The following is a 288,358-nucleotide window of genomic DNA, read 5'->3' on the forward strand; positions in this document are numbered from 1 at the left end:
ACATTAGCAAGACTGTCATTTGCAGTGTAGTAACAGCAAATTCAAAAATTGCATTTTAATCATAAAATTAGTCTGATTCATGGTGTTCATGAAGCTATAAAAGGGTGAGAGAAATTTTACTTGATGATCTTGAGATTTTAGTTGGAAAAGATGGACATAGAGTCAATATCACAAATTTGTATTTATTTGGTATAACTTTAAAGGTCATTTTCCTTTTCTTTTTTTTTTGAGACAGAGTCTTACTATCACCCTTGGTAGAGTATAGAGTGCTGTGGCATCACAGCTCACAGCAACCTCAAACTCTTGGGCTGAAGCAATCCTCTTGCCTCAGCCTCCCAAATAGCTGAGACTACAGGCGCCCCCCCCACCACAACGCCCAGCTATTGTTTTGCCGTAGTTGTCACTGTTGTTTGGCAGGCCTGGGCTGGGGTTGAACCCTCCAGCTCCAGTGTATGTGACCGGCGCCCTACCCACTGAGCTACAGGCACCGAGCCCTTTTTTCTTTTTCTTTCTTTCTTTTTTTTAAGAGAAAAAAAGAAAGCCTGTTTGTGGAAAACAAACAGGCTTGAGCGGCTGTTAGTCCAAGAAAGACTGTTGGTCTGTCAATAGTTACCAGACTCTGGAATGAGATATAACAAGAAACCTGAGGTCTACTTTGCCAAGAGTGTTTAAAAACAAGCTGTGAATATTTGGGCTGAATATTTATCCCAAGTATTCTTTTTTTTTTTTTATTAAGAACCTGAGCTCTTCTTTTTTGTAGAGATGGAGTTTCACTTTATTGCCCTTGGTAGAGTGCCGTGGTGTCACACAGCTCACAGCAACCTCCAACGCCTGGGCTTAGGCGATTCTCCTGCCTCAGCCTCCTGAGTAGCTGGGACTACAGGAGCCCACCACAACGCCCGGCTATTTTTTTGTTACAGTTTGGCCGGGGCTGGGTTTGAACCACCCTCGGCATATGGGGCTGGCGCCCTGCTCACTGAGCCACAGGCGCTGCCCCAAAATATTCTTTTTTTTATTTTATTTTAATTTTTAAAGTCATATACACATAGGTCATGAATACATTTACGCATATGTGGGGTACAATGCATTGATTTTTTTCAATACAATCTGACATGGTTACATCAAACCAATCAACATGGCTTTCACCTCATTTACTTGATTATTGTGTTAAGATATTGATATCTACACTTGACAGATTTGACTTGTACCCTTGCAATATGCTCCAGAGGTGTGGTCCCCCCTTTTACCCTCCCTCTATCAAACCTCCCCTCTCCCCTCCCACTCCACCTCTTTCTTTCATCCTGGGCTATAGTTGTGTTCTATCTTTCATAAGAAAGTGTGAGTAAATATAATTTGGTTTCATAGAAGTACTGGGTACTTTGGATACTTTTCCCTCCATTCTTGAGATACTTTACTCAGGAGAATATGTTCCAGGTCCCTCCATATAAACATAAAAGAGGTAAAGGCTCCATCCTTTTTAAAGGCTGCATAGTATTCCATGGTATACATAAACCACAATTTATTAATCCATTCATGGGTCAATGGCCACTTGGGCTTCTTCCATGACTTGGCTATTACGAATTGAGCTGCAATGAATAATCTGGTGCAAATATCTTTTTTTGCAAAGTGATTTTTGGTCTTTTGGATATACTCCTAGTAGAGGATTTACAGAATCCAATGGCAGGTCAATTTTTTAGATCCTTGAGTGTTCTCCAAACTTCTTTCCAAAAGGAACTACCCCAAATATTCTAAATGGGGGTATGGAGGAGGAGTGGGGGTGGGAGAGCAGCCGGAAACTCAGGTGTTAACACTTAGTCAATGTCTACTTTCTGGTGGTCCTGTTGTCTTGTAGAGGAGTGTCCAGTAATAAGCCCTCTCAGAAAAAATAAAGAGTTGGGGTAAAAACTTAACTCCTTTGTTCTTTTGCAGTCCATGGGAAGCTCATGTGGAGGTTAAGCGGCCCTCTGTTTAGCAGAGTGGACTCCTCAGGCAGATGTGGGTGACCTTGGGGGTGCAGCTGGTATCTCTGGCCAGTTGGAGGTGGGGAGCGGATGTGAGAAAGAGAGAGGGTAGTTTTTAAACCAGAGAGTCTGACTTTGGCTCCAGTGTCCAGAGTGGGCACTGTCCCATCAACAGCCTAGCTGTGCCCCCTGCTGTTGGCTGGTGCTTCTCCTGTGTTCAAAATCAGAATGGAGTGAGAGTTTGTGGAATGGGGACTTCTGGATTTCTGGGGATTTTTACCTCCAGAGCACCCCTTCCGTGGAAAGTGAGCCCGTTTTGATAAACATCGGACCCACCCCCAGCAGGGGTCACTCCTATTCTGATGTGGAAGGCTTCTCCAGGGCCTGATGTTGGGCGGCGGACCACGGTGTCAGAGAGGTGTGAGAGTCACTGTGACTTGGGTGGCAGGAGCGGGGGCGGGTCTAAGCCCTGCGCGGACCCCATTGTGGTTGCCGGGGCGACTGCGGGCGCTCAGAACCGCACCACGCCGAGTCCCCAGGAGCCCCCAGGTGGGCCGGCTCCCGCAGAGGAGGCTGCGGGCGGCGCGCCAGGAACAGGGCCCATGCAGGTTCAGGTAGACGCGGGGTCGGGGTCTCCACTCCGGGGCGGGGTTGGGTAGGGCGGGACCGTTTGTTCTGGGCTCTTCCTTGGGACTCCAGGATCCAGGGGACTCCAGGGGACTCCAGCCACCCCCGCCAGCTGAGGCTGCCCGGGAGTCTTTGAGCAGGCCGAGGGGCGGTGGCGAGCCGAGCCGGGGAGCCGGTCTAGATGGTCGCCGGCCCCTAGAGCCGGACAGAACAGCCGCGGGACAGAGTGTAGGGACCCCACCCCCATCCCGCCTCGGTGGCGGGGACCAAATGCACGCGCTCCCTAATCCCCCCGCCCCCCGTTGCCCGGGCGACGGCCCAGACGAGCAGGTGATGCATTGACAGCGAGCAGATGGTCCCCCGCGGAGGCGACCGCGGCCCACAATACGCCCTGCGCGGCGATGCCACCGCCGCCCTCCCGCCCGGCCCGCCGCCCGCTTGCTAATTCTGGAGAGGGGGGCGGGGAAGGGCCGAGGCGGGGAGGGCACGCCCCCCTGCTCTCTGCATCCCGGCTCACCTCATTTTCCTGAACGCCCTCCCCAAATCCCTGGACCAGAAGAGTTCCTCTCTTTACGCGGAGAGACTCTCTCTAGGGTCCCCTGCTCGCCCCCCGCCCCCCATCCCACCCCAGCTCTCCTAATTCCCCCCAAGTGGTTAATTTCCACTGAGATAAACGCTTAACCCCTCCTTCAGTGCCCCTTACCCTCACTCGGCAGCCCTGCCCACATCTGCTCCCTGCCGGCATTTAAGATTCAATCTTGAAAGATCTGAGGAATGGATTTACTCCTCCCCCGCCCCACCGGGTCCCTACTTCTAGAGCTGGTGTTGACACTGCTAAATGTCTGTAGATGTATTATTTATCTTACATCTCATACCCTGCGCTTCAGGATCTTTTAGGCAGCTTCTTTGGTCTTCCTTTCTGGAATTTCAAAAATAAATCACTCTTCTCTTGGGCCTGCCGTGCGGCCCCCTCCCAGGAAAGCCTCCCATTCACATCCTCTCCTCCTCCCATTTATTTGACACCCCCGCACCCGTCCCCTATTCACCGCTGTGTGGCAAATTGAGGCAGTCTTCTACTAAGGGCATGAAAACTGCTAGGCACTATTCACAATTTTAATACTAACTTCATAGCTGTCACATAAATTCATTGCCGGGCTTACTCCATAATGGCCAAGAAGGAACTTTGGGGAATGAAAAGGAAAATCCGAAGATACTGCCGTGGTGTCTTTCTTTGATTTGCAGGTGTTTTGTGAAACCATTACTACAGTAACTGGAGATAGCTTTTTCTAGCCGCCCCATAGAGTGCTTAAAAAAAAAAATCCTCCTCCTTTTTATTTTACAGTAGATAAAAAATGCCAATAAAGGCTTAAAAAAAGGAATGGAGAGAGACAGAGAGAAAGAGACTAGTGAATAAAGTTGGGACAATACGGGGTCACAGAGCTGTCGAAACTAATGTCATAGTGTGGCTGTTGGGCAGGCATACAGAAAACTTCTTATTTCTTGATTTTTATGGAGATTTGGTCTAAGGCATGGAGCACTCTCTGAACAGGTTTGGAACAAGTGGCAAAGAAAGAACTCTCCACAATATCCTCTCTTCTGATGGGCTTTATGCCCACAAACACCTGTGATCTGCAAAGAGGACAAAGAAAGGCAAACAGGCCGGGCTATTGTGGGGAAATGATGCCTCATGTACCCGTGGCCCTCAGGGAGGCTGGTTATATTTTAAAACTTGTCTTAGATCCTTGCTGTGCAAACTTACAGTGAGAAAAGACGTATTAGACTTTTTAAAGGACTTATAATGACTTTTTCAAATGCTTCTAACTCGTTTTGAGCCTTCATTTTGATAAGTTCTTAAACTAGTTAATATTGTGGTCACTGGAATTCAAGGAAAGTTAGATTTATCTGGAGAGCAGAGAAGTTAGAATTCATTACCTGAAAGTTAGATGTAAGTAGTTAGGATGTTCCATTTAGGGGCATATAATAATTGCATTTGTTTAAACACTTTATGAACTTACTTTTTTTTCCTCTAGGAATGGTAATGATTTTGTGCCTATTTCTTTTTATGTTCTTGCCTTCACCTTCTTCTTCTTCTTTTGCAGTTTTTGGCCAGGGCTGGGTTTGAACCTGCCACCTCCAGCATATGGGGCCGGCACCCTACTCCTTTGAGCCACAGGCAACGCCCCTTGCCTTTTTCTTCTTTTTCTTATCTTTTGACTTTTTTTCTTTCCCTTTTTTGGCTTTTGCTTTTCACTTTCTCCCTAATAATTTATAGGAATAGACAGAAATCTGAAAACATAAGGAAATAAAGAATTACAAACTGGAAGAGGGTCCTTTTGGTTTGGGTTGCTATGTCCTCTCTGGAGAGATCACTTTTTAGCTTGGACCTACAGCAACAGAGGTAGCAAGGGGAAGACCAAGCAAGTAGAGAAGTGCTCATACTCCCTGAGGCGGAAAAGAGCATCAGGGATCTTAGTTACTGACGAAAGACTGCTATGTCTGCAACACTGTGAGTGTGGGGGCAGTACGGCAAGATGAGGTTGGAGAGATGAGCCAGGATCAGATAATGGAAAGCTGTGCTGACCTGGGAAAACACTGGCTTTTATTCTAAAAGAAATGGGGAGTTCCTGAAGGATTCTGAATACAGGATCTCCAAGATTCCTTATGTATTTTTAGAGCATTACTGCTGCTGTGTAGAGTATGGACTGAAAAATAGAATGAGAAATGCAATGACTGGTTAGGAAGCTGTTAGAAGACTATTGTGGTGATCTAGATAAATAATGCTACAGTGGATTAAGCTGGTATTAGTGGAAATAAAGAGAATGGATAGATTTAGGGTTTAGAGAAAGCACTGATAAGACTTGAAGGATGGTGTGCATGAGTAGAGTAATGAGAAAAAGGGAGAAACCAAGAAAACATGTAGGGCTGAAAAACATGGCAGACGTTGGTGCCCATTGCTGGGGTGGGGAAGAGAATTAAGATTGGGAAATGAGAATTAAGAGTTCTGTTTCAAAATGTTAAGTTTGAGCTGTTATTATTGAGGAGGACAAATGGAGATGGTGGAGCTAAGGGCAGACCCCTGACGGGCGCAGGCCCTTGTTATTCCTTGGGCTTCTTAGGACCTGTGAGATGGCTTGGCATAAAGGGGGAGGAGCTTTACTTATTCACATCATCCATTTAAGACACATCCTCAATGTGACCTTCTCCAGCTCTTGATTTTAGCTCCTCCTCTGATGTGAACTGCTAGGTTGTCTCAGTATTTTCTTACTAGCCCAGCTCATCCCTGAGTAAAGGGTTCTCTGGTAAAGATAAACTGGGGAGTGAGACCCAAGTTTTTTTTTTTTTTCTTTTTTTTTTTTTATTGTTGGGGATTCATTGAGGGTACAATAAGCCAGGTTACGCTGATTGCAATTGTTAGGTAAAGTCCCTCTTGCAATCATGTCTTGCCCCCATAAAGTGTGACACACACCAAGGCCCCACCCCCTCCCTCCTTCCCTCTTTCTGCTCCCCCCCATAACCATAATTGTCATTAATTGTCCTCATATCAAAATTGAGTACATAGGATTCATGCTTCTCCATTCTTGTGATGCTTTACTAAGAATAATGTCTTCCACGTCCATTCAGGTTAATACGAAGGATGTAAAGTCTCCATTTTTTTTTTTAATGGCTGAATAGTATTCCATGGTATACATATACCACAGCTTGTTAATCCATTCCTGGGTTGGTGGGCATTTAGGCTGTTTCCACATTTTGGCGATTGTAAATTGAGCTGCAATAAACAGTTTAGTACAAGTGTCCTTATGATAAAAGGATTTTTTTCCTTCTGGGTAGATGCCCAGTAATGGGATTGCAGGATCAAATGGGAGGTCTTGGGAAAGGATATTTGCATATTTTCAATCAGACAAAAGCTTGATAACTAGGATCTATAGAGAACTCAAATTAATCCACATGAAAAAAGCCAACAATCCCATATATCAATGGGCAAGAGACATGAATAGAACTTTCTCTAAAGACGACAGACGAATGGCTAACAAACACATGAAAAAATGTTCATCATCTCTATATATTAGAGAAATGCAAATCAAAACAACCCTGAGATATCATCTAACCCCAGTGAGAATGGCCCACATCACAAAATCTCAAAACTGCAGATACTGGCGTGGATGTGGAGAGAAGGGAACACTTTTACACTGCTGGTGGGACTGCAAACTAGTACAACCTTTCTGGAAGGAAGTATGGAGAAACCTCAAAGCACTCAAGCGAGACCCAAGTTTTAAACAAGAATGAGTTTCCTACTCTCTCCAATCTGAATTAGCAGAAGTAACTCCCAAGTCACATTGGAGACTCTGGGGTAGGTAGAACAGTGACTGGTCGACCTGTTTGCTGAGGTCTACAAGGGCTCCTCGCCTTGTAGAAACCAGGAGCTGAAGGCCTGCTGTGTCTGGCTCAGGGAGGCCAAAAAGGAAGCAAGGCAACAATAGAAAGTGAGAGAAAGATAGACTCTTATTACTTTTTCAGAAGTAAAGGGTGGACATAGAGTTTGTGTAAGTCCTGGTAAATTTGGTCCAATAGATATAAGGCTTTCTTTAATTTCACTAATTATCTCTTTAGGGAAGGAGTGTTTGTTTCCCTGTTTTTTTCTGGGGAGGTACTATACATTTTTTTACAAATTCAAGGAAATGGAATGGATGAACCAAAGTTTCTTCTTGGTATAGTACATATAGAGATTTCAAATACAAGAAAGAGAATTCTATGATATATTATATAGTTAAAAGCCTCAATGAAGTCATTATACTAATGGACAAAAATAATTAGAAGTAACTCAAGGAGAGATGGAAGACCTGATTAGAATAACAAAATGACAAAGACAATAAATAAAAATATGAAAATAATTAACTCCAAAAAAAGGCTCTGAGCCCAGATAGTTTTACAAATGAGTTCTTTTAATATTTTAAAGGAACAGAAGCTATTACATGATAGAAATTATTATAGAGGGCATAAAATCAATGTCCACAAATCAGTAGCCTTTGTATATGCCAATAACAGCCAAGCAGAGAAGCTAATCAAAGACACAATTCCTTTCATAGAGGATGAGTAAAAAGGAGTTCACATCTAGGTGAAACTAAAAGGTCACATTTATATACACACAAAAAATGTTAAGACACGGAAGGAAAAAGCAAGAAGACCAGAAGAGAAAAACACACACAAAAAACAATATACCACAGAGATTGGACATTGGCAACAGACTGATCACTAAAATAATTGCATTGCAAGAAAAAAATAATGCAAGTCATAAGATAGCAGATTAATACCTTAAGTGGACTAAAAGAAAATAATTGTCAACCTAGAACTGTACACCCAGAAAAACTACCTTCAAGAGACAGGATAAAATAAAGACATTTTCAAACAAATTTAAGAAGAGAATTTACTACCAGAAGACCTTCACTAAAGATGATCATAAAGGATTTTCAAGAAGGAAAAATGTAACTCTAGATGAATTTGAGATACAAAACAAACAAACCTCCCCAAAAGGGTTATGAAAGATATTGGTAAGTATGAACACAAATCAAAATGATAATTGACTGAATAAAATAAAAATAGTGATGGTAACAGTGTCTAACTGTGGGAAAACCTCTGTTTATTTGTTTTTATAGTTTAATGGCAAACTTACAGAAACAGCACAGAAGACAGACAACATTAAAAATATGTACTTGCATGTAGGCCAACTCAGAAAAGTATAGTGAATGGATGGAATTTACTGTGTGATAAAAATGCTACAAACAGGGCGGCGCCTGTGGCTCAGTGAGTAGGGCGCCGGCCCCATATGCCGAGGGTGGCGGGTTCAAACCCAGCCCCGGCCAAACTGCAATCAAAAAATAGCCGGGCGTTGTGGCGGGCGCCTGTAGTCCCGGCTGCTGGGGAGGCTGAGGCAGGAGAATCGCGTAAGCCCAAGAGTTAAGAGGTTGCTGTGAGCCGTGTGACGCCATGGCACTCTACCTGAGGGTGGTACAGTGAGACTCGGTCTCTACAAAAAAAAAAAAAAAAAAAAAAAAAAAATGCTACGAACACCATGTAGTTGCATCAATAAGAAATTTATTAAAAAATCCAAATGCCAGCAATTGTCCAGAAAAATTTAATAGGTTTATTTATAATTGTTATAAAGTTAAACTGTTAAGACTTGTTCACTGAAACATCTTGACTCGCATTCATGCTGCACATCCCTGCATTTATATTAAAAATTCACACACAAATAAAAATGGAAAAACTGCCAATATCTGATTTCTGTCCCCTATTTTTCCAGTCGCAATCATATACTTAAGTATGTTTTCATCCCACGGGGTGGCGGGGTGGGTGGAGGGAGGGGAATCTAACGTTTAGAACTATTAATAACAGGAAGAAGAGCATTTTTTCTTGCGATAACGCAATGTTTTCCCATCATAGTGGACTTTTAAGCACGTTCTCGACGAATGCGGAGTGTTAGCTGGGTGTCTTTTGGCATAATTGTTAACACGTTTGGCATGGATAGCACACAGGTTGGTGTCTTTAAAAAGGCCACCAGGTAGGTCTCACTTGCTTTGCTCTCGCAAAGCACCAATAGCTGAGCTCTGGAAGTGCAGATCTGTCTTGAAGTCCTGAGCAACTTCTCCTACCAGATGCGGGAAAGGAAGTTTGCAAATCATAAGTTAAGTGGACTTCTGATAACGTCTAGTTTCATCAAGTGCCACAGTACCAGCCCCATAGCGATGAGGTTTCTTCACCCCTCCAGTAGAGGGCGCACTCTTGCCAGTGGCTTTTGTAGCCAGTCGCTTCCTGGGCGCTTTACCACCCGGGGATTTGCAGGCAGTCTGCTTTGTAGGAGCCATGGGATAAAGACCTCTTTCCTTACTCCCCTTCTCCTTTGCCTGGAGCTTGTTGAGCTAGAGGTAGTGCTGGTGTTGGACAGCAACGGCAGGGCAGTGGGGGCTGCGAACACAATTCCACAACAATTTAGAGAGCTAAAATAGTAGGCAACAGGCAGCCCTGAATTTGGAAAGCGTGGGGGTCAGCCTTAAAGATCTTTGTTTTGTTTATAAAAGGACTAACTATATTGATCCACTTTAAATTTCAAGTTACTGTACAAGTTTTATTATGAAGGTAAAATTATATAAATAACTTCTAAGACAGAGACGAGAAATTAGAATAAGAAAAAGGGAAATAATTTAGTCAATTCTAAAGAAAGTGTAGGAAAAAACAAAAGCAGCAGGGCAGCGGAAAGCACATAAGAAGATGTTAGAAATAAATCCAAATAGTTGGGTCATCACAATAAATAGAAAAGGACTAAACTTGTCAGTTAAAAGAAAAAGATAATCAGACTGTATATATTTTTTAAAACAACTAGCTTTATGTTGATTATAAGAGACATACCCCAAAATATAAGGTACAGAAATGTTAAAAGTATGGAAAAAATATATAGTAACCCCCTAAGAAAATACCTCACAAAATGCAACCAAGGAAAAAGTGAATTTAGAAATAGTGCCTTTGGCATTTGTTTTCCCTCCATTTTTAAATAGGTACACTCTAGATTTCCTAGCTTCTGTGGAGAAATGAGTACAAATAAAAAATGGCAGTCTTTATATAATATACATAAGAGACTCTTACAGTATGGTAGAAATTTTTCAGTTGCATAAAGTGTAAGTTTTTACGTATTTTCTTTTGGGATGGTTTTATGGCAGAATAGACTAAAAATATTTTCTTGAGTCACATAATGACATAATTCTATGCTATACATGATTAAAATGTTTGGATATCACTTATCACATTGTGGCTTAGGTTTTGCTGTCCTAGCAATTCTAACAAGAGAGCTGGTGTAGCTATATTATAATAAATTCAGACTAAACACCCTCTAAGGGGAGAAACATTGGTAAAGATAAAGGAGGGAGCTATGTAATAAAAAGAATTAATTTATTAAGAAGATATAATCTAAACTTTTATGTAGCTAATTATAAACACTTAATGTTAACAAACCCCAAATTGATCAAATTACAGGAAAAAGCAGAAAAACCCATTACATTGTAAATCCGATTTTGGAAAAAACACAGTTGTCCCCTACCACCACAACTGTTCCATACCATTTTAGAGGTGAGAGCTAGTGCAGGAAAACTAAAAATTAAGGGAAGGAAAAAATAAAAGCCAAGCAATTTGACAGAAAGAAAACAAGCTGTCACTACTAGCAGGTAACATAATTGTTCACAGATAATCTGTAGACATATTTTTTAGAATTAATAGCTTAGCTAGCTTGCTGTTTTAAAATAATGTATAAAATTAAATTGCATTTATATACCCTGAAAATGATTAGAAAAATGATTTATAAGACATCATTTACAATGCCAAAACTCCAAACCAACAAATCAGAGAAACCCCAAACTTCCTAGTACTACCTCTTGCAATAGATGGTCAAGAACTTTATCTAGAAAAGTCTTAAATTTTATTGCTGGTCACTAGAATTAAATACTATGTTCATGGATAGGATGATTTAGATGTCAGTTTCGCCCTAAACCTGCTCTTCTTTCTCCATTTATTTGCAGGGAGTTGAACTCATCCATTGAATGCCTGTGGTGACATGTAGGGAGCAAAGCAAGAAGAAGTTTCTCCGCTGACTAAAAATCAGACCCTTGGCAAACAGGATGCAGGTAGTGTATGAAAGATACTTTATCATTTTACATTATTATTATTTTTTTAGGCCAGTAGGTTTGCTCCATTTCACCCATTAATTTTGATTCTTGATTCAGTGCTATTGGCCTTATAGTTTGGAATATCCACCTGGTTTCATATTTATCTGTATAATAGTAAATTACAGCATAATTTTAAATGCCTTTATAAAATAATCTTTTTTTTTTTTTTGCCACCCTAGGGATGCATTACATTTATTCTCAGAAAGCCTGGAGGCACAGCCCATGTTTCCTTTGTCATTGTTTCTTTCTTGTGTTACTAAGGTGACACCACGCCATAGCTTAAAAGCTACCGGTATTGTTCTTAGCAAGTTGCACAAGTCTGGGTTTTCAACAGAAGTCAAAGAAATTTTTCCACATTAAGAAAGTATGAATGCTCTAGTAACATTAAGAATGAACTATATTAGCTTTATGTTGCTACTGTAAAAAAGTACCACAAACTTAATGGGTTAAAACCCACAATTTATTATCTTGTGGTTCTGTAGGTGAGAAGTCTAACGTGGGTCTCATTGGGTTAAAATCTAGGTATCAGCAAGCCTCCCGTTCTTTCCAGAGACTTCAGGCTGCTGAAGGCTGTTCTAATTTTTTAGCTTGTCTTTTGTACTCCATTTCCAAAGCAAGCTAGAGTGGGTTGGGTCTTTCTTACATCACATCCCTCCAACCTCTCTTTTGTCTCCCTTTTCAATTTCTAAGGACTTTTGTGGTCACACTGGGGTCACCTGGATAATCCAGGATAATCTCCCCATCTAAACGTCCATAACTTAATCACATTTGCAAAGTTCCTTTTGTCACTGAAGGTAACATACCCACTGGTTTCAGGCATTGGGACATGGACATTAGTGCGAGGGCCGACTCTCTGACATCACTTCCAGTCTCCTTCCTCAGCTTCCGCTGCTCCTGCCACATTGCCATACTCCAGACTCAGTGCTTGCCCACTCTTCCCTTGGAGTGGAATGCTGTCTTCCAGGGATTCTCAGGGCTTATTCTCTTACTTTGTTCTTGTCTCTGCCCAGAAGCCCTGCCATGACCCCCACTACCTAAAATCCACCCTGTGCATTCTAACCTCTTAACCATGCTTCCTTTTTTCTTTATACCACTTCTCACTCCTCTCTAGCGCCTCTTCTGAAGAGCAGGGTGTGGTCAGTTTTTCTTCCCCATGTTGCCCAGGGTCTAGCCCAGTGCCTAGCACATAGGACCTCAAGGAATGTATGAACAAACCCATTTTTAAATTTCATCCATTTAGCATCACTTTTTTTTAACCACAAACCAGACTATAACAAAATCTCCAGAATTTGAATTATGTGTTGAATTTGAGTTGAAATATGAAAGGTAAGGCCATTGCACTTACTTCACCTCGTGTGCTATTTGAACATCCAGGTTTAAAATTGGTATCAGTAAGTGATGAATCCCAAGTGGTAGATTAAGTATTCTGTGAACACCATCTATTATTATATTCTTTTGAAAATAGAAATTGGTAATAATAATGATAAAGGTAGACTCTCATTGGATTAAAGATTTAAACTTAAGACATGAAACTATAAAAATACTAGAGGAGAATGCAGGGAAAACCCTTGAAGAAATTGGTCTGGGTGAGTATTTCATGAGGAGAACCCCCCGGGCAATTGAAGCAGCTTCAAAAATACACTACTGGGACTTGATCAAACTAAAAAGCTTCTGCACAGCTAAGAACACAGTAAGCAGAGCAAGCAGACAGCCCTCAGAATGGGAGAAGATATTTGCAGGGTATATCTCTGACAAAGGTTTAATAACCAGAATCCACAGAGAACTCAAACGCATCAGCAAGAAAAAAACAAGGGATCCCATCGCAGGCTGGGCAAGGGATTTGAAGAGAAACTTCTCTGAAGAAGACAGGCGCACGGCCTTCAGACATATGAAAAAATGCTCATCATCTTTAATCATCAGAGAAATGCAAATCAAAACTACTTTGAGATATCATCTAACTCCAATGAGACTAGCCTATATCACAAAATCTCAAGACCAGAGATGTTGGCGTGGATGCGGAGAAAAGGGAACACTTTTGCACTGCTGGTGGGAATGCAAATTAATACATTCCTTTTGGAAAGATATATGGAGAACACTCAGAGATCTAAAAATAGATCTGCCATTCAATCCTGTAATTCCTCTGCTGGGCATATACCCAGAAGACCAAAAATCACAACATAACAAAGATATTTGTACCAGAATGTTTATTGCAGCCCAATTCATAATAGCTAAGTCATGGAAAAAGCCCAAGTGCCCGTCGATCCACGAATGGATTAATAAATTGTGGTATATGTATACCATGGAATACTATGCAGCCTTAAAGAAAGATGGAGACTTTACCTCTTTCATGTTTACATGGATGGAACTGGAACATATTCTTCTTAGTAAAGTATCCCAAGAATGGAAGAAAAAATACCCAATGTACACAGCCCTACTATGAAACTAATTTGGGACTCTCACATGAAAGCTATAACCCAGCTACAACTTAACAATAGGGGGAAGTGGGAAAGGGAGGGGTGGGTAGAGGGAGGGGAATCGGTGGGATCACACCTGTGGTGCATATTACAGGGGTATTTGCGAAACTTGGTAAATGTAGAATGTAAATGTTTTGGCACAGTAACTGAGATAACGCCGGAAAGGCTATGTTAACCACTGAGATAAAAATGTGTCAAATGGTTTATGAAGTGAGTGTATGATGCCCCATAATCATATCATTGTATACAGTTATGATTTAATAAAAAAAAATAATAATGATAAAGGCAATGACTATCATCTTTGCTATCATTTATGGAATACTTGCATGTGCCAGTTACTAAATCCTTTATTTATATTATTTTATTTTATCTTCTCACTCAGCGAGGTCATAGAGTCCACATGCACTGTGATGTCTACCCAAGGAAAGTATTGGCTCCACCCAACACTTCTTTGAGGGAGCAGCTGCTCCCCTCTCCCGCCAAGTGGTTTGGGGATACCCCAAGCACAGTCCCTTGTTGTCCGGCTATCAGGAGGAAAATCTGACCTAATCTGGACCAACCAGAATTCTTGTGGTAGGAGTCCAGTAGTCCACATATAATTTAGGCCAACCCAATCAGAGCTCTTCATCTCAATTTTTGGACTCAAGTTTGAAAGAGGGAGATACTTTGTCTCTTGGGTCAAAACTGCAAAGATAAAAGCCTGGAGCTGCCTGTGGTCTGTGGAGAAGCAAACAGAGAAAGCGATGCAGGGGCAGGACAAGGACATGACTTGTGCAGAGTACAGTCTTGCTTTTCCTATTTTACAGATGAACAGCTGAATACTTTCCAGAGAGCAAATACCTCGTAAATAGTCTATGAATGGGGGAATTCAACTTCAAGTCAGCCTGACTTCATTATCCATATTTCTTCCACTTTGCTGTACTGTGTTCTGGCATCCCAGTGTGAGGAGTAGCCACCAATTCTTTCCCTTCTTCCTGATTTCTGAAGACGCACAGTAGGGCAACACATATTGTGTGGGTCTAGCAATGTGTTTCTAAGACAGTTTGCTGCTCACTTACACATCTTGCATTGGAATTAATTCGTTCACTTGAGGCTCTGGGGGTGAAATAACAAACAGGCTCTATCTTTTGTGCTAATTCCGGTGGAATGTACTGGAAATGGCTACCTAGAGCTTTGTGTTAAGAGGATTCTTAAGATTCACCTGGGCTAGCAGAAAAGAAGGAAGGTGGAATGAAGATATGGGCTATGAAATTCGCTCTAAATTTGTTTGATAATTCAGATTGCATTTTGGAAATTTGGAGGGAAACACTTCAGCGGGAAGTGTTGAACCAAGGATTATTGTTTTGCAGTTTAAGAATATTTTGGTTGTTAGTCATGGGCTCACTTGTGTACCAAACCAGAGCCCTCCATAGTCTCTTCACTATAGGATGATAGCATCTTTAAATGAACACCCTCTGTAGAATACCCAGACAGTTCTATCTTATAACGATAGGAACAGCAACCTGACCTGAATTTAGATTCTGGAACTGAATGTCGTTTATTTGGACCACTCTTGTCTGGTGCAAGGGATGCTAAATCAGAGCCACCCTGAAAAAATTGTCATGGACTGGTATTGTTGAACATTTTCAAACAATCAAATTGGGCCTCACGTTTTGTTGGTTGGAAGTTCCATTTCTTCATCTTTGGCCCAAGTAACTTAGCAATGACCAATCAAACTATGCACCCACCATATTGTTTTGCATGTTTGACTAGAACATTGACAGATTAATAGAAAGGGTAAATAGCAGAGCACAACTGTGGGGGCCCAGTGTGCGGCAGAAGGATTGACTGCTCCGGACTTTGTTGTGTTTGCTCAGAGGAAGCCGCAGCAAAAGCCTGCTGGGACGAGGTGACCCAGGTCATGGGCATTTGTTTCTTGTCTCTATAGAAAACAATTGTCTTCTCAATGGATGATGGCTTTTTCTGAATCTACATGGTTCCACCAACGAGCAAGCATTTGCTATTCCAGGGTGCTTGCTAAAATACATACATACAAATAAAAAGGCCACACAAAAGTTCAAATTTACTGTATTCCCTGGAGATTCCTTTGGGCTTAGGTTAATCGGGAGAGAAGCCTAATTTTTGGAAGTTTATCTTGAGGGTCTTCAAACTTCCACCTATTCACTGCTAATTCCCAATATTTGATGTTTGGAATTTTATGAAGTTTCAAAACAATCTAGTTACCTTTCTTCTCCCACTTGCTATACCCCATTCATGAGGGCAGAATCCATTAACGTTGTAAACCCTGGCTTTGGTGGAAATCTGTTTTGATCTCAAAATTGCTCTTCTATGAATTGATATGAGTGAAATACACTAATAATCAAGAAAAATCTACTTGGGTAATAAATCAGTAGAGGTGGCCTTATTTAAAAGACAGGACTATAATGTTTCTGATTGATAGATTTCTTTGAACATGGCTGATTTTATATTTACAACATTATCATAGTTCTTTAGAATAAAATTCACTTCTAATAAAGGTCTTCTGAGGGTTTCATACCGATTTTTGATAAATCATTTTTGATCTCTCTCTCTGTTCTGTCTCTGTACATGTATGTGTTTATTTATTTTTAATAAACCATGCACTCTTCTTCATCTCAGGGGAAGGCTAGAGCATAGAATGGCACTCCAAAATTTCCCATTTTGGTAGTTTTAATTCTGGTTTGTTTGTCTGACTAATGCTGTTTTCCAACATCTTTCTCACCCTCACTTCCTTTACTCTCTTTTCTACCCTTTTCCTTACTTTTTCTTTCTGTCTCTATCTTCCTAGAGCTCAGGTCTTAGGAGACGCTTTGAAGTATTATTGGTGGTGATGATGGAAATCATTTTAGTTTCTGACTGCCTACTTCATGTCTCCTTAAGCTTTCTGCACATCTAAAACTGAAAAATCACAACATGGGGGTAGTGGTATAGTCTGAACAAAAGAACAATACAACCTCCTAAAACTTGAGGAAAAAAAAAACTCTTCTTCTGGGCTAGCCCACATTAAAACCCAAGAACAATCTTATTGTTAAAAATTATCCAAGCAAGAAAATGTTGGAAAAATTCTTATAGATATCAGTTTTAGGAAAGATTTTATGAATAAAACCTCAAAAGCAAACACAGCAACAACACATATAAACAAATGGGACCTGATCAAATTAAAGCATTTTTGCCCAGCCAAGGACACAATCAATAGAGTAAATAGAGAATCTACAGAATGGGAGAGAATATTTGCATACGATACATCTGATAAATGTCTGATAACCAGAATCTACAAAGAACTCAAGCAAATCAGCAAGAAAAAAAAAAATCAAACAATCTAATCAAAAAATGAGCAAAAGACATGAACAGAAACTTTTCATAGGAAGATAGTCTACTGGCCAACCATTACATGAAAAAGTGCTCAACATTTCTAATCATCAGGGAAATGCAAATCAAAACCACAGTGAGATATTACCTAACTCCTGTGAGAATAACTCTTAGGATAAAGTTCCAAAACAAGTACTGGTGTGAATGTAGAAAGAAAGGAACACTTTTTGGTGGGATTGCAACATGGTACAACTTCTATGAAAAGTTGTATGAGGCTACCTCAAAGAACTTAAAGTAGACCTACCATTTGATCCAGCAATCCCACTGTCAGGCATATACCCAAAGGAAAAGAGGTCATTTTATAAAAAAGACAACTGCACTCAAATGTTTTCACAATTCACAATTGCAAAGATGCGGAAACAACCTAAGTGCCGACCGATACATGAATGGATGAGTAAAATGTGGTATATGCATGTCACATTGTGGAGTACTAGTCAGCCATAAAAATGTCAATCTAGTATCTTTTGTGACAACCTGGATGGACCTGGAAACCATTCTTCTAAGTGAAACATCACAAGAATGGAGAAACAAACAAACTGGTACTAATCGATCAATGCTTAAGTGGACAAGTGGAAATAAATCTCAATGAAAATCAACCTGGGGGGAGAAAGGAGAAGAAGATGGGTGAATTCAGACCTGTTGGACACAGTGCACACTGTGGGGGTGAAGGGCACGCTTTGACTTAATTTGTACAAACACAAAGTACATAAACATGTACCCTCTAATATTTGAAATTAAAAAAAAATTGTATTTACTGTTCAGAAAATCAAAAATGTAATACCTATTCAAACTTACTAATTTTCCCCTACTTGGTTTATTGAAGGAAGGTAAAGTATCCTAATAAAATTATGACTTGGCCCATTTGTTTGGGCATCTATACAAATAACACATCTTTTTTTTTTTTAATAACACATCTTTTTGAAATTTATTTAAAGGTAACCAATATTTGTTATGCATCTACTCTGTCTTACTCCAAGGGTAGTTTCTGCCCTTGGAGAGCTCACAGTCTTGGGTTGAAGCTTAGGGAAACACAAGATAATACAGTGTCCTCTGCACTGTGAAGGTAGGGATAGGCTGAGCCAAAGAGGTTGGCACTAACTCTAATTTTTCAGGAAACCAAAGACGCATGCTTTTCTGGTTTTGTGGCTTTATTTATATTAGTTTACTCTCATTTGCAAGGCATAAAACAAAGAACAATTGTTTAGTTGATGCCTACACAATAGAAACATGATAAGACCCCGGGAAAGGGCACTGGACGGTACCTGGCAGACATTGTACCTGGCACATTCACGGTGTGTGGGGTTAGCCTGGCACTCCAGGAGTATCTGTGGAATGAGTAGACCAATGAGGCAAAGCTCAGACAATGTGGCTTCTTAGTTACCCCTCAGCAGCTGCATAACTTGTAGTGTGGCCTAGAGTCTTTGCCTCCCAGTGTCTGTGTCTTAAATACCTGTGCCTGTCGCTGTGTCATCACAGGGTCAAATTCTATTCAGCAGCCTCTACTATAAAGGATTTTACATGTATCAACTCACTGCATCTCCGCAACAAAAATGGGAGGCAGACACTACCATTATTCCCATTTTACAGATGATTATGTGCAATTGGTTCTTTAGTTGGCTCTAAAGTATTATTCCAGGAAAAGGCATTGTAATTATGATTTTTAATATTCCAGTGGCAAAAGTGTGGGAGTATTGTCCAGGAGGTTTTGTTTCCTGTCTTGATTCTGTGTCTGCCTCATGTTGCCTTTCTCTGAGATTCCCACTGTGAAAATACTTTGGGTATCCATTTTAATTAAGGACCTTTGGATGGCAACAAATTAAAAGCCCTTCAGATCTTCCCTAGAATGAAGGATATATCTTTATTCTGAGTATGCTTGTCCTGGAGTTGAACAAAAAACCAGGATACCTGCTGTGCTAGAGACCAGACCCACCCTCCCTTCCTTCCTTCCTTTTTTCCTTCTTCTTTCTTTTTTTCTCCTTCTTTCTCTCCCCTTCCTCCCTCCCTCCCTTCCTTCCTTTCTTTTTTTTTTGGCACAGTCTGACTTTGTTGGTAGGGTGTCACAGTGTCATAGCTCACAGTAGTAGCCTCAGACTCTTGGGCTCAAGTGATCCTCTTGACTCAGCTTCTTTTTTTTTTTTATTGTTGGGGATTCATTGAGGGTACAATAAGCCAGGTTGACTCAGCTTCTTAAGTAGCTGGGACTACAGGCATCTGCCACAATGCCTGGCTGGTTTTAGAGACGGGGTCTCCCTCTTGTTCAGACTGGTCTTGAACTCCTGAGCTCAAGCAGTCCACCCCTCCGGGTCTCCCAATGTGCTAGGATTATAGGCATGAGCCACGACACCAGGCCTTTGACCTTGCTTCTCTGATGGCCACAGGGCCTCTCTCTGCTCCTCTCGGAAGGCATCCTCCATTCCTCCTTCCCTTCCAGGTGGCTTCTTCAGTTTCAGTTGCTCCATCTTTGTGGTTTGTAGGCAATTGCCATGGCTGCTCCAACTCCAGTGTTGTTTCATGAACTTTCTGCTTACTCTCCCAATTCTTTGGTTCATTTTTCCATCATTCTAATTTCACTCTAATTTCTGAGATTCATCCAGCTAATTAATATTCTCACATTTAATCTCAATCCTCTGGTCCACTGATGGTCCAAACACCTGGAGCAGGGAGGACAAACCATGTCCTGTGCTGTGAGCCTGGTGGGGGCTGTGGCGGGCAGCTCTCCTAGGAAGGGGCATGGGACAAAACAGCAAACCCAGGGATGAAATCTGTTCAAAGTCTTCTGCTCGTATCCAATGACTAAATATAACATTATCAAAGTAAAAATTTTATTTTTTGTTAAATTTACCAAATAGGACTTTTGTTATGTAGTCTTATTAAAATGAAAAGATGTGATAGAAATTTTAAAGCTCGTCTAATTCTTTTTAAAAAATTGAGTTGTGTTAAAATTTATTGTTTTAAGCTGTGAGTAGTGACCTACTCAAAGGGTCTGGAGATAATGACTATCCAGATTTCAAGACAAATGGGAGAAGACAGGGCAGTGATTTTTTTTTTTTTGTATTGTGGTCAATTAGCAGCAGGTTATACAATGAATTTGGTGGATTACTACCTGCATTATTTATTTATTTTTTTTGAGATAGAGTTTCACTATGTCACCCTGGGTACAGTGCTCTGGCGTTTCAGCTCACAGCAACCTCAAACTCTTGGTCTTAAGTGATTCTATTGCCTCAGCCTCCCAAGTAACTGGGACTACAGGCACCCGCCACAGCGTCTGGCTTTTTTCTTGTTGCAGTTGTCATTGTCGTTTAGCAGGCCTATAGTGGGCTCGAACTGGCTATCTTCAGTGCATGTGGCTGGACCTGTACCCACTGTGCTACAGGCGCTGAGCCACTACCCGAATTTTTTTAAAAGGGAAATACATTGGAAAGAATAGAAAGGTCAGTGCATTGTGTGTGTGGTAAGTGTTCATTGTTTACTGATATTTCTATTTGTGTGTGGGTATTTATTGGTTATGAGGCTGCAAGGTGCATTTCTTACCGTGGGATGTAGTCAAAAAGCTTATAAGCTACTAATGCAGTGGTTAAGAGCTGGGTTTGGGGTCCTAGAACCCTGGGTTCAAATCCTGGCTCCACCATTTAGGGGCTGTGTTACCTCTCCAAGCTACAGTTTCCCCTTCAGTAAAATTTCCTCATACAATCAAGATGCTGAGATAATGTGGGCAAAGTGATTAACACAGCTTTCAACATAGCTTACTTTATTATTTAAATGAAAGTGACTTCTCTTAGCTGTTTAGGTTGCATATGGAAAGTTTCTGGAAATGTTTTGTATCAGAAATAGGAGTAGGGATTACAAACTTGGGTAGGAAGTAGATGACAGTAAAGAGCAGAGAAAAATATTCCAGACATTTTAACGCCATAAGAAAACCCATTTCTAGGTCCTCTCCTGTGCTCTAAGTGACTTCCAGGTCTCTCTTTCAAAGCAACCTTGAAACACATTAATATTAGATATTGTTGTGAATGCACTGATCCAATCCTCAGGGATGTTTGAAAGAATGATGGGGAAACTCACAAGCTGAGTAAGGAAAAGAAGAAGAGGAGGAGAATAATGCAACGAGATAAGATTTCTTTCAGCTCCTTATTACTGCACAGCAAATGCCCCAGAACACAATCATTATGCTTATTGATTGGGTGAGTCAGGGATTCAGACAGGGCCCAGTGGGGATGGCTGACTGTCTGCTCTACAATATCTGGGACATTGGCTAGGAAGGCTGAGCTTACTCAAATGGCTGGGGACTAGAATAATCTGGAGGGTTCTTCAGCCACATGTCTGGCACCTGGGCTGGAAAGAGTTGAAGGCTGAGTTCAGGTGCAATCATCAATTAGCACTTCTGCTCATGGCCTTTCTGTATGGTGTGGATTTCCTCATGGCCTGGTGGCCTAAGGGTAGTAGGACTTCTCACATGGTGGCTCAGGACTCCAAGAACAAGTGTTCCCAGTAGACCAGGAGGAAGCTGTATTGCCTTTATTCAACAAGCCCCATGGACCACATCACATCACTCCTATGTTTTATTGGTAAAAGCAATCACAAGTCTGCCCAGATTTAAGGGGAGGGAATAAAGACCCCTCTTTCTCAATGGGAAGAATTGAGTGCAAAAATTAAAAGGAGACTTTAGATGTGAAAGGTGATATAAAGCAGAGTCTTCTTTTTTATTTTGTCGTTATTTTTTATTTCAAAATATTAAGGGAGTATAAATATTTTTGTTACATGGGTAACAAAAACATTTATAATGCTTTAGTCAGAGCTACAGTGTGCCCCTCACCCAAGTATTATTCATTGTACATGTTAGGTATCTTTAGGTAGAATTGATTTCCAATAATTTTTACTTCTTTCTGTTTTCATTGTGCCTATCAATTTGTTCCAAATTATTAAAGAGTACATGTGGTATTTGCTTTTCCATTCTTGAGTTATTTCAGTTAGGGTAATGATCTCCAATTCCATCCAGATTGCCACAAAAGACATTAATTTATTTCTTTTTCTGGCTGAGTAGTACTCCATGTTATTCTGCTTGTTAACTGATGGGTTGATTCCACATCTCTGCAATTGTGAATTGTGCTGTGATAAACGTTTGGAGCGTAGGTGTATTTTTGGTAAAATGACTATTATTCCTTTGGGTAGCTAGCTGGTGATGGGATTGCTGGAGTGAATGGTGGGTCTCCTTTTAGTTCTTTGAGAAATCTCCGTAGTGGAGTCTTGAGTTTGGCCTTTATACCTTCAGGTTCTCACCATACATGAACCACAGACAACTTGGGCCACTGAAAAGAGGCAGCCAGGGGCCATTTATATTTGATTGTATATGGTCTCTTGAGTTATCTTCAGAATGGGCTGAGCTTCCTAATAATACTTTGTTTTGGTTAATTGTGAAACAAATTCATATTTCTTGACTGTTCCCTCTATAAAGGGAGGTTGAAGAACTTGCAGGAGCCAGGAGCAGCCACAAAGGGACACTGTTGTGAGGACCCTGAAACCCTGATGGGGAAGGCAGCTCACCCACCCAAGTCAAAAGCCTCCTTCACCCCTCCATTCTCTCCACATTTTATAGCAAATTTGATTTGACCAAAAAAAAAAAATCTCTATTAGGAAAACTGGGAATGGTTTTCATCTCAAGTTCATCACTAAAGTGGGGTCTGGGCAAATCACTTCACCTTCAGTATGTTATGAGCTCTCTGAGGTCACTTTCAGCTTCTAATGACTCATTTTATGGCTCTGCAGATGGGCTAACTATGTTAATTTTATGAGCAAACCAAACTATACATAACACATTTTGTCCTCATAAACTAAAAATGTGACTTTCAAGATGTCATTTTACCTGTCAAATTAGTACAGATTAAAAAGTCAATGTTGGTGAAAGTGCATTAATAAGGGACTGTCCTGCCCTGCTGCTGAACATACCATTTAATTGCTACAGTTTTTCTGCAAAGCAATTTGACTTGATTTTATGTATCAAATATGCTGAAACATTCATATCCATTAGTACCACTCATCCCTTCTCAGAATTTATCTTAAAAACATAATTAGAGTATGAGACCAAGATGATTGTATGAGGACATTCAATGCAATGTTATTTATAGTTATGCATTAAGAGAAGTCACCTATATTGTCCAATAACAAAAAAATCATAACTTACAGTGCATACTGATGATATTATGAGGCTATAACAATCAGATTTTCAAAAAAGTATTCATACACAATCTATTTGCTTAAGGTAATTAAAATCTGCTTAGAAAAAAACTGGCAGGAATTGAATCATGATATCTAGATAGAATTATTGGTGACTTTGGTCTTTTTTGGGGGGGAAGTTCTGTTTTTCAAAACTCTATAAGGATGTATATTATTTTGTGGTTGCAGTTTTTGGGGGCTGGGGCTGGGTTTGAACCTACTACAAACCCACTGTGGGGCCAGCGCCTTACTCCTTGAGCCACAGGCGCCACCCAGAATGTGTATTATTTTGTAATCAGAAAAGAAAGTGAATGGTACCTATGTATGTCTTTTACACATCATTTTCTTTTCTTGTTAATAGTCTGCACCCTCCGCCCCCAAAGCGAACTGGCAGCTTATTGCCTTCTGGAGTTTGATTCACACTGTGCCCTCTGCCCCATCTCTCCCCAAACTCCCTGCTTCCTTTGACCCCAGCTCAGCATCCCACACCCGGCACTGGCTTTGAGATTATAAAGGTGCTGTGGGGCTGAGAAAGGGATTCCGGCAGCCAGGAGGTCTGGCCTGAGATTTTTGGGTAGCAATGTGTGCCTGCAGGCACCAAGGGCCCAAAGCCTGCATGTGGCTCCCCGTGGAAGCCCTCAAATATACAAAGCTATTAAGCCAGATTTTACGAGGTAAATTACCCAGGCTTTGCAAGAACAATAACAAATTACCATGAAAATGCTGTCATCACCAGCACAAATGTCTCTCAAGGCTCACTTCAGTGGGTTTTTTTTTTGGTCCCAACTCAAGATTTGTTTGTTAGTTCTATAAAAAGGGGGGAAAACGAGGTAATTTGCACTTGGGTGAATTTGTCCTCTACTAGGTTTTTTCCCATAGGTTTTTTTTTTGTACTCAGGGTCATGTACAACTTTTATAAAGGCAACAGCAGTGGTGTGGGCACTTGAAATGCAAGAGAATTCTAAAATCCCTGCCTCCTATGAAACACCAAGAGTGGAGGAGACTGCTTCTTAGTCAAGAGAGGAAAAAAAAAAAAAGGTCTGAATCAAGAACACTGAGAGTTTTACCTTTAAAAGTCTTATTCAGGAAACAACTGCAGTTTACAACTTGTGTGCAGTTTGCATTTTGAAGTTTATTCATCTGGTTGATCAAATTACATAAGCAGCCTACGAATGTAATTATTACATGTTATGTTTATAGGCCTATGGACAATAAATACCCAATAAGCCCCAAGAAACTGTGTAAAGGTTAAATTTAGAATCCAGAGTGGGAGGCCCCATTAACAAGAATGAAAAGTATAGTATATTAACTCCTCATTCATAGCATATAGAATGGTAGCATTTTATAATTGTCCAATCATTACGTCCAATTAAAATTTAAAAGCAGGCTCAATAAAATCAGGAGGGTAGTTAAGAGGCTTATTAAATAATGGCGTTCAACATAAATATTTATAGGCTGAACTTACATTACCAATTAGAATTTGTTCTTACATAGTGTAATGCAATCATATTCAGAAATAAATCATTGTCCATGGCACATCGTATGAAACTTTACCTATTTTGTGTATATCAATTAAAGTTTGCTATTGGTACAGATCCTTTCTATCAACAGAAAAGGAGCTATATACTCTGCAGAATAATTTAAAGAGATTTATTCTGAGCCGAATTTGAGGACTGTGACTGGAGCCATCCCAAGGGGTCTTGAGTAACTGAACTCATTGTAGTGGTATTACAGTTTGTTTTTTTTCCATTTCGAAGACCAGAATTATAGGTAAAATCACAAATCAGTGTGTGGAAGGCATACCTTTGCTTGGCCCCAAAGGTCAGACATCTCAAAGTGGAGGCTTACTGGTTGTTGTGGATTTAAAGATTCTTGAGTTGATGATTGGCTGAAAGAGTCAGGCTCTGTTTAATAGACAAGGAGTCAGTGAAAAGGAATGCTTCAGTTATAATAAGGGTCTGTCAGTCAGAGACAAGTTATAGGACATATGTCCAGACTCAAGTGGTTGGTTGTGTATGTTGAAGACCTGCAGGTATGTCTTGCATAGCCTTTGGCCTGGTAATGAGTCACAAAGGAACATCTTTAAGATGGAGAGGATGGCTAAACAACTCAGGTTTAGGGATCCCCTTGGCCAAGAGGGTGTCCAGTCAGTCGGTCACTGGGGAAGAGCCTTAAGATTTTATTTTAAATCTTATTTTTATTTTCCAATTTGAAATAGATGCCTACTGGTTAGGTCACTTAGAGTTCTTCTCTAGCTTTCCTGGGGTCTTTTCCAATCTGTATGTAGCTAGAATACCCAATAAGAGGGCTAAATTTGTAAAACGAAGAGAAAATGATCTCTGCCCCCAAATGCAAAACAAACAAAATCCACAAAAATATAGGAAAGTTGCTTTTTTGGCAATATATCAGGAAGTTCCAAATCAAAGTAGCTGGGCCTAAGTGTGCATCAAGTTTCACGTCATTGGAAAGCAAGTTTTAAATTACATATGGCAGGGTTAATGGTGGGACCACACCTATGAAGCATATTGCAAGGGTGTAAGTCAAATTGATCAAGTATAGAACACAAATGTCTTAACACTGTGATTCAGTAAATGAGTTGAAGTCTATGTTTAGTAGGATGTAAACACTCCAATTTGTACAAATAATCAACACATTGAATCCCACAGAGGCATAAATGTATTCAGGATCTATGTATATATGACTTAATAAAAAAAAAAAGAAAAAAATTGCATATGGCAGTGAATACCCACAATCTCCATGCTCAGTTTCCAAATATCCCAGTTCAGTCTTGATCAAACAAAGAGGGCGGCTTTAAGCCCTGTTCACATCTCATAAAACAGAGACCATTTACTGAGATATAGTGGCCCAAAAGGAAATGCAGTAGAAATCAACCCATCTGTCCTACCCTCCCCTCTGTCCTGAGGACAGAGACTCTCTGAGAGTATCAGCAGAACTCTACAGGCTCAAGGCTTGACTTGGGATGGGTCACAGCTTTCTTTTAATGTATTTGGAAATGGGGAGCAGTCCCAGAATGCACTGTGAGCAGAGATTTGTATTTATCAGATAATTGAGGAGCAATCTCCTATCTTTGGAGTAAATACCTCTCTTTCCACCTCCAATGTGCTAATACAATGGAGGTTTCTCAAAAAAAATAAATGTAGACTTATCATTTGATCCAGCAATCTCACTACTGGGTATCTATTCCAGGAAAATAAGTCATTTTATCAAAAAGACATCTGTCCTTGGATGTTTGTCACAGCCCAATTAACAACTGAAAAGATGTGGAATAGACCTCAGTGTCCATCAATTTATGAGCGGATAAAGAAAATATGGTACACACACACATACACATACAGCCCCACCATAGAGTATTACTCAGCCATAAAAAGAAATAATATCTTTTATAGCAACTTGGATGAAACTGGAGACCATTATTATCCTTAATGAAATATCTCAGGGATGAAAAAACAAACACCATATGTACTCACTAAACAATGGGCACACATGGGCACAAGGATGTGTAAAGGACATTGGAAAATAAGACAGGGAAGGGTGGGAAGTGAGAAATAAAAACTTACCTGCCAGGTACAAAGAACACTATTCTGTTGATGGACACACTAAAAGCCCCAACATAAGCATTGTACAAGATAATCCATGTGACAAAAACATTTAGACTCCCTTATGTATTGAATATTATGTGGAATTAACTCTTAGCTTTTTAAAAATGATCTTTAGATGGCTTAGTATACTTGACTCTTAAAGTTCAATGTATCTACCTTTGAGTTTAGACTTAAGTATGCAAATGTGTCAGATATTATGAACATTATTATTTTTCTTTAAAACATCTTAACGTTTGTACTTCACGATTTTCAAAACTCTTCGTCATATATTTTGTTCTTTTGATCCTTAAATAACTCTGGAATGAAAAGGGGGTAGATAGTTTTTTTTTTGCGACAGAGTCTCACTACGTTGCCCTGGGTGGCGCCACAGCTCACAGCAACCTCAAATGCTTGCGCTTAAGTGATTCTCTTGCCTCAGCCTCCCAAGTAGCTGGGACTACAGGCGCCCGCCACAACACCTGGCTACTTTTTGGGGGAGGGGGAATTTTTTTTTTTATTGTTGGGGATGCATTGTGGGTACAAGAAACCAGGTTACACTGATTGCATTTGTTAGGTAAAGTCCCTCTTACAATTGCATCTTGTCCCCAAAAGATGTGTCACACACTGAGACCCCAACTCTCCCTCCTTCCTCTTCTCTGCTCTTCCTTTCCCCTACCCTCCTCCCTCCTTCTCTCCCTCTCTGCTTTCCCCTTCCCCCCCTCCACCGTGTACTAGGTCATTAATTGTCTTCATATCAAAACTGAATGCATAGGATTCATGCTTCTCCATTCTTGTGATGCTTTACTAAGAATAATGTATTGTGGTTATCATTGTTGTTTATCAGGTCCAGGCCAGGTTCGAACCTGCCAGTCTTGGTGTATGTGGCTGACACAGTAACCACTGTGCTACAGGTGCCGAGCCAGGGGTAGATAGTTTTGTAAATAGTTTTCTAGTTGTAGAAACGGAGACTCCAAAAGACTCCATTGAATAGGTCATGTGGAATACTGGATTATTTATTAAGTCATTAAATAAAAACATCAGGGTTACGAAGGTGGGAACCAAAGGTCAGAGAAGTTAGGTGACTTATTCAAGGTCCCAAAGGTAGTAAATGCAGAGCTGAGGTATGAACTCAAGTCTGCTGTATCAAAACTCTTCCTCCTACACTGAGGTACCCCTGATCTGATTCCGTGCATATAAATGCAGACCCCCCAAACATAATATAATTTGTATCTACATGTCTATAAGTGTTGTGGAGATATTTTATAATGCAAAGTGTGTCTGGAAGGTAGTTCGTGCATATTTTTCTAATAAGAAATGTGTTATTCAACTTCTTAGCAGACTTAAAAATTTGCTGACTTTAATTTCTAAGCCCATGCTGCTGTCTGCCTCCTAAAACGGACAATGTGTTGCAGGGTCACGTTGTTAGGGGATTATAAAGAGTCATTTGTCATCTTCAAAAGTAGGAGGGAACTCTAATGTAGCTTAAAAAGAAAAGTTTGTTGCCTCAACTGAACGATTAGATTGCAAGCGTCTTTTGCATTCTCTCCAAGCATGTTTGAAATGGCATATTTGCATATGTGTAAGAATATAAAACAAAATTTCACCGCAAGTCAATAAATGAGGTCTCGATATTTTATCCTAAAACATTGTGTTGCTTCATTGGAGGGTTAATGGAAGACAATCTTTTTAATTCGTCTTTACTGTCACAAAATCTACAGAAGCAAAGCATCAAGTTACCGTATTAAGTTGATCTACAATGAATCTACAGTGTACTATAGACTACACAGAGAAAATCCCGAGTGGCCGTGGACAGTCATTGCCTAACGTGTGTCTGACCCACTGGTTAAGAACTGAAGCTTTTTAAAGGATGGGCACCTATCACCAATTACCTTATAAAGTATCCACATTCACATCATCTCAAGAGTTTGCAAAATATAACGTATACATTGATGCTCACACGCATATATATTTAGCTCTAAATTGACAGATGAGTTTTCTTACAAAAGTCAGCTTATAAATAGGTTGTTTATAACTCAAAACACATTTTTTTTCCTCATAGAAAATTTCCACCTGAAAACATTTACTAAGGGCCCAAAGCTGAGCCCTCAAGCAGCTCCCAGTCTTGTGGTTAGGTTCCGAAACCAAATTCAGAAACCTTAAAAAAAAAAAAAATGTAACTCTCATTGGATAGATAGTGACTCAGATTTAGTTCAAGATCCCAGGCCTCAGCATGGGTCCTACTCAGCAGAGACTGCCAGGGGCTAGCAAATCTGCTCAGTTTTGCTCCCGAGCAAGCTGTGTTTCCCAGCCTCTCTTGAAGCTTGATGTATCTGTGCAATTTGTTCTCATCAACAAATATGCATGGAAGTGATGGCCCACCATAACCTTTCCCAGAAAGTCTGATACTCTTTTTCTTCTATCCAATGGCTGGAAGAGAAGGTCCCTAAGTGCCTGGGGACTGACCAAGCAGAGGACCCTGGCTCATTTTAAATGCGGCCTGCTATATACTTGAGTGGATTATTAGATATATAAAAATAATTTTGAATTGTGTGCAGTCACTAAACATTGGGGACGTATCACATTGGTAAGTCTTAACTAACACTCCTTATGAGTGCTATGCCCTTGGGGTCAAACTACTTTGAACTGAACTGTTCAGGAAGAAGGCAGTGACAGCAAGGGGACACATTCTGGGGGAGGCTCAGCGTACAGGGTGGCTTTCAAAGTGGCAGAGGAGAAAGGCTTCTTTCAGTAGAGGTGTGGATGGGGCAGGGGGACAGTGTCCTCAGGAGTAGGTGACAGCTCAGCCATGCGTGTGTCTGGCTGTGGCTGGCTCTAGGCAGAGCAAAATCAATGTCAATAGAAGCTGTCTGTAGCTTTGGTTCATATACAAACCTCATTCATTTGCAGATTGGCTTTCTGTATCTGTGATCCTTTCTGAAATGTCTAATGTGTCTAATGCTCTTGTAGCATGTCCATTTTCTTGAGTGGACCACAGGGGCTTCTCTGGCCAAACGTTTCCTAGAATGCTAGAAACTGCTCGAAGGCAAGCACTCATAGTCCATAATGGAATCTCAACTCATCAGGGAGCTAGAATAAATGACTGTAGGATCCCTCAGTTTAAAGATAATCAGTCCCTTTTTATACTTACAAAATGACAGAATGACTTCTGGGGTAGTTTGGATCCTCTGGGAAGCAGACACTAAGATGGATGAAACACACAAAAAAAGTATAGGATCACAGATACAGAAAGCCAATCTGCAAATGAATGAGGTTTGTATATGAACCAAAGCATCCAGCTGACCTGGATGACACAGCAGTTAGAAGATGTGGCTGTGACAACCAAAGGAATAAAGGAATTTGACTTGTGCCTAATTTAAGGTTGTGACAACTGGAGAAAATGTGAAACGTAATTATGAAGCAGTGGTGGGCATGAACATTCACTTTTCTGATCAGTAAGGAAGCCACACTGCTCAAGGGCTGCTCTTGGCCAGTGACTGACAATGGTGGGGAGAATGAGAAGAGCCTCTTCAGGGGACATAGGACCCTGTGTGAGAGCTGACTTTAGCCTGAGGACTCTTCAGAGTTCTAGATCGATTTTCCTTAGATTGGATTGCATGGAAGTCTGGGAAGCTTCTGTCAGCCCGTCTCTCCTTCCCTCCTATCCACGGGCAGTTTGGTCTTGCTTCATTCTCCACGGCTGTTTTCTCCTATACTTTTTTTGTGTGTTTCATCCATCTTAGTGTCTGCTTCCCAGAGGATCCAAACTACCCCAGAAGTCATTCTGTCATTTTGTAAGTATAAAAAGGGACCGATTCTCTTTAAACTGAGGGATCCTACAGTCTCATTTATTCTAGCTCCCTGATGAGTTGAGATTCCATTATGGACTATGAGTGCTTGCCTTCGAGTGGTTTCTAGCGTTCTAGGAAAGGTTTGGCCAGAGAAGCCCCTGTGGTCCACTCAAGAAAATGGACATGCTATAAGAGCCCCTGAGAGGGAGAATTCCTTGCTTTTCAAGAGGGATTCCTGATGGTGATGAAAGAACAAAAAATGAACGAACATTTATTAAGACCTTGCCGAAGTGGGTGTTTTCCATATGGGATCTCATTGGATTATAAAGTACAAAATCCATTTCAGGTAAATACTTTTATCCCTAAGAGGTGTGGAGGGTCAGAGAGTAAGTCACGTGACCCTCAGCACACAGCTGGCATTTGAACTGGTCTTGCCGATCCCGCCACTCTCTTACTCGATTTTACTTCCTTCCTTTTCAGAGAGCAGTTTTGCATGAATTTCTGGAAAAGTGCTATTCTTCCTTACAAAAGAAAGGTATAAACCTGCCAGTTTCAGGCTCTACGGACAGGGAACGTCCTCCTGCCAGGGCCTGTTGTATCCGTCCCTGCCCCCACTTCCCCAGTGTATTCTTTATGTGAAATGTCTCATAAGTAAAAAGTGCAGATTCCATACAGACACAGAGTCTTTTCAGAATAGACTACGTTTCCAAAAGTGGTTATTATGCCTGGATGTGCTTGGAGAATTAGATTTCTGTGGTCTTGACTTTAATTGCCCTGTCTAGATCTGTGATTAAGCTTTTGTTCTTTGTTTCAAGATGACCAGTCAATGGAGTTGTGTCGTTTTAATTTCATCTGAAGTGCTGTTGGAGAACAGGCAACAGAGCCTGGTGCTTTTTTTCCTCCTCTCCTCAGTTTCTCTGACCATTATTTCAATATTTTCAAGTCTTGTTAAACACCGAGGGTGATATGAAATACTGTGTAATGCGTAATGGTCACATTTTCGAGGGCAATATAAAGTTTTTAATTAAAAGTGTAACACAAAGGGGTACGAAAATGGAATTTGACTTGTGCCTTTAGCCTCCGGAGGCCGGAGGGTATAAATGTGAAGCTTCAGGGAGGTGGAGGAAAACACAGTTCAATATAAAATTGTAGGTCCCTATCTTAGAGCATCTGTTACCATGGCAACCGATTCAACTGCTTGAAAGTGAAGTTGCTATTTGGGTAACTTAACCAGACGTTTTTGACAGTATGTGAACTAAATATATTTAAAAAACAGACCCATTCAGCTGACCTGGATGACACAGCAGTTAGAAGACGTGGCTGTGACAACCAAAGGAATTGCACAAAGGAACAGTTAAGAAACAACAGCTTCAGCCAGGAAAGCAGGACAGAGGCTACCATTTTCTGGGTTTTCAGGAAAGTGGTCAGCTAGATGGAGCTTACAACACTTCTGCTGAACGAATACGAGGATTCTATAAACTTTATGTTTTCTGTACTTTTAAGTCACAGATGAAAGGACAGACTAGAAGTTTTGGGGGCCCAAAAATGGAAAAAAGAAAAGTTCATTTTCTTTTTTTTTGCAGTTTTTGGCTGGGGCTGGGTTTGAACCCACCACCTCCGGCATATGGGGCCGGCACCCTACCCCTTTGAGCCAGAGGCACCACCAGAAAGTTCATTTTCTAAGAGAAACATGGTTTGCACCTTGCCAGTGACTTCCTTTACTAATTGCATTTAAATCTACTTTTCTTTTTTCAGTTTTGGCCAGGGCCAGGTTTGAACCTGCCACCTCTGGTATGTGGGGCCGGTGCCCTAATCCTTTGAGCCACAGACACGGCCCTACATCTACTTTTCTTTCCCTTTGGGAAAAGGAGGCAAAAATTCAATCCTCTCTTCATGAGCAGTTGAAATTGCAAACTTTCAGTATTATTCCCTGATCATTATATGCCTTAGGTTGAAAATAGAAAATAAAGTTCCAGTATTTTAAAGCAACAAGATCAAAATTCTGTGGACATAGTAGTTCTTTTAGTTCATATTTATGGACAAATTAATTGAGGAAAGACCACAAAAGGAAGGGGAAACATCAGATGTGGGTTTTCTTTGCCTCTGTGGTATGTGTGGACTATTTAGGAGTCTTGGGAATTGCATTTTGGGGACAATGGTTGGATCAAAATATCTTTTCATTATTTTTTAATTTTTTTGTTAAATCGCAACTGTGTGCAATTATGGGTACAATGTGCTGATTTGATATACATTGTGGAATACTTAAATCAGAATGATTAACATAACCATCATCTCACTTACTTATTTGTTGTGGTAAGACATTTATACTCTGCTCTTAGTAGTTTTGGAATGTACGATATGAACAATGTACATTATGCACAATAGGTGAGGTCCCACCAAGATTGTATTATTTTAATAATCAGATGAAGGAATCTGGTTTCTTATACCCTCAATGAATCCCCATCAATAAAAAAAATCATAACCAGACGAAGGGAACATAAACAACAACTGAGTGCTTAAAGGGTTTTCCTAGATTGTTAATTTACTTCATAAAGTAATACATAAGAAATGCCTTGGAATCTGTGAGGAATTTCTAAAAGAAAGGAGACAGATGGGTTCAGACAGAAGAGGGAGGCTATAGTTCAATTTCTAAGGTCTACTTTATAAACCCCAACCTTTTATTAATAAGTGGTTTTTTGGGCCCCTGTGCCCTAATGGTGCTAATCTCCTCCCGTCCCCCTCAGAAAAGGTATTTTTTTATTCTGACAGTTGTGTAACATTTATTATTATTTTACATAAATAAGCATCTACCATTAAAAAAAAAAAATAAGTGGTTTTCATGGAAATACAGGCAGTACCATGTACTCATGCAGACCGCAGAGGAAATAGGAAATGTTAACTTCACTTAGGTTTTGCTATTGGTTCTTTATTCATGTGTCTTGTGTATTTTTGCATAAAAATGGTGGTAAGTGATGAGTTACAAGTCCTTGGCTGGAACAGTGAACTTGGCAGTTCTAAAGCTATGAAATTTTGAGCCCAAACATTAGCACACTAAGGCAGATGTGAAAGGTCTTTGAACTGACTATTAACAGTTTTGAGAAGCCTGATTTAAGAAAATGTTCTATAATGTTAAAAACCTTTATATTCTAAGGGGCTCTGTTCTAGAGACACCAGTGGCACTACCTCCATTAGACAAGGAAGACTAGGACAAATCTGTGGATGGCCTGGGTGACCCAGCTCTGCTTCCCTTTTTTGCAGGTAGTTCTCAAGAATAATATAGAATGTACTGAGAATGTATCCCATCCTGAGATAAGGAGGAAGTGGCTTCAACAGCCTGGCCTCTGTTCCTGTCCTCCTGGAACAGGGTAGCCTGTGATGCTTTAGTCCTGCAAGTCCAATTGCCCTGGGACAGGAAACCCAGAATAGAGTGCTGTGGGGCACCTTGGATGCAGTGAGGTGTGGGTATTTGCAGACAAGACCACAGAATGCTGTTCATCCTAGGAAGCTTTCCTGAGCCTCAGAGGACCACCTTGCCATGAATCCTGTACTTCTATTGTCCCAAGGTGCCTATGTCTAAGTAATAAAGTTGCTTTATCTCACTGTTACAGATTAGTGCACGGGGAACCTACTTCACAGGAAGAAAACATAGGTCTGGGATTCTTATTAAATAAATAAAATAAAAAGGAATATTTCCCAAAGGAATGTCTTTGGCAGAAAACAAGTAGATGTCTTAGAAGTCCCTAATTTGTCTTACAAATACCTACTTTAAGTTTGGCTGGATAAAAATGAACATACAAGTTCACATAGTCCATCTTTCCCTGATCTCTAAGCAAAGAAAGGGAGAAGAAGGTGAACAGGGTTATTCCTAAAAGAAAATCAATGAAGGCAGAAGAGGAACTTCACACACTAATGGGATTCAAGGTCCAGTGATAAGACTTCTAAAACAGTACTGAGAGCTACAGAGAGGCAGAGGCAGACCAAGAGGGTAGCACAAAGCCAGCATGGTGTGCATGAGAGTTTATTTGATGTAGAATAAGCCACTCCTAGGAGATTAGAGAAGATAGGAAAGTTTTAATCAATCAACACTGCTGTGGATCACATCTTTGAACCCCCTTAGGACTTGGAGAATATTGTGAAGATAGATATTTCTGCCTGTTGCCTTAAAAATCAGTATCACTCCACAATAAAAGAACCATTGCTTTATAAGTTTTATCCCAGTAATTCAGATTAATTTAATTCAACACAGATTTGTAAGTGTGGGAGACTGCAACGTGTGTTCCGTCCACCATCTTGAAATAGAAATCTCCATGGTTTCCTTTCATACTGTTTCTCTACTTAGCCATATTGTGATGTCATCTGATAGCTTCAAAGATAAGACAGAGTTGTTCCTTCTGAGAACTAATAATATGATGGAAGAGAGACTTAGATATTACAAGGTTTACTGCTACTATTACTAGTAATAGTAATACTCCAGTGCTGTGCTAGCTGCTTAAAATGTGAGAACTCATTTAATCCTCGTGAAAACCTCTGACAACCTAACTCACAGAATCTTCATATAGGGATGAAAGACTGAGGCATCAAAAGAAAACACTGCCTCAACTCACTTACCTAGAAAGTGGTAAAGCTGGGATCTGTGTACAGAAGAGTGTGAGACCAGCACTGTTCATGTGGTCTGGAGATTTACAACATACTGGGAGCATGAAGAGGAAAAACTACTAATCATAATTGGTAAATGGGAATTGCCAATGGAAACAAAGATGCCATGAAATGAACTGAAAAAGAAGCCAATGATCTTGGCAATTGGACAATTTTTAATGACATTTTAGACAAGTTTCAGCAAGATAATTAATAGAAGCAGAAACCAACATTCAGTGGGTAAGGGAGTGAATGGTGAAGTGACTTTCAGCTACTTGGATGAAGTCTTGTAGGGATCAGAAGGAAAGAACTGGGGACAGAGATGAGGAGAGAATCGTAAGGTCTTTTTAGGATACAGAGAGCTGAATATGTTTTTGGTTGGTAGAAAAAGAAAAGATAGAAATATCAAAAAGAAAAGGAGAACTAGGATAACTTACAAGATATATTGCATAGTTTCTTGTATTTCTTGGGAGTATATAGTAAAGCTTGCAAACGTTTTTCTTAATAAGTTAAGATTTTCATTATGAGTTTTGGTAATTATTCTACATTGCAATGAAATGAAATTCTCAAGTCCTATTGAGATGCTGTTCATTCCAGTTGAGTGCCATTCATAGGCCTGGCATTTTTAGGAAAATGGTGGGGACTTGTGTTTCAGGATGACAACTAAGCCCAAGCTGTAGACTCTGACTCCTGACATAAATCTCCAAGTATTGAAGAAACAATGTGAATATGTAACCATCTTCAAAAAAAAAAAAAAAAAAAGAGAATAAGTTATAGAGGACTGGAGCAGGAAAACATTCTAGAGAGAAGCAAAACAGATGGGATCAGATTAGAAACATTGTAGCTCAGGGCATTGTATGGTAGAATGTGGATGTCAAATTTAGGAATGTGGGTGATTATAGGGTAATTAGATGAGATATAATAACAATACCCACAGTCCTTAAACATTGGTGTTTTCTTCTTTATTTCATCAGGCAGCAGTGATGGGAGCATCTTGCCTCTGTATATATTGAAAAAAGGAAATTATTTTAGAGTAACAGTTGGTGACCAGAAGGAAGAATTCATATGTTTAAGAGATATGCTGTTGGGTAGAACTGTTAAAGAAGGCAGTTCAACAGGGAACCTGAGCTATTACTCTGATTAGAAAACCAAAAGTCACTCAACATTTGAAGAATGTTGCAATTAAGAGAGGGAATTAGAGAGCTTAATAAAGAAGAATTTACATGCAAGGAAAGCATAAATTTTAGAAAATATTATATCCAAGGAAATAGAGCTAACAAAGAAATAAGAGCAGCATGTAATTAATGTTATTAGAAAGATAAAGGAGATAAGATTATTTAGGAGAAATTATAACTATAAGAGCAGAAACTATTGACATAGAAAATATGTAGAGAGGCTCACTAAACCAAAATTTAGATTTTTGAAAACAAAAAAGATTTTTTGAATATAACTGCCAAACCTTTGGAAAGTTAGTAAAAAATAAAAATAAAGAAAGAATAAATGAAGGGTAAATAAATACAACTAGGAAAGAAAAATCAGACACAACTATAGATACAAAATAATGGGATAATATCAACAACATTAGGTCAATACATTTGAAAACTTAGGTAAAATAAAAGAACTCTAGAATAATATAGCTTATAAAAACCTCTTATATAAACATAACCTTGTAAAAATCTTTTTATATAAAATACATAAAGAATTATCTAAGGAGAAATAAAAAGGCTGCATAGTCACTAGAGAAATGAAATTAATTCTTTAATAGGTACTTAACACAGGAAGTCAAAACATCCCACTTAGGCCTACTTGCTTTTATAGATGAGTTATACTATATATTCTAAGAATAGTGTATTGGAATAAATCTTATGCACCCTTTTGCCGGAAATTTGGAATGCTCCTATTATGAAACTGATCACAAAAAATATTTTCATGTTTCCAATTCTTTACCTTTCTGTACTTCTATGTCATTTGCAATATGACTTTGTAGCTTCCTCCACCAAGAGGTAAAGTCTATTTTCTTAGATTTTGCTTCTGGGCTGGTTTTGGACATTGTTATATGAACCAGGCAACCTTGTTAGATATGAAAAACATGTGACCTAATCCTCTCTGTCATTTCAGTCCATAGCTAAACAACTGCTATGTAGGTGAGTGAGGTCTTCCTAGATGAGCTGGTCCCTAGACCTATTGATGAGCTTGCATAAGATCAGCTACATATGGCCTAAATCAGTAGAAATTCTCAGCTGATCCATGAGGTCTCATGATCAAGAATACATGCTTCTTGTTTTAAGTCATTGAGTTTTAGGGTGGTTTGTTGCATGGCAATAATTCATTGATAGAAAAATTGGTACCTAGAAATTGGGGGCTATCATACTCCGATCCTAAAATATGTGGTAATGGTTTTGGAGTTGGGCTGCAAGCAAATCCTGGAGAAATGGCAAAGCCTAGAAAAATGGAGGTAACATTGTTGGAGGCTGGATGATGGTGACAGATTTTATGTATTATGTAAAGCAACTGGCCTCGCTATTGCCTGCATTAACTTGGAAAAGGAAAAGTAGACCTCATGAACATTTGTATTTGGCTAAGTTGGCTTCCAGGCAGAATGTTAAAAGTGTCAGCTGATTGCCCCAAACTATGGGGCATGAAAGAGATGAATTTAAGGAAAAATGGCTAGTTTGTGAACATAATTTAAAGGGCACATAAAGATACCAGAATTTGCAAGGTTAGAAAATAAAATGGGTTCTCTGGTCTCTTCATTTGTCAAATGATACCCAAGTAAAATGGAACCTGGAGGTATAAATTCAAAATTGTACCTATAACACTATTTGTTAAGAACTCTGAAAGAATTAAGGAGAAGCCTGATAGATCCTGTAATCTAGACACAAGGGTTTGTGGAAGTCTTACAGACATCGTCCTACAGATCAGATTGCATAAATCTGGAATCTGTAAATCTATAAATTGGATTTGTAAAAGGTCCACAGAGCTCTTGAATGAGTTGTACAAAAACTTTTTCATCAACCTGAAATAAAACAGACTAGGATTGTTTATTTTAAAATGGCCTCTGAACCTAGGGTGTTCATGAAAAAGGAATGACGTCTCACAGGACAGCACTAGGAACTATGGCAGGACTGGTGGGCAGAGCAAAAAGTACAAAGAGCAGTGGGCTGGGGAGCCATTCCCAGAGAGCAAAACTGAAGCTCTACTCAAGGAGATCTTCCCAGGGCAGAGGGTGGGACTGACCTGACAATATTCACTTGGTAAGATTTCAGAATTGCGCTGGAACAGTGAATGCTGTGACCATATCAACAGATAATGGATGTAGCTCTCTCTTCTCCCAAATTATTTAGGAGGCTAGGATAATCTTGATATCAAGACCAGTCAAAGAAAACACAGGAGAGGAAAGTTATAGAACAATTTCATAAATATTGATGCACAAACTTGATCCAAAATATTGATAAAATTAATACAGAACATTGGGTTTATCTCAACACAGCAGGAGTAACAATATTGGCAAATACATTAGTGCATAATCATGATATCAAAAATTAAAAGAACAGTGCAGAAAAGGAAAGGTATAGGCCCATTGCATTCATGAACATTGAAAAATCTGGTAAATCAAATCTATCATGTTAAATTTATTTCAGGAATGCAAGGGCAGGTTCATATGAGGAAATCAATTAATTTACAACACTAAAAGATTAAGGTAGATATCTAACCCTGCTATTTCATCTAAATACCAAATCAATACATAATGATAAAGCTCCAAATGGGAGAGGATATTTGCAACATATATACTTCAGAGAGAATTACTATCCAGGATACATAAAATAGACGAAGAATTTGCACAAGTGCTTTACAGAATTATCTATGCTAATGGTCAATCAGAATATAAAGATGCTTATTCTTATTAGTAGGTCAAGTTAAATTCAAAATGCAATAGCAGTTGGTGGACCAAAAACAAGAAAGATTAAGTCAAATGTTGGGGAGGACATGGAACAACTTGAAGTAGTACAAATTTGTACAACTGGTTTGCAAAACAATTAGGAATGATACGGTATGGAGTTGAAAAGACAAACTGCTTTTCCTCTGTTCTGACGCCACAATAATCAACATGGAAGACTTCTGTGAACAAATGCATACAGATTTTTCCCACCAGTAAGCAAGCAAGCAATTCTGCAGCAGATGCCAGTTGGGGATCCTCCAATTCGATTCTAACACTGTTTTTCTGGAGATAGCACCAGATCCCACAAGTTGAGGGCTCCGTCCTACAGGACTTCCCCCCTTCCACTTCTGATGCTAAGTACCAGGTTATTTTACCTGTATTTTACTGGCTGACAGTAACTTTGTAAATTACAATTTGTCTAATTTACAAATTGAGATTCCCATAATCCCTCCTTGGGTTTGATGACTTTGCTTGAAGGCTCTCAGAACTCAGGGAAACACTCATGTTCACTAGTTCATTATGAAAGATATTACGAAGGACAGAAGAAGGGACCCATAGGGCAAGCTATGGGGATAGGGTCTTCCCTGGGGGCACTACCCACCAGGAACTCCAGATCTTTGGGAAGTGTCCCCTACCTATTCCTCTGGGCTTTTACGGAGACTTCATTGGATAGGCATGATTGAAGCATGGACAGGCATGTATAAACATGATTATACAAAAAGGATAAGATCTAATATTAATAGACTATGTGGAGAAAACTGGCAAGGACCGTCTGTTCAGATTCTTCTTGGCTTCTTTGTGAAGCAAGTGGTGTGGGGCAGGACCCCCCCCCCACTGAAATAGGGTCTCATGACTTACAATCAGACAAGGTAGATCTTAGAATTTCTTTATAGCCAGCTCCAAAAGAGAGAGAGAGAGAGAGAGTGAGAATGTATAATTTCCAAGGTAATTGCCCTTTAAAACAATTTGAAAAATTATGTTTCTTCACTCTTTAATACATCTATTATTCTTCAATTCATTTACTCTCTCATTTTCTTTTAAAAAATTACTTATAACTCAGAGAAAGCATATAGTACAGTACAGTATCTGGCACATGGAAAGTGTTTGATGTATTTGTTCTTTCAAGAATCTTATCTGCATTGTTCTAATCACAAAGCACAGTGATTTGTTTAAAAATGATAATTCAGTGTATAGCAGGATGGAAATAAAAAAAATATTTGCACCAGGATCTGCATGGAATAGGCAGAGTGGAGGCCTGATTTAAGTCTCAGCAGGAAGGCACACAGAATAGTCTAGGACGTGATTTAGCAGATTGGAATGTCAACTAGAGGGTTTGCCAGGGAAAGCCACCTTGTCTTCAGCCTCCTGGTCCTAGGTGCCCAAACCAGCAATCTGTTGACTTGTACATCTGTGCCGTCCAGTACTTGCAAATGTCATTGTCTTTAGAACTGTCATCCCTGCGAGGCTGTGAGACTATCAATCACATCTTCCTTTTGCGAAGAAATGGCAGCCATGTGTGTTCATTTATTACAGTCAGTGGTTGGTGTTATCTAGAGAAATGTATGTACATCAAATTTCAGAGCACGGGATTTTGTAATAAAAGTGATATAAAATAATATTGGCAGAGGTTGGGGGAAGTTGTAAAAGTGGAGGAAAAAGAGCATGTGTGAAAATTTTGGTGGAAATTTTAAAGTTTATGATATAGATTTTTGATTTTATTTTTTTGGGGAAGGTAGGGTCTCATTCTGTCACTCCGGCTGGTGTGCAGTGGTATTATCACAGCTCACTGCAACCTTAAATTCCAGGGCTCAAGAGATTCTCCTGCCTCAGCCTCCCAAGTAGCTGGGACTGCAAGTGTGCATGCCCCCATGCCTGGGTAATGTTACTATTTTTTGTAGAGATGGAATCTCACTAGGTTGCTCAGGCTGGTCAGATTTGTAATTTTTAAGAGAGAAGAACTTGTCTTTAATGACTGAGTTTCCTTGAAACTGAAATCACCCCCCACTTTTTGTGAGATAGAATCTCACTCCCTTGCCCTGAGTAGAGTGCCATTGTGTCATTGTAGCTCACAGCAACCTCAAACTCTTGGACTTGAGCAATCCTCTTGCCTCAGCCTCCCGAGTAGCTGGGACTACAGGCAACTGCCACAATGTCCTGCTAGTTTTTCTATTTTTAGTAGGGACAGGTTCTTACTTTTGCTCAGTCTGGTCTCAAACTCCTGAGCTCAAGCAATCCACTCTCCTCAACCTCCCAGAGTGCTAGGATTATAGGCATGAACCACCACGCCTGGCCACCTTTTCCCCTTTCTCAAGAGAACTTTCTGTCATGATAACACAATTCCTGGTTTCACAGTTGCCCATTGGAATATGGGTCTGGGCTTGAGAGGAAAGGATGTTGCCTTGCAGAGCTGAAGATGGGGTTTGCTTTCTGTCCTTCTGAGCCCTCAGCCCCTCTCCATTGCTTCTGAGGTGTCTGCCGTGATGAGCGTCACTCATCCGTACTTGACAGAAGCTCCATTAGGAGCTGATAATAGCCTTGGCCACTGCTGCTCCTAAGTGTCAGATCCACGTAGATGTCTGAGTTCAGAAATGAGTGAAAAATAGGGACACATGGGGGGCAAGAAGAGGTGACAAGTTCCTGGTTATGTAAGGAAAGCTTTCCTTAAAATAGCCAAGTTTGAAATTGTTGCTGCACATTTTCTTTAAATGACCAAATTTCCATTTGAAGCCTGTACATCTGGACGAAAAAAATTCCACCTGTTTTCATAAAGTTTGGCCAAAGGCTTACTCTTGTATTAGTATTACTAGTGTCATTAAATCATGAGGTTGTCAGGCAAAGTGCAAATTCTCTGTCTACTCTTCTATGAAAGAAACTTCCCAGTTGAGGAATAAACTTCCCAGTTGAAGAATAATGCCTGCAACCTCCCGGGCTGTTTAGAAAGTGCAATGAGGAGGGAGACAATATTGCTTTCTGACAGAGCAAATATCAATTGTATATCAATTAAAAATGGTGCTGGTCACATATAGTCAGATGTAAGCTAAGGAAGTGAATTTATTCCTTTTCCATAATAATTATGGTGTGAATGAATAGTCCCAAATTAAAACATAGGGGAAAGAGTATGACTTCACGAGTTGTTGGCTTGGAACACTGGAGCATATTTCTCAAGTGTGCTCTGTGGGCACAGGTGAGATTAATAGATGCTAAATGTTAAGAAATTTTCCATCAGAATTTAAAACATGATGGGTAAAGGAAGTTGAACATGTTTTTTTCACTGTAGAACTCAGCCTAAGCTAGTGTGTATTGCAGTTCTCCAAGAAGGGAGCAACAGAGTGTGGGGATTTCACTCTGGCGTGGCCCTAGGATAAAGGAGCTGTGTCCTAATTTGGGATCGGGCATCTATGGGTTTTAATCCTGTGCCACTCTCAGCAAGTCACATGACTTCCTTGAGCTCTGGTTCATCTTCAAAATGAGTCCAATAGCACACATCTCATGGGTTTGTAGTGGAGACCAAATGAGATCAGGCACATAGAACACTCAGCAAGGTTATTTGCATAATAATAAATGTTAATTTTAAACTTAGGCCTTAGAGTTAGGGGTCTATTGTGAAGTATTCACTTGCACTAGACTAGGAGTTCAAAGAAGCATGTCCTTCTACTTCCTGACTCACCTTGGCAAGCCTTTTAACCAAGAGTATTGGGTTCCCACTGTTTCCACTTCATAAAATAAAAGAAAGCAAAACTTGCCATGTTGCATAGAGCATTAATGTGAATTAAAGTTAGTTTTAAATCTATTTTAGAAATTCTCAACCATTATGCCATTTATCCACGAATTCTTCAGTATGCATCATTAATTGATAAAACTATCTATATCCGTACCTAAATTTACATCTCTATGTTTTCACAAACTGACTGTGCTATTATTATGCCTGGCAAAATTAACAGTAATTTATCAACACGATTTAATGTTAGTTCATGTTTCTTTTTCTGAGATTGTCTCAAACAGATCATTTTAACATTAGATAGGATTGAATCAGGATCCCAACAGGCTGCACATTCTGCCTATGCTGTTATGTCTCTTAAATTCATATTGTTTTATACAAATGTTACTCTCCTTTTCCCTTAAATGGTACCACATTTTTGATTGAGATGAGAGACAATTTTTTTGTAATTATCCCTTGCACTGCCTGGATTTTGTTGATTGCTACACTGGTTTGCCTTAACTTGCTCTTCTAACCTCTATAATTTTATAAACCTGTAGATCTAGAGGGTCAATTAGATACTGGTACAATTTCTTAGGAGCTATGCCTCAAAGATGTTGCTATGTCCTTGTAGTGAATCATGCGACATATAATATCTACTTGTTCCTTTCTTATTTATACTGAGATTGGTCATCGAGTTCAGAAGGTGTCAACATGATCCTTTCTTTGTGAATTCCCCTTTTACCCATCTATGGATAATTTTGTTAACTCTGGTTTTACATTAGGGTTTAGAAGATAGTAATCGCCTATTTCTGTCATTCCTTCTGCATTTGTTAGCTATATAGTATTTGTGTGAATAAGAACTTGCTTTCATCAACTATTAGGTTACCCTAAAACATAGAAAGGAAAGAGAAAGAATTTGTCATGGTTTTATTTATTTAATGAATATCTACTGGGGGATCAGGAATTGTACTATGTGCTGGGGATACAATAGCAAGGATACCTATACCTTACTGTTGGGAAATTTATAGCATGGGTAATATAGATGAATAAATAAACAATTACCCTACAGAGTGAGATATAAAGAGAGTGTATGCTTTTTCATTGTTATTTTCATCTATTTTGTATAGTGTATTAGTTTTCTTTGGGTTGCCATAAAAAATATCATAGACTGGATGGCTTAAAAAACTGGGAGAAATTTGTTTCCTCAGAATGCCGGAGATCAAAAGTCCAAGATCAAGATCAAGATGTTGACAGGTTTGCTTTCTTTTGAGGACTCTCTCCTTTGCTTACAGAAGGCCACCTTCTTGCTGTGTCCTCAGTTAATCATCCCTTGGTGTTTTTGTGTCTGTCTTAATTTCTTCTTCTTGTAAGGATGCCAGCCATATTGGATTAGGACCCACCCCCTATGACCTCACTTAACCTTAGTTACCTCTTTAAAGGCCCCTATCTCTAAATAGTCACATTCTGTGGTACAGGGAGTTAGAACTTCAACATATGAATTTGAGGGGAGGGATGGGCACAATTCATCCCATAGCATATGGTAGAGCTGAGTATTTTCACATCATCTCCCTCATTATGCCTCATGAATTCCTAGCACACATAATACAGTTCTAAAAAGTTTCTATTAAGAGGTTTCTAGAAAGTCAAATCATCATAAGAAATACTCACTAAAAGCTTACATGAATGAGAGAATCAAAATAAATACAGCTATTATTTCTTAAGTAATGATTATGGGCCAACCTAAGTGGTATATATGTGTATGTTATCTTATTTCATCTTCAAATAACTGTCATGCAGTTTGCTGTTTTTACTATCATTATTATTTCCCCTTTGAAGTGTGAGGGACTTGAAAGGTAAGAGGGGTCAATTTATAACAAGTAAATGCAGGAGGGGTTTTAGAGCTCAAAATAGTGCAGTAATTTGCCATCCATGATACATAGGAAAGTGTCTTAGAAATGGTAGATCTTTATAAAAGGTTAGCTTTTTAATGTGTGTTGGTGACACTAACATGGACTTTAGAGATAAAATGGCTTTTATTTAATTTTCAATTCCATCACTCCTATCTGTGTGCTATTGGTTTTCTAATCCTCCGAGCCTCTGTTTCCCAATCTAGAAAATGGAAATAATGATACTGCAACAGATTATTGTGAGCTTTGGGGATGTCTATGGAGACCCTAGCACAATGTCTGAGAGATTCAATTCTTGGTAAATGTCAACTTGTATTACATTTTCATAATTCCTTGACATGTTTTATACCCAGTGATCTTCTCATTAGATGCCAGAGGCATCGCAAAGGAATGAAAACAAAGGGGTAATAGCCACACATTACACCAGTATAGCTGAGATACAGATGAGGTTTATAGATTCATTTCGATCATCTCAACAGCACTTATTGCATGCCCATGTTTATAGATTCATTTATGAGATCATCTCTATGGCATTTATTGCATGCCTATGTGGGCGAGAAGCCACCTGTGACAGGTGCTGTCTGTAGGACAGATCCTATTTAAGTTGGAGCCTTCCCTCAAAGGGCTTCACTTCTGTATAGTTATGGGTGTAGATGTGTCTCTAGTAGGTGAAGTCACAATGCCCTCCATGCGTTCATTTGCTAAAGTGACCCCAATGTCATCCAACGCACAAAATAAAAATAAAAATATAAACAAGACAAAAAACTAGTGTCATACACTTCTTTTGAAATCCATCTTCAGGTAACAGAAGTGAACACATTTTACATTAAGCAATAAGGAAACTTTGTGATGAGTTATTTATAAATTTCAGTCGAACTACCCAGGAGTATAGTTCTCAACTTGGTATCCTGAAATGAACTTTGACTTCATTTAAAAAGTAACATTGCCATCATTCTTTTTGTTATTTGGAAACTCATTAAATTTTAATTAAATGTGTGCTCTTCCTGCTCATCTTGGGGGAAAATCTATTTTAAATATCTGTTAAGTCCATTGTCATAACTCAAATGTTCCTAATTTTAAGCCTCAGAATGTTGACCTATCAGAGGAATGTGACACGTCACCCAGTGAACAGGCAATGAAAATGCGTGTACAAATAGTAGAGCACAAAATCTCTGAAGTTTCCTGGAGCACTGATACTGGAAGACTTGATCTGAAAATTTCCCCATTCAACGCCACTAAAGAGTTGGGGGTGGGGAGGGGAGAGAAAAACCCACTTATCTTAAAGATTCATGATTCAAGCGCCTGATAGAATCTGCAGTTTCCATAGCACTGGGCCCTAGATTTCCCTTTAATGTAATTAAGCCTCAAGATTTATGAATACAACAGGCCAGAACTTGATCCGTGTTCATTTTCAATTACTGCAGTGAAAGGGCTCTATCCAGATGTCTCTATTTACAGCATTCAGGCGGGCCGGACCAGGGGCCGACGGGGGAGGGCCCACAAATTGTCACACTTGTTAATTCTTCACAGAGGATACTCAGCTGAGGTCCTGGCTTTGACCCTGTGACAAAAGGCTGGGGGCCCCGGGGCCAGGGCATCAATGCTTCTAGGGACAACACGGTGACCCCCGGGGGTCACTCCCTCCGCTTTGTAGGTATTTGTGTAATAATGGGGTCTATTCCTTATTTTTATTTCTGTTACAGTTCTGGGGGCACCAAAGGGGGGAAAAAAACTGGCTCCGATGTGGATGTGAAAGACAAACATATATAATGAGAGCATCGAGTGTCACCTGGCAACAGTAACCGCGATAAAATGCTACAGGGGAAATACACAGTATGCAGTGACCCACATAATCGGGCCTATTTTGGGAGCATTGTTTTATTTTTCTTTTGAAGGGTGTTGTGTTCCTTTTTTTTTTTTTAATGTCCCCAGGTCTGCAATTTAGTTTTGTTGGGATTATTGGAACACAAATGTCTTTTCTCTTGCTACAGTTACAGTCTTGCTTGTTTTGGAGGTTTTCAACCACCAGATACCCACCTGCTAGGGCGGCCTAAAATATTCCATGCTATTCCCTTTATTTCTGCTTTGAAAAATTTCTGTGCTTTCCCCGGCCATTCTACAGGTTTCTTAGACATGTGCTGAGTGTTTTCTTACACTAATATGGACATTTGCATTGAGGTATCATTTTAAAAGGAAAATCCCACACAAAAGGCTTAGAAATAAGAGCCCAGCAGGAGACTCAGAACCTCTAATGAAATGTACTGAATCCAGTAAAAAGCCCCAAATCCTACTCTACACTTTTCCTCTGTGGCGTGTGTCTAGTCCATCATTTTATTTTCTCAACTCATAGACTGGAGTTGTTACCTTGTGAAAAAAAAAAGAATGAATCGGGATATTGCTTTTGTTGAACTATAATTGGCTGTTATATTAACGTGCGGCTCAGTAAAATGGAATTGTTGGCCAATTCTCTTTCATTTCAGAAGGTTGTTTCATGAAAGTACTGCAAATCCCCTCCTTGATTAGCCCCTTTAAATCAATTTTGGGTTTTTCCTTTTTGAGTCATGACCTTTACAGGACTCAAATTCATTTCAGTGAATTTAAAGAGATTTGAATGGAACAAGGGATTGCTCAAAAATAGAGCTTTCACTCAGATTTATTCCATTGTTGCCTTTCTGAACAACACACCTCTTTTTCTTTATTTAAGGAATGATTTAATAATTCAATGCCAAGTCTAATTAAATTCAATACTTCATTATACATTAATTTATCTCTCTTGCTCCAATGAATATATTTTAAGATACAAATGACATAATTTCTGACTATCTTAATTCCTTTTTTGAAAGATGAATGTGCCAGGAATATAGGATAGGAGAACAGGATTGAAGTATTTTTTGATTAGTCATTCCTTCTGAAAAGCTGCAATCTTGACAATTTTAGCAATTAATTTGTGTATCTTTTGTAGAAACACTTGTGTAGACTTCAGGTCTTCATGCTTTCATTATTAGAGGGAATTATAGCCCCACGCTATGTTGCGGAACAGTTGTTTCAAGACCAGTATTGAAAAACTAGTACTGAATTGGAATATTAGTTTTTTCCTCATGTTTTTAGAAGTTTTATTTGGTTCTTTTTTGGTTGATATAGCACGTTGGTATCTGTACATTTTGATTTCTCAAGTATTCCTAGGTTTAATTTATTCGATCTTACTATTCTCTTTGTCTCCTCACCGGGAGATTGTCTACACTTTTTTCTTTCTTTCTTTCTTTTCCTCATTTTTTTATTAGCCACTCTGGATTTTTCCCCCCAGTGCCTCTCTAGCAGGGTAGACACTATGAGAGAGGGATTGAAAAATGGATAAAACAGGCACCTTGGTCACTAGGACATTATTCCCAACTGCACTGGTGCATTGTGATTATTTGAAGGTATTTTCGTAACTAAAGATATTTTTATATGATAAAGTACAAGATTTTGTAAATATTTTTTTAAAAAATTACTTTAATAGATTTGGGAAGTACAGGTTGAGTTCTGTTACATGTCCACATTGTATAGTGATGGCATCTTGGTTTTTGGTGTACCCATCACCTGGGTAGAGTCCATTGTACCCCACAGGGAATTTTTCACCCTCTCTCTCCCATCCTTCCACCTTTTGAGTCTGCAATGGCCAGTATTTCACTCGGTGGGCCCTTGTGTAGCTTCTACTTGTGTGGTTTAGTTCCCACAATATTTTTTAAATGTCAGTGTCTTCTCACTTGAGCTCTCATGATAGTGTGCTTTCTTGAGTGGGAGAGAAAGAGTAAAATTAGATTTTGCTGAGAATTATTCATACCTGCAGATAACCAGTTGGTTGTGTCAATCCACTATGTGCAAAAGGAACAAACAAATGCAATGCTTGAGAACCACTGCTTTAGAGTGCTTGTATTCAGAAAGAGAAGTGATGACACAAGCAAACAGCTGATGAGTGAAGAAGGGGTGTGCAATATGCTAGGGGAGCACAGCCAGAGGTTCGTCCTTAGTGCACAACTTAGTAAAGGCATCGGCAGCCAGGTCCTGAAGTTTTACAGAATCTTCAAGTCTTCTAAGGAAAGAAGCCCCCAATGTGCATTTTTTCTCATGGTTGTTTTTGTTGGTGTAAAGGGTTCAGTTAGGGAAATAGACCAGTTAGGAGGATAGAACCAAGTTGATTTAAATGTTAACTATAAAGCTGGAGCAATTGAAAATATCTACGATATAATGTTATGTGGAAAAATGTGTTTATGGTGACAACAACTATGTAAAATGAGTGCATATGAAGGACAGTGCAAGCTTTTCCCTTTCTAACCTTTCCTTTGGTTTTAAAAAATGCAACATTGTATGGAATATTACATATATGTGTAGTACTGTTATGTAATTTTATGTAATTAATAATAATTATGGAACTTTTTGTTGCAGAAAATTCTCTGTGTAAGTTTAGTTTTATGGCAGAAAATGCTCTGTATAAAGCCCCTGCTCAGGGGGACACTGGCGGGAATTAATATCAGGGTTTGGGCCCTAGGAGGAAGAGCAAGGTATCCATCAGAGGGGGCGAGGAGTGGAAATGACCAAAGGGCGATTCTGAGCTAATGTTCCCTGGAAAGGCCAAAAGTCAAGATGGAGACAACAAGTTCAGTTAGGAGTGGGCACAAATAGGTTTGAAGCATTCGCATGTGTGCTGAGGTGAACTAGAGAATTTGGAAGTTTATTCTGGAGGACTCTGAGCAAGGGCCATTCAGAGAGGTGGGGTCACTGAGATCTTCACAGCTGTCAACAGCACAGTCCATACTGGGTCAGACTGGGCAACAAATAGGAGCAGCCCTGGGGAGGTCAAGGCTTTGTCTTCCTCATTGCCTCCTCATCGCCCATCTCCACTGTATCTTCATCCTTTTTTAGTCTGTGTTATCCCATGCAATGTCCATACTGGGACTAAGGTACCCTTTCTAAAACGTACCTTTTATTAAAAACTCACACCTTTGCTTAAAAGCTTCCAGTGACTCCCCAATGCATCTAGAATAAATTGCACACTTCTTTTCAAGTTTTTAAGGTCCCTTGCCATCTCAACCTTGCTTCTTCTCCAGTGTTTATCTATCTTGAATTCCCTTTCCTCCCTAGGCTGCTATCTCACTGAACTCCTTGTGGTTCTCTGAAAATGCCATCCTCTTTCTAACTGTGTACGAACAGCTCTTTCCACCTTTCCTCATGTTTCCATTTACCTTTCAATGGGCTCTAAGTTTGGATGGCACTTTCTTTGGGATACTTCTATGATATCCTAAGACTGAGCTAGGTCCTTCTCCTTTAGTACAGCCATTTGGGGCTCATCCACTTAATATTGTTTTTCCAATGGGTTCAGACTACCGGAAACACATATGGAAAGAACTTGAGACTTTTTTCAATGATAAATAAAAGACAAGTAAGCTATACAATATAGCTACACATAAAAAGTAATGAACTGAATCTGAATGTTATATACAGAAAAAGAAAATTTTCTCTCTTTTGCTTAGCCGTTGGTTATAAATTACTAGTGTTTATTGCAGTGAATACACTGATCTGAGCCAACCTCTCTTCATGCATCAAAGTAGCTGCTTGTTGGGGATCAGATTATCTTCCGAGCATTGTACGTGGGGCGTATGTTAGAGACCCTATCTAAGAAAAGTCAGTGCCCGCTAGTGTCTGGCTTTCATGAGCCTTATTTTGAATATTAGGAGCCTGTGTTTAGGAATTGATGGTTTCAAAAACTTGAACTTTTAAGATGGGAAGATTACTACATTAAGAAAAAAATATTTTCCCAGGAAGGAGATGGGGGATGAAGTTAATTTAAATGCCATTCCTGTGCTAGCTAAATGGGCCTTCTAGATAGCTCTCAGCCATAGCCCAGAGCAGAAAAGTTATTTTTTAAAGATGTCTTTGTGAGAAAAGTTGGCTTAGGCCAGACTTAGAGCATTAACTAATGTTCTTTTCCGGAAGTTTTTCACAGTCACCTAATTATGGATCATAAGATACAGTTTCGGTTACTAGAATTTCATGTAATAATGCAATTCATTCATTTATTCGTCCAACCATTGGATTTTGTCATCCATTTACCCATTCATCATCCTTCCACCTACTCACCTGCCAATTCAACCATTTCTTCTCCTCTTCATCTCTGCATCTATCCATTTATCAGTCCTGTAAATCTTGTGTAAGCATCTACCCAGCATAAAACTTTCTAGTTACTGAGAAAATAAGCAATATGATATCTGTTCTGAAAATTCTTAAAGGTTAATAACAGTGTTTTAGATAATTGGGATCTGGATGCAGAGAAGAGAGAAGAGAGTTGAGGCCATACACAATTTCTACAAGGATGACGCAGCACCAAGGCATATGAAAAGGTGGTAAGAGTGTGCACAGAGGAGAACGGTGGCTCAGCCCAGGTTTGTAGCAGAAGCTATTGAATGCCTAACAAGGAGTGTGGAGAGCCATTGGTGATTTCTAGGCAGGGAAAATAGCATGAAGGTTAACTCTTCTTTAGGAAGATCAATCCAGGTCAATCTGGGAGATGGATTGGAGGGAAGCGATAAGAGAGAAGAGGCATAGAGACTGATTAGTGGTGAAAGATAATTAGGTTTATCCTGACTTGGATCACTTACAGCCCACAGACTGTACCACAGGTACTTGAGGAGATTTTCCCATTACAACCGCTCAGGCATTATTCATGTTTCAGGGACAAGAGAAAGAAGTTATGTTTGTTGCTCTTTTTGGTTTATGTTCAATGTTGCCTTTCTCCTAACTATTGAAGAGAATAATTGATATATTTAAAGGAACTGTTCCTGGGGCTGGCGTATGCAGGTGGTTGTTATCATAATGACATGGAGGCACGGGGAGAAGACATGATTATCCAAGTCCAACCTGGAGAGTAAGAGGAGGATACAACCTTTTATCTTAGTAAAATAGCATCAGTCTGTTGTGTCCTTGCACAGTCCAGTTGTAATATCTTTTGTGCAATCAGTGTGAAAATAAACACTTGACTTATTAGTGGCGTAGCTTGCATTGGACGACAATGCTCAGAGTACAGAAGGCTAAAACAGAGGGAAAGAATTTTCATTCAGTGCTCCAGGTCAGTGATTTGAAAGAAAATAAAATTGGAGTCGTGTAAACTATGGAATAGGCGATTCCTTTCACAGAGTGGATGGAGTGTTAAAAAGTTATCAGGGCAATAATATCTATCTTTGTGCTCCCCAAAGCAAACTCTTTTTAACTGCCTGCTTATAGTAGTAAACATGGAGTGTGTAGGAGTAAATTTACTTCTTTTTGGAGGTTAGGTAGAGTGGGATGCTTTAATGCTTTCTTTGGTCTCAAGACAGTATCTTATTTCCATGAATTTTTCATGGCTGCACTGCCTTGTTGAAAATAACCTATCTGAACCTATCTGCAGAGATGCTCTCTGGATATCACTGAGTATCCAAGATCCAAAGAAAATGCGTGCACTTTCCTAATATGTTGAGCTCTGCCCAGTGCTGTGGGCCACCCCACTCCTCCCCATCCCCTAGGATGCAATAAACTTTTGGTTCATAGAACGTTCTCTCCGATTCTGACAGCTTCACAGATCTTGAGGTCAACTGGAGAACTCCGTGAGTCTCAATTCTTTTTTCCTTTTGATCTACATAGCATTTGTATCAACTTCTGCATTATTTTATATAAATGTGTATGCCTTCATTGAATAACATACATTTTGATTATAATAAACAACCAGAATGACAGACACCAAGCACACACATACGGTGACGGACGTGTACACACACTTGGTTACAAAAGGGCCAATAAGAAACAGGATGAAACAAAGGTGCCTGAGTAATCACCTGCTCACTCATAGAGCCCTATCTGAGAAAAATGAAGAAACCATCAGAAAAAGGCAGAGGGATTTTTCCCTTTTTGGAAACAGAGGGGGAAAAAGAATAAAATCTGGCACTTTCTCAGTGTGGCAGCTGTGCACATCTCTTCAAGAAAACACCAGCAAGCAATTCATGAATTCATGTTTAATAATTGTGCTTGACGTAAGGTGACTATTGTGTTCTGTCCCTCATTATGACTATTTGGTGGTCTGATTTTGGGCACATTTAATCCTGTTTAAAACCGAATTAAACTCTGAAAGGGTATGTTATGGTAAATTAAGAGTCACAGACAGTCATGATATCTTGTGAAAGATTGTTCAGCAGCTGTTTTAAAAAAGCAAAGTGCTTCATCTACTGTGTGCTTATGATGTGCCAGAGGCTATCTTAACTGATTTTTGGACCAGCATTGGGGAAGTGCAGTGGGAGAGGCATGAGCTTCACATTCCAGCAGTCTGGGATTAGGCCCTCCCTCCCCCTGCCCCACTCCCCCAAGACATGGTGTCTGACTCAATGTAAGACTCTTCCTTCCTTGCCTAGAAAATTCAGACAATAACCTCTTTAGCCCATCCTCCTCTGGAAAGACCCTACATTCCAGGGTGATGCAAGAAACAAAAGCCATCAAGGAATAGGCCAATGATTCTTGTGTCTCAGTCCCAGGCTCCCAGTAGCAGGGTTGACTGGTTTAAGGGACTAGTGAGATAGTGTGAATGTATAGTAATATAATGTTCTAATTTCACTGTCTTGGCCAGAATCAGTGATAAAAGAGAGGGATCTATATTACCTAGGAGTTTTCAAACATGTAGGCTTGAATTTAAAATTCAAACAAATTATTCCTTGTTAAATATTTATTTCCTTTGTTCTCTCTTTTGACTCTCTTCTCATTGAACAGCACCATGTTGAGGGCCGTCTCACATACTCATCACCACCTTTCTAACGGTGTCTTCAAGGCGCCCTTGACAGTACTCAACCAGTAACCATGCAGTTCTCTCTTGGAAGAAACCAAGTACATGCAACTCTGTTAGGTTTCTATGATCAAAATCAGGCAGGCATCATTCACTTTGATTCCATTACATTTTATAGACACCATTTGTATTAAACTGACTTTTATGATTTTCCACTGTCCTCCCATATTTGGATGTCATGTTTCCTCAAATTCTCAAGATGATTTATTTCTAAAATATAACTTTAACTTGATCATATTTGTATATGGCATTGTAAGTTTTATCGACTACTTTAATTCTGTAATACCTGTGTCATCAGACCATGATTTAAAGAGTTAACACACGTGAAATGCCAGGCACATTGTAGATATTTGACAAGTGGCTGCTTTTGTTAATATTTACTAAAGGTCACTGAGTTAGCAAGAGGAGGGAGAGTTGAATGCAGCATGTTGGGCTCTGGAGCCCACGTTTTACCCACTGGCACATGATACCTCTTCCCATGTGACAAAGAAACCAAGTTTGCTCTTTAATATGGGGGATTCATCTCACCTGATTTTATTCCAGTTTATCTGATAACCATCAAAGTATGTGTCTGTATTAGAATACTATTTATTTGGTTATTACCATTTGGTTAAGGACAATCTTAGTGTTTAGGTGAAACAAAGCCCAGTAAAAATAGGCTTAATGTTCAACATATTTCTTATTTCAATTCTGAACTATGACGTTTTACTTGTGCTGATTCAAAGGTTAAAAATTTGGACTCATTTAAAATGTTAGTCTGTGGAAAGAGTTCCAGAAATGTACTTTAGGCTGGGATATTAGATGGTGTTTTTCTCTTCTTGTAGCAAGTCTAGATGCGGCCCCCTGTATTTCAGTGTGGTGTGCTTGATTACAAATGTTCTTCAAACTAGAACATTGGTCACCTAGCCTGTTACCAGGGGAAATATTGGACTCCTTTATGATTCATATTTAGAGTGGAAGTAGCATATGGAATTGAAATAATCTGTTTCTAAGCAAATCTCTCTTTGGCTCTCTCCCTCTGAGTGTGTTTGTGTGCGCGTGTGGGTACATGCCTGCACGTGTGCATAATTGTCTTAGTCTACGCAGGCTACTGTAACAAAATACCTCTCACAGGGTAATCTATAAATAGCATATATTTATTGCTTACAGTCCTGGAGTATGGGAAGTCCAAGATCAAGCTGCCAATAGATTTAGTGTCTGGTGAGGGCTTGATTTCTGCTTCAAGATCATGCTTCCCTTCTGTGTCCCTTCATGACAGAAGGGATGAACCAGCTCTCTCAGGCCTCTTCTTTTCTTTTTGTTTTTTAATTTATTTTTTTATTTTTACATATACATGTGTTTATTAGGTTTCCATTTTTTTTGCCTTCACAAAATGAAAAAGGCTTAAAATTTAATACCAATGACAATGTTTAAGACAAGGACTAGAAACAAAAACCTCGTAAAGAGTGAACGAACATAAATACATTCAGAAAAGGAATCAGATAATTGCTACATTGAAATATTAAACAACAATAATATTAATAATGCAAAGAAAGTAATATTCACATTGTCAAAGAAGAGTATGTCTATTATAGAATGCTTTGACTCTGAGATTCAGTATAGAGTCATCAGTTAACTTCTTATTTTATTTTATTTTTTATTATTAAATCATAGCTGTATACATTAATGCGATCATGGGGCACCATACACTGGTTTTATAGACCATTTGACATATTTTTATCACCCTGGTTAACATAGCCTTCCTGGCATTTTCTTAGTTATTGTGTTAAGACATTTATATTTCTACATTTACTAAGTTTCACATGTACCCTTGTAAGATGCACTGCAGTAAATCGTGGTATATGTACATCACTGAATATATATATTTTTAAGTATCACAAAATAGGCAACTAATATTTATAAATAAAAGTAAAAGATAATTTTGAAAAACGGATCATGCCAAATCTTATAGACAATAGAAAAATAAGAAATACTTCAAAATTATTCTACTTGATCTGGGTACACCTGATATTAAAATGGAGAAAATATATTATTATAGAGGGGAAATTACAAACATATGGGCCCCTTCTTTTTTTTTTTTTGTGATTTTTGGCTGGGGCTGGGTTTGAACCCGCCACCTTTGGCATATGGGACCAGCACCCTACTCCTTGAGCCACAGGCGCAGCCCGGGCCTCTTCTTTTTAATAAGAGCCACTAGTAGTCCTATTCATGACCTTCATGACCTGGTCATCTCTCAACATCTCCACCTTTTAATGTCAATACCTTAAGGATTAGATTTGAACGCATGAATTTTGGAAGGACACAAACATTCAGAACATGGCAGTAATTGTATCATAAATTTACTTTCTGTGCTTTTACTTTCAGGTAATAACTATATTTTATAGTTCCCAATGATACTGTATCAGATGAAAGAAAAGTGGGGAGTTATGCAAAGAACATATTGTGATAGTTTGTCATGATAAAATTGATGGTTAAGTCTTTATTTGATCATTAAATCTTTTAAAGCTTTTGCATACTGAACATATGAGTAGAGCTAAATATATAGTTATATTAGAATAATGTTACCACTAAAAGGGATTAATTTTTTAAAGATATGTAGCAAATTAGTTGCATATTACCTTAATATAATGGATTCATCTGGTAAAGGAGTCTGCAGGTGTGCAGTGCCCTGCAGAACAGACAGAGGAGGAGGGAAACCTCCTCTATGTGCAAGTCTTGAAAGAAAGTAAGCGCAATAGTAAACATTATTGGAGTATACTTACAAGCGCTTTGGGCACAGATCTTGGCTCAAATTCCCCATTTTTAGTAAGTGAGTATTCTTGGATGTGTCATGTAATCTTTCAGTCAGTTTGCTCACATGAATAGTGACCATAGTACCTACTCTGGAAGATTGTTGAGATGTCCTCAGTCTCTAGTCACCCCTCTTCCCCTCCCTTCACAGTTGGCTGTTGAGAGGGTGAATAGATATGAACATATGAAGCCTTCTACTTAGTACTTGTAACCTGATTTGCTCATCTGAGACAACACAGGGGAGGATGCTCTGAAACCCCAAACTTGGAATCATTCTAGAAATAACTCATCTGATCTCACTAGCTCTGCTTTCCTCATGCTTCTTGCTAGAACAAAGTTACAATTCCAAATGTTTTTCTTGAAGCTCTTTTCAAGACATTCCCTGGAGCAAAGATGGTAAATAGAGGCACACGTTCCTTATCCACCCTGGGGCTTGCTGTTGGTCATGGTACTCATGTCAGTCGGTCAAGACTTTCTTTCCCAGGAAACCCAGAAGGGTCTCCAGGCAGCTACTAGCCAGTTGGCCTGAGTTGGCGTTCAAGTTGTCCCAACCTACCAGCTCTGCAGGAGAAATCAGCACACTAATTTGAACACAAGGATCTTGACTCAGAGATGATCAAACATTTTTACTTTCTTTTTCAGACAAGCACACAGAGATTACATAATTTATTTAAGATCCTAAATTGGAATCTTAAATTCAGGCTCTTGACCTCAATAATGAAGGTTCTTTGTAGTCTTAAGTTTTTCAGTTTTTGCTTCTGAAAATACTGTCTCCCTGAAATGGGTGGTCTCCAGGTGTAGCGAGTTTGAAGTCTTTGTGGAATTGTCCAAGTACAGCCTGGAGGGCAATCAGGTGGGAGTGCTATTGGGGGATTTAAATATCAGCTTAGGTGCTGGATTAAATGATCTTTAAAATATGTTCTGGATCCCAGATTCTGAGATTGTCTTTAAAATAGCACTTAAAAATTTAATTTTCTAAATAGGAAATGTCTCAGGAAGTAAGTTTCCTGTCTGGGACTCATTCATAATTAGACATTCAAGGCTCTAAATAACGTTTGGGTTAATTAACTTTTGTCTGGTTTCATGAAATATGTTTAGTACTTCTGACCATGTTGATAAACTGTACTCATTGTAAGGTTGTTCGTAGACTTATGAAAACTATGAGATTTGGGAAATAAGGATCATTACCTAAATACTTTCTAGAATAAAGTCAAGGGACTACTAAATGCATGACCAGACATCATAATTATTTTTTGGTAGGGAAGAAATCTCATTCATTTGCATAACCCTCTTAAAAAGGATCTATAAGAACATTGGCAACTTAAGATAATGCTAGAATACAGGACTTCAGAAGTGCACATCTGTCTACTTTTGACCACAATGAATGTTAAATAGATTTTCAAGTTTTTTTTATGGGTATCAAAGTGATGTTCTTATTGAACCTTAAAAGCCATAGTGAGCCTCCCTTGTCTTCTACCTTCCCCCTTTCAGCATTGTAAATCTAACTTTGGCCCATCCTATTGTGCAGAAAAAAGCAGCCATATTGTGCTGATTGCTATTAAATTAAAGCAGAAAGGGAAAGACACAAATGTGGAAGCCCATCCTACCAGCAGGGATACCTCTATCTTTTATTTTGCATTTTGGGAGGGTCAGAAAGTCATGACAAGCATCTGACCTCCGATAACCTCTTTGATGCTTCTGTGTGCAGTTTTTGGGGGAAGGACTTAATTAAATACAATTGAATTTCCCTGCTAACATCACCACTGAAAGGACTCTTTTTAGATGGCCCAGTGTTTGCTGGTGAGGAACAAACAAAGATGCTTCTTTTGTTCCTGAAAGAAAAGTTAGCATATGTTAGTTAAGGATTTGTGATTTCTTTTGACTAGACTGGCAGGTTCCTAAAAATTCAATGAGTCTTCTGAAATGGTAAGCATGATAAAAGATGAAATGTGTGATTTACTAAAACCCCAACTCTCTTTATCCCTGGTGGTTATTGCTAAGGTTAATCTTTTTAAGAGTTTACTATGTTAATCTATACTTAAAAATTATCATCATTCATTTATAATGAATTGGTTGATATTTGGCTACACAAAAACATAACTTGTCCATTTTCTGGATTCTCTAGCTACTAGGGGAAGGAAAGTGCTGCCAGACATTGTATTTTTGTACTTTTTCCCCTAGGAAACTGTTATAATAAGAGTTGACACAGAATATACAATTTTTTGTTTTGAATAGTCGATTACACATATACTCATTGCCAAAAAAGAAACTTGTCTACAAGGTACACTTTAATGAAAAGAAACAATTATATAAATGTGTGGATTATAAATTTATTTTCCCATTATTATACTTGGGCTTCCAAAGTGAGTGGCTGACAATTAGAAATTGAGAAATCAATTTTATAATCATACTACACACAAAGAATAAGTTATTTTCTTCGAGTTTGAGACTCGCAACATGTTTTGAGAGGAATCAGATTTATATCTTCTTAGAGTCAAATAATCTTTTCATCCTAGATGATTTTGTTTTCCTTGAAGAGAGGATTAGAATTAGTGACTGATGCTTTTGAATTTAAAGTTGACTATTGTGTGTGTTAAGCCTACTTCCTCACCTCCACACCCCCTTCCTCTGTTTCTAAGCTTTCCCAGATCTCCCTAATTATTTAAGGGGAGAAAAAGTCAACACTTGACCTCATTGCCCTGTCTGGCTTTTATCTCATCTCTTGTTCTCCATTCATGCTTAAACTCCAAAAAGTAGTATGTACTGTGCCCACAGCCCATGCACCTGCTTCACCATCTTTCCAGCACCTAGATTTTATGTTCACCCTTGCTCTGAATACTAAGTACACCAGCTGAAGTCACCAGCAGTTAGGGCCACCATGGGAGGTTGTCCCTGACTCAAGGATCCAAGCCACAGGGGTAGACAGACGCTAACGTGCCTGTTCTAGCAAACTAAGTCCTGCCATGGGGCTGTATCTGCCTAGAGGAGGCTGCTATTCTTATCATTATGTATTATTGCTATTATTGTTATTATCTTGCTCTTTGCCTGGAGGCTCCATAGGGTTAGCTGCAGCTTTGTCAGCAATTCTCTTGGTACAGTCTCAGCCTTTACTGTGTGACTTTATTTTTCAAAATTTATCCCTTTAAAAAGATAAATAAGCATATGATCAAGAAGGAAATCTCAGTTGTTTAAAGGGCTCAAAATTTTTGTCACTGGGAGGTCTGCCTAAGGCGAGTAACATCTTTAATCACTACGGGATTAGGATGAATTATAGTTGACCCTTGGACAATATGGAAGTGTTGACTCCCGGGCAGCCAAAAATCTGTGTATAATTTTTGACTCTCCCCAAACTTTACTAATAGTCCCCCCCAAATTTTGTAAAATAATTTATGAGGTTTATTTTGAGCTGAATATGTGTGACCGTGGCCTGCAGAGCCACGTCCAAGAAGTTCTGGGCATGCGGTCCCAAGGAGGTTGAGTTGTACTTTCACTTTACACATTTTAGAGAGGCCGGAATTGTATACCATATATAGTTATCGTGAATCAATACATGGAAGGTGCACATTAGTCTGACCTTAAGAGGCAGGACATCTTGAAGTGGGGGAGTTTATAGGCTGCAAATGAGTTTAAGGATTCTTTATTTTGTAATTGGTTAAAGACAAAGCATTGTCTAAAGGCTTGGAAAGTTTTAAGTTAAGACAAGAATATCTGTTACTCATAGACAAGCCACAGCATATAACTGGTATTATCTGGGTGCTAAGCAGCTGATGGCCTGCAGGTGACTTAATCTTTGCCCTGTGTGGCCTTAGGTCCTGTTAATAATTTAGTATCTTATTATCTTAGGCATGTCTGACCCCCCTTCCCTTCATGGCCAGAAACTCAGTTTTAAGGTTTTTCTAGGATCCTCTTATCTAAGAAGGGGTCTCTTTAGTCAATGGTGCTTCAGATTTTATTTTATTTCACAGTCTACTGTTGACCGGAAGCCTTATCAGTAACACAGACAATCAACTAACAGATATTTTGTGTGCTATATGTATTATATACACTGTATTCTTACATTACAGTAAGCTGGAGAAAAGGAAATGCAATTAAGACAATCTTAAGGAACAGCAAACATATTTACTATTCATTAAGTGGAATGGATCATCCTAAGTGCCTTCATTCTTGTCATCTTCACGCTGAGCAGGCTGAGGAAAAGAAGGAAGAGGAAGGTCTGCTGTCTGAGGGGGGCAAAGTGGAAGAAAATCCAGGTGTAAGTGGATCCACGCAGTTGAAACCTGTGTTGTCCAAAGGTCAACTACACTTTTTTTCTCGTATTTAAACAAAATACCAATTAAGAGAAGGAAAGAAAAAGGCTGGAATCCTTATGTAAAAAGGCGACACTAGTCTCTTCTTTATCGCTCACTGTCTCATACTCCCCCAGTCCAGTCGTCCGGATATTCTCACTGGAGATACCCAAACACTGTGGCAACAACACAGGCTTTACCACTAGGCAGCTCCACCACAAAGTGGTATTGCCCTTGGGCTGTGATCGAATTTTCTAGGCTTCAGATTTCTCATCGACAGATGAGAAAAAGCCTGGAAAAAAGCAACTAACAGTGGAATTGGAATGTTCTTCCAGTCTAGACTCGCCCCATCCCCCACTCTGATCCTCTGTTAACAAGATGCTTACTAGCTCTTCTGCAACTGATTTGGCTCAGTTAGAGTCTCTTCCAGGAAGTGTTTCCTGGTCCTTTCTTCTCTACTTAGCTCTGAGAGATGAGCTCCCTTGGTACCTTATGCATCCTTTTTTTCACAGCCTTTATCCTGCTGTGATGTAATTGCACGTTGGGAGCATTATGGAGATGATGCTTCATTTATTGTTGTATCTTTGGTGCTGAACGTTGTGCATGGCAAGTCAATAACTATTTGATAAACTGAATTGTCTTAATTTCAACACCTGCACAAGTGGGCAAAAATGCTTCTCCTAAGCTATGGCAGCTAGGAAAATCAGATGATTAGAAGTACTGGGGACTAAACCACTTCCTTGTATATTTTATTTCTAACAACTGTTCTTGCATTGCTTAATTTCTGGCTCATTACACTTTCCAGATCTGCTCTTGGAACATGGAACTGATCTATTTCCAAAGTTTCAGTTACCTCGGGTTCTGATCTTATAATCTCTTTAAACCAGCTATCTATAAGGATCAGTAAATCAGTAACTTGCCATCCTGGAGCCAACATGACCTGGTAACTTGTTAGAGAAACATAATCTCAGGCACCATTCTGGACCTCCTGAATCAGAATCTGCATTTCAAATAGTCCTGAGGTGATTCTAATGCACAATAAAATGCAAGAAGCACTGGATCAGTAGCCAGTAGCTTCCTGATATTTACAGGCAGTCCCCTTGTTACAAGCATCCAGCTTATATTCAACTGTGCTTACAAACGGAGACTATTACAGTAAGCCCCCAACTTGCAAACATCTGGTTGACATACAACTCACTTACCAATGGAGGCTATTCCAGGTAATAGGTAATTACACCTGTTCTAACCTACATACAAACTCAACATAAGAACAAACCTGCAGAACCTGTCTCATTTGTAACCCAGGGACGGCCTGCAAATGTGTTTGTCTATGAAGACTCAGAGAAGGGCATTGGGACTGTTGCCAAAAGAATGAAATGGCATGCTGGTATATTGATGAGCTGTTGGTTAAAATCAGAAAGTAATTTTCTGACCATGGAAACTGCAAATGAAACAGTCCACATTAAAACTAAGTAGACAACCCACATATTTTAAAAGGTTTCAAACAAGCGAGAAATGAGTTTTTTGTCTTTTAATGTCCTTCATCCTCTGCTTGGAAATGAAATGATTATCTTTTTATTTATTTAATTTTTAATTAAAATCATAAGTATATACATTTATGGGTACAACGTGATGATTTGATATACAATGTGGAATGCTTAAATCAAACTGATTAATACATCCATCTTTTTAAAGAAAGACTCCTTTTGGAAGAGATGCACGCCCCCAATCAAATGTTTTATTGGGTAGCAGTTAAATGATCTAGGCGAGGGTTTCAAAGGCTATCTTCTGATTTCTGGTTTCTGTTGCCATCCCAAGGCAGAGTAAGTATTTGCTTTTAGCATAGTGATACCCAAGCGTGCTCCCAAATGTTTCCACAAAGCCAGCTGCTCTTTTCAGGTCACCCTGGGAACTCTTCCTTTGGTTCTGAACCCTTCAACACCTAAAACCTTCTATTCCTGAAGGTATCTGTAAGGCAGGGAGGGCTCATGAATCTTCAGAGCACTTTGACGAAAGTGCTCAGGCAGAATACAAATGTCTACATACAATAACTAAGAAAATGCCATGAAGGCTACGTTGAACAGTTTGATGAGAATATTTCAGATTGTATATGAAACCAGCACATTGTACCCCTTGATTGCACTAATGTACACAGCTATGATTTAACAATAAAAAAAAAGAAATAACTTCCTTGCTTTGCTCAGACCTTTGGGCTCATCTGAAGACTCTCTCCTTCATTGATCAGATGTCCTATTGTAGCCTTAGTGGGAAAAAATCCCCCCACATGTACACACAAAACAGTCCATCACCTCTGTAGAATTTCTTGACTAACCATACAAGGACTGAAAATTCTGAGAAAATTCATTCCTCATCTAAAATCTTCATTGGATTTCAAATGTATTTTTGGTTTTTTTTTTGAGTATTTTTTATTTTTTCAAATTAATATGAGGGTACAATTTTTAGGTTAGATTGTTCACACTTCCAGGGTAAAGTTCCATTTGTAGAAGAGCTCCTCACCCAGGGGTGTGTTATACACCCTCACAATGTGCGCATTAGTCAAATGTATTTTTGCGGGAACACTTCTTTTGATGAATTTTGTGGACACATGAAACTTCATATTTACTTATGTTACTTTATCACCAGTTCAATAATGATTTCTCCCTGAGTCCCTCCTTTCTCTACCTCTCTCTCTCTTTTTTTTAAAGATCCCCTGAATGTATTTAACGACCAACCTTTCATGCCAAGTACTGAATCGATTACAAGGCCACGGCCAAGCACTCATCTGGAGAATCAAGTTATAAAATTGTCAGCGCAAAGCCCTGCCGCTGAGATACACTGGCCCTCCGAGGACCTGATTGTGGATTTAGTTTTTATTCTTCACGTACCTAAAAGGTGGTTCAAGCATGCAGATGCGTGTGTGTGCACAAGCACACGTGTGTGCAGGCCTGTGAGCGTGAACAGAACAAAAACTTGAACTCTTCTAGCACATACCACCTGTTTTCACATCATTTGTTGTTACGAAAGGTTTTTTTCTTCCCTTTTAATTAGCTGAGCTATCTATTTTTCGGTAACTTGTCTCTTCTCTAACATATGGGCTGTAACCGCATTTCTTTTCATTAGACCTGAGCCGTGTTTGTCATTTATACCATACTTTTGCCTCACTCTTTCATTTTGAAAGAAAGAGAGGTTTTTCTATTATTTTAGAGCAAAGCACCTCTGGTTGATGTGGCGACTCTTGTGGCTTTCTAAATGCACTTGATTTAGCTTTCAATGTGTAATTACTGCCAAACAAGTTAATTGCTTTGTAAGTGTCCAAAATTCCCTGGTTTAATTTTGCTTTCATTTACCCACCTTCATTATACATCCACTGTTCAACATAAACGCAAATGATTGTTAATGAATGCCTAATGCCATATTCATTAGAAAATCAGGTTAATGACTAGCAGTGAATATCCCAGCTACTTTATTCTTTCAAGCTTTTTATTTATTGATTTTTTTTTGGCAGGGGCGGGGGGTTTGTTGATTACAATAGCTTTTTGGTTTACAAAGAAAGTCTACCTGTGGTCTAGGCTTGCTTAAAAGCTTGAGGTAGAGCTTTTCTAAGGAATCAGAGGACTCCAATCCCTGCTTCTTTTTTCCTCAAGGAAATGTCTCTAAACTCATTAAATTGTGTACATTAAATATATGCAATTATTTGTGTATCTATTACACCTCTATAAAGCTGAGCAAAAAATTAAAAAAAGGAAACCACCAGAGTATATGTGCTCTCCTTGGGCTATTTGGCTATACCACGAAGCCTTTTGGTTTGGCGAGCAGGAATGTCAGGACGGCTGTGTGCAGATGGTGCCCTGAACAGGCTTCAGAGGCATTGCTTTTGTATCATAGCCTCTGGGAGTGGTGCCGCCCCATTATGCCCCCACAACCTGCATTGCTCTGAGCAGTGGCACTCAGATTTCTCTGCTGAGATTAAAAAGGGGTCATAGCAGTGTGGTTTGAGATCGCATTCAGTGCTTGGTGCTGACTACCCTGGACAAAGGTTCCCTATCAGAAGACACCAGAAATGTGAAAGGCTGAGAGTGGGGGGAGCAGCAGAGGGTCCACTGAATCTGGGATCTGAGGTGCACATACAGGATGAGTCTGTCTCTCCACCTGCTGCTTCTTGCTTTGCAGATGAGATTCCCTCCCTTCCCTGCACAATGGGGCTGCTTTCCCAGTCAAAACAGCAGGATTTTGAAGTATTACAGAGTGAAAAACAGAACCCAGACTCTGAAATTTGAGCACCAGCATGTTGCTACATGGTTGTGTGATCTTGAACAGTTTTCTCATGTATCAAGCGTGAATGTTGGTAGTTTAGGAGCCTTCCTATTGTCACACTCTGATTCTTTTTGGGATCCCAGGAGAGTTCCCGGCATTCCTTAAGCACATTGGATCGGATGCTTGCCATGTGCCCAGCATAGAGTTAACGTCAGGGACATTATTAAAAGACATAGTTCCTTGACCTCATGGGAGGGCACCTCAGGGTAGCCATAGGTGGTACAAATGTGGCACAGTCCCAGCACACCCATTTTCAGAGCTCTGATCTTTTCACTCTCTTCAATTACTTCCTCCATATTCTAGTAAGTCTGTCTTCCTCTGTCCCCGGGAGACTCCTTCTACTTTTCTTACCATTGTCCTTCAGTCTTGGTACTGATACCAAACCTAGTTCCATTGCACAGGATGTCACTCATTGACACGGCAAGTTTTGGAGCAGAGAAGAAGTTTATTCAGGTGGTGGCCAAGTGAGGAGATGGGAGAATAAATCTCAAATCCACTTCCCTGGAGATAGGGTTAAGGGATATTTATGGGATATTCATGGGTAGTCTGTGACATGGGTAAAGGCGACTGGAAGTTAAGAAAAGTGAGGGAATCAGTGGCCTGCACAGGTGTTGAGATTCTTCATAGGACACGTTTCATGACGCCACAGCACTCTACTGAGGGTGACAAAGTGACACTGTCTCAAAAAAAAAAAAATGGTGTCATGAACATGGTCCACGGGTAGAATTTTCGGCCATCAGTTGTCAAAAAGTCACCCATTGGATTCTCACACAGGTCCAGTTGAAGGTTCAGTGGTCTCAAATGACTTGAACTGAATAATAGTCAACTCCAAGTTCCTGAAAAAACTGCTTAGGCAACGGTTACTATGGTGACCTGTCCATCAGGCATGTTCTCTGTAAGGAAGCTACTGGGAGTTAGTTATATATTTTTCAGCTGTATGATTTTTAGCTGTTTGGGTTTTAAAATCAACTAAAAGCAAGCAAGTCAGGTTAAGTTTGATGGGCTCAGTACTCAGTTGCAGGACTTCGATCTCAGAGAAGTCATGGTCCCTTCGTCCACTTCTGTGTCCATCCGGGGCCTCCTGCCCATCACCCAACACTACATAATCTATATCTCTTGATCCTACATGTGCCTATGTTCCATGAGTCTCCTCTTCATAACGCTTAGTATCATTGAAATCTTGCTTTTATTTGTGTAATGTTTTGGTTATTACCTCCTGCTTTAGATTCTTAACACTTTGAAGAAAGGGATGCTAGTTTTTTTTTTTTTTATGTATGCTTGCATCCTGGCCATAGGCCTTTGGGAGGTCCCTCTTTCATGTCAATACTCTTCTCAGGCTGATAAGAGGCTGAGCTATGACTTTAGCAGGTACTAAATAACAAAAAATCAAAGGCCCTGAGAGTCATGGCTAACCAAATAAAAAGTGCCAAATTGAAAACCAGAAGAATGAAAATGAACCCTAATATCATCTTATTAAGTTTTGATATTTTAAGTAGAATTTCAAGGTATACTCTACTACTGTGAGATCCTCAGGGTACATTTGCTAATCTTTCATGGGACACCTATCTTATGTATTATAGATTTGCTCCAATCAAGTTCCTACTATGATAATTCTGCATAACAAACATCTCTAAAGCAGTGAGTTTCAGCAGGAAGGATTTATTCCTTATTTGTGTCTCTGGGTCTCTGGGCTGGCTGTAGCTGCATTGGGCTACTCTGGGATTGGGGCTGTGAGAGGTACATCAAAGTCACATGGTGAAAGAAGTAAATATTTGATTCAATTTCATCCTAATACATACTATATCACAGTATTCTCAAAATGCTTTGTCTCTTTCGTGATGTGTCACAGTTGAGAGTTTGTATTTTATAAAAATAAATTTTACAATGATTTAGTTACCACCTCTGGCTTCCTCTGGATTCTTGAGGGTGGTGGTTGTATTTTGGGCTCCCACATGGTCCTCCAAAGACTGGGACAGTGTTCTGGACAATATCAGGTACTCAGCAAATGAATCAGCCACATTGTTTGAATGCATTAGTTTTGGTTCTGCTCAAAAAGTCATCCCTAGATGAAACACATCTTTGTGGGAATGACTAAAGTGATACTAAATGCCTTGTTTCAAATTTTCCAGACATCCCCTTGCTATATCCCTATCGTGAGCAGTGCGACCCTGTGGGAGAGACGCACACCCAGAGTCCACGTGAGTAAACCAAGTGTCCCTGCACAGGGCTGCCTCCGCAGTGCCATCCCTTTGGGTTCAGTTGCTTAATACCTAAGAGGATTTGTTCCTTTGTATTTTTTAGGCTTTATAAAGGATTTGTTTTTAATTTCAAAATAAGTACAATGTTGAAATACCATTTCCTACAGAGCTTTGGATCCCTGTTTGAGAACCACACTACCCCCTTATGGTATGTACACAGAAACAAGTGTACAAACAAGTGTACCAGGCATCTGATGAGTGAAATTAGAAACCCCAGGGCAGGAGGTGTCCTTGAAGTGTAGCACCATGTGCAGAAATAAGGGCAATCATTTTATCTTACGAACAGCCGAGTTCCTCGGGCACGGGCACAAGTTGCAGGTGGTGCTGCTCTCCGTCCTGCCTCTGCTCGCTGCTGCTCATGATCCGCCTCCTCTTGGTGAGAGCCCAAGTGTGTGTGTGTCCCTATGAGGTACATATGCATCTCTACAAATGACTGTGATGTGGACATGGAGATGGTCACCAAGGCCAGCCTGTCCAGTTGTCCAGATCCAGTCCCATCCAGAGGAGCTTTGTTGACCAAAGCAGGAATGGGAAGAAAATATTTCAGCCAGCATGACTGAAATTTACACCCCAAGGGCTCCAATTGCCTTTATTTCCTTCCTAGAGCTCACACTGGTCAGTGGCACTGATGACATCACAAAGTCTCACATGCAGGAGGAAGAGGGAATTCGAGGTAGATAGTTTTTTTCTTCTATGGGCTCCCTTTTATAAAAATCTGGGAGCAGAATTGCTTCAAGTTACTGCTTGAGGGAAGTAGCCTATGGTGGCCAGAAATGGAATTGAAAAGTACAAAACAAGAGATGTGGAAAATTACATTTTAAGATGAATGAAAAAGATGAAATGTAGAAAAGGTGAAAACCATGATCTGTTTGAAGGACCTGATCTGGTTTTCCATTTGTACTCAATTAAAACAGCGAACGTGTCTAAATAAGGAATCTATAGTATGCTGTTTCACTGCTTTTATTTCCGTTTGGATTCCACGTAACTGACTTCTTAAGGATCTGTGCAACTAAGAGATTCTATGACTCCCAGTTTGGACTGTGTTAAGGGGAAATGGTCCCCAGCAAAGTCCCCTTATTGCTGTCCTTCCAATATTAATGCATCAAGGCTCTTAGAAGGCAATGCTTCATGAAAGGGGGCTACAGACCTAATCACTTGGCAAGGAGTGACACAGCTGGCCATGAGTTTGATGTTGTTTAGTTCACGCCACAGTGATGTGATGTGTTGGTCAAACTGCATAGAAGGTGCCTCCTGGGGGCCACTCTTTTCTCCTGACAGTTGAAGTGAGTACTAGGAAGTGAGCACAGTGCTATGTGAGATCAGGGCTTGGCCACAGCTGGATATTCTTTCAAATTGCTTCCTTCCCTCCTCTGTCTCTCTTTCCCCCCTTTCCCCACCTCTCTTTTCTCTGTGTTGGTATGGCATGGAAGGAATTATAGAAATGGGACTAAAAATATTTAAGATGTTTATTTTTAAAAGGCTTTCATGTCATTGTCATTTTTTATAGTATATACTACATATTGAATGCTATACTATTAATACCTTATTATATATTATATATTATACGTTGCATATTATGCACGGTGCTGCAGATATTATATAGCATATTATTTTATGTAATATGTCAAATGTCATATATCATATATTACACATTATCATATATTATATGTCAAATAACCCATAGTATATGTGTGGCCCTGTGTGTGTTTGTGTCTCTGTGTGTTTTGCAATATTATGTTAATTTACTGACTATCTAACAGTGGTCAGAAGGCTGTTCTAAAAGCAATAATAAAGAAGAAATCTTTGCCTATCAACAGTGAAGAACAAATAATGGAAAATTAGTAATAATAGATAATTAAGGTGATTCTAGGTGATGAAAATTGCAGTGCTGTGATGCAGCACTAGGGGTGATGCTGGGGTGGGAGGAGGTTACTGCCAGTGCTAAGATATGATGGTTGGCGAAGGCCTTTCTAAGAAGGGGTGATGTAGTCAAGGGTCACTTGGGGTGGGAGGAGGTTACTGTCAGTGCTAAGATATGATGGTTGGCGAAGGCCTTTCTAAGAAGGTGACCTTGTGGCTTAGCTGGGAACCCAGGAAGGAGGCCACCAGGTAAGTTCTTGTTGGCAGAAAGTCTTGAGTATGCATACTGCTGTTGGCAGAAGGGCCAGCCAGCATGAGACACACTGGGCCCAGCCGAAAGAATGTCAGTGCAGCCCAAAGTGCAAAGGAGTGGGGAGGGGTCAGATCACACAGGACCCTGAGGCCAGTGAAAGGGCTCTGTCTTTTCTTCTGGTTACAAGGCAGAAGCCTTAAAGAGGGCTTATTTTATAGTAGGGAATGAAATACTCTGATTCACTCTTTTAAGAGGTTCACTGGCTGTTGTATTCAGGTTGAGTTGTTGGAAGCAGGAGGCTTTGAGTTCCACAAGAAGTTATTAGGATATTCTAATGACGACAGATGGTGTTTAGAGTCACATTAGTTGAGCAGTACAGAAGTGATCAGATTTAAGAAAGATTTGGGGGATGAGCTGATCGGACATTGTAATGGGTTGGATGTGGGAAGAAAAGGCAATCAAGAAGGATTTCTAGGGGTTCAGCCTGAAAAAACTATAGGGGAAGGTGATAGAGGTGGTGGGGATTTTGAGAATAGATTTTTGGTGGAAATCATTAGTTTGAAGTACTTCGTATTTAGCATCTCATTTGTCAGAACTTAGTCTCCTGGTCAGACCTAAGCTGCAGAAAGGCTGGGAAATATAGTCTGTTAAGTGGGCGCATTGAGGCCTCTAACTCAGGGTTCTATAAAAAGGATGCGAAGAAAGTGGATGCTGGGTAGGTGAATGATATCATCTACTGCAGAAATTGGTAATTAAATATTGCCCCCAAAATAAGTGCTAAAAAATTACTTTTTCAATGAAAATACGTATAGAACTATTTTCTAAGGTATTGGTTTTATAATGGAAAATTTAAAGAATATACATGTCCATTAATAGGAGAAGGGGTAAATACATTGTGGCATATTTAGGGCGGTGCCTGTGGCTCAGTGAGTAGGGTGGCAGGTTTGAACTTGGCCCCAGCGAAACTGCAACAACAAAATAGCCAGGCATTGTGGCAGGCGCCTGTAGTCCCAGCTACTTGGGAGGCTGAGACAAGAGAATCGCCTAAGCCCAAGAGCTGGAGGTTGCTGTGAGCTGTGACACTACAGTACTCGAGGGTGACAAAGTGAGACTCTGTCTCTAAAAAAAAAATAAACACATTGTGGCATATTTATATAATGAAATGTTGCAACTAGTTTAAAGGAATGAGTTGAAGCTGCATACATCATCAAGGATAAATCTCAATGATTGGATGCTGAATGGAAAAAAATTAAGTCATAGAATTAATTATATTACATTCACTGTGATGGATATTGTCATTTAGAGGATAAATTCATCTACCTTTGTTTTCTCTCCCAGTTTAGAGTGAAATAATTTGATGCATAAACCCATACACCAGAGAGATGGCAGTAAAAATATATTCTAGGTCAAAGCTAGCCTGAAAGATTTAGTAATGTTTCCAAAAATATAAACAGAATATATCATTCTTAAGCTCACAAACTTCTAATGGGCTTCAATTTCACTCATCGTAAAATCCAAAGTCTTTATCATGGATCCAAGGCTCTACATGTTCTAGACCCCCTACCCTACTGGCCTCATCACTCATCCCTTTCTCTCTGGCCCCTCGCTCTGCTCAGCCCTCCAAGCATACTTCCCTCCTGGACTGGTTGCATTTACTGTTTTGTCTACCTGGAACACATCTTCTTTCAGATGCTCAGATTCACTTGCCTTAGAACCAGTGGACTTGATCTGGCAGGACAACTAGGCTTGGAGCTCTCCTAAGCACCTCATCAGCTAGCCCAAGGATTTGAAACAATGGTGAATATTTTTTAATGGAAAACTTCTAGTAATAAAAAAAATAGTGTCCATATTTCATCTACTTATATTTTTGCATATATATATATATATATATGAATGTTAGAAACTACATTATGAGGTATCACTTTATCTCATTTATTCTCTGGGATATCCCATAGAATTTAAAAAATAAATCAGGTAAAGTGTAAGTCTATCAGGATTGTTTCAAACTGTTTTTTAATTAATATGTCAAGAAACATTTTATATGAAGGTCATTGTTGACAGCGATGGCTCTAAGCCACATTTCTGCTTGCCTTCTTAATAAATTTCAATACTGTGACATTTTGAGGTCATCATTGTTTTTGTTTAATATTGTGACAGATGAAGATATCATATTAGAAGAAATGAAGTGTGTTGGCTAAATCATTTTCTTCAATGGATTCATTCAACAAATATTTATTTAGTGCCTGCTACATGCTAGAACATGAGCTCTGTAAGGGCAGGGCCTCATCTGTTTCACTTATTGTTACATCCCTAGCTCCTAAAGCAGGATGCCTGGCACATTGTAGATGCTCAGTTGGTATTTACTGAATAAATGAATTAATGTATCAGGCACTTTGCATGTGCTGGAGATAATCTGGTGAGGGTCTATTTTTGTTTTTCTATTGTTGTGTTTAGCTGCTATTCCTGGAATCAACTCACTTTGATTCCCCAGCATGTGGCCCTGTGATGGATGGGGGTTTGCCTGTTGCAGTTTGGAGTTAGCCTCAGCTGTAGGGCATAGGAGTAAAAACGGGAATCCATCTGTAGCTCCCAATGAACTGTCCACTAATGCTACCACTCCAGCACTTGCTTTCCTGTTGCTGCTCAGAGGACTTTTCTGATAGTATTGTTGGGAAACAACTGTTAGTATTTAGGGAAAAAACTGAAATTGCTTTCTGAAAAGTTTGCTTTCAAGTGGTTCCATATTTCAAATATATAGCCAAGTCAGGGATCATATGTTAAATGTATATTTTAAAATTATGTTGAAGGCTTCCATGTAAGCGTCCATGCTATGGTTTATTTAGCATGAAGAAGACAGAGGAGAGTTGGTCATACAAAGCTTAGTAACCTTGGAAAGCTTCTTTTCCACAAGTGTTAAAATGAAGGAATGAACCAGGAGGCTGTCATGCTGTGGCTGATTCAGGACGCTAAGAAATAAAGTGAACAGAGGGCAGATCAGACAACCTGTGGTCCAGAAAAGAGCATCATTTTCTCTGCAGGTGTGAGTTAGTTAGATTTGGATGGGAAGGCATTTTAGGATCTTTTATAAGAGAGTAATTTGGGAAGTGGAGTGTCTTCATCTCAGCATGACATGGTACTGAGCTCATTCTCAGTCTCCTCTGTGATTTTAGCAGGGGATTAACTCCTGCCATGGGTGGGATGGTCTGGAGACACCTTCTATATTCCACAAAGTGCTTCTGCAGGCATGTAAGGATGACCTCTGAAAGATTATAGGAATGTTTGGCTTTTCTAATATCCAACATGAACACTTAAAAGAAAAAATGTCCATTCTCTTTGATGAAACTACTACTAATTTGCCCAGACAATAGCTGGCAAGTCAGTGTCCCACAGAAATGGCACAGGGAACATATCTGCATACATAGAAGAAGTCCTACTAAGACTGCTTCTGATCTCCAAGAATTTGCTCTGCCTGGACAACAGAGTGTGAAGCTGGAAAGGTTGCCTTTCTGAGGTGGAATCATAGGCACAGAGTTATGGATAAACAATCAGGGGTTATAGTTTCCAACAGACTTGTTTAGTTGTCAATTAGTAACTGTTGATTAATAGGTACAAAAACCTTCAATTAAAAAATGGGCAAAGGACTTGAATAGAAATTTATCCTAAGAAGTTATATAAATAAACATGTGAAAAGATGCTCAATATCATTAGTTATTGGGGGGGGGGGTGTAAAGTAAAATGATAATGAAATGCCACTTCATATCCATTATGATGGCTATTGTATTAAAAACGGAATTAGAGAATAACAAGTGTTGGTATGGATGTGGAGAAACTGGAACTCCTGTCACCACTGGTGGGAAGGTAAAATGATGTAACCCTTATAGAAAACAGTATGGTAGCTCCTCAACAACTGAAACGTAGAATTACCATGTGAATAAACAATTTTACTTTACTTGCTAAAGAACTGAAAACACACTCAAACAGATACTTGGATGTCAATGTTCACATTAGCTAAAAGATAGAAACAATCCTCAATAGGTGAATGGATAAACATAATGTGGTATATTGCTATGATTCAATCATAAAAATGAAAGAAGTTTTGCTACATGCTATAAGATAGATGAACCTTGGAAACATTATGCTGTGTGACATAAGTCAGACACAAAAGGACAAATAAGTGTTTCCACTTACATGCAATATGATGGTTCATTTTATGTGTCAACTTGACTGGACTAATGGATGCCTAGATTGCTGGTAAAACTTTGTTTCTGGGTGAGTCTGTGAGGGTATTTCTGAAAGAGATTAGCATTCAAGTCAGTAGACTGAGTAAAGAAGATGTGTCCTCACCAGTGTGGGTGGCACCATCCACACTATTTATTGGATAGGCCTGAATAGAACAGAAAGATGGAAAAGGGGTGAATTTGCTCCTTCTGCTTGAGCTGGCACATCACCTCCTGTTCTGGGACATTGGCTTTATGGTTCTCAGGCCTTTTGACTTGAACTGGGGGTTGCACCAGTGGGTCCCTTGGTTTTTAAGCCTTTGAGTTTGGACTGGAACTGCACCACTGGTTTTCCTGGACCTCCAGCTTATACAGCAGCTCATGGGACTTCTTGAAATAAATCTTTTTTTCTATCTATCTATGTACATCTTATCAGTTCTGTCTCTCTGGCAAACCTTGTCTAATCCATGGGGTATCTAGAATAGTATAATTCATAAAGACAGAGTAGAATAGAGATTGCTGAGGCTTGGGGTAAAGGGGTAGTGGGAAGTTATAGTCTGATAGATATAGAGCTTCTGTTTGGGATGATGGAAACTTCTGGAAATAGTGATGATGATTATGTAATGTTGTGAATTTAGTTAATGTCACTGAATTAAATACACTAAAAAATAGTTCATGTGGTCAATGTGAAGCTGTGTATATTCTACACAAATAAAGATTAAGTGAGGGAAAGCTCTTCGAACTGTGCCTAGAATGCAGTGCTCTGTATGTGGTCACTATTATTTTGTGCCAGATACCAGGGATGCCGTAGTGATTAAGTGAGCATAGAGAAAAGACAGATCTCATAGATCATATACAAAGAAACGAAATGAGACTAACAGTGGAATTCCCAGCAGCAGAGATGGAGGTTAGAGACAGTCGAATAGAATCATCAATGTGTTGAGAGTTACAACAATCTAGTGTTGCGTATATAGCAAAATGATCTTTCAAGAATTGAGCTGGTCATCTTCAAACCTGGGACTAAAAGTTTGAAAAAAAGAAATGAAGATATTTTAAGATAAACACAAACTGAGATTTTTCTACCAACAGACCATGATGAAAGGAGTTTCTAAAGATTATGTTTCAAGAAGCGAATTGGCCCATTGGAGATCTAGAACAGAAGAAGGCCTGAAAACAGAGGAACCGGGAGGGTTGCTGATGTCACTGCTTGCTGCTCACTGCTTCAGACTCAGCCTCCTGCCCTCTCTGTGTCTCTTCACTGACAATGAATTATTTCACATGTCCCTGCCTCTGTGACCTGCTCCCCTGTGTAGAAACTCTTCTGAGGCCAAAATTGAATGAAACGAATGTGTGGTATTCGATAGTTATAAAGAATCCAAGGAGGATAAGTGTGACAGTGTATGAATGGATAAGCATAATGTGGAATATTACTACGATTCAATCATAAAAAAGGAATGAAGTTTTGCTACATGCTGCAAGATGTGATGTCTATTTTTAAAATATGGTGGTCTTGGGATGCTAATAATAATGTTTAGCAAAGAGGCAAAGGTGATGAAAGATTAAGCCATGAAGTTACCTGGAGGAAGAGTATACAGGAGGAGAGAATAAGTACACAGGTCCTGGGACAATAACTAGCCTGGGATATTGAAGAAACAGCAAGGAGGCTGGAGCAAAGTGAGTAGGGGGAAGATAGTAGATGAACTAAGAAGGTAATGGGTGCATGGGTACATCCGTATTTACTCAGGACAGGGCAGGCTTATACCTGTCATTCTGGAATAATAGGTTCCCCTTTCACACTCACCAAACTGTCAAAGCAGTTATGGGGGCCCCAGATCCTGTTCAACTGGAGAATTTTACTCTGAAGGGGATGTGGAGCCACTGGAGGGTTATGAGCTATAGGATGTGGCTTTGGTCTCACATAATTGTTTGAGCTGACTTGTTGGAGGTGGAAGAGGAGCTAGCAGGTCGGGATTTCCTCCAGGAGCTTGGGATTCTGGGGCTTGGAGGCTTTCCCAGGTTTAGCCCCCAGAGTCTCAGTCTGCAGTCCAGGATGCATGTAGGTTTAATCCATTTCAAAACTGGCTCATTTCACAAGGGCTTCAGCAAACCTACTGGAGAAAGGGAATGTGATTGTGGTCTATTATGGGTCTTTCAAGTGATCCCATGCTGCAGGACCAGTTGCTATACTTTGGATCATGGCAGCCATCACTAGTGTAAACTTCTATAGTAAACGGTATGCCTGGGGGGGTCTAAGGATCATATTGAAAATGACCTCAGGAAGACTGAGAGTGGCAGAGGACTTTGAACAATCATAGTCATTTACCCATGGTGGATGTGGTAATAATCAGATGAGTTTTAGGGCTTAGTGTGCTAGGAGAGGACAGATAAGTCCATATCCATATGCTGGAGACAGCCCGAGATGTCCAGGTGGCCAATTCAGTTCCAGAGTTTGGAATTGCCATCAAGTTCTTGACTGTATTCCAGGTTACGTAGAGATGTGATGCTGAGGTTGCTGGTACTGGCTTCCAAGTGGCTATTGCTTGAGTGGGTAGCAAACTGAATAACTTGTTGAAAATAGTGTTTCTGCAGAGAGACTAGGTGCCCAGACAGCCTGAATTCAAATCCTGGCTTTGCCGCTTTCTGTCCTGCCCTAGGAATTTGGAGATATGTCTCTTCTTCCTATGCCTCAATTTCCTCATCTGTAAAACATGGTGACTAAAGCAGCAACCTCATAAGTTGTTGGAAGCATTCAAAAGAGTTAGATGAGAAATGCCTGGAACTAGGCTGCCCACGCACTTTATATTTGTGCCTCTTTTTTGGGGAGCTGTTCCTTTTTGATCAGAGATCAACACTGTAGTCTTTCAGGGTTGGGAAGTAGGGAACGATTCCATCTGAGTTTCTCTTTAAATCCATCAGCAAAGGCTGATTTTTTTTTTTTTTTTTTGTAGAGACAGAGTCTCACTTTATGGCCCTGGGTAGAGTGCTGTGACATCACAGCTCACAGCAACCTCCAACTCCTGGACTTAGGCGATTCTCTTGCCTCAGCCTCCCGTGTAGCTGGGACTACAGGCGCCCACCACAACGCCCAGCTATTTTTTTGTTGCAGTTCGCAGGGGCCAGGTTTGAACCTGCCACCCTTGGTATATGGGGCCAGTGCCCTGTTCACTGAGCCACAGGCACCGCCCAGCAAAGGCTGATTTTAAGCAAAGTGTGAGGGTGGCCTTCAGGGCAAGCTTAGCCTTTATCTCAAGCTGTCATTCTGATTCCAAGTAGGAAAAGAAAATCAGAACTAAACTTGGCCACACTTCAAAGTAAAACATTGTGTTTTAGACTTATATCGGATTAGGCAATTGAAATTTAGAATTGTGGTACACGAAAATTGATCATTCTCAGGAGAATGAGGTGAGAATTCTCTAATAAAGATGACATCATTACAATTTATTATAATAATTTAGGTACTTTATCGAGTATTATATGGTTGTATTTATGAATCCTATTTTACCTGAGTAGCTTCCATACTCTACTAATGGGTTACTTATAACACAAGGAAGAATATATCTGGATTCATTACTCATCACAAGTATAATTATTGTTTAACAATATTATAAAGGGCTGTGATGAGACGCAGGTGTTTAAACATGCAGTGCCAATAGATTTGACACGGTATTCAGTTCCAGGCGTCTACATTTTTAAAGCCTTCTATTCACCAGAGGGGACAATAAAACTCAACACAATGGTAAGTGTGTTTGCTAAAAACATGAAGTGACTGGTTAATTTTTAGTCTTTTGATTCTAAAATACAATATTTCTTTTTTTGGCCATAAGTGTTTCTTAACTTCCAAGCCTCCATATTTTAGAGTAAAAAATGAAACCAGGCTATATTGATCAAGCCATATGGGGGTTTCACATCATATCTGGGTTTAATTTCAGACTGAGCAAATAAACTGAAAAGTGGAGGCTTTGACAAGTCTTTTCACCTGGAGTTTTTGGTACTTAGGAAGGGTGTAGCCCAACCCTCCGGCTTCCTAGAAATGATGAGTAAGGCTACAGATGATCATGGTCTGCTCAGGGCAACATGGCTGGTAGACCAGACTCTAGATTCAAACTTGGGTCTCCTAACTTTTGAGACTGGACTCTTCCCAGTGTGCTGTGTTGCTTCCAATCTAATGTGAGACTCTAATTGCTTGAATTCTTTATTAAGAATATCTGGTCAATAGACATCTTTGAGTATCAATTATGCCCTAGGTTCTGTGCTTGTTCTAATTCTGGATTGCTGCGCAATTCTTAGACTTGAGTACCGGTACCCATTCTGCTCTTTACTTTCCTACCGGTTAATGCTTTCTTTGATGTACACTCAAATGTTAATATGTTTGTGGCTTACCTTGAATAACCCTTAGGAAGGATTGGGAAGAAACTAGCATTCATTTATGTACTTTACACGTGTTACCTTTATAAAAAGATTATGGAGCTGATATTGTACCCTAGATAAAGATAAGCTAAAGCACTCGACAGAGTCAAATATCTTTTAAGTGACAGCATGGTAGATCGGTTCACCCACAGCTTAATATTGTACTTCACAAACACACCACTTAACTTGTGTTGAATGATTGACTAAATGAATGGTGGGCTTTAAACTCAGGTCCAGGTGGCTCTAAAATTCTTTCCACTGTATTTATTTGTCTTTTTATATCTTCTAGGGTCAGGAACAAAGCAATTGTTTAATAGATAACCTTTTGCCTCTGATAGCATATGAACTCAGAGTGCTTAGGTAGCTGCTATTGTAGATTTTTTAAAGAACTAGAAATTATGCAGCTGTGAAATTAGTTTTTGAAGATGCCATTGAAAGATCAAGGCAAATACAACACCACTATGAGGGCTAATAGCCTACATTGTCCTGGGTCTGGCACCCTTACTGAGATTATCTTATTTTAATTCTTATAACAGATTTTTGAAATATTTCCTCATTTTACCGGTAAAGAAAGTTAAATTTAAAAGCAATTAAGTATAAATGAAGTTCTATAACACAGGCTGAACTGCTACATCATAGACCTTGGTTGTGGTTCATTGTTCACCATTCATTCATTCATTTACAAAATGTACATTAGTTGTTGTTATACGAAGCTGATCTAGAGAGACAAAAATCAGTGTTTGCCAAAAATGCATCTATACGTCCTTCCATATAAAGAGATATGCATACAAGGTTTATTCACTGTGTTCTTTGTAATAGACTAGAAACAACCTGTATATTTATCAGCCGGGGTTTGGTTTAGTGCATTCTTAATACTGTAGAATAGTGTATCATTTTAAAAAGAATGAGTGAGTATGCTGTATTCTGAAAAGCCAATTTACAAACACAAGAAGTATGTTGTAGATAGGAAGTACCATATTGTGACAAGGTCAACCTACAGGAGCATATTCCTATAACCTCAACTTCTTCCCTGGCTCTGAAGAGCAAAGTGCCTTTATTCGTTGGTGCTGCCAGCCATGCCTGGCCCTTTATTGGGTTATTCCAATAATGAGTACAGAGAAGAACTGGGAAGAAACTCAGAAAGACCAGTGATTTGGGAATGAACAGAACTACTAAGGAAAAAGAAACTTATAGGAAAGGTAAGAGGAAGAGGGGGAAAGATTAGAGCCAGGGCTTGGTGCCCATGCCCAGTGGTTAGGGTGCCGGCCACATACCCCGAGGCAGTCAGGTTCTAACCTGGCCCGGGCCTGCTAAACAACAAAGATAACTGCAACAATAAAAAGCCGAGTGTTGTGGGGGGCACCTGTAGTCCCAGCTACTTGGGAGGCCTGCAAGAGAATCGTGTAAGCCCAAGAGTTTGAGGTTGCTGTGAGCTGTGCCGACCTGGCACTCTATCCAGGGTGACAGAGAGAGACTGTCTTAAAACAAAACAAACAAACAAAAGACTAGAGCCAGAATGGATTGAGGTTTGAAAGGATAGTTTTTGGAGATGGAGGAGAAAGGAAAAAGGAGGGAGGGAGGGAAAGAGAGAGAGAGACTGTCTAGGATGTGAAGAGCGAAGCTTTAGGGAGATTGGTGAAGAATAATTTCAGGTACCATGCAAGGCCTTACCTCTCCTGGTTCTTAGTCCCTTCACTGAGGATTTTAATTGCTTTCTAACTGGTTTTTGGATGCTTCCTTTCTTTTGACTGTGGCACCCATGGTGAGGTGGGCTGTGAGGAAACAGCTTTATCTGGGTTACACTGTGGTTTCATTTGTATCAATAAAGTGTGGGGACATATGCACCAAAACTTTCAGAAAACAGCTCAAGAACTTTTTTGTTGATGTGAATTACCTCTTGAGAGTAGTGAAAACTGCCTACTCTTTATACTGTTTAAGATTTTTAGAGTGTGCAGTTTTTACACTCATAATACATTTTTTTTTTTGTAGAGACAGAGTCTCACTTTATGGCCCTCGGTAGAGTGCCGTGGCTTCACACAGCTCACAGCAACCTCCAATTCCTGGGCTTAAGTGATTCTCTTGCCTCAGCCTCCCGAGTAGCTGGGACTACAGGCGCCCGCCACAACGCCCAGCTATTTTTTGGTTGCAGTTCAGCTGGGGCCGGGTTTGAACCTGCCACCCTCGGTATATGGGGCCGGCGCCTTACCGACTGAGCCACAGGCGCCGCCCTTTACACTCATAATAAAAAATATATTTTAGTGATATAGTTTGATTTGCTCATAAATAACTTCCCGTAAGTGGGAAAGCTATGCCCAAGCAGCAGTTATGTTCTCACTTCACAGGCTTTAAAAACACTAGATTTTGGAGTAAATTGCTTCTAATGCCTAACTGAAGCTGAAACAAATAGCACTATGGTCGTGGAAGGGGAAGAGTGTCCAGACCAAAGCAGGCATCTAGCTAAAGCCCTGAGTGGTTTAATTCCTTTCTACTTTTGAATTGCAGAAGGGGTATCAGGGCTTCATAGTATCTGTGTGAGTCTAGAGGGCTGAGATTAGAAAACAGACTCTCAGGCAGCATGACAGGTTTAGAAACAAAGACACTTGCCTGTCACCAAGGATTGGGGAGACAACTCAATGGGGGGATTTCCTCCCCACATAGCAAAGAACTGATCAAATGCCAAGGAGAATGAAATTAACAAACAAAACAAAATACTAAGAAACATGTATATTGGGGTCTAAGTTGTCCATGCACAGTACTCTTTTCTTTGTATGAATTTTTTTGGGGGGTGACAGAGACTCACTCTGTTGCTCTAGGGTAGAGTGCTATGAAAGAGAGCTTGAGCAACCTCAAACTCTGGGTTCAAGTGATCCTCATGCCTCATCTTCCCAAGTAGCTGGGACTTCAGGCACCCTCCACAACACCCAGCTAATTTTTTCCTATTTTTTAGTAGAGATGGGCTCTCATTCTTGCTCAGGCTACTCTTGAACTTCTGAGGTCAAGCTATCCTCCCACTTCAGCTTCCTAGAGTGCCAGGATTACAGGCACGGGCCATCATGGCCAACCATCTTTGCATGAATTTTGAACCCAGTGAGAAAGACAGAGAAACTAGCTAATGGAGGTCAAAATGTCAAATAGGCTGGAAATATGATTTAGGTATGTGAAAAAAGTGGGCTTTCTGTCCTGACATCCAGAATGACTTACCTGCAGCGCTCAGAAATCACAGAACTTCCCTGCAAGGATGGTGGGGCAGGCTTTTTCCTGATAAACTTACATTATGACTAAAGGCAGACTGGTGTCACTTGCTTTTTGTAGACCTCGAAGACAAAGGAGGAGAGAGGGCAGAGCCAGGCATGCTCATTTTTTTCTTCCCAGCTCCCAAGCCAGGTGAGTCACACTACCTCCAGATGTTGATGAGAAGGCAAGAGTGATTTGTAGGCAGGATTTGCTCTCTGGGATAAAGCTGAAGAGTATTTTTCTAAAGAAGTTGACAGAGCTTCTAGACTTGAGGGAGGGCCAGGACTCTTATCATACGAATTAGTGTCTTAGAATGTCTTTGGCATTTGGAAGGGCCCCAGCCAGTCCACTCATACACTTGAAGGAAAGCCATTCAGTTCATGTGCCTGACCACCTCTACCAAATGCATGGTCATAGGTAGAAGCCCATAGTTCCTTAATAAGAGAATCATATCTGTACAAGGAGAGAAGAAACCCATCAGCTAGGTTTTTATACACAATATCAAGGACTTCCAGAATTTAAGGAAAAACAATCATCCATGCTAGAAAAATCAAGAAGATCCAATGGAGAAACTGGCATTAGAGGAAACAGACATAATTCAGAAACCAGAAGGAAATATTCACTCCTAAAAGACATCTAATTAGTATCCTTTAGGGGATTCTGGGAAAAATCCATAAAGTAAGAACAGCTGTGTCCCTTAAAAGGAAGCAATCAGGCTCAGCGCCTGTGGTTCAAGCGGCTAAGGCGCCAGCCACATACACCTGAGCTGGCAGGTTTGAATCCAGCCCGGGCCCACCAAACAACAATAGCGACTGCAACCAAAAAATAGCCGGGCATTGTGGCAGGCACCTGTAGTCCCAGCTACTTGGGAGGCAGAGGCAGGAAACTCTTTTGAGCCCAGAAGTTGGAGGTTGCTGTGAGCTGTGATGCCACAGCACTCTACCCAGGCTGACAGCTTGAAACTCTGTCTCAAAAAAAAAAAAAAAAAAAAAAAAAGCAATCAGCAAACAGAAAGAATTCATGGAATCAAATATGTGATTGCTGAAAGTAAAATAAAAATTCATGGAAGTTTGCAAGAAAAACTTTTCAAAAATCTGGAGTGTAAAGCAAATTGACGAAAATTAAAAAAAAAAAGCAAGAGAAAAGTTAAGTCAAGGGGAGTCAGTCAAAAATTAATAAAACCACCGCCATGAGATAAGAAGAGAACTGCAGGGTGAATGTGTCCCTAAGTACCAATCCGTCCTTGCTGGTACATCGGTGAAGGTGCAACAGGAGTATGCTGGAGGCTCTGAGCCCAGGCGCTGAGCGCAACGGGCCTCTGTTTCCTCCATCACTGAATTCTGTGCTGCTCCGCATCTATTTTCCATTCCATGTAAACATTCCATGTTGGTTGGTTTGTTTTTTTCCATAGCACTATTTATTTATGTTTAATTTTTTAATTGTGGTAAAAATACGCAACATAAAATTTACCATCTTTCACCCTTTTTAAGGGTACAGTTCAGTAGTGTTAAGTATATTCACTTTGCAGCAAACCAGAACTCCGAAATTGTTTCATCTTATAGCACTGAAACTCTATACCCATTAAATAATACCTGCCGATTCTATCCTCCCACAGCCCAGCACCTGGTAACCACCATTCCCCTCTCTGTTTTTATGAATTTGACTATTTGAGATACTTCATGTAAGTGGAATCATATGGGATTCGTCTTTCTGTGACTGGCTTATTTCACTTAGCAAAATGTCCTCCAGGCTATAGCATGGTGCAGGATTTCCTTCCTTTTTAAGAGTGAGTAATAGTCCATGGTAGGTGTATATACTACATTTTGTTTATTTAATCATCCATCAATGGACATTTGAGTTGCTTTCACTTCCTGGCTATTATGAATAGTGTTGTTATTAACATGAGTTCACATATCTCTTGGAGACCTTGCTTTCAATTCTTTTGAAAGTGAGATTGCTGGATTATATGGTAATTCTATTTTTAATTTTTTTGAGGAACTGCCACACTATTTTCTATAGTAGATGCAGCACTTTCCAATCCCACCAATAGTTAAAAGGGTTACAATTACTTGTTACAAAACTTGTTACAATTACTTGTTACAAAAACTTGTTATTTTCTCCTTTTGTTTTGTTTTTGGTCATAGCCATATTACTGAGTATGAAGGGATATCTCATTTGAACTTCTCTAAGGATTAGTGATGTTGAACATTTTGTCATATGCTCTTTGGCCATTTGTGTATCATAGCTGTATCTATTCAAATAATTTCCCCAATTTTGTTGGTTTATTTTACTGTTGTTGAGTTGTAGGTGTTCTTTATATATTCTGGTTATTAAACTTTTATCAGATATGTGATTTGCAAATATTTTCTCCCATTCCATAGGTTGCCTTTTCACTCTGTGGATTTTGTACATTGATGCACACAAGTTTCTAAGCTCGATATAGTCCCATTTGTCTATTTTTTTTTTTTTATTGCCTGTGCTTTCAGTGTCATATCAAAGGAACCATTGCCAAACTCAACGTCATGAAGCCTTTCCCCTATATTTCTGTCTAGGAGTTTTATAGGTTTTGTTATTTAGTTCTTTAATCTATTTTGAGTTAATTTTTGTATATAAGGTAAGGGCCCAACTTGGTTCTTTTGCAAATGAATATTCAGTTTTCTCAACACTGTTTGTTGAAGGACTATTCTTTCCTCCATTGAGAGAAAGGAATTCCTTCCATTTCTTCTTTACAGTGAGAAGTCTTGGGACCCTTGTTAAAGATCATTTGATGGTATATGCAAGGGACATAGAGACAATGCTCTTTATTTCATGGCATTGTAATGAATATTTAGTGAGTTGATCGTGCCATGAGGTTCAGGTCTATATTTGCTCTTCTTTCTCAGTGTATCTTATTAAGATCAAAGCAAGAGCAGAAGGACTGAGACCATGGACTTAGGGTCAGGAGAACCTGATACTGGCTTGATTATTTTGTGTTCTGGTATTACTGCTTTAGAATCTTCATAAATGTAATCCCCATGAATACCTAAGGTCCCAATAATCTAACATGGTTGTACAATGCTCGAGAGGACTTGTTTTTTTTTTTTTTTTTGCTATAATCTAAAAGTAATCAGAAGTGGATGAAATCAGCCACATAAATTGTAAAACACAATTTTCTGTTTTAGTCATTTGGCCAAAGTAGAAAAAACCCCAGCAATTTTTCATGAGGATAGAAAACAGAAACCAAGAAAAGCTGTAATTCCATCTTTTAATTTGCTAGTACAATAAACAGTCAATTGGTGGTACCTGCTACTCACAGCTCTCTGAGGTATATATTTAGTAAGGACTATCTACTCATATTCCAAGTTCTCTATAATCACTGTCACTGAATTGTCATAATTGCACAATCAGCTAGGGACTATTACTAACTTCATTTTATTAATACTGATGGGGACTTAGGAAAGTATCACAGGAATGGAAAAGCAAATATCCAATGTACACAAAACTAACATGAAACCAATAGATAAAAAAACTACACCCCCACTTGAGAGAAAAATTAAATTAAATTCAAGTGGGGGAAAGGGGAGAGGTGAGGAGGGGATATTGGTAAACTCTCTCATCATGCACACAATGTAAGGGTATATAACACACCTCCTGAGCGAAGGGCTCAACTACAACTTGAACTTGACCTAACAAATGCAAACAATGTAATCTAATCATTTGTACCCTCATATTAATCTGAAATAAATTTAAAAAAATACTGATGGAGAAGCCCAGGCAAAGAAAGGTAAAAAAATTTGCCTGAGGGATGGATCTAGAATCCCACCTGGGCAGCCTTGCTCCTGGTCTGTGCTGGAGTCCACTGCACACATTCTTGTCATCACTGTCATCATTGATATATCCCCTTGCTCAGGTAAACCTAGGGTGCGAGTAAGAGCTCAGGAGAAGAGCAGGGAGAGCTGAGGAGTGTGCTGGTTGGTTACTGACTAAGACACCTTCAGTGTCTGCTTCAAACCTCTGCCAGTTGCATTGTTCTGTCCACCCGTTCCCCTCTGAACAGTACTCCATACTTCTCAGAGTTCTTATAGAGTCTCCATACTGCCTCAAGAACCATGCCAAGTAGGCAGGAGAGGGAGCAGTGCTCCCAAGTGAGTGTCCTTCAACAGAGAGGTTAGTAATCTGGCCGAGATTGGGGGGCTGATTGTTAGTTCCTGAGCCAGCAAGGTAACTCCTCTGATGAGTCCTCACCTTCCATTTCTTTCAGCTTCAGAAGGGTGTCTGAGTGAGCACTGAGGTAGTATTTAATAGAAGCAGCCTGAGCAGAGGTTACACGGAATAAATTCTGACAACCTAGAGGGGAAAAATTTAGTGTTTAGAAGTTTGAGAGATAAAGCCAACTCTCGTTATGAGGATGAATATAATCAGGTACCCTATAGATGGTGAAACATGGAGTGATGGGAGCCAGTAGGCAAGTGCTCTAACCTCTCTGTGACTCATTTTCCACATATATAAAAAGGGATAATAAAGTACTGATTTTATAAGGTTAGTTTGATGAGTTTAAAATATCCAAAGTGTTCAGAACAAGGCCTGCCTGGTCCATAGTAGGTACTCAATAAAATGTTAGTTGCTACTGTATAGAATAAGCAAGAAAATGAAATTTATTCCTAAAGAAATAAAAAATCTATACTTAAAGACAATCAAGCTATCTTTCTCTTCCAAAAGCAGTTGTTTCTTTATGGTGTGGAGGATCTGAACAAATTTACCTTGAAAACTTCACAAGTTGATTTTTATTCATCCTCATAAATAGATTTGGTTTTATAGAGGAAACTTCTAACCCCTAGTTCAAATAAATTTTCTGTTCTGGATTGCCAGGATTTATTACTCTTTGTAATATACACTCAGTTGTCTGTGTTCAGCAGTCGTCACGCTGACACTATCCTGCTTTTGCCAAGAAGTGCTTTTTAAGTTTAGATTTTTCCCATTGTTTGGTCAGAAGTGTTGCATTTGTTATCAACAGCGTAAGTTTGAGAAATAACAGTTTAAGAAAGAGAAAAAAAAAATCTCACTGCAGAAGCTTTACATGTGTTTGTGCAATCACCTCAATAGGTAAGTTTGGTAAGTTTCCTATTAAAATTCTGGCTGGTCTACTTCTTATTTGTTGGAAATAACTTTCCTTGGAGGAAATCAGGCAGAAAACCTTGCCAGCTATTTAACTTCTTGTCCTTTAAGAAATTATACTTTGATTTTAGAGGTTCAACTTTGCTAGGATAATGAAATTATCATGGTGGAACAAGCCAGAGAAATAATAAATACAGTAATTCTTCTTTGCCTATTGTGAGCTTTTGCTATTCATAAATTTTAGGGCCTTAGATATTAGATACACTTACGTAAGGCCTCACGAACGGTAATTATCTTTTGGCCAAAGAAAAAGCCCCAACAAATGCTAAGCCGCATTATCGCTTGGCTTCTGACATGAGCTGATAATCAGATTTTCTTTGCTTAAATCCATGGTGCTCGAACAATGCTACCCACTGTCTGTGCTTCCCGATATTACCCTTAATTAGAAAGAACAGAAACACAAATCTGAATTATTTCAAAATCTGGTTTCCATGGTCAGTGGTTTGAAGGGCTTAACTTTATTATAAATAAACCTGGCTTTATTGGCTAATGAAATCTGAAATGCGAAGCCTGGGATGGAAGGGAGGGTAATACTCTGATGTTTACACTTCCAAATATCTAGTGTGGGCAAAGTTATATTGTAATAAATCATTGGATAATTGAATTATGATTCCTTTTTCCAAGTATGATGCAAACCTCATCTCTATGGAGAACCTGAAAAAAATTCAAATTTATGTTTTTTTTTTTTTTTTTTTTTTGAGAAGCACCATCTTCAGGTTTAATAAAGTATCTATCAATAGGTGTCAAGGAGATGTTGACCTATATTATATTTTCTCCCACATTAGTATTTTTTTCCTTTGACACATTGGGGTACATGGTTAGAAGTGTACACATATGAATCCTTAGTATTATTCTCAAATATTCACACTGGGCTCCTTTTCCCCCAGCATAAAATAATCTGTGGGCTGGTGTCTGAGTGAGGCAGATGATGAGATGAGCTATCAGTTATATTTTTATTTATGGTCTTGTAAAAAGAAGAAGAGCTAGCAATAGGGGAGGATGCTTGACCCTGTTTTGAGGGCTAATGAATAACTTAGTGGCGATACTAACTTTGTTCTTCTCCTGGAAAACATTAGGCAATTCCTGGAAGTACTAGCACATATAAGGACCTCAGAAGATATTGAGAATTGTGATTTTTATCTGTATGTTTATCTACATATCTTTATATTTACTGTTTCTCTGTGGATGGAAGAGACCTAGGCATCTCTGTGTGTTAACTGTGGCTCTGATCTTTTTTATCCATGCTTTACTGTTTTATCAAGACCGTGCCTTTTTTTTCTTTGCAAGCATTATTTTTTCCCTTTCAACCTTCATCGATATTTTCTTCCCACTCATTCGCCCACCACCTCTGTTAGGCACTTGGCCGTTGCTTTGTCACTTAAACACTCACAACAACAGGAATTACTATTAAATCCTATTTTCCAGATGAGGCTATTGAAGCTTAGGGAGGTGGAGTCATTTCCCTAGGATCACATATCCAGTAAATGATGGAGGCAGGATTCCAGCTCAGGTATGACAAATTCTGAATCCCGTGGCCTTGAGCACAATGTCATACTGTCCTGGCCAGCTGTGTGTGAGTTTCTTTTAGATTATTCTTTTTGTCTTCACCACAGTTCTGTTTCATTGACTGGGGTAGAATCCCCTCTCTCCAGTTACCAGGGGGTCCAGGTTCCTGAAACTTACGTGGTTGATCATGAGGCTGGGTATTTGCCCTGGGAAGAGAACTGCCTTCTCTACTTTTAGGGAGAACAATCATAGAGACAATTGGTATCCTAGGTGTTCCTGGGAAAAGGGATTAGGAGGATGCCTTTTGAGGCAGCAAGGTAGATCCTCTAAGACCATGACATGGATGTCCATAGGAGAAAAAAGTATGTAATTTAGACAGTGTGGACAAGTGAACAATGAGGGGTGTCAGTTGAACATTGTAGACTGAACACACTTATTCATCTCTCTGTAAATGTAATGGTGAATAGAGCCTTCTGTGTGGTATGCTACAAATAGGTTGCAAGTGGGCAGAAATATGAAATTATTTAGCCTTCTTGGTGGTCTTGTGAGAGCTGAGACAGTTGGCTGGATCAAGCCAGTTGCCCCTTGGCCTTGAGCAGCCTCATCCATTTGCCTCAGGTGTCCTGCCACTATTACACAATTTTTATATCTCATATGATTTTGAAAAAGATTGAAAAATACAGTCTTAAAACAAAGTGCATGCACCTGCAAGGATAAAGACAAAGAGGGGAGACTATATCAGGTGAACAATTTCAACATTTTTTTTTATTTTTGGAAAAGCCATTAAGTTGGTTAAAGTGGTTAACTGACCTGCCAGGATGAAGTGACTCCCAACAAAGGGGCCAACAAGGAGAAATGAGGCAATTCGCAACATGCCCAGAAACCTGGATCCTCAGAGGTCTCCCTGTCGTCTAAGTCAGGGATTGGGCACAGAACTTAAACCAGGGGCCCTATGAGAGGCCGGCTGCGGAGTCCCATTTCCTGTTGGCTCACCCTGCAGGCTCAGCACACGGATTTACTCTCTCAAAAAGTTAAGTCAGACAAGATCTCAACTCAGGGAACAGGTGGGAGCTCTGAAAATTTTATACAGTGCCCTGTGGGGCACTGCTCAGCTCCTTCCAGAATGCTCCCAGTCTGGTAGTGCTCCCTGGGCTGGTGTTGGGGGAGTTTCCAGAGATAAACCCTTCACACCCTGAAAATGAGGGGACTGTCACTGGGAAGGTGGACTTGCTGCCTCACGCTGCTCTGAAGTTCACTGTCCAGAAGCCCAAGTGCAATCCAGGCTGCAGTCAATCTTAAGTGCTTTGCCACTGATATGAATGGGTCGTCAGTGCTCTCCAGGATCCTCAAGGAGGAAAGCTTGAGATAAATGAAAAACACACAGAAGAGAGAGGCTCAGAGGACATTCAAACGCTGCCCAGAGGCAAACAGTAATAATAGATTGAGCACCACAATGGAAAAGGAGATCCTAGACTCTAAATCCTCAGCAAGAAGTAAAAGCAGACAGAGCATCCATAAGCCAGAGCTGCGTGACATAGATTAAAACAAGACAATAAGAACACGAAATCAACACTGGAAATTTAATGTGTTAGTATCAACATTTTAAAAGAAGTAATGAACATATGAGAAGATAAGGCAATCTTGGAAAGTAAACTAAAAATCTTTGAAAAAAAAAAAAAGAAAATGAGAGGGAAAGAAGAGAACAGAGAGGGGAGAAAATTATTTAAAAAAAAAAAAAACAAAAAGAAGAAAACATTTCTAGGACTGCAAAACAGGAATTTCCAGATTGACAGGGTACTTGGGTGCCCCGCATAATGAAAGGCGACCCATGTTGCACACTTTGTTATGCAATTTGTTTCAACAGTGACAAAGAGGTCACAAACGTTTTCAGAGATGTTCAAACAAAGAATACAAATAAAACAAACATCTCCCGGGCAGATCGCAAAGGGTTGTAAATCAGAATGGTGTCAGACTACATGAACTTTTGATGGCAAAAGATAGGTAATTTCTCAAAAATGTGCATGCACTGTACAGATAGCCTCCTGTCTAACTTGGGACAACATGTGGCCATTGAAGATGCTCAATAGATAACGGATATCATTATTTTCTTTGAAAATGGCATGCTATTATTGGTCTCCGATATTTTAAATTCTGCTAGGAAGTGATCTTGCAGGATGGAAGAGGGTTACCTCCCAATGACATAGGTGAGAAATACAAAATTTAGTCATTTGGTTCACAACTTTTGTCCTTATCCATTTGAATGTAAGAATGAAAGGGTTACTCTGAAAAATTATGTAGGTACAATCAGGACTTGCTATGCAATTCATGGAGCCCATTGTATAATGAAGCAGGAAAAAGGGGCAATTTGTACTACTGAAATACAAAACATTTTCCTTTATGAATATCTTATTACTTATAAAATATGATAGGGGTTACAGCAATATGTTGGTAACAATATGAACATACAATTTGAAATAATTATTTTTGTGTTGTAAGTACGTAATGTAATAAATAGGGCTACTTTACTACGGTGATGTTTTAATTGATTGTAAGGCCTTTTTCTTTCCTTGGCTTGCTTTTTGCAAATTCATTGATTAGGTTTTGGTGAGTTATATTTGTAGCATTTACATTGGCAAGATTACAAAGCATTTTGGTAGTTTTTCGTTTTGAGAAGAGTCTTTGTGCCAGTACAACTGTTACTAACACTGTTAAGACTATTTTGTAGACTCTGACAACATGGAATAAATTTCTGATAAATATTCTAAAATATAATATTGGTATATTTTGAGCTGATGATTGTTGCAGGACAGATTTTTTCTCAAAAGATTTAACTCTTCTTGCAAGTCGCTTTCACATGAATCTGAATTTAAATTTATACAATGTCATGTTCATGATCCCTCTGATATATTCTGTAATTTTTACAAGTCTTACAAGAAACTGAAAGTGGCTTCATGATTTGTATACAATTTAAAAATATCTGTTATGCAGGTCAATGTATGGCTTCCTAATCCAGGGCAAACAGAGAGTGATTTCAGCTCCTTACTCTATGGCTGACTACATTCATTGGCAACAACAAGATATCTATTTTAGTTGTAAGGGTTTGTGCCAAGTATCATCTCTTGTACTTTTGGAATAGGTACATTGTTTAGGATTTGTTTTTGGTTTAGCTGTTTGGAGAATGATGCCAGCTAAGGCAAAGTGGTCATGATCCTCATCAGTATCATCTTTATTAGAACTGATGTGTCTACCTAGTGCGAAGTAAACTTCCATGAACACAGACTACATTTTGATCCCTTATACCAAGAAATACAGATCTTTGGGCACCAGGCAGAATATGCAAGAGAGGGCAGCTCACCCAGCTCCAGCTGTCGTGCCTGAAAAGTAATTCAGCACTAAGAGATACTTGCCTTATGCTGGTAAATAGCTGCAGCGGTCCCAAACTCTGCCATCTGTCTCAGTCAAACCTCGATCCTGGAATTCTCAACCCAGTCTCATTATACCTGGTTGACTCTGAATTCTGATTCTTGCAGCCAATAGAATATAATGTGCTGATGGACTCAGATATGGGCATTGCTTTAACCAGACCAAACGGATCAAGAATTGAAGAAGTGTGGATTTCCAAGTATTTGTTCACAAGAATAATAAAGTATGAAGGGAAAGTTGACAAATGTTCTTCCAAGTGGTGGGAAGGAGGCTGTAGTACTCTCTTTGAATTAGACTTCAGCTTAGGGTAAGACAAGTGGCTAAAGCTTTACATAGAGGCCATTGTCCCTAAACCCCATTTGCCATCTACAATGATCAGATCACAGTACTTGGCAAAAGTTTGTTTTATTCTAATGCTGCATTGCGCGTGGCTCAGTGGGATGAGATTAAAGAGCCACAGTTAAAAATCACACAGGGCGGGATCATACTACATCAGCTAGATAAAGCTTCATGTAGAAGAAAACATTTTATGCAATATTTATAGTTAGACTCTTGGGTTAGTATCCTAAGTGGGTATTAACCATCACATCTGATCACCCACTTTTTGAAATTCCCATTCTTATTTATGGTATTATTTAGTTATTGTTCATGTCTGTACTGTCCTGTGAAAGAATGATTCTGGATTTCAGTACAACCCATTTAAAAAATCTTTCTGCCTAATAATATGGCTGTTGAGCAAATCCACACTTTCATGTTTTGTCTGCAGTGATGGTACATTTTTATTGTCAGATGGGATAATTCTCAGAGGAACTCCCATTTCTTTTCCTGTCTTTCCATGTTCTCTAATTACAGTCACTGCTAGTTGTTCTGAGGCTGATGCTCCCCTTACCTATTGCCAACAGAAAAAGAAAATACCCCTTCATTGCTACTATACTTAGAATGGTTCCTAAAACCAAGCAAGAAAACCACAGTGATCTTGGCAAACCAACAATTGAAAAGTACAGGTGCTGGGAGTGTGCACAGCCCTAGAATCAACATGACTTGGGGAGGAGAAAGGGGTTGGATAACAAAGAAAGGTGCTTTTCATTCAGAGAAATTTATTTCTTTTAAATATTTACAATCTGCTGTCGATAGCGCATGAGGCCACTTGGTATTATTCCCCAACAAAGCCGAGGGCTGGTGGCAATGAGCAGATGCTTGAGTGGCCTGTGGCGTGAGGTGCGCCATCCGTCAAGAAGATCAATATTTACTGTTCTTATATCTTTGTGGTGAAAGTTTGCTCTTCTTTAAAAAAAAAAAGGTGGGGGTTTCAATATATAGAGCATGGATTTGACTTCAGGCAGTGAATTAACTGAAGGCAACAAGGTCTTCCTAGAGAAGAGTCACCAGCCCTCTCCCTTGCCAATGACTAAATGTTCTGTGTTTTAAGGAGTAAAATGCACGTGGTTCATGGCATGGATAGTATTTTCTCCATTTATTTTTTTATGCCAGTTAAATCACACGTTGTTGAAAGGTACAATTTGAATATTACACTGCATTTCAAAATGTGTTTTAAAACATCAATTCCATCAGCTGGAATTCATAACGCTTCAGGTCACATGTAGCAGGGACTGTGGTAGGCACTGGGGTGACCAAGATGAAGAAGGTGAGAGCCCATTGCGTTCACTTTTTTGTGCCTCAGTTTCCCTAGTTTGGATATTTAGATCATAGAGGAGACAGAGTCCGATAGGATGGACAGAAGAGAGAAATAGATGATGGCTCGTGGCCAGTATCCTGTACCATAGAAAGGATTTTGATTTGAGCGAAGTGTGCTCTAGGTTTTTAATATGCATACAAATCAGGTGGGAACCTTGTGAAAATTCAGGTCCTGGTATAGTATGTTCAAGATAGGGCCATAATAAGTTCAAGATAGGGCCAATCTTCAAATCTAACAAGCTCCTAGGTGATGTTAGCAATGCTGGTCTGTAGACCATTTTTTGAGTAAAAGAAGCTGCTCATTACTTTTATCAATCACCCAAGATGGCTGTTCACAGAGCATGTGCCCCTGGGTTCCTCCATCCAGGATTTTCTGAAACAGCATTTGCATTTTAACACGTTCTCCAGCTGATTTTTATGCATAGTAAAAGTTTAAGAACCAGTGTTTAAATGATAGGAAACTGCTGAAGACGGGTGCCGTGGGTGCAGATGCTAATGGGTGGCGTAGGCTGTAGAGGAGGGAGAGGGTCTAGAGGACATTGAGAGGGTAGGGTTGACAGAATTCAGTCAAGCATAGATATAGGGGTCCTGGGTGACCTTAGGGGTTCTGGTTCGGACACGTAGGTCGCTGGTCACACCCATACTGAGCAAGGAAAAAAATATGGCAGGGAGCTAAGGATGTGGGCTTTGGAGCAGGAAAGAGGATTTGAGATCTGCTTCCAATACATACCTGGTTTTGGTTAAGTTACTTAGCTTTTCATCTGTAAAATGGTGATAATGGTTGTTGTGAGATAACATTAGCCCTGTTTTGCAAAGGTAGAAACAGGAATAAAAAGGGTAGTCACCCTCCATTCACAGAGAGCAGTAGAAATGATTTGGAAATGGGCCTTCATGATTCTACAGGCCCTGCTCTGAGCTATTCTCTCCAGGGTTGTCCCAGCCAAGGGAATCTTTTTTTTTGTAACAGAGTCTCAAGCTATTACCCTGGGTAGAGTGCCATGGTGTCACAGCTCACAGCAACCTTCAACTCTTGGGCTTAAGCAATTCTCATGCCTCAGCCTTCCAGGTAGCTGGGACTAGGGTTGCTTGTCATAATGCCCGGCTATTTTTGGTTGTAGTTGTTATTGTTGTTTGGCAGGCCTGAGCTGGATTCGATCCCGCCAGTTCTGGTGTATGTGGTTGGAGCCCTAGTCATTGAGCTACAGGCACCAAGCCCCAGCCAAGGTAGTCTTCAGGAGCACAAAGGTACTAACCTTGCCAGGAAAATAATCTTTCTCCCAAGGTTTCTCTGAGTAGCACTACTACTCCTGTAGTACCCTTCTCCCTTTAAAATGGTACAGGCTCTCATCCTTTCATTTCTCTTGGCTCATCCGTGATGATTTTTTTGGCTCATCTGTGATGATTTTTTGAAAACACTTTACTCAATACCAAGAAATAAAGAAAATGCTGCCAACAAAAAAGGCTTATGAAGTACAGGGTTTTAACATTTTTAATCAATCAATTAATTTTTTTTTTTTAGGTTTTAACTTTTTTTTTTATTTCAGAACATTACAGGGGTATACACCTTTTGGTTACGTAATTTGCTTTTGTACATGTTAAGTCAAAGTTGTAAGTGTGCCCCTCACTTAGAATGTGTGCATTGTACCAGTTAAATGTGAATGTACCCAACCCTTCTCCCCACACCCATCTCCCCTGCTTGACTTCCATTGAAGTTTACCTTCATATGTGCACGTACGTATTGATCAACTAGTTCTAGTCAGGGAAATGTAAATCAAAACCACAATGAGATATCACCTATCACCAGTGAAAATACAAGTTTCTGACCTTTTCTTATTAATCTCCCTTGCTGTGTGATGGAACAACTGGACCAGGGCACTTAACTCTCAGCTCTCTTCCTGTTCTCAACTTAAGCTTCCATCACTGCCTCCTTGGTCTGTAGTTATGGCAAACCGAGAGTTTTTCTGTTTCTTTTCAAGACTAAGCAAGCAAAAATACTTCAGAAATATCATGCATTTAGGCAAGTGAGCGTAAGTGGCATGGATTATTTCTAGAGCCATAAACCTAATTTTATTTTTATTTTTTATTTTATTTTTCTCCTCTACTTTATAGCGAAGCCCTCATCATGAAAGAACCACCATGCCCTGCTCCAGATTCATTACTCACATGAAGAATTTCTCTGAATCTTTTGAATTTAATAGGCCACCACGTTTTCTACATATCGAAGGTAAATTAAGAAATAATCCCCCAAAGGATAAGAGGTCCAAAGAAACTCTAAAATATATACTGGTAATAATCATAAAGACTTTATTGAAGACTTGAGCTATATTTCAAAATGACAATGAAAAAAGTGATTCGTTGACTTGTAAAGTTGATCATTCCAAGCAGTGGACTGGCTTGAGGGATGACTGGATCCAGGGCTAGCCACTATTGTCATTATTTTATTTCCTTTTTTTTGCTTTCCATGTTGGCTTCATTTTCATGTTGGGTTTATTTTCAGAAGGATAGCAGTCATGTGCCCTGGAAGCCGTAGGCATCTTATTCTCATAGCTTGTAACTTCAATAGTATAGATGCTCTCTTTTGCTATGCCCCTGTAGCAGTCCTCACTGCTTATCAAATGACTTCGGCCAAACTTTGGTCTCATGTTCACCCCTAGAATCAAGATGTCTGGAGGAATAGAACACATCAGTCAACTTTGCTGCCCCTGAGGCAAGAGATGGGGGCCTAGTAAATTTCAGTGTCTTAACACAATAACTAAGAAAGTGCCATGAAGACTATGTTAACCAGTTTGATGAAAATAGCTAAAATTGTATATAAAACCAGCACATTGTACCCCATGATTGCATTAATGTACACAGCGATGATTTAATAAAAAAGAAAAAGAGAGAGAGAGAGATGGGGGCCACCTAATTGACAGCTGCATTTATTTGTTTTTTTCCCCCCATTTATTTCTTATTTGTATATAAGAAATGGGGTACAAGTGCAGTTTTGTTGAATATTTTTCATTGTGGTGATGTCAAGGTCTTCAGTGCATACATCACTGAAACAACAGACAATTTCACCCACCAAGGATTTATCCATTTACCAATGGATAGCAGCCCATTATCCATTCCCCTTCCACCCCCTCACCCTTCTGAAATCTCCATTGTCTGTCTTTCCACACTCTACATCCATGTATACATATCACTCAGCTCCCACTTCTAACTAAGAACATGTGGTATTTGTCTTTCTGTGTCTGAGTTGTTTCACTTAAGATAATGGCCTCCTGTTCCATCCGTGTCGCTGCAAAAGACATGATTTCATTCTTTTTTATAGGACAGCTGCATTTAAATTATATAAAATGTTCATGTGTGTATGCATGCATGTGCATAGGGGGAAGAAAGAAAGAGGGAGAGAGAGAAAGGGAGGGATGGTGGTATGGAACAAGCAAACAGTGTCACTTTTTGTCATAACAAAATCATGTGTGGCTGTATTAGTTATATTCTGCCTAACACTGGTACCAGAGAGTATTATGACAACCTGGGACTGTACGTAAACTTCATTTTGAGGACCATTTCATTGACCTGAATAGGTAAATGAATTTACATTTCCAATTTAATACCCAAGAGAAAGTGAAGTTCTTAGGACACTTGATAAAGCAGGTAATTATCATATGTTCAGTTGGGTCACAGGTTATTTTAGAATGTGTTTCTTTACCTATATTAATTTACCTAATTATTAATAAAGTTCATTGTATATGTATTAATATCAGGGCTGTTGAAAGCTTTTGTTGATTTTATGATTGTTTCAAAATCCTAGGGCAATATAATTTTAATTTTTATTTTATAATTTCATTGTGTCATACACACTCAAACTCTTCTTTATTTAAATATTTAAAACTTGGAGTTAATGAGTTCATATGATTTAAAAACCAGAAACATAAAGAAGCATATAATAGACAGTCTTATTTCTACCTCTACTCCAATCTGCCTCGTTCTCCTTTCTCCCTTAGGAAAACACTTTTAGTGTTTTCTTGAGAATCCTTCAACACTTTCTCTAAACAAATAAAAGTGTTTACATGAGCAAATATGAGTGTGCAGGTGAGAAACAGCCTTCTGCACCCCACTGTCCTCACTGCACACTGTATCTGGGAGCTCTTTTCATACGGTAGATCCAGTGATTCCCCATTTACTTTTCTTACAACTTCAGAGTAAGTAACATGTCATATTGTCTGGGTCTATCTTAACTTATTTAGCTAGTTTCCTTTAATGAAAACTAGTGATTCCCCAAAAGACTCCATAAAATAATATGAACTTCATTTTTTAGAGCTTTGATTGCACATATTAAAACTGGATTTTGACCTATCCCATGCTTGTTATTTTCATAGAAAGAATAATTTATCTTTAGTTCCAGCTAACTGAAGTAAGTTCAATTAAAGTAGATGGTAAGCTCTCCCAAATAATTGCCATGATTACTTCTGAATAATGTATGACTTTAAGATTCTAGGATCTTGAGAGTTGAGGTTATCAGTATAGTTTTTGAAAGATGATGATTTACAATAATGAGACTTGCTGCTTGATATTTTAATATTTGGCTTAAGTTTGTAGACATGAAGCCTTTAGGCCCGTTGGGTTGAAGGGGTACTGATGAGTGAGCACAGGAAGATGGCAGGAAATCAGGGATGACAGACTCACTTAGCTGTAGGTAGGCCTCATCTTTAGGACAGATGAGCAGCATTTTGGCCAGGGGAGCCATATCTGAATAGGAATAGGGCCCTGCCAGCACGGAGAAGGATGGTTATTAGGGTTAGGCACCTGGGAGCAAAGAAGAGGCATAGTTAGGTTGGCTGGTAGGCAGTGGGGAACTATGACTTTTTTTAAAGCAAAGGAATGATAGAATTCAATTGTATCCAGCAGCAGTTAGAGACAGTGATTAAGGGGGCAAGGCTTCAGGCAGGAAAACTACTTTTGGGGCTATTCTAGTCAGTTAAGTGAAAAATGATAAGGACATGTGAAGTTAGAACAAGGCAATGAAGTTATAAGAAACTTCCCCCAGCAGGAAGGTCTCCCTGCTGCTGGCCTCAGTTTCTGCAGTAGGATAAAGACCACAGCTTGGAGAACAAGGGCAGATTGGGGGCAGGAAGGTGAAGGGAGAGCTGGGATCTTGTCACTTGGGCAGGCCCAAATTCTCTCCAGAACTGAGAGCCCTGCGCTTCTCATGGTCCTGAGGATGCTCTGAAAAGTCTTTTGTGATTGTTACCGTACACAAGCATTCCGTTGTCACTGTTTGCAGCCTCAGCCCAGCTCACTCTCTGGAAAAGTCTTACCAATGTCAGAGACTCTTAATGTTATAGATCACGGGGATCTGTGGAGAAGACTCAGTTTTGCTTCTCCCACGTACAATAAGGAGAGATGAAATGGCTTTAAAATGTCTTAGTTTGCTGAGACATATTGCACACTAGTTTTCAGCATCACATTTTATCTGACCAAAGGCTTATCCGAAGCCTTCCATTTCTGTCACACTAAAGCTTGTGAAAAAACTCCTGGATGCTGACAGGACTCTTTCAGGTTACCTGCTGTCATGAAGAAACAGTGGTTCCCACTGGAAACTTGAATACTTCTGTACCATTCTCCTCATTTTCTCGCAAAGATCTTGGGGTGGGATTTGCCATCCCACTTTTCATGGGTTGACAGAAATCTGCGTTTGGGGGGCAGTTTTTAGCTGTTCACCTTTTGAGGGGGAAATGAGGCAAATACAAACCCAGGGCTTAGTTCCTGGGAAATTCAGGAAGTGTCTCCCAGAGGGGGAGGAGGAGAAGGACATTTGTCAAAGTGCTTGTGCTACTGATCTTCACATAAATGCCCTTTCTCCTTTCTTCCTGCTGGACTCGGAAGAATAAAACTCAAGCACAAAGCAGAGAAGGCACCAGTGAGTGAATGCGGCAGTGTTTTCTAATCCATGTGGATCAAAACACGCAAGTTTGGATTCTTATAAAGAATCTTCCTTAGCATGCTGGATTAATCACATGGATTAATAAAACAGTAGCCTTCCCTGGCTAGTGCCTGCTAGCCTTTGTACTGGTCCCCACCCCTCGTTTTTTTTTGATTCTAAGGAACTCTATGGGAACAAAAGGAGTGGCGTTTTCTATGAGTACCATGGCCGTTGGTCCATGGGTCCAACCCCTTTGGAAGGTAGGCTCCCTGAATTTCTCAGGGTGCAAAACTCTTGTTTGTGCTTGGATAGTAACGTCTGTGCCTTCTGGAAAACTCAGGGTATTTTATTTAACTCTGTATTTTCAGGTTTGCTGCTTGTGAAAAGTAGCACACTGTAGTTCTTTGCATGCAAGTAAGAACAAAGGCTACAGAAAGGCTTTTACTGCATGGTGATAAGGGCCTTGGTTAGGTGGGTGCACATTTGTCTCAATTCTATTTAACCTGTTTAACTTTCATAAACCCGTAACTTCTTGTTTTCTGGAACAAACCAGTTTTCTAATTAAAGGACAACTATGACATTCCTTGAACTTGACTATGTGCCAGTCGTTATTTAACACTTAAATATCCATCTAATTCTCAAAGAAACCTCACAGGACAGTAATATCATTATCTTCTTTTTCTGATAAAATATGTAGTGGAGTAGAGGCAACTCAAATCCGGCCCTTTTCACAGACTTTGATCCTAACCATTGCGCTTCTTCCTTTCCTGAAGTCTGTTGGTTGGAGCCTTATTTCATCTTACCTTCAGCAATTAGGTTCATGCTTCCAGGCTATATTTTCATGTTTTATCTCTTCTTTAAAGAGATAATATGGCAGAGAATTTGCTATTTTAGCTTATGGTTGTTATTCATGACTTGGAAAATCCTTACTGAAAACCTCATCAGAAAAAAAAAAAATAGCATAGAGGGAGAAATGGATAGAGAAAAGGGAGGAGCTAAAAATAGAAGGGAAATTGCAAAGGTCTGAAATATACCAAATTATACAGATACTTGGACATCTGGTGCTTGTGATAAAGGTAAGATACTTGCCTTTATTTGTTCATAGTCTCTCTCCTGCACAGCAACATGATCTCTCTCCTTCCTTCCTTAGTGAGATTTTTTTTTTTTTTTATCTTGGCTTATTTGACCTTGTCTTCAAATATATAAGTAAAGAAAAATTCTGTCCTCACCAATTAGAATGTGGCCTTTCTTATGCAGATCAGAGTAATGGCCAAGTAAAACAGCCAGAAAAATAAAAAAAGCTAGAAAAAATGCCAGAGTCAGAAAAGTCATAATTTCAAGTGAGGAATGAGGCAAAGGAGCCTGGTGGCCTTGGGCATAAAGGAGGATGTTAGGGAGTTTGGAGTGGGAGTGAACTGGGGAGAGAAATGGGGGGCAGAGCTGAGCATATGGGAGAGAGAGAGTGAAGGAAAGAAATAGAGGCCGTAGGGGAAGGGATGGGGTGGCGGATGGAGGGGGATACAATGAGGATAAGTGAGGGAAAGGATGCTTTTGACATCTTTAGACACAAAAGATATCGTGTCTTGTGAGTCTAAGCCTTCTTCAGTATTTCCTCAACAGTCTGAAATTAAGATTTAAATGCATCTACAATCTGAATGCCGGTTAAGGTTTATTTTGTCAAGACCTCTAGGGACATCTAGGCAAGAAGGGGAGCCCACGTGTGGCCTCCACTTCTTAGGGGTTACACATCTTGAAGTCTCCAGGCTGTATGCATATGTGCTACCTGCTTTTTCTCGCTTTGACTTCAGCCTCATCACTAAAGTATGCAGGATATGCCAGTTGTTTCTCTGCAGACACGTATAAAGTAGCTGATATATTTATTCACTTTTTATTCACAGTAATTGCTGAATGCCTACTCTGTGCAAATTAGTTGTGAGCAAGACATGGTCCTTTCCCTGAGACATCTGATTTTGTAGGGAAAGAAGTAGAAAATAAATCCTTAAAATATACAAGTAATGCAATTTCAGATTATGAAAGGGATTAGGTAAATAAAGGAAGCAAATGTAGAACAACGACTTGCAAAAGCGACAGTTAATTCTGAATCTGAAAACTAGGAAGGACATAGTTCTATAAAGAACTCGGAAAAGAAAAGCCTGCTACTAATTTTTAGGGAAATGCCTAGGACATACATATTTTATTGATATTTACTCACATTTCTCTTTAAAAAAACAAGGTATTCAGACAGATCAATAGAATTGATCTAATCTGAACACGAGAGAGAAAATAGACTAGAAAAAAAAAATGGAGAGTACCCAGCATTGTATATACTATGTTTTTTTCCTGTACATACTTACGATAAAGTTTATTTTATAAACTAGAACAATAGAAGATTAACAACAATAACTAATAATAGAACAATTATGACAAAATGCTAGCATCACTACTCTTGTGCTTTGGGGCCATTATTGCTAAAATAAGAGTGTCTTGGACACAGCCACTGCCACAGGTGATCTGATAACGGAGCTGGCAACTAAGTGACTAATGGGCAGGTAGCATTTGCTAAGAGGATGAGTCACATCTCAAGGTGGGATGGAATGGGATGGTGTGACACTTAGAAAAGCATGCAATTGAAAACTTATAAAGCATTTATTCTTAGAATTTTCTACCTACTATTTTTTTGACTACGGTTGACTGTGGGTAGCTAAAACCATGGAAAGTGAAACCATGGGTAAGGAAGGACTATTGTATTTTAAGAAATAATGGCTGAAGACATCCTAAATTGGGTGAAAGCCATAAATCCATACAATCAAGAAAGTTGATGAATCCCAACTAAGATAAACTTGAAGAATTCATGCTAAGATATCTCATAATTAAACTTCTGAAAATTAAAGATGAAATCAAGGTAATACATTGCCCTTAAATTTCTGGTGTAAATTAAAAACACATAGATTTACTGTTTTAGGGGAAGGGGGAAAATATGTTTAGAAAATTAAATATTGTAGCTGTTTGTATCAGTCAGTGTCCAGCAAGATATATATGCCACACTCAAAGTGGTTTCATGGGAAATTATTTAGTAAAGGGACAATATGGAGAGGTGGACAGGATTTGGGGATCTGTCATGGGTCAGTGAAGCATGAAGGACCAATAATAGGGGCCATGACTATTCCTAGATGTTGTTACCAGCCCTTAGTGAGCAACAGAGCTGTCTACCCCTTGGGAATTACACTGTAGAGGAATGTGGCCACAGCTTCAACTATGGTGAGACAAGGAGGAGGCAGGAGGAGAGAATAGATAACTTTCTCTCTCTCTCTTCCAACCCTCTAAATCTTCTCTTTGTGTCCCCATTATCCAAACCCAACTGGGAGCCCTAGGTGAGGGAATTCTGAAGAGACAAGTTATTTGGGGCACAGATATTATCAGAAAAGAGAAGGGAGTGATTGTGGAAGGGGCTGTGGTAAAGGAGAATAATCAGGAATAACACTGGCTCTGTTGTGAGGCAGTCTGGTATCACTGTTACTCAGGTGTGTGACTTTCGACAAGTCACCTAAATTCTCTGGGCTAAAATCTGTTGAATAAAAACACAGGACTAGATAATTTCTAATACAGTAGAATCTTCATAGTTGACCACCTCCCTACCTTGACCATCTTCTTAAGTTGACCTAATTTTCATAGACTGGATATGTACCACACGTACGTATCAGTACAGCAGTCCTAGTTCCTTATGTTGACCATGTCTATATGTTGACCAGTTTGTTACAAGTCCTATGAGTGGTCAACTTACAGAGGTTCTAATGTACTATTTTTTAATTTTATACAATATCCCATCTAGAAGTTCTATATCAGTGCTTCTAGCATGTGCCATCTGGGTCTCCATTATTCCAGAATCTAATCTTTAATTAAGCCTTAGGTACTTCCAGACTACAGTAAATATTCTCTTATAATTCCCTACATAATTGATCATTCATTTCCTCCATTTCCTGTATAGTAAGCTACGCATTCATTTGACAATCTCATTTAATCTGAGTAGTATGTTTACCAAGAATCAGTTGTCTGTTCCCAAACCTGTACACACAAGTTGTATTTGTTATGACTGGATAACAATTAAATATGACATGAGTGTAAAGAGTTGTTTATTTGAAAATTAAGTCAAATACTTCAGAAATTATTTTTTCAATTATACTTAACTTTATTAAATTTTAAAATAGCTCTAAGATTTAGAAGTAAATTACTGAAGGACTTGCATTCAGGTTAATCTAGAAGCATTTTGTTTTACTTCAGGATGTTGGAAATTGTTCATATGCAATTGTAGGTATGTATTTTGAATGCAAAATGTGCAAGAAAGGAAACTCAAACTCCATCAGCAGGGCCATACTCAAAGAAAAGGTATTGACCCTACATAAGGAGTTTGGTCAAAAATGCACAGCCATGTGTTTTAAATAAAAATAAAATATTTTAAAAATATATGTAAAATACCTGATTCCTTGTCTAATTAATTCTTTTAGTTTAACTGACCATTTATTTGTCATAATCAAATTGTGTAAGGGGACTCATTCTATCTTGGTCTCCAGCATGTTTTTCTTTTACAAAAAGTAAGTACTACTAAGCTTATTACATAACTTACTGAAAACATCATCCTGTCTAATTAAGATGTGCTTGGCCTTAAGTAGTTATTCTGAGTCTGGGCTATGACTTTGAACCCAAAGCATTTTTTTTAATACTAATGCATTATGTTTTAAGAGTATAAATCCATGTTTTACTGAAGAAATACTGGTGGTCTTGAGGTATGAGTTACCCATGACTCAGAAACATCTATAAAATGGAATGACATTGTTTATTGAATATCACTCAAGTATTAAAGTTCCACTGCTTCCTCTATGTGTGTAGGGCACTGGTAAAACAAGCTCTTTTTAGGGAATAGTCCTTAATTTTTTTCATCATGTGTGAAAAATAAAGTACCTTGCTCATTCAGGGAGCTGTCTAGCTGTTTGGGGAGACTGAATATTGCTTTGTCACATCATTTGTCACTTCAAATGTTGAATATGCTCTGCATCTCCCCTGGATGCTAATAGATGTTGGAAGAACTCCCAGGCCTGTCTCTTTACTTACATGGTATACAATCTAATCTAAAACAGACTGTATGTAAACTGGGTTTTAGGTGGCCTAGAAAGAACAGGAGGGAGAAGGGAGAAAGAAAAGGCTGTGTCTAGTTTGGAAATTATAGTTATTCCTGCCATTACACAACTCATGGCTTTCTGAGAAATCCTGTGTTCTATAAAATCACATACAGAAAGGAGAAAAATAAGGTTGGGGCTGGTTTCACATAACATATACAACTTTGAAATGGTACCAAAAACAGTTGTAAAGGAAATGCTGACGTTCTTAAAGAGGTGTGTTAAATTTCTAATAAAGAACTGGTTTAGTACATATAGTTGTTTTAGGTCTTAAGATAGTTTAATGCAAAGAAATAATCATATGGAAGGGTTCAGGCTGCTAGTTTTGGAGGGCAGGGGAAATGCATGCAGATTTGGGGGATTCGCACAATTAGCTTTGGAGGAAAGAACGCTTGGTCAAACTGAATGGGCATTTGTATAATTTCATTCTTCTGCAGCTTATTGTATTCAGTTATATGAGGACAAGTTGCATTCAGCTGCTCTTACCAGTGATGATTCAAACATTAAAATCCTGGGAAAAATTACATATGAAAAATGTGATTTTCAAACTATTGCATTATATTGACATCAGCCCTTATTTACCAATGACAAATGAGCTAATTAGCTTGACAGAACACATAACAGGCAGTACTTGAAATGTTCAAGTGATGGATGTTTACTATGATCCATCTGCTCTTAGATTATGCTTTTTAGGAAGAAATTAATTTGTTATTCCACAGGGTATTAATAGAAGAATACTGTACGTACATTACTTGGCCAACCTACATATTTGAGAATTGTTCACATAAAAGCAGTGGCTATAAGCTACATCTGGTGAACTGTGATTTATTCCAAGATTGGAAAGGTTAGATAAAAGCAACAATAATTGTAGGTAATATTTATTGAATATTAAATAGTATCATTAATACTCCTTAGTTTGTTGCATGAGTTATCTGATTTAATCAACATATAACTAGTCTTCTTTAAATGTTAGCAGAGCTAAACTTTCACACCCAGAGTCTGACTTCTAGAACCTCTTCTTTTTATTTATTTGTTTATTTATTTATTTATTTATTTTCTAGTTGGGGATTCATTGAGGGTATAAGCTAGGTTACATTGATTGCATTTTTTAGGTAAAGTCCCTATTGCAATCATGTCTTGCCCCCAGAAGGCGTGGCACACACCAAGGCCCCACCCACCTCCCTCCTTCCTTGTCTCTGCTCTTCTTCTCACCACCCCTCCCTCCTTCTCTCTCTCTGCTCTCCTCTTCCCCCACCCCCACCCCCACCATGACCTTAATTGTCATTAATTGTCCTAATGTCAAAATTGAGTACATGGGATTCACGCTTCTCCATTCCTGTGATGCTTTACTAAGAATAATGTCTTCCACTTCTATCCAGGTTAATATGAAGGGTGTAAAGTTTCAAAGGGTATATGGGAAACTTGGTAAACGGTCTGTGAAGCTAGTGAATGATGCCCCATGATCATATCAATGTACACAGCTATGATTTAATAAAAAAAAAAGAAATAAAAATTAAAATAACTGAATAGTATTCCATGGTGTACATATATCACAGCTTGTTAATCCATTCCTGGGTTGGTGGGCATTTAGTCTGTTTCCACATTTTGGCGATTGTAAATTGAGCTGCAATAAAACAGTCTAGTGCAAGTGTCCTTATGATAAAAGGATTTTTTTCCTTCTGGGTAGATGCCCAGTAATGGGATTGCAGGATCAAATGGGAGGTCTAGCTTGAGTGCTTTGAGGTTTCTCCATACTGCCTTCCAGAAAGTTTGAACTAGCTTGCAGTCCCATCAGCAGTGTAAAAGTGTTCCCTTCTCTCCACATCCACGCCAGCATCTGCAGTTTTGAGATTTTGTGATGTGGGCCATTCTCACTGGGGTTAGATGGTATCTCAGGGTGGTTTTGATTTGCATTTCTCTAATAGATAGGGATGATGAATATTTTTTCATGTTTATTAGCTGTTCGTCTGTCTTCTTTAGAGAAGGTTCAATTCATGTCTCTTGCCCATTGATATATGGGATTGTTGGCTTTTTCATGTGGATTAATTTGAGTTCTCTATAGATCCCAGTTATCAAGCTTTTGTCTGATTCAAAATATGCAAATATCCTTTTCCATTGTGTAGATAGTCTATTTGCTTTGATTGTTGTCTCCTTAGCTGTACAGAAGCTTTTCAGTTTAATGAAGTCCCATTTGTTTATTTTTGTTGTTGTTGCAATTGCCATGGCAGTCTTCTTCATGAAGTATTTCCCCAGGCCAATATCTTCCAGTGTTTTTCCTATGCTTTCTTTGAGGATTTTTATTGTTTCATGCCTTAAATTTAAGTCCTTTATAATCTTGAATCAATTTTTGTGAGTGGGGAAAGATGTGGGTCCAGTTTCAGTCTTTTACATGTGGATATCCAGTTCTCCCAACACCATTTATTGAATAGTCTTTCCCCCAAGGTATATTCTTGTTAGGTTTATCAAATATTAGGTGGTTGTAAAATGTTAGTTTCATTTCCTGGTTTTCTATTCAATTCCAAGTGTCTATGTCTCTATTTTTGTGCCAGTACCATGCTGTCTTGGCCACTATGGCTTTGTAATACAGCCTAAAATCTGGTATGCTGATGCCCCCAGCTTTATTTTTATTATTAAGAACTGCCTTAGCTATATGGGTTTTTTTCTGGTTCCATACAAAATGCAGAATCATTTTTTTCAAATCTTAAAAGTACGATGTTGGTATTTTAATAGGAAGGGCATTGAATAGGTAGATTGTTTTGGGAAGTATAGACTGTTTAACAATGTTGATTCTTCCAATCCATGAGCATGGTATGTTCTTCCATTTGTTAATATCCTCTGCTATTTCCTTTCTGAGGATTTCAGAATTTTCTTTATAGAGGTCCTTTACTTCCTTCATTAGGTATATTCCTAGGTATTTCATTTTCTTTGAAACTATGGTGAAAGGAGTTGTTAATTAGCTTCTCATCTTGACTGTTATTGGCATATACAAAGGCTACTGACTTGTGGACATTGATTTTATATCCTGAAACATTACTGTATTTTTTGATGACTAATAGGAGTCTTGTGGTTGAGTCTTTGGGATTCTTTAAGTATAAGATCATGTCGTCAGCAAAGAGGGAGTGTTTGACCTCCTCTGCTCCCATTTGGATTCCCTTTATTTCCTTGTCTTGCCTAATTGTATTGGCTAGAACTTCCAGCACTATATTGAATAGTAAAGGTGACAGAGGACATCCTTGTCTGGTTCCAGTTCTAAGAGGAAAAGTTTTCAGTTTTACTCCATTCAGTAAAATATTGGCTGTGGGTTTGTCATAGATAGCTTCAATCAGTTTTAGAAATCTGCCACCTATGCTTATGTTCTTCAGTGTTCTAATTAGAAAAGGATGCTGGATTTTTTTCGAATGCTTTTTCTGCATCTATTCAGAGGATCATATGATCTTTATTTTTGCCTCTGTTAATATGGTGGATAAGGTTTATGGACTTGCGTATGTTAAACCAGCCTTGCTTCCCTGGGATGAAGCCTACTTGATAATGATGTATGACTTCTTTGATGATAAGCTGTAATATATCGGCTAGGATTTTGTTGAGAATATTTGCCTCTATATTCATGAGTAAAATTGGTCTGAAATTCGCCTTTTTGGTTGGGTCTTTTCCTGGTTTTGGTATCAGGGAGATGTTTGCTTCATAGAATGTGTTGGGGAAGATTCCTTCTTCCTTGATTTTTTGGAATAATTTCTACAGTACAGGAATAAGCTCTTCTTTGAAGGTTTGATAGAATTCTGGTGTGAAGCCATCTGGACCAGGGCGTTTTTTGGTTGGAAAATTTTTTATTGTTTCTTTAATCTCAGTGCTTGAAATTGGTCTGTTCAGGAACTCTATTTCTTCCTGGCTAAGTCTAGGGAGAGGGTGTGACTCCAAATATTGATTCATTTCCTTCACATTGTCAAATTTCTGGCATAGAGTTTCTGGTAGTATTCAGAGATGATCTCTTGTATCTCTGTGGGATCAGTTGTTATTTCCCCTTTATCATTTCTGATTGAGGTTACTAGAGATTTTACTTGTCTATTTTTTCATTAGTCTGGCCAATGGTTTATCTATTTTATTTATTTTTTCAAAAACCCAACTCCTTGTTTCATTAATTTTCTGAATGATGCTTTTGTTTTCAATTTCATTGATCTCTGATTTGATTTTGGATATTTCTTTTCTTCTACTGGATTTAGGCTTAGATTGTTCTCCTTTTTCTAATTCCATAAGATTGCTTGTGAGTTTGTTGATGCATTCTCTTTCTGTTTTTCGAATGTAGGCATCTAAAGCGATAAATTTTCATCTCAAAACTGCTTTTGCAGTATCTCACAGGTTTTGGTAGCTTGTGTCTTCATTGTTGTTATGCTCAAGAAAGTTAATGATTTCCTGTTTTATTTCTTCCTGCACCCATCTGTTATTCAACAGAAGGTTGTTTAATTTCCATGCCTTTGTGTGGGGTTGAACGTTTTCGTTAGAGTTGAGTTCCACCTTTAGTGCCTTATGGTCTGAGAAGGTACAAGATAAAATTTCAATTCTTTTCATTCTGTTGATATTTGTTTTGTGTCCCAGGATATGATCAATTTTGGAGAATGTTCCATGGGGTGATGAGAAGAATGTATATTCTTTATTTTTGGGATGGAGTGTTCTATATGTGTCTATCAAGCACAGTTGTTCTAGGGTCTCATTTAAATCTCTTATATCTTTAGAGATATCTGTCCAGCTCTGTAAGAGGAGTGTTAAAGTCCCCTGTTATGATGGTATTATCAGACATCATATTGCTCAGATGAGTAAGGTCTGTTTCAAGAATCTGGGAGCATTTAAATTGGGTGCATAAATATTTAGAATTGAAATGTCTTCTTGTTGTATTTTTCCCTTGACCAATATAAAGTGACCATCTTTGTCTTTTTTGACTTTAGTTGCTTTAAATCCACATGTATCTGAAAATAAGATTCCAACTCCTCTTTTCTTCTGAATTCCATTTGCCTGAAAAATTGTCTTCCAACCCTTGACTCGGAGCTTTAATTTGTCTTTTGAAGCCAGGTGTGTTTCTTGCAGGCAGCAAATGGATAGCTTGTGTTTTTTAATCCAGTCAGCCAATCTATGTCTCTTCAGTGGGGAATTCAAGCCATTAACATTTATTGAGATAATTGATAAGTGTGGTAGTATTCTATTCATCTTATTTTATGAGGTTCCATTGCTTAGTTTTGTCTTTTGCATCAGTGTGGAGGTTAGGTTCTGTTCTTTAATTTCAGAGTTCTTATTTTGCTGCCAATCCATTGTGATGGTCAGTGTGTAGAACAGGTTGAAGTATGTCCTGTAGAGCTGGTCTTGTTGTGGTGAATTTTCTCAATGTTTGTATATCCGTAAATGATTTGATTTCTCCATCAATTTTAAAGCTTAGCTTAGCAGGGTACAGAATTCTGGGCTGAAAATTCTTCTGTATAAGTAGATTAAAGGTAGATGACCATTGTCGTCTTACTTGGAAAGTTTCATTAGAGAAGTCTGCAGTCACTCTGATGGATTTGCCCCTGTAGGTCAACTGGCACTTACTTCTGGCAGCTTGCAGAATCTTTTCTTTTGTCTTGACTTTGGACGGGTTCATCACAATGTGTCTTGGAGAAGCTCGGTTAGAGTTGAGGCGACCTGGGGTCCAATATCCCTCTGAAAGCAGTGTGTCAGAATCTTTGGTGATATTTGGGAAATTTTCATTTATAATATTCTCTAGTATGGCTTCCATTCCTCTGGGGCATTCTTCTTCCCCTTCTGGGATTCCTATAACTTGTATGTTGGAATGTTTCATAAAGTCCCATAATTCTGACAGTGAACCTTTTGCTTTCTCTCTCTTCTTTTCTGCCTCTTTAACTATCTGAGTTATCTCAAGAACTTTGTCTTCTACCTCTGAAATTCTTTCTTCTTTATGGTCTAACTTGTTGCCAATATTTTCCGTTTCATCTTTAACTTCTCTAATTGACTGCTTCACTTCCTTCAGCTCCGCTATGTCCTTTCTATATTCTTCATATCGTTTATCTCTTACTTGATTCTGTTTTTGGATTTCCTTTTGGTTATTTTCCACTTTATTAGCAGTTTCCTTCATTGTTTCCATCATTTTCTTCATTGTTTTCATCATATGTATTCTAAATTCCCTTTCTGTCATTCCTAACATTTCTTTATAGGTAGAATCCTCTGCAGTAGCTACCTCATGGTCCCTTGGAGGGGTTTCTCTGGACTGGTTCTTCATGTTGCCTGGAGTTTTCTGCTGATTCTTCCTCATGACTGATTTCTTTTATCTGTTTTCTTGCCCTAATTTTCCTTTCACTTACTCTTGCTCTCTAATTTCCTGTGCCAGTGGACTAAGGTTTCGATGAGTCCTTTTGGTACAGGACCAGAAGGATGAGAAAGTTGAAGAGCAAGAAAGAAAGAAAAAGAAAGAAAGAATGCTTAGTAAATAGAGAAAGGAGAGGGGTGGGTAAAAGGGAATATTGACAAAAAGAAGAGAGGCACAGAAAGAGGGAGACAGAGCAATATAGGTGTACAGTAGGGTACTTTGACACAATCTTAAAAAAAACCCCAACCTCTGGGGGTGCTGTGTTGGGTGGTTCCCTTGAGGTCAGCAGCTCTTTGCTAATGTGATTGGATACAGTACCCCACCTCCACCAAGTAGAGAGGAAAGACAAAAATGTATAAATTAAACCAAAACAAGCAAACAGAAAACTTTACTCGATAAAATTGGGTGAAAAACCAAATAATAAGGGTAGAAACACTAGCAAAAATGAAATTGTAATTATTGAAAAAGGCAGCAATGGGAAATTGTATTTAAACTAGAAAAGTGGAGAAAGAAAAGAAAGAAAAAACAAAAAGAAAAAATCTGTACGGAAAAGGTTGAAATTAAAAAACAAAACAACAGCAACAAAATAAACAAAAAACAAACAAACAACAATAACAACAACAACAAAACAACGAAAAACTGAGCAGTATATATATATATTGTTGAATATTGTCTGGGCAACAGGTGGTCTTCTGGGGTATGAGATGTTAATCATAATGCTGATAGAACTGGAGGCCTCCACTGATTTCTCAAACCCCACAGGGTGGACATCCTAGATCTCTCTTCAGCCCTCTTAAAAGCGCTTTAAACTTCTAAACTTGGCTAAGCAGAAGCTTTCCCAGGAAAGTGCTTGTCACTTGGATCACTGCTGAAGTGGCTATCCACTTAGCCAGTGTGCCAAAACTCACTCTGGCCCTAAGGGTTAAGGCTGTAAGGCCGGTCAGTCCACGCCTTTAGGCTGCTTAGTCACTCGGTTACCAGCTCCCGCCCGATCCTTGCTCTGCATCCCTGAGGGCGGAGCTTGCCAGGGCAGTTCTCTCACAATGGCTCCCTGTGGCCCACAGTCAAACACTGTTAGGTCTGTCCAGCTCAGTGGCTCAGTCTGGGGTCCTAGACAACACCCAAAGTTCTCTGCACCCCTGCTCAAGCTCTCCCCAAGGCAGTTCAACTGAGTGCCAAGTCCCAAAACACCAAAACAGTTCATAGGTAAGGCCTTTCTGGTTTGCAGTCTCGCTGCTACTGTACTTACAGCTGCCAGCAGGATTAGACCGATCGAATACACATGACCACTTGCCAGTTTTCCACTGTTTTTGTCCTCTTCTTGGGGTCCAGAAGTCTCTCGCTGACTCCCTGTATCATCAAAGGGATGATTATAGGCAGATCTCACCAGCCAGAGATGCCTGGAGTCTTATCTCCCCAGACTCACGGTGCCCAGTTGCAGGGAAGCTGTTACTTGGCTGCCATGTTGCTCTCACCTCCCCCACCCCAGAACCTCTTCTTAACCAACCATTACACTACTACCTTTAGCATGTGATATGATAGACTGTCCTGTATAGCCCAAGAGATGCTCTCTTTTCACAGGGATATGACCAAGAGACCTTTATTTAAAGTGCATATTGATTTTATTTCCATGTATAACCAGTCTTGCCTATCTTGAGATCCATAATACATTTATCTATCTTTTCTTCTAAGAGAAGATATTAATCTCTGAACTCTTTCCTTTCACTGTAATGTGGGGTAGAATAATAGTAGTGGCTACTTTTAATGTTTCCTATAGTATTCTGAAATCTGTATATCTAAGATTAGAACATGTATGGAGAAGTGTATTTTGACTCTTTACTTTGTAAAACAAGGAACTTAATGAACTATGCTTCCTCACAATGCCACTTCACTTTCCAATCTACATGATTCAGGATTTGGACATTTTCAAGTAAAATCTTAAAAAAAACACATTTACTTGGTATATTTCCTGGACCTTCACCTATCTTAAGAAATATTTTTCTATTATCTTTCCATGTGAATGAATACTTAATAAAAAGTAAATTATTTGGCATTTGTAGATGTTAGATCACTATCTTTGGCATTTGAAAGTGAAAAGAAGCATGATCCAAACCTTACTTATGTACAAACATAGACATTCTTTATTTTTCTACCTATTAATAAATACTTGCATCGTTTTCTTTGTGAAAAAAAATGAGAGAAATTTATTAGAACAAGCCAATACATGACTCTTTAAAATTAATTTCATTTAAAATGCAATCGGTTGCTTTGGTTTGAATTATCAGGATTTTTTAATCTTGGTTTCAATTTTCTTTATTTCAAAATATTACAGGGGTACAAATGCTTTTTGTTACATGGATTGCTCTTGTAATGCTTGATTCAGGGTTGTAAATGTGCTCATTACCCAGATAGCGTTCACTGTGCCCATTAGGTAGGTTTTGCCCATCCCCCTCCCTGCTTGATTACCACTGAATTTTATTCCCCTTTGCACACATGTGTGCTCATAGCTTAGTTCCAATTTAATAGCAAGTACATGCAGTGTCTATTTCTTCATTTTTAAAGATACTTTACTTAGAATAATGGTCTCTAGTTCCATCCAAATTGTCACGAAGGCATTAACTTGGCATTGTTCATGGCTTAGTAGTATTTCATGGTCGTATGTATATGTATATGTATGTGTATATGTATATGTATATCACATTTTGTTAATGTATTCATGATTTGACGAGCACTGGGTTGATTCCACATCTTCACAATCATGGATGGTGCTGTATGCCCGTATTTTTCTTAGAATTCTACCTTTGCTTATTGCTTACATTTCAATTGTGCTCTATTTTTATTTGGAAACTCTTAAAATTTCTTAGGTTTAATTTCTGTTGTTTGTTCTCATCTTCCCTTCATATTTACTATTCTCTCATGGTTTTCATATCTTTGTTCTTTTCTCTTCACTAAGGGTGGGCTTCTCAAGTTTGGCCTGCACACCAGGATTCTGTCAAGCACAACTAACAGAAGCAGCCATGCTTCTAGTGTACAGTCTAGAGCCCTTTTAGACTCTTTCAGTGTACAGTCCTTCTCTTAGTATAGTTTCTCTCACTTTAGCAAGATGGCTTCTTGTTCCAGAAGAGCCCTCTTCCTGTGTGTCACTGTCATGGGGCAAACTCTTCTCACAAGCCCCCAGCCAACTTCCTCTCAGTCCTCACTGACTTTAACTAAGCCCTGCGCTTTTCTCTAAGCCAATCACAGCAAGGGGAATGAGATTACCATTAGTAAGGATTTTTTTCTGATCTGGGAAGAAAGCTACTTCCTTGAGGTAGGGATATTTGAACAAAAAACCATTTTTGTTTGTAAAGAGCATGGTTTCTATCTGCATCAACCATGTCTGCGGCACCCTCCTTGCTATAGATACGTTTTTTTCTGTTGTGTTAGTTATTCCACTTACTCATCCATTTTGGGACTGGACATTTAATTTCCTTGCAATTGTTCCTTATCTCACCCTGTTCTGTTTTGTCCCTGCTTATCAGTCTTTGCTGCTCATCCTGTTGTGCTTAATCATCTAAAGTTTCTGTCCTGTCATCTTATCCTGTTCTTTTGCAGGTTTCTGTTCCTGTTCAGTAACACTGTTTTTTGTTTTTTTTGTGTGTGTGTATCATTAAGGATGCCAAACTTTGTTTCTCAGAATTCCCAAACTGATTGGTTGCAAAAGGATTTTCTAAGCATTTGGGATAATGTATTCTCTCCCTCATTTTGCTATATATAATGACATATTAGGCTTATATAAACATTATATAAACTTATACTTTTTTCATCTTTAAGTGAGCATCAATGTCTCTGGTCCTTAGTGTTTTCTATAAGACAACTTGTGCAGGTGACATTTGCTTCTGTTCATTATCTGCTTGGAAGTTATATGAATCCTTCTTTGGTTAGGGCTTAGCCTATATCCACTAGCACTGCTCTTGTGTGATAAGGTGAGATCTTTCTCCACTGACTGGTTTTCCAGCAAGTATTGCTACCCTGAGGCTTCTCACTGGTCTAACACTTCACATGCAGGGTCTGTATCTTCTGGGATAAACTATATCCTCTGGTATATCTCTCTGATACAACTTCCATTCTCATCTCTTCCTTATACAGTTAGGCAGGGCTCAAAGGGGAGAGATTGGAGTGGGATATATAGCCTGCCTTAAAAATCAGTGTGCATAATATATGTGGCTGGCTATACATGTTAATGTTTATTGTGGGGTACAGAGCTTTGTTCTTTGAGGTTGGGAGGTGGGCAGTTGGTTGGGACAAAATCTTTCCCTCCTGTTTTTTCTTTTTTTAATCAGTTGGGGCTATCTTGTTAACGACCTGAAATATGGCTACGATACCCACAGTTCTCATTCTAACACATTCTTTATATAAATGCCTCTTAGAGTTCAGCATAGGGTATCTCTTAGGCTTAGATTTAGAAGGAGGGAGAGGCTACACTTGGGAATGATGGACAGTTCACACTGTTCTCACAATGAATTTTCACTAGGTAGTGTTGATTTTATGGGCTTCTTTGCCATGTGACCTTGTTTACATTTCATAGCATTTATATAAGTGGTTATTACAAAAGGTGCTACAGACTGCTGGTGAAGCTATGGTGTCAGCTCTGGGAGACAGTGACCAAAAAGCTGTTCCGTATTTCTCATCACATAATGAATAAACAATGAGCTTATGCTGCTTTTCTATACCATTAAGACTTGTAATAAGAGTAAACATATGAGCAAGAATGAATTTTTTTTTGAGATGGTGCCTCACTCTGTTGCCCCCAGGCTAGAGTGCTGTGGTGTCGTAGCTCACAGTAACCTCAAACTCTTGGGCTCAAGCAATCCTGGACATCAGCCTCCCAAGTAGCTGGGACTATAGGCTAATTATTATTATTATATTTTATTGTTTGGGATTCACTGAGGATAAAAAGAATTAGGTTACCCTGATTGCATTTGTTAGATAAAGTCCTGCCCTTATAATCGAATCTTGCCCCCAGGAGGTGTGCCACACACCGTGAACTTTCACCCTCCTCTCTTCTTCCCTACCCCATTTTATCCATATTTTAAATTCTATTTCTGTCATGTCCATTAATTCTTTATAGGTAGAGTCTTTTGCAGTAGCTACCTCATGGTCTCTTGAGGGATTTCTTCTGTTTTTTGGTTTTTCATGTTGCCTGGATTTTTCTGTTAGTTCCTCCTCATGTATTCTTTCTTCTTGTTCACCTCCTTGTCCTCCCTCTTCCTTCTCACTGCCTCCTTTGTTTCAAACAGAAGCCCTTGCTCTTGATATCAGTATGTTGCAATATGTCAGTAGGACACAAGGTGGCGCTGTGGTTTTTTTTAGGAGGCAGAGAGCACAGTCAGCAACCTTTATGGTCCTTGTTCTAAACTTAGTTGCCTTTGGTGATCCTCTGTTTCCTCAGCATTCAGAACTTGCCAGGTTGGGATCTTAAAGCTCACAAGAATCCATTAGGGGCAGGTCTCACAGTGCCACCTGACTCTAGTTCCTGTAGGGTGTGTGAGAGTCCCTCATTCTGTCCTGAGAGTGGAGCTCTGATCCCAGCAGGTGGAATTAAGACACCCGTGCTTTAGGCCCCTGCTAAGGACCTTCCCACAATGGCAGCCCCCTGGCCACTGAGACCTTCTCAGTATGGCTGCCTTGCCAGCCACCAAACCTATGGCAAATCCACTCCAACTACTATTCAAATCTGATTGCTGCATATTGTTTGAGTCCGTCTAGTCTTCCAAGTTTTCACTCAATGTGCAGCTTCCCCCAACAAATGAAAACTCCAGAAAAGCTTCCTCTCATCCTGGACTTCTTTGTGAGGGCAGCCGATCTAGCCAGTTGCAATCACTTGCCTAATTCATCAGATTTCCACCACTCTGGCTCATATGCTGTGTCCAGCTCACCACCTCCTCTCTGTGCTCCCTGAGCTATGACTCCAGGTAAGGTCCCTGCTCCAGGTATGGCTGGGTTCTCCCTTTTCCCCCAGTTGTTCTAGCAGAGCTCAGCTGAATGATCCTTCTATTCCAACATCTTGCTCTACACATGCTAGTTTTCTATTTTTAGTAGAGATGGGGTCTTGCTCTTACTTGGGCTTGTCTTGAACCCTTAAGCTCAAGCAATTCATCCACCTCAGCCTCCCAGAGTGTTAGGAATATAGGTGTGAGCTATAGTAGCCAGACTTGAATTTTTGATATTATGTGGTTGGCAACTTGTCTTCACTCATGAATATGCCATGTACTAGGCATGCTTTAGACAGAACCTGCAGTTCTGTCAAGATGGTCCCTGACTTTCTAATGAAATCCTGGGACTGATTCCATGTAAGAATCTGGACACTGGAGGCCTACTGTTGTGAAACCATGCCAATCAATGGCTGAGGAATTCTGCTTTGGTTGGCAAAACCATGGGTAACAGATGCATCTATATAGGGTTGCCTCCTTGAGTCACCCTGAGGTTTCCAGAGAGAAATAAAAATTCTTCTCTGTTAACGACCTCTAGAGACTCACTTGATTGCAGCATTCTCACATGGTACTGAGATGGTTTAGAAAGAGATTGTCCTGTTATATATTAAATAGCTTGATTTATCCATTCCACAATGTATACACATATGGAAGCATCATATTGTATACCATAAATAGACACAATTTTTACTTATCCCTTAAAAATAAATTAAAAATAATAAAAATGATTCATTAAAAATTCTCTGTTCTATATGGGTAAGTGCTGTAGTGACTGTGGTCATTCATTCATATACCAGAGTTATGTGCTGAATTAGGGTGGGGAGAATGCTCTAGTGATAGCAGCAATAACATATTTATTTAAGTAAAGATTTAACCTTTGGCCAGTTCTAATTTAATATTTAATGGCATGTAATTAAAAAGATGATCACAGTCAAAAGTGAAGGATTATCACCTGCTTTCGTTATGTGTGGAAACAAAAATAGCCCATTTTCTATGAGTTTTCTTAGAACTTAATGTTAGAGGATTCTAATTTATAAGAACATGCTGCAGCTCCACGTATTTCTATTATGAAAAACTCATTTCAGAAAATGTGGCCGAAGGAGTTCAGAAGTTCTCTGATCACCACAACTTGACAAAACTTATTGCTTTGAAAACTTGTCTAGATTTTCTCCATGAGCATAGTTATTTCCATAGACTTGTAATCATAGAGTAGGTACATTTTTATATTTTTCTTTAACTTACCATTACATCTTCTTTCTATATTGCTTCATTGTCCAGTTCAATAAACTTGCATATACATTCTTTCAATGGCTTAACTATATTATACCCATTTGACTTATTACTATTGAAGTAAGCCTTTCTCCCGTATGGGATATTTAGGTTGCTTTTATTTATTTTATTTCTTTCACAAATAAGTTTAAAATGTTTGTCTCCATACAATTCAAGAACCACATTGATATAAAACATTGTTCCACCTACATTTTTAATAGGAGTATCAGCACAAAATTATCCTTAATGAAGCAGCCAAGATTTATAAAGTTCTGCCCAGAGACAAACATAATTCCACAATTTTCTGATTAACTCATTTAATCTGCAGCGGTGGTGATGGTGAAAGTGCTGTCAAGTCCTAGATGTAACTGGGATAATGAGGATGGTGATGATAACAACAGTAATCATAGGGATAAAACATTTATTGAGCCCTTAACCACGTGCCAGGCTCTCTCTAAGTGCTTTGTGTGTATTAACTCATTTTATCCTCACAGCAACCCTTGCTTTAGGTGCTTTTATTGTCCCTGTTTTATAGAAGAAAAAAGATACAGAGGAGTTACTAATTCTTAATTATTATAGAGCTAATATTTCTTGGATGGTTTATGCTGATGACTGTGCTAACTGATGTATATCCTTTCATTTAATTCTCCCAATATCCTTATGTGCGGTATAATTAATACTCCAGTTTTACACGGGAAGTATTTAAAGCCAAAGAGGGCAAGTCAGGTGACCAAGGTCACAGCACTTGTAAAGATCAGAGACTCAAACCCAGCTCTGCCTGACCCCAGGTAGCCACAGTCTTAGCTACTAAGCGGTACATCATGGAGCCTAAATCAAGTAGAGAAGATGATTTACCTAGAGCTATCTTGTGAACAGTAGCCAGTCTAGACTGGAACCATGTTCCCTTTCTCAGTTCAGTGGCCTTTCCAATACACTATTGTGATTTCTCTTTTTTACATGCATCTCTCTCTTTCTCCCACCTCACTCTTCCTCTGCTTCTCTTCTACATGCATTATCACGGGAAGTCCAAAATGTGCCTTTGTTCCCTGAGTCTGCCAGACTGTCCAACCAGTCATTTAGCCCCTGTGCCTCAAATTCATATTCCTGAGAATGAACAGTTTGATTGATCCCATTAGGCTGAGGGTTCACTCAATCACCTGTGTTGAGTGTGTATATCACATGGTACCAGGGTGTGGGTGGCTCAGTTTCTCTAAGAAGGATATATGGGCAGCAAAGCAAGGATTGACATGTCATTACTGATTGGAATCAGGCAACAACAACAATGACAACACTCTACCCTCCACCCCTGCTCTTTCTAAGTAGGGGGAAAGGGCTGTAGGGCTCTTGCCATCCACTAGTGCCTTCACTGATCAGCCCAGGTGCACGGAATTCCTATGTATTCTGCCTGGAAGAGTGGAATGGGTGGCCACAATCACAGCCATTTCAGCAGTTATCCTCTTTGCACCATGAGACCAAAGCTTTGGGAGTTTTGACATAGATGAGCTTTCATCTTTGCAGATAAGGTCAGGAGTACTTCTTTCTCTTGATTCAATATGTTCAGCCTCTTTATTGTATAGCGAAGATGAAAATGGCAGAAAGTGACTTATTTTTGCATAAATGTAGGAGGCCTTTTAGCCTTTTCATATTTTGATCACATCAGGTGATATTTGGTAACACACTTGAGTTTGGCTACTGTTTTTTGGCTAGATTTGAAGATGAAAAAGGTAAACATCTTCCCTTCTGGACGTGAGCATTCAGGGCACATGGGCACACTAATTGGTAGTGTATTCAATGAACTTGAATCATTAAAGCTAACACCTCTGGAGAAAAAAAGTGGACTGTTTCTGCATGTTTCAACTTGAGCATTATTAAAAATTCTGGTGTTTGAAATGCCATTAAAATACACATCAGGAAGTATTCTTTAGCTAACTATATTGCTTCTTTAAGGCCATATATGATTCTTATCATATGTGGGTATTGCCACATAATGACCACATAAATATTCTTTTTGAAATGAAAAACTTTGTCTCCAATCTATTTTTTTTTTAAAAAATACATTTATTTCAGCATGTTTTCCCTTTTTAAAAAAATTAAATCATAGCTGTGTACATTAATGCAATCATGGGGTACAATGTGCTTGTTTTATATACAATTTGAAATATTTTCATCAAACTGGTTAACACAGCAGAGGGGAGGGGGAAGGATGGGTGGAGGGAGGGTAATTGGTGGGACCACACCTATGGTGCATCTTGCATGAGGGCTATGTTTTCCCTTTTAAATCAATGTTTTAATTTTGCTGAACTGAATTATTTTTAACAGGGTAAAGAAGTCGACTAAAGGGAAGTGATTTGTGATTTAAGGACCCACCAGAAGAAAACTAGAGAAATATGTTGAATGTCTCCATTTCTTATGAGAAGACATTTGGGGGGAATCATTTTGTGGGATTATTGGGTGTGGAAAAGGTTTGCTTTTTTTGGTGAACATTATAATTTTATGTCTTGTTAAATCACATTAGCAGAAAATATTGATATTTAAAAAATGGATTATTTGTACTAAGGTTCTAATACTTATGTATTTTCTTTTTATTTCTTGAATGGTAAAAGATCTTTGACGGGTCCCTAGAATTCTTTGCCAGGTGGATGGAGAGTGAAAGCTCTAAATACGGTGGGGGGCAAAGGGTTCTCAAACAGTACCCTTGAATCTGCTCTAGCACTTTGGTTATTTTCTTTCTGACGTCTGGGAAGAGTAGCAGAGACTGCGGTATCAGGGCAATGAGGTTTTCCCATCAATGTCAACTGTCAGAAACTGACATAATCTCTCACTTAATGCAGTCTTGCTGTCTCTGCATTTTGTTGCTTTGCTTATGGGTTTTGCCTAAGAGTGGGTTTGTTTTTATAGAAATAGGGGGAGGGGATGCATATATAATCTTTGCAGCTACATTTTCTTTCCTTTTGAGCTTTTTCCTTTGTCTGTATTATGGGGTAATAATACTATGCTCTTGACGATTAGGGATTAGATGAGAATTTGTATGTAGAGCACCTAGTGTAGTGCCTCGTACACAGTAGGTGTTCAGTGGGTGTTTCTTTTCCTCCCTTCCCTCTCTTTTTTGGTGTGCCTTTTGTAATGGGCTCCAATAAGGCATGAATCCCTGTCTGGGTCTCTGGAAGAGTGACATAGCCCAGACTAAATGAGATGAGAGATGACATCTAAGTCTTTTATACCTTTACAACCTTTGTTTATAAGAAAGTTGGTTTTGCTGTTAAAAGGTTGAGGAACCCACCAAGTATTTTGAAGTACCTGCTGAATCCTTGAGTTTTGTCACGTGTCAGAGGTAACCAGCCAAGCACTGCTATACCTAGAAGATCTATAGAAATGCAAAGGTGTCAGGCCTGGAAATGGATCAGCTAGGGATAGATATTTTATCTATCTATCTATCTATCTATCTATCTATCTATCTATCTATCTATCTATCTATCTATTATCTATCCATCTATCTATATCTATCCATCCATCTATGTCTGTCTGTCTACATATCTATCATCTATCCATCCATCCATCTATCCATCCATCTTTATCTATTTGTCTGTCTATCCATCTGTTTATATCTATCTATCTATCTATCGTCCTCTCTCTCTATCTCAATTGGGATTCTCCGGAAAAAACAAAACCATTAGCATATATATAGATATATAAGAGGAGATTTATTATGAGAATTGGCTGACAAGTTCTCCTTCTTACTGTGTTATAACTTTCTTTATCCTTAATAATATTTATTCCTCTGAAATCTACTCAAGCTTTCTTTTGATTACTGTTGACATGGCCTATCTTTTCCTATGCTTTTACTTTAGTGTTATTTATTTCTTTACATTCAAAACGCATTTATTGTAGGCCATATAGTTAGATTTTACCTTTTTAAATCACTTTGACATTTCTTCCTTATAGCTGAGGGTGTTTAAGCCACTTTCATTATGAGTATTACTCTAGTTAGGTTTAAGGCTATCGTGTTACTCGCTGTCATTTGTCCCATCTATTCTTGTTCCTTTGTCTCTCTTTTCCTGTCTTCTTCAGAATTAATTGACTTTTTTTAATGATTTCATCTTACAGTCTTTGTTGGTTCATTTTCTGTAGCTCTTTATTTTATTATTTTAGTGGTTTCTATATGGTTTATAGTATACACATTTAGCTCCTTCCTCGGGATACTCCAATTGCACATGTATTGGACTTCTTGATATTCTTACTAACATTGTGATGTTTCCATAAATTATTTTTCTCTATCTGGATTTTATTTATGATAATTTTTATTGCTATGTCTTCAAGTTAGCTAATTTTTTCCCTGTAGTTTCTAATTTTCCATTAACCCATCTAATGTATTTTTTAATATAAGATACTATAGTTTCCTTTTCTAGATCCTCAATTTGAGTCTTTTATTTTATTTTATTTTGTAAAGACAGAGTCTCACTTTGTTGCCCTTGGTAGAGTGCCATGGCATCACACAGCTCACAGCAACCTCCAACTCCTGGGCTTAGGTGATTCTCTTGCCTCAGCCTCCTGAGTAGCTGGGACTACAGGCGCCTGCCACAACACCAGGCTATTTTTGTTGCAGTTTGGTTGGGGCCGGGTTCAAACCCACCACCCTCGGTATATGGGGCTGGTGCCCTACCCACTGAGCCACAGGCACCGCCCAATTTGAGTCTTTTAAAATATCTTCTTGTTTCTACTTAGCAATGTGAGCTTATGGAGTTGAGCTAAAACTTTTAATGTCTGTGTCTGCTCTTTCTAACATCTGTGTCATTTCTAGGTCCATTTTAATAAATTAATTTTTCTCTTTACTATGGGTTTCATTTTTCTACATCTTTGTCTCCTTAGTAATATTTAATTGGATACCAAACATTGCAAATTTTGCCGTCTTGGGTGCTAGATATTTTTGCTTTCTTATGAAAATTCTATGCTTCATTCTGTGATGCAGTTAAGTGATACTTGGTAACATGATAGTTCTTTTGGGTCTTGCTTTTAACAATTTTGTTAGGCAGGACAAGAGCAACAGTTAGTCATGAGCTAATGCCCCATTACTGAGGCAAGACTTTTCTGAGCACCCTGACCAATGCTCGATGAATTATGATGTTTTGGAGTTTGGCTGGTGATAAAAGGCATTATTCCCAGCCCTTTGTGAATACTGGGTTCTGTTCCCTATAATACTTTTGGATGGTTTCTTCTCCACCTAGAGAAAGCTCACTGCCATGCTCTGATCAATACTCTGCTGAATCCTGGAGAGGGACCCTCTACAGACTTCTGGAGGACTCACTAGCTCTCTCCCCTCTTAGTTCCCTTCTTTCAGAATGCCATCTTGTTCTCCTCAGACTCCCACTCTTTCCCCTTTTATCCCTATGAATGACTAAGATCTTCTCAAGGAGTCCCTGAGGTTCTATCAGGGTTTTCTTTCCTTGGAAAACCTCTTCCAAGGGGATAGACTAGACAATCTTAAAGATCATCTCATTTTCTCCCATCTCTCTGGGTTCACAGTCCTTTTCAATTCACATGCTAAATTTTAGAACAACTTTTAAGAAGTCTTCATTTCCTGATTTCTCAGAAATGTTGCTAAATATATTTTATAATATGCCAATAGTTTCTTTTATTTAAATTATAAGTGAATTATTTGATCTTCTGACTATTGTGTGAGGTTCTGAAAAAACAAGAGTTTCGAGTACCCATAGCACATAAATGAAATATAAATTCAAATGTGTATTTGAATTTGCACAATAATACAAATTAATTAACATGCTATCCTGCCGTAGGGACCCCAGATCCAAATGGTCTTTATGTCTTGAATTGTTTATATTATGAATGTTAAAAGAAGAAAAGTCTTCAAAATCTAACGTATTTGTAATTTAAGAAGTAAAATGATGGAACAAGGCAATAATTTATGTTAATAGGAATGAAAAGTCCAATTTTTTTTTTTTTTTTTTTACAAAAATGTGCTTTTCTGAGTATCTTTATGACAGGAGTGAGATAGACTTGTGCCTGTGGCTAGGTGGCTGTGCCTTAACAGAAGTAGATTCAGCTAATGATTTGGTAAAGTGCTGAAATCAGTCAAAATAGCTCCTGCCTTCTCCTCCTCTCCTGCTTCCCCATGTGAAACTCCTTCCTGCCCCACCCAACCCTTTCTGTAAAGGCACATATCACCAGTCTTTGTGACCCAAGGGGTTAGCTGGCAAAGCCACGGAGTGTCTCTCTTATTTGACAAGTGTCAGGGACCCAGGAACTATAGGCAAAAGGCTACGGTCTAAAAATGAAAAAAGGCAAAGGAGTAGGGAAAAAATAAAAATACTGTAGAAGGCTTTTACCTTGAGGAGGGACTCTATAAAGAAATTTAATCTGGGAGGAGAGAATTGGAAAGATTAAATGCATTGGAAGAATTACAAGTGACCAGGAACACACTTTTTCAGACTCTCTTAGCAAAGGAGCTTGTCATACGGAATCCAAATGCTGCTCTCAGCCTTCGCAGGGTGACATCAGTTTCAAGTGCATAGGCGCAGCAGGAAAATACAAAATCTGAAACGTTGAGTTCCAAGTATTGATAGAGAGCTGGGATAAAGCTTCAAAAGGAAATTGAAGACAGATGTCTGTTTCTTAGTCCTGTTAGGGAGCTGAGCACATTCTGTGTGCAGAAGAGATGTGCAAAGATCTGGGAGAGGGGGATGGACAAAAGCAGAGACAGAACTTTGTGGCTGCAGCATGGTAGCTACTAGCCACATAGAGCAATTCAAATGCAAATCAATTAAAATCAAGTAAATTTTAAAATCTAGTTCTTCCGTCACCTTAGCCATATTCAAGTGTTTATTAGTTACCTCTGGCTAGCAGCTGCTATGTTGGAAACCTCTTTCCAAAAGTTTGGTGGTAAAGGGAAAGAAATGGGAAGATCATAATATTAGCACTAAAAGATCTTAGTCATTCATAGGAATAAAAGAAGAGGTTAAAATTTCCACCAGAAATATGGACAATTAATACAATGTAGTCTTGGGAGAAGTGTCAAGGGATGAAATAAAGAGGCCAGGTAGAAACTTGAGTCTCAGCAAAGAAAAGAGCACAGCACAGGAGAGAGTGGGTTGAGACAGTGAGGAGGGGTGAAGGAGGTCATGTTGGATGGCTGGGTCTTCTCATAGGTGTAAGGGTCAGGCTGGCAATGAGGTTCTTGGCTGGAGGAGAATGGAGTTTTTTATGGCTATCGTACCAGGATATGTTAGCTTATTAGCTGATACCCACCTAGAGGGATATGGTCCAAGTGATCAGCCATGCCTTATATTAAAAGTCTCCCCCAACCAGATTTTCTGTTTCTTCTTACAGTCTTAGACCATTGCCACCAGCCCTTTACTGGGATTTATAAGCCCCGAGATAGGAGCAAACTTCTCAAGTATGCACAAAGGTTAATACCTGAGACAGATTATTTTTTGCAGGCAGTTACTTTCTAATTCACAGTTGACTTTACACTTTTGTTCTGGCTTCTCCTTGGATCAATTTTGACCATAGATTATTCAGGACAGCAGCCTAACAGGTTTCCAAACAACTCAGCCCAATTGAACTGTAACTTTGCAAGGTGACATTCTGGGGTAGGCAACAGAAATACTGACTTACCTTAAGTGCAAGATCATTGGTGAACTACCTACCTTCCACCACCCCACTCACCCTTCCTTCAAGGAGGCTATAGCCAGAACCAGGTTTGATACCTGCCAACAGGATGAAGAAGGATGGCAGAGACCTGAGAATTTTTTATTCTACCAAGTTATTGTTATTCTTCTCAGGGTGGGAGGCAAAAGGAAACTTGTTTCTAATGCGTTGTTTGGGCCATCAACAGAGCCATGTCAAGCTGTTTATTACTTCCAGTGATGCATTTTAATATTTGATGAGTTGCTGTGTAGAGACAAAAAAGAGGCTTTTCCCAAAATAAGAGAGTAGAGTCCTAATCAACTCTCTTCATGTCCCAAGTCAGTGTTTATTAATAGTTCCTTAAAATCCAAAACTCTTATGGTCCCCAGGACTCAGTGGATTGCACGTTTTGAGGATATGTTCATGGATTGCATCTTAAAAATAGCCACATTTTATAGATGACCTACTATACGTTAGGCCAGATATTAGGCAGTTTAGTTGACTTAATTTTTAATCCACAGAATGCTGCAAAGAAGGGGTTATTTCCCCCTGCCCATCCTTCATAAACAGATGAGAAAACTGAGGCTTACTGGAATAAAGAGAGAGTAGTCGTTGGGGAGGTTTGGAGTGAAGCCCAGGTTGTATGCTTTCTAAATGATGCCATTGACCCTAAGTTTTCTAGCGATGAGTGTGTGAAAAAACACAAGTCAGTTGCTTTTGACCAAACATTAAGCATATTTTTCCTACAATTATAATTTTAACACAGAAAGACTTAAAAGACTCTGATTATAGACTGGTGGTAGTCAAAGGAACAATACCCATTAGATGAAAGATGTTACTTGGTGCCATGTTCAATGCCACCTCCTAATGCCCCCTGGAAAAGATTTTCAAACTGTAGTCTACAAAATGCCCATGGTTGCTAGGCAGGTCTCTTATAATATTCAAGATTGTTTAAAGTAGTTACTCAACAAATACTTGTTGGAAATTTATACGTGGCATCCTCCACACACAGCTGGGTACCTGAGCTTTAGGTAGTAAAGATAAACTATGAGCAAAGCAGAAGATAGTCTAGAGGACCATGCAGGTATTATTCTAATTGAGTTCAAGTATAAAAAGAAAATAACAGTTGCCATTGTGTCTGGTGCTAATTCACATTTTGTGCGTGAGATTTCTCTTGGCTGTCTCATTAAATCAGCACCTCTCTACTGATTTATTCTGGCAAGGCATTTCTTTTTCAAGCACCAATAAAAGGCAGGATCTTGGGGGACTTCTGCCATGGTACGATGGTCTGCAAACTGAAGATATTTTTAAGAACCACTGACCTAGCAAGATTCTTTGAGAACTGCATCAGAGAACCTTTCAATTCCCCATCTCTTTTTCTCAGGGTCAGTATGTCTGCACACAGACAGTGTGAAGGCCAAGGTCAGAAAGCAGTGAGCTTCAAAAGTTATATGGGACAAATCAGTACTGCCTTGCTCCAGAAAATCCAAAAGTGGATGCAGACCTAAGTATTTTTACCTTGCTTGATGTATGTTAAATAAATATTCCTTGTCTGACCACACCAAGATCTTTCTCTCTTGCCTGTTAGGGGTTCTATTCTTGGGATAGTGAAGTTGAAATCTTAGCTAGGTTCTTAAATCTTTATGCTAAAAGCATCTTATGTATTTTCCACTGGAGCGAGGAGTTAAGTGTTTATTTAAAGAGCCTGAAAGTGTCCATTAATAACATTCACTGTAAATTTATACTCACTTCTTATGCATTGACAGCAAAAAGAATCATCTCACTCTGTCTCAGTCTTTATATGCTAAATTCAGCATTTTGCGAGAAAGAAGGTTAGAGCCATTTTATTAAAAGAAAGACATTTGGCTGTGGAAACTGGGCATCTCTCATTGGATTGTAGCCTCCCATGAACAAAAAATGCAGTTTACTCCTAAATTCTATGGATTTCAGACTGTCACCTACTTGAAAGGGGCCAAAGCAAAGGGGACAGAGCTTGAAGCTGGAAAAGAAGAAAAAAAAAATCCCAACTTTTGTTAATGTATAGGCATTCAGCTCCCACTGTTCATTAACACACATATTGCTAACGCTTGGCAATGAAGCGGACATTTTTCTTGAGTGGGGTCGAAAAACTAATTATTCGCCATATGGTGGCTGGCTCAGCAACAATTGCTGAAGCCGTGGCAGCAAAGGGAAGTTGGCCGGGTGATTTCTTTGGGCAGTTTGCACAGCTCTGACTCTCTTGACATATGCCATTCACGTGGCCTCTGGAGAACAGATGGGGCAGGGCTGGGAACGCAGGGGAAATCATGGCTGGGATCTAGTGGCAGCGCTGTCTCTTTATCCTTCAGAATGACTTGGAGTCACATGGTATGTGAAAATAACAAGTAGGGGATTGTGCTCGTAGGATTTCCCTGCCTTCTTTTCTAAAGCCACAGCGTAATTTTGACTGCCTTTTCGTATTTTGTTTATTAAAGGGATCAGGGTTTTTAGATGAAAGAGATTCCTTGGTTGTGGGTAGGGTCTGGCCTATGCCAATGACACTTGCCCATTGTCAGCAGGGAAAATGCTGGCAGTTTGATAAGGGATAAGAAAATAAAGGGGGGTTTTAAATTAAAATTTAAATTACTCCTTATTTGTTCTCTTCCTGTTTGTAAATCTCACATAGGCAAGTTAAGATAAGAGCTGGTTTAGATTCAGGATACTACAGCCTCCTGAAATGAGTTCATGTGGGTTATTATTATTAATAATTTTCCTTCTCCAGAGGTCCCGATGCAGGAAAGCTGGGGGTAATATGAATATCGTATAGACACAACTTAAATGTTATTTGGATTTTATGTTGTTAAAAACAAAGAAAATGGAAAAAGAAGGTGAAAGTTGCTAATTAAAAATTAACTCAGCATTTCTATGCATAAAAATACAGATTAAGCTAAAATTGTTCATACACAGCAACTTCAATTTTAATTAAGAAGCTGTACTAGAAGTGCAGTGCCAGGCAGGTACTTTTGCTGCTGTTATTGTCCTGGTCATAACGAGCCCTTATTCTTGGTCTTAATTCTGGAGATTGGCTTCCAAGACCAACTCCCCGCAGAGACAGAGCGTTTTGGGTACCAACTACAGTGGCTCACATTTTGTGCACTTTTGAAAGCAAAGCGCCTAGGGGATTAAAAGAATTATAAGTCCTTCCCTTCCCCCTTTCTCTATTTGCATTTTGAAATTCTATCACTGAAATTTTGGTTCTAGTACATCCAGTAATAAGGAAAGGAGACCTTGGGAACTTTTCATCTAATTTTGCATGTAATGTTCTTTGAGTTTTTAGAGCAGTTTACCTGATATAGCTAAAAAAGGGAAAATAAAATGATTCTTCTTTGTTTTCTTCCTCGCTTCTGAAATTTAATTTTAACTTTCGGTAAGTCTTGTATAATTATTTAGCCATTTGGAAATGAAGCTGTGCTTTCTAAAAAAGAAGTTCTGTAGTTCCTTGTTATGTAAATTAAAGCCAGGTAAAAGTCTGGTTTCTGACAGTAGTAATGACTGACAGTTATAGCACACGGGTACTATGTAACGAGCATCCTGGAAGAACTGTGTGCACATTACCTACTGTAATCATCACAATGTGGACATTGAGCTCCAGAGAGAGTAATGAACTTGCCTGAGGTCACAGAACCAAGAAGAGATGGAGAAGGAATTCAAACCCAGCTTTGCCTGATTTCAAAGTCCTTCATCTCAATCACTATACTATATAGCCTCTTTTTGGAAGAAAAAGTGGTGACATTAAAGGTTGTGGTAATGAGATGTAGAACCTGCTCAGGTAGATATTAGGCAAACGTCCATCACTCTGTTCTTGAATTTGTGCTGCTTTTATTTTATGACCTAAAGCAAAGCACATTTGGCATTTTACATCTTAGTTCTTACTCTCTGAAATTCCTCTTTGTGTGCCAAGCCTTTGGCTAATGGGTTATGCAATTTGAAGTGGTTTCCTAACGTTTGTTTGAGTCTCAAAACAGAAGGGCAGACTTGTTAATCCAAGGTCAGCCAACTTTTTCTGTAAAGGTCGAGATGGTAAATATTTTAGGCTCGGCAGGATATAGGTGGGCTCGATTTGGTGCATGAACTGTTGATCACTGACATCGCAAATGTATCTGTGAGTACCTCATTTCCGAATAAGTTCACATTCACAGGTACCTGCAGTTGGGACTGCAACATATCTTTTGTGGGGATGCAATTCAACTCCCACAAGTGTGTAGCCTGGGATGGGCATTACTGAGAATACAGTGGCAGGCACTCGGTATTTTGCCTCCCTCTCCCTTTAAGGAGCCTCCATGGAGTAGAGACAGACAGGTACACAGCCAAAATATGTTCAGACTGGGATGAGTGCTACTTAGGAAATCAAAAGGGTCCCAACATCAAGACCCAGGTTTATGGCTGTGTCAGCAACCTCCCTGTGCCGTTCTTCATCAGCCACGTCAAATCCCAAATCCATCTGCACTTCATTGTCTAAGAAATTGGCCCCCAAATGTTGATTGTGGCATTCTGACTTACTATTGTGTTTGGGAATCAACTGGTACAGTGAGTGAGCTGGACAGGCTACTGTTTACTTCATGAGCTTGGAGCAAGTTACTTTGAAAGAAAGCTTCAGTTTTGTTATGCCTGAAAAGGGATGATCCTGAGGGTTAAACTACTGGTGTTTGCAAAATGCTGAGTCGAGAAGCCTGAACACAGGTTTGCAGCGAAGGCCCCCTCCTCTCTCGAGGAGCGGACGTGTGAGCCTGTTGCCTTTTCTTTCTTTTCTTCCCCTTCCTTTTGCTCAAACTGCTTTCATTGTCCTGTTTCTAATTTCTGTTTCTATGTATATTCTGGAATTCTCTCCTCCCAATTTCTGTTCACGGACATCCTCCCCATTGTTCAGAGCACATTTCCAATGCTGTGCATTTTTCCTGTTCTGCCCACTACCTTGAATCAACTCTTCCCTGGTCTAACTCCCCACGGGCATTCACGCCTGGAGCCTGCACTGCTACACTGCGTCCTCCCTCCCCTTCTGGGCAAGGACTGTAAATGCCCTCCTGGATTCCATATCTAGGCTGCTGACACCTTTGCCAATGCCCTGCACGATTCAGCCTTGTCCCTTCCCAGCCTCTTGGGAGGGATCCTCGAATCATGATCCCATGCTAACCTCCCTTACTAGTGTTTATTTTTCAAACTTCAATCATCAATCTGGTCTGCAGTCTTTCAAGACATAGTTTCCTTTGCACTGTGACTTTTGCCTCATCTTCTCTTTCTTATATTGTATAAGACTCTTTCTTTCTTTCTTTTTTTTTTTTTGTTGTTGCAGTTGTTTAGGTGGCCGGGTTGGGTTCGAACTCGCCACCCTTGGTGTATGTGGCTGGCGCCCTAACCACTGTGCTACTGGCGCCAAGCCAAAGACTCTTTCTATCACACTTAAATTCAAGAAGAGCAGAGCCTTGCATAGTTCCTGCCATACAACAGTCACCCAATGATTTGATGAAGATGTGAGGAAATGAATGAACAGTTTCTTGCAGTTGAAGTAGTTGGTAATTGGATCAGGGTTAATCATAAAGTACTACAGACAGTCCCCTGTATACAGATGGCTCAACTTAATATGCAGTGGTTGGGTTGAGCCCTTCACCCGGGAGATGGGTGGTATACTCTCCCCTACATTGTACCCACAAACAATATAACCTGATCATGTTGTACCCTTATATTAATCTTAAATTTAAGAAAAGATTCACTGGTCACAGCATCAATGAAATGTACAGTATTAGATAAATTACACGAGATAGTCAACACTATATTGTAAAGGAGCTTTGTATTATATAATTTTTCCCAACTGTAGGCTGATGTAAGTGTTCTGAATGGGTTTACATTAGACGAGGCTAAGTTGTGATGCTCAGTAGGGCAGGTATATTAAATGCATTTTTGACTTAGGATATTTTCAATTTACAATGAGCTTGTCAGGACATGCACCGAGCATAAGTCAATGAACATCTGTATATCTCTTATGTAAAGAATTGGTTAGTTTTATTAAAAGCCCTGAGTTAGCAAGTGTGAGACTTGAAAATCACTCTAGGTTCCTTAATTATCTTTGGCTAATATATTTGTAAGGTAAATACAATTACTTATTTGACAACAGACTTCAATTACACTCACTTTATCAGGGATTTTCTATGTGTTAGACCTGTGTTTGAAGCTGTGGTGTTGGATAGATTGGTCATTCTCTTTCCCTAAGGAATCCATAGGTGATGGCAGTGGTTCTACCAGCCCAATCCAGTCCTCAGATATGTAGGGTTTTCCCTGAAAAGCAGTTACAAAAACAAACAAAAACCAAACCAGACAAAAAAAAAGTAAGGTGATTTTTTTTGGGGAGGTGGGTTTTGCTTTTGGAGTGAGCAACTTTCGTGCTTTTATTTGTGTTATCTGCCTGGCCCCACAGATAATCAAGCTTGAAGCTTCTGGTCTACAGGTAGGGATGAGATATTTGAACATGAAGCTCTGTGTGAGAACAGGAGCAGTGTGTTCTATGGTTTTCAAGGAACTTTCTTATGCTTTGTCATTTGAATTTCACGTCAAGTTCTTAAGATGGATGAGATGGTTATTCCTGTTTAACAGGTGATATTACTGGAGTTTCATTTCAGCTTACTCTGGTGGATAAGGTCATGTCCATTCCCAAGTCTTCTATGTCCACATTTAGTTGCACCTCTGTAGTCATGAATGAGACTGTGGGCCATTGTTCAGAACATCTTCTGTCCTTATTACTCCTCTGCCTCATTGACATCAGGCTTGGCCATGTAATTCACTTTGGCCAGTGAAGTCCTAGCAGAAGTGTGTCACTTCCGAGTAGAAACTATAAGAATCGTCTTCTCTTTTCCCTCTGCTGTGGGACCAACTCCCATGTGGAGACTGGTTCTTCCACAGGAGGCCCAGGATAAAGATTAACTGGAGCACATCTGAAACTGAGTTGCCAGTGCACGTGAATCATGAATGAGAATAATTCTGTGTCTCTGCTCATTGAGGAGATCCCAGAGTTGTTTGTCATGTTAACTTAGCCTTAAATTGGTTGACAAATACATGGTCCAGCTTGAAATCAGGTGCTACATGATTTCCCATCAGTAGCAAGATCTAAAGGAGTGGTTCAAAAAATGATAGTTTCCATATGAACTGGAGCACTCAGGCATAAACTTAAGGCAATACTGGATGACATCCTTAATTATCGTAAGTTCTTTTTCTCCTCTAGGATAAACAAGGTCCCATGATTCTGCAGAGGTGGCCATGCTATAGAAAGAACGCAATGGACTGGAGCCTTCTCTGGCTATGTCTGACTACCTTGAGCCATATAAAATTAGGAACCTTAGCTTTTCTGTGCCTCAGTTATCTCATATGAAAAACGGGAATATTAATATCACTGACTCTGTATCCAAGGGATATGGTGAGATGCTCCTCTTCCATGATGGCATTTGTCACACTGTGTGGTGTTTGCCTGTTTACCTATCCTGATCTCTCTAGACTGGAACCTTTAGAGGACAGAGATTGAGCTTCAGTTATTCATTGCTCTAACACTGGCATTTAGCACAGTGCCTTGCACAAAGTTTACGTAAACAGGCAAATTGTCCAGAACTTTGCAGGTTCTAAGTCCTCTTTGAGAGTAAGCTACGCATGGAGCAGAGGCCTTTCTGGGAGGTGGTGGGCACATCTGGGAGCAGGAAGCTGACTGCACCCTCACTCTGAAGCTTACCCAGGTTCCTTCGTATGCTCTGTGGGGTGGGAAGGCTGGAGGTTAGTGGTTATGACCCTCCCATTCATCCAACTGAGAGTAGACACAAGAATCTAGACCTGGATTAAAGCTTCAGTTTTACCAACTAATGGAAAACCTAAGTGGGAGCATGTGACAATTTTGCCTGGTGCTTCCAGTATGGGAACACATGAGCAGGCTTGTAAGAAAACAGGAGTTCCACAGAATGCATGCATCCCATTTCCCTGTAGCTGATAATCTGGCCAGCCCTGTCTTGGGGAAGGAAGAAGCTTAGGGGTAGCAGAAAGGATTGGCAAAAGCTTGAGCTGCTTCTACTCTTAGGTTTAAACACATGGAAATTAAATAGATTGGGGAGACATAGATAATGCTTATGAACAAGGCAGTCAGGTAAGGACATATACAACTATAATTCAAGAGGATACAGGTGGTAAGAAATAGAGCCCTGTGGAGATCTAGAGCAGGGAGAGATACCAAAGAGTAATACTGTCAGAAAGCAAGAGATAAAGATTTATTAACAGTACTGATAGTGGACAGATGGCCTCATCTTTTCTCATGGGGTCATGCTGGTTACGGCCAGCTATCTAAAATAAATTCAAACCCATATAACACTTCTGTGTTCCGAGCTTGAGTATTTAAGTACTTCAGTTTAAAGGAAAGGTTACAGATTATCTAGAGTTGGACGTCAAGGCATTTATTGACACTGATGAGTCTGATCCTGTTAGAACGCCCTGGATATTCTTGGGGGCAATTAATTCCTTTACATTCAGTGGAACCACCTCCTCATTTTTAAATTTACAAAACAAGATAAAACAATATGAAAATTATTATTGGTATTTTTTAGATATAGTCTCTAAAATCAAGATCCACATCATTTATACATAGGTTCATTTTGACCAGGGTTGGCTTAATTTTTTTTCTTTTTCTTTTTCTTTTCTTTTCTTTTTTTTTTTTTGAGAGAGAGAGAATCTCACTGCATCTCCCTGGGTAGAGTGCCATGACATCATACCTCACAGCAACCTCAAACTCTTGGGCTGAGCAATCTTCTTGCCTTAACCTCCTGAGTAGCAGGGACTACAGGCGCCCACCCCTATGCCCACTAGTTCTTCTATTTTTAGTAGAGGTGGAGTCTCATTCTTCCTCAGACTGTTTTGACGTGTGACATCTTGGAGTGCCAAAATGCACTGTTTTTCTTAACAATTTCTTTTTATTGTCTCTGTCAAAGAGACTGGCCAAAAATAACAGTGACATCATTGTCCATCTAATCCACTGTTATAGAATCATAGAAAGTCTTCAAAGAATATTTTTTGACATAGGGAGTGTCTAAAGATGGAGAGTTAAGCAAAATTTGAATATGAAATCATCTGTATTACTATGGTTATAGAATCGATATGGCCACAGATATACATGTATTATATATGTACAGTTATGTATACATAGTGCATTAGGTACAGGTTATTATATTATACATACATTATACATATGTTATTTTATTATATGTTTGTTACAGTTCACTATTGGCTATTTGTAGAGGTAGGAGGAAGGCTGGAGTGAAAATAGCACAAAAATGCTTACAGTAATTACAAGTAATTAAGTACTTTCCCCCTTTCATCCCCCCCCATATCATTTCTTTATCCTCCAAATTTTGTGCAATGAGTATGTTGAAAGCCTTTGTGTTTTGTAAAGAGCAATGGCATCATTTAGTTCAGTCTCTGTGAGACCATCTTAGTGACCCTTGAAACAGTAAAATGACAAATTGGGAGATGTTAAAAATTCTTACACATAAACATGTGGTCCCCGCATAATTCAAAGGATAGAAATGAGAGCTCTCTGTGTTTCCCGTGGGTTTTGTGCCACCTCTGTGTGCTGCCTTGGCTCTGAATCTCCTCATATCACCATCTCCTCTTCATTTTTTTTTCTCCTCCTAGAAATCAGGGTATTCGGAAGGGCAGATCATGCTTAGTTATCTACATATTCCTAGTGTTTGGAATAGCACCTGGGACAGGATAGGCACCCAGTAATTGTTTTCAATTCAGAAATGGTCAAAAAATACAGAGGAGGGCCATCTCTCCCTCCTTCCAAGTCACTAAATTCCTACTGTTGGAAGAGCCTTAGTTGGGAATCGATGGAGTTCCACCTTCACCCAGACTCTGTCCCCAGCATCCTTTCAACAACATGACTTGCACCCTCTTGAAGATGGAAACTCACTGCTCTGAGAGGTAGCCTGTTCCACCACTGCCCAATTGTACTAATTGAAAAGGTTATCTTTCTAGACAGTTGAAATGTTTTTTTGTTCAAGAAATGTTTTTTGTTTTACATGTCCCATGCAATAGATTCATCATTCATCTGAAATTGAAGTTCAACTTGGTGTCCCATAGTTTTGTTTGCTAAGTCTGGCAACCTTATTCATAGACTACCTGGATCAGAGTCACCTGTCAACTTCCGACCCCAGAGGTCTTGACAGAAAGTACTCTTATTCACTGAAGCTTGAAAACCACTTCTTTAACTATTAATATTTCTCATGCTTCTAGTTGTCCTACTCTGGGCATACTCTTATTGGTTAAGGTTTCAGATTTTTGAAACTTAAATCAATTTCAAACAACATCAAGGTGTGTATTGTATAATGTATTGAGTACTTTTAATATACCAGACAGTGGTCTAGGCCGTAAACAAGAAGGTCAAAGGGCCTGGTCTTAGAGAGTGTACATTCTGCGGGGCAGCCAGACAGTAAACAAGTAAAATAAAAAACCCAAATGTATCATAACGTAATTTTATGGAGTGGTAGGTCTTAGGAAGAAAAGTAAATCAGGCTAAGGATAAAGTAATGTGATTTGCAGGTGTTATTTTAGAAAAGGTGACCAGCCAAGGGCGGTGGCTCATGTCTGTAATCCTAGCATTCTGGGAGGCTGAGGTCGATGGATTGGCTCAGCTCATGAGTTTGAGACCAGCCTTAGCAAGAGTGAGACCTTGTCTCTAAAAGTAGCTGAGCATTGTGGTGGGCACCTGTAGTCTCAGCTACTTGGGAGGCTGAAGCAAGAGGATTTCTTGAGCCCAAGAGTTTGATGTTGCTGTGAGCTATGATATCAGGGTACTCTACAAAGTGTGACAAAGTGAGACTCTGTCAAGAAAAAGAAAGAAAAAGAAGAAAGGAAGAAAAGGTGACAAAGGGAGGCCTCTCTGAGGAGGTAGGGTCTGTGTAGAGCTTGAAGGAGCCAAGAGGCTGAGCCTGCATTAAGATCTGGGGAAACAGCATTCTAAGCAGAGGCAATGGCATAGTGTGGAACCCAGTTGGGAATAAGCTTGGATCAGTCAAGAAGCAGGACAAAGGCCACTGTGACTGGAGCAGGGTGTAGGGCTGGAAGGTGGCAGAGTAGGTAAGAATGGTAGAAAGAAGCTAGGTTGTGTGAGGCCTGTGACCATAATAAGAAATTGTAATTTTTCTGTAAGTGTGATGGCAAGCCATTGGAAGGGTGTGAGTGAGGACACAACAGCATCTGATTTAACCTTTAAAAGGATCCCTCTGGTGGCTTTACAGAGAATAGACTGAGTTGTCCCCATGTCATACTGGTTGTGAGGCTTTTGTGCAAGGCCAGGTTTTCCCCTTGACAACCTGCTCTTGTCCTGCCAGCTTCTTCCAGTTCCTTCCAGAATGCGCTGGCACAGCAGTGAGTGCGCATGGGTGCTGAAGCCCTGTGGCCTCATGAGTGAATCCTGACTCTGCCACTAGTGTCTGTAGGACACCAGCTAAGATTCTCAAAAACAAAATGAGGGTAATAATTATTAGATTGCTGTGGGGGCTTTAATTACTTAGTACAAGTAAAATACTTTGAGTAGTTTCTGGTCCATCGTGGTGACCAATGAATTTTAGATATTATTATTATTGAGCACGACATGTTCTTTTCCACCTTAGGATGACATTATCTACTCCCCCTATTCACTAGACTAATCTTTACTCATCCTTCACACTTCAAGTTGTCATAGGAAGCCCTCCTTGTCACTGTACTGTGTACCGTGTGAAACAAGTCACAAGTCCAGCCCTGATGAAGGGAAATAGACTGTATCTTGAGACGGGCAATTTCATGTTGCCAGGGAAGAATGAAGAACTGAGTCCATTTTGTGGTCTACTGCCCAGATGCCAACAGACCTATTACCAAGTGCATGCTAAGTCACACACTGTTACTTATGAGAGGACTCAAAGGACTTTGTTACAAGATAGCTTCAGCATCACATCATGACCTTGAACCTCAGTACTGCAAGACTCAAGCAGAAGACTGTCGTCCAGAATGCTGGCTATTCCCTGGGCTGTTACTTGCTACCTTCTAAGTGAAATTTTGCTAAAAGGAGTTTGGGTGGACGATGACGTATGTGATGAAGATGAAAGAGAGAACCTGCCATTGATCGGACACATACATTTGAGCCACATAATTATTTTTCAGTGGAGACAACGGCAGTTGGATGCCCAATCTGAGTGGCATGGGGCCAGGGGGCTGAGGCCTGTGTCAGTTGCTTTTAATACTGCTGTTCTTGCTTTGCCATAAGAATGTCGCACAAAAAAGGAGTCCCTCCCTCAGCCCATGAATAAAGCCTGCCTGCCAACACCAGTTCCAGCTGTGAACATGTAATCGGTTCTTCTATGGCCCCAAAAGGGTGGTCCCAGAGGCCTAAATTTAATTTTCATGCATATTTGTTTTCTCCCTTTACTTCATGCAAACTATTTTGTCACCAATACAGGCGCCAAGTGCTTTGTTTGAATAATTGCTTGAAGTCAACCCCAAACTACAGGGAGCTTCCTTTTCCGGAAAGCACATTTTGGTTAATTTTCAGTTAACCCAATGGTATCTTCCTTCAGAACTTCCTCGAAGGTTCCAGTGATGACTTCTGTAAACATTTAATTCATTTTGAAACAGCTCAACACCAATGTAGGGTTTATTATCCTCCACACTGGGTCAGTTGGAATGATCAGAATAAAACACGAGGTCTGCAGCCCCACAGATCATCTGCCTCTGTGGTTTTTTCTTCCAAATAATTCTCTATTCATCTTGCCACAATCGGCTGGTGCTAGAGGGGTTGTAATAACCCAAGTGGAGGTTTGTGGTCATTATAGGGATGAAGGGATGGGCAAAGATGAACTCTTGCAAAACAAAGATCTTATTTTTATGGAAATGAATAGAAACTCTGAAGCAAGGATGAGCCATACGGAAAACATAAACTATGAACAGAACACTTTAAAATAGAAGGTTCTCAGAAATGCTCCATGTGGCCCAGTAGTATTTAAGGTAACAAAAAACAGTTCATGTTCCAGCTGCAAGCACTCATTCTGGGGTTCGGAACTCAGTTCACAAAACTATACTTTCCAATTTGTCTTCAAGAATGCTTCCTTTGTGTACCTCTTGGGTCTAATTCTTTTAGGGTTACTGGGAAAATTAAATGAATAAGTTATTAGTTAATATCTATATCTTTAATTCATTGTATTTCAACCTTAATGGAGTGAAAAATTACTCAAAAGTTATCACCATCTCTCCTTCTGCCTTACTGAGTCAATAGTTCCAAACACACAATGCAGTCTTAGAACCTACTTAGAGTTTATGGGCTCTAAATATTACAGCATGATAATATTGCAAGCGCTTGTGATGAAAACATAAATCTAAAAATGATCAGACATTAAAATGACAGCTCTTGAAAGCACAATTGACATACGTAGACCTTTAATGCAAATCTACAACTACTATTTAATGATCAAAGAAAAATTACACATTTTAAAGACGATTTCCTGATTTTTGCCATAGTATCACAAGAATTGAAAAGCAAATATCCAATGTACTCAATACTAATATGAAGCCTGTAGATGTTCTAATTCATGCCCACATAGGAGAAAAACCCATTTCAAGTTGAGGGAGGGGGGAAAAGGGGTACTTAAGGTGCTCCCACTTCATGGGCACAATGTAGGGGTGTATGGCACACCTTTTGGGTACGGAACACAACTACAAGAGGGACTCTACCTAACAAATGCAAATACTGTGACCTGGTTGTCTGTACCCTCATATTAACCTGACATTTTTTTTAAAAAGGAAATTGGGAAAATGGGTGTAAGTACCACATGAATTTCATTATTTGGAATTGCCTATAGATGAACTGCATCTCTAAACTGCATAGAAAATGAAGGCGATATTTCATCCACCAGCTACGACTCTAAGTTATGTTGAATGCCTGCATCATAATGTGTTATATGCCAGACTTTTCAAAGGAGAGTGCTTCTTTTTAATATCCTGGGCTGTGATGTGATTCAGTTGTTTGTATCTTGGCTTTGTTTTTTCTTGATTTCCATCTTAAATTTGAATTCTGAAATGAAATAGAAATATAGAGTAAAGAGAGAATTGTATATCCCCCCCACACATTGGATGCATCTATTTTTGTATAGTCAGTAGCACGTCTACTTTTCTAACCGTGGGCATCACAAGTTTCATTCGTATGTCTTTTTAAGTCTGTAAACTCTGCCAGCACTGTCACCATGCTATTGTATTGACATCCGTGGCTGCATTTTATTTTGCCTGCACAGTCCTCATCTACTAATTTCATTTTTCCTGTCACTAAATTGTATTTTTTTTCCCTGTGGCTGAATTGACTGGATGTTTGGCTTTGTGTAGACATAGCCTCAGTGTAAGTTGGCCCCCTAATTCAATAATTCACCATGAAGACTGGTTTTCATCCTCACTCTGTTCAACAGGCATCTAATCAACCATTAATTTCCTTTTTGTTGGATGAACATAATAACTATTTCTGTCTTTCTTTCTGATGGGAAACAGAGGCAAAGAGGATTAGGGGCTACCTTAAGTCAAAAAGGAAGATTGTAGAATTTAGCTTCAGGACTTGGTCTTAGAGCATTTAATAATGATGTAGCTAAAAAGGACAATTTGGAGGGAGATTACAAAAAAAGAGTTGGAGGATGTACTAGTGAATATATGTGTCCAGGGTGCTAGGCACTGTTTTAGGCACTTTAGGTCATACCTAGAAAATTGATTCCATCAATGAAACGTTGGGCAACTTGAATAAGTAATGCAATTTCTCTAAGCCTATTTCTTCATCATCTGTAGAATGAAACAAATAGAATGGAACTGAGCAATGTTTTATAAACCAGTAGGAAATATGTAATTAATATATAATTACCATTACCTTGTCATTATCACTTTTGTTTTTTGAAGTCAGCAAGAGATGGTAAGAAATTTTGCCATATTTATGAGGATGAAAAATCTCCACAAAAAAATGTCGTACTCACCTAAGACATGCATTTACACTTATGTCTAATGAGATCTCAGGAAGAAAGAACTAGAGGGACTCGGAAACAGGGATGTTGTTTGCTGTGAGCTTGAGCAGCAGGGGAAGGCATCACAAAAGGAGTGGTACTTACCTTGGGCCTTGAAGCTCAATAAGAAGTGGAAAAGTAGAGAATGTTCTAGAAGGAAGACGCACAAGGTAAATGTGCAGAGGTGGAAAGGAAGACTCAATGCCAAGACAAGTGGGTAAATGTTAAGAAACACTTTTATTTTGATCCTTGATATATATACTTTGTCCTTGATATATATTCACACAATTAATTTACCTAGAAAATGCCCTTTTTAAAGATAGTTCAAAAGCTGGCTACTTGTTATTCCTTACCTGATTGTGCCTTACACTGAAATAATGAAAAATACTTGGTGAGGGGCAGCGCCTGTGGCTCAAAGGAGTGGGGCGCCAGCCCCATATATTGGAGGTGGCAGGTTGAAACCTGGCCCTGACCAAAAACTGCAAAAAAAAAAAAAAAAAAAAAAAAAAAACCCAACACTTGGTGAGATTATATTGTATTATAGTTACTTGGCGTCCTAACTATAGTTACAGTCAAGGTAACTTGATTCAATGCTAAGTCCATTCATCACATACATGAGAATTTTTTTATATAACAGCAGCTTACCTTTTAAATTTCAGAATATTATGGGGGTGCTCACATTTTGGTTAGATAATTTGCTTTTGTACATTTGAATCAAAGTTATATGTGTGCCTTTCACCAAGATAGTGGGCATTGTCCCCAGGAGGTGTGAGTTTACCTGTCCCCTCTTCCTTTCTGTCGCTTGCTTGATTTTCATTGCAGTTTATACTTCCATATATACTCATACATGTTGATTAATTAGATTTAATTTAGTATTGAGTGCATGTGGCATTTTTTCCCCATTCTTATGATACTTCACTTAGAAGAATTATCTGCAGTTCCATCCAAGTTGTTACAGAAGATACCAGATCACCACTTTTATGGCTGAATTGTACTCCATGGTGTATGTATACAATATTTTGTTAATCCACTCATGTATTGGTGGGCACTTGGGTTGTTTCCTCATCTTTGTGATTGTGAATTGTGCTGCTATAAATGTTTGAATTCAAATGTCTTCTTTAAAAAAATATTTGTTTGTTTTTTTTTCCTTTGGGTAAATACCTAGTAGTGGGCTTTCTGGGTCAAATGGTTAGTCTACTTTTAGTTCTTTGAGGCATCTTCCTACTACTTCCCATGGAGGTTGTACTACTTTGCAGTTCTGCCAACAGTGTGTAAGAGTTCCATACCCACATCTGTTGCTTTGGGACTTCTTGATAAGAACCATTCTTGCTGGAGTTTGGTGATATCAATTGTGGTTTTGATTTGCATTTCCCTGATGATTAGAGACATTGAGTTTTTTTCATGTGTTTCTTGGCCATTAGTCTATCGTCATTTGAAAAGTTTCCATTCAAGTCTTTTGCCCACTTTTTAATGAGGTTATTTGATTTCTTCTTGCTGATTTGTTTGACTTCTTTGTAGGTTTTGGTTATCAGTACTTTACCAGATGTATAGCATGCAAATACTTTTCTCTCCTTCTGCAGGCTGTCTATTTGCTCCATTGATAGTGTCTTGGATGTATAGAAGCTTTTTAATTTGATCAGGTCCTATTTACTTATTTTTGTTTTTGCCATAATTGCTTTTGCAGTCTTCTTCATAAATTCTTTGCTTAGGCTGATATTGATAAGAGTTTTTCCAACATTTTCTTCTAGAGTTCCTATACTTTCATGCCTTAGGTTTAAGTCTGTTAGACATCATGATTTAATATTTGTGAGTGGTGAGAAGTGTGATACTCTTTCAGTCTTCTACATGTGGCTATCCAATTTTCCCAGCATCATTTATTGAATAGGTTGTCTTTTCCCTAGTGTATATTTTTGTTGGCTTTTTCAAAGAGCAGATGGGAACATGAGGAGGGCTTCATATCTGGGTTCTCTGTTCTGATCCACAGTTCTGTATTTCTGTTTATATGCAGTACCATGATATTTTGGATACCATAGCTTTGGAGCTTGAAGTCTGGTAAAATGATGCTTCCCTGTTGTATAAGGTTGCATTGGCCATTCAGAGTCCTTTCTGGTTCTATATGAAGCATAGAACTATTTTTTTCTAGATCTACAAAAAATGATATTGGTATTGTGATGGGGATTACATTGAATTTGTAAATCACTTTGTGTAGTATAGTCATTTTAACAATGTTGATTCTGCCCATTCATGAGCATAACATGTTTTTCCATTTGTTCATATCCTCTGTGATTTTCTTCCACAGTGATTCATAGAGGTCTTTCACCTCCTTAGTTAAATATATGCCTTGATATTTTATTCTCTTTGTTGCTGTTGTTAAAGGTATTATATCTTTGATTTGATTCTCAATTTGACTGTTGTTGGAGTATATAAAAGCTACTGATTTGCATACATCAATTTTGCAACCTGAGACTTTGCTGAATTAATTATAAGTCAAGAATTGATAGTTGTAGATTTGGATCTTGTTTTACAATAGAAAGTTACTATTTTATGCACAAATATTTACAGAACAACTACAAGGTGAAATAGATATCTCCTGTCTCTCTCCTCATGGAGTTTGTAGTAATTTTGAAGACAAGATAATTCAATAAGGAATTTCAAATGATGACTGTTATGATAAAGCAAGTCTAAGGAACTGTAAAAATTTACAGGGAAAGGAAAGTTCCAAATTATTCAGAGGTTAAAAAAAAGAACTGAAGGGCACACAGGAATGGTTTAGAGGAAGAATCACTATGAAAAATATTTCACAAAGAGAGAAAATATCTGCATGTCAAGAGAGAGTATGATGTATCCAAGGAATAAAAAGGAACTCTCCTCCTCCTCCTGCCTGCCTCCCCACCCTCTATGACAGTAAAACCAGAGTAAGGGAGCAGAGATACATGCTTATTCACTGGTCTTTCTTTTGCTTGTATATATTTTTTCAGATACCTAAATAGAAATAAATTCCAAAGTTTTGAAAGATAATGTTTAAAAACCAGAACCCCATGTCTCTAAATAGCAAACTTTCTTACTTGACAATCTCGATTAGAGATGGATTGTTCTATGTTTAATATTAGGAATGTAGGTTTTTGGTTATTATACCGAACATAGAACTATCTTGAATCAAGATTGTCAAGTAAGAAAGGTTGTTATTTGCTCTTAGGTTTAGTATTAGATGAATGTGACACCATTTAGTTCCCCTCAATTCTGTTCTCATACTTGGCTCTGTATAGCCTTTAACCAAAATGTAGCCTTGTCAATAAACCTAGGCCTTTGAGTTTTTCTAATAATTATATCAACAGCCTAAATTTTACCAAATTTTCATGGAGTTGTTGGTCTTTACCATTAAGAAGACCATTCAAGACTCTGAGATGTCAAAATATGTGATTTGTCTTTTCAGTGTTGGAAGTTATACCTGTTAGAAGGAGATGCCATTTGGCCTAATGATTGCATGTTAATAAATCAATATTTTAATTGGGTTGCCTGGCTATTCTGACCCCCATGGCCCTGAGGTATATTCTTTCAACACCATCTCTCACTATAATGTCTGCTGCTGCTTCAAAGATGTGAAAGGATATTTATTTAAAGAAGAGATCATCACTCAAGATTATTTGCCTCATTGGTGTCAGCTGTCAGCCTAATACATTTATTTGGACAACAGTAGGTTCTGACAGAACTTACAAAGTTCTCTTTCTCGGTTGTGAAATATGATGGATGTGCCATACTGGTAACCTTTACACAAGGCCACATGTTAATATTCAGGACCTCCCTTTTGTTGGCCTGGAACAATGGCTGTCATTAAGAAAGCTTGGTTTGCCAATATGCCCTCTGTTAGGATGCTGGACCGCTCCTGATTGGTCACCAGGAAGTATCATGTGCCTTTGATGGAAATGACATGGAAGATGTATGGTCAAAGTGCTGTGCTCAGCACCACTGCTGTGCAGAGGAGAAAACCACTATGACCCAAATAGCCCTGCACTCAAACAATGTCACACCAACCAAGACAACATATTGGGAAGAAAAATGCTTGTAAACTGCGTGTGTTAGAAGATGTATTGGCTAGATGGCCATAGGGCAATCTTTGAACTATTGAAATCTTTAGAAATATTGTTTGGTTCTGAAACAATACTTACAAACCTAATTAATCAAGCATAGATGGTTTATTTTCAGCTTTCTGCAGTGTGTTGCTTTAATGCAAGAATAGGGTCTGTTGGGTTCTTTTTGCTGTTTCACAGAGGGGTGCAAAAACTCAGCATGGGTATTCTTGTTCATACAAGTTGAAGCTCTAAATTTCAAAATAATATCTACATAGGTCTCTGGTGATCCCTTCAACAAAGGCCAGGGTTGGGGGGAGGCTGGGTTTCTTTTTTAATTGTTTCTGACTCTTAAGTGTGACTTTTTGGCCATCCTTTCTCTTGATTTTATTCATCAGAATTATATATTCACAGAATTACTTAAGAATGATTATCTTTCCTGTTGAGTTCTCTAGTGTGAAGAAAAAAACACTTTAGCTTTTTTCTTAAAGAATGAATACTATGAAGCATTGGTTCCCTGGATATATGCATTGTATTATGTGATTTAAAATATTCACATATATGGCCTGTGTTCTCATTTTAAAGGAGTCACTGCGAAAGTGTACATTCTCAAGTGGGGAGTGTGAGAAAATTGGAAACAGCTTTGTATAAGCAGGTTAAGGTACTGTGTGCAGTGATAATATAAGCAGGTAGTACAGTCTTTTGTGTCTCAAGCAAGCTGTGGTTGGCATAAGATAATCATTTACATGAACAATCATCCAAGTACCTAATTGTATGCAAAATAGTGCTTGCCTAGAGTTTCAGCAAGATGTGAAATATGACACTGGGTCATGGCAGTTAAATTGTGTGAATACAATCCCCGAAGGTCAACTCCAGGTTATTCGTTTAGAGGCAGATGATCCATGTTTTGGGTTCTCCACATACTCCCCACTGTGCCCTCCAGGGCTGTGTCACTATTCACTAACTGGTAGAAAATGCAGGGCAGGAGGAAGGACAGGGGCTGAAACTCAACCCACAATTACACAGTTTGTAAGCAATTCAGATGCAAGATTTAGTGGGAAGAGAGATGTTCAAGTGCATTTGTTATCAGGAAAATACAAACTAAAACCACAATGCAGTACCTTTTAATAGCCACTAAAATGGCAAAAATTAAAAAAAAGAGAAATTCAAAAAGATAATAGGAAATGTTGGCAAGGATGTGAAACAATAGAAAGCTGTACATTTGGTGGAAATGTTAAGTTGATAAAAACGCTTTGCAAAACAATGGGTATTATGTATAAGGTTGAAGACTTGCATACTCTGTGACTTGGCTGAAGACACAAGAGTACATGCACAAGAATGTTCATATCAGTCTTGTTTGTAAGATTAAAAATAAAAATAAGAACAAAATTGAGCTTCACCTTTATCCTGTGTATCTATCAATAAGAGAATGGGAGAACAAATTGTTGATATTGATATGATAAAATTGGGTAAATCTGAGGCTATTTATTTTGCTTAAAATATGTGTATATGTTTACCCATTCGTATGGTATTAAGGAGTAATATATCAAATTGCCTATGCTCGATCATTTTTGACCTACAAAAATAGCAATTTCATATGGTAAGATAATGCATCAAAAATAAATACATGAAGGTAATTAAAGCAAAAATGTTCACTACCCGGAAACACATTGGCTTATTAGAGTTGGAGAAGATTTTAGAGATCTTTTTATTCTTTTATAGATGGGAAAACCAAGGCCTAGAGATATCTGATGTATCAGTCAGTTCACTAGAACCAAATGTTCTGCTTTTCACACTGACGTTCTTTAAATTATATCTCATGTTTGAAACAAGCTGTAGTCTAGCCCAGAAGTTTAAAAATAAAACATTACAATATGCATGCACCTGTGTTCCCAGGTTAGGGATTTTCTGTGATTTGAGTGCAGCTGAGTAGGGCTGATGGTGTCATAGGAAGAGGTGAGAGGAGAGTGAACTACTACATGGCATGACCTGCAGCTATCTTCTGATGTGTGGTGAGAAGCCAACTCCATGCCGATGGAGGGAGGAGGGGGGGTTGAGTGACACTGAGAGAAGAACGTCCCTCCCCCAGAAGGTAGAGATAGGCACCTTCATACTTAGCACAGTTCCTGAGCTATGACAAATCCCTGCCCTTCTTATAGCTGTGTCACTTTCCCACACTCATGGCAGACACCAGTAATGGCCTCATGAATTGAGACACAACCCTAGAACTTAAATTTGGGGGGACTGGTGATTGAGACAAAACTTATTTGACATCCTCAGCAGCGGGCAAAGCACCGTGGCTCCTAGAGCTGGACTGGGTGATTATGATGAACTGAGTGACATGGGCCAATCCCCAAGGAAAGAGAAGTGAAGCGATTATCTCTAGGCAACTGTATAGAGTGAGAGGATGGAGGTGACAAGATGGCATGGAGAAGGCTGATGCTGTGGTACTGAAGAGCACCTACCCTGAGGTGAGGGATTCATTCATTTTTTTTTTCTTTCCAAGGTAAGTTTCTGAGCATCTACCATGTGCCAGGTACTTGGCATATGATTCAGAGATGGTACTTGTCCTCCCAGAGTTCGCATTCTATTGAGGGAAAGAGATGTCAAACTTGTAAACAATTATGTATATGGTACATGTATATTGTTGTATTGAATAAAAGCAGGGAAAGGGGACATGATGGACATGATGGCACAAGGAGCTGTGTTGGAAAGAAGTAGTGAGTTAATTTCTTTTAGAAGCAGTTATCTTTAGGATCAATTAAGAATAAGAAAAATGAAAGCTTTTATTTTAGTTATTCCTTCTCTAACCCTTCCTTTCTCTATGTAGACATGAGTTAATGATTTGTATCACTTTCTTATTCCCTAAAGAATTTCCTTTAACATTTCTTTTTTATCTAGCAGGACTGATGACAATAAATTCCCTTTTTTATTGTTTAAAAATGTGTTTATTTATCTTTCAATGTTGAAAGATAATTCAGTTGGCTATAGAATTGTGGATGGTGTTTTTTGCCTTTCAGTGCTTTAAATATTTTATTCTACTCTCTTCTTGTTTGTGTAATTTCTGATGAGAAGTCAGCTGTAATTCTTTTTAAAATGTAATTTAGTTTTTAAATTGACAAAAATAGTGTATATATACATAGACAGGTATATATATACAGTGTACAACAATATTTTGAAATATGTGGAATCAATTCAGATTGCATATGAAACTAGCACATTGTACCCCTTGATTACACTAATGTACATAGCTATGATTTTACAATAAAAATGAATAAATAAAAAAAAAAACAACAAAAACAAAAAAAAAAGAGCTGATTCACCTATACATTATCTCATGTATCATTTTTTGTGTTTGTGGTAAGAGGAAACACCGAAAATCTATTCTCTTAGTGATTTTCCCAATACAAACCAATGCCATTAAGTATAGTCACCATGTTGAACAATGGCTCTCTCTCACTTCTTATCCTTGTTCCTCCATAAGGTGTATATTCCCCACTGCCCCTTAGCTTCTTTCAAAATTTTCTCTTAATGTTTGGTTTCAATACAATATATGTATGTTCTCACTCATAAGTGGGAGCTAATCTCTACATATGCATGGTCATACAGAGTGGAGTAATAGACATTGGATATTCAAAGGTTAGAAGGTAGGGGTGAGGGATGAAAAATTGTGTACAAATGTACAATGTGTACATTGTACACTATCCAAGCTTATATTATTATCCAATAATAACCATATACAATATATCCATGTAACAAAACTGCACTCTCACCCAGAAGTCTATTCTCATTTTATAAAAGAGGAAACTGAGGCAGAGATGACTTAAGCAGCTTTGACAAGGTAACACAGCCAGGGAGGGATAAGACACAGATTTGACCAAGTATTCTGGGCTCAGAGCTCAAGGAGTTGGCCTCTAAGCTCTACCACTTCTCAGGGATTAGTGTGTTTTCGATTCTTCTCTTGGACTCAACACTATCAGCTTAAAAATTACTCTCACTCTCCAGCTAGGAGAAAAGGTGAATGAGGAGGTGGCAGACTTCATTAAACTCCATTACGTGGTCTGAGAGTACTCTTAAAAGAAGTGTAACTTTGAGATGTTTAGAATTCACAGAAGACCTATTTAACATGTGTTTGATTTTAGATATGCTAGAGATGAAATCAGTTGACTTCAAGCTCCTATGTACACCTAGAGTCAAGGGCAGACTAAGCTCTGGGAAATTGTCTTTGTCTTCCATTTCTCTTTTTAGGACAGGTGCCTCTGGTCTTCTTACAACATGAACCTGCTAGCGTTAGAGGCATGAGCGAGGAGACACAGAGTGGGGAAACAAACACATAGAGGTTGTATTTTGAGGCCCAGCTCTAAGGAGCAAGTGTGAAGTGGGCATCATGCTTGCTGGCACTTCAGAGGACTCACCACATTTGCCTCCTATTGATTCTAAAACGAACACATCAACATCTATCATGATTTATCATGAGCTATTTTGAAGCTTAAAGGGAATGAAAACATTGTTTCTGTGAAATACTTTCAGCCCTGAGGTTTATTTTCTTGTACCTCGAAATCTCCTGTCTGCCACAATATTATTTCAGATAAAATGAGCAGCAGATGGAAGATTTGTGCTACAAAATAAGAAGCAGAGACATGTACACATTAAAAGAAACATGCAAATCTTGAATATTGGGAAGAGCTTTTTAGCAAACAAAATGCGGAAAGCCAAATGTCTCAGTAGTTGGACAGAGTCGGGCCCTTACATCAGTAGTCTGAGGAAGCCTGAGGGAGAAGTTAAGAACTTAGGCCCCTAGAGGCATGATGGGTTCCAACGGAACCCAATTCCCTAATTTTATTCATTGGGCCTTAGGCAGAGTGCTTGATTTCCTTCCCTAAGATGTCATTTCTTTTCCTATATGTTAGAAATAACGCAGATGGCATTTTCTATGGGTGGAGGCATGAACAATAGGGCAGAGCTGGCCTGTGATCGGTGCCCAGGATTTGTGAGCTATTATCACTGAGGTGCCTTGCATCTCTGGCTTCAAGCCCAGGTCACCCGGGTGAGGTGCGTCCTTTAGCAACACTGGCATGAACAGTGTAGTAGAAAAACAAAACTCTCCAAGATTCCGTGTCCTGGGTCCCAAACTCAGCTTCTTCACCACCTGACTGGTGGTGAGACAAGATGCATTAATTAAACCAGGGTAGATGTAGAAGGTGATGGAGACTCAGTTTCAGATGACCCTGAAGGTCTCTTTTCAAAGTGAAACTGTAAAATACCTCAGGCCTTCTGTTCTTGATATTTGAACAACAGACAAGGACAGATCAAATGCCGTAGCTTCTACTGTTTGTTTTCCTTTGGGATCAGGAGACCCACTGCTACTGTTCTGAAAGATTCAGGGGTGTCCAGCCTTTTGGTTTCTCTTGGCTGCATTGGAAAAAGAATTGTCTTGGGCCTCATGCAGTGCCTACAACACAGCTTGAACTCCACAAAAGCATTTCTAGTCTTTTCCCTCCTTTTCCAGGCCTTTCCCTTCTCTTCTTTTCCCACTTATCTACCCTGGTCCCTGTCTTCTTTGCCATTTTTGCTTGCTCAGGGTACAAACATGAAATAATCCAAAATCCATATGTTACCTGATTCCATCTTTTCTGCCCATAATTTAGTAGGTGATATTAAAGTATATATTTTTCAAACTAATGTGTTTTCCTTTTATAATATCTTCCAGAAAAGATTCAGAGTCCAGTGGCATATAAGAGACTATTTTGTACTTACAAGTACATCGTCCCAAGGTCTCCTGAAAGAACAGTTTCTTTCGAAGAAGACGAAAGGTATGGAGAGGTCTACTCCTCCCCAACACCCAGTGAGACAGATGAGGCCCCGCTGATCTATACGGCCAGAGAAGAAATTAGGAAGAGAACCAAAGGAGTGCCCAAGCAGGCGTGGAGCAGTCCATTTGTGGGCCAGCAAATGGCACAAAAACCTGCTGAACAATACTCAGCAAATCCTCTTCACCTGGAGGCTGCGGGCATGCACATGACTAGACACAGGAGGCTGCAGAACCAGCCCTCCACCAGAGCCAAGGGAAATTCTGGTAGGTATCACGTTGTGGTTCCTAACACTTCTTTTCTTTTTTCAGTTAGTCGTGTTTTGCTTTCAACTTGGCTATAAACAAAAATTACTGACTCAATGGCAGGTCCTATTCTAGAAGGTACAATAAGAACTGTATTAGCCCTTAATGAACATCCCAAGCAATGTATTGAAGGAGAAAACAGGTGTGAATTGGTGACAGGTAATTTGATGATTCAGGTATTGCACCTGATAATGACAGCTATTAATTAGTATGATCATCATCATTTTCTGCCCCATTTATTAAACTCTTACCTTGGTCCAGACAGTGTGCTGAGAAATTTTGTATTATTTTATGAAATCCTCATATAACTCTCATAGGAAGATAATATTATTACCCCCATTTTATAAATAAGGAAGCTGTGAATTTATAACAAAGCATAATGTATATAGTAATGAATTGTCTTAAACTCACACATAGGAATAGGAGGAATGATTAAAAATAAGGAGATTACCCAGAAAAAATGAGCTTTGGCACCAAGAAGATCAGGGCTCAAGTATCAGCTTTCTCTCATTTCAGCTGTGCAGCCTGATCAAATCCTATCAATGTTCATTGAGCTCACTTTTTTTCATCTGTGAACTAGTGACCATTACTACTTAGGAGAGGTGTTGCAATTAGAGGATTGGTTCAGAAATTGTTTCCTGAACATAGTATGGACTGAACGGTGTTGGTGATGATGAGGGCTGCATGGCACTGATGATCAGGATGGATGAGAGGAAATGTATGGAAAACCAGCTTGTCGCCAAATAGTCCATGAACTGTTATGTAAAAGAAGGATTAGACTTATGTTATGTAGCCCCATCCTTTTTTGCTAGGGATTCTTTTTTTTTTTTTGAGACAGAGTCTTACTTACTCTGTCACCCTGGGTAGAGTGCCATGCTGTCATAGCTCATAGCAACTTCAAAGTTTGTAATTCTCTTGCCTCAGTCTCGAGAGAAGCTGGGACTATAGGCAAGTGCCACTACACCTGGCTAGCTTTTCTATTTTTAGTAAAGACAGGTCTTGCTCTTGCTCAGGCTGGTCTTGAACTCTTGTACTCAAGCAATTCACCTGCCTTGGCCTTCCAAAGTACTATAATTAACAGGTGTGAGGCATCGGGCCCAGCCATTGTTAGGAAACTTTTGGAGTAGATTTTGCTCCAAATCAGTGGTTCTCAACCTTCCTAGTGCCGTCGCTTTAGCAATGAAAATAATTTTATGGTTGGGGGTCACCACAATATGAGGAACTATAGTAGAGGGTTGTAGCATTAGGAAGGTTGAGAACTACTGCTTCAAATGTTTGTGCAATTGATTGGAATCAGCAAAAAAGGGAAGAGGTCGATTTTTGACTCAATACAAAGAACCTTCTTTGACCTTGGGGAGTATGTACTACCTTGGGTGGAATTGCTCAGGAAGGGGCTGCAAGACTTTCCTCCTGAGTGGCTGAGTGAGAGACTCTTGCACTAGGATGGGGAGCAGATGATGCTGGTTGGGTAACATTTTTGGAGTCCTACTATGTACAAGGCAACGTGCTATAAAACTGAACATGTATTTTTCCATGTTGATCCACGTGGCCCTCCTCTGAGATAGAAACTATTATTTCCCCATGGTTTAAATGTGGAATCAGAGGCCCTAGAGGTCTGTAATGTTAGGGCTAGAGCTGAGATTCAAGCTTTCCCTTCCGACTCTGGGCCACAGTGCTTTTATATTAAGGTTCAAAATCTGATAATAATAGCAGTTGGAACATCTTATCATCTTCTTTTCTCTGATACTCAGCTAGTTTCCTTTTTCACTATAAGTCTTGTGGGTGTATTGTATAGCCTACTTAGGTCTTTTCTAACTTTCTTTCTTGCTTTATTTTTCTCCATAGGATTGATTACCAGCTAAAATTTAAAATTTTTTCATTTGTTACTTTCTGGCTTTTTCTCCCTTTTTCTCCAACACAAGTAGGATGTAAGCTTTGTAAGTACCTAAGTTGCCTGCCTTCTATGCCCTTCTATATCCCAGTGTCTAAAATACTGCCAGGCACATAATAGACACTAAAATATTAATAAATGAATAAATGAATGAACAAACTGTACCTCACTAGCAGCCCTCCAAGATAGGTAGTACAATCCCCAGGCTTCAGATAAGGACAGAGACATAGGCCAGGAGATGGCCAGGATTGGAATCTATGAGGGCCTGACCTCAGAGCTTTTCTTCATTACACCACACACTCCCTCCCTAAAACAGTACGTTGTAAAATGCACCATTACCAAACTGCTTTCAAGGAAGGAATTGCTATTCTTTGACTCAAGACAGAATACAACATATTGTCAAGGTCATTTTCTGTTCCTCCGAATTCCAGAGCCACATCCATGTTCTCTGGTAGATTCTTCTTGCCGTGAATATTGATGCAGTGATTGGTTCTTCTGGGAAGACTAGAAATCAAAAATGAACAGGGATTAAGCATCTAATTTTCACGAAGCAATGGGTTTGAAGTTTGCTTTAACCTGGAGATACTAGAATGCCATTCCACTTTTACTACCAGGAAACCATTCTCATATTGGAAAAGTCAGATTCACTAAACATTTTTTTTTCTGTGACTTGGGTATATTGAGTGTGCAATGGGAGGTGACCAGACTCTACCAGGCATAGAACAGTGTATGATGAACTCAACCAAGCAGTTAGAGATAGACCTGCTGTTTGACAGCCTCCGTTAGGAAGGTACTGTGACTTCTAATTCTTTTACTTTTTTAAATTTACAAGTGATCCTGTGGGTTGTTCCAAATAGTCTAGACACCCACAAGTGAATCAAAACCCTTTAAAATCTTGTAGAAACTGACTTAAATCACACAAATTATCTTAATCCACTACTGAAGAATTAGACTTTAATTTGTGTGGGTCAATGGGAAGAATGCCCTAGGTAAAAGTTTGAGATTTTATACATAAGTATTTATTATACGTTATAATTTACATTAAATATAAAATACTGAAATACATCTATATTCTTTTGCAGTCTTGGCTGTACTGTTGTAAAAAGTTATCACATCTTTTATATGAAAAAATGATTTGGTTGGGCAAAGAAAGAAAAAAAAAAAGAAATCAAGCCCCTTAGTATTAGAGTGTTTGTTTGTGTGTATTACATCATCCTGGCCTCAGGGTAATTCACTGTTTGCTTTAATCTTCAGCTGGTTGCAATTTCTAATAAAACCCAGGAAGTGACTGCTTTATGAATTTTGAAAACTCATCATTTGTCAGCCTAAACGAGCTGTGGGTCCATTTGTTTCTGAATATCCAATTCCACCTAACAAGTTTTCATTCGCTGACTTCCCTCAAATTTAGGAATTGGGGCTCTATGTTAGTCATTCTTCCGTTTCCCTCTCCTTAAAAGTTTTGAACCGTTTTCCTTGAAGTAAAAAGTTTTATAAGGATTCTGCAAAAAACATTTCGGAGGGAGGGAAGGAGGGAAGTATCTTCAACGAACAGGAAAGACATAGTGTTTTTATTTTCTTTTCCTAACCCATTTTTAATTTTAAAAAATCGGAAAGGAATACCCTTATGTTTCTTCCTTGCCCCCCTCGGATTTTTTCTTTTTTTAATTTCAAGTTAATGTTGAGACTACAAACTAGGATCCGGTGTTTGCATTCGTTAGGTAGAATTCCTCTTGTAGCTGCGTCCCCCCCACCCCCAAGAGATGTGCCATATACCCTCACATTGTGCCCATTAAGTGGGAGCTCTCCAATCCTTCCCCTTATCCCTCCAGTTGGCATTGAACTGGGTTTTCTCCTGTGTGGGCGTGTATTAGATCGTCTACTGACGTTTTTATTTTCTTGAATGTGAGGAAGCAGGAGAGGATATCGTCAGGGCATTTCCTTCCTCTCTGCAGCACATTACAAACGTGGATTTCTCAGACATCCAGTTGTCACCAGGGGTTGACGCGGAAAGCGCGGGGCGGGCGCAGTGTGGTCCCTCCCCGCCCCCGCCTCGCGCCCTAGAGCGCCACCCTGGTCGTGCTTTGCCTTCCAGGTTCCCACGTGAGACCGTCCACCGCCATCGGCTTCTGCAGGAGGAGCCAGACCCCCCAGGCCCGGCAGAGCGTCTGGCGGAGCTCCTCGGAACCCGAGCTGGAGGAGACGAGCGCAGAGGCCACGGCCGGCTTTCCGGCACCCCGAGACGTGCAATGCGGGCTCCGGTGCGCGTCCGGAAATCCAGTGGGACGGAGCCCGGTTGCCATGGCACTGGAGACGCTCCCCAAGCATCCCCAGGCCCCGGGAGACAGGAGGCCCGGGGGAGACACCTCCCTCCAGGGCGAGCTGGCAGCGTCGCCCCTTCCTCTGCTGGCCGGGGCTTCCACCCTTTTCTCCTCCAAGAGGTTAATAAAGGTTTGCTCGGCGGCTCCCCCGCGGCCGCCCCGGCGCTACCATACGGCGTGTTCACAGGCGCTGCCCAGGCCGGTGGTGAATGCGCACTTGCGCTGACCGCTGCGAGGGGATTGTTCCGATCAATGCCCGCCTGGAACAACAGAGAGCGCCTCAGATGGACTGGTTTCCACAGCACCATTGTGAGGCTTTTGTGAAGCAGTTTTGAACCTAATAAATAATGTCAAAAGTCTCTAGCGCAGCCAAAAATGTTCCTTTTGAAGCATTTCTAATAGTATTTTTGTTCTGTGGTGTCTCCCAGTGTTACAAAGCATTTGCACCTCACAATGGGGACGGGGTGCATCGCGTGCCGCTGCGCCCTGTGCCTCCCGGGCTGGCCTCGACCCCTCTTTGTTTGGCCTTCGCAGGTAAAGGGTTTCGCTGGCCAACCTCCCCTTGGGTTTAAGGATGTTTTCTAAAGGTCTTTAGCATTTCTAAACTGAGGTTTGGAAAACTTAATCGAATGTCTGTAATTTAATGGTTAACATGAAATTCGATTACTTCTTATGTGCCCAGAGGAATTCTTCAGGCTACATTGCAGTTTTTTTTTTTTTGTCAGAAACCTGAAGCTGGATCCTTGTTTGAGGCCCTGAAACACTCAGAACTAAGTTCAATGTACAAGCGATGCTAAATTTGCTAATTGATAATCGAAAATACGGAGCGGCTTAGGAAACCTCAAACCTCAAACTCTTGGGCTCGAGATCTTTTTGCCTCCCCCCAGCCCCCAAGTAACTGGGATTACAGGTGCCGTCCACAATGCTGGGCTATTTTTAGAGATGGGGTCTTCCTCTTGCTCAGGCTGGTCTCAAACTTCTGAGCACAAGCAATCCACCTTCCTTAGCCTCCCAGAGTGCTGGGATTACAGGCATGAGCCACCCTGCCTGACCCAGGCAACATTTTTGATTTTGGTTAACAGCTTTTGGTCCTGATGTCATGCTGAGACCAATTCTATCCAATGATTTTCTGAGTTTAGTTTTTCTCTTTTTATGTGTCATTTTTAACATTCAGAGAGAAACAGAAATAAATATGCGTGTGTGTATATATATGTTATATATAGTTATATATACTATTATATATATTTACCTATCTATAGATAGATACACACACACACACAGTTTTGCCTTTGAGTATGTTGCAATTTTTCCACAGGCAGAGGGTCACAGGCAAGGAGTTTGATACATGGAGGCTGTAAAATCTTCTTGCATTTAAATATTTTTGGCTTCATTTCAAATTATTATATATAGCCTGGCTACATTTAAGACATCATCATGTCTCCAGTTCAAATTTAAATCTCAAAGTTTAAATAGGAATGAAATGTTATAAGCAATAAGTGCCTAACATTTAGGAGTCTGTTTGGTACTTTGAAGACTTTCTTGTAATTTCTTTAAACATCATCATTCCCTATGAGTCATGTACTTGAAAGAAAAATCCCTCAAACTTTAGAACTATCTTGATTTCAGATTAATCCGATCTTTATAATAAATGCACTTTCATTTTTATTGATTAAAATGGTTTTGTTATAAGACAATGTGCAGGTTATCAGTGGTGATTGCTATTGCTTTTCTGAATGGCATTTGCTCACCAGAGTCATGTGACAACTGTAAGTTCAACTTCATGCTCTTTGGTTGGGGAGTAGTGTGTGGGAAAATTCATGGGTTTCATGTAGAATTTTGATTCCGGGATAATTTAATTCAAAATTTAATTATGAGCTACCACAACTGGTATTTTTCAGGCCAAGAAACCATTGCTTTAAGTCATTCTAGACCAACCAAAAGTTTGTAATTGTCAATTTCAAGAAGAGAAAATGAATTTGATGGGACAGATGACTTCCCTCAGCAATAGAACGGCAAATTATTGACTTTACTGAAAACATAATGCAGACAGAGAAATTCTGTTCAGAATTTAAAAAAGGGACCATAAAGGCCAAACATATAAAATATGTGGTAACTTGGCCTCCCAGAGTGTGGTACACCATGTTATAAAGCAGTTTCCCAAAATATGTTCTATGGAACACTAGTACTAGAAAGATGCTTTGAGAAATGGAAAGTTCATAGGTAAATATGTCTGTGACATATACCCTCTTAGAGAATCCCAGTAATAAAGTAGGTCTCTGAGAAATCCCTTAATAAAAAAGATCTGATAAATTTTAACTCAGTACTTCCCAACTTTATTTAATCAGGGAAACTTGATAGGTGTGTTTCTGTATACACATACATGTATTTTTTAAAACTAATATGTCAATATCTTAGAGTCCTGTGGAAGACATTTGAGAAAACATTGCTTAAAACTCTATCTTAAATATTCTAGAAGCTGTGTAGAGTGATAGGGTTCTAGGTAAGTATTTCCTTTTAAATAAGTGAGATAAGAATCATATTAAAGAAAGAAGCCTTTTAGGAACCCATTCTTCCTTGGAGGATTGTGATAACCTGGCTCTGGGTATTGGCCCCCATTTGGGGTGCACATGTTTGGGAGAAAGTTAGTTGGTTTAGCCATGGCCATGCTTAGATAGTGATGGATGAGAAGCATTTTCAACTTTCACTGTTAGAGTCATGATCTAAAGTGTTCAAGTTCTTCAGAAGGATGGCTCCTTTTATACTAGGACTGAGACACAAATATGCCCAGGTAAACGCAGTGAAATCTTTCCCAGTGCCATTAGTTCTGGGGAGAAATGTACTGACTTAAACTAAAATAATTGAGGATGAATCAATTCTAGCAAATAAATAATATGTGTTCATGTATGGCACAGGCAGTGAGATCCAGTAGTCTAAAGTAATTGTTGTACAGATTCTGAATTCCAGCTTGCCTTTATTTCTTCAGGAATATGTGATTTGATTTGTGGTGCATTTATTACTACATGCTATGAATACCTTTGAAAGGACATCATATATCACTTCATGGAAAAATGTTTCTATAAATGCTGCATTGAAAAATAGATATTGGTAAATTTTAAAACTTCGGTGAATTGAGAAGCTAACTATTTAAGAGAGTCTTGAGTGAATACTGCTAATACGTGAAGACTACTTTAATATAAAACAATAATTATAACAAGAGTAACAGTATTGTGTATTATGTACTAGGGATTGTTCTAATGTATTCATTTAGTTCTTAGAGTGGCTTAATGAAGTGGCTACTATAATCCATTTTATAGATGATGAAGCTTCATTTTTAATGCTAATATACAGACATATGTATATACAACTAAGCTTTAAAAGCTACATTATATATTATAAATGTTATTTTATATAGAAAGCTGTATTATATGCTTAAATCTAGCATATATGCACATATGAATGTGCGTATGTGTTTCGCTAATGTCTGTAAGTCAGTTTCTGTGCTTGTTGTTGGTACACACGTGAGGTAAGTATGGAAACTCTGCATATAGCCTTGTCTCCTGAGAATGTGGTGAGGAGTGGGAGTTGATAATTGTGGGTAGACAACATATAATACATTTGAACTCTTTGAAGAGTAAATCTGCACAAGGATTTTTATTGTATAATTCCTTTTGTTCAAAACATCGTTCCTGCGAATGAAGGCTCAGGAAATAAGAAAAGGTGATTTTGAGGTTGATGAAAGATGGCAGCGCTTTTCAAGATTACTGGACTTGGCCAATATCTGACTTGAGAAAGGGATGGGATATTGTAGCAGGAGCATTGAGCAAGGGGCTGAGGTGCTGGGGCTGCCTTGGATCTAAGAAGAAGAGGAATAAGGCAATGGTTTTGGAACTACTAAAATATGTTCCTGTCAATGTGACCTGGAACTTAGTGTCACCCCCCACCATTTGGCTGGCGTTTCTTTGCTGTTACAATGGAATGACATGTTTTGTTTACTGAAAAAGGGTAAGTTGGGGATCAAGTTTGCTGTAACATCAAAGCATTTTGAAAGGATGAATAGTATACAAATGCAAGTCTTAATTTTATGGCTAATATCAACAATAATTAGTACATGTATTATCATTAGTTATACAGGGCTAATTCAAGGTGTTATATTATCCAAGTGCTTCCTCTATTTCTGGCAGCCAATGTCATCATACTCCTCCCTGAGAAGTTTTTATATGTTATATTCTTTACATGCAGCACATACTATGAGGTCAGAATATCATTAATCCTGCTTATCAATGTGGATACTGAAACACCGATAGACAAAGCAATTTGGCCAAATGATTGCCGCCATCAGCTGTCTTCACAAACATTATACTACAGTATCTTCCACAAACCAAATTCTATATTAAAAAAATAATGCATGAAGTTGATAAATCAGCAAACCATTCCATTTATAACCTCTAATACAGAACGTTCACGTAAGGGTACAGAATGCCCATCTGCAAATGTGATCTTTTAATCCAACTCTCTTTGTAAAGACTCTGAAACTACTCAGACAAGAAGAGGAGTAAGGCCATGTTTTTGGAACTACTAATGAAATGTGCCCAGGAGGATTTGAAATCACAAAGGGAACCCAGAAGAAGCTGTTGTCAGGGTGAGTCTTGACATTAGGAAAAATGCTCCAGAATTCATAAGGTGTGTGCGTCCCTCTGGCCTGGTTTAGGCTCACTGTGGGATACGATGCCCTGCGGGTTCTTTTTCATAAGTTTTTTGCCATGTTTAGCTCTGACTCCTATTGCTTCCTTTACACTCCTGCACCCTGTATTTTCCCTCCTCGGTGGGGATCAATCTGACTTGGTATGTCAGTGATATTGAGATTGTCATGAAGTGTTTATTGGGTCCTTAATATTCCAGGCAGTCATCGGGCAAGATTTGAGAAGCGTGACTCAACCAGCATTTAGTGCACTCACCATGGGCTAGGCAATGCCCTTGGATCTAGGCATGTCCATGACATAGTAAAAAGGACACGATCCTCTTCCTTGACAAGCTCAACCTAGCCTAAGACATAGGTCTTCCATTTGGTCATTCTAAAAATGCTGAACATCCACCTTGAGCTGTGCATCTTTTATTGGCAGGGAAGGTTTTGACCAAGCAAAACCTAAAGGCATCCCAGTCTATAATCCTTCAGCCAGAATTCTGAAATCTGAAATCTCTGAAATACTTCTGTGTTATATTATTGTCATGCCCTTTTCTCAGCTGGAAACTGAGGTTAAAGAGCTTAAGTTACTTGTCCAAGGTCACATGGCCTATTCAAGGCTGAGCAGGGCCGTAAACCTGGCAGGCTGATGAGAATTTGCATGCAGCTCCTCTCTCATCAGTTTTTCTCAGACGGGCTCCTAAGCTTTCTTTATCCAGCTTTCTTTGTTTATTAAGAAATTACACAAAAGTAATAACAAGTGTCTAAATAGATCCACCCACCCCCAGCCATTTGCCCGTCATCTGGCTAAATACTACATATATTTACTAATATGCACTCAGAAAATATTCTTAAATGTGTAATAGCCTGCATTGGGGTTAGCACCACTTATATATTTCATATTTTTTTAAAAAGACACTTTTTTCCCCCACTTTTCCCTAAGTCATGCTTATCTTTCCTATACGCTGTGTGTGGATGTTTGGAATACCAAAGAGCATCCTTATCCCTCAACTGTCTATTCACCCTGTTGGGGTTTGGTCCCCTCCCTCCTTAATTCTTTTTTTGGAATAAAATCTGAAATCAGCATGTGTGTTAGTTCTTTCCTTCCCACACCTCCTCTAGGTTAAAGTTGAATTCTTTGAGTTCGAAATTTTTTTGTGTGTGACTTTAACAATGTTTTCTTCACATGTCCTTGCATAGGCCCAACAATTGCTTGTTGACCCATTTTAACCTCTTTTGAGCGTCATCTTCAAAGTGTAACTGTCCTTGACAATGAAAGAGACCTTCCTATTGTCTGGTCCTTCCAGGCAATTTTTAGCATGGAGCTCAATGGCTTTCAGATGGAGGAGGTGGCTAGAGGAAGGAGACAAAGTGAGCTGTTGTTCCTGAGTGACTTTGCTAAAGTTTCTCTTTTCTCTCTCAGAATGGCGCCCTTCTATAGAAGATGACAGACGTTTTGACAGGTGCAATATGCTTTGAACTGTTGTGTCCGATTTTTCTTTTGTCTTGGGTTTTCCCAGCGGAGTGGTACATCTCAGGATACTGATATCCATATTGTCTGCTTTTCGCTTAGTGCCATGAAGGCTTCCTTCTTACTTCCCCCTCCCCCCCTCTCTCTAGGTCCTCGGGGTGCATGTTATAACCCAGATGGGAAGGCGGACATTAGTGTAGGAACCTCTCCCCTCCCCTTCTTTCCTCCAAATCACTTCTTGCATCATTTTCTCCTTATTGTTTATAAAAAGAAAGGAGGAAAAAAATTGCCAAAAGGTATTAAGAAAAAACAAATTACTTGTGACCTAATAAATCAGGAAAACTGCTGCATACAAGTTGAAGCATACCCTTTCGTGCATTTTTTTTTTAGCAAATTCAAATATAGACTTAATTGTGCAAAAAAAAAAAAAATGAGCCCATACTACACACATTGTTCTTTAAGTTGATTCATCTCCCTTACAACAAACTGTTGACATCTGTGTAATATCATCCCATAGTGATCTTTATTCCCATTTTAAACATCTGCAGACTTTTATTGCATCATTGTACTGCAAATTAATTCACTAATTCACTGTTCTAGAACATTTTGTTGTTTGCAAATTCACTAACATAAATATTTTTATGATGAATATGATCCGCTATTTGACATATCCTTATTAGATACTGTCCTATTTATTTTTATACTTTGAATTCCTAAAAGTGGGATTGCTGGCCAAAATGCATACCAAGTTTAACTTTTAATATCTTTTCTTTCCACAAAGATATCTAAGCATTTTACCTGGCACAGTCTTTGACTTGGAGAAGTTAAAAAAAAAAAAAAATGATGACTTTAGTTAGAGAAGATTTAGGCCAAGACAAAACTAGGCATCAGAGACCCTAAATAAAATCATTTTGTTTCTTCACTTTGATGGTGGTGAACTAGATCTACCCAGACTTTTCTGTTTTGCTACAAATGTGGAAAAATTTTTGTTTCACATAAGTTTTGTTTGAAACTTTCATTTCACAAAAGTTTTAGAGGACTTCTCTTCAGGGATTAAAACTAGAGGCTGCCAAATATATAATGGAACCTGTTTCAAAATTAAACAATTATGGAACTAGAACCCCCACTGCCCAGTTTATTTCTCTGATCTTTTGTGTATTGCTATTAAATGTGATTGTTGCCCAATCTCTTAGTCCAACTCTCACTAAAAAGAGCAGGTTGAACCAGGATAGGAGGCAAGTATTTATAAAATCAAATAAAAATTTCTGTGCTCCTTGTAGTGAGTGATTTTACTCTTTTGTTTACATTTATATTATTTCTTCTTATTAAGAAAATTCTCAAATCCAAGGAAGGATGAACTAACAGAGGAAGTTTAGCATTTGGGGGTTTTTACTAATGCAAGAAATAAAGGAGAATTTGAGATGTTTACTTCTCTACCTTTCAGAATCTTCTAAAGATATGCTCACTTATAAATAATCTTACCACATAAGCAGCATCGGGGGAAGTTAATGAAGAGAAAGATCATTTATAAATCTGACATAGTGGGATCTGGTTTACAGAGCATCTAAAAAATCAAAATATCACGCTCTGGCTTGGCTCCTGTAGCACAGTTGGCAGGTTCAAACCCAGCCCGGGCCAGCTAAAACCAAATGACGACTGCAACAAAAATAGCCAGGCATTGTGGTGGGCGCCTGTAGTCCCAGCTACTTGGGAGGCTGAGGCAAGAGAATCATTTAAGCCCAAGAGTTGAAGGTTGCTGTGAGCTGTGATGCCATGGCACTCTACTGAGGGCAACATAGTGAAACTCTGTCTCAAAAAAAAAAAAATCATGCTCTGTGGAAAGTGATGGAATATATTTTCTAGGTTTGGAATGAAAGGAAAAGATAAGATTACAATTAAATGCTTATTTAAAAGGATAGGTAAAAGTATTTGCAATTTGCAGATAGAGACATTCAAGTAGGTAAAGGTGCTAAGTGTAATTTTTATTTCCAACTTAGTTGTTTCTTACAAATGGTATGATCAATTATCCTGTTTATTTGGATTCCCTCCTTTTACTCCTCTCTCATTTTCTACTTTGTTTTACTCAGAGACAGGTTTGAATGGAACCCTTGATATGAACATCAACACAGCTTGTGAATTCTGCTGGGTTACAAAATCCCTTCTGCTTTAGTTGAAGCAGCAGGACATTGGAGTTTGAAGTGCTGTGGGCCATGTGATCTGTTGATCTCTTTCTGGGTTCCGTGACTCTGCCTAGTAACAGTTGATTAATGGTGGAGGGTGACTTTGAGAGAAGATCTCATCAGTTCCCCAGAGTTTGAAGACTTCCTCATTATCTTAGCCTTTCACTGCTGCCCTTAGGAAATTTTACTCACAAATTAGGTCGAACAAAGTCTTCTCAAAGAAAATTATTTTCGCTCTTTGGTCATCAGGGAGCAGAAGGCTTGATGGTCATTTACTGCAATGAAAAAAGATGCAGGAGGCCAGTGGCGACGGAGAGCTGGGCTATTGCTCAGGCTTCTTTCTTCTCTGCTCCAGGGCTGGGTTTTCAGGAGAAGAAACACGATAAAAACTATCACTTTAGTGGCAAGTTGGTCTCAAAAAAATTTTTTTTCCAGAGGTGGGGGTATATTTAGAGTTTCCAATTTTGTATTGAGATAGAGGTTATGAACACGTTTATGTATGGGGCTTCGTCATCCAGTGGCCACCTGACTTCATGATGAGTGCTGGTGGCTGTCTGCCCAGGGTCTGTTCCTCCCTTCTTATTACCAGAATATCAGTTTCATTGAGAGTAACAATATGCCAGGTTAAAAATATTCTTATGTATCTATATTTCTTGGTAGCCTGTTTTGGTCAATTGGATGAAAACAGAACTCTAATGGAAGAGCTATCATTTTCCTGATGAAAAGAAATGAATTATCTGGTATATCCAGTCTCCTTGCTTTTTCCCTTCTTCTTACCTGAATGACAGATGCAATGGCCAGAAGTAGAGCAGCCATTTTCTAACCATGAGGATGGTACCAACTGGAAGCTGGAAGGAAACTGAGTTTTTTATGACTACTTGATCTGAGAGAGCCCTGGATTCTCTACAGTTGGATTTTTGTTATATAAGAAATACCTGAACGCATACTTGGTTAAACCACAGGAGTCTATGACTTACACTTGAGTGTAGCCCTGATTGACCCTGTCCCACTTGGGTGATAATTTCACCATCATTTCCACTTGTGTGATACTCTCTAACCAGGGGTCCTTAAACTTTTTAAACAGGGAGCAAGTTCACTGTCCCTCAGACCATTGGAGGGCCGGACTATAGTTTTTTTAAAAAAAATTATGAACAAATTCCTATGCACACTGCACATATATTATTTAGAAGTAAAAAAACAAAATGGAAACAAATACAATCACACCACCTCATGTGGCCTACGGGCCGCAGTTTGAGGACCCCTGTGTCTAAATCTTGCTTTCCTCATACACCAAGTGAGCTTGACAATCACTGTCCCTACCTCAAAGGGTAGTTGGGAGTATTATTAAATAAACAATGCATATTCAAGACTTAGTACATCATCTGATATATGGAAGTTCCCAAGACGTATTAGTAATATTATTATTAGAGAGTTATTTCTGGCTGTGGTGGCCTCTGATGTGCTGCCATGTCTCATCCTTCTCTAATATCCACGTTGTTTTTTTAGAATCAAAAAGATGTTCATGTATTTATGGATTCATGTTGAGAAGCATTATACACACCACTTATTTCCCTTCTATTTCATGTGTACCCAGTCCATAGACAAATTGATAAAAACACAAAGCTAAATCTAAATTGTAAACTATTATTGGATTATGATCTGACTTGTTGCTCTTTCCAGGGGGGATAAGAAACCGGAATTTTCCAAGTGCCCACATGCTATGATTTGAGCCCAGATCACCTATCTGAGTATTAAATTAGAGATTATCCTTTGTCATCAGGGGTGAGGAACAAAGAGTTCAGCTTGAGACTGAGCTAGCATCATGGATTTTAGAGGGTTTTATAAGATACGTCTGTTGGGTTTTTGTGCCATTCAACTAGCTGAAGAAACTGGAATTCTTTACTGTTTAACACCAGAAAAGTTTTGCTTATTAATTCTTTTTGTACCAGAATGTAAAGGTAAAAGTATGGCAGGACATCAATTGATTCTACAAATAATTTGAGGCTGTATTAGATATTTCATCTTTTATTACCTTTTAATGCAGTTTTATAATAAAATTAAAAAAAAATCAAATCTGGGCATGGGCTTTGGGAAACCTGAGTGATAACTGAAATTCTGTATTATCATGAATAAGTGACTTAACTTCCCTGGGCCCTCGTTTTCTCATTTAGATGATGAGAAGGACGTCCTGGGCTGATCTACGATTCTGTACTTTCTCTAGCTTTGCCAACCTCTCTCTCCTGCAATACTGTTTTGTTTACTTCTGTTTAATCCCAACGCTCCTTCCTTTCTGCTGTTCCCCAGCACACTACTACTTATTCCAATTCACTTCCATAGTCCACACTCCATTTCTTTTTTCATTTTTTTGTCAGACCTACCCTCTAGCAAGGTGGAGTGAGTGGCCCCATCTGAAATTCCAACACTGACATCACTATACCCCAAATCCAAGTACTTTAGTCTTGCCCTGCCCATTTGTCTTTTGGGGATGTGCGTGCATATGTGTGTTAAGAACATAACTTCATATCTACTTTCTTACCAACATTTCACAGTATTGTTACAGTATTGTTAACTGTACATACTATATTGGGCAGCAGATTCCTAGAACTTGCTCATCTTCCATCACTGAAACTTTACACCCATTAACAACAGAAAACTATTCAGCCTTTGAAAAGAAGGAAATCCTGCTGTATGTCAAGACATGGATGGACCTGGAGGACATTATGCTAAGTGAAATAAGCCAAAGGTCAATACTGGGTGATCTACCTTCAATGGGGCATCTAAAGTAGTCAAATTTACAAAACAGGGAATAGAACCAGGAGCACAGGAGAGGAAAATGGAGGCTTCCCATGTCTATTTATAAAAGCTTGACTGTCAGGTGCACTCGCAGTGGTAGAACTGAGAGAAGCCCTTGGATTTTCTTTCAGGAATAGCCATTAGGTTCTTTCGAAGGACCAGGCCTAAATGGGAAAACCCACTCAACTAAAAAAAAAAAGCGAAACAGTAAAAGCAATTAAAAAAGCATAATGCTTGCTATTTTAGGTGCATAGCTTAACATGTTACCAAACTTCTATTTATAGTTTTAGTTATTTAAAATATAGTACCCTGACTTTAAATCGCATTAAAAGATTCCTCCCCATATCTGTTGAGATGGTGATGCAATTTTTCTTGTTTAGTAGTAACATAAATTAAATGTATTTTTTTTTTTTTTTTGAGACAGGTTCTTGCTCTATTGCTGAGGCTTTGGTGTCTTCATAGCTTGCAGCAGCCTCAAACTCCTGGGCTTAAGAATTCCCCCTGCTTCAGCCTCCCAGGTAACTGGGATGCAGGTGTGTGCCACCATACCTGAATAATTTTTCCATTTTTTTTTTTTTTTTTTTTTTGGTAGCGACAAGGTCTTGCTCTTGCTAAGGCTGGTTTCAAGTTCTTTCTGCATTGGCCTCTCAAAATGCTAGGATTATAGGTATAAGCCACTGCGCCTGGCCTAAACAGACTTTTTAAAAATGTGTATTTGTCGTCTTTTGCTGGATTGAAAAATAATCCTGCTTAATCATGACCTATTTTTATTTTATTTATTTATTTATTTATTTTCATGACCTATTTTTAAATATTCTATTGGATTTGGCTAGCTAATATTTTACTTAGGATTTTGCATCTGTTAAGTGAAATTGGCCTATAATTTTCCCTCTTCTTGTATATCCTTGCTTAGTTTTTGATATAAATTTATAGCTTCATAAAGTGAATGGGCTGCTTTTCTTATTTTTCTGTGTTCTGGGACAATTTATCTAAGATTGGGATTGTTGGTTCCTTTGAAGTTTGGCGTAAAACTATCTGAGCTTGCAACTGTGATTTGGGGGGAGGAGGGAAAAGATTTTTTATGTATTCAATTTTAATATATTTATATGTTGGTGTACTTCAGTTTTTTGTTTCTTCTTATATCAATATTGGCTTTTTACATTTTTCTTCAAAATTAATGTGCTTAGTATAGGTTTCAAAATTATTGGTGCATGGCTGTTTATGATACTCTTTTATGATTTTAAAAACATGTTCTTTGGTTTTATTCTACCCCCCTCAATTTATTTGCTCTCCGTTTGGACAGATTTTTCTTTTTTTTTTTAAATAAAAAATTCGTATTTACTTAGAAGCATTCAGAATGTCAACAAAACAGCTGCAACTCTTTTTTTGCAATTCCATAGTGGTATTCAGTTAACAGAACAGTAATTATTTCGTATAAGTTGCATCAGAGACAATTGAAGATGTAAAAACTACGATCTCTATATAGAACTAACTTGTGCTGTGCACCAACAAGAGCGTGCTTTAAATTTCCAGGCCAATTTATAGCCCCCATACTGTACCAGGCAAGGTTAGTGGCTATTGACAGTCCCTCCAGGACAGAGCTATCTAAAGACACATTCGGTAGTGTGTTAACTATACAATAAAAGGACACTGTACATTTTAAAAACAAATCTTACACAGCCTTACAGTTCAATTATTTTCTTTAAAAGGAGTGAATTGTGTACAGGGGGGTTAAGTGCTTTACAGACAAGAAAAAAGAACTTCACTAGAACCAACTTGTTCATCATCATCTTCTTCGTCTTCTTTATCTTCCTCCTCCTCCTTCTTTTTTGCGCTTTTTTCAGCCTTGATGACTCCCTTTTTCACTGCGTCAGGCTCTCCTTTAGCTCACTATGCAGCAATATCTTTTTCATATTTTTCCTCCAGCTTCGAAGCCTTCTTTTCATGAGGCTGCTTGTCACCTGCAGCAGTGTTACTCCACATCTCCCCCAGCTTCTCTGCAACATCACCAGTGGATAGGCTGGGGTGCTCTCCCTTGATTTGGGGGTGACATACAGACCAGAACAATGCCTGTAACTATGACTCCCCCTTGAATTGCATCTCTACTTTACCATCTTTATGAATAATTTTCTCCTTGACATCAGAAAGACAAAACTATAATGACAGAGAGCTGAGCAGTGGTTGCTGGGGATTATGATAAGAGAGTGTGACTGCAGTGGAGGTTTTTGGGTGATGGTACGGTTGTATTTTGATTGTGGTAATGGTTAAATAAAGTTTAAAGGAGGCAATTGGTTTGAATTGAGCTGCTGCACTAAGGCCAACAGATCAAACCAAAATGGAGCTACTTAGGCCTAAGTCCCATGCCACCAACTCAAAACTAAGTTGTTTATCTGACCTTCACAGAAGTCAGGAGAGAGAGAGATAATAGCCAAATTTCCAAACAGACCAGTTTTCACCAGCATGATAAAGAAATCCCCTTTGATTTACACTTTAGTTAGAAAGTAACGTTAAAATGACTATCTGCCTTTTGTTCTCTGCTTCTGTTTTTCTCAGCATTTTTTTCTGCTGGTAAAGCCAACCTCCTCTGCTCAGCTCATTGGAATATTTATTTTATTCCATATGATGAAGTGGTATCTGATTCTAGAATCACAAATAAGAGCCACCTAGGTCTTTAAATTAAATTTGTTGTAATTAATTGTCTCTCTCTCACTTTTTTTTTTTCCTGAGACACATGGAGTCTCTCACTATGTTGCCAAGGCTGGAGTCCTGTGGCTGTTTACAGGTGCAACCCTTGTGCATTACATCCTCAAACTCCTGGGCTCAAGGGGTCCTCTCATTTCAGCCCCCACAAAGCTGCAACTATAGGCCCGGGCCACCATGCCCTGCCGATTTTGTCTTTTGATACTATACATGTATTCAAATTCATAGAACACTTTTATTATATGTGAATTGAAAAAATAAAATTAAACTGCATGCTCAGTGGAAAAAAACAAAACAAAACAAAAAAGGAACAGGACAAGAAAAAGGCAGAAGGAGAACCCTTGGGTGCGCTGGGATCATGGAACTTCTTTCTTGTTTCCCCTGTAGGAGGGATATAGGTTTTCATTTACCTTTCATAACGGGCCTTGTCTGCCTTTGCCTTGCCTTCAAATTTTCCTTTCTCTTTAGCAGACATGGTCTTCCACCTGTCTGAGCGATTCTTAGGAAAGTCTGAGAAGTTGGCTGAAGCATCTGGGTGCTTCACCTGTGCTCCTCCCGACAAGTTTGCACAAAGCATGCATGTGATGGCATTTTGCCTCTCAGCTTCTTAGGATCTCCTTTGCCCATGTTTAGCTATTTTTTCTCAGTGAGACACAGTTGCCCAGTGCCCATCTGGCTCTCACCTGCCTCAGCTCTGTGTCTGTGGAGCTCAATGTACTGCAATGCCTCCTTTTTGATGGATTTTTCAACAAAATTACTATCAGTGAAGCTTGAAGATTAATGGCACCTAGAAATAAGGTTCTACCTTTTGGGTCATCAGCCTCAGGTGGGTTGTAGGACATGCCAATAAAGATATAAAATTAGTATAATAAAGAAGCTGGACTGAAATTTAGCTGAACCTAATGAAGGCATTTGCTATAAATCTTTTAGGTAAAACACAAATGGAAAAACAGAGTTGTGATTTTTTTTTCTTTAAAATTCATCTCTTTTCTCATGAAAGACACTCTAAAATTGCTGAATGTGAATAGAACCAAGCAGTTAAGATATCGAGAGCAAATAGAATTTAGTCCTGGCATATCAATTAGGAGGCTGAAAACTAAAGGATACCAATTTCAAATTAAGCATGAAGTGTTTGGCTGGATTGAAAGAATAACAGCTGGAAACCTCTGTTTGTCAAATTTGAACAAGCTGTATTTCTGTTTTTTTTTTTTTTTTTTTTTTTTAGGTAGCAAATGCTAAACTTTGAGAAAGATTCATTTATTTAGTGCCTATGAAAATGAATCTTTCACACACACACATAAACACCAGGCAAATGAGATACCTTTTACTAAGCCCAGATGAACCGCCAGCCTCCCAAATCAGTCCCAGTGAGAAAGGGTGAAAATGAGCAATGATATGCAAGAAGAATTGTAGTCCTGTCAGCTGAGAAATGGAGAGATCTAATTTGAGACTTCTAAGGGAAGGAGGAAGAAATGATCAAGCCCTTCCTATATACCAAGTGTCATACACGTTTACCACCTGCGTTCTAAGTTCAAGTTGCAAACCAAGTGGGGGTGGCCAGGGACATGACAACAAGTAGTCCCTGACCTCTTCGCATGGACATGCAACTTAAAGATGTACCTGAGGTTAACCATCTCACCTGAGAAAGACACATCTGATTACAGAATTTCAAGGTCATGTTTAAGAGCACAGACACCGATCAAAGACACATCGAGCTTGAATCCTTCTCTACCATTTCACAGCTGGATGGCCTCTGTGGGTAGATTACTTAACCTCTCTCTGTCTCAAATTCCTTATCTGTAAAATAGGATTGAATAAATGAATAGACAGTAAAGCATTTAGTGTGGTTTCAGGCCCGAAGTAAGGCCTCAGTAACATCGTACTGAGAATCTGAAAAGGAGAGAGGAACTGAAAAGACCGGGGAGGGGAACAGCAGCGCTCTCAGGAAGGTTTTGCTTGACCCTGGAGGGCACAGGAGTGCTTATTGTGACCCTATAAAAAGTGTCTTTCCGCTTTCCCTTCTTGAACTTCAACTCTGTAGGTCAAAGAGCCAGTGTGAGGAGGCCACCACAGGTGTGTCAGGCTGAAACTGCAGACATGTTCATGCTGGTTCAGACCCACGATGTGGTCAAGTAAGAGACACAGGCTCTTTTTCCCCTTCCTCCTCTTCTTCATCCTCCTCCTCCTTTAATTTCTGGTTTCTTAAGATAATTGACTTATCCTATGACCATACCACCTCCTTATTCTCTGAGGCTTTTAGATGAAACATCCTGTAGAGTAAAAACTCAGCAGATTTTCAGGCATGGAATTAGGAATTCTAAACTTTTCATTTTCCCAGTTGAGAGAATATGTGAGGACAGTTAAATGATGACCCCAGGTTCTCATCACGCTGGTGATGGCGTTAAAGTTACATAGTTGGGATGTGTCCCCCCTCAGTGAGAGTGACGCGCTCTCCATTATGGTAGAATGTGGCCAATGCACAATGCTGTGCTTATTTTGAAAATAATTATTGAAAAGCAATCATCATGTCCATTACATTTTTTATAGTTTTAATTATGTAATGTGTTATGTACAGTCAATGCCTTTATTATTTCTTTAACCTGATGTCGTTAAGTGGAAAAAGAAGGCCACACTCCTTATCAAACTGAACCTGGACAAAGCTCTCCCTGTGGTCACCCAAGGGATCACTGGTGGGTCTAGTCCAGAAATGTAGAATCTAGCTCACAGATGGTCCTAAGCTGAGTCACACCAGCATACAAAGAATGACTAATTTCCCAATAGCTAAACGTCATCAGGTGCTGAAGGTGTGGGAGGAAAACAACCGGAGTTAAAAATGTTCCTCCACCTTGTGTCTAATAGGGGACACCTAAGCAGCACAAAAATAAAACTGAAACAAATGAGCAACTTGGTCTTTCTGTGTGTGGATAAAATGAACTTGTGATTTATTGGAAGCAGAGAGCCTGGCAAAATACTAAGAAGAGAGCGCGCTTAGGTGACAGGAGACACAGAGGCAGGTGACATGCTAGTCAGGAGGCCCCAACTTTCCTTCTTATGGTGGCCTCTAACTACGTGCCCTGTGGACCTAAGTTACCTGTCCTCCCAGGGCCCCGGTTTTGTCCTGTGTACTTTCAATGATTCAAAGCTTTAAATCCTAGCTACCCTTGATCTCACACTATGTTCTCTGAAAAGAAAAACCCGCTACTATTTCTGTATCAGGTGTCAGAGGTGGCGTATTAGAAAATAAGAATGCTTTTTCTTGGAAATGTATTAATGAAACCAAGTTTTTGAAAACAGTCTGTTGTGAGGGCAGCTCAACCTAATTGTTACCTGCACAAGCCACACAAGCATATGCCTGGTGTCCTCCTAAACTGTGTGATCTTATTTATTTATTTATTTTTTGAGACAGAATCTTACTGCGCCACCCTCGGTAGAGTGCTGTGGCGTCACAGCTCACAGCAACCTCAAATTCTTGGGCTCAAGCGATTCTCCTGCCTCAGCCTCCTAATAGCTGGGACTACAGGCACCTGCCACAACGCCTGGCTATTTTTTTTGTTGTTGTTGCAGTTGTCATCGTTTTAGCTGGTCCGGGCCGGGTTTGAACCTGTGACGCGTGGTGTATGTGGCCGGGGCCCTGTTGACTGTGCTATTGGCGCTGCCTAAACTGTGTGATCTTCATCAAGGTGTGACATTGCTCTGGGAGCTCCGTGGAGCTGTTGTAAGGATTAAGTGCTTCTGCACAGTGCTTGGCACTCAGCACTCAGAGTTCCCTCTCTTGGTCTAAAGGTGTTCACCTGAGCAGATTGCCTGAGTGTCTCTTTTAAAGTTAACGTAGTTAGGATGCTAGAGACCTAAAAATAACGTGCTACAGTCAATGTTTTACCCTGGTAGAGTCTGTTTCCTCTTCCTGTGTTTTATTCCACCACTCTGTCTGAAGTAATGTTTCAAGTACTTTAGTTATCACATCTCCATACTACCTTCTTATTCTTAGATCCTCAGATGCAACACCCTGTATATTAACCAACTTGATAGTTGGCCAAACACGAAATTGAGGAGTCCGGATCTTTTATTTCATACATGAGAAACTATACCAAAGAGTTAAACTATGTGGCCATGATTACAGAGTTGGTAATGGAGCTAAAATCACATTGTTAGGATGGGTTTTCTAGCAATTAAGGTGATTCAGTGAGGCTGATGCTCAGAGCTGTGTTTGTTTTTGAAATAATTATTAAGTATCAGCATGGTAGAAACCAATTTAACCATTTAAAGGCACCCCTTGGAAATAAGCTGTGGCTGAAGCACTTGAATAGGGTACAGGGAGACTGGACAACAACATCCTGGAGTGGCTGTGTCTTTGGTCTTATTCCTCATGGTCATTGCCGTGCTTGGAGCTTCCATTTACTTCATTTACACTTTCCAAGCTCCAACCACAACGCTATGTGCTTTGCCCACTCTATCTCATTTCTTCAGCATAAAAACCTAGTGAAATAAGCATCACTGTCCCCATTTTGCAGATGAGTATACTAAGGCTCAAAGATCATGGTGAGCGGTAGAAGCAGATCATAGCTGATAGTTTCACTCCTTCACATTGCACTTCCCAGCCTTTCACCTTCTATCAAAGCCACTGTCCTGGGCTGCCTGTTTGATACAGCCACATAGGGAAGTGCAGGGGCGATTGTCACATCTCCATGTGGAAATTGCATCTAAATATTGTATCTTCCCAAGGAAAATTATTTCATAGTGCTTTGTTTGTGTGGTTGTGGTTACGCTGTTGTTGTACTTGAGTGTACAGCAACTGATTACTGACTTAAAAGTCCAGACAACAGGTGCAATGCAGAGGAGCCTCCCCAGAACCCTCATTTGCAGGGGCCAACTGTGGCTTGCAAAGAGTCACAAAGCTTTTGCTTAACACATGACAAGGTGCTATCTTGTTATTTCAGAACTGTAAAAAACAAAAAACATTTTCAGAACGACTTCTTTGTCCTTGGCAGAGCAAATAATATAATAATTTACATATTTGGTTCTTTTTTTTTTGCTCTATTTCACAATTCTTTTTTAATTTGCTGTGGGAAACTGCCAAAATCATATTATCTTAATGGAAAGATATTATATTCTATTTTGCTAAAGTGAGAACAGATTACAAGTCCTTTACTTATCAATCTGACTTGTTTTAGACCTTTTTAAAGACTTGGATGTTAAATAATTAAAAGCCGAGAATCAATTATAAAAATCTATCAAGGCTTTTCCTGATTTTTTTCACAGCTCTTTCGAAGTTTGTTTATAATTTCTTTCTTCTTTCCTTCTTTCTCTCTTCCTACCTCCCTCCTCTCTCTATTTGCGTAAATTTAAGGGGTATGTGTGCAATTCTTCCTATGATGTATTGCGTGCTGGTGGAGTTTGGGCTTTCTGTGTAACCAGATAATGTACCTTCTACCTTTTAAGTAATTTCTCACCCCTCACCCTGTTCCTTTTTCTTTCATCTCTTTTCTCAATTTCTCTCTCTCCCCCTCCATCTCTACCTTCTTCTTTCTTTCTCCCCCATCTTCGATCAAATAGAAATGCCCTCTGTTCCCTTTGTGCCACCTAAACTCCTACTTAACCACCTCGATGCATCTCAGATGTGGCTCCTCTGGGAAGTGCAGTCACACCCCTCTCCTTTTCTGGGTTCACACAGCACCTCTGTCATGTTTCCATCACAGCTCCCACCATGCTGTCCTGTAAGCATTTGCTGCTAGATGCTAATTACGTAAGCACACGTGGCCCCCCCTGCTCAGAGTCTTTTAGGGATGCCTCGTCAATGTCTAAGAATAGACACCAAACTCCTTAGTCTGAAGTCCAGGGTCTCTGTGGTCTAAACCCTGAGAATCCTTTTGGTTTGATAGCTTAACATCCCTACCTTCACCCTGTGTTTTCTAGACACAAAGTTGAAGCGTTATCAAGGGCTCTGTTACTCACGTATACATCTCTAGCTTGTTGTGTTCCCGATGCCTTGAATACCACCTCCCCCTTGCCCTTTCAGATGTCGCCACTCCTAGGAGCCCTTTCCTGAAATGCCTGGCTCCTCAGGGGCACCTCCCAAGCTCTCCCATGACACCCACTGAGTCATTACTATAGTATGGAGCACCCTACACTTGGTTTTGTCTCTCCCCCACAAGACCATGAGTGTGAGGGCAACTACTTCATATCCCTAGTACTTTGCTGAGTGCCACGTACATTGTAGGTGCTCAGTTAATTCTTACTGTATTTAAATGAAGAACAGCCATTTCCAATGGCGATTCCAATAGAATCATTGCATGAATATTAAACATTGATTTATACACTTGTAATGGGATAACAGAAAAATTAACCTGTAGGCAGGAGCTATTAATGACACACACTGATTCCAAAAGCCATTATGATGATATTTACTATTATTATTGTTATCATTTGTATTCTTCTGAGGATTGAGTATGAAACATAATAGGTGCACAAGCCTATCCATGTGGTTGATTTGGGGGAAGCACTTTCCCTGAGTTGACCCCAGGCGCTCCCCCCAAGGAAGCTGCAGCCACACTTCACCTTGGCTGTCTGTCATTTGTCTCCATAGGTCATCTGTTTGCTCCCACTGACCAGCTCTCTCTCAACTCTGATTTTTTGTTTAACCTCAGCAGGTGTAATATAATATTTTGAAATTGCATGTGGTAATTTTAAACCAGTACTTCATTTTACAGAAGACAAAAATGAACAGAGAGTCTTAAAATATCACAAAGATAATGAAGACAAAAAGTAAACACCTCTGGAGTCGCAGTCAGAAGTCATTTCCCTCTTCGTTTCTGGTTACTCTCCCTCTTAATTCCTGGCAGCCCTGCATTCATAGAGCTCTGGTCGCCAGCACCAAATGGTAATTTATCATCTTTCTTGGCAGGCTTCCTGCTTCATCCTGCACCTGCCTTCTTGAAAGAAAACAAGACATCAGATACTTATTCAAATAATGGAAGAGCTGATCTACTGGGTCTCTGCACAAAAGAGAGTTATCCATGATAAAAGAACAACTTTTTCATGCATTATATGTGACATATGCATCCTTTCTCTTAAGATTTATGAACCCGTGACTATTAGTATTGTTAATATAATCAAACCTTTTACAGCCTCACTCCAAAGCTTAAACTTATTATCAATTGGCTGCCAGAGGAGAGTCAATCAATTTCATAAATGCTTAGACACCTGCACTCTTTTTGAATCAGGGGGAAAAAATCAATATCAAGTCCTCATTCCCCCCCCCATCCCAAGTATAGTGCAACCAAATCTTACTTACAAGTTCAAGAGGACCAAGACTTTAATAGTCACTCTTAAAAGATGCCAGAAGCTCCATCCGGAGTGGTGCTTTTTTAAAAAAAAATTATTCTTCCTTATTTATTTCCAAATCTTAATGAAACAACAGGCCACTAAGAAGAAAATAATGAAACAGGTTCTGCTAATGCTGTTTAGGATTAAGTGCTCTATGGGGTGTGTGCATGTATGTGTGTGTGTTTTGTGACAAACACTAATCACATTCCTATTAACCAAGCGTGGCACCAGTCCCTGAATATACAAAGGTGCTTGGGAAAGAATTTCTGCCTTCAGGATGCTCCCAATCTATTAATGGAAGAAGTAAAAACAACTTTCTCTAATTGTTATATAAAACAAAATAATTAACGGCTGAGTATGAGGGAAAAGAAGACCTAACAAAGGGAGGGAATGGAGTAAAATACATATATATTTTTTAAAAGGACAGCTTTTTAAATGGTTTTGCAGCCAGGCTAGAGCTTCCAGTTTTACACTTAACCCACAATTTTGCAATATGTTGCAAAAATATGGGCGGTATAAGTATTCCCAAAGCACTATTCATTCCTTTTGTTGTTGCTGCCTGTTTTTGTTTTTTGTTATTTTGGCAAGATTTTGTAAGGCAGAGTCTAACAGAGGAAGAACTATTCATATTTACTCATCACAAAGACTTAGCTAAAGTTCACTTTTTGCCTCTTCTGCTTCATGTTTTGCTTAAATAAAAGAGCTGGAATATGTCAGCTCAATTTGAAACTGGCTTTGTTCTCTTTTCCACTTCCCTCTCCCCCCACCACCAGATGCAGCCCCTTTCCTGAATTTGGGCTTTAACCTTCCAGTTCACACCTTTCTGAGTTTACCCTTTGTCATCTGTAAAATACCTTCACTAAAACCAGCTCTCCTTCCCAGCCCATGGGGCTTTTCTGAGGATCAAATAAGACACGGGTAGGAAGGGCTTTATCAGTTCCAAACCACTATTTAAAAGTTTATTATTATGCTATTTTAATTGTGTTTATAAACAATTGCAATACTGCTTGTATGCTTATAGTTTATATAAATTCACATGCACACATATACAATTGATATAAATTCACACGTGTGTGTGTGTAAAAGATATAACTGCCTTTCCCCCCTCAGTGCTGGGCTTTGATATCAACTTAGATTAATGAGTATTACTAGTCTGGTGCCTGGGCTGTGTGAGCGCTCAGCCTGTGTTTGTTGAATGCCTAGGGCCTCTTTCCATTAGACACCCAGCAAAGTGGGGACAATGTCTGTTTTCACTGCTAATCATCCCTCACTATCTGGCACAATGTTAATAAACAACAAATATTTATTGAATTCACTAAAACCAGAGAAAGCTTCCTGGAACCGATGACCTTTTATCTGAGAAGAACGTGCAGGATTTACACAGGTGAGTGAAGAATGAGCCAGCCCAGCCTGCTGAGGAGTTTTGTGTCTGAAAGCAGGTGACTCTGAAAACAGGTGCCCACCGCTGCTTCCTGGCTCTGGAAGGCGCGCCTAATTAGCATATATCTTTCCAATAGTCACGTTTTCTTTGTAGTTAAGTTATAAGGAAAAACAATGGCTGCCAGAGGTTAAGATAATCACTGTCTATCTTTCCTTGAATTTTTTTCCACAGATACCCTAGAAGGTTATTTTTCCACTTTTTACACCTGGTGTGCTGTTTGGTAGTGTGACACCTGGTGACTGGAATTTCTAGCTCCCCACCTGCTCACAAAATATGTTATTTCTTTAATCTAAAAATATTCTACTTAAAAAAAGATGTAGAACAGAACGAAAACCAAATTAAAAAGTTTAAATAGTCAAATTAAGCAAGAAATATTCAAGGTTAGGCTGGGCTCCATCTGTCTACTTTTTAGTTTACGTATCACCTTAGGTCTAGGAAGAAAATGGAAGAGATTGTTCTCACTTTTGCACGGGCTTACCTTGACCAAGTTGGCATGCCTTTGCTTTGCTTTTTGTTATTTCTTTCAGTTTCTTCAGGAATTAAAAATCACAGAGAGATACGAATATAGCCACTTTAACGGTAGAGAAAAAAGTCTTGCAAAGAGGGCTGATCAGATCAGGTAACCTCATAGGAATTCTCCTTCCTGGTTTCTCTGATAAAACAATTCAAACCCGTTTGCCTAAATGAGAGCCACCAGCTGGGCTGTCCGTGGCTGGACCACCCATGACATAAAGATACAGATATAAATACAACCAATTCTGCAACTTTGGTTTTATATGACTTTTTGCTTCTATTCTCGATATCTAGTTTTCAGATCTTTGGTGGTATCATTTCTAAATGCAAGTATTTTTTTCTGTTTCATGATCATCATTTGATATTAAGGAGACATTTCAATAACACACTTATTTAATGCTTTTTGTAGCATTTGCCAAAATTAATGAAAAGGAAGACACACCGCCTGTGTTCAAAGAGGATAAACCTTACTTCAGATGACGTTGGGAAGCTTAAAGGATCAAGCCTCATATTCTCTTGCTTGTAAAAGGAGATCCTTGTCAGGAACACATAGGGCTCTGGCCCAGCAGTGGCCAGGCTGGCAGGGCCACTATTTCCTTGGAACATGTAGGGCTCTGTGGGTGATCCCCCCATAAAGTCAGTCCCAGGTAGGAAAGATAACACTCAGTCTAGCAGTGAAGAGATTATTAAAAAATTAAAAATAGGTTTTATAGCTTTATTCAATCAGCTTTTTTTCTTGTTGGTGAATGTTCAGCTTGGCCACTTGCTGATCATACCTTGAATAGGAGATATTCTTTTTAAGATAAAGAATGCTGCTGCATGGAGTACATATACTGTATTTTATTAGCCCACTTTGTATTGATGGGCACCTGGATGGATTCCACCTCTTTGCAATTGTGAATTGTGCAGAAATAAACATTTGAGTGCAAGTGTCTTTTTTTATAGAATGACTTTTTTTTTTCCTTTGGGTATATCCCCAGTAGAGGTGTTACTGGTGTTACTGGTAGGTCTTTTAGGTCTTTGAGGTATCTCCATACTACTTTCCATAAAGGTTGTACTAGTTTGCAATTACTCCCATCAAGAAGTGTTCCTTTCTCTCCACATCCATGTCAGGATCTGTTGTTTTGGGACTTTGGATAAAAGCCCTTTTCTCTGGAGTTAGGCGATATCTCATTGTGGTCTTGATTTGCATTTCCCAGATGGTTAGAGATATTGAGCATTTTTTCATATGTTATTGGCCATTAGTCTATCTTCTTTTGAAAAGCTTCTGTTGATGTCTTTTGCTCACTTTTTTTATGGGGTTCTTTGTTTTTTTTCTTGCTGATTCATTTGAGTTCTTTGTAGATTCTTGTTATCAGCCTTTTATTGGATGTATAGCATGCAACTATTTTCTCCCATCCTGTAGCTTGTCTATTTACTCCATTAATCATGCTCTGGGCTTTGCAGAAGCTTTTTAATTTAATCAAGTCCCGTTTGTTAATATTTTTGGCTGCTGTGATTGCCTTTGGGGTCTTCTTCATAAATTCTTTGCATGAGCCAATATTTGTAAGATTTTTTACAACATTTTCTTATAGTGTCTTTAATGTTTCATGTCTTAGGTTTAAATCTGTTTTGCATTGTGAGATAATGTTTGTGAGTGGGGAGAGGTGAGGATCCTGTTTCAGTCTTCTACATGGAGCTATCCAATTTTCCTAGCATCATTTATTGAATAGGGATTCTTTTCCCTAGTGTATGTTTTTCTCTGCCCTGTTAAAGATCAGATGGGAGGGGTGGCACCTGTGGCTCAAAGGAGTAGGGCACTAGCCCTATATACCAGAGGTGATGGGTTCAAACCCGGCCCTGGCCAAAAACTGCAAAAAAAGAAAAAAAGAAAAAAAAATCAGATAGGGATATGAGAATGTTTTTGTATATGGGTTCTCTGTTTGTATCGATAGGTCTATGTCTCTGATTTTGTGCAGTACCATGCTGTTTTGTTTACTATAGCCTCATAGTATAGCTTCAAGTCTGATAAAGTGATTCCTTCCTATTTGTTCATATTATATAAGGATTCCATTGGCTATTCAGCATCTTTTCTGGTTCCATATGAGGCAAAGAACTATGTTTTCTACCCTAATAACAATGACATTGGTATTGTAAATCGCTTTGGGTGGTGTAGCCATTTTAACAGTATTGATTGTGCCAACTCATGAGCATGATGTGTTTTTCCATCTGTTTACATCCACTGCAGTTTTATAGTTCTTCCTATAGAGGTCTTTCACTTCTTTAGTTAAATATATTTCTAGGTATTTTATTTTCTTGGTTGCTATTGTGAAAGGTTTTGTGTCTTTGATTTGATTCTCAGTTCCACTGTTGGTGTATATATAACAGCTACTGGTTTGTGTACATTGATTTTTCTTTTTAACCTGAGACTTCACTGCTTTTATCTATCAATTCCAGGAGTCTTTTGGTAGAATCTTTGGGGTTTTCTAGCTATAAGATTGTATCATTAGCAAAGAATGATAATATGACCTCTTTTCCCCCCATTTGGATAACCTTGATTTCCTTCTCTTGTCTGATTGCTCTGGCTAAACGTCCAGCCCTACACTGAATAGAAGTGGTAATAGTGGGCAACCTTGTCAGGTTCTAGTTATAAGCAGGAATGCTCTCAAGTTTTCCTCACACAGTATGATGTTGGCTGTGGGTTTGTTGTATGTGGCTTTTATAATTTTGAGGTATGTCCCATCTATGCCTATTTTGCTAGACATTCTTATAAAAGGGTGCTGATTTTTTTAAAATGTTCCTTCTAAGTCTATCAAGAGGATTATATGATCTTTATTTTTGCTCTATTTATATGGTGAAATACATTTATAGATTTGTAGATGTTGAATCATTCTTGCATCTCTGGAATGAAGCTCAATTGGTGATAGTGAATTATTATTATCATTTTTATTGTTGTTATTTTTGGAGACAAAGTCTCACTATATTGCCCTCAGTAGAGTGCTATGGCATCACAGCTCACAGCAACCTCACACTCTTGGGTTAAGTGATTCTCTTGCCTCAGCCTCTCAAGTAGTGGGACTACAGGCACCTGCCACAATGCTGGGCTATTTTTTATTTTTTGTTGTTGTTGTAGTTGTCATCATTGTTTGGCAGGCCTGGGATGTGTTCGAACCCACCAGCCACACTGTATATGACTGGTGCCCTAACGGCTGAGCTATAAGCGCCGAGCCAATAGTGAATTATTTTTTGATGTGCAGCTGAATTCAGTTTGCTAATATTTTATTGAGATGTTTTGCATCTAAATTCACAAAGGACATTGGTATATTTTTTGGTGTGTACTTTCCTGGCTTTGGTGTCAGGGAAAAATTGGCTTCACAGAATGAATTGGGGAGGATTTCTTCCTTCTCAATGTCATGGAATAATTTTCTGCAGTACAAGTTATTTTTTGTAGATTTAGTAAAATTTAGGTGTGAACCCACCTGGTCCAGGAATTTTGGGGGTTGGAAGGTTTTTTTTTTTTTTTTTCTGCTTGGATTTCAGCACTTGATATTGATCTTTATAGGAGCTCTGTTTCTTCCTGACTGAGCCCAGGGAGGTTTTTAGTTTCCAAGAATTTGCCCATTTCCTCCATGTTTTCAAGTTTATGAACATAGAGGTTCTTATAGTATTCAGATTTGATACTTGTATTTCCATGATATCAGTTGTCATTTCTTCCTTTTGATTTTTGATTGAGCCTCTTAGAGTCCTTTTTCTGTTTCTGGTTAATCTAGAAAGAGGCCTGCCATTTTTTTTTTTTTTTTCTCTCTTCAAAGAACACATTTTTTCTTTCATTAAGCTTCTGTATAATTCTTTTGCTATTGATTTTGTTCAGTTCTCCTCTATTCCTCTATTCTTGGTTATTTTCTTTCTTCTTTTGCTGGGTTTGGGATTGGTTCACTCTTCCTTTTCCAATTCCTTGAGACAGTTTCTTAGATGACTGATTTGTGATCTTTCTGTACTTTTGGTGTAGTTTTTTAGGACTGCTTTTGCTGTCTTCCACAGATTTTGATTACTTGTGTCCCTAATGTCTTTTAGTTCAAAGCATCTTTTGATTTCCATATTTATTTACTCCTTGACCAAACTTTCATTCAGCAAGAGGTTGTTTAGTTTCTATTACTTTGTATACAGATGAGTCTTTCTGTTGGAATTGATTTATAATTTTACTCCACTGTGGTCTCAGAAGATATATGGTATAATTTCTATTTTTTTTTTTAACTTTTTGAGACATGGTTTGTGGCCTGGGATGTGGTCAATTCTAGAGAATGATCCATGAATAGATGAGAATAATGTCTATACAAGAGTTTTGGAGTGAATATTTTATAAATGTCTGATAGGCCCATTTGTTCTAGAGTCCTCTTTAAATCCATTGCTCCATTGCTTATTTTCTGTTTGGAGTATCTATCTAGATCTGTTAGTGGGGTGTTGAAGTCTTGTCTATTATGGTGCTGCTGTTTATTATTTTGTTATCATTTGCTCTATGAATCTGGGCCTCCCGTGATAGGTGCATAAATATTTAGGATTGTTAAGTCTTCTCGTTGAATTGTTCTCTTCTCCATTACATAATACCATTTTTGTTGTTGTTGCTTTTATTGATTTGAAGTCTATTTTCTCTGAACTAACACCTTTGTAACAAACCTGGCTGGAACTGGAGATCCTTCTTCTAAGTGAAGTATTGCAAGAATGGAAAAACAAACACTGCGTGGGCCCACTGCTAAACTGGAACTAATCGTTCAACACTCATGGGCACACATTCAATTAAAACTTAGCAGAAATCAAGCAGGTGGGAGGGGAAAAGGGACAGGTAAATTCATACCTAATGGTTACAATACACACTATCTGGATCCTGAGTACACTTAAATGTTTGGCTCCAACTGTAAAAAAGCAATTCATGTAACCAAAATATTTGTACCTTTGTAATATTCTGAAATTTTAAAAAGATAATGTTCTTTTTCTCACCCTTTATTATTCATGCATATATGTTTGTATCATAAAATTTAGTATGCGAAGACATAAATAAATAAAAAGAAGAAAGTAAAAATAACTGGTAATTATATTGCTCAGAAATAACCACAGGTATGAATTTGGTTTATTTTCCTCAGATTAGAATGCCCTAGTGCACACATCTAATTTCATTTTAGAAAACTGGAATTAGACTGTATGCACGTACCTTTTTAAAACTGAAGTACAGTTTACTATATAATTACACCTTTTTGAAACTGGGCAGTATTCTGCCATACAGTTGTGTCATAATTGATGTTTGGATATATTGATAAAAAGTCTGCAATAAATGGTCTTGCATATAAGGTATCATGCATATTTCTGTTTCCCTAGGATAAATCCCCCAAAGTAGAATTGCTGAATCAAAGGATACAAATAATTTTAAATTTCTTGACTGCAATTATAAACATTCTCATACACATTTATTTCTCTCCTATTGAAGTGCCATTTCTGTGATAAGCAATGACTAGTAACCATTTCCAGAAACAATACATGACATACTCTTATGACTTTCATATTTATCAACATACTGGAAATTTTAAAGTGTAACTCATCCCAGGGAATCCTAGCAGCCCAGTCACCAGCTTTGGGTGTTAGCTTCCCTTCCTCTTCCAGCCAGCTAGTTTCCCTTTGTCACCCTGGGTAGCATGCCGTGGCATCACAGCTTACAGCAACCTCAAACTTTCAGGTTTAAGTGATTCCCTTGGCTTGGCCTCTGAAGTAGCTGGGACTACAGGTACCCATCACAATGCCCGGCTATTTTGAGAGACAGGGTCTTGCCCTTGCTCAGGCTGGTCTTGAAGTCCTGAGTTCAAGCAATCTACCCACCTCAGCCTCCAATAGTGCTAGGATTACAGGGTAAGCCACCACACCCAGCCAAGAAATATAATGTTAATATATTCCTGGAACATATTATAAGTTCAATAAATATTTGTTGAATGAGGAGAGACGTGAACATTATAAAATTTGATATGTAAAGTGGTCTTATATTTTTCAAAAATTAATTAAACAAATTTAATTATATTCAAAGAATCATATACCCAGTGTCTCATCTAGGTAATCCTCTATGTTCAGTTTTATGGAATACAGAAATATAAACAGAAAACAGTTTCTTTTCTGCAGCACTTTTGCATGAAGAACCATATATGACTTTTGATAAGGAAATTTATAAATAAATAATTATAGCAATTGCTCTGAAGGTGTTTATAATCTCATCAATGGACAGAGTTTGTTAACCTAGATAACACCAATAAAATGTCAAGAAATATTTTTTTTGAGAAATATTTTAAAGGTGTAAAGAACACAACTTAGCAATTTTGCAGTAAAACATTATATGTATTTATCCTAAGTGCAACCTATGAGAATGAAAATATTGGAAGAAATAATATTGTGTTTGTAGAGAGACTATTTTCAGTTTGGTAGGATGAACCAATAAGGAGACCACTAAGAAAGGCACAGGTTTTACCCGAATTTAATACTATTCCTTCAGAAGCTATGCCTTTACGTTCATTACTACTTTAAGAGGCAAAACTCACATTTCAGTCTTCTTGAAAATGGTTTCTGAATAAGCTATGCAAAAACAGATATGAATTTGCATAGTATCGAAAACTAAGAAACTCCTTGCCAGTTTCATATTTTGTCGTGGAAGACCTTTGTCCACCTTCAGTGAGAACCACATGATCATCAGCAAATTATTCTCTTGGGTATTTTTACTCGGGTTCTTGTGGTTTGTACTTATTACTAATAATTTTTAATTTGCTAAGTCACCTTGTACTGTCTGCCTGGTGGTTAGCATACCCTAATTTTCCCAAGAAACACTTGACTGCAAAACTATTACTTAAGACCTAACCTTAATGCCCATGATTTAGAAGGTTCACTTGCAAGCCAAAAGAGCAGAACTAATATACAAAGCTTGGTGTATCTGGTTGCCTGGGCAAGTCAACTTACCTAGCATATGTGAAGATATTAAATTCCTATCCAGTTAATTAAAAAAGGCTTCTTCATGTGTCAGCACAAGACCTAGCCTATAAATAGGGCATTAGGAGTTTACTCTTGTTTCAGGAAACCACATTCTCTCCAAGTTTCTCACACTTTTACAATTTGTTTTTTAGAAGCACCTCTGGTCACCTGTGTATTTCTTGTCAGCGGACTAAACATGCTATGAAAAATACTGCCAGTTTAATTCTGTAAAGACGTTTTTGAGACATATAACTAGTTGGTTTTAATTCAGATTGTGCAGTGTTTTCTTTACTCTTATTTTAAGGCTGAAAAGGTGACATCCAATTTCAAACAAAGGTAATGATAATTTTTTTTTTTATGGAGAGTGCAGGGTAGTTATTAAGAGCTCAGGTGCTGCTGTTCAACAGACACAGATACAAGACTTAGCTCTATTCCTTACTATCTAATTGACCTTGACCTTCAGAAAGACTGCTCCAAACCTCCATGTGCCAGACATAAAATGAGGATAAGAATTATAACCACCTCTGAGATTATTTCAAGAATTAACTCTTATGAGTCATGTACTAGAAAGTGTTTAGTGCAACATCTGCATCATGGTAAAGGATCCAACAGCTATTATAATTATTGCTTTGGGCCATGAGGTGGAGGAACATGTGAGAAGTTTTGAATGATTTTTTGTGAACATTATTTGTTTATCCTTAAATGAGAAAAGAGGGGCAGAGTCCCTCACAATGAACCACTGACAAAACACAATACTGCAACAGACATTTACTGCCTGCTATGCCAATGTTTTCCCACTCTATCTTAATGGGTAGTTTAAACAAAAGCCCGTATAAAAAACTGAATATCCTGAAATTTAAGGTTGTTTTATGTGTGCATATATATAAGGAAAGACAACAAGTTGACTCCAGGAGAATAGCTCTTGTTATAATTCAATTTCAGTTCACCGTCTTAGAGTAATGAAATCCGAGCCTTGACAAATACTGGTATTCCAGACTCTAAAACAAAATCAACTAAAATAATTATGAATTGGGGTTTAAATTTTCAGTTGTTTTTCTGTTTGGGGGTTCTTGCCCTATTCATTGGACTTTTTACCTATCCCTTTACCAAGACCACCATGTTTTAATTACAACTTTCTAATGAATTTCGATGTCTTATAGGGTAAGAACAACTTCCTTGTTTTAAAAAATTGGCCATTTGGTCTCTCATGTCAAAATTAGGATCAGCTTGTCAGTAGGGTTCAAATTGAAATCATATCAAATTTATGTATTAATTTGTAAAGGACTGATATCTTTATGATATTGAATCCTCTCATTCATGAACACAGTATAGCTCCTCATTTATTTCAAACCCCTTTTGTGTCTTTAAGTTTTCTCATTTTTTCCCCTTACTTAAAGTCTTGCACAATTTCACTTATATTTGTTCCTAGGTATCTGGGGACCCTGTCTACAGTTATATTCTATCCCAACAATCCCATGTTTTCTCATTTTCTTGGCCATTTATCTCTATTTTCCTTGGTTTCCTGCTGACATCCAAGCCCTCAGCTATGGAGGAAGCCAGGCTGAATTTTAAATTAGGGTAAAGTGCCCCGTCAGGGAAATGTCCTTGTGACTATCCCTGTGTAGGGATTCACCAGTGCAGGTGGGCTGAGACTTTTAGATTCTTGATCGTTAGTTTAAATTAGGGAAGCTGAGATAGTTCAAATGGACGAAGCTTGTTTTCCCCCTTTTCTTCTCCCTGCATATGTTATCTGGCCACTTCAGATGTTCTATAGCCCTATATCCCTGTTTATCCTGCCATTACCCTTTACCCACCTTCCTGGGAGCTGTAATCTCCTCTGTCTCATTTTTTAAACTTTGACTTCTGTGTATTCTTGCACATTTAGTCTGTGGCTGTATCCAGTAAAGGACTCCAAAAAAGCAGGACCTGCTGCTGCATTGTTTCAGGCTGCTACCTGGCACATGAAACAGTGTATGCTCTTTCGGTCTTCCAGGCTTTATGCTGTAAGACTGATATAAGGTCTCTTGATTTTTCCAGCACTGTTTCTCTTGCTGACCACTGTCCTGGTCTGGACTCCAGGGGAACCTCAAAACTCGGCATTCCAACTTCTCTTCTGAATTGTTTATCAACATATCTCCCCTTCCCCAGATTATTTCTGTCTTAAAAGTCGTTTTGGTGGCCACTGCTAAAAACAAAGATATATATTTTTATTTCATTACATTGTAAAGGTAGTTAGTGTCTGGTGGAGGAATATATTATAGGACTTAAAGTTTATGCAACATGTAAGGAGCTGAGCATTAAAAGCCTGTAAAGGGGAATTAGAGGATCAGAGAAGGGACACTCACTAGCCACCATGGAGCAGAGGAATCAGTGGGCAAATGGAAGCTTGCAGAGAACTTTGGAGCTAGTTATGTACATCCAGCTGCTGTTTGTGGGCACTGACTCTGTAAATGTTCAGTCAAGCATCTGGTGGTGGACTTGAGCTTGATTTTTGTCAGCAAAACAAGATATTTGGCAGGAAAGAACATGGAGTGTATTAGAGTGGAGAAAAACTGGAATTTGCTGGTACCTTTTTAACTGAATTTTACCACTTCTAAATACAACAACCTTCAAGAGCGCCATTGCCACTACTTTATTTCTGCTTTCTAAATCTCCCACAAGTTCTTCTGTCCAACTTTAATCCAGAACCATAAAGAAAGGAAATTTTAGTAAATGTAGTTACAGCTTAAACAAGTTGTTAGAATACAAAACTACCATAGCATATCTGAAGACATCCTGATGTGAGTGCTTACCAAAAATACTAGTTTAATCTAGTGGGGGAAATGGCAGGGTAGACATCTTCATTCATTTAGTTATTCATTCATTTATGAATTTTGTGTTTAGCAATGGGCCACCTTGTTCCAAGCACTTGTATGCAGATAGGGAAGTTCACTATGGCTCATGATATTGAATAGTTTAAAGTGTACTAAGGTTTGAAGGTAGAAAGGGAGAGACACATACAGAATGAATTGTGAAGATGACACCATGTATTAGGTATTAGAAAGAATATCAAATTCAGGCTCGGTACCTGTAGCTCAGTGTTTAGGGTGCTGACCACATACACTGGGACTAGCAGATTCGAACCCGGCCTGGGCCAACTAAACAACAATGACAACTACAACAAAAAAATAGAAGGGTGGACAGTGCCTGTAGTCCCAGCTATGGGTGGAGGCTGAGGCAAGAGAATTGCTTAAGCCCAAGAGTTTGAAGTTGCTATGAGCTGTGATGCCACGGCAGTGTACTGAGGGTGACATAGTGAGACTTTGTCTCAAAAAAAAAAAAATCAAATTCAAGGAACCTGAAGTTCATTATAGCTAGAGTATATCATGTAGAGAAGAATAGTGCAGAAGATAGGACATAGATATCAGTAAGATTTAGTGACCTATGGAAAAAGAGGAAAGGGGCGAGATAAAGCCCCCAATTTGAAAGCTTATGAGGTTGGTGATTTTATTAAACGTGACTCAGAATACAGAAGATGATTTGTGGGACACAGTGATGAATTGAAATTTGCAGATGTTGAGATATTGCAAAACATAAAGGTGGAGGTGTCTTGTAAGCAGGTAACAGTGGGTGTCTGGAGATCATGGCCTGTCCTGTTTTTTCTTTTTCTAGCATTAATTACATCTGTGGCTAGGTGCAGTGGCTCATGCCTGTAATCCTACCACTCTAGGGTGGATCGCCTGAGCTCAAGAGTTCCAGACCAGGCTGAGCAAAGTGAGACACCATCTCTACTAAAAATAGAAAAACTAGTTGGGTGTTGTAGCAGCCACCTTTAGTTCCAGATATTTGAGAGGCTGAGGCAAGAAGACTGCTTGAGCCCAACAGTCTGAGGTTGTTGTGAGCTATGATGCCATAGTACTCAACTCCAGGGCAACTAAGTGAAACTCTGTCTCAAAAAAAAAAATTACGTTTGGATATGCTTGTTCAGTGCCTTCTTTTCATGCCAAGATAACTACTGTATGAGGGTAGAACTGATACCACACATTTGCTTTGTTGTTTTAAGTAGTGAATGGTATATTCCAGGTGTCTGATAAACACCAGATGAGTCAAGGTCACTTAAGAGTCCAAAAAAAGGGGTGGTTTTGGGGAATACCAAAGAGGGGTCTAAATTTGAGACATGAAGTTGAGTTGTGCTTGAAGTCATGGAAGTGGATACACTTATTGAGGATTACATGTGTACACATACATGTATACACACACACACAGTAATAAAAGAATCCCAAGGGCAGTACCTTGAAAGTACACTCACACTCAAGGGAACAACAGAATAGAAAAAGCTAGTGAAGGATTCTGAAAAGAAGTGACTAGAGAAAGAAGAGAATCAAGAAAAATGGCATTTGAGAAAATAGGAAAAAGTAGTATCTTTAATGCTTTCTATTGCTATAAGTCAGTATCTATAAGGGTGGTGACTCTCTTTTTCACCCACTATCCCTTGAATACCAGTTTAATTCACTTTTACTGGATATTCATTGTTTGGCTCATCCTTTCCTGGTTTAGCAACATATTGTATTTCCATATAATGACTGGTTTCTCCAGAGTGGGCACAGTTAAAAGCGATACCAATTGGATTATATCTCAGAGCCCTATGTAGGTGCCATTTGGGGGAAAGGATTGCTCTTTTCTCTTGTACATGAAGGTGAGAGTTGTGAGGTTTGGAGTTGCTAAAGCCATCTTAAAATTATATCAAGGGAGTCAACATGAAAGGAAAAAACTGAGACAAGAAAACCAGGGCCTGGTGACATAATTCGAACCTTCAGTTAAGGTATGCTCAAAACAAGGCCTAGCTCAGTGATATGAAATAGTAAACTTCTTTGCATTTTTTTCTTGTTTTTTAAAATTTATTATTATTATTTTTATTTATTTATTTATTTATTTTTTTTTTTTTTGCAGTTTTGGCTGGGGCTGGGCTTGAACCTGCCACCTTTGGCATATGGGGCCGGCACCCTACTCCTTTGAGCCACAGGCGCTGCCCAATTTATTATTATTTTTATTGTTTGGGATTCCTTGAGGGTACAAAGAATTAGGTTACACTGATTGCATTTGTTAGATACAGTCCCTCTTATAGTTATGTCCCAACCCAAAGGTGTGCCATGACCCCCCCCATCCTCTTCCTTCTTCCCCTGTCCCCACTTGCTCATTCCCCTCCCACTTCCCCTTTGCATTAGCTCATCTACTGCCTTCATATTAGAATTGAGTACATTGGTCCACAAGTCAGTTGCCTTTGTATACGCCAATAACAGTCAAGATGAGAGGCTAATTAAGGACACAACTCCCTTCATCATAGTTTCAAAGAAAATGAAATACCTAGGAATATACCTAACAAAGGAGGTGAAGGACCTAGACAAAGAAAATTATGAAATCCTAAGAAAAAAAATAGCAGAGGATATTAACAAAGAGAAGAATATACCATGCTCATGGATGGGAAGAATCAACATTGTTAAAATGCCTATACTTTCCAAAGCAATCTACCTATTCAATGCCATTCTTATTAAAATACTAACATTGTACTTTCAAGATTTGGAAAAAATGATTCTGCGTTTTGTATGGATCCAGAAAAAACCCTTATAGCTAAGGCAGTTCTTAGTAATAAAAATAAAGCTGGGGGCATCACCATACCAGATTTTAGGCTATACTACAAAGCCATAGCGGTCAAGACAGCATGGTACTGGCACAAAAATAGAGACATAGACATTTGGAATTGAATAGAAAACCAGGAAATGAAACTAATTTTACAACCACCTAATCTTCAATAAACCAAACAAGAACATACCTTGGGGGAAAGACTCCCTATTCAATAAATCATGTTGGGAGAACTGGATATTCATATGTAAAAGACTGAAACTGGATCCACACCTTTTTCCACTCACAGAAATTGATTCAAGATGGATAAAGGACTTAAATTTAAGGCATGAAACAATACAAATCCTCAAAGAAAGCAAGGAAAAACACTGGAAGATATCAGCCTGGGTAAAGACTTCATGAAGAAGCCTGCCATGGCAATTGCAAAAACAACAACAAAAATAAACAAATGGGAGTTAATTAAACTGAAAAGCTTCTATACAGCTAAGGAGACAACAACCAAAGCAAATAGACAACCTACACAATGGGAAAAGATATTTGCATATTTTGAATCAGACAAAAGCTTCATAACTAGGATCTATAGAGAACTCAAATTAATCCACATGAAAAAAAGCCAACAATCCCATATATCAATGGGCAAGAGACATGAATAGAACCTTCTCTAAAGAAGACAGATGAACGGCTAACAAACATATGAAAAAATGTTCATTATCCCTATCTATTAGAGAAATGCAAATCAAAACCACCCTGAGATACCATCTAACCCCACGAGAATGGCCCACATCACAAAATCTCAAAACTGCAGATGCTGGCGTGGATGTGGAGAGAAAGGAACACTTTTACACTGCTGGTGGGACTGCAAACTAGTACAACCTTTTTGGAAGGAAGTATGGAGAAACCTCAAAGCACTCAAGCTAGACCTCCCATTTGATCCTGCAATCCCATTACTGGGCATCTACCCAGAAGAAAAAAAAATCCTTTTATCATAAAGGCACTTGCACTAGACTGTTCATTGCAGCTCAATTTACAATCGCCAAAATGTGGAACAGCCTAAATGCCCACCAACCCAGGAATGGATTAACAAGCTGTGGTATATGTACACCATGGAATAGTATTCAGCCATTAAAAAAAATGGAGACTTTACATCCTTCGTATTAACCTGGATGGAAGTGGAAGACATTATTCTTAATAAAACATCACAAGAATGGAGAAGCATGAATCCTATGTACTCAATTTTGATATGAGGCCAATTAATGACAATTAAGAATACAGTTGGGTGGGGAAAGTGGAGAGCAGAGTGAGAAAGAAGGAGGGAGGATGGGAAAAAGAAGAGCAGAGAGAGGGAAGGAGGGAGGCGGGGTGGGGCCTTGGTGTGTGCCACACCTTTGGGGGGCAAGACATGATTGCAAGAGGGACTTTGCCTAACAAATACAATCAGTGTAACCTGGAAAAAAAAATAAACTAAAAAAAAAAAAAGAAGAAGAAGAATTGAGTACATTGGATTCTCATTTCTCCATTCTTGTGATGCTTTACTAAGAAGAATATGTTCCACCTCTATCCAGGTTAATACAAAAGATGTAAAGTCTCCATCTTCTTAGTGCTGAATAGTATTCCACAGTGTACATATACCACATCCTGTTAGTCCATCACTGGGTTTGTGGCCATTTAGGCTGTTTCCACATTTTGGTGATTGTAAATTGAGCTGCGATAAACAATCTAGTGTGAATGTCCTTAAGATAAAAAGATTTTTTTCCTACTGGGCAGATCCCTAGTAATGGGATTGTAGGATCAAAGGGGAGGTCTAATTTGAGTTCTTTGAAGATTCTCCATACTTCCTTCCAAAAAGGTTGTATTAGTTTGCAGTCCCACCAGCAGTGTAAAAGTGTTCCCTTCTCTCCACATCTACACCAGCATCTGCAGCTTTCAGACTTTGTGATGTGGGCCATTCTCACCAGGTTAGGTGATATCTCGGGGTAGTTTTGATTTGCATTTCTCTGATGATTAGGGATGATGAGCATTTTTTCATGTTTGTTAGCCTTCATCTTCTTTTGAAGCCTTTTTTTTTTTTTGCAGTTTTTGGCCAGGGCCGGGTTTGAACCCGCCACCTCTAGCGTATGGGGCCAGTGCCCTATTCCTTTGAGCCATAGGCACCACCCCAGCCTTCATCTTCTTTTTAGAGAAGGTTCTATTCATGTCTTTTGCCCAGTGATATATGGGAATTATTGGGTCGTTTTTTGTTACTTAATTTGAGTTCTCTATAGATCCTAGTTATCAAGTTTTTGTCTGATTCATAATATACAAATATCTTTTCTTATTGAAGTTTGTCTGCTTTGATTGCTGTTTCTTTAGCTGTACAGAAGATTTTCAGTTTAATTAAATCCCATTTGTTTATTTTTATTGTTGTTAATGTCTTTGCATTTTTATCTCAACTCAAAGTCTTAACTGACTTTCCAAGAAATAAAATATACAAATACACTAGATTTCTGTGTAAAATTAAATATACATGCAAATGAGATACTTTGATTTTATAAAAGTAGAAAAAAGATTTGTTTATATCAACCAAGGTTGTGATTCTATGCATAAACTGGTGTTCTGTGAAAATATTGTTGTATAACTTGTACAAAAACCTGAGTGGGAGTGACATGACTGAATAGCAGCCAGCTCTGCTGAGTCAATGTTGACATATGTAACTCTTTCCTGGAAGGTTAGAAAATCTAAGGGTTGGCTGGTTTGCTCACTTACCCAGGCTTTTGTTTCCTAACAAACAGGTAATATTAGTCTTTCAGCATGATAACATAAAGCAGACTGATTTGCATCAGTTGGTATTGTCAGCCTTGTGTGTTTGAGTTTGTTCTCTTATTTAATATAGGCTGTACTGAAACTGGGTAGTCCTGTTTGTTCAGTGGCCTCTTAGGAGGGCTTTCTGCTTTCTCTCCTCGACTGAACTGGACCAGGGAAAACAGAGATATGCAATAATGTAAGAGGAGGAGGTTTTCTGAGTGAAAATACATATTTCCAGACTTTTCACTTCTCCAGGGCCTTCCAATAGAACCTTTAGTCTCTTTGGAAATCTAGTCATTTCAGATAGAAAATAGAATTGATTTGAGCTGCTTCTTTTGCTTAGGTGAGATTCTTGCCCTGCTGGTGTTTGTCTACCAACATCTTTTGCTGTATCTTTGAATTAGGGTAGCATATTATTGTCATCTCTATGTATTTTCTGGTATTCATACTTGTAAAAATTGATAAGGCTCTGTTTCATTATCAAAATGTAGGAATAGTTTCTGATGTTTGAAGAGTTGCTATGAGGTTTAAACAAGGAAATATGAAGAACTTTGCCTCCAATCTCCATGAGTGTTCAGAGGCCTGCATTGACCTCCCTAGACACTCCAGTCCTCTGACCCACTAAGACTCATCTTACTGGTCTCCTTTAATAAGCCCTCCTGGGAGAGCCCCCAACTCCAGCCTGACCCCTCTGTCCACTCTCTGTGCATCTCTATGGCAATGCATATTATATTGTGCTTTATTTTTTGCTTTTCTGATCATTCTTACCTGTTGATCTGTGGACTATTTTGGAGGCTCTACCTTTAGTCTACGTATTCCCAAAGAATGAACCATGTCTAGAATACTGGTTGGGGTTCAATAATAATATATAACATGTTAAGATAAAACGAAGGAAATAACATCTTTTTTTAGTCAACCATGTATCAAACACTTTTGAGACTTTCACATACATAATTACTTTGAATCCTTTCCGTGAACCACTTTTACAGATAGAGAAATTGAGATGAGGTTAAGTGGTTTGTGCAAGGTCTCACAGCTAGAGGGCGTCAGATCAGAATTCCTTTTCATTTCTATTGCGCTCTTAGGAGGCTGCTTCAAAGCAACTGAAAATTCTCTCCCTTTATGAATTGTTTAACCTTTGGAATTTTTTCAGTGTCTCTACATTTCTAAAAGGGTTTAGAAAATTTATCTATCTATATCTATCTATACACACACACACACATATATGTGTATATATATTTTTCAAAGAAAGACAACTTGATATTTGAATTAAAAATGTTTTGTTCACATAGAACCTTTAATGAATAAGTGCATTGACTTGACTGGATTATATGAATTACTGTCTGGCGCTGAAGAGTCTGCTAGAGAGGTTTAAATCCAATTATTCTGAGTACTTTATTATTGACTTACTGCAATATCAGGCCATAATGTTTACATTGTGCGTGTTAAACATAATCATGTTCATTTCCATAGATGTAAATGTTTAATAGTAGAGTACGCTGGCAATTCATTTTGTATAACAGCTAAACCTTTGATAACAAAAGTCAGTTCATTATTTTAAAAAAGAAAATGAAGTTTCTTTTCTTCTCATAAATCCTTCTTACAAATTTTAAATTTACGTGTAAGTCACTATGAAAGTTTTGAGACAGACTGTTACGGTCCATTATTTCACTTCCAGAGAGACGATTGACAGCATCCTTTTTGATTCACCATGCCAGTTTCAAGTTGCTTAGCTTATTGGTGTTGCTGAGAGGGCTTTATTTGTTTCCTTCAAAGTGGATTTTACATTTCCAGATTTTTGTGTATCTCAAAACTTTTGTAATGATCCATGTATCTCAAAGAAGTTTTAGATCTTAAGCACAGATTTAGACCTCAAGGAAAGGATGTGCACCCACAGTGGCTAAGAGGACAGACAGACAGCAGAAAGGCCTGGGCTGAAGTGCTTTCTGTCTCTGCTAAATGCTTGCAGCATGAACTTGGGTGGATTACTTATCTTTTCAAACCTCAGTTTCCTCATCTTTAAAATAAGGATAATCATAGTACATACCTGATAAGATTATTTGGAGGATGGAATGGCAATCCACACAAGGGGGCTGAGCCCAGTGTCACAACCCCCCTTTGAGCACTTACTATTAGCTACTGTTTCTCTTCATAACTAAGTCTTGATTATTTCAGTTATGCCTGCATGATCAGACTAATATTAGCTTTACATTCCCAAAAAGTATAGCTAAGTCTAACCATTGGAGATATATACAAAGTGGTCTGGAAGCTTGGTTCCTGCTAGACTAGGAGTAATTAGAGAGGGTCTTGTACAAAAAGCAAAGTGAAGTGAATCTTTTCTACGTCAGTTTACTTTTCTTGCTATCAACTTGACGACTTACGTTTTTCATTTGTACCTCGAAGTAACAAACTTATATATACCGTAAGATAAATGAATAAGCTGGGTCATTGCCTATCTGTCTGATCTTTAATTTTATTCCTAACTTGGGCTTAACTATTGGCTCTTAAAGTTGTGTAATGTTGGCAAGTTATTCAACCTTTCTAAGCTCCAGTGTTCTCATCTGCATCATTGGGATAATAGTCATACCTACATCAGAGGGTTGCTGTAGAATTAAATACAATTTGCATAAAAGAACTTTTAAAAGTATCTCTAGATAAGTATTATTTTTATACACTAAGTTATAGCCTCAATAAATTACAAAAACCAGAACTTGTACAAGTCACTTTCCCTGGAGCACAAACATATACACCAATTAAGTAGAAAAAATAGACTGTCTTTAATTATAATTGCAAAAAAAATAAAAACTGTGGTTACAGACTCCTGGAAAATAAGGAAGTAGTGATATTAAATCTTGTGGATGTCATTTTTATTTATTTTTAAATAAATTGTTTTAAATAAATTTTTAAATAAAAATGACATCCGTAAGATAAAAATGTACATCATTTAAATTCTCTTGTTTCCAAAGAATATTAAAATGAATAAGCGAATAAAGTATAAAGAGGAGCTAGAAAAAACGAAGTGATCCTAAGAAAGAAGAATGAAGAAAATGATAATGACCAAGGTAGTTAATTTTGTGGGTCAACTTGACTGGACCATAGGGTGCCCAGATATTTAGTTAGACACTATCTCTGTGTGTGTGTGTCTTTGAAGGTATTTCTAGATGAGATTAACATTAGAACCTGTAAACTGGTTAAGCAGATTTCCCTGACCAGTATTGGTGGACTTTGCCCAATTTTTTGAAAGCATGAATATAATAAAAAGCTGAATCAGAAAGAATTATTTCTGTCTTCAAGCTGAGACATAGTTCTTCTGCCTTCTGACCTGAGCTTCGACTAGAGCTAGAATTTACATCATTGATGCTCTTAGTTCTCAGGATGCAAACCTGGGCCAGACTAGATCATCAGCCCTCCTGACCCTCCTGCATGCCAACTGCAATTGCATGAGCCAGCTTCTTATTGTAAATTATAGATGATAGATAGATTAATAGATAGGAAAGGAAGAGGAGGATTGGAGTAGGTGTGAGGAGGAGAGGCTGGCCTAGAAATATTCATGAGCACCAGAGGATCAGAGATGTATTTCTGCTTATTTATTTCAACTTCTCTGCATTTAAATATTTTATCCCTGAATAGAAGGGTAGTGGTTTTTTTTTTTTTTTTGGAAATTGTATAGGAAATATTGATTTTGTAGACAATATGCTCATTACATATAAAATTGTTTTTTTGACATGAAATGGACAGAATGTTGGACAGATTTCTTACCAGGCTTCAAATTATTTTATGAGGTCTAGGATAAGTGAAAAGCCTGTTTTTGCTCTACTTTTTTCAAGCAAGAGTGAATCTGAGAAACTGCAAAGCACTTTGTTGTTTTATGTTGTTATAATACTTAGATTTTTAGTATATTTACCCTATATCATTTCAACTAAATATTAACTCAAATATTGACATGATGAGACTATTGATAGCAGTTATTTTTGGAAAAAAATGATACTTGTTACAATGAGAAAGAAACCTTCATTTGACCAATTAAACAATTCATAGGCTTGAAATTTCTGATCAAATGTTGTTTTATAGCTGGTTGCCTTTTAAAGATCATACAACTTTTGAGTTTCTTACAAAACATAGCTTAATAAAGATAAACTATTAAGGGAACTGAAATAAATCATTGGAAACAGAAAACTAAAATAAGATAATCTTAATTCAATTTTTATAAAATTAACTATGTATACTAAAACTCAAGATATACTTATCAACATATAAATAATAGAGACTGTGAAATTTCATAACCAGAGGATTTTTGCGTTTTCTTTTATAATAACAAGGCTCTGGGCTCATACTGAGTAGGGAAGAAGCTTTTAAAAACAATGGTCATTTTAAGCTCTCCATTTTTATTCTTCTCTGCTTTCTCCTTCACAGATTTAAAGCCTCCATCTGTTGGGCCCAAAAGTGGATTGTTTACTCTGACCATATGAACAGATAATCCCTTTCACCAGGTCTATGTCTTTAAAAAGATATTAAATCTTTGCACGGTTGAACTACTTTTATGACTTCATTTCCAGTATTTGGAATGTTTAGGTTCCAAGGGTTATATCCACATTGTAGGCAAACAGTGACATCTTTTTTTTAAAAATCAGTTTAATTAAGTTTGATCACATATGGTACAGAGTCATATGGTATAAGATTATTTGAATTAATAGCCAAAGAGGTAAAGTGATATATGGTCAATGTTTATCCAGAGAAACTTCCCTCACTTTAAAAGTCACTTTGATTTCCAGTTAGGTTCTCTGAAAAGAAATTGACAAACCAACTTTATTGGGTAATGGGAAAGTTGATAATCTCAATAATATGGCATCTTTCTGCTTCACCGTTGTTAAGAGACTGTTTCCTGGAATTATATAGATGGCTTGGGTGGTTTTGGAGTTTAAAATACTACTTTGTTTCAGTTTACTTTGACTTATTCTGTAAGCTAGAACCTAACTGACAATTTTAGGATGATTCCTAATAATTAGTTAGCAATCTAATTACCACTGTTCATGTCCGTTCTGTCAAAAATATGGCCTAATTAAGTGAACTCTGTGCATTGTTTTGGTTACCTTATTGACTAATTCAACCTGTCCTATCTTGGTGTCTTTCCCTTCACATTTAGGTTGGGTTTTGTTTGTTTGTTTGTTTTTGAGATAGAGATTCACTCAGTCATCTTGGGTAGAGTGCTATGGTGTCATCATAGTTCACAGCAACCTCAAACTCTTGGGCTCACTCAGTCCTCTTGCCTCAGCCTCCTGAGTAGCTGGGATCATAGGCATGTGCCATCCCATCTGGCTAATGTTTTCTACTTTTAGTAGAGACAGGGTCTCACTCTTGCTCAAGCTGGTCTTGAACTCATACAATCAAGCAATCTACCTGCCTCAGCTTCCCAGAGTGCTGGGATTAGAGGTGTGAGCCACTGTGTCCGGCCTTTCCTCACATTTTGGCTTGTCCAAATCCTTCAAGGTCCAGCTCAAAGGCCATCTCTTCTCTCTAGTCTCTGTATTGTTCTAGCTGGAAACTCTTCTAGCATTTTAAAGCACTTGGTCTGGGCAGGTAGTAGCCAGCATATTGCCTGGCCTATAGATATCTGTATGCATGTCTCATCCATCATCTAAATTATAACTGATTTAGGGTAAAGAAACATATACATTTCTTTATTTCTTCGCAGTGGCTTCTACATACGAAGGCTCAAGAAACATTTATGGAACAAACTGAGAATTTTTTTGCCTAGTATTTGGATCTTACAATTACTAATCTTAGTAGCAGCTTCTGATTTTCTGATAAATAATGATCAATATCAATTATGAATTGCTTAGTGTGTGCGTGGCATTTAACTTGGCATTTTACCCATGGTATCTCCTTTTTAAAAAATAACTCTCCACATTAAGGTTTATTTTCACTCTTTCTTACATGAGAAATGTGAAGCTCAGAAAGGTTGACTAACTTGCCTATGATCGCCCAGCTAGTATTAATATAAGTGGAATTCAATTGCATCTTCCATGAAGGAATGATGACACTGAAGAAAGAAAACTGGAACGAAAACAGCTTGATGGTCTTGCCTAAGCTTGTATAGCAAATAACCACTGCTGAAGTTTGAATTCATCTTTCTTTGCTAGATTGAGTTTTTCAATGCTTGTTTCCAATTGATTTTTCTTATCTCTAGATAATAGCATTAGATACTTCTTGCGTAATTGGGGCGAACCTCAATTTTTGGAAGGTATATTCTTATTACCAGTCCTTTGGGATTACTTAATTCTATTTATTAATTAAATTTGTTCCAGATGCTTGGTGAAAACAGGATAAAATAACACTTTCCTTTTTTTTTCTCCCTTTGTTTCTGTTTACCTCTTACTATTAAACACGTTCTTTCAAGAGATGAAATAACATACGTATTTCTGAAATCACCTTAAACAAATACCTACAGAGATATTTATGTATTCCTGGAATCGGCTTTGATTATTATGCAAGAATGTTAGTTTAAAGGTGGTGTGTGCACGACACCATGGATAGCTTTCTAGAAGGAAATGGAGAGAACACTCGTGACATAGGAGGGGTGGGGAGGGAAGTGAGAAAAGGAAGTCAAAAGTATGTTTTATACAAGTAAAAATTAAGTTAGATTCATGATCTTGGGGACAAGATAACAAAGAAGGGCTATTTTAAGTATAGTTGCTTATAATACAGTCTTAAATGTAGCATTGATCAGAATTCTACCTTCACGCTAATTTAGAGAATTTTCACTTTTCTTTTTTCAAAGAACGCTGGGCACTGCTTGGGTACAGAGGTATACCTGGAATTGACAGAGAATTGTTGGCACAGGTCCTCAGGGGCTGAGGCTGAACCTGGAAAATGCCTGCAGTGTCTGGAGAACAGGAGTGAATACCATCACCACCCATGTCTGAGCATCTGTTCATGGACCCAGTCTACACATGGACCAACCCTCACGGAGCAGGTAATGTGAGGAATGTCGCGCTGCTGCTGTGTGTGCTGGGAGCAGTTGGTCTGTGTCTTCTTAGAGGGCATCAGCTCCTCACTGGAAGAACCATTCTCAGGTTGACATTGGCCCAACTCTCCAGCAGGTCGGGGATTAGAGCCTTGGCCTGTTATGGGACTAGGACTTTCAAGTCCAGGCACTCCAGTTGGTTCAATGTTTTCTTTGGTAGCATCAGAAACATGATCTTTTGGAAATGAGAAATACAAAGACATGCAGAGATCAGATTTCTATTTTCCTCTTGCTTATCCTGTAGCCCCAGTTCCTAACCTTGGCTGCACTTTGGACTCAACCTTGGGAACATTAACAAATACTGATGCTTCTGGCATACGCCCAGATATTCTTTCTGATTCAATTGGTATTGGGTGTTTCCTATGGAATGTATTTTTCAAAGTTCCCCAAGTAATTCTAATGGGCAACCAATGTTGAAAACCCTCTTTCTTCCTAATACCACAGACATTTATTTTGCTTTCCTCCTCTTCTGGTGCTGCCACAGATAACATCCATTTTTCGAACAAAACACGAGTGACTTGACTTTGTCTTCTACTAGGAAAAAGGGAAAAACATGAGCATTTTCATAAAATTAAATCTAACGACTGAGAATAATTACCTATACATTGTAGATAGAATTTTTCGAACAAAAAGAAGCATTCTGTACTTATAAGAAGGGCATGATAAATCACTAAATGAATAATTATAATATTAATATATCTTCCAGGAAGATTTTAAAAATGGACATAGTAGGACACTGAATAAAATAGGACATTATTTTTTAAATATTTAATTGAAGTTATTTTAATGATCACAATAAAGATGTTGTGAATATTTTGCAAAGATGAGAGCATGTACAGCATGGGATCATTTGTCAACTACTTATCTTTTGGATATTATATTTTCCCATTTCTAGTTAATATATTTCAAATACATTGTATAGTAAGATTGTCCATAACAGGGTGGTGCCTGTGGCTCAAAGGAGTAGGGTACCAGCCCCATATGCCGGAGGTGGTGGGTTCAAACCCAGCCCTGGCCAAAAACTGCAAAAAAAAAAAAACCAGATTGTCCATAACATTCAGATGTTCAATGATTTTTCATATGAATATGGGGAATTTAATTATGATTATATAAAAGTAAATAGCAAGGAGAACAGTAATAGTCATGATAATAATACTGGAAGTTATGATTTCCATAATAAAAAAGTGCCAATCAAAATCGGGTTTGAATAGAATTTATATTAATAAAATTCCTTTCAAATTAGGAAAATTTATAATATTAAATATATTTTATGGAGTCTTTTGGTAAAGTGAGTTATCACAAATGTATTCTTTGTGTACATTTGGACTTCTATATATTGGACTTCTACTTTTTTCTTTAAAGTAGCTATTAAAATACTGTTTTTCCTTTCTTAAAAAAGATTTTAATCACCTAAGCCAACTTGACTGCCCTCTGTTTCTATTCCAAATATTAGTGTGGCAATATCTACTGAGTGCCCATCTGATACTTATTTTACTGCAGATGGTTAGTAGGATAAAATGACTTCTAAGAAATTAAGATTTTGATGTTCAGTGGCCTTTTAAGATTTTTTTTTTTAGCATTAAAAAACTGTCATAAACAACATGTTTTAGACCGGCCGAAGTACACTAATATATTAAAAATAATATTTCGCATACTAATGAACTTCTTGTGTAAGCGGCTACTACTAAAAAAATACCTATTGTCATGGTTTTATTAGTGTAGAAAACGCAACTTAGCTATTATTCCAGGAGTTTCTCCTCTAAAAGTTAAAACTGAATTGAAGTCTAGAAAAACGCTTCATCTCACAACTGAGAGGATAGACATTTAGGTGAAGTGTCCTTCACTACAATCTAGTGTCCTTACCTTTTCCAGTCTCAGAACAGGTGGGTCTCAGAGCTGGGTCCTGGCACAGAATTTGGAAAGCTCACAAGAAGAAGGTTAACAATGAGTTCCTTTGTTGGTTTATTAAAGGCAAGAGGTTGGGAAGTCTATGTGATTCATGTTCCAGGACTTGGACTAGGAGTTGAACTTCATGAGTCAAATGATGGAGAAGGAAGAGGAAAAGTTACATCCACCATGAGAAAATGCCCCTCTCTTTACACATTTAATTGTCCTTGGAAGAGCTTTTCAAATGGCTAAGGATTCAGCAAGTACTTAATTAAATAACCGTAGAGGTACTAAATCTTTAGGTTTTAATAATGAAAACCATTCTTTGCAAAGGATTTGCAACATTATGCTAAAATAATAGTCTTGAAACACATGAGTTTAATACACACTTTTCCAGGCTTCCTTTTGGCCCTGTGTCAGATCTCCTGAGAGGGCAGAAGTCATATTGTCTGCACCTTTGTGTGCCCCACAAGGCAAAATTTCTAACAAAGACTGCATCTTCAGTAAATAATTATTAAATGAAAGAATGTAGAATTTTAAGTTTGGAGAAACCTTAGAGAGATAATCTGGTCCAACCTTCTCATTTTAAAGGCCAGAAAAATGAGACCCAGGGAAGAAAGTGACCAGCCAATGGTAATGCTGCTCTTAAAAGATCAAAGCTCTGGCTGGGACCCAGACTTCCTAACTTAAGTTGCAGGGCTTTTTCTACTCCACCTTCAGAAGATAAATAAAGAAATTTGCCAGATATTTTTCAAATTGCCCGTGGAGAGTGGTCCAAATGGCAGGTGCAGTCACCGGATGTGGTTACTCGGTCTGTTCAGTTGTATTTACCTTTTAGCATGTTTGCTTTCTGAACAAGAGAGTCCAGCTCCATTAGGTAAATGACTAATCCACTAAAATGGAATCTAAATAAATGAAGTGGCATCTTGGTGCTACATGCTGTTATGGGGGGTGGGAAGGGGAAGCCAGGGACAGGAGGAGGAGGACTTAGGAAGAAAACCCCAGTACAGTGGGTTTGCTTTTTTTAAGTGTGTTTTTCATAGAGATTTAAAAATGATGGCATTGTGTATATTGAGACCAAATAGGGTTTATAATCTGCCTTGTCAATAAGAATTTCGTCCTTCTCAAAAAATGTAGGTTCATAGAAATTTTATTAGGCATTTCCTTCTTTTTAACAGTGACCTTGTGACTGTCTCTCCACAATGATTAAGTGAGAACATTGTATTTTGCTGTGAGCAATTTGCCTCACCAGGTGTTCATCCATTCAGCAACATGCACAAGGCATCTACTATGTTTTAAATGTTACGTTAGGCATTTGGGATACAGAGTCAAGAAAGCCTCACTCCCTGATTTCTAGGAGCTCCCAGGCTTCTTGGGGGAAATGTATGTAATTTCAGGGAAATGTAAACTGCTTCTGAGTACTAAGGAAGATGTGACTCCAATTCTGTGTAGGGTACATTGTGGAGGCACTTAGGAAAGGTTGCAAATAAAGGTACAACGTTGGAGTGGATTTCGAATTAGGAATTGGTTAACATTTATGGTAGCCTCGGACCTGGAAACAATGGTCCTGGCATTGAATAAAGACTCCAACTGTAAGCCTCTACACAGTCCAGCCCCTAGTATGCCGGTGGGTGCACTATTACTTCCAAAGTCAGTAGTGGGTGACTTTGGAAACAAGTGTGACTCTTCAGAGCTGTGAAGTATGTATATATAGCTGTGAGGACTCTGCAGCCAGGAAGCCTGACCTCAATGCCCAGCACCCTGCTTGCTAGCCTGTGTCTTTCCTTCTCTATCTTAGTTTCCTCATTTACTAGTGATGATGATAATAGAAGCTACGTCTAGAGTTGATCTTGAGCCCATGTGTCCCCATCTTGCCAGTTCTTTCTGGTTTGGTATCTGTTTAGATGGCTTGGGGTCTGCGCCATATGGGCTGTGAGGCATTTGGAGGGTCTGTCTTCCTGACTCACAGATTTGTGAGGTCTAAGTAAGAAACGCATATTAAGGACGTACCTTAGTAACTGGCACATAGCGACATCCAGTAAATGTTCACTTTTAAAATACAAGCTGTCCCCAAAGTCACCATACATAGGGAAATTGGGAAATTGTAGCTGAACATACTTTCATTCACAAAATATCTATTACAAAATTTTACAAAATATTTACAAAATATTCTGTACATGTTGGCAACTTCTTTCTACACAAACATACAAAGTCTTCCCTCCCACTCATGGCAAAGGCATCCCAAAATATCTGTTTCTATGTAGTTTTTCCCTACAATAATAGTATTTCCTGCTATATCTAATATGCTACATAATAAATGATCATTAGTGTTGGACAACCGAATATAAAGAATTTCAACAAGCGTGGTGCCTGTGGCTCAAGGAGTCTATGAAACTTCTTTTCATAGAAGTTCCATAGCTGCTTCTGGGTTGAATGTCTCATTTTCAGAGCTGCATTTACGGGCAATTTAGCCTCCTTCTTAGTCCTCCTAATTTCTTTCCTCACTTCTTCCAAGCTGGACCCTGGCCAGCTCAGGAGCACTCTGCCCTCCCTACCTCCATTCTGACAAGAAGGGAACAGCCTTTGCCATTTGCACCCTCAGTATCTCCTTCTCCATCCAGAGACTAAGATGGTTGAGAAGTGTTCTGAGAAGGACAAGTCTCAAAGCCTGTTCCATGCTCATCCCCTTTCAAGGGAAATCACCCATCCTCACTCAGCCACAGCTGATTGAGCTGAGGGTGGATCTCCAACCAGGGGGAGTTGATTCCAGACTGACTGGCTAACCAACCACCTGGCATGGCCAGTCAGATTCTCTCTAGCAGGGAACACAAAGGTAATATAGCCGAAAGAGAGGGATGTCTTTGCACGTGGAAAGTCAAGGATATCTGCAAACCAAAATTGTAAGACATCAGAAAATACAAGAATTAGAGGAGGAGGAAGCTGATCCTGAAAGTGCAGAGAGAAGAGATGGGGGAGATTAGCCAGAAAGGCGAGAAGGAGTCAAAGCCTGTGGCTGATCCCTGATGACTTCAAGTTCTCGTTCTGATGATGATGATGGCAAAGGTGATGATGTTTACAACATACATAGCAACAGGTAACATTTCTGTAGCACTTTATTTTGGGTTGTATTTCAACTTTTCTTATCAATAAGCTCCAGGCTCACACAAAATCTATGAAGGAGATTTTATTTTATCCCAGTTTAACCGAGTGCCCGTTTGGAGCCCCACAGACACTTCCCGTGGGCACTTATTCTCATCCATATATATTTGAGGAAAAAACTAACAGACTGAGAAAATGGTAAGAATAGGGACTCAGCCACATTTCCTGGGGCAGGCCCCATGGCCTGGTCTCAGTTCCCTCATAAGTCTCCTCAGCTGCCCGCTGTGGCCAGCATCTGCAGGGCCAGGGATGGTGCCTGAGTTGGCATCACTCGTCCCTTTTTGTCCTTACTGAGCCTACAGAACTGGATTCAGACCGTGCCCCTGGCTCTTCTCTGGTCCCTCCTGCTTTAGTAATTTAGAAATCTGAGCCCAGTCTTGACCAACTGATTGGATTGGGCACCCCATAGTCTCCTTCCCAACAGTCTGTATTCAGAGGGCCTTCATCCCCCTCTGCCTTTCTGAATCAAGGGCACGATCTCTGCCGAGCATGGACAGAGCCTCTAAACCAGCATAGAAGCCACACTGGTTCAGCAGCCATGCTGGTTCCAAATTAGCAACAAACAGGCTTTAGCTGGGACTTCCAGCTGGAGTTTATCTCTCTAAGAATTTTCTTCAGGCCTCTTGCACTTCTCAGATTATGCCCAAGCAATCTAACAGCTCTCTGGTTCAGGGCATCTCTCAAACCCCAGTGTGCACTGTTTGGGGGGGGTTCTTGTTAAAATGCCTATTCTGATGTGGCAGACCTAGGTTGCTGCATGTTTAATAAGTTATTAGGTGAGGCTAACGTTGCCGATGCACAGACAATGCTCAGAGTAGCAGAGCTCTAGAGCAGACAATTCTCTAAACAACCAGATTAGTATTTCAGGCTGTGCTGGTTACATCATCTGTGTTGTAACTACTCAACCACACTGCAGTGTGAAAGCAAACACAAACAACAGGTAAGCAAATGGATGTGGCTGTGGGTCAGCAAAATTTTACTTACAAAAACAAGCCAAGGCCAGATTTGGTCTGTGCCCTCCTTAGAGTCTTTCTGTAGGTATAGCCACAATCTGTCACATATCTGCTGCAGTATTATGGATTTCACTGATGCCCCAATTGATGGCCTCCCTCTATCTATGTCTATTCCAATGTCACTTTGAATATTCTTTTGTCAAGAGGTAGAATCCATTTCCCTTTCGCTTGACTCTGGGTTTTGCTCATGACTCGCTTTGGCCAAAACAACATGGCGGAAGTAAGGTTGTGCCAGTAAAGAGCTCAATCCTCAGGAGGCCTTTTTGCCTTCTGCTGTCTTGCAGCCCTGCCTCCTCCAAAGGAACAAGTCTTCACTAACCATTGAGGGATGAGGAAACATAAGGAGGGGAGCCAAGGCTACCCAGCCACTGCAGGAGCAGAACTGTTGGCAGGTGCATGGGGGAGTGCAGCCAGGACCAGAACTGCCAAGCTGAGCCCAGTCTAAATTTCCAAATTTCAGAATTATAAATAAACAAAACAATTTTTATTCATGCCAATGGCATTGGAGTTGGTTTGTGGTGCACTAAAAGGTAACCAATACACCTACTATGTGATAAATACATGAATTATCCAGAATCCTCCAAACTATGCCATGCATTTGGTATCATGCCCATTTTACAGATAAGGAGCCAAGGCTCATCTAGTCAAATTTTCCAAGGGAGAATAATGGGTGAGTGACAAAGACAGAATTCTAACTGAATCCAATTAGAGTGCCACTGGCTGGCCTCTTACTACTTTCTCAGCATTGTCCAATTTCAGTGTGATTTCATACCTCCTCTCCACTTCCATCCCCAACCCTAATATCATTCTCCCTTACACACACACCATGATAAAGAACATGAAGTTCAAACCCACCGAGAAAAATAGCTAACACAGATGCTGAGGCAGTTTTGGAAAACAACCCTGCAGTAGAATGTTATTGCTCTCAGCCAGGTTGCATGTGATACATTTCAGAGCAGGCAAGATTTAACCCCCAATATAACCAAAGCCACAAGCTCACAAGTTACTTAAGAAATATTGACATCAGGGTTCTAGTTTAAAACTTTAAAAAAAGTATTCTGTTTTTTTTTTTTGAATGAAATGTTAATGTACGTTTTGCAGAAGGCAGGCATTGTATGAGGATGTAAGGCTTCCCCGGACACCCTACCTAGAATACACTGCAGAGTCTGCCAGGTCTACAGTCCTTTTTGTAAGCAGGATTCTTGGTCTTGCGGATTTAATGAAAGATTGATTTTCTTCCTTCCTTGACAAGGATAAACCTCATGAAATGGTGATTTAATTCACAACACAAAAGCATGAAAGCCCTCCTTAAAATTAAAAGAAGTCCTCATGGAAAATAAAGCAGGTTCATTCACAGTAATAGACCACTTTACTTTTTTTTTTTTTTAAGGCAATAGAACTTTGCTAATTCTCACTAATGACAGAGAAGGCCTATTGTAGAGGAACCAATTTTACGGATTACTGAATCGTATAAAATATTCTGAGAAAGAAATAAAATCTTGGTCATTCAAGACCCTCCATGTGTCTTGCTGAGAAATAGGCACCCACTGCTGTTTTAATTGGGAGAATAATCAGGTTTGCAGTTTAGTGAACTGAGATAATCGCAAATACCTTCCAAGTGCAAACCTACATTTCAGCCATTATTCAAGAAGACACTTCCAGGTGATGAAACCCAGCAGATCCCATGGAGCAAATCACCAACTCATTGAATTCAAGGTAAGTGTTTTTGAAGGTGTGTTGAGTTTTTGAAGTCATTGGGGAAACAAGATCTCCAGTTATTCTTCAAAGAGTTTATTCATCTGGCAAAATGTAATTTATTATCTCAATGTACACTTACAGTTCCAGTATTAAAAAAGCATTTTGATATACAAGGTCAAAACCGTTTGTGGACTTGGAATACAGACCAGATTCATACTGCACACGAGGGATGACTAAGATTCTGAAAAATGGCAGTTTGTTAGGGTAATTAAGTAAAATGTATTTGTTCATAAAATGGATAAAAGCAATAAAATCTTCCTAAAATAATACTTTACCATTTTTCTACTTAAAAATGTTTTCTTTTTTTTATGCAAGAGTCTAGGTCAGTTTAGATAGGCAACTACATTTATAAGTTTAATATTGTTAAAAATCACTATTTTTTTCTTGAACATTAATTCTAAATTTAGGAGTTTGATTTCATCACTTATTTTTCAACTATTGGGAAAAAAATAAAATTCACACTGTATTGGTTGAAAATATCTTTTTTATGTCTACTTTATTACCTTTAGAATGTTTATTTAATAAACACATTTTTCTTCTGTTCTGTAGGAAATTGCAATTACAATTCATAGCAAAATTTAAGACATACATTTTTCTGTTCTCATTTACTTTCCTATTTTGGTTGTATTACTAGCTTTTACATTTCCACTAGACTTTGCAACAGTTGTGTGGATTTGTTTTTTGTTTCGTTTTGCTTCTGTTTTGTATTTTATTTTATTTTTACAGGACACACTTTTTGTATTTGTCAAACGAATAAAAAGTTCTCAAGAACTGTTAGCATCGTTCCTTACAATGTGAGTGCATTGGAGCTTATTTATAGACTCCTGTTCATTATAACTTAGTTTTCATCCATTTATTCATCCATGAGTCATTTCCATCAATATTTACTAAGCACCAACTGGGTGCTGAGGATGCAAAAGTGACTGAGAGGACGCGCCAGCCCTCCAGTGACTTGGTAGGGTTGTGGTTAGGGAAGTAAGGGCACAGCCCAAGCTTCCAAGGCAGGTGTTCCAGATTTGGATTTCAGATCCCCACTTACTCAGCTGTGTGTCCTTGGGCAAGTCACTCTACTTCCCTGAGCTCTACATGGCTCATCTATAAAATGGAGATAATATCATCCATCTTGCAGGGCCATTTTGATGCTAAGCTGAGTGAAAATGGACACAAAAACAAAACTCGATTAAGAGAAGATAATTGTGGGCAGCGCCTGTGGCTCAAGGAATAGGGCGCTGGCTCCATATACCAGGGTTCAAACCTGGCCCTGGCTAAAAAAACTGCAAAAAAAAAGAGAGAGAGAGAGGATAATTTTTTCTGTTGTCTATTTTTATTACTTAGTGGAGCATAAAGAGAAGTTAGGTCATTTCTTCTTAAGGAGAGGGGGTTATTAGGGAAGCTCTTAGAAATGAGTCCCACTGAGGCAAGTGGATGGGAGGGGAAGGGTTTTCGGGTAGAGGAAGGGGTGAGAGCAAAGAAGGACTTCCGGGGATGTGAGATTAGGGTATTTTGAGAGTTGGTATCTCCCTACTTCTCTCCTCCTCCCTTGAAGGGCACACACCACCCCTCCCTTCTCCCCCGATTGGTTCAGTTTGCCTTTGAGAGTCCCACCCCCATGGCCACTGCTCCTCCCTCTCCCATCTCTGTTCCCATCCTTCCTCTCCTTATAAACCTTCATCCTGTACCTGTTACTGCCCTTTCCCCTTCAAAACTGGGAAGGATCTGTTTCCTTTTTTTTAGACAGAATCTCACTCTGTTGCCCTGGGTAGAGTGCCATGGTGTCATCATAGTTCACTGAAACCTCAAACTCCTGGGCTCAAGCAATCCTCCTGCCTCAGCCTCCTGAGTAGCTGAGACTACAGGTGCCCACCACAACTACAATGCCTGGTTAAATTTTTCTATTTTTAGTAGAGATGAGATCTCGCTTTTTGTCAGGCTGGTCTTGAACTCCTGAGATCCAGGGATCCTCCCACCGCAGCCTTCCAGGATGCTAAGATTACAGGTGTGGACCACCACGCCTGGCCAATTTGTTTTAAATTTACAAATCTCTCTGTACTTTTCATTGTAAAATAATTCAGTTATATTATAATCAAAAGGAGATTTTTAGCTGGGTACTATAGTTCAGTAGCTAGAGTGCTGGCCCTGCAAACCACCAGGGCAGTGAGTTCAAACCTCACCTGGGTCTGATTAAAAAGAACAAAAAAAAAAAAAAAAAAAAGGAGTTTTTAAAAATTCGATTACAAGTTGAGATTTACCCTATAATTGTGCTGTTTGCATAAAATTAAATAAACAAATTACTATATGGCAAAAAAAGCAATAAAACATTTGGAACATATAGAAGTCTCTAAAGTACAATCACAAAGCTTTTCTATAGTGATAAATGGGAGGTGGCTGCTGGCACAGAAATTACCTTGCATGCCTTATCTCCTTTCCAGGACCACAAGAAGCATTACTGAGCTATTCTGCCAATGTAAGGTACCACCATAGTTGGCACGAATCATAACCTAAGTTATTCCAAAGCTAGTGCATAAGTGCGTTGGTGGTATAGTGGTGAGCATAGCTGCCTTCCAAAGCTAGCGCATATGTGTATCTTAAGTTCAAATTTCTTTTTGCTTTATTTGAAGAACACATATGAGTCTATTCATAATGTAAATGAGAGGTTGTTGTAGTTGGTTCTCCAAGCACAATATTAATACAGTAATAATTGTTAAACAACTGCCGTGTGAAAGGCATTGCACTAGAGCCTTTGCATGTGTGAACTCCCTTAATGCTCACTTCAGCACTATCAGCAAGCCACATACCGATGATGAAATTGAAACACAGAGAAATTATATATATGGGACACTGTGCCTAAACCCATGAGGAACAGTTGTACAGCTGGACCATATTATAAATCATAAAGGATATATTAAGTTTAAAACCGTTTACCAACAATGCATAAAAAGGATTATATACCACAATCAACTGGGATTTGCCCCCAGGTATGCAAGGCTTGTTTGACATTCAAAAAGACCTAAAATAATGAGGACATAGAGAGGAAAGTTTAAATGAAATGTCTAAAATGATCAGTAGCTTATTGTTTTCTTGACCCTCACATTGTATCTCTCTTGGTTTCTCTACCTTTAGTCAGGTCAAGTTACCATACTGGAGAAAAGAGGGATAAATCCAGCAAGAAAGGAAATGTAGTTTTATTATATTTGTCACAAAGCCTGCCATGAGTGTAAACTGAGCTACCAAATTGTTTCAAGTTGTTTTAGTACAACAACTCTAGAACATTTAGGTCTTGAAATATATAACAATTAGCATAAAATTGTCAATAGTACTTATGGAAGTCTATTCATATCCTACAATTAGTTTGCGCCAGCTCAGAACTTTCATGATGTTTGAGCAGATAGACGCTTTCAAAGTGCTTTTTAATTAGTAAAGTTATAGCCATTTGAACATGGAAACTGGCATATTCTACATTTGAATATGAAAATCTGCACACTCTTTTAGCATTTATATACTGAGTCCTTCTTAGGCGGTGGGGCTGCAAAAATGAACAAGTTATAGACTTCATGTCCTCACTGATCCAGTAGGAGAAAGAATATAAGTTCATGAAAAATATCAAGCAAAGTAGAATAGAACAATTCATAACTGAGAAATAAAGTAAGTGATATGGAGAAATCTGAGAAGACTCATAAAAGATGTAGAGAGTTTGGTATGTGTATGTGATTGCGGAAAATTTTTCTAAGAGGAGGGAACAGCAAGAGCAAAGGCAAGGCATAGCATGTAAAGTGATCCAACGTGGAAACAATATTATGCTACTGATTTTTGAAAAGTAGTCCAATAGTGTAAATGCAATGTAAGATGTAGGGAGACACCTGATCCTCAAGTCCACAAAATAGTGAGTGGGATATGCTATAGACCAGTGAGCAGGCCAGTGCAGGGTGAGGCTGCATTTGGCATTGTTCTTATGAAAGCAGATTTCTTCAGAGAGTATAACCATCATACTAAGAACTTCTTCCTCAGTCCTCCTCCTTCAGCAACCACAATCCACAAAGCACTACTATGACAAAACTCTCCAAAACAGTAGTCAGCTGAAATAATAATAATAATAAAGATATAGTAGACTTGAAGAATAAAATTAGCAAGACTATTCTAATAGGCACATATGGAACACTGTGCCTAAGCTCATGATGAACAGTTATATAGTTACATAGGCCATATCTAATACATGATGCATCAGCAAATTTCAAAAAATTAGTATACAAGTAATGTTTAAAAAGAATTACACACCACAACCAAGTGGGATTTATCCACAGCATGCAAGGCTTGTTCAAAAATCAATCAGTGTATTGAAGACCAGGAGGTGAACCCAGATACTTATCGTCATTTGATTTTTGATAAGCCTATTAAAAATATATATTTGGGGAAAGATTTCCTATTCAATAAATGGTGCTGGGTGAATTGGCTGCTGACCTGTAAAAGCGAAACTGGACCCACACTTTTCTCCTCTAACAAAAATTGACTCTCACTGGTTAAAGGACTTAAACTTGAGACATGAAACTATAAAAATTTTTAGAGAGAGTGCAGGAGAAACGCTTGAAAAAAAAATTGGCCTGGGAGAATACTTTATGAGGAGGATACCCAGGCAATTGAAGCAACATCAAAAATATATTACTGGGATCTGATCAAATTAAAAAGCTTCTGCACTGCCAAGAACACACTAAGTAAAGCAAATAGACAGCCCTCTGAATGGGAGAGGATTTTCGCAAGTTATATTTCCAACAAAGGTCTAATAACCAGTATCCACAGAGAACTCAAACTTATTACTAAGAAAAAACCAAGTGATTCCATTTCATTGTGGGCAAGAGACATGAACAGAAGCTTCTCTGAAGAAGACAGGCGCATGGTCTACAGACACGTGAAAAAATGCTCATCATCTTTAATCATCAGAGAAATGCAAACCAAAACTACTCTGAGATACCATCTAACTCCAGTAAGAGTAGCCCACATCACAAAATCCCAAAACTACAGATGTTGGTGTGGATGTGGAGAAAAAGGAACACTTCTGCACTGCTGGTGGGAATGCAAGCTAGTACGTTCTTTTTGGAAGGAAGTTTGGAGAACACTCAGGGATCTAAATGTAGACCTGCCATTTGATCCTGCAATTCCTCTTCTAGGTGTATATCCAAAGGACCAAAAATCATTTGACAATAAAGATATTTGCACCAGATTGTTCACTGCAGCTCAATTCATAATTGCCAAGTCATGGAAGAAGCCCAAGTGCCTATCAACCCATGAATAGATTAATAAATTATGCTATATGTATACCATGGAATACTATGCAGCATTAAAAAAATAGGAACTTTACCTCTTTTATGTTTACATGGATGGAGCTGGAAAATATTCTTCTTAGTAAAGTATCTCAGGAATGGAAAAAAAAAATATCCAATATACTCAGTACTACTGTGAAACCAATTTATAATCACTCACATTTGCATATGAAAAATGAAACACAACTACAGCCCAGGATGAAGCAGGGAAAGGAAGGGAGAGGGGAAGGGAGGGGGATGGGGTTTTAGAGGGAGGGCTAGTAGGGGGACCACACCTATGGAGCACATTGCAAGTACAAGTTGGATCTATGAGGTGTAGAACACAAATGTCTTAATGCTGTAATTGGGTAAATGAGGTGAAAGCTATGTTGATTAGTAGGATGTAAGCACTCCCATTTGTACAAATAATCAACACATTGAATCCCATAATGGGATAAATGTATTTATGATCTATGTACAAATGACTTAATAACAAAAAAAATCAGGTATCAACAGGATAAAGAAGAAAATCATATATCCTATTAATATATTTAGAAAAAGCATTTGACAAAATTAAATACCCACTCATGATGAAAATTTTCGAGAGAAACTTCTTTAATTTGATAAAGAGTATCTACAATTAACCTACAGCTAACATTATACTTAATGGTGAGAAACTCAAAGTTTTCCCACTGAGCTCAGGAAAAAATCAAGAATCTTTCTTATGCCACTGCTTCTCAAAGTCATAATGGAAGTCCTAGCTAATGCAATAAGATGAGAAAAGGAAATAAAAGGTGTATATCTTGGAAAGAAAGACATAAAATTTTCTGTTGGTAGATGATATGACTGTCCATGTAAAAAATCTGAAAGAATTAACAAAAAACCTGCTGGAACTAGTAAGTAATTATAGCAAAGCTTCAGGTTAATATATAAAATCTATATAAAATCCAATCACTTTCCTATATATAATACCAGAAATAAACAAGTAAAATTTGGAATTAAAAACACAATACCATCTACATTAGCCCTTCCCCCCAATTAAATACTCAGTTTTAAATTTAACAAAATATTTGCAAGATCTTCATAAAAAAAAATAAACCTCAAAACTTATATGAAAGAAATCCAAGAACTAAATAAATGGAGAGATATTCCATGTTCATGGATAGGAAGACTCAATATTGTCTCAATATTGTCAGTCCTAACCAACTTGAGCTATAGATTCAACACTTTCCTGGTCAAAATCCTTGTAAGTTATTTAAGATATATAAAGAAACTAATTCTAATATTTATTTGTAGTGGCAAAATATCCAGAATAGCCAACACAATATTGAAGAAAAAGTTGGAAAACTGACAATCTCTGACCTTGAGATGTCTACAAAGCTACAGTAATCAAGACAGCGTTGTATTGACAACAGAATAGACAAGTGTGTTGATAGAACAGAACACAGAGCCCAGAAGTAGACCTAGACATATGTGGTCAGCTGTTTTTTTTTTTTTACAAAGATGCACGGGCAACTCAATGACAAAAAAATAGTCTTTTCGAGAAATGGTGTCAGACCAACTGGACATTCACACGCAAAAAAAAAAAAAGTCTAAATACAGATCTTACACCCTTTATAAAAATTAACTCAAAATTTATCATAGATCTAAAAGTAAAAGATAAAACTGTAAAACTCTTAGAAGATAACAGACAATGTAGATGACTTTGGGTTTGGTGATGACTTTTTAGATACAATACACAATCTATTGAAGAAAAAATTGATAAGATTGAATTAAAATTAAAATACTCTTCTAAAGATATTGTTAGAAAAACGAAATGACAAATCACATACTGGGAGAAAATATTTGCTAAAGGCATTGCCCTTCAACACAGGAAGGGATTAATAAATTGTGGTATATGTATACCATAGAGTATTTTATTACTCAGATATGCATAAGCGATGTATTCGTGGTCTATGTGTATATGACTTAATAAAAAAATATGGAGATTATATATCATTTGCAATAACCTGGGTGGAATTCAAGTTCATTCTCCTAAGTGTAGTGTTACAAGAATGAAAAAATAAACATCCAATGTGCCCAACACTAAATTGGAACTAGTAGATTATCACCTACATGCTCACATGAGAAAGGAACTCAGTGAGATTCTAGCAGGGGGAAGGGGACAAAAGAGGGACGGGTTGGGTAAATTCCCACCTAACAGGCATTAACACATGCACAGGAATGTGGTCACTACCTGTGGGACACACCTACAAATCAGACTTTAACCTTACAAACACAGACTATGCAATCTAATTTTTTGTACCCCTATGTTAATTTAAAATGAAAAAAAATTTTAAAACAGATCTAGTAAAATGTAGTTGATATACAGTAAACTACATATATTGAAAGTGAAAAAATTCTGTTATCCAAAATATATGAAAGATCTTTAAAATTCAACAATATGAAAGCAAACAACTCAATTTACAAATGGGCCAAAGACCTTAAGAGACCGTTTGATGAAGGTATACAAATGGTGAATAAGTATATTAGAAGAAGCTTCAAATCATATATCACCAGAGAAATGCAAATTAAGACAATGAGATACCACTACTATACACCTATTAAGATGGACAAAATCCAGAACGCTGACAATATCCAATGCTGGCGAAGATGTGGAGCAATAAGGACTCTTGTTTATCGCTTGTGGGAGTGCTAAATGGTACAGCCATTTATTACAATACAACACAGCTATTGCACTCTTTGGTATTTACTCAAAGCACTTAAATAAAAACTTACGTCCACATAAAAATCTGCCTTTTGCAACAATTTGGATGGGACTGGAGACTGTTATTCTCAGGGAAGCATCTAAAGATTGGAAAAACCAACACCACATGTCCTCCCTGTTAAACTAGAACTAACTGAAGCACACACTTCTTAGTGCTTAGAGGGAAGAAAACACAGAAATCAAGCAGGGGGGAGGGGGAAGGAATGAATGGGTGAAAACATACCTAATGGGAGCAATGACCGTTATCCGGGTGGCAGGCACACTTATAATCATGACTCAAGCATTATAAAATACTCCATGTAACCAAAAATATTTGTAGCCCCGTTATACTCAGAAATTAAAAAAAATAATAATCTGCACATGAATGTTAGCAGCTTTACTTATAATTGCCCAAACTTGGAAGCAACTCAGATATTCTTTAGTAGATGAATGTATAAATAAACTGTGGCACATCCAGACAATGAAACATTATTCAGTACTAAAAAGAAACAGGCTATCAAGCCATAAAAAGACGTGGAGGAAAAACTGAAATGCGGGTTACTTGTGAAAGAAGCCAATCTGAAAAGGCGGTAAACGATATGATTCCAATCACCTGACATTCTGGAAAAGAGAAAAGGACAAAGACAGTACAAATACCAGCAGTGTCCAGGGATGGAGGGGAGGGGGGCACACAGGATGCTCAGGGCAGTGACACTGCTCTGCCCTGGGATATTATAATGATGGATACAAGACCTCATAAATTTGTCCAAACCCACAGAATGCAGAACACCAAGAGCAAACCCCGATGGAAACTCTAGACTTGGGGTGATAATGATGTGTCAGTATAAATTCATGAGCTGTAGTAAACGTATCACTCTGGTGGGGGATGTTGACAGTGGGGGAGGCTCTGCATGTGTGATAGTGGTTACCAGATAGAAAATCAATGTGAAATGTGTAGGGATGGTAGGGAAGGAAGGCATAGTCCTTGCTCTTCAGGGTCTTACATGTAACACAGAGTCCTGAGAAATTGCATTGCTTTAAAAAATATATCAAATACTGAAATAAATGAATGCAATCTTGAAAAGTGGGAGTGGACTTTATTTTAGCACACTACCCAGCATACAGTAGATATTCAATAAATGAATGCTATGCGGATTTTGAGCCCAAAAATATTTAATGTGCTTAAAGGAAACATTCCAAAGAGTTTGGGATTTCATATAGATATTTTACAGGTTATTCTTTGGGAAAGTGGGTTGGCTGGAGTAGAACAATTTCCAAAATGATGATAGCGTAAAAATAGCAGATGTACAAATGTTGATAGAGTTCGCAGTTGTGCTTGTTAAACTCTCTCTCTGGAACGTTCTATAATCCTCTCTCTGCGGTATCTTTCTCCCAACTTATTTCAAACATTCATATGGCTTTGCTCAAAATAAGACAAGTATTTCCTGAATCGTTTGACATTCAGCTGTTGCTGAAGATGTTAAAACTACAAGCAAACCTGCTAATCATCCACAACAAAGCAGCTTAATCCCGGTTGACCGGCGATTTGTTTTGGAGCCTTTGGAGCAACAGAGAGATTCAAGTTTATGAAAAGAGGTAAATAGTGGGTTAGAGATTAGAAGCAGAAAAAAGGAAAAGACTTCTTTTCCCCAGACCACACACCGATAGGGAATCTTCCTTGAGCAATTGTTCAAGAATGTTTCATGTCTCACCCCCTCCCATCCCCTGTGCTTCTCCACTGCCCATTCCTCCCCCCCCCCAGCCACAGAAGGCTTGATTGGCACTTGTCACCACTGATAGAGAGAGGAAGATGCTTCAGGAAGGGGGGGGGGTAACGAGGAGGCCTCCGCCTCGTCAAAAGCAGCGGTAGTCAAAAGATGATTCCTTCTGTCTGCATGTGTGTTCTGTCTCCCTCTAAATTATTCAAATCTGGGTGGCATCGAGGATAACTGGCATTTTGACACAGCTTAAGGGATTGTCTCACTAACACTATTGAACTGAAGCTGCCACCCTTTTAAAAAAAATGTATAGAGAGAAATCTTTGGTATAATCTGTTATGTCTATAAATGAAAGGCAGTTTCATGCAAAAGGCCTTCAATATTTTTAAATAATTAGATTCATTTTTAACTTATTGTTTTGTTCCATCCATCTACAAGTATAATCTTTATTAGCTTAAAAAAGGGAAAAGCTCTCCCTTGGGCTTCTTTAAAGAATATGCATAGTAGCTTGGGATATGTTGGTGGGTTACAAAGCTGAGGCAGCTGTAGAGAAGAAAGGTCTGGAATGTCTCAGAAAAGGTTGTCTTTGTCAGAACTATCTTTGGCTTGTGGAAGGAGCTTTGGACTAGGAGTTAGGGTGACTTGGTTCTAGCTCCAGAGAGACTACTGCCAGTTGTGAGGCCTTGGACGAGTCCCAGAATCACTCTGGGCTACAGGCAGTAGATAGGAAGTCCCCGCCTCTTTCCAGCTTTAGAATCATGTAATTACTGAGTTGTTCTTTTACTTATTTCAGTAACATACTGCCCTTCATTGTCCTTTGTGGATGGAAACATTTGGTGGAATTTTCAAACTTTAGTTTAATCAATAGCAATTTATTGGTGCCTTTGTAGCAGACAGAGTGCTGGGTGCTTTGGGGGAGGGAGGACAGACAATGGGGGTGCCAATAGGAAGGTGTGTTGTCTGGATCCTGCTCTCAAAGACGTCACAGTTCTTATTTCCTTTTCTTGCTTTACTTTCCTCTTTCCTGTTAGTAAGAGGTTCTAAAAATTGGGTTGCTAAAGTTACCAAATAAAAATACTAGGATGCCTAGTTAAGTGAGAAATGTAAATAAATAACAAATATGGGTTTTGCAATATTAGTACACACTAAAAAATTATCTGTTTACCTTATATTTCCATTTACTGGGTATCTAGTGATTTCTCTGGCAGTTCTTAAACAAAATCACCTGTGTTTCCTTCAAATGCTAGAAAAATTTAACTCTTCCAAGAATTTATTCGTTTTGAGTAAAACTGAGTCCAGGAGAAAATAATGAATATATTTTTTTTATATGGTAGGACATTTTATTCATGCACTTAACAGATCTGTTTTGAGGGCCTACTATGTGCTGGGAATTAGGCTAAGTCCTGGGCCCACAGTCTGAGCAATAAAAGAATCACGTGACAACATTTTCTGTGGAATATTTGTGATGTTAAAAATTTCCTGTAGAAATGAATGAATGGCCCTTGATTAGAATTTCTGTACTAACAAATCATGAAATTAATTTCTATTTAAAGCTTATTGGGAAAATCAACTTCTGTGATGGAATTATATGTTGGTTAATCTGGTTTACTGTTGAATATCTTTAATTTCAAGAGAAGTACGAATGTCAGGTTCTTTTAATACTTTTATATGGCAACACAGAGGTCGATCTACCACTTACTGAAGCCTGAGGAAATTAAAGGAAAAAATAAGAATTTATAATAGCCTAACAGCCAAGTTTGAGACATCTAAAAGTATAGGCTGTTTTATTATTTATTTAAAAATTAGGCTATATGTAAAAAGAAAATACTCATTATTTTTAAGTACCCCAAGATGATTAGAAATAATGTAAGAAAATAATAAAGAATTAGTATTTTTAGGTATTAGGAATAAAATCCTGTTATGTAGGGTCAGAGAGATGTAAGTCAACATCTCTGCTTCCTCACTTTCTAGCTGATGCAAGTTACTTAATAGTCATGGGCATAATAACGGATATTACTTAACAATCACAAGAATAATAGTGCTAATGTTAGTGATAATCTATTCAGCACTTTTATGTGTCAGACACCCTTCCAACCAATGTGTACACATTGAGTCGGTTCATCTTAATTTCTCTATGCTTCTGTTTTCTCATCTAAAAATACTGAAAAGGATTAAGGATTAAGGATTGTGATGAGAATTATATGAAATAAATTCATGTCACCTCAACAAATGCTAGTTATTGTTAATAACATTAGCAACAGTGATAGTTTGACTTCTTTCTTTAACTGTAAACTATCTGCTTTATGCATTATTCTCTCTCTCTCTCTCTCTCTCTCTCTCTCTCTATATATATATATATATATACAATTTTTTTTTTTTTTTTTGCAGTTTATGGCCGGGGCTGGGTTTGAACCCACCACCTCTGGCATATGGGGCCAGCACCCTATTTCTTTGAGCCACAAGTGCTGCTCCCCCTTTTTTTCTTTTTTTTGAGACAGAGTCTCACTCAGAATGCCATGCTATCATAACTCACAGCAATCTCAAACTCTTGGGCTCAAATGATCCTCTTGCCTCAGTCTCCCAAGTAGCTGGGCCTATCGGTGCCTACAACAATGTCTGGCTAGTTTTTCTACTTTTAGTAGAGACTAGGTCTCACTCTTGCTCAGGCTGGTCTCAAACTCCTGAGCTCAAGCATCCACCCACCTGGGCCTCCCAGAGTGCTGGGATTACAGGTGTGAGCCACTGTGCCTGGCCAGCCTCAATATTTTAAAATACCGTAGAGATATCTTTGTGTCCTGTGTTCAGAAACTGTGTGACGGGACTGAAGAAACAATTCAAGAGGGAGACGGTAGTTGAACGAGATCATCTCTAAGACTTTTTTCTTTTGCAGCTCTCATTCCATAAATTAGAAAAGTGGATCTACTGTGGAAATGAACAGAAAGTAAAAATAGCCTTTTCTTACTTTCTGCCTCATTGCCCTCCTTCTTTGGGGCATGTAGGAGAGATGGCTGTGTAGTGTCTGCTTTTGAGCCCCAAACCTGAGCTACCTGTCACAATCCACAGGCTGACCACGTAATCCACATAAAAGAAAGACACGCCTGCTTCTGTCATCTGATGCTGGGTAGAATTAGAAATAGCTAAGACATACTCGAAGGTCTGAGGCAGCAGTGCCCCAGATACTGAGGTCTTGGAATTTGCCAGTCGTATTTTTATCGCCCCTAATTCGAATCCCTGTGCTCAGTATTAGGGTAGCCAAAGAACATAACGTGAAGTGAATACACAGGCCGTCACTGTCACTTCAAATGGTTTTATTGTCTGTGGCTAAAACCAGAGTTAGGCTACTTTCCCTGACTGCAGGAAGAGTAGGATTCTAGCGAGGAGAAAGGAGGGATTTTTCTTAAATAAGTGTAAAGGGACCAATGAGTGGCACGGACAAGAAATGTATCAGGATTTCAGCAGAGGGTGAGACTCCCAGGAGCTCTGAGGATGGGTAATGTCAGCAAGGACCTTCACACAGAACCGGGAAGGGCTGGGTGGTGAGAGGGTGCGCCAGGACAGCGTCCCAAGGAAGGAAAGGCTGTGAGCCCCTGGAGAGAGACAATGATGCTCTAACACACCATGCTCCAGGCCAGATTCCCTGAGCAAAAAGCATCTGGGGAAGGTTTCCAGCAGGGAAGTGTCCTGCACAGCCCATGGTGATATACCCGGAAAGGGCAGGGCATTCTAGAGTGAGCAGTGACCCAAGAAAGAGAGTTAGATCCAGATTTTTTTTTTTCTGAAGCAGTTTAACAACTATATTTGAGCATTTACGATGTGTTCTGGGCAAGAATTTTAAAACCATTGTTAACCAGACAGTCTTGCTTGGAATAGGAGGACATGGTATTTGACCTCTGTGTGACCTTGGGGAATTAAAATAAGCATCTCTGGATTTGTTTCTGCATCTGAAAAATGGGACTGAAATGGCCTGCTCTGCCTTCCATAGGGGATTCTATCTTATGAAGACAAATTGAAAGGCTCTTCCAAAGAGATGAAAGCATTGTTTTCTAGCAGAGGGGATTCTGGCTCTGAATGTCACATTTTATGGTGTAAAAAGAGATGAGAGGAAACAGAAGATTATTGTATCTCTGGCCCCAAACCTGTAAAAAGAAGGCAATCATTACTCCCCAGAACTGTTACTTAAAGAATTGCTCTCCTGGAATCCAATTTTAGTGTTTCCAGGGACCATAACAAAGGCTCATACTAACAGGAAGAGAGAGAGACAGTGAGAAAATTGACTTGGTTTCTTTGCCACTAGATTCTCTCTCAGGACCAGTGTTCCGTAAACTTAACTGCTATTGGCAGAACTCTCTCAATAAGAGATTAATCCAATGTCATTGTTACCATTTGATATGGTGGGGTACAGAATCTGGAGGCCAGATTCTGTTTCCTCTCTAGGAGGAAAGGAAGGAGTCATTTCAGATATTACTGTCTTCTTAGAAAATTTGGAAATTTGCAGCAGAGGAAATGTTAGTCCCAGGTCTATCTTGCTCATCCAGCATTTTCAAACATTCTCACCGAGTCCTATGTTCCAGGGCTTGGGCATGTTCATCCTCTCCCAAGTGGACAGCACAGCACAGCTTTATTCTGGACAGAGCTAGATTGGAGGATGCACTCAGGTGACCAGTCACATGGGCCACTTGCTCTCCTCTGGAGGGCACCAGTCTTCAAATCCCAGCCTTTAGGCAAGGTGTGAAGGGCAGAGAAGACTCTTATGCAGGATTACTGCCTTTTATAAACAATGTCTGGGCAGAGAGAGATGAAAAAAGAATATATCTTCAGGGATTAAGGCATTTGAGTTGATCAGTGGCTGTTACCCATCTGTTAGGTTACCCATCTCTTCTCCAGTGGGAGGAACACATCAGGAATGGGGTAGGAGGCCAGAAGGGACACTCAAGTAGAGTCTCTCCATGCAGGGAAAACCCTGACAAATATTTTATTAGCACCAGTACTTGTATCAGCATCATTATCCATATCAGTGTCAGTATTAGTATTAGTATCGATATTCATATTAATATAATCAAGTATGAGTATAATAAAACATCTAGAACGTTTTAGCACTAATAGGGACTCAAGAGATGTTTAGTTTTGTTTTGATTTTTCCTGTTCACTGAAATTTTCCCTTCTGTTTTGGAGAAAGAGTGATACTTTCTCTGCCATGCAGTGTTTATTAAGAATCATTTGATTAAATCAACTATTTTTCTTAAATAAGTGAAGAGGGACTTAAAAGATTCTTGGGTAAGAGGAACATTAAATAATAGATTCATTCTTGGGGAACACGGGATAGCTTTTTGCAGAGAAGGGAACATCTTTTGACAGCTTTGCAGAGGTTTGGTCCAGGAGAGATGTAGAAGTAGAGAGATCAGGGTATCTGGGGGTGGCGGCATGGCATGAGGAAAAACTCCTTCTCTCCAGGGCCGAGCCTTGGAGAGATGCAACAGAAATGGTGGTTAAACATTTCAGGAGACTGGTCAGTGAAGTAGGAGGAAGTCACTTGCATTTTCCATGGATTCCCATTGTGCTAATAGTTGTTTCCACATAACCAATAATGGCAGTGGGACCTTCCATCTTAAGATCCATGCCTGTGGACGATCTTCTCTCTGTGGATATGATTCTGATACGTTCCTACCTCAGCAATCTTATTACTCAGGATACATTTTTTAAGTGTTAGCTTGATGCCCCAGTTTTTTAAATACAGGATGTCACTTGAGGGGTAAACCAGACCTTGGTGTGGGAGGAACTGAACTATTTTTTTTTTTTTTTTGAGACAGAGTCTCACAATGTCACCCTCAGTAAGTGCTATGGCAACATAGCTCATAGCAACCTCCAACTCCTGGGCTCAAGTAATTCTCTTGCCTCAGCCTCCCAAGTAGCTGGGACTATAGCACTCTTCACAATGCCTGGCTATTTTCTGTTGTAGTTGTCATTGTTGTTTAGCTGGCCCAGGCTGGGATCGAACCTGCCAGAGTCGGTATACGTGGTTGACGCCATAACAACTGTGCTATGGGTGCTGAGCCTGGAACTGAACTATTGATACCAAAATGAAGGGGGATCTAGTCAGTGGAAACTGCGTTTATCACTAGTGTAGACAGGGTGATGGTCAGGCCATAGTTTGCTGCCTCAGTCTTCCCCTCGTGAAGCTAGTCATCATTCAACAGCCTTCATGGAATATCTTTAGTAGGCCCAAAATCGTCTCCACAGGAAAAAAACAGAGTGAGACAACCCAAGTGCCCATCAATCCATGAATGAATTAATAAACTGTTATATATGTATACTATGGAATACTCTAAAGCCGCAAACACAGAGACTTTGCATCTTTTATATTTACATAGATGGAGCTGAAGAACATTCTCCTCAGCAAAGTATCTCAAGAATGGAAAAGCAAGGATCCCTTGTACTCTATACTAATTTGAAATGAGTAGATGAAAACCATGGGGCCACGTGAAAGAAAAACACAATTAAATTCAAGAAGGGCAGAGGGGGGAAAGGGAAAGGGGATTTGGTGAGCTACAACCCAACAGGTACAATGTGGGGTATATGGATTACCTCCTGGGTGATGGGCGCATCTACAACTTGGGCTTTACCTAGCAAATGCAAGCAATTTAACCTTATGTATGTACATCATATGTACCCTTATATTAATCTGAAAATTTTTAAAAAGCTAAATAAGAAAATGAGGGTGGGAAACTACAGACTTGTACCATTGAACTGAACAGTGGGGTTTTTCTATTTATGTTCTACAACATCAAAGACGCCTATCTTCTAAGACTAAGCATCCTGTCATGGCAACTATGGTGAAATTATTGAGAGAATAGGCTCCTTGGTCAAACTGGAAGAGACCAAGTTCATTATTAGCATTTACCCAGGTGCAACTCAAGTCACCTGCATAATAAATTAGATGTTATATATATAAAGTGCTCAGAATGGTATAGAGCTCTTTTAAGGAAGTGCTTCAAGAGTGTTAATTAAGGTCATGGTTTGTTTTTTTTTTTAGTTGTTGGGGATTCATTGAGGGTACCAAGAACCAGGTTACACTACTTGCCTTTGTTAGGTAAAATTTCCCTTATAGTTGTGTCCTGTCCCCAAGAGGTGTGTCACACACTGTGACCCCCAACCCCCCTCCCTCTTCCCTCTTTCTGTTCCCCCACCCCCTGCCATGTACTAGAATCAATTGTCCTCACATCAGAATTGAGTACATTGGATTCTTGCTTCTCCATCCTTGTGATGTTCTAGAATAATGTTTTTCAACTCCATCCAGGTTAATACAAAAGATGCAAAGTCACCATCTTTTTTGTGGCTGAATAGTATTCCATGGTACATATACCACAGCCTGTTAATCCATTCCTGGATTGATAGGCATTTAGGTTGTTTCCACAATTTGACCAGTTGTCAATGATCAGGTGAATGCACGTAAACCGTGATTATCAACCTCAGATGGTCCTGGTTGTTAATCACGGTTTACGTCCTATCACCTGATCACTGGCAAACGGCTAGAACTGGAAAAGAAGGCGGTTTGCTTTTTCTCGGCTCATGTATTGTATTATCAACCCATGGAAGATAATGAAGTGCATGAAATTCCTGTTGTCAACCCCAGACTCAGTCCACAAGGAGAGAGCTCAGATGTCAAACACAAATTATGGGGAGAGGAGACTGCAGAGACCATGGCCAAAAACGCAACAGCACACCCGCAACAACGTGAAACTTTCTCGTGAGTTTGCTTTATCTCCCTCGGTTCTTCTTAACAGTTTTTCCTATTTGCTTCTTGGCTTTCTTTTTTGGTTGCTGTTGTTTGCATTCTTTTTTAGAGATGGAGCCTTGCTACGTTGCCTGGGATAGTTACAGGGGTCCTCAAACTTTTTAAACAGGGGGCCAGTTCACTGTCCTTCAGACCATTGGAGGGCCGGACTATAGTTTAAAAAAAAAACAAAAACTATGAACAAATTCCTATGCACACTGCACATATCTTTTTTTGAAATAAAAAAACAAAACGGAAACAAATACAATCACACTGCCTGCCACATGTGGCCTGCGGGCCGTAGTTTGAGGACCCCTGGTAGAACTTCTGTGCTTAAGGGATCCTCCATCCTCTGCTTCTGGAGCAGCTGTGGCTTCAGGCAGTGCCACTGCATACAACTTTTGATTCTTCACACTCATTTTTCACACCAGTATGTATAAGCTCTTGGAGACATGAAAAGTGGTGCAATCACACAGAGAGTCAGGGGTGATGAAGGAGTGCTGACCGGTCTTGCTGGGATGACTTCTGTTTTGCTGGTACTGAGGCCCTGTGCTTTGCTATGTCATTGAAGCATGAACAAGCTTCACATTCTTCAGCTTTAGACACCCCAGCTCCCCTTCAGACTTAAGAATGTACATGTCCACATTAATTCAAGCCCTTCCAGAGTCTAGCTAGCTCGTTTGAGGCAAGTTGCTTAACCTTTCTCCAATAAAGAGATTTTTTTTTAATTGCATGATTTAAAGTGAAGGTAATCTTGAGTTAGACCCCTGGAAGTTAGACCCCCATGGGTTCCAATCATGACCCTATAGTTTACTTGAGCTTGGGCTAGCAATTCTCTGAGTGTCAGTTTTTTCTGTGAAATGGATATTGAGAGGATAAGATGGGCTCTCCTATGGAAAGCACCTAGTACCTGGCACATAGTAAGCCTAAGAATTCTTTAGCTTTGAGCAAAACTGCCTTTTATTCTGGCCAAACATTGGTTTTTATTCAGCATTTTAAATTGCAACCTTATTTTTGCATTATCTTTTTACTTGTGTAACTTTAATCATATCATTTAAAAGCATAGATTATCTTGAATATATATATATATATATATATATATCATGTAGAATAGCAAGGTTACTGAAGACTCTAGAACACCTATGAGGCCAAATGTTTGCTGTTAAACTAAGAAGGATGCCTGTGCAAATTATACACACTATCTTTCAGGACAGCCAAATGGAGTAGGTGGTCAGAGCAAGTGTTCCTTTTACAGAAGTATTCCAGCTAATAAGTAAAAATAGAATAATAGCATTAACACTTTGCCGTTTCATCTCCCCATGATGAACGGACATAAACATTGATTTTTGGTGGCTCTCCATGAAGTAGACTTTCCCTTCCCCCTCCCCAAACGAGATCTGAGTCTGCTCCACCAACTTACTAGGAATATAGGGAACGGAGGAACACATTCAATGCCACGGGAGACATGGAGCCAGCAAAACTCAAACTATGTGGTCTTTGAGACATAAAAGAACAAATAAGGGTGGCGCCTGTGGCTCAAAGGAGTAGGGTACCAGCCCCGTATGCTGGAGGTGGTGGGTTCAAAACCAGCCCCGGCCAAAAAAAAAAAAACAACTGCAAAGAAGAAATAACTTGTTTCTTCAACAACATTAAAAACATTATGAGAAAAGAGATGAAAGGCATATAAATTTAAAAAGTAAAAAAATATATCCACCAATTGCACTGTATGGGTCTCCTTTTGATCCAAATGTGAACAAACTGTAAAAATGAAACACGTCGGCAGATATTAAAGAATAATAATACTGAGGAATAATTGTTAATTTGGGTGGGTAATAAGGATATTGAAGTTATATTTTTTAAGAGGTTGCCTTTATGGAAAGAAAAAATATAATAAACATTAACCTCATCTCATACCACGCACAAAGTTTAGTTCAAAATGAATCAAATATTTAATTATAAGAGTTGTAACTGTTAATATTCTAGAAAAAAGAATGGGAGAAATTTTCATGACACTGGGTTAGGCAAAATTTTCTTAAATGGGATAGAAAATATACTCTTTGTGAAAGAAAGAAATTATAAGATGTACCTCATTTTTCTTTTAAATTGCTTTTCAAAGACAGTGTTCAGGAAGCAAAAGGGTAAGACCTTCTGGGAAAATAGTTGCAAACTGTCTGATAAGTGAAAGTGTATTCATCATCTATTACTATTCAACCAGCTATCCCCACACATAGCTGCAGAAAACTACAAAATAAATTACCTGTCATTGTTTCTAAAAGGGTGTAGGACTGGCTTAGCTGGACTGTTTGGAATTCAGCTGTGTTGTTACCTAGACATCGTTTTCAAGGCTGGAGAATAGACAGCTCCTTGCATTCACACGTTTGGTGGCAGGTCAGTTTCTTGCTGGATATTGGCTAGATGTCTCCATTCTTTAAGGCATAGCCCAGTTCCTAGGCTGCGAGGCAAAAGGCTTCTCTCAGAGCTAGTGATCTGAGCGGGACAACATCTAAAATGTTAGCCACAGTCTTCATAACTTAATCTTTTTTTTTTTTTTTTTTTTTTTTGCAGTTTTTGGCCCAGGTCAGGTTTGAACCCACCACCTCCAGTATATGGGGCTGGCGCCCTACTCCTTGAGCTACAGGCACCGCCCACCCATAACCTAATCTTAGAAGTAACACGCTACTGAATGAGGTCCCTCCAAAATCCATATGTTGAAGTCCTAAGCCTCAATGTAACTGTATTTGGAGACACCACTTTTAGGAGGTAATTAAGGTTAAATGAGGTCATAAGGGTGGGGTCCTAATCAGAGAGAACTGGTGGCTTTTGGAGAAGAGGAAAAGTCACCAGATGTTCATTATTTATTGAACATTTTTGGATAAACAAAATCTCCACACACATACACAAAACCTTTGTGGTCCACCTTCCTTTAGGAATAGAGGGTGAGTTACTCCAAGATGGGATATAAACAATGGTAGCAGAAGAATGGACGTAACAGGATATAGCATACAGAAGAGGCAAAGGGATTTCTCAGGCAGTGACCATGAGAAATCCTGGGTTGACGGCCCTGCACAGTGACAGAGGAAGCCGTTTCCACATGAGCAGGACCAGAAGTGGCAGAATACATGAAGAAAAAAATATTAAGAAGTGATTTACAGTTCAGTGGTGAGTTTGGGAAGAATCACAAATATAGAAATACAGAAAATGATGCAGATGAAAAATGAAGTGGTTGACTCGAGATAAAAGTTGGGCAAGGAAAAACTGGAATTATAGATCATAACCTGACTCAGCAATGCACATTATTTACCTAGACAAAATGATGCAAATATTCAATATTGATTTAACCAAAAATTGTGATAGCACTATAATTTGGAATGATGGGACAGAGAGTATAGACAGGAGGAACCCAAAAGTGATAAATTGTCATTTTTCAAATTAGAAAGATAATAGAAAATGCCTAAAATTGAAATAGCAGAAGGAATATATATATACACACACACACACACACACATATATATATTTAATGGAAGAAATAGCTAAGAGATCAGGATGGGGTTGTCATTAAAGAACAGGGCTGAGGACAGTGGGACAGGGGACTGCTGGGTTTGTTTAAGCACAGTCTGTTTACCTTATCAAGCTATGTGCACATATAATTCTACAATGAATGGAAATTTTAACTTCATTAAGAAAAAACTAAAAATCACAATGGTGAAAACACTTGTTTCCATGCCATACATAGAAGTGTAGCTACTGAGTAGAAAGTTCTAGCCAGGCCTGGAGGGTTGACTAGCCAGCAGGTGAGGTGGAGCAATGAAAAGGGGTCATCAAGGAAGAGCTGAAAGGTTGAGACCCTCTAATCTCCTGGGAGATTATTGGAGGACTGAGAGCTTCTCCACAGAGTGTCCTCTGAGCGCTCTTCTTTGATAAACGGTCCAATTCTGTGGCTCAATGGTGGCCGTTGTGTATGGGTTAGACATGGGGTATTGTACCCTGTTTCCCCGAAAATAAGACAGTGTCTTATTTTAAGGTGTGTTCCCAAAGATGCACTAGGTCTTATTTTCAGGGGACGGTCTTATCTTTCCTGTAAGTAGGTCTTATTTTCAGAGGATGTCTTATTTTTGGGGAAACAGGGTAGAATAGATGACACTTGTAGAATGTTATTGGCTTGAAAATCATCTTTTATTAATCTTCTAGCCTAGGGATTATATGACCTACACTAACAAATGGAGATCAGAGAAAGAAACTTTGCTGGAAAGGTACAGACATGTGCAGCTTTCTAGTTACATATTTTAAATTTCAAATGGGAGTCCATTCGATTCTCCATTATGTCTGCTAAAGTTTATTACAATTAAGACATATGTATTACGTAATATTTCTTATGTAATGAAATTAGTGAATTGGAAACTATTGAAATTTTAGGGAAATTTTGTGACATAAACAATCTGCCTCTTCAAGTATACTTTATTTGTACATTATGTAAATTAAGAGGACATTATGATGAAAGGGTTTGGTTGACACCGACATTTCATATTCTGCTGGTAACCTCTCCCCCCAAAACCACTTTAGGGAGTTGCATTAATGATCCTCAAATTTGATTATTTATTCATCTTACTCTTCTTTTTACCAAACTCCAGGAGAAATACTGTGGAAAGGAAATTTCTTAACAAAATCACTTTAAAACATTAATGGTCAGTCAAAACACAAACAAAAAGACTTTCACTTTGTTTCTATGAAAATGAGATTAGAAAAACAGCGAACTGTGATCATGAGGATAATTCTTTCTTACTTTAATAGCTGAGGGCTTTTATAAGGAAAGACACAGCCCATTTTACATCACACAGAATTTAGCATTGCCACCTGCTTTGAGGGACAGCAAAACTGAGCAAAAATAACAAAAATGAATGCAAGAAGTTACCCCCAAGAGGATCTGTTCAAAGATTAAAGTGGAGAAATAAAAACACATTTTCTTTTGCAAAAACCAGCAAAGAATGAAATTGCCATTGTGCTGAATGTTTTCCTAAATTGAGTCTGACCAGAGTTCAAGAAAGATGCGTCGAAGATGAGGCCAAAAAAATTACTCTTTCTGGATAAAAAAATAAAAATTAAAAAAAATCAGTCTTAATTCCCTTTATCATAATCTACCTTTGTCATTGAACTGTTACATTTTTCTTTAGTCAACAACAGCGTAAAAACAAATTTATTGTCGATCTCAAAATTGTTTTTCGTGGGGTGTAAAAACGCTCTGTGGTTTATATAAATGTAGTAATTCTCTAGATTACCATTTCATGGTACACTGCACACCAAAGAAAGCAACCTGTGTCTTTTACGCAAGAGTGTGGGTGGGTGGGGAGGTCAGAAGGGAGGCGGTGTGGGGAGCCGTCAGCCCCAGAAGTAATCAGATAAAGCTAGTGGCTTGGTATTAGTGTGTTAGCTTTGTCTAAGTCCTAGCATCTTCAATGGGCCAGCCCCTCTTCATTTGTCACCCCAGCGCACCTTTTGTGCAAATAATTTCCCATTGGTATTACCCAGAGCTTGGAGTCGATGGCCGACTAGCCTCTTTGCTTGCACCATTATTTCCAGCAAGCTTGCTACATCTGCAATAAATCCTGCAGGATTTGTGGGTGGACTGAGGAAGGACGAGTGACAGAATGGGGTGATAAGGCCTGGATTTGGCTGAAACAAAACCTATTCCTTTCTGGCCTGCTGCAGCTGAATCATAGTGTCCGAAGACTTGATGTGATCAAGTTTTTACTAGCGGTTACAGGGAGTTCAAGCAAGTTAAAAATGGGGCCCAGGAGCATATCTCTCATATCCTATAAAGCTTGCTTCTGAGTACGGGTGATGAAAATCTCTCTTGTTTCCGTCTTTTTATGTTGTGGTGGTTGTAGAAAACAGTGGATATTCAAGACGATGACTCAGATGTGCCAAAGAACTGTTTTAAGGGATAGGGCCAGATGAAAAGGCAATCTCTGGCTTTAGCTCACTGGTGATTTTCAGGTAGTTTAATCAAAATTTCTCAGCTTGGTTGCAGAGCAGCTGTGAGGAGCTCTTCAAAGCAGAGTTGTTTTTAAGGAAGATCAAATCCATGGCTGTCATGTTGTAGACATTTTCCTCCTCTTGGATTTTATGTTCTCTTTAATCCAGAAAAGCTCAAATTGCAAGTGGTGTCTGTTTATCAGCCATGGCTCATTATGTCTACCTGCATATGTGTGCGTGTGTGTGTGTTTCAACATGTGGAGGAAGGGACGCAGTGTGGCTTTGGAAAGGCATGGCACACCAGACTCTGGTAGTTGCATAGATATTCTGCAGTGGTGCTTGGATGTGAGGCTCCCCTGGTAGGACTTTGTATTAGTCAGAATAGTCTGAGTTATGTCTTGATACCAAACAACCCTAAATTTTCAGAGGCTTGTAACAAAAAAAGTTGGTTTTTAACTAACCTGTGTCAGTCCAGGGTCAGTGGTATTCTGTGGCGTTTGCCTGCACCCTAGGACATAGGTGGATGGAGAAGCCCCTTTCTGGGACATTGCTTGCCTCATGGCAGTGGGAAGAGGGACAATGACAAAACACCCGATGATTCAACACTTATACTTACAAGAGGCACTTGTCACTTCCACTCACATTTCCTTGATCAAAGCATATCCCAGAGAAAGAGATTCCAAATGGGGAAACTAGGACTGGTTGAAGGCATAGTGGGTAAACTCTCTGGCAACCCTCACGTTCCTCATTTGCAGTGTGGGGGAATCAAAGGCCCCTGCTTCCACTCAGTGGCACCTTGAGGCAGAGGGAGATGCTTTAGGGCAGAGGATGCTGTAGGGTCATCATAATACGGCTGGCAAATGGGAAGTTCCCACTGGTTGGGAAAAGTGAAGGAAAACCAAAGAACCCAGAATAAATCATTGTTGAATTATTGCTTACACTTCATGTAAATTAAAAATAAATTTGTTCCTCCTTTCATGAGGAATAGAAGTGACTTTTTAATTCCCCTTTTTTGTGTGAAATATAACTTATAGAAAAGATGCAAAGAGATGAATGTATTACAGCAGTGATTTTCAACTAGTGTGTTATGGCACACTGCTTGTGCTGTGAGAGGATTTTAGGTAGGCTGTAACAAATGTTAAAGATCATGAATAGTTTTCTAAAGAAGTTCAAAGCACAGAAGTATATTCTGGTTTTTATTCTTTTTCTTTTTTTGATCAACATAATTCAAGTGTGGTGTGAAAGTTTAACTACAGGTTCAAGTGTGCCACGAGCTAAAAAAGGTTGAAAAATATCATATTATAGAGATAACACCTGTGCAAACTACCACTCAAAAAATAGGACATTGCCAAAATCCCAGAAGCCCCAAAGTATCCTTTCCCAGTAAAAACTCCCTTATTTTGGACATTTTGTATCTTGAGATGTTAGTATTTCTTGATCACTTCCAGGAGTCTTGTGGTTGAGTCTCTGGGGTTTTCTAAGTTTATAAGATCATATCATCAGCAAAGAGCAAGTGTTTGACCTCCTCTGCCCCCATTTGGACGCCCTTTATATCCTTCTCTTGCCTGATTGCATTGGCTAGAACTTCCAGCAGTATGTTGAATAGAAGTGGTAATAGAGGACAACCTTGTCTGGTTCCAGTTCTAAGTGGAAAACTTTCAGTTTTACTTCATTCAATATAATATTAGCTGTGAGTTTGTTGTAAATGGCTTCAATCAGTCCTAACAAATTCAAATATTGTGACTTGGTTGTTTGTACCCTAACATTAGTCTGTAATTAAAAAAAAAAAATAGTAAAAAAAAAAAAAAACTTCCTTAATTTTTCTCAAAGATAACCAGTAAATGCTGTCATGGCTAGTTTCTTGTAAGAAGGCTCTGAGATGGAATGTTTCATCAGAAGATTTACTGGGGAGATTCATGGGTGATATGCCTGTAAGGAAGTCAGTAAGACAAGATGAACAGAGGAAGAAGCTAGTGTACAATGTGGTTGCCCTGGTCTTGTGGTTGTGCCAACCTGTCACAGGTCTCTGAGTGCCCTTCGGTGTTGTCCTGCATTGAGACCAGTGAGGCTGTGTGTTTGTAGTCCCACATGAGCCAAGTCACTGGACATTAGTCACTAGCCAAACACCAGGTGTGGGCGTGACCTTGGATGAAGCAGTTACCTGTGTCCAAAGGCAATTTCCAATGAGCGACCCAGGTGTGAATATTCTCAAATCTAAGACTGGTTAATGGTATGTGAAGAGGGGATCCTGGCCTCACAGTGTTAAAACACTATTTTTAATACAATGACATCTTTTTATACTTTTGTACACTTAAGTATGCCTCTTATGCATTTTGTTAAATATCTGATTTGCTTTACTCAACATTATGTACTTTTTTTGTTTTACAGACAAAATTTCACTCTGTCACTGGGGATGGGGTACAGTAGACTGATCATAGCTCATTGTAACCTTGAACTCCTGGGCTCACATGATCCTCCTGCCTCAGCCTCCTAAATAGCTGGAATAACAGGCATGCATCACCATGCCTGGTTAATTTTTTTTTTAATTATTTTTTGTAGAGACAGAGGTCTTGCTGTGTTGCCCAGGCTGGTCTTGAACTTCTGGCCTCAAGTGATCCTCCTGACTTGGTCTCCTAAAGAGTGGGATTATGGGCCTGAGCCAAACTGCCTACCCAACATTATAAAGATCCAACATTGTTACCTATGGTTATAGTTCACTTATCAACATAATAGTATTGTATTCTGTCTAATGATTATACCCCAATTCATCCATTCAATTGTAGAGACATTCTGGGCCGTCTCCCATCTTTGCCTATATACATAATACTGCTGTGACAATTGCTATAAATGTCTTCTGGTGCACACGCTTATGTATGTTTCTAGGGTAGATACCCAGGAGTGGCATTGCTGAGGTACAGTCCACACAGACCTTCACCTTGCCTCCACAATGTCAGACAGCTTATTTTCCCATTCACATTTGTGTTTTCTTTGTTCCACAACCTCATCGAAACTTAGTATTTTCATTTGTCGTTGTTTTTGTTGTTTATTTGTTATTTTTATGTAGCCTTCTCATGGATTTCCAGCCTTGTCTCATCACGGTTTTATCTTCCGTTTCCCTGATGACTAATTGATTTCAGCATCTTTCCATATATTTGTTATTTATTTAGATTTCCTTTTTTGGAGAAGGCTGTTTTTGTACATTTTCTATTTCTCTTTTTTGTATTGAACCAAATATAATCTTTATATCTTTTAGAATGTATGAATATTACAAATTGAAGAAATATTGCAAATATTTTATTCTACTCTATAGCTGTCTTTTCATCCTCTCCATGATGTCTCAGATATTTTTAATTGTAAGGTAATCAAAATTTGTCAATTTTGTCTCTTTTTTGGGTTAGTACTTTTTGTGTGTCTCGTGAAATATTTTGACCTTGAGTTTGCATAAGTAATTTGGATTAAGATGCCTTGTCTATATTCTGTCTCATTTGTCCTGTGATAAGAAGGTATCTTATGATATTCTTTCCAAAGAAAGCATTTTGATTGTCTAAAATCTATAGAAGAATGATTTTCTTTCTAAGGTAAATTTACCTTTATTTAACTTCATGTTCTTTTCACTTTGACCATTGAATCTATAAGAAAAAGGAGGTAGTGAACAAAACAGAGAAATCAACATGTAAGGATATAAATGTACAAATTCAGATTCAGCTGCGTTTTCAAAGTTGAAATCTCTTTGCAGTAGACATTGCAATTGTTATTGGGGAAAAAAATTTAACTCTCAGCAGGAGGCAGCAAAGAAATCCATCAGGTATAAGCTGGAAAAATGAGCAGATCTGAAAGGGTCTAAATGAGTTCATGGATTGATGGCTTTGTGATCAGATTATTTAAAGAAGTTGAGAAGCTGAAGCTGTTGTGCCTAAAAAGTGGGTGTTGGCCTTGTGCTTCCTGCTAGTTTTGAAGGAGTGATTTTTGTAGTTATGGATGTTGTATCTTATAGGGGGAAGGTAACATGGGACCGAGGCTGGGCTCAAGAATATTCTTTCTACCAAAAATAAGTTTTGGTTCCTTCCGTCCACCTCTTTGCCATTCTCTGGGTCTGAAAGATATATTCCTAGGAATGTATCTCAATTTTTCAGTAGATGTTTAGTTACAATTATCTGTGCCATAACCCACATTGAGAGTCACTGCTAGCAAGCAACTATGCCTTTCCTTTTGTCCCCAGCTAGATACTTGGCACTACACCTCAGGGAAATTGCTATGCTGTTGTGTCCGGGAGACTTAATCTGTCACTGTGCCATAGTTTTCCTATTGGTGATTTCTCATCTTTGTCCCAGGAAGGAGTCGCATCTGAAAAGTTAAATTTCTATTTCCATTTCAAGAAAGGATATGAACAAACCATGCCTTCTAGTAATTAACCCAAAGAAGAAGTTCATTTTAAAGTAATTATGGGCTTTCATTGTTCAAGTAGCCACACGCTTTGATAAAGTTAAACCATTTAGCTTCGATAACGACTAAAAATCAAGTCTGTCTTAGAAGCTTTTGCATGGGTCCAAGAGATATTATTCTTTTGTACTGCTGAGGCTCTGAACAAAATTGAGAAAGTAAAAACAAAACACTCAAGGAAATACGATAAAAATCCTGTAGTAGCATGCCCTGTGATACTGCAGGGTTGCAGCAATTCTCTCTGTATTCTCCCCGCCACCACCACCCCTTCTCAAGTTGCAGAAATGGGGAGAGTGGGGAACAAAGGGCAAAGTAGGGCAGGAAACTTCATGCAACTCCAGCTTGAAAAATGGGGAAGTGAAAGGTGGGTTTTCATATGTCCATATTCGCCTGTCATAGTATCCCTGAATCACTATGACAAAATAGACATCAAGTGTCTGGGAAAGTCTAGCGTTTCTGTCACCACCCTGCAAGTTCTAGCCAGGCACAGAAATCTTGAGTCAATCATCGCCTGTGGGGTTGTGCCCATGTAGATTCAGATCACAAATTGGAACACCCTAACCGAGTGCCAGGACACATTTAGTTTGCAAATTGAAATACCAGCTAGCTGCTCAGGCTCACCTGGCTACTCTTGCAATCTCATAATCAAGTGGTATAAAATCCCACAACTAAATGTTTGCCCCCTACATACCTACCATGTTATTGCAGGATTCTTATCACCTGTCCCTATCTTACCAATGAAGGCTAAGTTTAAGAAAGTAGTTCATTTTGCAACAACTAAGTTTTCTGCCTGAAGCCTGCAAGTAGACAGGTTTATCTACCAGACATAAGCAATGCTTCCTACACTGGAGTTAGGGGAAGGGCAACCGAAGTAGGATTAACAGTGTGGGGGAATGGAGGGTTTCCACGGCAGCCCTCCCTGAGAGGAAAAATGGCAGAGCTGACTCAGGAATACACAGTTTTTCCAGTTATGCTCACTTGCTAAAATCTTCTCTTAAGAAGATACATACTAACTTCCTTCCAGATATGTTCAGGGTGCCACGATTTCAAATCAATTAACCATTTCCATGTATAAAATCTTAGAAAGAAGCAGTATTTGTAGGGGTTTATCTGCAGAATGGGTAGACCATTCATGTCTCTAAGTCAGTGGTTCTCAAAAGGATTTTGTTGTTGTCTAAAGACTCTTTAACAAAATTCTTTTTAAAAAATGTGAAATACGGGCGGCGCCTGTGGCTCAGTCAGTAAGGCGCCACCCCCATATACCGAGGGTGGCGGGTTCAAACCCGGCCCCGACAAAACTGCAACCAAAAAATAGCCAGGCGCTGTGGCAGGCACCTGTAGTCCCAGCTACTCGGGAGGCTGAGGCAAGAGAATCGCTTAAGCCCAGGAGTTGGAGGTTGCTGTGAGCTGTGTGAGGCCACAGCACTCTATCGAGGGCCATAAAGTGAGACCCTGTCTCTACCAAAAAAAAAAATGTGAAATACACATATCTAAGAAGAGACTCTAGTGAAATGGGACTGGGGGAGCACAGATCTGTCCTTACTTGAACTGACTCTTCCCAGCCAATATGTGTGCCAGGGGTCAGAAGAAACTTTCACTAGACTAGAGAAACTGAAACATTTCCCTCGATCAACCTAGGGTTGCACAAAGCTGGATTCACAGACACTGTGTTCGTAGACCCTGGTAGGGTTACTTTTACTTAACTATATTTAGTTACAATATCTTCCCCTTACACTAAAAGATGTGAATGAAAAACAAACAGGCATACAAAACTAACTTTACTCATTGTAAGGGTATTATTAAGGAAGTTTACCACATTAAATAATGTCCTCCTTTTTTCAAATCCAACATCTTTTTTATTTAGCCTTTTTTACATACAACAGGCTGTACATAATGAATGCATACACCTCCATGAGTTTGAAGCTAAGTATACATCCATGAAACCATCACCACGATCTATGTGTAAACATAGCCATCACCTCCAAAAGTTTTCTCCTTGTTATTTATTATCATTTCTATGATAAGACCACATCCTAATACTTACTGTCTCAGCAAATTCTTAGTATAAAATACAGTATTGTTAACTCTAGGTGCTGTAACATACAGAAGAGCTCTATAATTTTATTATCTTGTATAACCAAAACTTTGTATCTTCTGACTTATAGTTCCCTGTTTCCCAAGTCCTTGGCAATCACCTTTCTAGTCTCTGCTTCTACGCATATGATATTTTAGACTTATCATAGAAGTGGTGTCATGTGGCCTTTGTCCCTCTCTATCTGGCTTACTTAGCCCAATGTTTTCTAAGTTTTCCCATGCTGTTTCCTATGCTGTTTCAAATGGCAGGGTTTCCTTCCTTTCTAAGGCTGACTGATATTCCATTTTATGTATCTCCCACATTTTCTCTCTCCACTCATCCATTGATGGACATTTAGGTCATTTCTATGTCTTTGCTGTTGTAAATAATGCTGCAGTGAAAACAGGAGTGCAGATAACTCGTTCAGATCCTGATTTCAGTTTCCTTGTATACATACCTAGGAATGGGATTCCTGGATCATACAGTTGTATATAAGTCAGATGTCTGTAACTGTGTGACTGCCTGTGGTTTTAGTTTTTTAAGGTATCTCCCTTCAACTTTCCACAGAGCTTGCACTAGTTTGCAGTCCCACCAACAGTGTCTGAGAGTTCTTTTCTTTCTGCAACCGTGCCAGCACCTGTTGCTTTGGAATTTTTTGATAAAACCCATTCCCAGTGGAGTTAGGTGATATCTCGTTGTGGTTTTGATTTGCCTTTCCCTGATGATTAGAGGTCATTTAGTATTTTTTTCTATGTTTATTGGTCCTTAGTCTATCTTCTTTTGAATAGCTTCTGTTCATGTCTTTTGGCCACTGTTTATGTTTTTTTCTCCCCCCTTGCTGATTTACTTGAGTTCTTTATAGATTCTGGTTATCAGCCCTTTATTGAATACATGGCATCTAGGCATTTCCTTCCACTCTGCAGGTTGTCTATTCACTCTCCTGATTGTTTCCTTGGATATCCAGAAGCTTTTGAATTTAATCAGCTCTCATTTGTTAATTTTTGTTGTTGCCGGGATTGTCTTTGTAACCTTCTTTATAAATTCCTTGCCTAGGCTGATGTCTATAAGAGTTTTTCCAGCACTTTCTTCTAGAATTGTTATAGTTTCATGTCTTAGGTTTAAATCTTTTATCCAGTGAGAATCAATTTTTGTTCATGGTGAAAGGTATGGGTCCAGTTTCAGTTTTCTACAGGTTGCCAGCCAGTTCGCCCAGCACCATTTGTTAAATAGGGAGTCTTTCCCCCACTGAATGTTTTTGCTAGGCTTATTGAAGATCAAATGACATAAGAATCTGGGTTCATCTCTTGGTTCTCTATTCTGTTCTATACATCTGCCTCTCTGTTTTTATGCCAGTACCATGCTGTTTTTTGATCACTATCGATATATAGTATAGCCTGAAGTCTGGTAACATGATACCTCTGGACTCGTTTTTATTTCTGAGTAATGTATTGGCTATTCAAGGTTTTTTCTGATTCCATATAAAATGAAGCACTATTTTTTTCAAGCTCCTTAAAGTATGGCCATGGTGAAAAGCAAATTTATTGAGATAGAAAAGAAAAGTGGCTGCTCAAAGAGCAGCATTTGTGTGTGACTGGTTACCTGTTTTTATGCTCATCTCTTGGTTGCATATTAAACAAAGAGGACTGTTTGTGAGTTTCTCAGGAGAAGGGTAGAAAGACCTGGAACTTAGGGGTCTCCCCGCCTCCATTTAAACCATATAGGGCAATTTCCAGAAGTTGTGATGGCATTTGTAAACGGTCATGGCACTAGTGAGCGTTTATTTAACATACTAATGCATTTTAGCTAGCATGTCACAAGCAGTGAGAGTAACCTAAGGTTGTTTTCCATCATCACCTGAACTCCAGCTGGTGTTGGCTGATTTTCCCACAGTCTCTTGTTGTAACAGAGACTCCTGCTGGTTCCTTATCTCACCATCTTTGGGTGCCCCCTTCTTAATGCAATGCCATCGCATGGGTAGAACTGAGTAGAACATGGTTCTCTTGACTTTATGGATCCTGCTCCCCTCCTCCCCATGCCATTTCCTTCAGAATTTACCTGTTTCGTATCTGTTTCTTTGCAGCTTTGCCCAGAGATGGGATGGGTCAATCAGATAACTAATCCCTGCTCAGCTGGTAACTTCCTGATAACATAATGCCTTATCCTTATTTACAAGTCCCTTAAAGACCCATAAACATGTAGCTCTGGCATACTTTCTATTTAATGACATAAAATGGAAGTAAGAACAAGGCTAATAAAAAGCACACATAGTGCCGGGCCCCTTCTGCTTGCTATTGACAGTGAGCAAGCCTGGCTTCTGCCCAAAATGAATGCAGTTCTCAGTGGCCATGAGATTAAAAGAAAATAACAAGGGGAGAGGAATCCTACTATTGTTAACCACCTAACAGAAATAACCACCAGAAGAGCATGCTGGGGCAGTGAAGTGCATACCCTCAAGGGCATCCTTGCTACTGACATGGTGACAAAATGGGAAGTGTCCTTCTTCACAGGGAATTGTAATACAAGTTCGTGAAGTTTCCTAAAGTCTGTTTAGCATTTGCTAAATGTATCTTAGCTCTTCTACCCAGGAGTGGGACGGGCGGGGAGGGGGGTAGCAGCGTAAGATATGATGCTTTAGCTTTACGGAGGTGAGGGTCCATTGTGTGACTTCCGGGCAATCTCCATCAATGCTATTTCTCTGATGAGTTTTTGGTGGGTGTATTTTGACTCCAGAGTTTAGGCAGTACCTGGTAGAGGGTAGGATTTGTTGGGTAAAGGAAGAAGATTATGTTGGACCTTTCACAGTTCAGGTAGAAGTAACATCACTGGGATATCCATTGTCTGCGAATGTATTAACTTCTCCTTTTTAGTTTTCTTTTTATTTTTCTTTCTTTTTTTTTTTTTGTAAGTTTTGGCTGGGGGCAGGCTTGAAACCCCCACCCCTGGTATATGGGGCCGGCACCCTACTCCTTGAGCCACAGGCACCGCCCTCCTTTTCAGTGTTCACAGGCCACTGATATTTCAAGCTGAAACCGCTACAGCCATATTGCCAGAGCTTACTGCATTTCTGTCTTCCTTTTTGTGGAGTGATGTGTGGACTATTCTAAGATTTGAAAAGGGAGGCCCATATTCCAAAATTCCACTCAAGTAGGATGCTGCTGCTTTAAAACTGCATCTTCTTTTTCTAATTTCATTCCCTCCAATCTAATCTCAGATCCCTGCATTTTCTAGTTAGAATAGGGTGGAAGAAGCAATTAGTTAATTTATTTAAAATACAGATCCCTGGGCACTACTGACATGGAATTCTGAATCGGTATCACCACAGGAGGTGGGAGATGCAGAAGCTACATTTCCATAAGCAGGTTGAGTGATCTTGACTTCCGAGGGTCATGCTGAACAGTCCAGGAGCTTTGTCTCTAATTCAAATCCTGCTCCAAACTCCATTTCAGCGAACGAAGTCACCTCCCTCTTGACTTTTAACACCAAACACTGAGACCATAGTTTTAAGTCACTTTGTTTCCTGACTTTAGTTGATTAGTGCCATGTTAAGGAGCACTTTTTGACTTTTTTAAAAATTCTACTTGCTACCCAACCTTCTTCCCTTTCTCCTGAGAAATTTTAATACTACTATAGATATGTGTATGTACTTTGACCCTTCTTAAGGGCCACAAACCATTGTAATATTTAAGAGTTTTTGCCCACTCCCCCCACCAACAGCTAACTTTCCCCTCCTTTGGGGAGATGGTGGCCTCACGGGGAAGGCCTGGTGTACATCAAAGGCTTTGGGAAGCTCACTGTGCCTATGTCTGACTGTCCTCCCCACCCACTGCTCCAGTAGGCACCACCTTCAACGTGGGCCCCATTCACTTCATCTCTCCTCCTTCACCTTCAGCCTCTCCTTCCAGGAGGCCCTCTGTTGGGCAATGGCACTATAGGCTAAGCTAGAAATCTGTGAATTATCTTAGTCTCTCCCTTTACTCAACTCTGCTAGTTTTACTTGCCATATACTTTACAAATATGAATTTTCTTTCCCAACTGGACCATCAAATTCCTCATTTAAAATTTCATTCTTTCTCCCCCGAATGGCTGCAGTAGTCTGCTAACCATTCCCCCATGGCCAATTTTCGCCTCTATTCTCACAAAGTTGTAACTAAATTCAGATCTCACCCCCTTTTAATACCAGTGCTTTATCCTTTCAGTGGCTCCCCATGGCCCAAGATGAAGTACAAATGATTCAGAATGGTGGCGCCACCCTCCTCGGGTTGTGTCCTAATCTGTTTTTTCTCTCATCCCCTCTTTTTCTGTCTTCACGTTTTATGCTCCAGATCTACTGAAGTGCTAATCTCCACATTTTGTGCCTCTTTATTACCTCGTTTATTCACCATATTCTTCAAAACTCAGCCCATTCTTCACTGCCTTGAAAAACCATTCCTGAGGGTCTCAGACTGTGCTGAAGTCTCCTCCCCAGCAGTGCCCAGCCACTCTGAGCTTCTTTTCACAGCGTTACTCTGAAATCATGTCTGTCTCCCATTAAATCCCCCACTTGGTGATGGCAGCAATCACCTCTTTTTATCTTTCCACCTTCAGAGTTAGCAGTGCACTTGGCGTGTGCCAGATATTCAATAAAATCTTCATTGAACTCCACTGAACTGCCCTTCCTGAGGTTGGGGTACTAATTAGTATTAAAATGGACCCCCCAAAAGCAGGTGCCTGGGAAGAAAATAGAAAGCACAGACCTCGCTAATCCACCAATAGGGTAATTACTTTACCAAAACAACTGGTCAGTTCACTGGAAAAGTCAGCCAGTTGGCATCATGGACACCAAAACATTCAACTAGGCATTTCACTGGACTTGTGACTTTCCAGCAGGTGTCCACGCAGCCTGGGATGGAAGAAGTTACTGATCATTCTTTGTTTATTTTTACATTCTCCTCCTTCCCTACCCTCTCACATAGCCTACGATTTATGTCAGTGCTTTCCTACCCGTTTGGAAAGACAAACATCGCAAAGCATTCATATTTGAGCAAACTCCCCCAGACTGCCTAGAGAACAAATAATGTCCACATGGAAAATCCCACACACGAAAAGGCAAGTTTAACCAAGTTGCTGTAAAGCACTAGCCCTTTCAGGTTTGGGACACGTGGCTTCTCTGGCTGAATGGACAGAAGGTCTGAATGAGTAAGAGCAGCTCCAAACAACAAGCACCCAAACAAGACGGCCATTCTCACTCCCCTCAGACGACTGCCCTGAGAGGCTTGCTCTCCAACGGGTCCTACATGCTAAATAACTCTATTCTCAGTTCACGTTGACTTGGGGGCTCGAGCCAGGTGAAAAGACAATTGACCCAAACAGCCAAAGCGAAATCCAAACTTCACTAACAAGGTGGTTGATTTCCTAATCCCAGTCAGCAGGAGGCTGAGTGCCACTTTCTACAAATGTATCTTTTATGCAAAAGAAAAATTATTAAAAGGTGGTGGTGGGGGGGAGGGTAAGCAGCCAAGGGGTCCTTTAAATGGGCTGTGTTAGACTTTTGTTATGTTGTGTGCTTTCTTGCAGGCGACTTTTTGGCAAATGCTGCATCTTCGGCAGGAGAAGTTGGCTGAGCACAAAAGGGCTTTTGAAGCGGTGAGTGTAAATTCAGACCCCTTTTCTTTCTTCCTTCCTTCCTTTCTTAGCCCTCTCTCTTCTCCTGTGTCTGGAGACCACTAAGTAGAAATAATAAGCGCCATTGCTTGCGGTACACGTCCCATGAATTACTCAAACATCCAATGTAACGTTAGAAAGGAGGCACGCTTTTTTCTTCCCTGCAGAAGTTTCCCTATCCATTCTTTATTTACATGTCGTCGTGAGGCCAAGTGGTGCACAGCTAGGCAGAACACATGCGCGCACGCGCGCGCGCACACACACACACACACACACACAGGAGGCCATTAAACAAATTAAAAGAGATGGGGATGACTAATACAGTACTCTCGGAATCCCCAATTCGATTAGTCTGACTTTAATACACAAAAGCAGTGCCGGAGAGGGAAGGGAGGCAAACTGCTCTTTAATAACCTGTACAATTAAATTATGGTGATGAATTTAACTATTCTGTACTTCTTAAAGGAGCCTTATTATCTGATTGCTTGTAAAAAGAAAGTCCGTCTTCCAGCCGAGTTTCTGGCACACCCCTGGAATGTCCACGTGGCAGTTCTGTGCTTTCAAGACTATTTCTTTTCCCCTTCTGGAAAATTTTGTCTCCAAAAATTATTCAGATGGTTTATCTCCTTGTGGGCCTGTACCTTTTTTTATTCCTTAATCAAGGGTCAGAAGGGGGAGTGTAGGCGCTAGGAAATGGTTTTCCCCTTGGTAGCTGCAGATAGATACTTTGGGTGACTTTTTTTATTCAATCATAACTCTGTACATTGATGCGTTTATGGGGTTCAGTGTACTGATTTGATATACAATGCTTACATTGAACTGATTAACACATCCATCACCTCGCTAACTTATTTGTTATGCTAAGACAATTATATTCTTTTCTTAATAGTTTTGAAATGTACCATTGCATCATGCACATTAGGTGAGGCGGGAGGTGGGGAGACTTTTGGTTAAAGGTCTTAGCCTACTTCAAATCATGGGGGCCTTCTGCTTCTTACTTCATGGAGTCTGATTTTGCCTCAGAAATTGGGGCATGGCTCCAAACATCAGTGGTCACTGTGTCAGAAGCTGAGGCGGTGGGGACCGATACTCCAGGGACTAGGCCACTCCTTTCCTGGAGTCATTCTGTTATAAAACAGGATGTCTGTGTCCATCCATTAGATCTTCATTGAAATGCCTTCCTTTTCCCTTTACTGAATAGTTATAGCTCCAGCAATTTCTCTCCTAACAGAAGAATACTCTGCAATTCAGGGAACATTTCTATTTGAGCAAGGAGCATAGACGGAAAGCAGGGACTTTTTTTTCTTTGTAAACTATTGACCTCAAACTCAGCTTCCACTAGACCTTTCTAAGTTGCTATTAGAAAATCGGACCTACCTGTGTACACCTCAAGTGCTCAAGTGTAAGTGCTGAGTAGTAACGACTCACGGGGACATCATTTTCAGCTATAAATGGTGACAGTGTCTTACTGCCACACAGGTTCCACATGGCCTTCCTGTGCTTATGGTCGCCAGACTGGACTTTGTCTCACGGGGTGAGGAGCACAGATCGTGGGACCAGTCAGTCTGGCTTCAAATCCTAGCTCTGTCACCACTGTCTTCAGAACCTTACCATGTTATCTACCTCCCTGTGCCTTAGTTTCCTCATTGCAAAATGTAGGGAATTAATGATATAACAGCCGAAGACTGTTATAAGAGTTAAATGACACATCTAGAACCATAGAACAGGGCCCGAGAAGTGAACTGGGACTTTTACCACCTGGAACATTTGTCATATGGTGGGCACTTTCAGGAAGGCTTGCGTGTGTTATTATCTCATTTATACAACAAACCTAAAAGGTTAGGTTTTTTTTTTTTTTTTCTCTGTATTAAAGATGAGAAACTGAAATATAAAGACACTAAGCATCTTTCCCAAGGTCTTAGGGAAGGGAACTGATAAATCACAGAGCTCACACTGTAAAACACCTGTGTTCAGCCGCTTCTTATACAACGTATATTTGACAATATTTTCCAGGTCCCCAAGAACATCTAATCCAATCAGGAAGAATAAAGGTGAAACAAACACAGTATTTTCAAGGGGTAGTATTGAATGAATGGGGGAAAATATAGCGTGGCAGGAGGAGTGGAGAAGGGAAGGGTCACGGTGGCCGATGACGGCAGCAGGACTACAGCCATCTGGCACGTGGGGCAGCAGGGAGCGAGTTCAGTGGTCTCTGCAGAGGATCAGGGTCCAGTGTGCTGTGTGCTGATCTAAGGAGGTCAAAGCGTGATCATGGGGACATGTGCCAGCTGTCCTGGCCGCCCTATCCTGTTAGGCATTTCAGTATGTACTTAGAATTGGCTGACTTAATCATCCCCTTACTTGGGCTCACGGTGCCCAGTCACCTTGTCAGAGGTCAGCTCTGAAAACCTTCCAGACAGAGTCAACTGATAAGCTCTGCATCTCTCTCCAGGATCACGCTCTCAGCACAGAGGTGTGCTGTGATTCATTAGATTGCCCATGATTTTCATAATCCACCTGGGGATGTTGAACATGAAGGGTAAGATGGGTTAGTACATTTATTTCTCTTTGAATTTTAAACTTGGTGGATTCCTGACCATCATTCTGCTCCCTTTGGCAGTCCAGGCCACATAAGCTCCTTGAGGTTTATTTTTCACTGGGGTGACCATGGCCACCCAATTGATAAGGCATGTGCATTTTGAAACTTCTGGCTGACCAACTCTTGGCGAGGATGAGCTTTGCAACATTTCTTGGTTTGAACTGTACTTTCATTGCGGTTCATCGGACATAATGCCAAATGGTGAGCTTGCACGTAAGTGGATTTTTGTTTTTACTTTGTATTTGCATGTAGAGATGAGGGCGACTTTGTGCTTTGCTCACCATTATTAAGAAAGCAAAGGAGACCCCAGATGAATGATGTATAGACATTACATAGATTATGGTACGTTTTGCCATTTCATTTTTATTTTTTTATTAAATCATAGCTGTGTACATTAATGCGATGATGGGGCACCATACACTGGTTTTATAGACCGTTTGACACATTTTCATCACACTGGTTAACATAGCCTTCCTGGCATTTTCTTACTTATTGCGTTAAGACATTTATATTCTACATTTACTAAGTTTCACATGTCCCCTTGTAAGATGCACCGCAGGTGTAATCCCACCAATCACCCTCCCTCTGCCCATTCTACCCCCTCCCTCCCCCCTTCCCCATATTCCTGGGTTATAACTGGGTTATAGCTTTCATATGAAAGCCATAAATTAGTTTCAAAGTAGGGATGAGTACATTGGATACTTTTTCTTCCATTCTTGAGATACTTTAGTAAGAAGAATATGTTCCATCTCCATCCATGTAAACATGAAAGAGGTAAAGTCTCCATCTTTCTTTAAGGCTGCATAGTATTCCATGGTGTACATATACCACAATTTATTAATCCATTCATGGATCGATGGGCACTTGGGCTTTTTCCATGACTTAGCAATTATGAATTGGGCTGCAATAAACATTCTGGTACAAATATCTTTGTTATAAGGTGATTTTTGCTCTTCTGGGTATATACCTAGTAGAGGAATTATAGGATTCAATAGCAGATCTATTCTTAGATCTCTAAGTGTTCTCCAAATATCTTTCCAAAAGGAATGTATTAATTTGCATTCCCACCAGCAGTGTAGAAGTGTTCCCTTTTCTCCACATCCACGCCAACATCTCTGGTCTTGGGATTTTGTGATATGGGCTAATCTTGATGAAGTTAGATAATATCTCAAAGTAGTTTTGATTTGCATTTCTCTGATGATTAAGGATGATGAGCATTTTTTTCATATGTCTGTAGGCCATGTGCCTGTCTTCTTCAGAGAAGTTTCTCTTTAAGTCCCTTGCCCAGCCTGCGATGGGATCACTTGTTCTTTTCTTGCTTATACGTTTGAGTTCTCTGTGGATTCTGGTTATTAAACCTTTGTCGGAGACATAGCCTGCAAATATCTTCTCCCATTCTGAAGGCTGTTTGCTTGCTTTACTTACTGTGTTCTTGGCTGTTCAGAAGCTTTTAGTTTGATCAGGTCCCAGTAGTGTATTTTTGAAGCTGCTTCAATTGCCCCGGGGGGGTCCTCCTTATAAAATACTCGCCCAGACGGATTTCTTCAAGGGTTTTCCCTGCACTCTCTTCTAGTATTTTTATAGTTTCATGTCTGAAGTTTAAATCTTTAATCCAGTGAGAATCTATCTTAGTTAATGGTGAAAGGTGTGGGTCCAGTTTCAGTCTTCTACAGGTTGCCAGCCAGTTCACCCAGCACCATTTGTTAAATAGGGAGTCTTTTCCCCACTGAATGTTTTTAATTGGCTTGTCAAAGATCAAGTAACGGTTAAGTAGCTGGGTTCATCTCTTGGTTCACTATTCTGTTCCATACATCTACCTCTCTGTTTTTTGTGCCAGTACCATGGTGTTTTGATCACTATCGATTTATAGTCTGAGGTCCGGTAGCCTGATTCCTCCTGCTTTGTTTTTATTTCTGAGTAAGGTCTTGGTTATTCGAGGTTTTTTCTGATTCCACATAAAACAAAGTATTATTTTTTCAAGAACTTTAAAGTATGACAGTGGAGCTTTAATAGGGATTGCATTAAAATTGTATGTTGCGGGCGGCGCCTGTGGCTCAAGGAGTAGGGCGCCAGTCCCACATGCCGGAGGTGGCAGGTTCAAACCTAGCCCCGGCCAAAAACCAAAAAAAAAAAAATTTGTATGTTGCTTTGGGTAGTATGGACCTTTTAACAATGTTGATTCTTCCCAGCCATGAGCATGGTATGTTTTTCCATTTGTTAACATTTTCAGCTATTTCTTTCCTTAGAGTTTCATAGTTCTCTTTATGGAGATCTTTCACGTCCTTTGTTAGATAAACTCCCAAATATTTCATCTTCTTTGGCACTACTGTGAATGGAATAGAGTCCTTAACTGTTTTTTCAACTTGACTTATTGTTAGTATATATAAAGGCTACCGATTTATGAATGTTGATTTTGTAACCTGAGACGCTGCTGTATTCCTTGATCACTTCTAAGAGTTTTGTAGTAGAATCCCTGGTGTTTTCCAGATATACGATCATATCATCTGCAAAGAGTGAAAGTTTGATCTCTTCTGACCCTATATGGATACCCTTGATCGCCTTTTCTTCCCTAATTGCAATGGCTAAAACTTCCATTACAATGTTAAAGAGCAGTGGAGACAATGGGCAGCCTTGTCTGGTTCCTGATCTGAGTGGAAATGATTTCAATTTAACTCCATTCAATACGATATTGGCTTTGGGTTTCTTGTAGATGGCCTCTATCAGTTTAAGAAATGTCCCTTCTATACCAGTTTTCTTAAGTGTTCTATCAGAAAGGGATGCTGTATATTATCAAAAGCTTTTCTGCATCAATGAGAGAATCATATGTTCTTTGTTTTTTGATTTGTTTATGTGCTGAATTATACTTACAGATTTAAGTATATTGAACCAGCCTTGAGACCCTGGGATAAAACCGACTTGGTCATGATATATCATTTGTTTGATGTGTTGCTGGATTCTGTTTGTTAGGATCTTTTTGAATATTTTTGCATCTATATTCATTAGTGATATTGGTCTATAACAGTCGTCCTCAAACTTTTTAAACAGGAGGCCAATTCACTGTCCCTCAGACCATTGGAGGGCTGGAATATAGTTTAAACAAAAAAACTATGAACAAATTCCTATGCACACTGCACATATCTTATTTTGAAGTAAAAAACAAAATGGGAACATATACAATCACACCGCCTCATGTGGCCCACGGGCCACAGTTAGAGGACCCCTGGTCTATAATTTCTTTTCTTGTTGGGTCTTTTCCTGGTTTGGGGATAAGGGTGATGTTTGCTTCATAGAACATATTAAGTAGTCTTCCTTCTTTTTCTATATTTTGGAACAGGTTGAGTAATATAGGTACTAGTTCCTCTTTAAAGGTTTGTTAGAATTCTGACGTGAAGCCATCTGGTCCTGGGCTTTTCTTTTTAGGGAGATTTTGTAAGGGTGATGCTAGTCTTAGAAGGTGATGTGCTTCCAAGTGTTGGTCAATTTCCTTCAGATTTTCATATTTCTGAGAATAAAGTTTCTTGTAATATTCATTAAGGATTTTTTTTATTTCTGAGGAGTCTGTTGTTATTTCGTCTTTGATGTTTCTGATGGATGAGATTAGAGATTTTACTCTTTTTTTCCTGGTTAAGTTAGCCAAAGGTTTATCTATTTTATTGACCTTTTCAAAAAACCAACTTTTTGATTCATTGATCTGTTGTATAATTCTTTTGTTTTCAATTTCATTTAATTCTGCTCTAATTTTTGTTATTTGTTTTCTTCTACTGGGTTTGGGGTTGGAATGTTCTTCGTTTTCCAGTTGCTTGAGATGTCCCATTAAGTTGTTAACTTCCTCTCTTTCCATTCTCGTAAGGAAGGCTTACAGTGCTATAAGTTTCCCTCTTACGACTGCCTTTGCAGTATCCCAGAGGTTCTGATAATTCGTGTCTTCATTGTCATTTTGTTCCAAAAATTTGGCAATTTCCTTCTTAATCTCATCTCTGACCCAGCTATCATTCAGCATAAGGTTATTTAATTTCCATGTTTTTGTATGAGTATTCAGATTCCTGTTGTTACTGAGTTCAACTTTTATTCCATGGTGTTCCGAGAAGATGCAAGGAATAATTTCCATTCCTTTAAATTTACTGAGGTTAGACTTGTGACCTAAGATGTGAATGATTTTGGAGTATGTTCCATGGGCTGATGAGAAGTATGTGTATTCATTTTTGTTGGGATGAAATGTTCTGTAGATGTCTGCTAAATCCAAATGTTGAATGGTTAGGTTTAAATCTAAAATTTCTTTCTTCAGTTTCTTATTGGAGGATCTATCCAGCACTGCCAAAGGAGTGTTGAAATCTCTGACTATTATGAAGCTGGAGGAAATCAAGTTGCTCATGTCTGGTAGAGTTTCTCTTATAAATTGAGGCGCATTCTGGTTGGGTGCATAAATATTAATAATTGAAATCTCATCATATTGAGTGTTACCCTTAACAAATATGAAGTGACCATTCTTGTCCTTCCTTACTTTTGTTGGTTTAAAGCCTATTGTGTCTGCAAATAGAATTGCAACACCTGCATTTTTCTGATTACCATTTGCCTGAAATATGGACGACCATCCTTTTACCCTCAGTCTATATTTATCTTTTCTTTTTTTTTTTATTAAATCATAGCTGTGTACATTAATGTGATTATGGGGCACCATACACTGGTTTTATTGACCCTTTGACACATTTTCATCACACGGGTTAACATAGCCTTCCTGGCATTTTCTTAGTTATTGTGTTAAGACATTTATATTCTACATAAGCTATATTTATCTTTTGAGGTAAGATGTGATTCTTGCATGCAGCAACTATCTGGCCTGAGTTTCTGTATCCAGTAAGCCAACCTATGCCTCTTTAGAGGACAGTTTAAGCCATTCACCTTAATGGAGAATATTGATAAGTCTGGTAAAATTTTGGGTATCGAGTTTTTCAAAAGTCCAATAGACATTTTTAATCCTTTCGTCACTGTGGAAGTTGGAGTTTGATCAAAAGTTTCTGAGTGAGTTTACTTTTGTGGTAGAGGGTTGGGCTGGTCATTATGGAGGATAGGTCTGAGAATACCCTGAAGAGCTGGTTTGGTTATGGCAAATTTCTTCAACATATGAATGTCATTAAAGTATTTAATTTCTCCATCATAAATCAAACTGAGTTTAGCTGGATACAGGATCCGGGGTTGAAAGTTATTTTGCTTTAGGAGATTAAAAGTAGATGACCACCCTCTTCTGGCTTGAAAAGTTTCAGCAGAGAGATCTGCAGTCATTCTAATATTCTTCCCTTTATAGGTAATGGATTTCTTACGTCTGGCTGCTTTCAGAATTTTCTCATTCATATAAACTTTAGTGAAGTTAATTATGATATGCCTGGGGGATGTCTTATTCAGATTGAGTCATGCTGGGATTCTGAAACTGTCTGCTACCTGAATTTCAGAATCCTTTGGCACGTCTGGAAAATTCTGTTTCATAATTTCATGGAGAAGGGCCTCTGTGCCTTGCGAGGCCACTTCATCACTTTCAGGGATTCCAATGAGGCAGATATTAGCCTTCTTCGAATTATCCCAGAGCTCTCTGGGAGAATGATCCATTTTTGCTCTCCATTTCTCTTCCTCTTTGAGAGTTTGGGAGTGTTCAAAAGCTTTGTCTTCAATGTCAGAAATCCTTTCTTCTGCTTGGTCCCTCTGTTACTGAGGGATTCTACTGTATTTTTCAGATCTTTGAGGGCTGCAAATTCTTGCTTCAGTGCATCAAAATCATTGGTGGTTAAATTTGTTAAATTCTTGAGACAACTTTTGAATTTCTCCTCGAATTTCTAATTCCGACTTTTGAATTGTTCCTCGAATTTCTAATTCCAAATTTTCCTCCATTGTATTAATCTTGTTTGCAATCCAAATTCTGAATTTGATTTCTGACATCTCAGCCAGCTGTTTATGAATGGGATCTTCAGTTACATCTGCCATATCTTTCCTTGCGGTGCGAGGTGGTATCTATTCTTATTTTTCATGTTACCAGAGTTTTTCTGCTGATTCTGTCCCATGATTATTTTACACCATTTGACTTTTCCCCTAGAGCTTTGTTGAGGACCCATACAATGCTATCGCCTGAGAAACTGGGGACCTGTTTGGTATGGTGGGACTAAGTGGTTCTGTCTTGTTTTCAGGTTGTCTCTGTCTGACCATAGTGAATCATTTACTCTGGGTTGAAGCCTCAGGGGTCCTGCATTTCAGTCCCAGATCTGTTCCACGGTGGTTGCCACCTGAGAAGATGCCTGGCCTCCTCTGGTTGCCCCAGGAGACAGGGGGTGTGGCTTTGGAATATCCGGGTTGAGCCCTATTGTTGCCAAAAACGGCTGTTGCTCTGCACCTCGGGGCACCGCAGCTCCTGTGTGGTTCCCTCTCAGCCGAGCATCCTCTCCTAACTCCTGGGCCACAGAATCAGCCCTGACCAGCTGCAGTCTAGTCCCTGTCCACACCCCTCAAGAAATCACCCAAAAATCTGGAGTCCTGGGGGACAGGCCTCCAGACCTCAGAGTGAGAGTGGAGGGGAGTGCTGGGAGCTCAGAATTGCAGGTAGAGAATATATACAGTTTCATACAGTTTTATGCCTGGTAGGAGGACACCGTGGCACCCTAGTAGGGGAGTTAGGTCCAGTTTTTAGAGGGTCTCTCCCGTGGAGTGTAGTGGGAGGACCTTTGAACTCTGCTCATTTGTTTGTGGGGCACTCCGAGCCATTCTCATGGGGGAGGGGACTCCTGTCTGCTTGGTGATGGATTTTGTACCTTTTGTTTGTATCCTTGGGGTCGCAGCTTGCCTCAGCGGGGTTGATGTGCATTCTTCAACCTTCTCTCTTGGTGCAGCTCAAATCCACCAGGTTACTTGCTAAATTTCTGTCCTTTAACTCTCCTTCTGGATGGGAGCCCCTGCGGAAAGCTGGCTTCAGTCAGCCATCTTGTCTCCACCCCCAGTTTCACAAATACTTCTTTAATTTACGCTACACGACACCTTGCATAAGAATTTTGCACTTTGTCATATTAAATTGAATCACTGGTTCAGTAATAAAGGTGAGAGAAATTGACAGGAAACACAAGTGTATTAATATACTCCGAAATATTCAGAATATTTGAATATTAGGATGTAATATGCCCAGAGTTGGAAGAATTTAGAGTGATGGGATCTATGATACCTAGAGAGGACAACTATCTTCAGACAAAGACATTGAGGTTTACTATCACATATGTGAATCTTGAAAGAACCAGTCCTTCCTGATGGCTCCTGAGTGGTCAACTGGGCCTAAATTCAAAATAGAGCCAAGTGGCTATTTGCTGACTAGAGGTCATACAACTACTCTGCTTTCCTGGAAAGCCCCCATGCTTTCTTAACTTTGGGACTTTCATGGTTATCTATGCCTGTTCATATCACCTGAATCAACCAAAGGCCTTGACCTGCATCAACCAGCAGAACTAGGCAAGTTTGCAGCTTTCATGTGCATAAGCAGATCAGATGGGAACCTGGGTGAAAAGTTTGTCTATAAAAGATAGCCTTTCTCTTTGTTCTCGCTGAACATATCTTGGCTTCAAGCCAAGGCGGCATCTTCCCAGTTTGCAAACTGTTTCCTGGAATACAGTCTTTTTTGTTTTTTTTTTCAAAGAAAATTCTTTTTTCAATGGATTCAGGTTCATTTTCATCATACTTGCACCTTGCACTTGCAAGGTGAGGGAGAGAGTTTCAAGTATATATCAGAGATAACCATATGTCTATATTTGAAAGAGGCATATAGAAACAATAGCAGGTACAGTCTCAAACTTACATAACTTAGCCAAATGATGCACTCACTGCCTTCTTCCTGTCTTTCTTTAACAAATGCCATTAAAAGAATCACACAGGTGATTCTTTCAACCTATTATGTTCCTGGTACTGTACCAAGACCTGTGGAAACAACCGTGATAAGCCAGAAAAAAAAAAAAATCACTACCTTTAAGAAGCTAATTATTTGAAGAAACTGCAGTGAGCTTAAAGAAGCCACAAGCATGCTGTCAGGAGCAGGGGACTTCCTAAGTCTTAATCCTCGCTTCTCAGCAAGGCCTCTGTGCCCTTGTGCACATGTCTGTGCCTCAGTTTCCTCACGTACTTTGTACAGAAAATAGGAGCAGTTTTGTGGATTGGCTATTCTGAATATTTAATGAGGTATAATAGAAAAAGAGTTAAGCAAAACTCCTGTTAAATGATAAATGTTTAATAAATGTTAGTGATCATGGTTATCAAAGAACATGATGTTTAAGAATAAGAAACTCTAATATGTATTTTATGTATTTTACCTCATCCCACTTGACTTTTATAACAACCTAATGAGGTAGGTATTATCATCTCCATTTTATGGACAGGAATACAAAGATTTAGAGAATTTAAATTAATTTTATAATAAGTGGAATCAGAATTTGAATCCAGGTCTATGGATTCCCAAAAGGCACACTTTTTCAAGTAGTCAATACTAATTTAATAAATTATTGAATAATAAAATAATAAACCCTACCTTTGTGAACTATATAAAATACAAAGATAAACAACATTTGGCTCTGAACCCTCAAACAACTGACCATCTAGTTGAACTGATAAGATATTTTGAAGCCTGATCACAGTTTAGAGATTAATTCAACCCTTTCAATGCAGATAGGTGAGATTGCAGATTAGAACAGGAAGTCACATCCTTATCTTTTCACCCAAATATGCTCTTGCCACGAGAGCTAAAATATTATAAAAATATCATTAGTTCTCATTCACTGAGTGCTTACTAGGTATCAGGAACCATTCTATTTATTAACTCATTTAAGAATCAGAACCCCTCTAGGAGATTGGCGTTATTATAATGTGTTTCTTAGTAAATGATGTAGAAGGAAGTTGAGTAACTTATCCAAAGTTATATGGCTAGTGTCTATAAGAGATGAGCTTTGAGTTCAGGAAATTCAGCTTTAATGCCAATGGTCTTAAAAATAATGTATTACCATTTCCCAAAGTATAGATTATTCAGACAACAAATGCTATAACAATGTTGTGGTGGGAAAAATTATTACAGTGTTAGCTTATAAGAGAATATATTTTGGATGATATAGTATATATCTTTGAAAATATACACATATAGGATTTTGATATGTTTAAACAATAAAGGGATAAAATATGAATAAATGTGAGGAAATGTGAATGCAGGACATTTATAGATTAGTGAACAGACCAAGACTAGTGCAATGGTTCATGCTGAGAAGTTTAAGAGCTACCAAAAAAAGATGAAGAATCTCTGCTGTTGGACATATCCCCTTGAGTTTTCTGAGTTGAACATTAACGATGTAAAAATACATTTAACTTTTTATGTGAATTAAATAAATAGCAATACATCAAAAAGAACTGGGAAATCCAAGACTGAAAGGCAAGACAGGAATGCAGCATGCCTCCAGGGTGAAGGGCTCAACTACAACTTGAACTTTGCCTAACAAATGCAAATAGTGCTACCTAATCATCTGTACCCTCATGTTAATTTGAAATGAAAGGCAGGACACAAGTGCAGTTATCCAGGCGTGGGTGGTGAGCACTCTGGTAGCACTTCTCTCAATCCCCTGCTACATCTTCGAATCTCTTTTGCTGGGTTTTCTTTGTCTTCTTGACGCTAAGTTTTAGAGTGTCCCAGATTTCCATTCTCAAATCTCTTCTCTATTTATACTTGTGCCCTTATACCGTGGCATTAAATCTCCTCCATATGCTGATAATTCTTAATTGCATACTTAGCATTTTCAGTCGGATATCTAGCCTTCCATGTGGCCAATGAAAAACCTTGGTATTCCTTCAAAATTTGCTCCTCCCCCCATTTATGCAGAGGCTAACAGTCACTCTTGACTCTTCTTTCATACATGCTTTGTCAGAAATTTGGCTCTGTGTTCTAAATTGGACCACATTCTACTACTTCCCTTGAAGCTCTATTGCAAGTTCCCACTAGCCTTTCACTTTCCTCATTCACCTGCTCTCCACCTCCCCCGACACACTAATATCTGCTCTCTAGATAGCAGTCACAGTGATCTTTTTTGAAAAGGAAGTCACAGTTTACCACTGTCTTGCTCAAAATTCTGACATTTTGAACTGAACCAATCACCCGAGGACTATCCAAGTTGTGTTATGGGTGTGTGGTTGTAGGAAGATTTGATTTTCCTTTTCCAATTGTTACATGTGGGAGGCGGGGTAATTTAATTGCTGGTATTTCTCCACAGCTGAGACATACACCCAGAGTAACTGTTTCACTAGGATTGGACACAGACCAGCTGAAAACAAGACAGAACTACTTAGCCCCACCACACCAAACAGGTTTCCAGTTTCTCAGGCCATAGCACTGTACGGGTCCTTGACAAAGCTCTAGGGGAAAAGTCAAACGGTGTAAAATAATTATGGGGTGGAATAAGCATTAAAACTCTGGTAACATGAATAACCAGACTAGATCATTGCCCCAAGGAAAGATATGGCAGATGTAACTGAAGATCCCATTCATAAACAGATGGCCAAGATGTTAGAAATCGAATTCAGAATTTGGAATGCAAACAAGATTAATAGAATGGAGGAGAATGTGGAATTAGAAATTCGAGGAACAATTCAAAAGTCGGAATTAGAAATTCGAGGAGAAATTCAAAAGTTGTCTCAAGAATTTAACAAATTTAACCACCAATGATTTTGATGCACTGAAGCAAGAATTGCAGCCCTCAAAGATCTGAAAAACACAGTAGAATCCCTCAGTGACAGAGTGGACCAAGCAGAAGAAAGGATTTCTGACATTGAAGACAAAGCTTTTGAACACTCCCAAACTCTCAAAGAGGAAGAGAAATGGAGAGCAAAAATGGATCATTCTCCCAGAGAGCTCTGGGATAATTCAAAGAAGGCTAATATCTGCCTCATTGGAATCCCTGAAAGTGATGAAGTGGCCTCGCAAGGCACAGAGGCCCTTCTCCATGAAATTATGAAAGAGAATTTTCCAGACATGCCAAGAGATTCTGAAATTCAGATAGCAGACAGTTTCAGAACCCCTAGCATGACTCAATCCGAATAAGACACCCCCAAGGCATATCATAATTAACTTCACTAAAGTTTATATGAATGAGAAATTTCTGAAAGCAGCCAGATGTAAGAAATCCATTATCTACAAAGGGAAGAATATTAGAATGACTGCAGATCTCTCTGCTGAAACTTTTCAAGCCAGAAGAGGGTGGTCATCTACTTTTAATCTCCTAAAGCAAAATAACTTTCAACCCCGGATACTGTATCCAGCTAAACTCAGTTTCATTTATGATGGAGAAATTAAATACTTTAATGACATTCATATGTTGAAGAAATTTGCCATAACCAAACCAGCTCTTCAGGGTATTCTCAGACCTATCCTCCATAATGACCAGCCCAACCCTCTACCACAAAAGTAAACTCACTCAGAAACTTTTGATCAAACTCCAACTTCCACAGTGGAGAAAGGATTAAAAATGTCCACTGGACTTTCGAAAAACTCGATACCCAAAATTTTACCAGACTTATCAATATTCCCCATTAAGGTGAATGGCTTAAACTGTCCTCTAAAGAGGCATAGGTTGGCTTACTGGATACAGAAACTCAGGCCAGATAGTTGCTGCATGCAAGAATCACATCTTACCTCAAAAGATAAATATAGCTTATGTAGAATATAAATGTCTTAACACAATAACTAAGAAAATGCCAGGAAGGCTATGTCAACCCGTGTGATGAAAATGTGTCAAAGGGTCAACAAAACCAGTGTATGGTGCCCCATGATCACATTAATGTACACAGCTATGATTTAATAAAAAAAAAAAAAAGAAAAGAAATGATAAATATAGACTGAGGGTAAAAGGATGGTCGTCCATATTTCAGGCAAATAGTAATCAGAAAAATGCAGGTGTTGCAATTCTATTTGCAGACACAATAGGCTTTAAACCAACAAAAGTAAGGAAGGACAAGAATGGTCACTTCATATTTGTTAAGGGTAACACTCAATATGATGAGATTTCAATTATTAATATTTATGCACCCAACCAGAATGCGCCTCAGTTTATAAGAGAAACTCTAACAGACATGAGCAACTTGATTTCCTCCAGCTTCATAATAGTCGGAGATTTCAACACTCCTTTGGCAGTGCTGGATAGATCCTCCAATAAGAAACTGAAGAAAGAAAATTTAGATTTAAACCTAACCATCCAACATTTGGATTTAGCAGACATCTACAGAACATTTCATCCCAACAAAAATGAATGCACATACTTCTCATCAGCCCACGGAACATACTCCAAAATCGTTCACATCTTAGTTCAGAAGTCTAACCTCAGTAAATTTAAAGGAATGGAAATTATTCCTTGCATCTTCTCGGAACACCATGGAATAAAAGTTGAACTCAGTAACAACAGGAATCTGAATACTCATACAAAAACATGGAAGTTAAATAACCTTATGCTGAATGATAGCTGGGTCAGAGATGAGATTAAGAAGGAAATTGCCAAATTTTTGGAACAAAATGACAATGAAGACATGAATTATCAGAACTTTTGGGATACCGCAAAGGCAGTCCTAAGAGGGAAATTTATAGCACTGCAAGCCTTCCTCATGAGACCGGAAAGACAAGTTAATGGGACATCTCAAGCAACTGGAAAGGAAGAACATTCCAACCCTAAACCCAGTAGAAGCAAAGAAATAATGAAAATTAGAGCAGAATTAAATGAAATTGAAAATGAAAGAATTATACAACAGATCAATAAATCAAAAAGTTGGTTTTTTGAAAAGGTCAATAAAATAGATAAACCTTTGGCTAAACTAACCAGGAAAAAAAGAGTAAAATCTCTAATTTCATCGATCAGAAATGACAAAGATAAAATAACAACAGACTCCTCAGACCTGATCAAAATAAAAAGCTTTTTCACAGCCAAGAACACAGTAAGCAAAACAAGCAAACAGCCCTCAGAATGGGAGAAGATATTTGCAGGCTATGTCTCTGACAAAGGTTTAATAACCAGAATCCACAGAGAACTCAAACGTGTAAGCAAGAAAAGAACAAGTGATCCCATTGCAGGCTGGGCAAAAGACTTGAAGAGAAACTTCTCTGAAGAAGACAGGCACATGGCCTACAGAAATATGTATAAATGCTCATCATCCTTAATCATCAGAGAAATACAAAGCAAAACTACTTTGAGATATCATCTAACTTCATTAAGATTAGCCCATTTCACAAAATCCCAAGACCAGAGATGTTGGCGTAGATGTGGAGAAAAGGGAACACTTCTACACTGCTGGTGGGAATGCAAATTAATACTTTCCTTTTGGAAAGATATTTGGAGAACACTTAGAGACCTAAAAATAGATCTGCTATTGAATCCTATAATTCCTCTACTAGGTATATACCCAGAAGACCAAAAATCACATTATGACAAAGATATTTGTACCAGAATGTTTATTGCAGCCCGATTCATAATTGCTAAGTCATGGAAAAAGCCCAAGTGCCCACTGATCCATGAATGGATTAATAAATTGTGGTATATGTACACCATGGAATATTATGCAGCCTTAAAAAAAGATGGAGACTTTACCTCTTTCATGTTTACATGGATGGAGCTGGAACATATTCTTTTTTTTTATTATTAGTATTAGATCATAGCTGTGTACAGTATTATGATCATGGGGCACCATGCACTATTTTTATAAACAGTTTGACACATTTTCATCATACTTTTTAACATAGCATTCCTGGCATTTTCTTAGTTATTGTGTTAAGACAATCATATTCTGCATTCACTAAGTTTCACATGTACCCTTGTAAGGTGCACCGCAGGTGTAATCCCACCAATCACACTCCCTCCGCCCAACCTCCCCATCCCTCCCTTCCCTCTCCCCCTTCCCCATATTCTTAGGTTATAACTGGGTTATAGCTTTTCTATGAGAGCCATAAATTAGTTTCATAGTAGTGCTGAGTACATTGGATACTTTTTCTTTCATTCTTGAGATACTTTACTAAGAATATGTTCCAGCTCCATCCATGTAAGGGTGATTGGTGGGATTACACCTGCGGTGCATCTTACAAGGGTACATGTGAAACTTAGTAAATGTAGAATGTAAATGTCTTAATAACTAAGAAAATGCCAGGAAGGCTATGTTAATCAGTGTGATGAAAATGTGTCAAACGGTCTATAAAACCAGGGTATGGTGCCCCATGATTGCATTAATGTACACAGCTATGACGTCATTTTAAAAAAAGGGGGGGTATTTGTCATGGTTCCCACTCTCCAAGAGTTTAGAATCTGGAATTTTAAAAGGTTTTCAAAAGTGGGCAGTGCCTGTGGCTCAAGGGAGTAGGGCACCGGCCCCATATGATGGAGGTGGCGTATTCAAACCAAGCCCTGGCCAGAAACTGCAAAAAAAAAAAAAAAAAAAAGATTACAAAAATAACACAGGAGAACACAGAAAATATTAGTATGAATATAAGTGCATGGGCAATTTTAGTGAACTCCCTTGTGTCCATGCAGAAATTATGCAAGCAATGCCTAATTTTTCTGTGGGAAGTAAAGGGATATATTCATTCATTCATCCATCCAACATCTGTGTGCTTGGCATTCACCATGAACATTTTAGGCATTGTGCTAGGTATAAGAAATTCAAATGCAAAAAAAAAAGAAAGTAATTCAAATACAATCTGCTCCCAAAACTTGTTTTTAAGGAACTGCTACTCAGACAAAGAGGAAGTAATATATGATGGATAAGTTCCAGGAAAGAGGAAGTGAGATTTAGAAGTACACACAAGCAGCTGTGGTAGTGTTAGAGAGCAAGAAGGGACTAGTGAAAGTTTCTTGAGATTCAAAGCTGCTGGGAATAGAATTATTGCTGTCTGCAGTGGCACAAAGCCTCTTTTGGAGATGTATTCTGCCTGTGGTCAGCACCAAACATTAATGTTCCTTGTCTAGGCTGCTTTTGAGAAGAAAAATAACACATTAGATTTCTTCTGTCTTTCTTTACAGACATGAGTGCAGAACATATAGCACAGGGTGTATAATGGTTGCTTTGGATTATTGCAAGATCATGCAATAGAAGGTGCCCAGATGTGGTATCTAGTAAATACCCCCCCACCTGCAAGGCTGTGAATTATTAGCAGTGAGACCTGGCACAAGTCGACGACCTCTCTGAATCTCTTTTCCTGAATGAGAATCATAAACACTGTACAAAATGCTCTTTTAAGAATTATCACATTTAATCCTCTCCATGGGTCTATGAAGTAGGCACTTTCGTCCTTCCATTTCTCAATTTACAGATGAGGAAACTGAGGCTAGGAAGCTAAGTGACTTGCCCCAAATCATAGAGCTGATCCCCGGGAGCTGGGGTGCTAGCTGGGCAATCTTGCCTGATGACTGACTTTTCAGGCCTGCGGCATGAAAAATAATCTAGTTCAGTGCCAGAAGCATAGAAGTTCCTCCCTGCTGCTGCTGTTTAATTAATTGGAGATAGAGGGTCAGACACAGACTTGACAAGCTGTGGACAAAACAAAAGGCACAATGTAAGGGTCATATTTCTCTGGCTCTTTCTTTCTGAGGCCACTGCCATCCAGCCCTCAGCTCAGAAGTCAGGGCAGTCCTGGAGCACAGTTTTCAAGGGTCTTGATGTGTAGGGAGTAATAAAACCATCATGCAAGGGGGGTGTTTTTGCTCCTTACGGCCAGTCCTATCCCAGAAATAGTGGGCTGCCTGATTCCTTCCCCTGGCTTCACATCACACCCCAATCTGCCATTGATTGGATGGAGATGAAGCGCCTTTTCTATGGAGCAGGATCAATTTAGCCAATTTGTCTGATTTAGATGCTGCTGAGATCAGTTCCTTGGAGCCCAGAATTGGCAAAGGGCGAACATCTTTATGCGATTCTGTATTTAGTTAAACTGCTCCTTGTTTGGCTAGTAAAATTCTTTCCCTAGTTACCAGGTGCTGCTCACGTGATCAAAAAGTGACCTCTGAAGTTGGACAATTAATGTTCAAGGTGCTGCCAAGAAAAAAGAATGGCTCCTGGAAAAAACGTAAGGATTTTTGTTCCTCTTCAAGAAACATGGATTTCAAATATAATTTACCATTTCTACCTGGTGAAAGGGCATCTCTCCTCATGAATCTGGGGGATGCTGAGAGGAGTGCCATTTCTTTTCAGAAGGCCATGTTTCCAAATTAACTTGTTCAGATGCTAAGCAGAGAAGCGGCCGTGCTGCTAGGAAGAACAATTACTTCCCCCGGATTATCTACCTGCTGGTTTATTCAACTCACTTCATGTTCCAAACCTTGCCTGGGTCTGGAATGGTGGTTCAATACTGTGGAGCACTTAGAGTTTTTATTTCTGCCAAATCAGTGACACAGAAATGAGAGCCTGGTGAGAATCTTGTAAAATGCCAGGTTTGTGCACAACCTGTCTTCTGAGTTGTTCAAACTGAGTCCCAAGAGAGAAGCTGAGAAATACGGGGGAACTTTTGATCAGCTTCCGGCTCCTGGGGAAGAGGACCATGTGCGCACACACGCAGAGGCGCAGAGGCTTGACATCTTTGTAGCGTCAGAGTTGTAATTGGAGGTAATTTTGAATGAAAGGCCATTTCGGCTCTGGTTACAGCTTCCCTATGGCCAGCCTAGCAAAGCAGGCCCGGCGGGAGGTTTGGACCTGGGCGCGCTAGCTCATAGCAGAGGTTGAAAGGGGTAGGAGTGGTGGAGTGGCCCTCACATGACTGCTCCATACTGTCACTGCCTCTGCTGATGGCCCAAAATGGTACCACCTCTTTACTGAGTGTTCTCAATGCCAATTGGCTCTCGGGTCACATAGGACAAAGGCGCATACTGGATCTTCACATTTTAGAAAGAGGATAATCAATCTTCCTCCATGTATAGAACGGAGCCAATGTCGGAGAAGGGCAATAAACTCTACCAGCTGCTCTGGGGCATTGGAAGGGAAAAGGGAAGGGGGGTCTGGGTTTTTTTCTCTCTTCTCCAAACCTTCTCCAAATCTGTGGGAACAGATTCTGTAGTAGATTACTACACAAAGAGGGGGTATGTTGCAGGGGAATAAACATACTGGTGCAGGATGAAGTTCAGTGATCAGTTTTCTAAGAAAGATACTTTTCTTCTAAAAATCCCAAATCAAGCTCCAGCTCTTTGTGCTTAACAAGCACATAATGTTTTTCACAAACAAACAGGTCACCTGGTGTCCATGACCCTTGTAACCACGCCAGAGTCAGCAAGAACTCCGGTATTTGGCCAGCTTAGATCATCTTGTGAAAGGAGAACTGAATCGTGCCCAATATTAACTACAGAGTAATTTTTTAAAAGGTTTTCTGAGAATCTGGCAGAATGGAACGTTGGATATTTACGGTAGCATTGTTTATCGCTGCCCTTGATGCTTTTCTCTATTTCCAGTGTGTTTTCCTGAGAACACAAATTCCAGGACATTAATCGACAGAGCGTCAGTGGTAAAATAAATGGCAGAAACTATGTGAGATGAAGCTGAATAGGTTTCTTTCCTGCAGGATCTTTTTGAGCATTCACTTGTATGAAAATCTTCAAGATGGTAGGTAGTATTTTTAAAATGTATTTGATTGTTGGAGTCTGTTCTCCATGAACACCTTTCAGAAACAATGCTAGGAAGAACACACTTGGGGCATGCGAATGTGAAGAATGTTCCCTGGGAATTACTCTCAAAGAAAATGTTCCGCAGCCAGCCTTTAACTATTTGAGGGTTAGAAGATCCCTCTTCTACTTCGGGATTCAGGGTTAAGAGGTTCAGATTTTCCACAAGACTTGGGGAACTTCAAAAGAAACCCTGAGAGTTAGAATCCATGCAAATACCAGAGTGGGAAGCCTGCCCCATCTTGAAAGGGGAGGGTATCCATTGTACATTTTGAGTCTGAGATCCAGTGGAGTGGGACAAATAGTTATTGACTGAGCACCCCAGCATGCCAGATTTCACATAGGTGGACTAATTTAGTCTTCAAAGTAGCTCAATGAGGGTTGTTACTACTATTTTACAGGGAAGGAAAATGAAGTTAAGCAAATTACCCCACAGTATAATTGTGTGGTGAATCATGGAACTGGGACACAGACAAACCCAGTGTGTCTAGAATGCAATGAGGCACTTTGACTTTGAGATGCCATGCTGTGTTGACACATCTGGATATCCTGCTTCATCCAGGGTCACGGTATAGTTAAGTCCTAGAAATTTATTTTGCCATAAGGACAGAAATCATCTAAGATGTGAAGATAGCTTATTAGAAGTCTAGCTGCCTTTTGAAGGAATAGGCTAGAATTCACTGAGGGGTTTGGGATATTCCAAGGTCTAGTGGATTCTCACTAAGGGGATCTTAGAAGCAAATGTGAGAAGTTTGTGTTTGCAGTAGCCTTGAGGACTCTTCTTTGTGGAATCCGACCCATTCCTTGCAAATGGGTGACCTTAATTCCTAAAACTGCTCACCTTTTGCTTTACTTGGAGGAAAACTGTATTTGCCAGAATTAGTCTATCTCATAGGGTAATCTGTTCTAAACCTTTCCCATTAACCTGTAGAATAAATGGACCTTTCTAGGAAAGAAGGAGTGGAAATGGAATAGCACTGGGCAGTTTTGCTCATAAGAACTCTAGGCATTTCCCTATGGCTCTGGGAATTATTCCACTTTTCTGTGTTGTAGATCTTCAGGAATTTTTGATATGAGGACAGATCCGGGGAAGGACCAATGATTGCACTTTTTTAAATTTCAGATTAATATGAAGGTAAACGTGATTAGGTTACATTGTTTGCATTTCTAAGGTAAAGTTCAAGTTGCAGTTGAGCTCCTCATCCAGGGGGTATGCTGTACACCCTTACATTGTGCACATGAGGTGAGAGCTTACCAACACCCCCCCATTTTCCCTTTCTCCCCGCCCTTACCTTAATTATACTTGTGTTTTTCTCTCCTGTGGGCATGTAGTTGTTTATCTACTGGTTTCATATTAGTATTAAGAACATTGGATACTTGCTTTTCCATTCTTGTGATACTTTACTAAGAAGAATGTGTTTCAACTCCATCCAGGTAAATAAAAAATATGTAAAGTCTCCATCTTTTTTTGTAAGGCTGAATAGCCTAGCCTTTCCATGATATACATACACCAAAGTTGATTAATCTACTCATGGATTGATGAGCACTTGTGTTGGGCAATTGTGAACTAAGGTGCAATAAATATTCTAGTACAAATACCCTTGTGGTAAAATGATTTTTTTTCTTCTGGGTAGATACCTAGTAATAGGATTGGGGGATCAAATGGAAGGTCAACTTTTAGTTCTTTGAGCATTTTCCAGACTTCTTCCCATAAAGGTTATATTAGCTTGCAGTCCCACCAGCAGTGTAGAAGAGTTCCTTTCTCTCTATATCCCCGCCAGCATCTGTAGCTTTGGGACTTTGTGAAGATCTCTTTATAGAGATTTTTCCTGTCCTTTGTTAGGTATATTCCCTGCACATAACTCACAGGGGTTATGTGATATCTGAGATGGTTTTGATTTGCATTTCTCTGATGATTAGGGATGATGAGCATCTTTTCATGTGATTGTTGGCCATTCATCTGTCTTCTTCAAAGAAGTTTCTTGCCCACTTATAAATGGGATTGTCTGCTCTTTTCTTGTTGATTAACTTGAGTTCTCCGTAGATTCTGGTTGTTGGTCCTTTCTCAGATTCATAGCATGCAAAAATCTTCTCCCATTCTGAAGACTGCCTGTTTGCTTTAATTGTTGTACCCTTAGCTTTGCAAAAGCTGTTTAGCTTGATCAGGTCCTGTTCATTTATTTTTGGTGTTGCTGCGATTGTCAATGGGGTCTTCATAAATTCTTTGCCAAGGCTGATTAGCATCAAGAGTTTTTTCTACACTGTCTTCCAGGATTTTTATCATTTTGTATCTTAAGTTTAAATCTTTTATCCAGCAAGGGTCAATTTTTATCCATGGTGAGAGGTGCAGGTCCAGTTTCAGTCTTCCACATGTGGCTAACCAGTTGTCCCAGCACCATTTATTGGATAGGGATTCTTTTCTCCAGCATGTGTTATTGTTCTGGTTTATCAAAGATCCGATGGGGATACATGGCTGGGTTCATCTCCAGGTTCTCTACTCTATACATCTATTCCATACATCCATGTCTCTGTTTTTGTGCCCATACCGTGCTGATTTGATTACTATAGACTTGTCATATAACCTGGATTCCGGTAACATGATGCTTCTACATTTGTTTTTATTTCTTAAAATTGCACTGGCTATTTGGGTTTCTTCTTCTCATTCCATATAAAAAGAAGTACTATTTTTTTCAAGGCATGAAAGCACCAAAGTATAACATTGTATATACCAAAGTATAACATTGGTGCTTTCATGGGGATTGCATTAAATCTGTAGATCATTTTGAGTAGTATGGACATTTTAACAATGTTAATTCTTCCCAGCCATGAGCATGGTATGTTCTTCCACTTGTTAACGCCCTTCGTATTTGCTATTTCTTTTCTCAGGGTTTTGTAGTTCTCTATATAGAGATCTTTCCTGTCCTTTGTTACATATATTCCCAGGTTTTTCATTTTCTTTGGAGCTACTGTGAAGGGCATTTTTTATTGAAAGTCATAATGACCTCTTTTTCTCACTGAACTAACTTTAACAAGGGAAGCCCAGTACTCATTATCAGTCACTATTGGGAAACGCTTGGCATCTAATTATGCATTAAAGACAATAAGCTAAACACACTATCAAACAGTTCCTTGCTGGCCTCATCACAGAGAAACACTTCTGGACTAGGCGACCTGGTTTGAAATATGGGATAGGTGGTATCACTCTGTCTATTAGTTGATCAAGAATGCTTTTGAAGCTAAACTGACTATGTAAACTAAGTCTAAACAAGGCATTCCAAGCATACACATGTGAAAATCAGGGGTCCTTGCTTTTAAAAAGTTGGAGAGATGACATACACGCTCCTGGGATACAAACAAAAGGCACTGTGAACATAGTGTACAGACAAATGAGACAATGAAAAGGAAACTACAAACCTGAGGATGGAGAGGAGATTGAACAGGTGCACAAAGCAGATTACTTAAATAAAGGTGTGGGTAGGGTGGGAGGATGTGTTGAGACAGACTCCAACTCAAATGGTTTGATCCAAGTAAAACCAGGGGTTCTGAGAGTACTCTATACCTTCAGGACAGCTTTCAAACGTCTTTGAGAGTAAAGGACCCCAAACCCATTAGTGAAAAAGCAGCAGGGAAAATGTTTGACTTAACATTGTAGCCTCAGCATCCAATACATGTGCTATCTGGTATATGGCAGGCACTCAGGACTAAATTAATTTAGTTAAGGACAAATTAATCTGTGTAAGTGTGAAAGCAGACCAAAGCATCAGGCCAGGAACTCCCTGTGCAGACACAGATGCACTATTGGAACACAAATAGAGGTAGTGTGACTTTGACAGAGAGGTAAACTTGAAAAGGAGGTAAGGGAAGAGAAATTTGTCTATAACACAATTTATCAGCTAATTTTGATGTTTATGTACATTTAAAAAAATTCTATGTATTTAGCTTTACTTCCTCATGTTCTTGTGAGGGAACAGATGAAACTTCTCTTCTCTCCTCCAGGAGGGTTTAAAACTTCCCCATGATGTTCACGTGGGGTCTACACATTCTGTTTTGTGCCTTGACTTGGGATTATTTTTTTCTCTTAAAGAAAATTTCATTATCCACGACCCCTAACTCATGTCTCATTTTATTTACTATACCTGTAGAAAAAAAAATCAGCTTTAGGATATCTAGACCATCTATTTTTTGGTTTGTTTATAAAAAGCAAAAGCTAAAATTGAATCCAAGGCTTTGCCATGGTCCCCCCAGCTCTGTCTAGGTAAGGGAAATATTTGCTTAGAATTTCTACAGCCTAATGATTTCCTAGGAAATGAAAATGGAAGCAATTGAGTTCCCAATCTCTAGATTGCGGTGCCAGGTAGTTAGTGGGTAAACTGTCTTCAAGGCACATTCAGAAAACTGGCATTATCCCAAGAAACAGAACAGGTTAGGAAATGAAACAAACTTCACTTAAAAGTCTGTGTGGCCTTGGGCATATTAACTAGGGTCTCTGTGCCTCAGTTACCCCTTCTGCAAAAAGAGAATAACAGAACTCATCTTGCTAGATATTGGGAGTATTAGAGACAACCTATAAAATGCTTCTGACACACAGTAGATATTGAAAATATGATAGCTGCTGTTTTTATGATTGACATCCTTGCCGCCAGAATGCAAAGATTTTTTCCTTGTTTTTTAATGTTCTTTTATGGAACATAATAGACTGCACATTAAAACAACAACAACAAAATAATCAAGCAAATATTTCTTAGTACAAATGATAGAGTGATAAATTAAGAAACTTTTAGAATATAGAGTAAAACAGAATTTTATGAAATTATAATTTCTAAATTTCTATACCATGTAATAAGTATAGTTATTTTATGTAAATCATTTATAGGCAAGAATTTGAACAAATTACCTTTGTAAAATTTTGCCTTTTATTAGAGGGTAATGTTTATGCAGAGAAGTGTGCCTAGACACCCACAGCTCAGTGGATTTTCACAATCAGCACCCACATGAGAAAGAGGACATGATAGCACCCTGGAAGCCCTGTCTCTGCTTTATGTCTCTTCCCTGTCACTAGTGCCCCTAGATATGACCATTATCCTGACTTATAACCTTATAGATCAGTTTGGTCTGTTTACAGACTTACATAAACAGAATCATACATTAGGTATGCTTTTTGTGGCTGGGTTGAATAAATCATGTTTTTAAACAACTGTGTGGCTTGGTCATTAAAACATTCAAAATGAAGCCAGACAGGGTGGCTCACTCCTGTAATCCTAGTACTCTGGGAGGCTAAGATGGGAGGATTGCTTGAGCTCAGGAGTTTAAGCCCAGTCTGAGCAAGTGTGAGACCCCATCCCTACTAAAATAAAAAAAATTAGCTAGGCATTATGGCAGGCACTTGTAGCCCCAGCTACTCAGGATACTGAGGCAAGATCACTTGAGCCCAAGAGTTTGAGGTTGCTGTGAGCTATGATGCCACAGCTCTCTAGCCTGGGGCAACAGAGTGAGATTCTGTCTCAACAAAAAACAAAAAGTAAAAAAAAAATTTTAAAACCTTCAAAATGATCTAAAAGAATAATTTTTAGGTTTGATCTATCCATAGGCAGTAAATACTGGTCTTTGACTACATAGAGAATATAAATTATAACACTATATAATAATTGTTATTAAATAATTTCTGATTAATATAGAATATATTATATATACATATACATATGTGTATAAAAATGGTGATCTATCAGCAAGTAGCATTCATTTATTTCAGAATATTATGGGAGTACACATATTTTGGTTACATAGTTTGCTTTTGTACGTAAAAGTCAAAGTTATAAGTCTGCCCTTCACCCAGAAAGTGTACAGTGTACCAGTGTGATTACCTGCTAGGTGTTAATTTATCATCCTTTCTTTCCCTTCATGGCCACCTACTTGATTCCCATTGATTTTTGCTTCCAGAGGAGCACGTAAGTGTTGAGCACATGTGGTATTTGTTGTAATACTTCATTTAGGAGAAAACAGTCTCCAATTCCATCCAGGTCGTTACAAAATATATTAGATCACCATCATTTTTATGGTTGAATGGTATTTGATGGTATACATACACCAAATTTTATTGGTCCATTCATGTATTGATAGGAATTTGGGTTATTTCCATATCTTTGTGATTGTGAATTATGCTACTATAAACATTCAAGTTCAAATGTCTTTTATAAAATGTCTTTTTTTTAACTTTGGGTAAATATCTAATAGTAGAATTGCAGGATCAAATGGTAGGTCTACTTTTAGTTGTTTGAGGTATCTCCCTACTACTTTCCATAGGGGCTGTCCTAGTTTGTAGTCTCACCAAGAGTGTATTAATGTTCCTTTCTCTCTGCATACATGCCAGCATCTGTTAAATTAGAGCTTTATGGTATGAGCCATAGTCACTGGGGTTGGTGATATCTTAATGTGGTTTTGATTTGCATTTCCCTGATGATTAGAGATGTTGAACATTTTTTCATGTTTGTTGGCCATTAGTCTATCATCATCAGAAAATTTTTGGCTCATGTTTTTGTCTGTTTTTTAATGAGGTTGTTTGATCTTTTCTTGCTGATTTGCTTGAGTTCTTTGTAGATTCTGTTTATCAGCTCTGTACTGAATGTGTAGCATGCAAATATTTTCTCCTATAGGTTATTTGCCCTTTTGAAAAAGAGAAACTAAAAAAAATGTTTTGGAAAATTAACAAGTCACCAAAGCACTGGACAATATTAGGAAAGATATAATAGAGCTTAAAGTATTAAAAGAGTGTTCAAGGAATTTCAAAACACAGCATAAAAGTTTTAGGAACAAATTGAACCACAGAGAAGTAAAAATCTCAGGGCTTAAAGACAAGTCTTTCTAGCTAACCCAGTCATCTAAAAAGGCAGAAAAGAAATAAAAGTCACAGAAATCCCTTAGAAAGATTTGGGACTATGCAAAGCATACAAGCATATAATTTATAGGTATCCCTGAGAGAGAAGAAGAGAGTGGTAAAAACACAGAAAGTCTAATTGAAAATACTACTGTAGAAAATTTCCTAAATATTGCCAGAGATTCAGACATCCAGTTGCCAGCAGATCATCCAACTCAGGAAAGACTCATTGCAAATAGAACGTCTCTAAGACACATAGTATTAATCTGGCCAAAGGCAAAAGGAAAGAGAAAATTCCACTAGACATTAAGCAACAACTGATCTACAAGGAAAACCCCATCAGGATAATGGCAGATTTCCTCAGAAAGTGGTTTTAATAAAATCTTCAGAAATAATCTGCACTGAACAATCTGAGCATCCTACAGTGTTCTCTGGGAGAAGTATGGCTGCCAGATAAGGAGCCAATGTGCCCTGCCCTTTTTCTGCTATACACCCCATTACTCTTTGCTCACAAAATTAGCTCATCATTGGGAGCGATTTGAGCAATCTTTGTTATTAGTACCTTCGTGGTTCACATAGAAGATATAGTGGAGGACCAAATTAACAAATTTGGGACCAGACTTTACATTTCACCATTGAATAACTGCAAAAATGTTTCATTCCAAACACCTTGAGGTCCCATGTCCATTGGTGGAGGTTCTCATCACCTACCCCCATACCAATCTCTTCAAATGTGAGTCTTCACTCAGTGCTATGACTTGGCCATTGCACAAAAGGAAGGAGAAACTAATGGCAAGAAAATAATTTAGGACGTCATTGTTAAAGTATGATTTTAAAAGTCTTGAACTAAGGCAGGGGCAGGGAGAATAGAGAAAAGGGATTGGTGTATTCAGATAAATTTCTGGATAAACTTTTAGATCTATGCAAATTTCTACAGTAGAATGTAGAGAGCTTTATACAGATTTAAGACAGGAGAGAAAGAGAGACTCAAGTTAACATAGTACCATTTGTTGCAAAGTGCATTTTCCCCTACTTAGCTCATGTGTAACAATACATTTTTCTGGACTCTTCTCAGACTTCTGAATTTCCGTATGAGTTTCAGAGCAACTAGTTAGTTAATTTTACCCAAAAAAAGTAAAAATTTCTGGAATTTATATGAGGACTGCATTAGGTGTATGTATTAATTTGTGGGCACTTTATATATTTACAATATTATGCTGATTTATGAACATGGTGTATCTCTCCGTCATTCAGATCTTATTTAATTTCTTTAAATATTTTTTAGCATTTAGCACAAAAGTCATATACATGTTTAATTATATTGCTTGTATGTTTCTGATTTTTTTCATGCTATCATAAATGGTATTGAAACATTTTTATTGCTATTTTTGTTGCTTACTGGGTAATTAGATAAAAATAAAATTATTGTTGTATATTGACCCTGTATCCAGCAACATTTCTATATTCATTTGTAAATTCTTTTTAAAGAATCTATAAACTTAGATTGTAGATTCTTTAAAAAGAATTTACAAATGAATATAGATAGTCTAACATTATAGATACACAATCATCTGTGAATAGTAAAAGTTTTTTTTATGATTTTTCTTTTCTTTCTTTCCTTTTTTTTTTAGAGACAGAGTCTCACTTTATTACCCTCGGTAGAGTTCGGTGGCATCACAGCTCACAGCAACCTCCAACTTCTAGGCTTAGGCAATTCTCTTGCCTCAGCCTCCCAAGTAGCTGGGACTACAGGTGCCTGCCACAATGCCTGGCTATTTTTTTGTTGTTGTTGCAGTTTGGCCGGAGCCAGGTTCGAACCCACTGCCCTACCCACTGAGCCATAGGTGCTGCCTTCGTTTATGATTTTTCAATCCTTATGCTTTATATGCTTTTATTTATTTCTTTTGTTTATTTGTTTTGAGCATTTGCTAGGATGGCTGGTAAGTAATAAATGGTTGTGGTGAAATGTGAATTCTTGATCTCAGGAGAGTTTCTACTATTTATCATTGAGTATGATATTTCCGCTAATGAAAATTTCAGTTGTGTTACTTTCAGAAAACTAATTCTAAACAAGAGTATTCTTTTGAAAATCAATGAAAGGAGGATGCAATTTAAGACCAATCTTTGATAACCATTATTTTTTTCAGTTATACCCCCAAATAGATTTTTGAAACATGAGGTTAGTAAGTAGTTGGGTATTTGAGCTAGCTGACCCACTGCAAAGGATACTTGACTTTCAGGATCAATAAAAACAGAGGATTGCTCACTAGTCCAAATCTACAGCTCTAGTCTTAATATAAATTTGTATCAAGAAACGCAATGATATACAAATTCTTTCTTGCTTTGAGTAATGATTCTCTGGATTTATAAATATCTCAAGCAGCTTGTTCCTGAGTTTCTCTAGCCCTGATTTTAACAGGTGAAAAATCATGATTTTTTTTATAACACTTAACCAATCTATGTTTAATTTCCCAGAAAATGAAACTATTATATACTCCCACCTACATTACAGAGACAATTAAAGAAATACTGAGATAATATGAAACTAATTCCATTTGATTTCTCAGTCATTCCAAGATACCTCATTTTATAAAAGTGAACACTACTGTTTATATCTTTTAGAAAATCCCCTTAGCTAGAATGAACCCTGTTTGGCATCTGCTCACTCTGTGGTCCATATACTCAGGGAACAATGTGTAGGATTAAAGGAAGAAATTGAACTAGACCTTCATGGTGTAAATCTAACCATCAAAAGAAAAAAGTGTTACCCTTTTTAGTAACACTCTTCCAAAGTTTTTTTTTTCAAAGAAAAATGGAAAATTATGAAGCAATTTGGGGAATAAAAGCATTGGGCTGTAAACACTGTAACATGGGATTTGCAGAGAATTTCCAACTAAGTGCTCCTGTTAGTATAGGATAGGTCAAATTAGACCATAACAAATCAAAGATATACATTAGGCCTTTTAAAATGGACTGGAACTATGGAAGTGGCTTGGATTAAGGTAATACACAAAGAGCTGAGATTGGTAAAACTAGAGTCAAATTCAAAGACCCATATGGGATTCTATCAAGAGTAGAATGACTAGATCATAGAATGACTAATTCAACAACAAACTTTAATAATTAGCAAGACCCTTTACCTGTAGGAACCTAAAATAACTGGCCTTCTAGCAGACCCACCTCTAAACAGAACCATGCTGCTAGTATACTAGAGTGAGGCTCCAGTTCCAGAGATGTACATTGTTTGCTATTATTGAATGAAGTAAATTCATTTTCCATCTGCATTATTGTCACCCATCAATATTAAATAGAAAAAGATATTCTGCCATCTGTGCTTATCCTTTTCAAGTTCAGTGATTCTCTTCTAGATGAGGAATAAAAAAGGGAGGGGATACCACCACCATTTATTTGTCCCATTGTTTCCCCACAAACTTTGTCCTGTGATTTCTGCTTTAAGAAAAGTTAAACCACAAAGTTGGTCAGGCTGTTTAGGCTGCCCGGCCATGAGCCTTAGGTAAACAGACTTTCCCTTCAAATTTCCCATCCCCATTTTTGTAGGGCATTTTGTTCTCTCTTATAATGGCTGAACGAGGTTTTTCAAAGCCAAGAGAGAAAAGCAGGCCAGAGACCTAAACACGGTGACACGCACTGTACCAACAGTGCAGGAGAACACCCGCCTCGCACAATCGGGGCTTTACAGAGCGCACTTTGTGCAGTAGTTACTGTTGTGCACCACAAAAAGGAGAGGGAACCAGCGGCGAAATCCAGGGGGTCACATTCAATTCTGAAACACAAAGACAACTGGCAGGAAAAAAGGAGAAAGTTTCATTAGAAAGCATGGAAAAAAAAATTAACCTCTGCTTTGCCCCTGGGTCATAACCATGGATTTCTGTATAGAAAATGGTTCATTCATTGCAAGGGCCCAAACTTTAATTTGGCATAAGGCTAGTTCTTCATCTTACAAAGTGTCTTTCATCATTTCAACCTGAAAGTTCTTCTTAGGCAACTTAATTAGGAAATCATTGTTTAGAAAAATGAAAACTAGAAGCTGAGGTAAGGGGGAAAGAAGTAGGCAAAATTGTTTTTCTCCTTCGAGACTTATTTTGACCACAGCACAGAGAGGCACATCAGTGCATGCTTTTCTGCATCCTTTGTGGTCTTCCTTTTTGCAGAAACTACTATAAAGGCTTAATTTTCAATAAAAAGTACACGGAGTTTATCTCGAGCAGCTCTAGGTAAGCATTCTAAGGTGCTCTCTTAAGTAAGCTCTACAGACCAATCTTGCCTTCTAGAAATGAGGCCCTGGACCGTTTTCCTTGCTGAAGCCCTTTGGGTGCCTTAGTGAGCGCTCTGTTAATCTGGCAAAATGCAGGAATTTTCCCTTCCACCCATGGCCAAAAGAAGTCCAGCATCTCCTACTACCCCTCGGTTTGTGCAAATCTTAATTGGCAGGTAATATTTGGAAAAAATGCCTTAGCCTTGCAATGTGAACAAGGCATCAGAAAGAACATTCTGTGTCTCATAAACATATAAGCATGTTTTCAAGTGTGTACAAGTACAATTTACACAAAGCACATTTCTGAAATATTATCTGTGACATTGGTTTTGCATGCTCATTTGTGTCATCCTATATTTTCTTAATGTAAATACACCTTATAAATAACATTTATGAAACTTTCCATTACATATGTATTATGTAAAGATAAAAAACAAACAAAATACAAATAAAAACATAAAAACCACTCATAACTTCACCACTCTAGATGACTAGCAGCATTTTAGCGTGTAACTTCCCAGATTCCCTCCCTCTTTCTCTCTCATTAATTGTGTGTGTATATATATGTATACGTATATCCGGTTTCCCCGAAAATAAGACATCCTCTGAAAATAAGACCTACCTACAGGAAAGATAAGATGTCCCCTGAAAATAAGACCTAGCGCATCTTTGGGAGCACACCTTAAAATAAGACACTGTCTTATTTTCGGGGAAACAGGGTACTTGTATATACTAATCCACATTAACTACATTTGCAATTTTTTTGAAGTCTAAAGAACAACATACTTCACATATTCTTTTGGGCTCTTTGTTGTTGTATTTGTTTAACAACCATCATAAATATCTTAAATGTTAACATGCATGATATGTTAAATGTTATGTTAAATGTTATATTATGTAACATATTACGTTAACATAATATGTTAAAAGATGTCACATCTTTTGATTAGTGCAAATTATTTCATCATATGGTTGTACCATAGTTCAATCAACCAATTCACTTTTGTTGAATATTTTTATGGTTTTTAATTTTTCATGATTATATACAATATCATAATAAACTTTTTATAACAGTATTTTTGTGTTTGCACCAATTTTTCCTTTAAGATAAATTCCTAGGAATAGATTCAATCAGTCGGAGGGTGTAAACATTTTTGAGCCTTTTTTTTTTTTTTTCCAATTTTTGGCCAGGGCTGAGTTTGAACCCACCACCTCCAGCATATGGGGCCAGCGCCCTACTCCTTTGAGCCACAGGTGCCGTCCCATTCTTGAGCCTTTTGGTACATGATGCTGAGTTGACCATTGGATGGGCTGCATCGGTCAATCTCCTACCAATAATGTATGAGAGTGGCTGGTTTGCTACACTCTCATTACCTCTGGTTATTATTTTATTTTTATGGTGGTCAATTTCATACACAAAAATAATAATCATTTTAGCCCGTCCATTTCAAAGCCAGGGAGGTGATCCTGGAATGTGACATCTCTATCACTGGCAGGGAGCAATCGCGGTCTTTTCTCCCTAGGGCTCTTTGAGATTGATAAAGACCCACAACACTCCGAATTAGAACTAGAAAGTCAGAAGTCTAAGTATTACCTTTGTGGAGTATGAATAGAAAATTTTTGCACACGAGAAAGACAGTGATTATAATTAGAAATAACAGAGTTTAATTCTAAGTGTTTTTTTGGAATGTTTTGAAAAGTATAGCATAATAGTTTTTTTGTTGTTGTTGTTGTTTTTGTGGCTATTCGATATCCACTACTCACTCTCATAACATCATGATAGCTTTTCTGGATAGTCCCCCATTGTCTATCATCATGTGAAAAGACAGCGCCCACGCAACAGGACATAGTTCCAACACAGCCCCGTATAGCCAGGGGAAGACACAATGATATGGACGTGATTGTCAGTCAGGTATCGTCAGCACCAGTGAGTGCTCCTTGCAGTTTCTCCTTCAGGCTTTTCATGGTCTTGCTCATTCTAAGTCCGTCTTCCTAAGCAGTCTCTATACCCTTCTCCCAAATTCCCTTCTACTTCAGTTTTCTAAGTCAGTTTCCCACATTCAAGAATCCCAACTACACATAAATGGACAACATGATTTTTTTTTAAAGCTGTAATGGCTAATTTTTCTTTCACCCTCTCAACATTTTATCACCTACTAAGAAGTTTTTTTTTTTTTTTTTTAATACCACAAGGAAGCTCAACCCTCAAATATCATAAATCCATTTTGGAAGAGTTTTCTCATGGCCTTGTGGGATGAAAACTGATAACTCAATGCCTAGCCCATTGCAACATCAGAAAACTGGACTCCCTGCTTCTCCGTTATCTCATTTTTCATTAAGGGACTTACCTTATGCACTTAAAGTATAGCTTAAAGATGGAAAAATACCATGGGACTTTCCTCAGTCTTGGGTAACTGCAAATAGCCACAAAACCCTGCCTTTTTCTCTTTCCTCTGACTTCTTTTTTTCTGTTAACAGAAGGAAGCCGAAATAACTTACCATAAGGCATGTCAAACCAAGCTTCACAAATCTAATCTTCCAAGACTCTTTAGCCAGGAGTCCCCCAATAAACGCCCAAGTTTATATTGTCTTTCTGATCTAGAAGATAATAATGATGAACACAGTGGTAATTAAGTTATTAAGCAGTTCCTGAGCACTTAATATCTGTGGTGCACTGTGGTATATGTTGTATTTGAATTATTTTATTTGATCTTCATCATAACCATGTGATTATAATAATAATAATTAAAAGCAGTAGTAGTATACTACCATTATCCCCATTTTGCAGATTGGAAAACTGAAACAAGGTTTTCTAGAAATACAAAAATCTATCTCAACAAATACAAATAAAAAATAACAGGGTGAGATTTATACTCAGGCAGTCTGATTCTTAACCAGTGTTTGGTTTGCTTGTGTTTCACAGACAGATTGCAATAATATATAAAAATGTTTCTAAACATTTCTGTGATTTCATTAGAGGTGTTTTTCAAAATCCTTTTCTCCTATTAGAGAAACTTTGTAGACACTATCTGAAAGTGCAAGCCTTCGGAGGTACTCATGAGTGAATTTTTGTTTCTCTCATAGAAATGGAATGTGGCTTTGAAAGTCTTCACTGAGTCTGTGCAAACAATCTGGCAATGGTAGGGGTGAGGTTCAAGTTTCTGCAGCTCATCACAGAGCGGTTTTCTCAGGTTCCTGGGTCTTACTGGTTTCTAGCATCCCAGCTTCCTGGGACCTCACTGATTGCTCCTGACTGGCATGTGACCCAAGCAAGGAGGAAGGAGAAAGGCCAGGAATGCTACCCAAAGTAAACAGGAGCCCGGCCTCCACCTCCTCCTCTGCCTTATTTTGCTGTGATAAAATTGTATTTACTTCTACCCAGTAATTTCCCAATTCTAGATTCCAAACGAGCCATTTGGTGAGCATTGAACTCCCCATGTCTTTCATGGGTCAGGGTGTTGAAAATGCTGTTATTGGCTTGAAAAAGGGGCCACCCCACAGTGTCTACTATTCTGAGCTTGCTTATTCAAATGCAGAAAGTTGTTCAAATACAGCCCCATTTTATTCCTCTCTTCTTTATTCCCTGGAGTGAAAACTTGCAGAGAATAACTTTTTTGCCTGTCACATTCCAGTATAAAATGTGCTGCTCACAGACAGATATTTTTGTACAAACCCAAGCCTGTAACCTTGGCCCCTGTGATTATGTTCTGAGCTGGGTGGCTTCTCCGTGAAGCAGTTCTGTATATTAAATGGAATTGCATATGCTTTCATTTTAATTCAATATCTCATGCCTAAAAACTTGACTTGAACACATTGGGTGGACTTTGTTAAAAAAAAAAAAAAAAATATATATATATATATATATATAGGCTATGAGTTGTTGTTGAAAAGGGGAGCTTGCTACACATGTTGAGTTAGGTATAAAGTGCCCTGAGCGTGGAGATTAAGCTCTTTTGAGACACATAGAGACAAATGCACCTGGAACTTTTAGGATTACTGTAACAGGGACTGCTATTCCCTGCATTTCCTTTCCCTTTCTGATTTCTCCCATCACTGAATCAAACTGTCCTTTTATAGATTAGTTTAAAAAGGTAGATAAATGGAGAATTTAGAAATAAAAATTTTCCTTTTTACTCTCTTTCTCTTACACACAAGAGTCTTAAATTTGGGTACAGTCTTTCTCAGTGAAAACTAAATCTATCCAGTCTAGTTATTTAGAACTGCTGAAGGCTTGCAAGAAAAGTAAACTAGATACAACTATCTTGACTGGAGTAAGTCATTCCAAATTAGCATCCTCGAACACCTGAGGTTTTTTTTTTTTTTTTATTCTCTGTTTATTAAAGTGTGTATTTGTTAGGAGAAAAAGCTTGTCCATTGTGAGAAGAAATTAAGAATTTGTATTCCTCATCTCAGAGAGAGTCCAGAGTCCATGTGTGAAAAAGTAACAGTAAAATCTACTTTGGGCAAATTTTGTACCAAATTATGACTTTTGCTCATCTCGTTAATTTTAGTTTACTAGAAACAACAACAAAATAACATCCTTGAAAAAAAACAACAGCAGTCTCTCAAACTTGGTGATCACATTTCTGTCATTTCTGCTTTGAGCTACATGTATGGAAATAGTCATATGAAAAGAACATGGAAATTAAAGGGATAGTTAATTAGACATTAATAAATATTTAGAATTTTTTATTTTGGTGTTCATTCCATTTTAATTTCTGGAGTCATAATGTTCCTTTCTCTTTTCCCAACATTTTATTGTGGAAATTTTCCAAAGACAGGCAAGATGAAAGAATTGTAGAGTGTCTACTATTCCCATTTACCTATATTTACTTTACAGTGAAGAGATCCTGTTACTAACCCATTTCTCTATCTATCAATCCATTTTGCTTTGGGTACATTTCAAAGTCAGTTGCTGCTCTCAGTGGACCTCCCCTCAATGCTTCAGCCTGCACCTCGGTAAATAGAGTCCAATATTTGTTTGCCTACTTGTTGGTTTTGAACACTTTGTTATTGCCCCATATTTGGGGCTCTCTGCTGATATTATGACTTTTCCAGGCTTTCTCATCTTCCTTTCACTATTTCTTCTCTTATGCCAACTATCCCCATCATTTGGGGGGGGGCTTCTAATTTTCTGTTACCTCCAATTTCAATCCTATCCTTTAGAAATAGTTATTTCTTGGATCAAATGCTACAGGTCACTGCTAAAAACTGGTGCACAGACAAGATTACAAAGTTTACAGGCAGCTAAATCAGGGAACTGAAGAGTTTGCTAGACAAGTGCAAGGTCTGGGCTTTGTTGTTATAGTCAAAGTAGCCCCAACTCCTCTCACATCATGCTGAAGGTATTGCTTGGAAGAAGTTTAGGGCTAAGCGCCTTTCCCAGGTCTGCAAGATTTGAAATTCAAGTATAGGCTGGTATGTAACTTTGAACCCAGCAGCAATTTTTCAGCGATTTTGCTCATGAATGTGTGCACATCTGTGTGCAATGCATACATTGTGTATCCCTGTCCCATTTAGGGCCTCTGTGACCGGCAATTCAACATGGGGTTTGTCACCAAGCCTCTTTAGGCTGTCAGCTTTATTGGTGCTATTTTTTTAAAGTTTGTTTTGTTCCCTATGCTAATAAAGCTTGTCTGTGCTTCCATCAAAGCATATCATCTCTCTCTCTCTCTCTTTTTCTTTTCCATAAAGCAAGGCAGCAATCTGTTCTGTTTAAATGCCTCATCATCTTCGCTCGCCCCCCTCCCAGTTTCCCGAGATTTTCGAGATTGTTGACTATTATGTAACAGATGGCCCAACAGACCTCCGACTCTTTGCAGTGTTGGCCAGCTTGGCTCAGAAAAATAGCAGCACTAGAGTAAGTCTTCCCAGGCATGGGACGCTCATGAATTTTAACTCCTCTGCAACAAAGGAATTCAAAGAGGGTAAGAGCCAATCTATCAGCAGCCGAGGCAATTAAGACACATAGGTTGGCATTCTGCTGCAGAGGATCCCCTGCCCGGGTCCTGAATATTTAGACTAGATTAGGTCAGCCTGGCTTCCATTCATCTCTGTCTTGACACAAGGTATCAGAACAATGAGACGACTCGAAACCAGAAGCCAGGGGAGTTTTAGCATTTATTGATAAAATGTGTATATTATTGCATGTGAACACCGTAGAGGAAGGGATCCCGGGAGCCATAAAGATAGACCCACCTGATCCTTCCAAGAACAAACTCCAGTGACAACTAGGCAGAGGCCACCCTTTCTGGTTTGGATTCACTCCCGTGGCCCTGGATTTTGGCACTTTAATCACCTGGAGATGTGGCTTAGAGCTCAGTTTACTCATAGTTTGGAATAGATTTCAGGACCCAGAGATAGACTTGGAGAGCAAGGAGATGAGGATATGGTCTGTCTTTTAACTTCAAAGGTACAAAAATAGACAAAGAATAGCTATTTTTTATAGTCCCACTACCACAAAGCTTCTTGGGCATATTTCTTCCTGTCCTTTTTGTAAAACCTTGTTTACATTTATTTTAGGCTACACTCACTATATATACATTGTCTGCAGTGTCTCTTTACAAAATAAGATCATTGCTGGCAGTGTCACAGACTCAGCAGTTCAGGCCTCCAGTGTGGCCCAAAGATGTTGCAGCACTCTTAGACCTCAGTCTAGCCCATATCCACTTCTGAGTTTTCTTGTGTGTTGCCTCTTCTCTCTCTCTCTCCTCCCTTCTAGCAAAGCCTTCCCTTCCCTTCCCTTCCCTAAAGAAAGCTACACATATGATTTTTCTGGTCACTGCAAATTGCCCTTTCTTTGCTTTTGTTTTTGAGCTCAGCTATGTACAGTAGAACCTCCATAGGTGACCGCCTCCTGAAGTTGACCTAATTTTCATAGACTGGACATACAACACATGTACGTATCAGTATAGTAAGCCTAGTTCCTTATGTGGACCACCTCCTTATGTTGACCAGTTTGTTATAGTCCTTTGGGTGGTCAACTTACAGAGGTTCTACTGTATTTAACCATATTTCTAAATACTGTCCCCTTTCACTTCTATGAGGGTAGGAGCAGAATGGGAATAATTCTGTGTGCACTCAAACTTCCACTGAAATGTCCAGAACAAGAACTAGGAGGTTATTTTTCATCTTATAATAATAAGTGGTAAATTCAAAAAATCATGCTTTCAATTAATTGAATAACATTGTTTTCAAATGAAAGGAATTCATTCTATGTCATTTTGTGTGTATGGAAAATCATGCCAAATGATCACAATTATCATCTGGTTCAATAATTTTCATTATTGATGAAGAAACTGAGGGCCAGAAAAGTGAAGACTTAAGATCATGCAATGGATTATGGGCACAGCTGGGATTAGAAGCCCTCGTTGTCACTTTGGTATTCTTTGTGTTTTTGTAGTCAAGTACAGTATTCAGTGGAGTATGGGCTGAGTGCTGGATCCTATGCAGAAAACTAAATTCCAGACAAGGACACTGTTCTTACAGAGCTGAAAATCTAGCTGGGGAGGACAAATGAACTTGCATGGTACCATCAAGGACAATACAGATACATGATTATGCTAATGTGTGTGATATGTTGATGGTAAGGGAAATAAGAACTCTACAGAAGTAGAGGATTAGCCCCATAGAGAAGTTTAAATGTGAACTGAATCTTGAAGACTAAAATTGCAAAAGGATGTCAGGGAATGGGCAAATGCAAGAAAGAGCCAAGAGGGCGAAAGGAGAAAAAGTGGAGAATGAGTTTGCTTGGAAGGATTGAAGCAAGAGCCATTCTGGCTGCCCCATGGGTGTGCCAGGACATCAGCTGAATTTGAAATTGAGGTGAGAGGGAGCATGATGACCTCGATTTCTTAGAAAGTGCAAGTATTTGTCTTTTTTTCTCACTTATTTTATTCTAGGGATAATATAGTTTCCTGAAAAAGAATTTTGAGTGAGAATCTCATTCAAAAGGATTTTATCCCATGCTTTCATGCTTATTCTGGCTCAAAATTTTGAAGATCAGGATATGAAACAAATATGTCTAATTCATGTTTATCTCCTTTTTTTCCATCTCCTTCTTGATAGGTGATCTGAAGTGTGACTTTATCAATTTGAGAACTCACTGTCACCATCACCACCACTACCAATAACAACAATATCATCAACATCTGCCAGGAACATCACCCAGCCACACCACTCCCACAACTATCACGATTAACAATTGCATTACCCACACCACCATCACCCCAGGACCGTCATCAACAAAAACAAATCATGTCCACTGCCATCATCATCACCACCACCGCTATCAACCTTCCCCAACAAAAGTATCATCCCTCAGGCACAGTGGCTCACACCTGTAATCCTAGCACTCTGGGAGGTCAAGGCAGGTAGACTGCCTGAGCTCAGGAGTTTGAGACCAGCTTGAGCAAGAGCGAGACCTCATCTCTAAAACATAGCCGGATGTTGTGGTAGGTACCTGTAGTCCCAGCTCCTTGGGAGACTGAGGCAAGAGAATCGTGTTGAACCCAAGAGTTTGAGGTTGCTGTGAACTATGAGCTATTGGCACTACACTGAGGGCAACAAAGTGAGACTGCCTCAAAAAAAAAAAAAAAAGAAAGAAAGAAAATAAAAATAAAATCACCCCTCAACAACAACATCATTCAACATTACCCCGCCAGCAAAACAACATTATCACCACCAGCAGTAGCAACAATGATACATGATGAAATAACCCTATCCAAAGGATTACAACTGTCTGATTCTCTGAGGAAAAATCTTGAAACAGAGTCTTTCTGGATTGAGTCTCTTCTCCATTTCTACTGAGAAAACAAGATTTAGAATGAACGTAATTCAAAGACTCTTCCCACCCCCCTCCTTCCTTCCTTTAATCTGTACTTTTCTGAACAGGCACTCAGAATCCTTCCCCTCAAATTGTTCATGGTTCCTTTCCTCAAGGATTTTTAATTTAGTTGGAGAGTTGAGATGAATCCACAGAAAACTAGGGAAAAAAAACAAATGGGCTATAATTCTATTAAGGGACGTGATACCAACTAGAAGTGTTATAGTCATTCAGAAGAAGGGAAAGATTAGTTCAGACTTAAGAGACAAGGAGAATGTGAGTCTTTAGGAGAAATCTCCCTTAATTAGTTTTTTTTTTTATTTTTATGATTCTAAAAATAATCTAGGATCTTTTCCAAAAACCACAAAGGAACCAAGAAAACTCAAGCGAAAAATGTCCTCATAAGTACTATATATATACAAATATGTGAATATATTTCAAGGTTTCTTAGCTTTAGCACTGTTAATATTTTGGTCCAGATAATTCATTGCTGTGGGGATTTACCCTGTGCATTATAGGTGTCCCAAAGGTCCCCTATAAAGTAGCCATACACTGGGAAAACGGGAAATTGTAGCTAAACGTACCTTTATTTACAAAATATTCATTACAAAAATTTATGAAAGAGTTACAAAATAGTCTCTAGATATTGGCCACCTCTTTGTAAAAATTTCTAATGAGTATCTTGTAAATTAAGGTATATTTAACTACAGTTTCTTATTTTCCCTATATATGGTGACTTCAAGGGCAACTTTTGGGACATCCTGTGAACTATTCAGTAGCATCATTGGCCCTACTCACTAGGTTCTAGTATTACTTCCCTGTCCAGTTGTGACAAATGAAAAATGTCTTCAGACATTGCCTAAGGTCTTCTGGTTAGGCAGCTAGATTGCCCCTGGTTGGTGTCTCTCTCTCGTTCCCTCCTTATGGATCTATGCATGTACACATTTACATACACACACTCTTCTGTTTTCATTTCATGTGTTTTTCTACGGAGACAATATACTTTTAATTAGATTATGCTATACAGATGGTTTGTAAGCCATATGTTGTGTTTAGGTAATAACATCCCAATAAAATGATATACCTATACTAGGCATATTACATGAATGTTGCATTTCATTCCTGATATTACACAATACTGCATTTTAATCTTGTACCATTTACTTTTATCTATTTATGTTATTTCTAAACATTTTCCCTGTATAAGAAATAACACAATGAATACTCTTATATGTGAATCTCGATGTTTTCTGATAAACTTCTAGAAGTGGATCTTCTTGGCTGATGCCCTTTGTAGATTTGGCTAATTTTCCTCCAGAAAGATCATGCCATCAAATAATGCTTCTTCCAGCTCTATCTGACAGTGCTGAGTTCTCCACATGATCTCAACAGTTGGTATGAGGAATATTTTAACTCTCTGATAATCTGACAGGTAAAAACAAGTGACATATCACATGGCTAATTTGAATTTTTGATCCACCTCCATGTTGGTGAGACTGAACATCTGTTTGCATTTTTTAGCTCTCTGTATTTCTTGTTTTAGAAAGATTTCATGTTCTTCACTTATTTTTATGCCATTATTGAGCACCTATATCACTCCTCATTCTTTGTATCGTGGTGTCTTCTTTTATGTCCACAGCAAATTTGGTGGTATTTTTATTTATTTAGATACTATTCAGTAATTTCATATTTTGTAGGTTTTGTGACTAGAGTCTTATTTCAGGAAAAATAAATGTATAGGAAACTGAGTAAATAGGGTATGGCATTTTTTGATCATCTTTGTAATACCTTTGTCTGTCTATCTACCTAATCTTTTTATGTTTTCAGGTAATGTCATGAGGTAATGTCTATTACATTATCTGTGAACAGCAATAAGTATGTATTTTTCTTTCTAACTGCTTTCCCATTCTTTTTTTTTTTTTTCAGAAACAGGACAGAGTTTATTGATGGAAAGGTTGATTAAAAAAATTGATAAGCAATGGGCGGCGCCTGTGGCTCAGCGGGTAGGGCGCCGGTCCCACATGCCAGAGGTGGCGGGTTCAAACCCAGCCCCGGCCAAAAAAAAAAAAAAAAAAATTGATAAGCAAAAGAGGAGGAATAGAACCTCCATCAACAGAGGTGGGTGAACCCAAGTAGGAAGCTCCATGCCTTTCCATTCTTGAAATAAGAAATAAGAAAAAATAAAATATATATATTTGCATTAATTGTATTATTAACCATTGCATGAATTATATTATAAATTCCTGAAAAATGTTGACACTAGCTCTTATAACAGGTATTATATCTTGTTCATGACATAATAGACATAAAACTCACATTTCACCACTAGGTATGATTATTGTAATTTTTTATGTCCAGACAAAACCCTGTTATTTTAAAAAGGTTCTCATTCCTACTTATGATGTGGGCGTGTCTCAGTTGTTTCATCAGAAGTGAGAATTCAAATTTTTCAGCCTCTAGAGGTGACATGAAAAACCTCTGGAGCTTTGGTAGTGGACCTTCTTGGTGCCATTTGTTTTCTGCTTTCAGTAAAACAGCCATCTCTAGGAGGTTAGTCCTAAGAGATGCTACCTTTTGTTTGGATCCCGTTTTCAGAGGCAGACCCAGGTGGCAGCATTGCCCTAGATTTCATCCATGTGCTGCCACCCCTGCCAGGACACAGCTCCGACCACAGCACGGTCACTCCCTGCCACCACCTTCACTGGGCATGGACTCTTGATGGTGACCCGGAAATGCCAGCTGCTTCCAAATACACTAATTCCTGTGGAGAGAGTGAAGACTGTCTGCTATCCATTTCCAGTCTAGTAATTCTGAGTTGGGGAATTGCACCAGCACCTTCTCCACTTATGTCCTGAGGTGCTATTTATTCTCGGGATGAGGAGTTGGGAGTTGGCAATGTCTCCCTCCATAGGTCTCTACCTATACCATTTCTGGCAGCATTCTCTTTAGTTTTTCTTATTTCAAAATATTAAGGGGGTACAAATGTTTTTGTTACATGGATACCTTTTACAATGCTTAAATTTAGGGCTTTTAGTGTGCCAATTACCTGAATAGGGTTCATTGTACTAAATAGGTAGTCCTTCCCACCCCGACCCTCACAATAGTTTCACAGTGATTTGGACTCTCCTACCCTTTCATATTGTGTTTTTCAGTCCTTTTCAATAAAACACAATACCTGTGTCTGTGTGTACCCATTGATTATTTCCCAATTATTAGGGCGTACATATGATGTTTGTTTTCCCATTCCTGAGATACTTTGCTTAAAATAATGGTCTTTAGTTCCATCCAAGTTGCTATGAAAAACATTATTTGATTCCTTCTTATGGCAGAGTAGTGCTCCTTGTTATATGTAGTGTGTGTGTTTGTGTATAAAAGCACAGTCTCGATGTTTCTGGAATGATGATGATGAATCCAATCTTCCTACCTTTATTTCTATAATGAGTTAGGTATTTTTAATGGAACTTGGGAAAAAGAAATGATCTCTTATGAATACACTGACATCTGACCCAGAGGTCCTCATGAATTCTTTATTCATGGTAATTGGCTTACTATTTCTAGTCCAAAAACCATACTTCTTGATATACAATATAGATACCAGTGAAAAAAGAATTTTGCTTTCTTGGGCAGCTGTTAGCATATAACAAATAATGAATCCATGTCTTCCTTTTTTTTTTTTTTTTTGCAGTTTTTGGCCAGGGCTGGGTTTGAACCCACCACCTCCAGCATATGGGGCTGGTGCCCTACCCCTTTGAGCCATCCAGTGTCTTCCTTTTTTATCTTGGGCCTTTTATGTAGTTTTCTTTTTAAAAATATGTATAATTTTTTCCATGTAATCTATTTCTGGATGTAAATCTCTGCTCCTACATTACATATTCTTCAATGTCTGTGCAACCATCTGAGTTCACAGGGAATGTCCCCTGTGCAGTCTTGATGACAACATGGTGACATGGGTACCTCCATCTCTTCTTCCTGGATTGAGATCACGGATGATTTTACTGGTGATATTTTTGTTTTTATAGGCTCTTCTGCCAATCTTGTATTATTTCCTAAGTTTGAGTTTCTGGGTTTGGGGGTCTTATGTATATTTTCTCTGAACATTTTTTCAAAAAGTTGCCTTTTTCAGATCTAGGTTGCCACTAACTTAGGGTGAATTAATTGTCTGTAGGCTTTCTCCAAAGTGTTTTATTGAAAAGGACCGAAAAGCACAATAGGAAAGGTAGTA

The 288,358-nt window shown here is 39.0% G+C and overlaps 1 protein-coding gene and 1 pseudogene across 1 annotated transcript; one reads left to right on the forward strand and one right to left on the reverse strand.

Annotated features, from left to right (window-relative positions):
• The first annotated feature begins 2,238 nt into the window (after positions 1–2,238).
• C3H12orf42 (chromosome 3 C12orf42 homolog) lies at positions 2,239–155,158 on the forward strand. Its single transcript, XM_053583351.1, has 6 exons — positions 2,239–2,379; positions 11,150–11,254; positions 67,295–67,363; positions 95,282–95,396; positions 150,319–150,684; positions 154,707–155,158. The coding sequence occupies exons 2-6, from the start codon at positions 11,249–11,251 to the stop codon at positions 155,156–155,158; spliced, it is 1,008 nt and encodes a 335-aa protein (XP_053439326.1). The 5' UTR covers positions 2,239–2,379; positions 11,150–11,248.
• Positions 155,159–167,382: 12,224 nt separating this feature from the next.
• On the reverse strand, positions 167,383–169,384 carry LOC128580880 (high mobility group protein B1-like; annotated as a pseudogene).
• Positions 169,385–288,358: the final 118,974 nt, after the last annotated feature.

This window comes from Nycticebus coucang, chromosome 3 (assembly GCF_027406575.1).
Source record: "Nycticebus coucang isolate mNycCou1 chromosome 3, mNycCou1.pri, whole genome shotgun sequence".
Classification (NCBI taxonomy): Eukaryota; Metazoa; Chordata; class Mammalia; order Primates; family Lorisidae; genus Nycticebus; species Nycticebus coucang.

Bases quoted from the DNA above. Each gene is read 5' to 3' on its own strand.
- C3H12orf42 (XM_053583351.1), top strand. The intron at 67,364-95,281 runs GTGAGTAAACCA...TCTACTTTATAG, and splicing joins GACGCACACCCAGAGTCCAC to CGAAGCCCTCATCATGAAAG. The intron at 150,685-154,706 runs GTAGGTATCACG...TTTGCCTTCCAG, and splicing joins CAGAGCCAAGGGAAATTCTG to GTTCCCACGTGAGACCGTCC.